This window comes from Salvelinus namaycush, chromosome 9 (assembly GCF_016432855.1).
Source record: "Salvelinus namaycush isolate Seneca chromosome 9, SaNama_1.0, whole genome shotgun sequence".
Classification (NCBI taxonomy): Eukaryota; Metazoa; Chordata; class Actinopteri; order Salmoniformes; family Salmonidae; genus Salvelinus; species Salvelinus namaycush.
The window spans coordinates 21,574,794-21,837,861 of record NC_052315.1 but is presented as its reverse complement, the minus strand read 5'-3'; the positions used below and the strand labels follow the sequence as shown (position 1 = coordinate 21,837,861).

The 263,068-nt window shown below is 42.4% G+C and overlaps 1 protein-coding gene across 1 annotated transcript; it reads left to right on the top strand.

The window, feature by feature from the left end:
* Positions 1 to 50,715: 50,715 nt before the first annotated feature.
* Positions 50,716 to 208,651, top strand: LOC120053194 (NT-3 growth factor receptor-like). Its single transcript, XM_039000353.1, has 15 exons — positions 50,716 to 50,753; positions 52,277 to 52,345; positions 71,126 to 71,280; positions 71,778 to 71,920; positions 73,486 to 73,627; positions 82,667 to 82,966; positions 86,936 to 86,950; positions 92,373 to 92,428; positions 93,381 to 93,483; positions 160,246 to 160,434; positions 180,668 to 180,798; positions 194,053 to 194,225; positions 196,022 to 196,265; positions 200,753 to 200,911; positions 206,427 to 208,651. Exons 1-15 carry the CDS (start codon positions 50,716 to 50,718, stop codon positions 206,610 to 206,612), a joined length of 2,103 nt encoding a protein of 700 aa, XP_038856281.1. The 3' UTR covers positions 206,613 to 208,651.
* The last annotated feature ends 54,417 nt before the right edge of the window (positions 208,652 to 263,068 follow it).

The following is a 263,068-nucleotide window of genomic DNA, read 5'->3' as shown; positions in this document are numbered from 1 at the left end:
GGGAACTCCTTCAACACTGTTGGAAAAGCATTCCAGGTGAAGCTGGTTGAGAGAATGCCAAGAGTGTGCAAAACTATCATCAAGTCAAAGGGTGGCTATATGAAGAATCTCAAATATAAATACATTTTGATTTGTTTAACACTTTTTTGGTTACTACATTATTCCTTATGTGTTATTTCATAGTTTTGATGCCTTCACTATTATTCTACAATGTAGAAAATAGTCAAAATAAAGAAAAACCCTTGAATGAGTAGGTGTTCTAAAACGTTTGACCGGTAGTGTACATTTTCATGTGAGTGGGTACACATGAAAGTTAATGTGTGGCAAAAAGCATGAATAATAGTGTATGTGCGTGTATTTTCTTTTCTGTTACATGATTCAGAGAAGCTCGCCTTGACTAGAATGCGTTACAGTGTCCTGTGCAGTGTAACTGTGAGAGACAGAGTGCTGCACTATACAACATAACCTCTTCATGTAATAATGGGATGTGATCTAGTCTAGCACTCTGGAATGGGTTAAAGGGGAGTCATTCTAAGCCCCAGCTTCCACTGTCTGCTGTCTCAAACAGAGCAGATGGACATGCTAATGGGGCTCATTATAAAGGCTGGTGATAGGTGAGGAAGACCAGACATACTGTACTGTATGTGTCCACCTCTGGAGGTGCAAAGCCTGGGTTACAGTTGGAGCATAGGTTCTAAAGAGAGTCATGTTGGCATCTTAGATCTATGCACCCTGTTATAGAGAGGCATACATTTACATTTAAGTCATTTAGCAGACGCTCTTATCCAGAGCGACTTACAAATTGGTGCATTCACCTTATGATATCCAGTGGAACAACCACTTTACAATAGTGCATCTAAATCTTTTAAGGGGGGGGGGGGGGTTTAGAAGGATTACTTTATCCTATCCTAGTTATTCCTTAAAGAGGTGGGGTTTCAGGTGTCTCCGGAAGGTGGTGATTGACTCCGCTGACCTGGCGTCGTGAGGGAGTTTGTTCCACCATTGGGGTGCCAGAGCAGCGAACAGTTTTGACTGGGCTGAGCGGGAACTGTACTTCCTCAGAGGTAGGGAGGCGAGCAGGCCAGAGGTGGATGAACGCAGTGCCCTTGTTTGGGTGTAGGGCCTGATCAGAGCCTGAAGGTACGGAGGTGCCGTTCCCCTCACAGCTCCGTAGGCAAGCACCATGGTCTTGTAGCGGATGCGAGCTTCAACTGGAAGCCAGTGGAGAGAGCGGAGGAGCGGGGTGACGTGAGAGAACTTGGGAAGGTTGAACACCAGACGGGCTGCGGCGTTCTGGATGAGTTGTAGGGGTTTAATGGCACAGGCAGGGAGCCCAGCCAACAGCGAGTTGCAGTAATCCAGACGGGAGATGACAAGTGCCTGGATTAGGACCTGCGCCGCTTCCTGTGTGAGGCAGGGTCGTACTCTGCGAATGTTGTAGAGCATGAACCTACAGGAACGGGTCACCGCATACAGGAACAACAAGTGGAAAGCAGAATTGAGCATTGCTTTAGTGTTTTATTACAGCTCTCCTTGTGCTGAGTGGACAATGTTGTTCACCCTGCGCTGGGTTTTATGTAGAGAAATGCCCCAGATTTCACATCACAGTCAGTTTGGGAGCAGGCTCCCTATACTTTATGTGCTAGGGCCCTGTGTTTTGGACCATCATGGAATTTAACCTTTCATTTAAAGCTTTTTCATCAAACTGTCCTCTTTACTTTTTATGTCAATTGGTCCAGCATCATCCTCAGGCAATTGCTTGAATTTGTTGTTGTAATTCTAGTTTCTGGAAAGGCTTAAAATAAAGGTTAAATCTAAGTCATGTGACATGATAGCCCAAAACACAGGGCCCTATTTATGTCACTAGCGTTCCATCGAAATCAGCCCATACATCAGCTCAGTGCAGCAAGAGGAAGTGAAATAGCCAACTCTTGGCAGACTGGGAATGGCTAGATGAGAATGACACAGATATCTTGTCTTCGAGGCTTGATCAATTAAGCAATAAAGCCAGAGGAGGCATTGCGTCGTGCCTAAGAACAGCCCTTAGCCGTGGTATATTGGCCATATACCACAAGCCCCTGAGGTGCCTTATTGCTATTATAAACTGGTTACCAACATAATTAGAGCAGTAAAAATAAGTGTTTTGTCATACGCATGGGATCCTGAGTTGCGCAGCGGTCTAAGGCACTGCATCTCAGTGCTAGAGGTGTCACTACAGACCTTGGTTCGATTCCAGGCTGTATCACAACCGGCCCTGATTGGGAGTCCCATAGGGCGGCGCACAATAGGCCCAGCCTCGTCCGGGTAAAGGTTTTGCCGGGGTAGGCCGTCATTGTAAATAAGAATTTGTCCTTAACTGACTTGCCTAGTTAAATAAAGGTTAAATAAATAAATACGGTCTGATATACCACAGCTCTCAGCCAATCAGCATTCAGGTCTCGAAACCACCCAGTTTATAATGTACAGTATATCATCCATCTTTTCATTTGCGCTATATGTTATTTATAAATTGTGTTGTGCCAATTCCACAATTTGTATTTTGCCATGCAATTCTACAGTACTAGATATTTGGTCATTTGTATTTGATCTATGAACCAGATTTCATTCACAGCAATATTTACAGAAGGTATCAATTCTTTATTCAAGGTCTTTATCCCAACATGGACATAAATGGACTTTCAACTGCTGTAGATAAAAGACAAGGAAATCAATACCCAAGCTTTCAACTTGCTTTGCCCAACCTATTTCTGAAGTATACGGTTGCTTTCATGTGTGTCCTGCCATGTGTGGCAGAATGAAAGGTTGCTGTCTGGATTTCCTGGGGTCCATCTTTTTTATCCCTTGATGAGAGGACACCCATATATCTTGTGGGATGGTTGTCACGGGGAAGTTGTAAAGGTTATTCCCTCCAGTAGTGGAGGAGGGAGACCAAAAAGTCACTCTCATTAAATCTTCTCAACCCTATGCCGTGTCTCTTCATACTGAAATGTCACTTTCACAGTGACTTCCAGGAATGATCCCCCTGCCCCACCCCCCTCTTACTCAATCTCTCTCCTCTTCCTGCTTTTGCCATGGTCCTTGCTGCAATTGCTCTGCCTTTTCCATATTTTTTCAATTTCGTGCCCCCCGTTTCAGAGCCCTCCTCAGCAGCTGAAATGGCATTGAGTACGGTTACATGCACACAATAATGCAATTATTGTGGAGAGTTAGAGTAATATAATAGTTTGATTAAAAAGTTAACATGCTTTGCAAGAAGAACAATTTCCTTAATAATCCTGTATACATGTAGACATCTGAAATCAGGCTACCTGGTTGCAGTCTGATAAATGCAGGAAATCGCCAATCAAAATAAATGTTCCATGTTATTTTTGGGAAGCCTATTTATTCTGAGTTCAGATATATGGAGTTTGTATGTGAAAACTACTTCTAAGACGCATACATTTAGTTGTTCCAAATTGTGAAAATGGTGACATAGCCCTTTTAGAGTTGTTTGAAAAGACTTCCTTGAAAATTCTGACTGATTGTTTGGAATGGAATTTTTGGCCTGTCTGATGACATCACCAGAGGGTAAATTAGTTAATAGACCAATAAGAAAGAGAGTTCCAAACCTCTCTGCCAATAACAGCTAGTTTACAGTCTCCTTCCCCTCCCCACTCCCAGACAGTTCTTGCAAAATTGTTGCTTGAAAAATTGCTCTTTGCTAAGAAGCCATTTTGTTTCTTTTTGACCATTTTAACTGAAAATAATCACAGTAAGTACTTAATTTGCTAAGAAGATATTTTGTTTCTTTTTGACCAATTTAATTGAAAACATTCACAGTAAGTACTTAATTGTTACCCTGAAATTATTTGATATGTTGAGATAAAAAAAAGTTGCATTGGACTTTTACAAGACTGTTGCCTTGCATACACTCCTTTATATAGTAGAACATTAATACAAAACAATTTTATGTTCACACTACATATTACCATTTACATTATAAACCAAAACCTTAAAAAAATGGTAACGGTTCTGATTATTATATATTGTTTATGGTCAAATGTGTACATGAAGGACCTCACTTTGTCATATTGGACACATTCTTTTATCCCAGTATTATTCCGGTCGCTAGGAGCCGATTGAATTAATGGGATTCACAGCTAACAGTCACAGTTCATGATGTCACAGTGCTTTACATCAAGGACGAAATAGGCAGCTAATGCTCTCACAACATTAGGGGTCATATGTGTTCAGGAACAGTACTAGGACAGTCAGGATGACTGACTCACAAGGTTGTCAAAGAGATTCTGCAGAGAGAGAGAGATTCAGCAAGGGTACAGCAACACAGAGGAAGTAGGCCTCTTTTCCTGGCCCTCTCCTTTCCTGGCCCTCTCCCTCACTCGTCAGAAGCATATTGATCATAACCATCATCTACATCAATGCCGGCATGAATAATAAACATGGAGTACGTTTACATGCACAGTAATAATTTGATATTAAACTGATTATGGCAGTAGGCAGATTATGCAATAGTCATGTAAACACCTTACTCTGCTTATCTTAATCTTAATCGACGTAATGTCAAAATCAATATATATATATATATATATATATATATATATATATATATATATATATATATATATATATATACTGTATATAGAAAACACAGGAATATCACTTTTTTGACTGCACTGAGTCTTTAACAGTTTTTAATTTATAGAGGTATTTGCATCCATAGATGATAAAGTGTGTGTGTGCCTAATGATAATACTGTGCAATCTACTATGGATCTGTGCTTATAGAGCAAATACCATGAAAATGTTTGCAAACCACATCATGTGAAATGTGGTGTATGATATCAATGGTACTGAATACATACAGCAGTAAATTATTAACATAAGAACAGCTTTTTATCATTCTACATGTACACAAATGATATATAGAAGAAGAAGCATACACACATATACAGACACAGGCACAAATTCTGTAGGTGCCCTACTTCGGTCACCAGCCAATGTTCAGTGGAAATTGCTGTTGGTTCCCTCATTGACATTTCTCTCCCAGTGATTTGCTTGAAATATTGTTGCAAGCAGGCTTATTACTCAACAATCACCTTGCAATTCTCCAAAGATTGCTTTTTATTGCCACTGTCTAGAGGAAGCACATCCGAGATGGATATGCCCACTTTGAAATGCATTGAGGCCGCAATCTAAATCAGGAGATGGAGATAGTAAATTGCTTTCATAATTCTGTCACGGTATCCAGTGGCTGTGTTTCTAATTTGGCAACACAGGAATAAACATTTTAACATGTTCTTTCATGGGTGATAAATGCATGGCGTTTATGATTTGTAGGTTTTGATATTCATATAGAGCCATGGCTGTTGGGGGTGGATCAGGCATGGTTGGTGTGTGTGTGTGTGTGTGTGTGTGTGTGTGTGTGTGTGTGTGTGTGTGTGTGTGTGTGTGTGTGTGTGTGTACATGTGTGCACTTTAGAGTCACTGTTGCACAAGGTTAAAGAGTCATAAGGCACCCTGGACTTCTACGGCACCCTACCGTACCACAGTCAAAGTTCACAACCTCATGATTCATGGTTATTAATGGCTGTAGAAGCCCTGGGGACCAAGCACTAGCAATTTAATGTCAAGCACTGATATGGAGTAGTGGAACTGTGGAATGGAATAATGGCAACTCACATCATCTCACAGCATCTGTAGAGTGTGTATATGTTTGACTTACATATCTCTTGAGTAAACAGATCTATGTGCATGAGCAGGCCCCTTTCTTTTTCCTTGCTCTTTTTCTGTCTCCACTCCCTGTTAGCTCTGTATGTCCCACTCTCTCCCTCTCTGAACAAATCTCCTTGCATCTGCTGTCAGTGATCAACTCTTTTACCACAGGGGTGATCACAGCAGGAACCTCTAACGTGGGATGACTTGGCAGGGCACAGTAGTTCAGCTGAAAATGAATTTGACTTTATCACACTCTCCCCATTGTGCCTCATTGCGCCATATATAACTCAAACGCTATGATCTTTATTTAAGGAGGGGTGATAGAACGTTTAAGGCTGTAATTGGGTTTGAATGTGAGGCCTGGTGTTTTTGTTCCACGGTAATCAGTGTCTGTGAACTCTATCCACAGCTCGTTCTCATACAAGGCCACACTATTACAGAGGGAGAGTGAGCGGTGAATAAAGAGGGGCAAGGAGAAGGAGAATGAAGAGAGGGATGGAGAAGGGGGATGGAGAAGGAGAATGGAGAGGGGGATGGAGAATGGAGAGGGGGATGGAGAAGGAGAATGAAGAGAGTGATGGAGAAGGGGGATGGAGAAAGGGGATGGAGAATGGAGAATGGAAAGGGGGATGGAGAAGGGGAATGGAGAATGGAGAATGGAGAGGGGGATGGAGAAGGGGAATGAAGAGAGTGATGGAGAAGGGGGATGGAGAAGGGGGAGGGAGAATGGGTATGGGGATGGAGAAGGGGAATGGAGAATGAGAGGGGGATGGAGAAGGGGAATGAAGAGAGTGATGGAGAAGGGGGAGGGAGAATGGAGAGGGGAATGGAGAAGGAGAATAGAGGGGGATGGAGAAGGAGAATGCAGGGGGTGGAGGAGGTGGATGGAGAAGGGAGAAGGGGGATGGAGAGGGGGATGGAGAAGGAAAATGCTGGGTGTGGAGAAGGGGGATGGAGAAGGAAAATGGAGAAGGGGGATGAGAAGGAGAATGGAGAGGGGGGTGGAGAAAGCGAATGCAGAGGGGGGTGGAGAAAGAAATGCATCATAAGGAAAGTAGCTTCTTCTTCCGCTACTATAGTTAATTAGATCGAGTGTGTTGGTGAATGTGTGTTTGTTATATGTGAGTGTGTGTGGGAGTGAGTATTGTATCTCTGGAGTGATGTATCACTCCATTATCTTTCAGTTGGACCAGTGGATCCTGATACCTGTGTGGGTGGTTGGGCTAGCACGTTGGCGGTGTGTGTAGATAAGGTTGCTGGGTTCCCTATGGTCATCTCTCTCCTCCCTCCCACAGCCCAAGCTGTTATAGCCGTAGCTGTAATGGAGCATGCCTGTTCGGCGTGCGGGAATGAGAGGACCAGCCAGGAATTGTGAAAGGGATAGAAATTAAGTTAGCCCGCTAGCCCGAGGCTAGTACTTTTCAGACCGGACTAGTAGAAAATGTGCCAAACTAACTCGAGATACAGGTGACATTTTTCCTTTTCCTTTATTGCATGGCAGATTTTGGACTGGGGCTAGTAAAAATTGTGGTCTACTAGCCCGGGTGGCCAGTGCCCAAAATACTTAATGGGATACTTCATGATCTTGGCAATGAAGCCCTTTATCTACTTCCCCACAGTCAGATGAACTTGTGGATACCATTTTTCTGTCTCTGCATGCAGTATAAAGTGTTAGCGCAATTGCTAATTAGTGTTAGCGCAATGACTGAAAGTCTATGGTAACTGCTACCATGGTAGTAGATACCATAGACTTCCAGTCATTGCGCTAATGCAATCACGAAACTACTTTTTACTTCCTTCATACTGGAAGCAGAGACATAAAAATAGTATCCACACGTTCATCTGATTCTGGGGAAGTAGATAAAGGGCTTCATTGCTAAAATCCCAAAGTATCCATTCCTGGATTGTGGGATCAGTTAACTAGTCCCCTCTGAACACCCAAAAGTTTATGTTCACATCACATCAGAGAGATTTCTACTGCAGCGAGAACAGCCCCAACAACACCTCTTTGGATGTGTTTATTAAGTAGAAGTACAGTGTAGTTCAGGTACTGTGTAATTTAATAGTGTAAGTGTTAAATAAATAGTGGACATGTGTGGAAATGTAACACACACCTGTGTATTTTTTTATTGATTGCTACTGCTAGTGTCGTCAAGCAGTCAGGTGGAAGGATCAGTTAAAAGGGTTCAGGAAGTTTTCTCATGCCTGGATTCTCATCTTGTTAGACTGTGATCGGTTGGACAGGTTTGCAGTGAGCAGCTGAGCTGCAGTGCAGGAAAATATGTGGGTTCTTCTCACATGGATATTTATTTCTGACATTTGAATGTGCTGAAAAAGAAGACAAAAAAACTAAATTAAAGATCCCCTGCTTCCCCGTACACCTCTCTCCTTGGTGACATCACTCTGTGAAGAGATGTCCTTGTAATAAAAGATAAAAGCACTCACAGTCACCCTGAAAAACAGCCTTGGGAATGGGGCCTAATTGGCGTGTTTGTCAGATGCGTGTCAGAGGAGGCAGTGTTTTTCATTGTTCCTCTGACAGCCAAGGCCTCTGATAGGGTTCCAGTGATACTGGGGGAGATAGGAGAGGGGCCTGGGGTGAAGGGAGGGGCTCCTAAGGGCCAGTCTTGAGACTGTTGCTCCTTCAGTTTATTTTACTGTGAATTATTGGAGAGGTGGAGCAGGTGATTTGCATTGAGAACCTCTCAAAACGTCAGGAGTGGAGGGCAAGTCCATCTGTCAAATATTCCAAGTCCAGTGGATGACAACTTATTCACCCTCTTTTCTTATTTTATTTCAGCTCATTGACTTGCCATTGTTTAACATACAGGTAACTGCCTAAATAAAGGATTCACATTTTATAAATAAAAAAATAATAATCTTCCCATTTTCAAACAGTCCATTGATATTTTCCAACGGAGCTATACAGTTAGGTGAAGTTTTTTTCTCGCCTGAGTAGCCTCGTTTCACTGCCAAAAATAAAATTAAACCATCTAGTATTCAGCGAAATAACAACATAATGTGAAATACAGGTAGCCTAGTCAAATAATTAACATCCAATCACATTAACCATTTGTCCGTATGTAGCCAAATGTAGCTGCTGCTCATTCCATTTGTTTGAAAATGTATGAATGGTTAAAAAAAAGTAAGGCCCGCATCCATAGACACATACCAGCTCTACTGGTAGTACTGCTACTACCAGCAGTACTACACCTGCACCTGTCGACGACAAAAGTTGTTCTGCTTCTACGAGCACATCCTTTGCCAGCATCAGTAATTCTACATTTGTTGTTAGCCCAGCTAGCATGGATACTGACAGTTGTGAATCTGATGCAGCCGAAGAGCTACTGATCCCTTAACCGGGAAGCACCGAACAACAGACAGGGACGTTGGACCATCGAAGATGCGCAAATATGATGAGAACTACATTGATTTGGGGTTCACTTATATTGGGAGTAGTGCCTTTCCTCAGCCACAGTGTATTATATGTGCAAAAGTGCTATCTCATAACTTGATGAAACTTTCACTCTTGCACAAACAAAACATGCCAATTAGACATACGCCACGGGAATGTTTTGAGCGAGAATTTAGACGACTTTCGAGTAGTAAGACATGTATAAAAGCAACAGATACCATTAATAAGAATGGGCTAGAAGTGTCTTATATGTTGAGCTAGTGGCGAGTGGCTAGGACAGGCAAGCCCCATACTATTGTGGAGGACTTAATTCTTCCTGCTGTTGCGGATATGGCCGGGACAATGCTGGGGGAAAAGGCAAAAAAAACGATACAGATATGCCTTCATCAAACAACACTGTTTCGTGACGCATCAGTGACATGGCAGGAGATGTTTTGAAACAATTACTGCTTCGCATACAAGCCAGTGAGTTCTATGCATTACAGCTGGATGAGTCAACAGACGTGGCGGGCCTGGCACAGATCCTGGTATATGCCCGTTACGTTTATGAGGGGTCAATTAAGGAAGACATCCTCTTCTGCAAACCACTGGAAACCAGAATAACAGTAGAGAATACTGGACAGCTTTGTGACATCAAATGGACTTTGGTGGTCAAGATGTGTTGGTATCTGTACTAATGGCGCAAAAGCCATGACAGGGAGACATAGTGTAGTGGTAACGCACGTGCAAGCAGTTGCTCCCGATGTCACTTGGGTACACTGCCGCATCCACCGAGAGGCTCTTGCTGCCAAGGGACTGCCTGACAGCTTGAAAGACGTTTTGGACACTACAGTGAAAATGGTTCGATTTGTTAAAGCAAGGCCCCTGAACTCTCGTGTATTTTCTGCACTATGCAATGGTTTGGGCAGCGACCATGTAACGCTTTTACAACATACAGAAGTGCGCTGGCTATCAAGGGGCAAAGTATTGACACGTTTTTTTGAATTGAGAGACGAGCTTAAAGTTTTCTTTACTGACCATAATTTTCACTTGTCTGACCGTTTGCATGATGACGAGATTCTCACACGACTGGCTTATCTGGATTATGTTTTTTCTCACCTGAATGATCTGAATCTAGGATGACAGGGACTCTCCGCAACTATATTCAATGTGCGGGACAAAATTGAGAGGCTATGATTAAGAAGTTGGAGCTCTTCTCTGTCTGCATTAACAAGGACAACACACAGGTCTTTCCATCATTGTATGATTTTTTGTGTGCAAATTAACTCAAGCTTACGGACAATGTCAAATGTGATATAGCGAAGCATGTGAGGGAGTTGGGTGCGCAATTACTTAGGTACTTTCCCGAAACGAATGACACAAACAACTGGATTCGTTATCCCTTTCATGCCCTGCCTCTAGTCCACTTAATGATATCTGAACAAGAGAGCCTCATCGAAATTGCAACAAGCGGTTCTGTGAAAATTGAATTTAATCAGAAGCCACTGCCAGATTTCTGGATTGGGCTGCGCTCAGAGTATCCTGCCTTGGCAAATCGTGCTGTTAAGACACTGATGCCCTTTGCAACTACGTACCTATGTGAGATTGGATTCTCTGCACTCACTAACATGACAACTAAATACAGGCACAGACTGTGTGTGGAAAATGATTTAAGACTGAGACTCTCTCCAATACAAACCAACATTGCAGAGTTATGTGCATCCTTTCAAGCACACCCTTCTCATTAACCTGTGGTGAGTTATTCACAAATTTCGTTCAACACATTTTATATGTAAAATGTAAGGTGATTAAATAAAGAGAAAAATTATTGATTATTATTATGTTATTATTTGTGCCCTGGTCCTATAAGAGCTCTTTGTCACTTCCCACAAGCCTGGTTGTGACAAAAACTCACACTCATTCTTATGTTTAATAAATGTATCGTATAGTGTGTCTGTGGCAGGCTTACAATGATGGCAAAAAAACAAAATTTGAGAGTGCTCTGACCTTGGTGCTACAAGGGGTATGCAGCTGGAGGTTGAATGTTTGAAGGGATACGGGACTATAAAAAGTTTGGGAACCACTGTCTTAGATAATTGGTTAGGGGTACTGTATAATATTGCCCTGATATGAACCTAACTGTATTCATCACATATGATGCAGCCTGGATTCGAACCAGGAACTGCCTCTTGCACTGAGATGCAGTGCCTTAGACCGTTGCGCCACTTGGGAGCCCCCCAACGTTACAGTTCATATAAGGAAAATAGTCAATTGAAATAAATAAATGAGGTCCTAATCTATGGATTTCACATGTCTGGGCAGGAGAGCAACCCTGGGTGGGCCTGGGAGGGCATAGGCCAGCCCACACCCACTGGGGAGCCAGGCCCATCCAATCAGAATGAGTTTATACCCACAAAAGTGCTTTATTACACACAATAAATACTCCTCAGATTCATTAGCTGTCCGAGTGGCTGGTCTGACGATCCATCCCGCAATAAGCGGGATGTGGAGGTCCTGGGCTGGCGTGGTTACACGTGGTCTGTGTTTGTGAGGCAGGTTGGACATACTGCCAAATTCTCTAAAACGGCATTGGAAGCTGCTTATGGTAGAGAAATTAACATTCAATTCTCTGGCAACAGCTCTGGTGGACATTCCTGCAGTCAGCATGCCAACTGCACGCCCCTCAAAACTTGAGACATCTGTGGAATTTTGTTGTGTGACAAAACTGCACATTTTAGATTGGCCTTTTGTTGTCCCTAGCACGACGTGCACCTGTGTAATGATCATGCTGTTTAATCAGCTTCTTGATATGCTACAACTGTTAGGTAGATGGATTATCTTGGCAAAGGAGAAATGTTCTCTAACAGCGATGTAAACAAATTTGTGCTCAACATTTGAGTGAAATAAACTTTTTGTGCGGATCGAACAATTCTGGGATCTTTTATTTTATCTCTTGAAACATGGGACCAACACTTTACATGTTGTGTTTATATTTTTGTTCAGTATATATGGCTCTTAATCTACCTGTTCACAGATAAACCTCAGGGAAGATGTCACACGGGAGTTCTTCTTGGATTTGCTTGCTTTTCCCACATGGAGGTTCTTCCATATTGTATGCCAGTCAGTGTGGGGTTGGGGGTGGCGGGTGGCTGGGCTAATGGTTTGAGCTGTTCTGCTGAGTGGGATACAGTGTCTGTCCTCTCTGGGGAGGCCTTGCCAGGCACTGTGACACTGTGTATGGATCAATACCCTCTGTTGAGTAGCTCTACCCTCAAAGTGAACCCTGGGGGAACTCAGACAATTGCCTTTTCTCCTGTTGTCTCCTGCTCTGCTCTGTCCGGAGTCTGAGTCCCTCAGTGGGTTAGAGATCTCATATCTGAATCAGACTCGCCCACAGCGCAGTGCACAAGGCTAGGCGACAGTTGGTCTCTACTGTCTACAACTCCCACCACCCTGGGGTTTTCCCCTCTGGTTTTAGCTGAGAATATATCTCCGGTGGTGGGGGCGTATAGTTGATAGGTCACTGGAGGCAACGCCCCACCTCCACTCACCCTGCCAAGTTTCAAGTTGTATTAGTCGTACAGTATGTATGGGATACACATGTTATACACCATCCAGTGAAATGCTTTCTTGCAGGTTCCAATGCAACAATAAATAATAAAAGATACGAATACGAACACATAGTAAATGGCTCAGTAGAATAGAATAAACATTTTAGTATACACTGCAAGAATAATACAGGAATGCACAATTTATAGTAACATATTTACATGTTTTAGGGAAGGGAGGATTGGGGGCAGGTGTTTAAATTGTGTGGTATTTAGCAATCATAATAAAAGTCTGGTAGCAGTTGTGATGTGTGTTTGTGTGTAGCATGAATATACACACTGTGTATACAAAACATTATGCCCTTTCCATGTCATAGACTGACCAGGTGAATCCAGGTGAAAACTATGATCCCTTACTGATGTCACTTGTTATATCCACTTCAATCAATGTAGATGACGGGGAGGAAACAGGTTAAGGAATAATTTTTAAGCCTTGAGACAATTGAGACATGGATTGTGTATGTATGCCATTTAGAGGGTGACTGGGCATGACAAAAAATGTAAGTGCCTTTGAACAGGGTATGGTAGTAGGTGCCAGGCACACTGGTTTATGTCAAGAACTGCAACGCTGCTGGGTTTTTCATGCTCAACAGTTTCCTGTGTGTACCAAGAATTTTCCACCATCCAAAGGACATCCAGCCAACCGTGAGAAGCATTGGATTCAACTTTGGCCAGCGTCCCCGTGGAACGCTTTCGACACCTTGAAAAGTCAATACCCCAACGAATTGAGGCTGTTCTGAGGGCAAAAGTGTGCGTGCGTGAGTGAGTGCATCTGTGCTGAGGTGCGTAGAGTCAGTGCAGGTGGTCAGTCCAGTTTAAGTGTCTGATGGCTTTTAGATAGAAACTGTCTCTGAGCCTGTTGGTATCAGACCTCATGCTCCGATACCGTCTGCCCCACGGTAAGGGAGTGAAAAGCTCATGTCTGAGTTGTGTTGGCTCCTTGATAATGCTGCGGGCCTCCCTCAGGCACTGTTTGGAGTAGATGTCCTGAATGGGTGGGAGCATGGTCCCGTACTAGGCGGTGGGCTATCTGCTTTAGTTTTCGAGATGATATATCTCTGTCGAGGGAGGAGCTGGTTTTTACATATTGTGTGTACATTTATGTCTTCTGAACACATTTCTGCATGTTGGCAATGTCAATTCTTGCAATTTCTTTCTAAATACTTACTTTTCTGTTTGCTAGCTGGACAAGCAAACACCGCCGAGTACTAAACTGTAAACCAATCAAAACGCATGTACTATCTCTGCTAATCTCGTATGCCAATGCTGCATATTTTAAGTGCACTCGAAAACAGATATTTATCTTATTTCAGTCTTTGGGAGCTAACATAGTTCCTCTTAACACACTGACATCAGATCACGATTTCATGGTAGGCTGTCTTTCATCTTAGATAGAAGCATTCCATTGGCTGCCTTCTTCATGATGGGTATGTCTGATTGGTTTCGTTTAGAAGTTCGCAAATTTGCCTGAGTAGACTGTGTTTAAATAAACATTTTCTGAGAAAATGTGCAAGAATTGAAGGTGCCAACACATTTTACAGTAATCATAAGAATATTTCAATGTCATATACAAAGAATCAACTCCTCCCTTGATGTACAGTGCCTTCAGAAAGTATTCACGCCCCTTTACTTTTTGTTGTTGTGTTACACAGTGGGATTCAAATGGATTTAATTGTCATTTTTTGTCAAAGATCTACACAAAATACTCTAATGTCAAAGTGGAAGACATGTTTTATATTGTTTTTATTAATGGAAAGTGAAACACACATATATCTTGATTAGATAAGTATTCAACCCCCTGAGTCAATACATGTTAGAATCACCTTTGGCAGCGATAACAGCTGTGAGTCTTTCTGGGTAAGTCTCTAAGAGCTTTGCACACCTGGATTGTACAATATTTGCCCATTTTCCTTTAAAAAACTCTTCAAGCTCTGTCAAGTTGGTTGTTGATCATTGCTAGACAGCCATTTTCAAGTCATGCAATAGATTTTCAAGCAGATTTAAGTCAAAACAGTAACCAGGCCACTCAAGAACATTCAATGTCATCTTGGTAAGCAACTCCAGTGGCCCCAAACATTACGCTTTTTATTCAGGATAGAAGGTTCATTTCTTCGCCACATTTTTTGCAGTATTACTTTACTGCCTTATTACAAACAGGATGTTTTGGAATATTTTTATTCTGTACAGGATTCCTTATTTTCTGTTAATATTGTGGAGTAACTACTGTACAATGTTGTTGATCCATCATCAGTTAACTCCTATCACAGCCATTAAACTCTGTAACTGTTTTAATTGGGCTCATGGTGAAATCCCTGAGCGGTTTCCTTCCTTTCGGGCAACTGCTTTAGGAAAGGCGCTTGTATCTTTGTAGTGACTGGGTGTATTGGTACACCATCCAAAGTGCAATTAATAACTTCACCATGCTCAAAGGGATATTCATTGTCTGCGTTCACATTTCTACCCATCTACCAATAGGTGCCCTTCTTTGCAAACCATAGGAAAACCTCCCTGGGTTTGTGGTTGAATCTGTGCTTGAAATTCACTGCTCGACTTATGGACCTTACATATAATTATATGTGTGTGGGGTACAGAGATGGTGTAGTCATTTAAAAATGATGTTAAACACTATTATTGCACACAGAGTGAGTCTATGCTACTTATTATGTAACTTGTTAAGCACATTTTTACTCCTGAACGTATTTAGGCTTGCCATAACAAAAGGGTTGAATATTTACCGACTCAAGACATTTCAGCTTTTCATTTTTTATGAATTTGTAAACATTTCTAAAAACATAATTCCACTTTGACATTATGGGGTATTTTGTCTACATCAGTTACACGCAATCTCTATTAAATCTATTTTAAATTCAGGCTGTAACACAACAAAATGTGACACAGTCAAGGGCTGTGAATACTTTCTGAAGGCACTGTAGATCTATCAACTAAACTGTTTTCGGCGTCAGCCCACCAACTATACCAGGCCGTGATGCAACTGGTCAGGACGCACTCGTAGGTACAGCGGTAGTATTTGGAGAAGACCCGGGGAGTCATGCCAAATTTCTTCATCCATTCTTCACACACCTCATCAGGGCAATACAGAACGAATGAATGATTGACTGAAAGCCTTGTCAAAGTGGTGTGTGTGACTGTAGCCTATGTCTGGGCTCATTTTCAGAAAGTCCTCACCTAATATCAGAGAGTGAGAAGGAATACAAACCAGTCTTTGCTATGAATTTGTGTCCAGGGAGCCCTAAGATTGTGGTGGTGATACTGCATTTTATGGTAACAAAGTTAATGGGCCACTGGGTCTCTTGTTGGCTATTGTTGCTGATATTTAACAGTATGTTATGCAAGCACATTAAACCATGTTCCCAGGATGACAGTGGGTTCCCTATAAGGACTGTCCTTGGATAACTGATCCCTCTGTCTGTATTCTGATGCTCTATCCAGTTTGCGAGTTGCAAACGCTTGGCTCATACTATAAATCTGTTCAGGTAATGATCTAATTAACCCATTCACATCCTTGTACTATATTTAGTACAATATCAAAATGTGTGTCAGAACAAATTCTGTTTGGTCTAAATGTGTGTAATGTGTCTAGACCTGTCACGTTGAAACTTTACAATTGTCATTATCTACACAACATGACCAAATGTATGTGCACACCTGCTCGTCGAACATCTCATTACAAAATCATGGGCATTAATATGGAGTTAGTCCCCCTTTTGCTGCTATTACACCCTCCACTCTTCTGGGAAGGCTTTCCACTAGATGTTGGGCGATTAGGCCTGGCTCGCAGTCGGCGTTCCAATTCATCCCAAAGGTGTTCGATGGAGTTGAGGTCAGGGCTCTGTGCAGGCCAGTCAAGTTCTTCCACACCAATATAGACAAACCATTTCTGTATGGATCTCACTTTTGCCGATTTTAGATTTGTCCATCCGTATCTAAATATATATATTTTTTCTGTTCTGGCCAAGCTGTGTTTCTGTTTGGGGTTGGTGGCGTTGGGACTAGCTAGCACTAACCTGTTATGGGTAAGAGGTGGGTGCACATTGATTATGGTGCTTCCCAGGGTCAGTCTGCCCTGCTCTGGCCTTCCCAGTCCAGCGCCAGCCCCCTGTCACACATGCCACGTTCACTGTACCATCTGTCCCCGTCCTGCTGTTAAAGAAATCTCAGCTAAAAAACAACTCAAGATGCCCCCCCCCCCACTCCCCGGGTGGGTGGCGAGGCCATGATGGCGCCACACATTCTTCCTGGGAGCCTGTTGCCACGGCAGCGAGCAGCTCTCATGCAGCCAAGGGAGGGGGCGTCTCTTCTGTCAGTGCGATGGTATTCTTTACACAAGACCTCTCTACTGACTGCCTCTGTGGTCCATCACCATAATTGGGAAGGAACACCAAGGAAATGGATTGTGCATCCTGGGTAAATATAGTACTTTTAGGAGGTAGGATTGTTGTGATTAGATATTCAGTGTAGAACTCAGCAATGCCTTTTTCTCACATTGAAAGCATGTGGTCTCAATCCCCACAATGCATGTAATCTTGTGTAAATGGCTTTTATGTCACATTTTAAAGTTGGTCTACATATCTGACAATATATTAGGGCGATATTGGGCGATAAATCCAAACAATAATACGTGATATAAATGGCTGGTGTGTGGGAGGAAGAAGGGAGGGATGAGAGTGGTAGATGATTTTCTCCTGTACTGGAGTGGCAGTAAGTAATGAAAAGATAGATAGATTGATCCTTTACTTTAATGGTGACATATGGGGGGGGGGGGGGTATGGTACTCTGAGGCCTCTTCAGAAACAAACAGCTTTTACGGTTGGCTGTCATTCCATCATTCTATTTCCTCCATTCCTGGACAAGGCCACCTTTTAATGTCCTGAGTGGTTTCTCCTCCTTCCTATACTCTTTCTGGACCAGGACGGAATTGTCCTGGTCCAAGGATATAGCCCCTCCCCCAATCCTAGCTGGTAGGCGCATGCCCACTTGGAACAGTCCAATCAGCATAAATCCCCACCCCTTCACTATTGACTGATCGAGAAGACAACTTCGAAGGAGGGTGTCCAGATTCTGTCATGTCATGCTTGCTACCAATGGATAGATAATGTGGAGAGGAGGCCAGGCTAGTAGCCCTTCAAACTGCCCTTATATATCTGCCCTTACCTGCTGCAACATAGTATGATGTTCTTTATGAGTATTCACTCAAAATAATTCTGATTTGTCTGAGTATTTAGAATAGTAACTCTGACAAAAAGGAATGACTTGGTGTAGACGTACTGTTTAACCTCTCTAGTGTATTTCAATATGTTCCAAGGTTTCTGATCAGTATGGAGTCAGTTCTCAGAACTGCCAACTGTGAATTCAAGCCATGTTGACTTACTCATGTTGCCTTGCTCTTTAAATTCTGATTGCATTACTTTCAAGAAAACGCACAGATGAGAGGGTGGTAATGATTGTTCTGTCTGTGGGGTTTACCCCACTTGGGTTCCTTCCTGGGTCCCTACTGTATAATGAGATCTCCTCCACTGTGTTGTTCACATGGATCCGTGGAGTGAGCCTTGATCTAGTGACTAGCGCCCGACCAATGTTTTTGGGGGACAAAACTTACCGACACCGACGTATCACCGATGCCAATATACTGTTTTACGCCAGGGAAATTAAAAAGTAAAAATGTTCCACATTGAATTCTCATAAATTGCCATCCAAAACAGCAATTGTTCAAGAAATATTCTTCAAATGTTGATTTGTTACATGTGAAATGAATGACAAATCATGGGGATGGCCACAAGTGTTCAGATAAGCATGAGATTCCCTTTTTTCATCCTGTTTATTGAATATCGGTTATGGGTGAAATTATCGGCTAATACAGATATGGCGGTAAAAGGCCAATATCGGCTGATAACATCGGTGAACCGATATATCGGTCGGGCCCTTCTAGTGACCTCTACAGCGTAGTGCTTTGTGAATCCTGCATAATATAATGAGGAGGAGCCGCAGTGGGTGTGATGCCTCTTCGTGATCACTGCTCCTTGGGAGCCCTGCGAAATATAAGAGCATGCTTATCTGAAAAAACAAGTTCAGAGAGATTTCTATTAACTTTTAATTTTAAGGCTTTTCAAGACTTTTTAAGATGGCCGGTGGTGGATTGGAACAGGAGTATGAACACCCAGAGTTCTGAGTTTGAGCTATTGTGTATTAGCAGCACTCTATAGGCTATTCTTGTACTGCTCAGAATAATTACTGGCGATTGGCAGGCACTAGACTTGCACACAGTCTTTGAGGGGGTTCCCTGTTGTGCAGTTTAGAGATTTGCCTGTTCAATCAAGATTATACCTCTTGCACAAACTATGATACCCACTGTGTGCACGACATCAGATGACCTGGCCTCCATAATCACCCAATCTCAACCCAATTGAGATGGTTTGGGATGAGTTAGACCGCGGAGTGAAGGAAAAGCAGCCAACAAGTGCTCAGCATATGTGGGAACTCCTTCAAGACTGTAGGAAAAGCATTCCAGGTGAAGCTGGTTGAGAGAATGCCAAGAGTGTGCAAAGCTGTCATGAAGGCAAAGTGTGGCAATTAAATATATTTTGGTTTGTTTAACACTTTCTTGGTTACTACATGATTCCATTTGTGTTATTTAATAGTCTTTATATCTTCACTATTATTTTACAATGTAGAAAATAGTAAAAATAAAGGAAAACCCTTGAATGAGTAGGTGTATCCAAACTTTTGACTGGTACTGTAAGTGAATTTGTCCCAATACTTTTGGTCCCCTAAAATGGGTCAAAAGGTGCTGTAATTTCTAAACGGTTGACCCGGTATGGATGAAAATACCCTCAATTAAATCTAACAGTCTGCACTTTAACCTCATAGTCATTGTATCATTTCAAATCCAAAGTGCTGGAGTACAGAGCCAAAACAACAACAAATGTATCACTGTCCCAATACTTTTGGAGATCACTGTATATGTATGTATGTGTATACAGTGTGGTCTAAAATGACTGACACCTTTGACAAAGATGCACAATAATGACTGTATGTATAAAATTAATAATACCAATTCTGATCTATTTTGTGTGCTCACATTCTTTTAGTATACTAATACAATCGCTCAAAATAATCTGAAACACAACCAAAACAAACTGCAAATGCATCCAACAAACTTGTAGAGTCACACCAGCTTGATGTAATAATTGCGTGCAAGGAATATGGGACCAAATAATACACTTTTGACTACTTGGCGATGAAGGTATTGAAACATGAATTTGTTCCTTGTGCTGTTGGACTACTAAATGCAAAGTAAATTGTATCGGTATATATACTTATCTATCCAGTGCAGTTGGGACAGCGGTCGATTGTGAGTGAATGTATCAATGTTCTTTATGTTTTTAGTGTATGCAGTATGATGGACTGACTGGTTTAAATGTGGATGATGTGAGAATGTACAGTATGTGTATGTGATACATCCATTGTGGATGGACAATAAATTTGTATTCTATTCTATTCTATTGATAAGAATGTTTAGGGATGTCAATAATTTTGACCTCTGCTTTTTGAGAAAAAAAAGTATTACTTGGTAGCCCTTTACACTCATACCCGTAAAAAGGTTGAAAATGACAGATTTGGGCACTAATAAGTGCCTAAATTGGAACATGGTGGCTGTACAGTAACATGCTATAAATGATGTCAGAGGTCAGGCTCTGCGCTTCACAGAACTGTATGTGTTTTGACTGACCGCCTTCTGAACTTGAGCACTACACGCAGCAAGAAGTTGTGCCCCATCCCTACCGCTAATTGGACATTTTTTGTTGTCTGAGAGCTGGAAATGCGCCATGTAATTTGAAAGATGAGACGTTGAGGATTTAATAAATACAGCTTTGATGTCATACAAGCAAGCCAAACAGTCCAAATGTGCACCTTACATTTCCATATCATAAAACTCATGTCATATACAGTGTCAACATTTATGATCACTATGTTTGATATACATTTACAAGATGACATGGCGTCATACCCTGAGTTGTTCTGAACAGAATGAGCCCAAGTTTGTCTATTGTGAATATAATGTACCATGGAACAAGCACCGGAGTACACTCATCACTCCTTTCTATACACATCAAATGTATGATCTGTTTTTCTGTGAAAGCCTAAAACTGTAAGTTCATATTTTCTAACTTAGTTAGTCATGTTAGCAATAGAACAAGCTTTCAAATGATGACCACCTGACCCAGATTGCAATTTATAATGGGCTTTTTTGGGATTGTGTAAACAACAACAGTAATTGTGTGATGGCGGCGATGCAGGGTTGTGATACAAATAAACATCTACAAGTGTGCTTGCTCTAGTTCCTCAACAGCAAAACTAGGAGAGCTCAAAAAAGTGCCTTATAGTTGAAGACTCTTCTTTGATTCATAAAAGTGCATTGAAATTGCATTGGAGCTGTGCACACTTTGAAGAGGTGTGGCCACTCGGAGACACCAGTTAGTCCTCTCACTCAAACCCTTGTAATTGTTTTGTGTTATGTTGCACCTACCCCACATTTTCCATGAATATTCTTATCATTTTACTGAATGTACCCAGATTTTTTTCAGATTTTGTTATCAATAAATGCGGCGAGAAGTAAAGTAAATATAAAATGCACATAAAATCTTAAGTGTAATATTTGGATTCAGTCTTGTGTCAGGTAAACTGTTGTTCCCTCACCTTTGGTCTAATATTTTTCCCCACGATCTCCAAACTGTTCCCTTTCAATTGCTACAATGGTTATGCATATGCTTTTCATATTTCTTCTGTAAGAAATTGTATTTTTTATTTTTATTTGTTTAACATTTATTTAACTTGGCAAGTCAGTTAAGAACACATTCTTATTTACAATGACGGCCTACCAAAAGGCAAAAGGCCTCCTGCTGGGACAGGGGCTGGGATTAAAAATACAAATAAATTATATAAAAATATAGGACAAAACACACACCACAACAAGAGAGACAACACAACACTACATAAAGAGAGACATAAGACAACAACATAGCAATACAGCAACACATGACAACACAAAATGGTAGCAACACAATATGACAACAACATGGTAGCAACAACATGGCAGCAGCACATGGTAGCAGAACAAAACATGGTACAGACATTATTGGGCACAGACAACAGCACAAATGGCAAGAAGGTAGAGACAACAATACATCACGCAAAGCAGCCACAACTGTCAGTAAGAGTGTCCATGATTGAGCCTTTGAATTAAGAGATTGAGATAAAACTGTCCAGTTTGTGTTTGTTGCAGCTCGTTCCAGTCGCTAGCTGCAGTGAACTGAAAAGATGAGCGACCCAGGGATGTGTGTGCTTTGGGGACCTTTAACAGAATGTGACTGGCAGAATGGGTGTTGTATGTGGAGGATGAGGGCTGCGATGTGAGTGCAGTGATGTGTCCTGTAAGGAGCATTGGTGGCAAATCTGATGGCCGATTGGTAAAGAACATCTAGCCGCTCGAGAGCACCCTTACCTGCCGATCTATAAATTACATCTCCGTAATCTAGCATGGGTAGGAGGGTCATCTGAATCAGGGTTAGTTTGGCAGCTGAGGTGAAAGAGGAGCGATTACGATAGAGGAAACCAAGTCTAGATTTATCTTTAGCCTATATTTAAATGTATCCCTATCCTTGTGGGCCAATTGGTAAATGGTAAGTGTTAAACCATATAAATGTATCTTTCTCTGTATTAGTATAAAATAATATAATTTCCCAATTTTTTTTGCATACAATATAGCTCAGTATTTGAGTTATTTATTTAATACTGTCATTATTGCTCATCTTTATCAAGTGTGTCAATAATTTAGGATGTGTGTCAATAAGTGTGTCTTTCGGAGGGGTTGGGTGAATAGCGGAAGTCAAATATTTTGTTTGTTCCATTTTACGTTCTTAGGGGTTTGGACACTGAGGAACTTGAAACTCTTGACCCGCTCCACTGCAGCCCCATCGATGTGAATGGGTTCGTGCTCATCCCCCCAATTCCTGTAGTCCTTACTAACCAAGGTCTTACTAACCAAGGTCTTACTAACCAAGGTCTTACTAGCAAAGTATGGCAAAGGGGATTCCCCCACCCCAAAGATTTTTTAAAGCTAATTTACTGTATTTCTATCAAAAACAAGATACATTTACTTTAGCCATTATCACCTTGTCCTCTGTAGCTTTATTCAACTCTGTCGATAGGGGACTTAACATTCTAAAAGCACATGTCATAGGCCTACAGCAATGAGTGTAGTGTAATATAGAACATCCCCATCAACTGGATAAGTCACTATTATGTAGGTGGATGGAAATGATCCAAACATTATGTTGAATATAATAATATAATATAATAGTTCACAACAATCCAAACATGACCATTTAATTCACACAGAAACATTCATTTAGTCGATTCAAGTTTCATCAGTCAGACCACTCCTGGTGATAGTGACCCCAGGACATCTGTGAGAATGTCTCTTCTTCAAGATTGTCACAGATCAGGTGTGTTTGATCCCTGTGATAGCCCACAGATGGTCTGTCATTCAAGCAATGCCATAAATCATGATTGATCACGCTGTGCTCCCACGTTAGTCAGTCGCTAGTTGCGCGTATCACCTTCTCTCATTCTTCGACTACATTAGCAGCTACACACTAGCACAGCACCGGGATTAAAAACTCTAGTTTAGTTTCATGTCAAGTAGAGCTGGGCGATATGGACAAAAATCCATATCACGATAAATTGCCTTAATTGATGCGATATCTATAAAAAGAATGATACGTTTATAACATTCATGTGCACCACATTTCTTTTATTTATTATCCTTTAAACTACTACTACTAGTTTGATGGTTGTACTCATCAATTGTCCCGTTAGCAATCACCCTTATTAGAAAACTTATTTCATTTCAAACTTCACACTAGTATAGGCTACTTATCGTAATGGACGAGTCAATGTGCGGGGGCACTGGTTAGTCGAGGTAATTGACATGTACATATTACCTCAATTACCTCGACTAACCGGTGCCCCCGCACATTGACTCTGTACCGGTACTCCCTGTATATAGCCTCGCTATTGTTATTTTACTGCTGCTCTTTAATTATTTGTTACTTTTATTTCTTATTCTTATTTTTTTAAGGAATAAAAAAAACTGCATTGTTGGTTAAGGGCTTGTAAGTAAGCATTTCACGGTAAAGTCTACACATGTTGTATTTGGTGCATGTGACAAATACAATTTGATTTGATTTAATGTCATCAAAATGCCTGAGATAAGTGATCGGTATGGTTGGTGTCGATCATTTTTGTTTTATCGTACCAGATCTAATGTCAAGTCAAATAGCAGTTACCTAGCCATCTGTACACTACAGCCATAGTCCTAAACCTAGCCAGCCAGCTAGCCAGGCACACAGCCTTCCCGCCTGCTCTCTACTACCACTAAACAGCCTGCTCGTCAGCCATAAGCCGTCCTTATGGTCCTAAAGCCAGCCCCTAATATTGCTTTTTGTAATGATTTTAGTAGCCTATTTTAAATTGGTGGTGTTGAGCTAGGGTATGGAGACTGCCATACTCTGCCATACCCAATTGACACCCCTGCCCAGGTGTAACATCAGATATGTATTTAAGATAGGGGGCAGATAGTGCCACTCAGAGAGGCAGACAGGCGGCAGAGTTCAGACAGGGTTGTTCACCTCACTAACACATTTAGGAATCTCTTCTCCTCTCTGTCATCCCTCCGTCCCCCTCTCAATCCCTCCCTTCCTCCCTCTGTCCTTCCTCCTCTCCTGACTGTCACGGGCGGCAGGGCGATGAGGAGGGGGATCGATTGGCTCCACATGGCCACAGCTGTCACTGCCGACCTCTGTCACCGGGACAGCAGCTCAGGACATTTATTGGACAGCCAGAGAGGAAATGTGAATGGGACAAAATGGACGAGAGTGAGCAGAGAAACACAGGCTGAATATATGAGATATATCAACTAAATTCTCACAATCCAATAACAATAACATGTTACTACAGTATATCGAACAATATCTTGTCAGTGGTCTGGACAGCATACATAATTGGCCACTTCTGTCATGGAAAGGAAGCTACACTGAACAAAAATATGAATGCACATTTTAAAGTGTTGGTCCCATGTTTCATTAGCTGAAATAAAAGATCCCAGAAATTGTTTTATATCCCTGTTAGTGAGCATTTCTCCTTGGCCAAGATAATCCATCCACTTGACAGGTGTGGCATATCAAGAATCTGATAAAACAGCATGATCATTACACAGGTGCACCTTGTGCTAGGACCAAATAAAAGGCCACTCTAAAATGTACAGTTTTGTCACAACACAATGCCACAGATGTCTCAAGTTTTGAGGGAGCATACAATTGGCATGCTGACTGCAGGTATGTTCACCAGAGCTTTTGCTAGAGAATTTAATATTAATTTCTCTACCAATGGCGTTTTAAAGAATTTGGCAGTACGTCCAACTGGCCTCACAACCGCAGACCACGTGTATGGCGTCGTGTGGGCGAGCGGTTTGCTGATGTCAACTTTATGAACAGAGTGCCCCACAGTGGGGTTATGGTATGGGCAGGCATAAACTACGGACAACAAACACAATTGCATTTTATTAACGCCAATTTGACTGCAAAAATATGGTAACGAGGTCCTGAGGCCCATTGTGAGGCCCATTTGTTTTAAGGTATCTGTGACCAACAGAAGCATATCTGTATTCCCAGGCATGTGAAATCCATAGATTAGGGACTAATGATTTAAATGGACTGATTTGCTTATATGAACTGTAACTCAGTCAAATCAATGAAAATGTTGCATGTTGCGTTTCTATTTTGGTTCAGTGTAGTTTGAAGAATTAGGGGGAAATATAAAAACACAGAGGGCACACACAGATCTGTCCTTTCATCAACCGGAAGCTTCAGACAATCATAATCAGTGGTTCTTTAGTATAGCCACTCCTCCCCCTCCTCTTGTCTAATGTCAAACTGCCATAGCAACTTAATAAGGCTGCCAGGACTCTGGCTAATGGGCCATGTCTTACTGATAGCTCTTCCCCTCTCTAATTTTCTGTCTTAAAACTACATATCTCTCTCACACATTCTCTATTTTTGTGTTTCCTTCTTTCTCTCTCTCATGCCATCACTTTCTCTTTCTTCCTCTCCTTCATCTCTCTCTCTTGCTTTCTCTCCCCCTTTTACTTTGTTTGTCTTTTGCTCTCTCCCACTCTCTCCCTTTCTCTCACCCTCCTCCCCTCTCCCACTCTCTGTCCCCTCTCCCTATTTATTCCTCTTTTCATTTTATTGCTTTTTCTTTATAAATCTGTCAAGTGAACCCCCCACACATCCATCTAGTGTGAAAGATGGCCTGTGTCTTTGTCTCCTCATTAGTGTGTGTTGTGTAGATGCCAGCCTGAGCCCAGCCTGTCCTTGAGTCACTGCTTGTGATTCTGGAGTACTGCTGTCTCTGACATTGTGCGTGTGACAGTTGTATTACGTTTATTTTGGTACAGTGCAGATCTAGACTAAACTGCTGGGCTGCTCTGCCTTTCTGTTACGTGAACCTTGTGTTGAAGTACATACAGAAACAGAACATAACATCCTTGTCATCCTTTATGATTGTGTCTTGATTCTTATTAAAAGTACCTTTCGAGTTATGGATTCTACAACTTCAATAAACTCACTGTTGTTTTACTAGCTCTAATGATTTGCCAACACAATTTCCTGTACCAGTATTGTTGTAGGGTAAAAGAGTGAGGAGCAGGTAAATATTTCATTATGTAGTGTTGCTTGCAGTGACAGACATACAGGCATGGAGAAGGTCTGATAAATCCTGTTGTTGTTCTCCTGCAGCATGGTGATGCCTCTGCTGTCAGCCACCTGATGGGTGTGTTTGTGTGTCTTTGTGAGTGAGTGAGTGAGTGAGTGAGTGAGTGAGTACGTTTGTGTGTGTGAGAGAGAGAGAGAGAGAGAGAAGGAGAGAGTGTGTGTTTGAGAGAGTACGTGTGTGTGTGTGAGAGAGTCTGAATGAGTGCGTGTGTGTGTGTGTTATTCTGTGTGGCTCTGAGTGTGTAGTCTGTGTGTGTGCGTGTGTTGTTCTGCATGCATGGCACTGATTCATCGCCTTCCTCAGTCATTTCATTACTGCATAATTAAATATGTCTCATTGCCCGTCGCAGACTTGGAAACACGGAGACGTGCGAAACGAGAATACAATTGAGGCCACATTAAACAGTAATACTCAGATGGCGTAGGTCTCTTTAACCTCTTCCTGCACAACTCTGTCTGTGTGTTGACTGTGTCATGGAAAGGGTCACCATTTTGTTGTTTCCATGAGTCCAGAATCAGATAGTTGGCCTGTATAGAGGAGTATGTTGTTCATGGCTGCAGAGATGCACTATATTTTTTGTTGGAGCTCTATGCAGTGGCTTTCAAGCCTTGATTGCGGAGGTAGGTGAGCTGTGGAGAACAAATGACAGAAATGATGGTATACTTCTGTGTGTTTTTCAAGGCTGTGACAGCTGAGCTGAGGTGCCACGGTTTATCGTGGAGGCGGCAGCAGCGAAAGACAATCTTCCTGCAGTCAAATCGTCATTGTCTCCTCAGTTGGAAGAGCAGGAAACTCATTGTTTCGAGAAAAATTAGACAATAGAAGCCAAACTGTGACTAATTAATCTCAGAAGCCCCATTATACAGCAGCCTTACAAGGAAAGGGGAAGGAGAAGACTAGGACAGGCCTATCTAAGCCGATGTGTTCATATTGCAAACATGAACAGTACATGCCATTTTTATAGATAGTATTGTGGAGTAGGCCTGGGATGGGGGAGTGGGTTTTACCTTGCGTTTCTTGTTATCAGAAACAGTGACTGGCTGGCTGGCTAGCTCTTGCAGGGCGGATGGTTGGGGGGTGCAGAGAGGGTGTGGTGTGACAGTGTTGCGGAGGTGGCAGAATGCCAAGTGCTTATTGTCAATTTCATCTTCTCCTTTCCATTCTGCTAACGCCTGGCTTTCTCACACAAACCCCTCAGATGACCTGCTTACTTATTCATTCTCACTCTGTATTTTCAATTTGGTTCAGAACAGTATGTGCGTGCAGGGGCGTCATGCACCCATTATTTTAGAGGTATGTGAGGATGGAGGGAGGAGGGGGTTGTTCCATAGGGGGGCTTATCAGATAATTTTTCATTTTTTGAACACTTGAATCAGCTTTTTCCTGCAACCTAGAGCCATAATCATTATGCCTATTATTATGCCCATTATGATAAAAATATGTATTTTTTTTGCGTAGGTTATCTAAGCACACCTCTTTACCTGTTCAATTGTCATTTTAATGAATGATGCACATTGATTATTTATAACTTTAATGCCTTAGGAGTTTAGTACTGCCACACTGGTATATTGTACCATAACCCAAGAATTAATGACATTTTTGTATTTTCTAAAGTCTAGCAACCTTGCTAGCAGTCATGCCAGCTAAGACAGTAGTTAGACAAGCTACTCTAACTTTACCTGGCTATCCAGACTCCTTGCTTCAACCAAACACCATGGCCATGGACGTCAGTTTCTTCTCTGCAATGAGTCTGGATCTGAGTACCTCCCCGAACCTTCACCGATTGTGAACACATTCAGGCCGTCTGATTGGTCCAGAAACTGATTGGTTGGGCCAGAGCCAGAACACACGTAGGTAAAGCGGCGGTTTGAAAATTCATCATTGGCTTTGATGCTCTGCGAGTCCTGCCCATCACCGGTAGCTAAAATAAAATAAAATTCTGCATGTGTCACTCGATACTCTCTCTCCTTCTCCACTGATGATACTGTCTGCATACACTAGAGTATCTAGCGTCCTGCCGAGCGTATCTTTGCACTGTGGTTCACCTTGGAAGGAACCACTTACTAGGGAGAATAAGGTATGGTTCTCTTTGCCTGTTCCAGTCAGTGTGCCCCCTCCGCATAATACCGCTGACAGAGCTTTTAATAAATTATGATAAAACTTGACTTAACAATTAACGTTGGTAATTAATTTAAAATAAATAAAAATCTGAGGGGGCTATGGGCATGAAGCCTCTGTGTGTGCGTGTTGATGACTGAATGATTGTCATTCTTTTGCCATGTCGTTTCTCTTTTTGACTCGCCTGTGTCAGTTTTTTGAAACACCATGGCACCACCAGGAGTTCAAAGTGACAAACAAGGCAACATGAAAGCAGCTATGTATGAATGTAACTGAATTAGCCCACCTATTAATTGAGTCACAATGTAGAAAGCCTCTTTATTCAAGTGTTACGAGACTCCGGGGCTAACATTACAGCCCTTTAACATTCACATGACCATAGTGCTGCGAAAGCTAAAATGGGTTTTCATTTTGTGTCCCTTCTCCTGGTAGAATATAGTAAAATATGTAGGTCCATGAAGTGAGGCAATAGCAGCACCGTGATCATTAATGAGACAATTAGTGTGCAGACCAGGAGCACTGCCTGAACCCGGTGCCGGTACAAACAGCTATGTCTCCAGCTCCATTGTTTTGCCTGGGAGCCACGTCACAACGACTAAATGAGTAATCAAAAGAGAGCGCAGGCGAAGTAATACATATTTGCTCTGATTAATACCTCCCCTCTGAGCAAAGTCAAGTCTTTTTTCTTTTCACATGTCCCATGGTTCATGGTCTTTCAAGAAGACAGGAAGGACACTGGTGATGGGTGACAGTCACCTTCACAGAATCACACTGTATGCTGGGAAACATGGGTGAGGAAGCGAGTGAATGAGGGAGGGGGCGAAGGATACATTGTTTTCTTTTTTGGTGTTTCTTCTTCAAAGACAGTGGGGTATTAATCTGTGTGATGCCCAGAGTGACCTGAGAGCACAGTGCTTTTGGTCTCTCTGGGGAGGGTTGGGACAGAACAGGGCTGCTCCATATAAAAGCACAGCTTTGGCCCTCTGGGAACTCCACTATCAGGACACTGGACAGTAAATAATTAAACAGTCAGGATGATGGAAACCGCCTGACATCGTTTCTTTGGCTCAAAGGCGCTAGTAAAGGATGTTGACAGCTGCTCATCAGACAGTGCTGACAGCCTACACATTTAAACTAGACCCAATGCTAGATTATGCTGTTTACAAAGGATGTTAAGGGGACAATCAGTCAGTAAGGGGAACACACGTGTTTTCATTCCAATGGCATTATTCAGTGTGAAGTGCATGAGGACTGTTGAATATCATTCTCTCTCAGACATAAACACCTACATGTATATACATACCTACACCCACTACATGTATATACCTACCTACACCCACTACATGTATATACCTACCTACACCCACTACATGTATATACCTACCTACACACACTACATGTATATACCTACCTACACCCACTACATATGTTTGTTTGTGTGTGAGAGCCCTGCCATTATGATTCATTTACAGTGAAGGCTCCCGAGGGAACGACGGCCTCCTTGACCATAATAATGGCTGGAACGGAGCCAATGGAATGGTATCAAACCCATGGAAACCATGGGTTTGATGTATTTCATACCATTCCACTGATTCTGCTCCAACCATTACCACGAGCCGTCCTCCCCAGTTAAGGTGCCACCAATCTCCTATGTTCATTTATTACAGCTCTCAAAGCAGCCTTCAATGGGCTTCATATTGAAGCCTTCAAATTCAACATGGACAGAGAAGCTATGATCAACACATACTGTATAGTGGGCCTCAATCTTAACGCTTAATTCAGGACTTCCTGGAAAACATTGACAATTGTTACTGAGTGGACTACCATGGCTTAATAAATAACATGAATGAAATTAATGGTTTGTCCTAGGTCACGACAAGACCCTATATGACCATTGTAAGGATGCAGAAAACCTTAACTATTAGAATCTAAAGGAACAATAAGCATTCTGCTAAGAGCTGAAGTGGTGATCTAAGAGTAGCGTGAAGGAATAAGAACTGCAATTCAAAAAGCACCTAATGTATTTGATGATACCTCGGGACAAAAACACTATCTTGCTATCTCCATTCTTATCACAGTTGGATGGTTCAGTTGTTGCGATGATAATGTTTTGGGAGATGATTTTGTGCCTTGCGTTCTTGATTACATAACGCAACAAAATCTTCTTTGAAAACAACAAAACAAAAAGCTCCCTCATTGCTTGTATGCAGCCAATAAATACAATAGGAAAGCAAAGATACTGAGAAACAGTATCTATGTCACGGTCATGTGTAGAGATGGACGAAGGCACAGCGAATGTAAAGTTCCACATGCTTTATTAATAGTGAAACTTAACAAAACAATAAACAAACAAACCGTGACTACAGAGGTGCAAAGTGCACTAACTCCAAACAATATCCCATAACACACAGGTGGAAAAAATGCTACTAAAGTATGATCCCCAATTAGAGACAACGATAGCCAGCTGCCTCTAATTGGGAATCATACTAAAACACCAACATAGAAAAAAACAACTAGAACCCCACATGAAAATATAAACTAGACTGAACCCCTAGTCACGCCCTGACCTACTCTACCATAGAAAATGAAGGCTTTCTATGGTCAGGACGTGACAATCTAGTGTTGAGGGATTAGTACTTTTTAAGGTGAGTTCAGTTTCAGTTCGATTATGAAAAAATAATCACGGTTTTCAAATATTATTATTTATTTTACATTAAATGTACTGTATTATGTGGGTTGAGTTCTGTAACAACAATGAATAAAAACATTATAATGGTAGTGACTACTTTACTTATTAACAATCATTTATTCACATTTCTTTACTTTAATAAAATATTTGTTTTATTTGATGACTTTATTAATTCATTCCAAGTCATCATCTCATCTCTATAGGGCTGCTGCTTATGCTGTCTGACAAAATCATTATTTTAGTAAATAAGTAAATAAGGCATACAATAATGACTGCTGAATACCAACTATCAATCACTTAGATCATGTTTTTTCAGGTAGAGATACCTCATGAAGCAACTGCTTTCTCCCTTCTCTCAGTCTTCATTCCACACTGTTCTTATTATAGCTCAGTGCTCCACACAGACAGGACAAGTAGGCAGGTGTGCAATGGATTATGGTCATTGTAGTTAATTACCATGTTTTCTGCACTAAACTATGTAGAATATTGGCTTGTTGGAAACTACAACCCCTACTACATCGCACAGTTCAGGCTTGATCTGATTTACAGTGGTTCCTCCTTTAAAAGTTGCGAGCTTGCACCGCGGGACTTAGATGTACCCAGCGTCACAGCTTCATTGCTCCAGACCACCACAAGGGGGAGTTAGAGCACTCATTATGCATTTGGGTCCCAAGGTTTTTATATGACAAATCATATCGAGTGGTTCCAATGACGAATTTGATGAGAGCCACCCGTCCCTGGGTGAAGATGGCTGACAAAACATTACGGTGGGACCAAATGTAAGCAGTTATAACATCATAAGGAGTCAAGCAAAACAATTACAATTAAGAGGACTATGTTAGTTAATGTAGAGACAAAGGTTTGTGCATATTTTTTTGTCATAAAGTTACTTTACAAAAATCGCTATTTAGCAAGTTATATGCCAGCTGGCTAGCTAGTGTTATGAGAGGATAATTCATTTGTAATTCGTGTTTAATGTTTTAGGGACTACTGAGAACTAGCAAACCAGGCTGTTGTCTTGTGAAACAGTGGATGTAAAGAATCTAGCTAGCTAAAGAATTTACTGCAAATTGAATGTACAAATGTGTAAGCTTGCCTTGCAATGCAGCTAAAGTAACATAGCTAGCTAACTATTTACTTGCGTATTGTGTAGTGGAGGATAAAAATAACTGTATGCCTATGGATGTGTAGCTAGCTACAGTATGTAGCCGATCTGTGTATGGACCCTAAAATGTTAGGTTCTGAACTAATATTCATACCAATCTATGAACCTCAGCTAACCACTGTATCTCTACAGAAACTGTGCATTGAGCTCACAGAAGAAGAAAAAAGAACAAAATGCAATTCAAGTAATAGAACCAATGTCGGTCAATTCGTTGTTTAAAACCGGAAAATAACAATTTCGGTTAATAGTTCAGCATTAACAGTATCTTTAAATTCAGGTCTTAGATCCTTTGAACTATCCCCAATGTTACACTTTCTCATTAATTGTATATTTTCTGGGGTGAGCAGGGCAGCAGTTTAAGAGGCAATAGCTGAGTTTATATTTAAAGCATAACCTCAGTATAGGACAGTTGAGAATCCAAGACATACTGATAGATGTATGAGGCAGACAGGCATATCCATACGCATAAAGCAATATTAACACAGTAAATGGAGCGACACATTGCAGAGATCAGGCATTTGAATAGCTCACCAGAGTGACTGGGTAGAGGCTAGAGGTACGCCTGGGAAATGTGACCTTGAGGTGGTAATTGATGAATGTTTGTTTCTGTTATGGTTTTCAAATAATCATTGGCATCTAGTCTCGTGGCTTTATGTATGGGCAATTCCAAAGTAATGGAATTACTCTTTGATTCAGATTTTTCTCATTAAAATCTATGTCAAACAAAAACCACAAATTTCAAAGTTTAACAAACCAGACAACTATGTGCACAAGGATTACTTTGAACAATTTAGACAGAAAAACACATTTACTGGAAGAAATGTGTAGATGCAAAGTTTGGAAACAGAATTGCGGTAATATCTCCCTCAGTTTTTTATGCGATCACGCTTGTCTGATGTGACAGAGCTTGCAAACTATTATGGACTACAAAGGGAAACTCAGCTGCGAGCTGCCCAGTGACGCGAGCCTACCAGACGGGCTAAATGTCTTTTATGCTCGCTTCGAGGCAAGTTTTCCAAAAATATCCGAATTAAGATTCAGTGATGTCTGCAGAAAGATTGGAGTGTCAGCTATGATATGACACCTTCAATTTGAAAAAATCTATTTTGGTTATTGAACTACAGTAGGTGAAGTGGATTTACATCTGGCAGTACAGTAAAAATAAAATAAAATGTACAACAGAGTACAGAACAATTTATTACATTATACTGTACTCTATTCTAGTGTGCTCTACTGTATTGTGCTGAACTATATTCTTCTGTACAGTATTGTACTGTGTAGTACTGTGCTGTCCAAACTTGTGAAACATTGAAGTCTATGATTGGTTCAGATTTCAACTACTTTAAAAAAAAATATAGACTCTTAGCTTTTGACACCCAATTTGACATGCACTTATTGGGTTGCATGTAGCGTAGTGGTTAGAGCGTTGGGCAAATAACCAAAAGGTTGCTAGATCAAATCCCGAGCTGACAGGGTAAAAATCTGTTGTTCTACCCCTGAACAAGGCAGTTAACCTGCTGTTTCTAGGCCACCATTGTAAGTAAGAATTTGTTCTTAACTGACTTGCCTAGCTAAATAAAGGTCAAATTAAATTCACATTGGTGCTCATTAAGGTTAAATGGCGGGAACACGGTTAATAAGATTTACTGCCCAAAACCAGTCCCTTTTCCCGGAATAAATAACTGCAAGAAACCGGTAAATTATAATAAATTATTTATATCAACAGCATGACGTGAAATGGAACTGTTAAATTATATGCGATGTCTAAATCTGGTTTCTCTACAGCATTAATATGAAGTTGGTCCCCCCTTTGCTGCTATAACAGCTTCCACTCTTCACTCTCCACTCTGCGACTTGCTTCCATTCAGCCACAAGAGCATTAGTGAGGTCGGGCACTGATGTTGGGTGAGGCTCGCAGTCGGCGTTAGAATTCATTCCAAAGGTGTTCGATGGAGTTGAGGTCAGGGCTCTGTGCAGGCCAGTCAGATTTTTCCACATTGAGCTCGACAAACCATTTTTGAAAGGACATCGCTTTGTGCACAGGGTCATTATCATGCTGAAACTGGATAGGGCCTTCCCCAAACTGTTGCCATAAAGTTGGAAGCATTGAATCGTGTAGAATGTCCTTGTATGCTGTAGCGTTAAGATTTCCCTTCCCTGGAACTAAGGGGCCTAGCCCAAACCATGAACAACAGCCCCAGACCATTATTCCTCCTCCACCAAACTTTACAGTTGGCACTATGCATTGGGGCAGGTAGCGTTCTCCTGGCATCTGCCAAACCCAGATTCGTATATTGGTGAAGATGGTGAAGCCAGATGGTGAAGCGTGATTCATTCCCCCAGAGAACGTGTTTCCACTGCTCCAGAGTCCAATGGCAGGGAGCTTTACACCACTCCAGCCGACGATTCGCATTGGGCATGGGAATCTTAGGCTTTTCATGAAGCTCCTGACGAACAGTTCTTGTGCTGACGTTGCTTCCAGAGGCAGTTTGGAACTCAGCAGTGAGTGTTGCAACCAAGGACAGACGATTTTTAAGCGCTACAGCACTCGGCGGTCCCGTTCTGTGAGCTTGTGTGGCCTACCACTTTTCTGCTGAGCTGTTGTTGCTCCTAGACGTTGTCATGTATACTCCCTCTCCGGCCTCTAAGTCATCAGGCTGCTGTCTCGCGCACCTGCGCCTCATGACACTCACCTGGACTCCATCACCTCCTTGATTATCTTCCCTATATCTGTCACTCCCCTTGGTTCTTTCCTCAGGTGTTATTGACTCTGTTTTCAAGTTGGTGCGTTGTTTGTGTTACGTGTTTATTGTTTCATTTATTTATTAAAACACTCACTCCCTGAACTTGCTTCCCGACTCTCAGCGCACTTGTTACAGAATAACACCTCACCTAAGGGAAGCATCGGGGAGTGTTTTTTTATGTTATTTTTGTGTCAGAGTAATAACGTTGACTCCGGGAACTGCGACATGCTTTCATGCCTCAACCAGATCGCCAGGCTTCCTGCCTCAGCCGGCTCGTCAGGCTCTCATGCCTCAGCCAGATCACCAGGTTCCCCTGCCTCAACCGATCTGTCAGGTTTCTGCACCCCAGCTGACTCGACAGGTTCCCATGCCTCAGCTGGTGTGACAGCTGTTCTCGCACATCAGCAGGGGTGACGGGTCCGCTCCTGATCTCCGGGTTCGTCCCCTTTGATGGCGTACTGCGGCTGGGGCCACGCGTCGGGGAGGGGATACTGTCACGTATACTCCCTCTCCGGCCTCTAGGTCATCAGGCTGCTGATTATCCAGCACACCTGTCACCATCGTCTCACACACCTGTGCCTCATGACACTCACCTGGACTCCATCACCTCCTTGATTATCTTCCCTATATCTGTCACTCCCCTTGATTCTTTCCTCAGGCGTTATTGACTCTGTTTTCATGTCGGTGCGTTGTTTGTGTTACGTGTTTATTGTTCCATTTATTTATTAAAAAACTCACTCCCTGAACTTGCTACCCGACTCTCAGCACACTCGTTACAGATGTTTCCACTTACAATAACAGCACATACAGTTGACCGGGGCAGCTCTAGCAGGGCAGAATTTTGACCAACTGACTTGTTGAAAAGGTGATGGTGCCACTTTGAAAGTCACTTAGTACTTCAGTAAGGCCATTCTACTGCCAATGTTTGTCTATAGAGATTACATGGCTGTGTGCTCCATGTTATACACCTGTTAGCAACTGGTGTGGCTGAAATAGCCAAATCAACTAATTTGAAGGGGTGTCCACATACTTTTGTATACAGTATATAGTGTATTTAGCTAATGAATGATGGGTTATTCATAATAAGCTTATAACTATCCTTTGTCTTTTGCACAATACGCACGCACCTGTGCGCCGCTGGCCTCTAGATTGAAGATGGTGCCAAAGAACATGGCTGACATTTTACATTCTCCCAACCAATTGTGCAATTTTGTTATTTTCTTTACTTATTGTGTACATGATGTTGCTGCTACCGTCTCTTATGACTGAAAATAACTTCTGGACATCAGAAAAGCAATTACTCACTGCGGACTGGAAGAAACTTTTTCCTTTAATGAGTCCGACGAGAAGGATATCCTGCTTTCACTGGAACAGGCCCAGATCCATGCCTTTTGCGTGAAGAAAAGACACCGGAAAAGAGGACGCAGATCGGGGATCCTTCTGAGAAGCCTGAGGCGAGCGAGCAAACTCCCAATGCCTTCCATTCTCCTTGCCAACTTGCAATCGTTGGAAAATAAAATTGATGACCTACTAATAAGATCACCATACCAACAGGACATTAAAAACTGTAACATATTGTGTTTCACCGAGAAGCTTCTGATAGGCTAATAGCACGGTCGTGGCAGCATCATTTTGTGGGGGTGCTTTGCTGCAGGAGGGACTGGTGCTGGTGCACTTCACAAAATAGATGGCATCATGAGGTAGGAAAATGATGTGGATATATTGAAGCAACATCTCAAGACATCAGTCAGGAAGTTAAAGCTTGGTCGCAAATGGGTATTCCAAATGGACAATGACCCCAAGCATACTTCTAAAGTTGTGGGAAAATGGCACCAACAAAGTCAAGGTATTGGAGTGGCCATCACAAAGCCCTGACCTCAATCCCATAGAAAATTTGTGGGCAGAACTGAAAAGGTGTGTGCGAGCAAGGAGGCCTACAAACCTGACTCGGTTACACCAGCTCTGTCAGGAGGAATGGGCCAAAATTCACCCAACTTATTGTGGGAAGTTTGTGGAAGGCTACCCAAAGCGTTTGACCCAAGTTAAACAATTTAAAGGCAATGCTACCAAATACTAATTGAGTGTATGTAAACTTCTGACACACTGGGAATGTGATGAAAGAAATAAAAGCTGAAATAAATCATTCTCTCTACTATTATTCTGACATTTCACATTCTTAAAATAAAGTGGTGATCTAAACTGACCTAAGATAGGGAATATTACTAAGATTAAATGTCAGGGATTGTGAAAAACTGAGTTTAAATGTATTTGGCTGGCCTCCTGGGTGGCGCAGTGGTCTAGGGCACTGCATCGCAGCGCTAGCTGTGCCACCAGAGTCTCTGGGTTCGCGCCCAGGCTCTGTCGTAGCCGGCCGCGACCGGGAGGTCTGTGGGGCGACGCACAATTGGCCTAGCGTCGTCCGGGTTAGGGAGGGTTTGGCCGGTAGGGATATCCTTGTCTTATCGCGCACCAGCGACTCCTGTGGCGGGCCGGGCGCAGTGCGCGCTAACCAAGGTAGCCAGGTGCACAGTGTTTCCTCCGACACATTGGTGCGGCTGGATTCCGGGTTGGAGGCGCGCTGTGTTAATTAAGAAGCGGCTTGGTTGGGTTGTGTTTCGGAGGACGCATGGCTTTCGACCTTCGTCTCTCATGAGCCCGTACGGGAGTTGTAGCGATGAGACAAGATAGTAATTACTACCAATTGGATACCACGAAATTGGGGAGAAAAGGGGGTAAAAAAAAAAAAAAAAAATAATAATGTATTTGGCTACGGTGTATGTAAACTTCCGACTTCAACTGTATATGTATTGGATAATGGCACAATCATTTTGTCTTTTTTTGTCTTTTGTCTAAAATGTATTTCATGTATGGCTCATCAGGCTCAGGTAGCATCAGGCTTGTATTTTCAAATGCAGACATAGGCCTATTTATATGCCTTATATGCTCTTGAATGACACTTCCGGTTTTGGCGGGAAATACCGGGTTACCCGGGATAAAAGTGATTTATTCTTGACATAGAACAATACCGGGAAGATATTCATGAGTCATTTTATATGGAATTGCCCGTATGCTTTCATTCTTTCATGGCTTTATGTATGGTTTCATTCTATTTGAGTTGAAATGATATACCCAGGTGTATAGTATCTGTGTGTTTGATGAAAACTGTTTTTCTTTGAGACATAACGAGCGTATTTAATTCAAGTTTTTGGTTAAATGTGTGTCAAGGAGACTCCTAAGGTTTTGAAGAAAACTGGCATGCCTTTTTAAGCAATTTTTTCAGTCAGATTCATTTTTCATTTCGATGGGAAGTGTGCCAGAGAGGAATTGATAGCTGGATGCAGGAAACGATAGTCATAGGCAGCCCCCTGTGGTTTTTCTGATTATGCTTGTGAGATATTATAAATGGATGTGTCCAGGGATGATGGTGTTCTTCTTATACAAAAGTTTATATTCTGTCGAGGCGGGTTTGAATTGAGTCAGAATGTTTCAGTGCATAGAATCAATCTCTTTTTCACTTCTTTCAGATACTTTCCCTTCTGCAGATTTTCATCATTTCAATAAGTATTGTTCAACTTTTTCAGTTGATTTGCAACAGTTTCTGGCACCTGGGAATATTGTTAAAAGATATAACCATCATATGGGGTGTAATCTTCCATCTGTGAGGTCTTTTCACAGGTAGGAATAAACTGGTCTCATACATCAACAACACTTTTTAAACCCCCAAATATGTTATAATGCTAAATAATTTATGACCCTGTAATTTTAGTAATGTGACTGTTTTTGGTAGTATCTACGCATTTTAGAGCTGCCTAATCATGTTTTGTGTTAGTGTTTTCATTGCTTCCACTGTAACCAATAGGTATAGTTGTTTGTCATCCACAGGTACCATAATATTAATAAGATGGTTCTCATTAAAGGTGCCAACCGGCCCCAGTGTGTCCATGTCAGTTATGGCCACATCGCTCCATGCTAACCTGCTAAGGTCTCATACCTGTTGTGTGACAAACAATAATATGTGCCATCTGAAATGCTCTATCTGGTCTAATTTTGACATCAGCAGTCCTTTCCCTCTCGGCAGATCTAAGGAACTGCCTTTGGCTTCAGACTACTGAGAGATAAAAAGCATAAACATGAGTCCTACTGTGTGGAGTATCTGACTGCAGGCTATGTTTAATTGCCATGTTATTAACAATGGGCCCTGGTCCTCCCGTTGACTTCTTCATCTGCATTATAGATGAGGGGCTGTAGCCCCAGTGTCCCATAAACTCCTGCTCGAGACAATCAGGAGGACTCACTGCTATCAACATTCTGTGGTTATTTTTTATGCAGAGTATCATGACACGCATATGCAAATGTATATGAATATCATGAATATCATACCTTATTAAAAACGCATCATAAGTATCAGCTTTTTACCTTTTCCACTCTCACTCAATGTACATTTACTCGCCTTAAGATATGCATAGTATACAGCAGCTCTGCAGTGGCAATTTTAATCACCTCTGAACTGTGTTAATTCCAGAGCCAAGTGCAAATTTACCCGCCTGCTATAAAGAACCCTGCTGAGCTCTATAAGGCATGTGAAGAACATTATCAAATGTCATAAGGAACGTATTGACTCTGAACCACAAGGCTTTGTCCGCTTAGCTTCTGACCTTCTCCTATGATTCATTTCTACATTTGTCTTTCTCACTTTAAGTAACGACATGCCTCTTCCTATGTGTTTGAGGCTGCACGTCCCATTTGATGTCTGATTTGATTTATATGTTTATTTGTTATTGCCTTCTCTCCCCAAATCCAATTTTAGCTGACATTTCTCATGACTGGAACGAAGAATGACCTTTGAAAAGGACACTTCCATTCCTGCATGCGGACAGGTGGTGGTGTGGTGGTGTTGGGAGGCAGACCTGGTGAGGGGGAGGCAGGTCTTAGTAATGGGGGAGGTATTGTTGCATTCATCCATCTCCCATCTCCCTCCCTCACCCACCGAGGGGCATCCCATGCTCAGGCCTGCAAGGCACCGTGGGAAGGAGTTACAGAGGAAGTGTCTGCCCCTGACCTTCATTTTGTTTAGAGTATTAATTGCACTGGGGCTTTGACTGCTCTCACCTTAATCTCGCTCATGATCAATGCTCTGATTCAATGAGCCTAACAAAATACACTGGCTGAGGAGCACCGGAACAGAGGGGGAGAAAAAGAGTTCCCTTGTGTTATGGGTGCAATGCCTGGTTAAGAGGTAATGAAGGCTTCAAAAATATTAAATAATTCTTCCCTCTTTATGTTAATAGGGTTCATAATCCACCCACCTCAACAGGCACCTTCACTCTTCCAACCCCCGACACACACAACTCACTCACCACTCTCCATGTATTGTAACACAGAACACACTCAGGCTCATTGCTACATAATTAAGCAGTAAGGCCCAAGGAGGTGTGGTATATCGACTATATATTACGGCAAAAGGCAGTTCTTGGCAACGACACAGCCCATAGCCGTGGTATATTGGCCATATATCACAAAACCCTGAGGTGCCTTATTGCTATTATATAGTGGTTACTAATTTAATTAGTGCAGTAAAAATAAATGTGTTTTCATACCCGTGGTAAACGGTCTGATATACCATGACTGTCAACCAATCAGCCTTCAGTGCTCGAACCACCCAGTTTATAATATTACATATACACTACAGATACGGGCACTTGCACGCAAGGACACACGTACTGTAGAGTGACAGTCTGGATGCCTTACATTTAATATACCTACATGCTCCTATGGTCAATACACACATATATGCATGCTCACATGCTCATACATACTCATGCATGCCTACTATACACATGCAGAAGGTAGACTGTCTAAACAACATGTATTTTACTAGGGGCTCCTGCTTTTCCTCTTCCTCATCCCAGTATTTGATTCTGTGTGACAATCTGAAAGGGATTATTTGTGAGCTAAACTTCCCCAAGAGAAAAGGATTCCTACAAATATTATGTTATTGTATTCCATTTTTAGACTAATGATGTGAATCTATTTTTTTCCCCTCTGAAAGGCTGCTCACATCGTAGTTCCATTCCCATGTGATACCATTATCTCTACAGTATATTACTGTTACCCAGATGGAAGGTGGCTGTTAGACTGGGGAGCATCATCTTTTGATGCTGCAAAGGGCAGGTCAACAACTGCAAAAACGTTTACTAATCACTACTAACACTCTGTTGTCTAGCAGCCAGATAAAAGCCTCTGTCAACAGGCCATTTTCATGAGCACACTTTCATCCAGAAACGACAGAATATTTGAAGAGTTTATTTCCAAATGCTTTATCCACAAATATTTCACATTTGTATTTTTTTCATCAGAAATTATTGTTTATGGGTACCTTCATGTGTGTGTAAAATATATTTGTTCTCAGATTTTTCATTCATATACTTTAATATTGTCACGGCCGTCAAAGGAAGTGGACCAAAGCTCAGCGTGGTGAGCGTACATATTCCTTTTTATTTGAATGACGCCGATAAAAACAATAAACAATACAAAAATGACCGTGAAGCTTAAGGGCTATAGTGCCACAAACAAAGACAACTACCCACAACGAAAGGAGGGAAAAAGGGCTACCTAAGTATGGTTCCCAATCAGAGACAACGATAGACAGCTGTCCCTGATTGAGAACCATACCCGGCCAAAACATACAAACACAAAATCATAGAAAACAAAACATAGAATGCCCACCCCAAATCACACCCTGACCAAACCAAATAGAGACATAAAAAGACTCTCTAAGGTCAGGGCATGACAAATATATATATTAAATACTGATTTAAATAATGTAGCATTTGTACAGTTATTTTAAAAAGTTATTTGTTACATTTGACTGTGTAAAACCTAGCAGTATTACTTATTTCTCTGCGAGTGATGCGGATATACAGTGAGTATTCAAAACACATTCCTGATATTGAGTTGCATCCCCCCTTTTGCCTTCAGAACAGCCTCAATTTGTTGGGGCATGGACTCTACAAGGTGTCAAAAGCGTTCCAGAGGGATACTGGCCATGTTGGCTCCAATCCTTCCCACACAATGTTGGCTGGATGGCCTTTGGGTGGTGGACCATTGTTGATGCACACAGGAAATTGTTGAGGTTTAAAGCAGTGTAGCAGTTCTTGACAAAAACCCGTGTGCTTGGCACCTACTGCCATATGCTGGGGTCCTGAGTGACGCAGTGGTCTAAGACACTGCATCTCAGTGCAAGAGGTGTCACTGCAGTACCTGGTTCAAATTCAGGCTGCATCACATCTGGCCGTGATTGGGAGTCCCATAGGGTGGCGCACAATTTGCCCAACGTTGTCCGGGTTTGGCCGGGGTAGGCCGTCATTGTAAATAAGAATTTGTTCTTAACTTCTTATGGCTGAAGGGGCAGTATTGAGTAGCTTGGATGAAAGGTGCCCATTTCAAACGGCCTGCTCCTCAGTCATAGTTCCTAATATTTGCATATTATTATTAGTATTAGATAGAAAACACTCTAAAGTTTCTAAAACTGTTTGAATTATGTCTGTGAGATTAACAGAACTCATATTGGCAGTTAAAATCCTGAGTTGAAATCAAAACAGGAAGTCAGAAATCTGAGCTTGTCTGAGTCCCTTAAGAAATCCAATTGAGTTATGAATGATGTTGCACTGCCTAGGGGTTCCACTAGATGTCAGCAATCAATAGAAATTCCAATGAGACTTCTATGATGTTGTGGGAGAGAATGAGAGCAGAATAAGTCAGGTGTCCATCAAGCAGCCATGTCCTGATCATGCCTTTTCTTCATGCAAGACACTGCTCACGCAGACAAGAACGAATACTCCGGTTGGAACTTTATTGAAGCTATATGTTAAAAACATCATAATGATTGATTCAGTACTTAGTTTGAAATGTTTCTTCGACTGGTAATATCACATTTTTAAGTTTTTGTCCGATATAACGCTGACCAGAATTAGCGTTTGGATATGTAAACCAGACGCGCTAACAAAAGAAGGTATTTGGACATAAATAACGGATTTCTTCGAACAAAACAAACATTTATTGTGGACCTGGGATTGCTGGTGTGCTTTCTGATCTAGATCATCAAAGGTAATGGAATATTTATCATGTATTTTATTGTTTATAGTGACGCCATCTTTGCAGCTGTGGTATGCTACTTTTGAGCGCCGTCTCAGATTATAGCGTGCAATTAATTTTCCGTAAAGTTTTTTTGAAATCTGACATAGCGGTTGCATTAAGGAGAGGTATATCTATAATTCAATGTGTATAACTTGTATTATCATCTATATTTATGATGAGTATTCATGTTGAAACGATGAGCTATGCAAAGTCACTTGATGTTTTTGCATTTAGTGAATCTTGTAGCCTCAATGTAAACTCCGATTTTTTTATATAAATATGAATTTAATCAAACAAAACATGCATGTATTGTGTAACATGAAGTCCTATGAGTGTCATCTGATGAAAATAATCGAAGGTTAGTGATTCATTTTATCTCTATTCTGGTTTTTGTGAAGCTATCTTTAGCTGGGAAAAATGGCTGTGATTATTTTTGGTTTTGTGGTGACCTAACATAATCGTTTGTAGTGCTTTCGCTGAAAAGCCTATTTGAAATCGGACACTTTGGTGGGATTAACAACAAGATTACCTTTAAAATGATATAAGACACATGAATGTCTGAGGAATTTTAATTATGAGATTTCTGGTTTTTGAATTTGGCGCCCTGCACTTGGACTGGCTGTTGTAAATATCGGTCCCGTTACCGGGACTGCAGCCATTACTTGCCTAGTTAAAAATAAAAAAGACACTTCCATTTTTTGGTCTTGCCCATTCACCCTCTGAATGGCACACGTGCACAATCCATGTCTCAATTGTCTCAAGGCTTAAAAATCCTTCTTTAACAGGTCTCCTCCTCTTCATCTACACTGATTGAATTGGATTTAACCAAGTGCCATCAATAAGGGATTCTAAGTTTCACCTGGATTCACTTGGTCAGTCTATGTCATGGAAAGTTCTTAATGTTTTGCATTTTCAAAAAAATATATATTTTAAACAAATACATGTCTGTCTACGAACAACTCCATGCCATAATTAGATAGTGAAAAAACACACATCTCTTTCACCATTTCGGTCCCACTTTAAATAAAGGCTTCTTAAAGCATTCATAATGCCTTCATAAAACACTACATAAGAGTTAAAGTATCCATAACTGTATGTCATGCTTTATAAAGGGTTCATAAATGTGGCAAAACTGTGTGACTAATCCACTATGTCGAATATGATATAAACATGTGCTTTATAAAGGGTGACTTATTGAAAGTGTAAGGACCGACGCTGAAGAAGAGAAGCAGGTACAGGGAGTAGAACATTTAATATGGAACAGACATCAAACAGGACAGAGACCGCTTCAGAAACGGGTATGCAAAGACAAACAAACATTAATCCTGAAGCCGGGAACAGAGCTTGCGAACAGACAGATATAGGGGAGGTAATGAAACAGGTGATTGAGTCCAGGTGAGTCCAATAATCACTGATGCGCATGATGGGGGAAGGCAGGTGCGCATAATGATGGTGGCAGGGGTGCGTAACACTTGGGAGCCTGGTGCCTTCAAGCTCCAGGGAGGGGGAGTGGGAGCAGGCGTGACAGTACCCCCCCCCTCTAAGGGCACCACCCGGTGTCCCACCTGGGCGAGCCTGACAGGCCGGTCGTGGCCTGGGCGCTGGACCAGCCGGTTGGGGTGTAAAAGCCAGACGAACCGGCTGAGGCGTGGGAACCTGGCGAACTGGCTGAGACGTGGGAACCTGGCGAACTGGCTGAGGCGTGGGAGCCTGACGGCCCGGTTGAGGCATGACAGCCTGCTGATCCCGCGGGAACATGGGAGCCTGCTGAGCCGGCTGAAGCGTACAGTAGACGTCTGGTGAGCCGGCGAACGCATAAAACCCTGGCAATCCGGCTGAGGCCTGACGTGGGATGAGCGCCTGCCAAGCCAACCGGGACAAGAAAACCTCTCGAGCCAGCTAGGGCGTGGAAGCCCGACAAGCTGGCTTAGGCACCCCTGGCTCCGTCGGCGGCGGCCCCCGGACCCGGCGTCACCACCAACCTGAAAGCCAGCACTCCCCGATGCTTAGTTTGATGGCTTCAGGATTCTGTAAGGATCGACGCTGGAGAAGAGAAGCAGGTACGGGGAGTAGAACATTTAATATGGAACAGACATCAAACAGGACAGAGACAGCTTCAGAACCGGGTATGCAAAGACAAACAAACATTAATCCTAGAACAGAGCTTGGGAACAGACAGATATAGGGGAGGTAATGACACAGGTGATTGAGTCCAGGTGAGTCCAATAATCGCTGATGCGTGTGCCGGGAGAAGGCAGGTGTGTGTAATGATGGTGGCAGGGGTGCGTAATGCTGGGGAGCCTGGCGCCTTCGAGCGCCAGGGAGCAAGCGTGACAGAAAGATGGCATAGTCTCTCAAGTGAAGTCATGTTAGTCACATTACACCCAATCTCACTCCCAAACACTTCCACCAAAATGTGCAGAAGGACTGGTGGACCAATGCATAAAACTTGGCCTTCGTTAGAAAGAGAAATTGTGGAAATGGGCAGGGTTTAGCCATAATTACTTTGTGACTATGTTAACTAGTAATGACCAGAGGGAATGTATGTTAGCAAAGGACATAGACTGGTGACAAATACTGTAATTTACTCAATAAGGTCACTCCCATAAAATTCTATGGTCACTAAAGTGAGTAGTCTAAAGTGGCTTTGTTTCCTTGTCTCTCCTGATTGTACACCACTTATTTGAATAAGCATCATGGCTGAAGTCTCCCAAATCAGTTTATTCAAAGAAAGGTGTGGCAAGGAAGCCATGTTAAGAGTATTGAGAATACACCCCTGGTGTACTGCAGTATCCTCTCCGCCTATGATATGCATACATTTTCTTTAGTCCAATTTGCCACCTTGCCTCCCTCCACACAACTGTATATCTGAAAAGATAGGGTGTGATTTGGAATTCAGAATTTGACAAGTGGGCATGTCTCACCCAGGTGACAATGGGACAGAAAGAGCAATATGCTGAAGTATTTCTATTATAGAGGAAATGGCAATACATTACCACTGGATTCACACATGTAGAAACCAAGCTCTTATTAACTGGGAATAAACATGTTGACACCTGTATGATCAAGTATTTACTACAGACAAAAAGGCAATTAAATAAATGGATTTTGCATCTTAAAAAAAAAATAATAATAAAAAAAAAAAAAAAAAATTCTATGGTCACTCCCACTAAGGCCAACTTTGAATGGTTGATTTTCTAGGCTTATATGTGCTGTGTATGCAATAGCCTGGGGACAACGTTACACCAATAAACACTTACCTTGATGAAAGACCGCAAACATCAGGAAATTGAAAGTGGTTTTCTTCTGGAACCAAGTTACATGTTCCTCAGTACACAACACATACACGCACAATAAAAACGAGCCATACCGTGCGGTGCAGTGCCCAGTCAGGTCTTTGATACATTCCTCCACTGCCCTGCTGAAATATTAGCCACAAAATGTTCGCACCATTGTAACAGCTGGTAATCAAGCCCTGATCTCCAGCATGGGAACCGAAAATAAAAACCTGGACTACTCCAAATCATCTTGGCTGGGTGACACACACACACACACAAACGCAAGCATTGCAGGTCCATCAACCCATTTAAATACACACCATACAGTAACCTGTGGATCATGAGAGAACCTTCATAAATTAGCAGAACATTAATAACCTATTTATTAACACTTTATGTAGCATCCCGTAATACTTAGTTTGAAGTGAGACACCTTCGGTCATTCATAACACATCCATAAATGCTTTATATCAAATGATGCTGTACTTACTATGAAGTCAGACACCTTTGTTCATTCATAACACATAAAGTCTTAATTATGTTTTAAATGTATTAACACTTAGGGAATTATCACTAATAGCTAAAACAAATAAACCTTAAAGAAATGTTTAAACCATTAATTTCCTTTTATTTGTAATTTTTTTAACAATACAAATACATGAAGTTTCAAAAAGTCCAGCAATGCAGTTACATTGAACATTACACAGAGTTCTGAATAGTGTAGCTTGTCCCTGAGCTGGCAGACAAATGAACATTTGAACACACTGGCATTGCAATGCTCTACCAAGATGCATGACAGGGTTAAAAATGCTTTGTGAATCCTCAATTTAATAGGATTTATAAAGCCTTTATTAAGCTGTGCTTATGCCACCGTTTATATGGCACAGGTTTATGTCATATTTGACATAGTGGGTTATTTCACATTTGACATTGGTGGATATGTCACAGTTATGCCACATTTATGAACCCTTTCTAAAGCATGACATATGTTGCCTCCGCAAGGCTATCAAACAAGCTAAGCGTCAGTATAGAGACAAAGTAGAGTCGCAATTCAACGGCTCAGACACGAGAGGTATGTGGCAGGGTCTACAGTCAATCACGGACTACAAAAAGAAAACCAGCCTCGTCGCGGACCACGATGTCTTGCTCCCAGACAAACTAAACAACTTCTTTCCTCGCTTTGAGGACAATACAGTGCCACCGACACGGCCCGCTACCAAAACCTGCTTGCTCTCCTTCACTGCAGCCAACGTAAGTAAAACATTTAAACGTGTTAACCCTCGCAAGGCTGCCGGCCCAGACGTCATCGCTAGCTGCGTCCTCAGAGCATGCACAGACCAGCTGGTGTGTTTACGGGCATATTCAATCAATCCTATCCCAGTCTGCTGTTCCCACATGCTTCAAGAGGGCCACCATTGTTCCTGTTCCCAAGAATGCTAAGAGGCGCAGCAGCGGAGGCTGAAGAAGAAATTCGGCTTGTCACCAAAAACACTCACACACTTTTACCGATGCACAATCGAGAGCATCCTGTCGGGCTGTATCACCGCCTGGTACGGCAACTGCTCCGCCCACAACCGTATGGCTCTCCAGAGGGTAGTGAGGTCTGCACAACGCATCACCGGGGGCAAACCACCTGCCCTCCAGGACACCTACACCACCCGATGTCACAGGAAGGCCAAAAAGATCGTTAAGGACAACAACCACCCGAGCCACTGCCTGTTCACCCTGCTATCATCCAGAAGGCGAGGTCAGTACAGGTGCATCAAAGCGGGAACCGAGATTCTGAAAAACAGCTTCTATCTCAAGGCCCTCAGACTGTTAAACAGCCATCACTAACATTGAGTGTCTGCTGCCAACATACTGACTCATCTCTAGCCACTTTAATAATTAAAAATTGGATGTAATAAATGTATCACTAACCACTTTAAACAATGCCACTTTATATAATGTTTACCCTACATTCCTCTTATGTATATACAGTACTCTATACCATCTACTGCATCTTGCCTATGCCGTTCGGCCATCGCTCATCCATATATTTTTATGTACATATTCTTATTCATTCCTTTACACTTGTGTGTATAAGGTGGTTGTTGTGAAATTGTTAGATTACTTGTTAGATATTACTGCATGGTCGGAACTAGAAGCACAAGCATTTCGCTACACTCACATTAACATCTGCTAACCATGTGTATGTGACAAATACAATTGGATTTGATTTGTTTATAGATGATTTGTAACACATTTATGTAGTGTTTATAAAGGCTTTATGAAGCTGCATGTCATTTAAAGCGGGACCATCATTTCTTTAAACAATAAAAGCAAATTTGCTAAAATTTGGATACATAGGATATATAGCGTTTTGGAATGGAACTCTTGATTTGGATCTAATTCCAGTTTCTATAATTGTCCCTCTCAGTGCAGTCTGTGTAGAATTCCCATTTCTCATTAGTGTTTCGCCATCCTCAGGGGGACGGTGAGGTTTGACAGAGGGACAGACAGACATAATATTTTTGCCGGCTGGGCTGGCTCTGGCTGCATGTTCTTTTCTTACCACTGGTCTCTTAATACAGGGTTTCCCAAACTCGGTCCTGGGGCCTGCTCTGGGTGCATGTTTTTGTTTTTGCCCTAGCCCTGCACAGCTTATTCAAACAACCAACTCATCGTCAAGCTTTGATTATTTAAATCAGCTGTGTAGTGCTAGGGGAAAAAACAAAACACGCACCCAGGGCAGGCCCCAGGACCGAGTTTGGGAAACCCTAGCTTAATACACAGTGTCCAACTCCTCCTTTGTGTGCCAAGAATAATAACATGTAGGAAAAAAACACTCGGCCCCTACTAGTCCCTGTGGATGCAGCTTTAATAATCTCATTATCAATTTAATGAGGTGATTAGAATGCCAGGGGCCAGGGGTGCACAGGAATGTGCTATGGAGGAATCTAACAACATCCTGAGTCCTCCTGGCATCTTGGTGCTTCAGTCCTCCTGACTCCTGCAGCTAGGGGATTAGTTACAATTGTCTCTGGAGACTTGGCTCGACGCGGCTCCTGTAATACCGGGTCAGATGCCCTGGTGGTCCCAGGTCCTCCCTCTACTAAAGAAGACAGTGCACCACACAGTGCTGTGGATTTGGGGAGAGATGGCAATAACAAATAAATATATAAATCAAATCAGACCGTGCCACAAATCCGTACCACAAAGCTTTTGCTTTGCCATGGAAACAGGCATGTGCAGCAGCATAGCAGTGTTTAGTAGTGTTAGCGTATCGGGATCCCTATTCATCCAACCACCAGCTGAAGGACTAGCCAAGGAGGCACATTAAGCAGCATGGGCATGTCTCTCTGAAATGTAAGGAAAGATTGTGTGCTATTCTGATTGTAGTATTTTGATGCAATTAACCTGGACAGACCTTTTTCCTGTTAGACCAAACCATAAAGCACATAAAAAACATAGGCTACCCATGGATCAAGTATTCCATAACATATCTAATAATGGTATAGAATGGTCTGAACGGGAAGATTTCCCATATCTTGACCTGAAATTTACCCCCTTCTCCTAAAAGGGTGCACTCATTCAGTATCCCTCAATGATTGAGGTAAAAAATAAAATGGTACAGACTCCGTCTACCGCAACCCAATGATATTAAATCCTTGAAATGGAGTGAATGAGTGCCCACTGCAGGGAGAAGGTGTGTGTGTGATGGGGATTGGGCTGTAGTGTGGGGCACAGGCAGCCAGCCCTCAGCTGGGTAATTTGACTCTCCGTATCCTCTAGCTGAATTAGTCACAGTGGCTGCTGAATAGCCTCCTGTGCCTGACCAATTGAGGCCGGCTTCTTACCCGTAATGACGGATACTGAGCTTATTCTACCTACCGCCAGGTCCCAGATAGGATTGGATTTAGTGTGAAGTAGGATGATTTCATCTCTATTTCTGAAACTAGCCTGAACTGCCTATGCTGCTGTATATCTCACTGTCCATGGTGCTGAAGTAAGAGCAGGTTAAGGGCTGTGTATGAAAATGGCTGCTGTCCATGGTCCTGTAGTAGAGAGGAGCAGGTAAGGAGTATGCACTGTATATTATACAGCAATATGGACTATGGACAGCACTGATAGATATTCCTGTGCCCATAGTTCTGTATACTGAGGGAAGGTCAGAGTTGTCGCAGAGGTCTTGCACTGTCAATGGTCCTATAAAGAGAGACTACTGAGAGGTGTATGTGTTGTAGTCCCTCACTGTCCATGGTGCTGCAGAGCAGAGCAGCAGAGGGGACAGGTCAGTGACAGACAGGCAGCTAGGCAGCAGTCCCCCGGTCCCCAGGGCCAGATGAGTGGTAAGAATGCAGTGGAATGCATTGATTATCTGTCAGCCAGGTCTGCTAGGATCTAACCAGGGCAGTGTTAGGGTATTAAGTATCTGAAGTATTCAATGAATATTCATAATGAGGGGCTGTTCGTTATGTTCCACTGTTAGTGATTCAGCCCCTGGTGCTCACTGTCTCTTCACAGAGAAGGGTTGGAGTGGGCTTGGGTGAATGCTCCCTAGTGGGCTTCCCACAGTGTTAGTTTGATGGTGCAATATTTTCACATCATTGCGTTGCGCTTGAGCACAGCCTCGTATATCAGCCTGTAGCATATAATTTTTCATTTCTGTAAGTTCACACCTTTTCGAATTGTAAGTCGCTGTGGATAAGAGCATCCGTTAAATGACAAAAATCGAAAAATAAAAATACGTGGTTATCAGCTGAAGCTCCCTCTGCAGAATACAAACAGATCCTTTGGTGGGCCTCTCCCTCTGCAGAATACAAACAGATCCTTTGGTGGGCCACTCACTCTCCCTCTGCAGAACACAAACAGATCCTTTGGTGGGCCACTCACTCTCCCTCTGCAGAATACAAACAGATCCTTTGGTGGGCCTCTCCCTCTGCAGAATACGAACAGATCATTTGGTGGGCCACTCACTCTCCCTCTGCAGAATACAAACAGATCCTTTGGTGGGCCTCTCCCTCTGCAGAATACAAACAGATCATTTGGTGGGCCACTCAATCTCCCTCTGCAGAATACGAACAGATCATTTGGTGGGCCACTCAATCTCCCTCTGCAGAATACGAACAGATAATTTGATGGGCCACTCCCTCGCCCTCTCCCTCTGCAGAATACAAACAGATAATTTGGTGGGCCACTCACTCTCCCTCCGCAGAATACAAACAGATCCCTTGGTGGGCCACTCACTCTCGCTCTGCAAGAATACTTCCATTTCAGGGTTTAACATCTTAGAGCGGTGCTCTGGTGGTTACATGCCTTATCTGCTTTTCAGCCACCTTCTTTGTATTGGATTTGAAGGCCTCAGGTCCTCACTGTCTCTATTTAATTTGTTGTCTTGAAAATGACCAAGTCTGTCTTTATTGGATTGTCAGGGCTACTCCGTTCCCTCCAGCACCACTTATTCCCTGATGATTTTTCAGTTTGTTTTATTTGTGCTTTGTCTTTTCTCAGATACTGTTTTCTTCATCAGCCTCGACCACACAGTCCAGCACTAACACATTTATCATGTGTTTTCTCTGTCTCCCTCTCTTCTACAGAAACCTATCCAAGAACCCTCTGACCACGTTGTCCTGGCAACTGTTCCAGAATCTGCAACTCTTCGAGCTGTAAGTTTGTGTACACTTATCATCTTGTTTTATGGACTTGTGCACCTATAAAAACTTTCATAAAAACCTGATATATCCTAAGTGTGCAACCCACCTTCATTGTTTCCAAATGGATTCCCATCTACCTCCATTAGAAGCCAAACATCAATTAACCTGAAGAAAAACATTGGAAGAAACAAACAACACTATAGTCCCTGCATCATTGATGTTGATTTAATGGATGTGACATAAAAGTATGCAACTTGGAGAGGTCCAGGCCGGGTGATCCTCTAGCCCAGAGTGTCTTGTTTGTCCAGAAACATACCAGCAATCAGTGTGTTTATGACCTGAATCTTCTAGTTGTTTGGGCTACTTTCCCCCCTCCCAGTAGAAGACATAAAATTTAATCTAGCATTGAGATGGCCATCGTAGAGTTATAACACATGGGCATCCTCTCCAGCCCAGGAATCAGAGTGCTTCCCCTAAATAAGAGAGCCTCAGCCAGGCCCTGACACAGAGCAGAGAGCAGGCTTTATTTTATCATGGCTCAACCCAGCTCAGCGTGGGAAACAAAAGGACAGCAGCTGTATGGTTGTGGTTTAAATGTGGTATTTTATGTTATGGAAGCAGGGCAGCTCTTCTGAGGAGGCCCATCATCTTTTCAGGGTTGCTTGTCTAATAGTTAGCAAATACATACTTGGATATGTTATACCAGAGTAAGAATAGCATGGACAGCAGAGTAGCAGTTGATGAAAAAGTTCTAAAGTAGGTGTAAGATAAGTGGGTATGGAAAGTGTTAAGTGAAGAAGATACAAACAAGTGGCTGTTTTTAAAACACAGATGAATTATAGACTCTAGAGATGGTAATTTGCATGTGCGCTTATTGATATGGATATTCCTTTTGATACCATTATCATTGTTATTCATAGCCATTTTAGCTGTATGTGTCGTCTGAAGAGTATGGTCTTTTAGAAGGAGAAAGCACAAATATTTCAGACTCTTTCAAGTCTGCTTAAAGTATTTAATCTGTAATTACTAAAACTGTTCAACAAAGGCTCAGTGATAAGCACTCGACAGCACACCTTGAACAAAGAGAATAATCTCATGAAAAGAAGATGAAACCGGTTATAAATGAGTGCCATTTCCGTGCGACCAACTGGGAACAAAGACATTGATTCATTTTATTTTTTTTGTGGCGTAGAGCCTAACAAAAGACTAACAAAACATAATTCAATGGATAAGAGAAACAGAGTTTATCTCCCTTTTTCTTAAATGATTTACTCTCCCATCCCCTGTGGAATGTCAGCACAATGACAAACACACCAAACACAGAAGGGCTGAGGCATGCAGATGTGCTTCTGGTTTTGTGTCTGAAATGGCACCCTATGGGCCCTGGTCAGAAATAGTGTGCACTATATAGGGTATAGGTTGCCATTTTGGACATACCCTGTGTCTGTCTTTAATGGTGAGTGTTGGTCTGTTGGTCCTCATAGTGCCATGCTCTCTCCTGGGACCACATCTGTTGATTAAAACTAGACAGGCAGAGTGATGGCTTTTCGTTCCAGATCAGAGTGCATCAGAGTCATGCCTGTCAGTTTGAAATGGAGGTTGCTGCTTTTGTGGATGTGTTACAACTGAAGCGTTTAGGCACTGAGCAGTCAGACCCCTATTCACTGGTTATAATGATGACAAGTGATTTATTTAATGGAAGAAAGGGGTTTCGGGATAGGGCATGGGCATGGTTCCCATGATACATTTGGCACATACATGTGCTGGGAGATATTCACATAAGATGCAGTAATTTGTTGTAATCATGCCGCAGAAGGCATACAGTTGCTTAATCTTCTCAAAGGCAAAAATGGCCTAAATTGTTTTGCCATTGTAAAATAGTTGTTGTTACAGACCTCAGACACATTGGTGCCATAATGGCACAAAATGTGCATCAACCAATTACAATCGTAGATTTGCTTGCGTGTGATATAACGCTACATTGTAGCTGATCTCCTTCATCCACTTCAACAAATATGCATTATTTAAATTGAGCTTTGAGGTCCAGTAGTGAACAGGGCCTCGAACCCACTGTTACTGTGCCCCGAAGATTCACAGTTAACCAGTTTAGTGGTGTATGCCACCTGGTAGTGATTGTAATGGAGGTACATGACAGCTATTTGACAAGACCAAAATCCTCTTAGACTATTTTTAAAACTATGTTGTTTTTATTGCACCTTCATTTAACCAGGTAGGCCAGTTGAGAACAAGTTCTCATTTACAACTGCGACCTGGCCAAGATAAAGCAAAGCAGTGTGACACAAATAACACAGAGTTCCACATGGGATAAACAAACGTACAGCCAATAACACAATAGAAAATTATATATGCAGTGTGTGCAAATGTAGTAAGATTAGGGAGGTAAGGCAATAAATAGGCCATAGTGGCGAATAATTACAATTGAGCAATTAAACACTGGTGATAGATGTGCAAGTAGAGATACTGGGGTGTAAAGGAGCAAAAAATAAATAACAATATGGGGATGAGGTAGTTGGGTGGGCTATTTACAGATGGGCAATGTACAGGTGCAATGATCTGTAAGCTGCTCTGACAGCTGATGCTTAAAGTTAGTGAGGGAGATACAAGACTCCAGCTTCAGTGATTTTTGCAATTTGTTCCAGTCATTGGCAGCAGAGAACTGTAAGGAAAGGCGGCCAAATGAAGAGTTGGCTTTGGGGATGACCAGTGAAATATACCTGCTGGAGCGCATGCTACGGGTGGGTGCTGCCATGGTGACCAGTGAGCTGAGATAAGGCGGGGCTTTACCTAGCAAAGACTTATAGATGACCTGGAGCCAATGGGTTTGGCGACGAATATGAAGTGAGGGCCAGTCAACGAGAGCATACAGGTCGCAGTGGTGGGTGGTATATGGGGCTTTAGTGACAAAACGGATGGCACTGTGATAGACTACATCCAATTTGCTGAGTAGAGTGTTGAAGGATGCTTTGTTACGAAATAGGAAGCCGATTCTAGATTTCATTTTGGATTAGAGATGCTTAATGTGAGTCTGGAAGGAGAGTTTACAGTCTAACCAGACACCTAGGTATTTGTAGTTGTCCACATATTCTAAGTCAGAACCGTCTGTCCAGAGTAGTAATGCAAGACGGGCGGGCGGGTGCGGGCAGCGATCAGTTGAAGCGCATGCATTTCGTTTTACTTGCATTTAAGAGCAGCTGGAGGCCACCGAAGGAGTGTTGTATGGCATTGAAGCTCGTCTGGAGGTTTGTTAACACAGTGTCCAAAGAAGGGCCAGAAGTATACAGAATGGTGTCGTCTGCGTAGAGGTGGATCAGAGAATCACCAGCAGCAAGAGCGACATCATTGATGTATACAGAGAAAAGAGTCAGCCTGAGAATTGAACCCTGTGGCACCCCCATAGAGACTGCCAGAGGTCCAGACAACAGGCCCTCCAATTTGACACACTGAACTCTACCTGAGAAGTAGTTGGTGAACAAGGCGAAGCAGTCATTTGAGAAACCAAGGCTGTTGAGTCTGCCGATAAGAATGCGGTGACTGACAGAGTCGAAAGCCTTGGCCAGGTCGATGAAGACCTTGTCTTTTATCGATGGCAGTTATGATATTGTTTAGGACCTTGAGCGTAGCTGAGGTACACCCATGACCAGCTCAGAAACCAGGTTGTATAGCGGAGAAGGTACGGTGGGATTCGAAATGGTCGGTGATCTGTTTGTTAACTTGGCTTTTGAAGACTTTAGAAAGACAGGGTAGGATAGATATAGGTCTAGAGTGTCTCCCCCTTTGAAGAGTGGGATGACCGCGGCAGCTTTCCAATCTTTAGGGATCTCAGACGATACAAAAGAGTAGTTGAACAGGCTAGTAATAGGGGTTGCAACAATTGCAGCGGATACTTTTAGAAAGAGAAGGTCCAGATTGTCTAGCTCAGCTGATTTGTAGGGGTCCAGATTTTGCAGCTCTTTCAGAACATCACCTATCTGGATTTGGGTGATTGAGAAATGGGGGATTCTTGGGCAAGTTGCTGTGGGGGGTGCAGAGCTGTTGACCGGGGTAGGAGTAGCCAGGTGGAAAGCATGGCCAGCCGTAGAAAAATGCTTATTGAAATTCTCGATTATCGTAGATTTATCGGTGGTGACTGTGTTTCCTAGCCTCAGTGCAGTGGGCAGCTGGGAGGAGGTGCTCTTATTCTCCATGGACTTTACAGTGTGCCAGAACATTTTGGAGTTTGTGCTACAGGATGCAAATTTCTGTTTGAAAAAGCTAGCCTCTGCTTTCCTAACTGCCTGTGTATATTGTGTTCCTAACTTTCCTGAAAAGTTGCAAATCGTGGGGGCTATTCGATACTAATGCAGTACGTCACAGGATGTTTTTGTGCTGGTCAAGAGCAGTCAAGTCTCGAGTGAACCAAGGGCTATATCTGTTCTTAGTTCTACATTTTTTGAATGAGGCATGCTTATTTAAGATGGTGAGGAAAGCACTTTTAAAGAATAACCTGGCATCCTCTACTGACGTGATGAGGTCAATATCCTTCCAGGATACCCGGGCCAGGTCGATCAGAAAGGCCTGCTCGCTAAAGTGTTTTAGGGAGTATTTGACAGTGATGAGGGGTGGTCATTTGACCGCGGACCCATTACGGACGCAGGCAATGACGCAGGCAGTGATCACTGAGATCCTGGTTGAAGACAGCAGAGGTGTATATAGAGGGCAGGTTGGTCCGTGTTTACGGATTTAGGGTTGTACCTGGTAGGTTCCAAGATAATTTGTGTGAGATTGAGGGCATCTAGCTTAGATTGTAGGACGGCCGGGGTGTTAAGCATATCCCAGTTTAGGTCACCTAACAGTACAAACTCTGAAGATAAATGGGGGGCAATTAATTCACATATGGTGTCCAGGGCACCTTTGGGGGCTGAGGGTGGTCTATAACAAGCAGAAACAGTGAGAGACTTATTTCTGGAAAGGTGGATTTTTAAAAGTAGAAGCTCGAACTGTTTTGGCACAGACCTGGATAGCATGACATAACTCTGCAGGCTATCTCTGCAGTAGATTTTAACTCAACCCCTTTTGGCAGTTCTATCTTTGTGGAAAATGTTGTAGTTGGGGATGGAAATTTCTGAATTTTTGGTGGCCTTCCTAAGCCAGGATTCAGACACGGCTAGGACATCAGGGTTGGCAGAGTGTGCTAAAGCAGTGAATAAAACACATTTAGGGAGGAGGCTTCTGATGTCAACCTCTCTTGGGTACGTGAGACGTTAGCGTCCCACCTGTTCAACAGCCAGTGAAACTGCTGGGCGCCAAATTCAAATACAGAAATACTCATTATAAAAATTCAGAAAACAAAACATATTTTACATAGTTTAAAGATTAAAACTTCTTGTGAATCCAACCACGGTGTCAGATTTAAAAAATGCTTTACGGCGAAAGCATACCTTACAATTATTTGAGAACATAGCCCAGCAGACAAATCATTACAAACAGTAACCAGCCAAGTAGAAGAGTTACACAAGTCCGAAATAGAGATAAAATTAATCCCTTACCTTTGATGATTTTCATATGGTTGCACTCAGCAGACATTCATTTACTCAATAAATGTTCCATTTGTTCGATAAAGTCTCTTTATATCCAAAAACCTCCGTTTTGTTTGCGTGTTTTCTTCAGTATTCCACAGGCTCAAACGCAGTCAAAACAGGCAGACAAAAAATCCAAATTGTATCCGTAAAGTTCATAGAAACATGTCAAACGATGTTTATATTCAATCCTCAGGTTGTTTTTAGCCTAAATAATCGATAATATTTCAACCGGACAATAACGTCGTCAATATAAAAGGTAAACAAGAAAGGCACTCTCTCGGTCGTGCGCATGAAAAAGCTCTGTGACACTTTAGGGTCCACTCATTCAGATTGCTTTTTCAGAATACAAGCCTGAAACAATTTCTAAAGACTGTTAACATCTAGTGGAAGGCATAGGAACTGCAATTTGAGTCCTAAGTCAATGGCTACTGTAATGGCATTGAATAGAAAACTACAAAACCAACAAAAAAAACTACTTCCCGAATGGATTTTTCTCAGATTTTTGCCTGCCAAATCAGTGCTGTTACACTCACAGACACTATTTTAACAGTTTTGGAAACTTTAGATTGTTTTCTATCCAAATCTACCAGTTATATGCATATCATATCTTCTGGGCCCGAGAAGATGGCAGTTTAATTTGGGCATGCTTTTCATCCAAAATTCCAAATGCTGCCTCCTAACCTAGAGAAGTTAACATGCATGAAACCAAGGCTTTTATGGTTACAGAAGTCAACAAATGATAGCACCTGGGGAATAGGAGTGGAACTTGGTGCTACAGGGCCTGGGTTAACCTCTACATCATCAGAGGAGGAGTAGGATAAGGGTACGGCTAAAGGTTATAAGAACTGGTCGTCTAGTGCGTTGGGGACAGAGAATGAAAGGAGCAGATTTCTGGGCGTGGTAGAATGGATTCAAGGCATAATGTACAGACAAGGGTATGGTAGCATGTGAGTAATGTGGAGGTAAACCTAGGCGTTGAGTGACGATGTGAGAGGTTTTGTCTCTGGAGGCACCAGTTAATCCAGGTGAGGTCTCCGCATGTGTGTGGGTTGGGACAAAAGAGCTATCTAAGGCATTTTGAGTGGGACTGAGGGTTCTACAGTGAAATAAAATAATAAGAACTAGCCAAGGCTGCAGTAGACAAGGCATATTGACATTAGAGAGAGGCATAAAGCAATCGCAGGTGTTAATCAGAAGAGCTAAGACAACAACGGTACATGGCAATGAATGGGCAGAGCAGGTCAGTTAGGTACATATAGGACCTGAGTTCGAGGCTGGGGCCGACAGGTAAACAAAATAGGTACCGTGTTATTGAAACAGTCCAGGGGCATCAGCTGTGTAGCCGAGTGATCATAGGGTCAAAAGAACAGCAATAAGTGAGTCAGGGTGCTGTTCGGTAGTCACTACTACGCTAGGCGAGCAGGGGACACAGCATTCAGAAAAGCTAGCGGGCCGGGGCTAGTAGATGGTTCTTCGGCGACATCGTAACAGAATAGCCTGTTGAGACCACATCGGGCGATCACGTCGGCAGTCCAGTCGTGATGGATCGGCGTGGCTCCGTGTCGACAGTAAAAGGTCCAGGCCAATTGGCAAAGGAGGTATTGTAGCCCTAGAATTAACTGGTATATGGGCCTAGCTCGAGGCTAGCTCAAGGCTAGCTGGTGCTTGCTTCGGGACAGAGGCGTTAGCTAACAGTAGCCACTCATTTGCAGCTAGCAAGCTGCGATGATCCGGTGTAATGATCCGGTGTAATGATCCAGAGTGGCAGGATTCCGGTGATATGGTAGAGAGAAGCAGTCTGATGTGCTCTGGGTTGATATCGCGCTGTGCTTACTGGCAGATGTTGTCCGAGCTAAGGCTGGCTGATGATTGGGAAAAAGGCGAAGAACGCTAGCCGTGGCTAACAGAGACTAGTAGCTATTTAGCTAGCTAGCTGCTGATGGAAGTTCCAGTTATAAGGAATAAAAATAGCAGATCTGTACCACATTGGGTGAGGCGGGTTTCAGGAAAGCATTTTTAGTTCGTAGATAGAAAGTGAGATTAAGATATATACGAAAAAGACTAGCTATTTACATGGGAAAAGACAAAGACAAATTCACATGTCCTACTGCAACGCCATCTTGCAAAAATTGTATGGATGTGTGTGAAACAGATGAGCAAAAGACGTGGGATTTATTCTTATGCTAAAAATTGCCTTTTTAATTGTGCCTAACGTTAGTAGCTAGTAGCCTAGTCAAGGATGCATGATATTTATTAGGATCCCCATTAGCCGATGCCAGTAAAGACATTACATAATTTTTTTATTTGACAACTTACATACATTTAAAATATTAACATAGACATTACAGACCTATATAAAATAATTATTTAAAAAATACTACTATAAAGACATTTACACAAATATGCATGATCATGCAATTTTGGCACTCTACACTTGAGGCAGACCAAGAGGAACAAAAGTAAATAAAATATCCCTCTGGGGGTCAAGTTGTCATATTTTAAGAAATGCCATTGGTTGGTGGGTATAAAGATCTTTGATAGGCTGATGTGTAAATTTGTGAAATCACTGTCAGCTGGTGAGTTTAGCATAGGGCTAACGTGTGCTAGGTTATCTGATGGAGCACACACTGGTTGAATCAACGATGTTTCCACATCATTTCAATGAAATTACATTGAACCAACATGGATTAGACGTTGAATTGATGTTTGTGCCCAGTGGACAGCTACAATGTAGCGTTCTGCTACATGCAACTACGTCTACAATTGTAATTTGCTGATGTGCAGACGGAGGTCCAGGTTAAACAAACTTTTTTTAATATTCGCAAGTATGGACCCATTGTGTTACAGCATGAAGCCTCAGGTCTAGCGCTGCTGAACCTTGTTGTTTCACTGACTGCTTCTGTGTGCATGGTTTCCTCTCTAACAGCTTGGACTAAACACAGCAACAGTAAGAGTGATACTGAAAGCACAACAGCAACAGCAGCTCCTTGTGTATCTTAACCACCAGCAGCCATACCACTGTGTGCTGCTGCTTGTGTTCTGTGGTAATTGCTGTCAGCTTTTTTTGGTGCTCAACACAGGATGACTAAGGTGAAAAGGGAAAGTGTGTGTGTGTGCGTGCATAACCCGTGCATGTGCGTGCATACGTGCACATGTGCGTGGAAACGTGCACATGTGTGCATGTGTGCGTGTGTGTGTGTGTGTGTGTGTGTGTGTGTGTGTGTGTGTGTGTGTGTGTGTGTGTGTGTGTGTGTGTGTGTGTGCATCCCTGTTCCCCAGTCCTGTAAGTGTAATCACAGAGGGGCAAATCACCTGTGTGGATCAGGCAGCTCTGAGGAAACAGGCAGGCAGCCTCATCAGGAGCCCTGGTGCTGGCTGGTTGCAGAGGAGACCAGAGGAGAACTGCCAATCTCACTGTCCTCCCCTCACCAAGCTGGGCCTAGCAAATGAGGTGCTTTCCTAAGCTGAGACACACACATGCACACATACACACACACACACACACACACACACACACACACACACACACACACACACACACACACACACACACACACACACACACACACACACACACACACACACACGCACACCGATATAGAGACTGCAGGTAATTTTTTATTTATGTACTTATTTAACCTTTATTTTATCAGGGAGTCAAACTGAGACCAAGGTCTCTTTCGAAGACGAGCCTTGAATTACAGAAATTACAGAAAAGGCACCAGAACATTACATTTAAGAACATTTTGAAGATTGTTCCACAAATAAGGTGCAAGAAATCTAAAAGCTGATTTACCTAACTCATTAGAGACTAAAGGAATTTCCAGAGTTAGCCATCCCTGAGACCGGGTGTAATAAGGAGTATCAGTAGCAATTTAGAGTCAGGGGAAGGATAAAAGGTCCTAAACATTTTGGGATTACTTTCTTTATCTTATGAATAAAAAACAGTAGGTTTATAGAGTAGATGATGTTGAATATGGTTTTATACAGTATATGTATTATTTCTAAGGCACAAGCAGTGTTGGTATTCGTCTTCATTGCTGGCCATGTGATCGATAGGGAAAATATTTGACATCAAATTTCTGCATACTCATTTTATCATGGATCCTTGTGGTTTGGATGAAAGCTTATTTATACTTTTTTAAACCTTTATTTAACTATGAAAATAATTACAGAATATTGAGTGCTGGATCAAAGTTAAAAAAGAAGAGTAGAACTCCAAAGTCCAAAATGTTATTCCCTATTAGCTTTGCTCATTTCAGTCATGATTTTTGGAGTGCAGACAGATTTCTAATGGACCTTATTGGCAACCAAAACCGTTGGTCACACTTTAATAAGGAAAACACTCATCCAAAAGCAAGCCAAAAACACTGCAATCATTTCCCCAGCCTTTTTTCACCATCAAACCTTCAGATACATTTCTTAAATATACAGTACCAGTCAAACATTTGGACACACCTACTCATTCCAGGGTTTTTCTTTATTTTTACTATTTTCTACATTGTAGAATAATAGTGAAGACATCAAAGCTATGAAATAACACATATGGAATCATGTAGGAAGTCAAAAACTGTTAAACAAATCTAAATATATTTTATATTTGAGATTCTTAAAAGTAGCCACCCTTTGCTTTGATGACAGCTTTGCACCCTCTTGGCATTCTGTCAACCAGCTTCATGAGGTAGTCATCTGGAATGCATTTCAATTAACAGGTGTGTCTTGTTGAAAGGTAATTTGTGGAACTTCTTTCCTTCTTAATATGTTTGAGCCAATCAGTTGTGTTGTGACAAGGTACAGCAGGGGTGGTATACAGAAGATGGCCCTATTTGGTAAAAGACCAAGTCCATATTATGGCAAGAACAGCTGAAATAAGCAAAGAGAAATGACAGTCCACATTACTTTAAGACATGAAGGTCAGTAAATCCAGAAAATGGCAAGAACATTTAAAGTTTCTTCAAGTGCAGTTGCAAAAACCATCAAGCGCTATGATGAAACTGGCCATCACGAGGTCTGCCACAGGAATGGAAGACCCATAGTTACCTCTGCTGCAGAGGATATGCTCATTAGAGTTAACTGCACCTCAGATTGCAGCCCAAATAAATGCTTCAGCATTCAAGTAACAGACACATCTCAACATCAACTATTCAGAGGAGACTGCGTAAATTGTATTTTTTATTTGATTTATTTAACCTATATTTAACTAGGCAAGTGAATCAGTCCTTAATGGTCGAATTGCTGCAAATAAACCACTACAAAAGGACACCAATAAGAAGAAGAGACTTGCTTGGGCCAAGAAACATGAGCAATGGACAGTAGCCAGGTGGAAATATGTAATTTGGTCTGATGAGTTCAAATTTGAGATTTTTGGTTCTAACTGCCGTGTCTTGGTGAGACGCAGAGTAGGTGAACGGATGATCTCCACATGTGTTGTTCCCACCATAACGCATGGAGGAGGTGTGATGGTGTGGGGGTGCTTTGCTGGTGACACTGTCTGTGATTTATTTAGAATTCAAGACACGCTTAACCAGCATGGTTACCACAGCATTCTGCAGCGATATGCCATCCCATCTGGTTTGCACTTAGTGGGACTATTTTTTTTTTCAACAGGACAATGAGCCAAAACCCACATCCATGCTGTGTAAGGGCTATTTGACCAATGAGAGTGATGGAGTGTTGCATCAGATGACCTAGCCTCCACAATCACCCGACCTCAACCCATTTGAGATGGTTTGGGATGAGTTAGACCGCAGAGTGAAGGAAAAGCAGCCAACAGGTGCTCAGCATATGTGGGAACTCCTTCATGACTGTTGGAAAAGCATTCCTTATGAAGTTAGTTGAGAGAATGCCAAGAGTGTGCAAAGCTGTCATCAAGGCAAAGGGTGGCTACTTTGAAGAATTTCAAATCTAAAATATATTTTGATTTGTTTCACACTTTTTTGGTTACTACATGATTACATGTGTTATTTAATAGTTTTGATGTCTTCACTATTATTCTACAATGTAGAAAATAGTACAAATAAAGAAAAACCCTTGAATGAGTAGGTGTGTCCAAACTTTTGACTGGTACTGTATATATACTTAAACACTGTATGTTTTATCCCATTGTGGAAGTAATGTTTTATTTACAGTATTTCCAAAATACTTATTCTTTAGATGCTTTTGCATAACCTCTATAACCTGCAATAACAAATATTTTACCCGTCAGTATTATATTTATATCTCACATAATGCCTATTTGATAGATTCTTGCATGAGAAATGTTTTATTTGAATCATAAATTTGCTAGTTATGGCCCTGTACTGTGCAATAAATAGTTTCCCATAGGAGATTCTCTCTATGTGGATGTTTGATGGCAACACTCTAACTCGGTCTTATATATTGCATTCATAAAAGACAAGATCAGTTTTATATCTCTTCTTCTGATGGCTTTTCATTGAGTGTCTATCTGTCTTGCTGCTGGGGGTTGAAGACAGGCCTGATGAGATGGATGGCTCACAATGGCCTGGCACTCTTTTCTGGGGCTTTATAGCGCTTCAAGAAAATATAATATTACCTTCTTTTAGTCTGTGTCTTTTAGCCAAGGGAGCCGGGCTAAAGACACTGCTCACACAGCCCAACCACTTACAAGGCCTGTAAATGGTATCAGAGCAGGGGGATTGCTAAATGGCAAATCTGTTGTAGCTGCTCCAAGGATGATGATACGATAAAATATTATTTACAGCACAAGCACAATAGCACATTCACCAGTGTCAACAAACATTTAATATGTGGCCACAAAGCTGCTTTGCCAGGGGCTGGGAGGGTCATCGATCCCCTTTCTACTGATGACCTTTCTTTAATCCTGCATGGGCTCTATAGAAAGACCTTTATGAACAGCCAGGACATGTCTGTGTTAGTTAGTGTGAAGAGATCATCTATTTTTAAAACAGTGGGACAGACACATTATTGGTATTATTAAGAATGGAAAGAAGTAGATGGTGCTCAACCAACGTGAGTCGTGGTGCAACCTAACATTTTTTAAACATCATTGGAAAGGAAAAGGCGCAACACTCGCTCACCGCAGAACGCTCTCTGACCGCTGTTTCCTTTCCAATGGTATTATTAAGAACCCGTCAGATCAGGCAAGACACAAAACAACACAATCATGTCAGTTTTCGTGCCTTCATGCCTTAGCGTCCCTTGAAAGAACATCATTTTCTCACCAAATTAAGGGAAAGTAATCTTGGAACATGATGATGGCATATTTTGCCTACATTGACTACTGTGCAGGTGGTGTCCATTAGCCAAACTCTGCCTATACATCCAAATGTTGGCACAGCCAATTAGAGAGAAACTCTGCTCCGCTCCTTTCTGTTGGGACTTCACTTCATTCTGGCTAAAACTGGGTACAACACAAGGTTAGAAAAAGGGAAACAGCATTAAGAATGGAAAGGGCAGTAGCACAATCCCCATTTATTTAATTTCCATTTTAATGTGCAGCTGCTGCCTGGATGCCTGGATGGGACTACGAAGGCAAAATGTCCACTGTGATTAGTCGTGGGAGTGGAATCTCTAATGATCGGCCTCTTAATTAAAATCCTGAAATAATTAGGTGTGCATCGCTTCATGTCTGAATAGCCATGTATTCATCACTGGAGTCAATGGTGGCTCTGTGATGAGGTGTTACTTTACAACAGCCTAAACTGTGATAGCTAAATCCTGTAATTCCTTTCATAGGACTGTTCTGATTAGTTTGATCAGTCATGGAAATGGCTGCACAAAGGCTACTCATCCTTAATCTGTAAAAGGCAGACAACTCACAGAGTATTACAAAATACCTTTGTCATTATCTCTAGTGCAATAACTTCAAATTGTGCATTTCTGAACTATATACTGTATATATCCTTGATGAAAACACATTCTTGCGTCTCTGGCTCTAACAACATGAAAGGAACACATTTTCAGCTGAGATGGAATAAGAAGAGCAGGGTGTTTTGTGTTAATGTGTTAGGTGCCAGTCATTCACCCATGTGCATGCCCCAAAGCTCAGAGCTGGCATGTCCATCTGCTGGCATGATTACACATGACCCATGCTTTCTCTTTGGGGTTACTACAATTAACCCCGACAAACCCCAACACCAAACACCAAGCCAGGACTAAAATGTAACTAACAACTCTCCAAAGCCTACACTGTAGCTTCGTCAGAAGAAAAGTTTTAAGTAAAAGAAGAAATAACAGGGTATTGTTTGGACACAACTGTGATATGAGGCTGGTATTATTCATACTACCAAGATCAAAGCGAATGCAGAGCCAAACATATGCCGCTCCGCACATAGCTGGAGATGTAGACCTGCATTCACTGAATAATACCAATCCTGCTGTAATATTGATTGTTAGCCTGAGGTGGTCGCTCAGCGGATAGAGATAATAAGCTGCTCAGCAAAGAGGACTGGAGGGAACAAGGTTAATGTACTGTATGTAGAAATGTTCATGCACTCATAACGATGTCGCTTCTATTGATTGGTGCTCCCTGCCATCCCTTCTGATTCTTTACTAATTTGTTATAATTTTGTCATCGTACGGTAACATGTGTTTCAGGGATAAATGCATCTCTTGGTCATTGAAGATGCGACTCATGCATTTTCTATACAGTAGTTGTTAGCCAGGAACTGACTGGAGGGAATATCCATCTCTATGAAATCTGGATTTTAGATGGAAAAGCGAGCTTGCAGTAAGCTTGGGAGTAACCAAGGGTGGACCGACAACACGGCGTGGCTGCTCTGTGGCTCATGTTGTGTTAGGCATTCAGAACACCCTTACAGCTCTCTGTCACAGTGGAGACATCGACACCAAGGCTTGGTCAAGGAGCTCAATATAATCAGTGCTGCCTACCAGTGTCTGTCTGCCTGGCCATTTGATACATATACCAGGGCATCAGCCCAGGCCACAACACTGTTTTACTCACCCACACATTGAGACGTCAATCTCACCTCGTCTCCCACACCTTCACCCCCCTCCCTTCCTTCCTTTCTCCTTCTATCACTTCTGTGACTGGTTGTGGTTGTTGAAACAGCTCTCATGCCTGACTGAGCATCACTTTCCCCCAGCAGTACTGCAGACCGGCATCCACCCATGTCATTTAGAATGGAGATCATTGACAACTCTTTCCACCCCCAGTTTGCTTTCAGAGCCAGTGACAGATTGACAGCATGTTGTCACTGTATCAGAATCAACAAAACAATTCATATAAGGATGTATAACCAGAACATAGCGTGTCTTCAGACATCTTGTTCTTTGTTTGGCCTATTGCCACATCATCCATATGGATCAAAAGAGATAAGTGATTTACCATGCTTTGGAGTTGGCAATTTTGTCCACATTTGAAAATAATGATGTGCAATTTGAGCTTGATGCTCAGGGAGATGTCAGAACTGTTTTGCCTTTGTTCATTGTCATAGATAGTTACATTTTTGTACAACATTCATGTATTTTCTGAAGTCTTTATTCTGGGCTTTTTTTAGTTAAACTGCATAACTTCTCAAAAGTGAAGAAGATAACTGTAAATGTCCCAGTTGCTTATCTGATGGGCTGAGCATGAATTCTACGTGAAACCCAGTTTGAATAATAAATAGATTATGGGGACAGGTGGACTTAAATCTGTAATTACCATATTATTAAGCAATGGACTCTCATATGGGGATCAGATTAACAGTGCAGGGAAGCCAATTCAATCCCTGGCTCCAAGAATGTTTGAGACGTCACCGGAAAGGTAATGAGACCAAGCAGAGAGAAGCCTGCTGTCATCCTCATGGTTCTGTAATCTAGGAAGAGGAAGGTAGGGGTTTACATCCTTGGCCCCTGTTCTATTCATATTCACTGCCTTTAATTAGCCACTGCTCTTCATTTGGGCTTAATCCTCCCCCTTGGCTATCATTGATATATTCACTGCACCGTGTTGGGAAATCACCTAAATTCAATTTAGTTGTATGCATGTGGATAGAGTAATCTCAGCCTTTCAAATAATTACCCCCTCCCCCCAAAAAAACATTATTGGATATGTTAGAGAAATGTTATTGGATTTCTCCAATATGGTCCACATCTGTAAACTGGGATTGATTTATCCAATATGGTCCACATCTGTAAGCTAAGATTGATTTCTCCAATATGGTCCACATCTGTGAACTGGGATTGATTTCTCCAATATGGTCCACATCTGTGAACTGGGATTGATTTATCCAATATGGTCCACATCTGTGAACTGAGATTGATTTCTCCAATATGGTCCACATCTGTGAACTGAGATTGATTTCTCCAATATGGTCCACATCTGTAAACTGAGATTGATTTCTCCAACTGCCAATATAGATTCGAAAGCTAAGTGATTGCAGGTCAGTAAATGTTTTATGTCATCGTCATTTGATTTTGCCATATTCCTTTGTTGCAGTGTTCAGCTCCTTCATGGTCTCTCTCAGTTGGTGTTTAATGAAAATCCAGCCAGGGAGACTGCATAAGTCCTGTACTGGGATTTCACCAAATATGGCCTAACTCGTTATCAAATGTGTACAGATAACATTAACATTTAGCCAGCTTGCCTAGAGAATACTGTACAGTGTAGTTAATGGGCAATCTTTTATATCTGGCATAGCTATTGCCACTTACTGAACACTCACATACTATAGGGACCTTGTTAAATTGGGCATCACCAACTTTACCTTTAACTGATGAAAAACCCTTGTGTCTCATTTATCCTGGTAAGTGTATGTGGCAGGCTGATCAATTCCCAGTCCACCTTGAAAATGGGAGCTATTTGTATTCAGGCCACACCTCCCTACGCATAATTCCATGTACAATACTGTACAAAAGAGATAAAAACATATTTATGTATGCATTTCTCTGTTGCATTTCTCTGTTGTCACATATTGTATCCAATGTCCCTCCGTACCTGTCATTTTAAAGCAGATACTAATGTATAATACATAACAGGAGATACATAACCATGATTAAGTTATATGTGATTTGCCATTCTCAGCTCATCATATAGGCTACTGGACTCCCATGTGTGTTCCTAGCTGCACGACACCTTGACCTTTCCAAAGGTTAATTTGATGTTTTATTCAGGTTAGTAGAAGATATGCAAATGGATATGCAAAAGTCAGTGCTGTGGCCAAACTCCCCATGGGCTATCTTTATATCATGCTATCCTCGGTTTATTGTCTCTATGTTGTTAATTAAGTACATATTTTCAGAGGTATGTTGTGATGGTACTGAGTAATAAAAGAGGCCATCTGCCTACCAGAGGAGGCTCATAATAATGTCTGGAACAGAGCAAATGGAATGGCATCAAACACATAGAAACCATGTGTTTGATACCATTCCACTTATTCCACTCCAGCCATTACCACGAGCCTGTCCTCCCCAATTAATGTGCCACCAACCTCCTGTGCTGCCCACACACACTCACACTCACACACACACACACACACACACACACACACACACACACACACACACTTCATAAAGGTGTTTTATTCATGTTGTACGTTCTGTAGGAAGCCTTTGATCACCATTCTTCAAAGTAGCTTAATGCACACGTGGAAAAGTGAACCCAGGGTACTCTGTCCTTGGACAGAACAGAACACACAATACTGCCCAAAACCAAGTTAGTCCATGTATTGCAGGCAAGTACATCATCATTTAAAGACAACAGAAAAAGTCTCTGTGAGTGACTCTCCCCCCCATCCAGACCTGCGTGTTACGTAGTGTATAGCGATGGCTGCGATGTCCATTTAGCATGCACACTCCGCTTTTCACGCGCGATCTCTGACCCCATCTTGTAAATCAGAAAGGTTATCTCTCTTTTGTCAACTGGTGGATCAATAAGTATGCAAGCACACAGCTAGCTAAGATCATGTTAATGAAATATCCTCCAGGTCCAGGTGTTTTACCTCTCTTTCCATATGTTGGATCCAGTGTGCTGTGCTGTACTACACACTAGGCCCTCAGAGAGCCAGGCAGGAGGAAGCAGGCAGCAGGTAGCAGGAAGCAGGCAGCAGGCAGCCAGGCTGCAGGAAGCAGGGTGCACATCATGTGGAACTAAAGGGATTAGACATGCTAACTGGCACTTCATAGTCTTTTCTGGTCCATGGACAAATGTAACAAATGTGATAATAATGTCAGGAAAGATGTCAAAAGTGGAAAGTAGTTTTCCCATGTGGATGAAAGACAGAAAGAATACAATGGGCACGTTCAATATTTTATTATGATGTGAGCATTGTGAGGACTATTCATTTGACCCATTCTCCTTATCTTAATGAATAAGAAATGTCTGGACAAATGTATCTTAAGGGGTAAAATAGAGGAAATGACATGATGTCGTATAAAGGCTTGTTTGAAGCAGCAGAGTCTGAGCTAACAGTGATACCCAGTCTGTCTCATCAGAACCCCACACCTCATCACAGGAGCTGCCTGGGTGTGAGGATCTGGAAAGCTGGGGTGTGAGGGGGGTCGTCGGTGGGAATGTGTTAGGCGTGTTATTTAAGGGGATAATTATGATTAATAATTCATATTATTATTAATGTTTTGAGCATCACAGGGTATGAACATCACACCCCTCCTGTTCTCCAACCCTCATTAATCCTTTGTTAAAATAATATGAGTCTTACTGTACAGTATGTGCTCATGCTCAAGCACTGTGATATTCTATTTTCAATATTGAAATTCACGGTCACCCACCAAAGCACATGAATTTAAAAGTGTATTTGCTCTGGGTGGTTCTACAAAGAAGACCTTTAGCTCTTCCCTGGTATCATTTTCAAATTTGTCATCCGTGTCATTCACATTAATGTGACAATATTGATTTAGCCAGGGCTGGTGCAGGGCCTGTGTTTGTTGAGGGAAGGGCTAAGTCCAAATCATATCCACCCGCTTCCAGCCCCAGCCTACGGTTAGCCTGGCCTGGAGATGAGATGGAGGGTCTCCAGTTCCTCCCCAGGCACGGTGTGATGAATGTTTGGGGCTGGTCTGGAGGATACTTCTGCCTGTCCTGACGGTAAATGACCACAGATGCATTGTGTTGTTTCTCAACATATATTATTTTTTCTTCTCTCTCTCTCTCTCTCTCTCTCTCTCTCTCTCTCTCTCTCTCTCTCTCTCTCTCTCTCTCTCTCTCTCTCTCTCTCACTCTCTCACTCTCTCACTCTCTCACTCTCTCACTCACTAACTAACTAACTAACAGGAGGCTGGAAGAAGTGGTGTTTGAGTGTGGCTGTGATATCCGCTGGATTCAGCTGTGGCAGCAGCGAGGGGAGGCTGGCCTGAACACCCAGCAACTCTTCTGCAACAACGGAGCCTCCAAGATCCCTCTGCAGGCTATGAATATCTCACTCTGTGGTACGAACCACTGGCACCACGTTCCCTGCTCCACACTCCTCAATCATCGCATGGTAGAATAATAGGGAGCACTTTACTTGGAGTGACTGTCATAGAGCCTAGACTATTCACATCGAATTCATAAGAATGACCTAAACGCCTGTCATAACTCATCTCATGACAGCCGGCCAAAGAGAGTCATGACAACTCACTGTTCTGAAACTCTGCTTGTTCCTTCCTTTCCCAAATAGAATTCACAATAGCTCAAAGTATCTCAGTGAGAATTTCAAGTGTGCTGTGTCTAGGTTGTATTCTCTCTCTCTCTCTCTCTCTCTCTCTCTCTCTCTCTCTCTCTCTCTCTCTCTCTCTCTCTCTCTCTCTCTCTCTCTCTCTCTCTCTCTCTCTCTCTCTCTCTCTCTCTCTCTCTCTCTCTCTCTCTCTCTCTCTCTCTCTCTCTCTCTCTCTCTCTCTCTCTCTCTCTCTCTCTCTCTCTCTCTCTCTCTCTCTCTCTCTCTCAGACCTGCCGGACATCAGTGTGACGCACTTTAACCTCACGGTTGTTGAGGGGGACAGAGTCACCGTCACCTGTAATGGATCTGGATCCCCCCTACCTGAGGTGGACTGGACCGTCAATGACCTCCACTCCATCAATACTCACCAGGTGGGCTAGGGGACAAACCAGGGGACACACAATGCACTCTGTTATTCTACTGATCACTAGGTTGTACACTATATATCAGTGGATTCGGCTATTTCAGCCACACCCATTGCTGACAGGTGTAGAAAATCGAGCACACAGCAATGCAGTCTCCATTGGCAGTAGAATGGCCTTACTTACTTACTGGCCTTTACTGAAGAGCTCAGTGACTTTCAACGTGGCACCGTCATAGGAGGCCACCTTTCCAACAAGTCAGTTCGTCAAATTTCCGCCCTGCTAGAGCTGCTGTCAAGCGCTGGTATTGTGAAGTGGAAACGTCTAAGAGTGACAACGGCTCAGCCGCGAAGTGGTAGGCCACACAAGCTCACAGAATGGGACCGCTGAATGTTGAAGCGCGTAGCACGTAAAAATTGCCTGCCCTCGGTTGCAACACTCACTACCGAGTTCCAAACTGCCTCTGTAAGCACAATAACTTTTCGGTGTGAGCTTTATGAAATGGGTTTTCATGGCCGAGCAGATGCACAAAAGCCTAAGATCACCTGCAATGCCAAGCGTTGGCTGGAGTGGTGTAAAGCTTGCCGCCAATGGACTCTGGAACAGTGGAAACGCGTTCTCTGGAGTGATGAATCACACTTCACCATCTGGCTGTCCCATGATGAATCTGGGTTTGGCGGATACCAGGACAACGTTACCTGTCCCAATGCATAGTGCCAACTGTAAAGTTTGGTGGAGGAATAATGGTCTGGAGCTGTTTTTCATGGTTCGTGCTCCCAGTGAATGGAAATCTTAATGCTACAGCATACAATGACATTCTAGACGATTATGTGCTTCCAACTTTGTGGCAACAGTTTTGGGAAGGCCCTTTTCTGTTTCAGCATGACAGTGCACAACGCGAGGTCCATACAGAAATTTTTTGTCGAAATTGGTGTGGAAGAACTTGACTGGCCTGCACAAAGCCCTGGCCTCAACCTCATCGGACACCTTTGGGATGAATTGGAATGCAGACTGCAAGCCAGGCTTAATTTCCCAACATCAGTGCACGACCTCACTAATGCTCTTGTGGCTGAATGGAAGCAAGTCCCAGCAGCAATGTTCCAACATCTAGTGGAATGCCTTCCCAGAAGAGTGGAGGCTGTTATAGTAGCAAAGGGGGGACCAATCCATATTAATACCCATGATTTTGGAATGAGATGTTCGACAAGCAGGTGTCCACATTATTTTGGTCATGTAATGTACCATTGTGATTTGTGTATATCTAGCTGCATGAAACTCATTGGCTTGTGACCTTCGAGTTTGTGTTAACTACAGTACAACTTCAGGGTCAGTGCCATTTAGATTCCAGTTAGTTATGGAATTCAGTTGTTGTGCAATAGAGAAAGTCCATGTCCAATTGTGTTTTTCTGATTTCACAGCTTTCTGAAACCCTGAAAATGCATAACATGCAGAATATTACATCTAAAATCCTTAATGGAGATTGTCTGCCGCTATGCTATGAGGTTGTCAAGCACCTTTATCTTTATCCTACTGTATCACTCACTCCTCTCTCTTTCTCTCCTGCTCTGTTCCAGTCCAATGTGTACTGGCCCAATGTCCACTCCATCAATCTGACCCTGGTCAACGTGAGTCGTGATGACAACTTCTACATGCTGACCTGTATAGCAGAGAACAAAGTGGGGATGGCCAACACCTCCATTCAGCTCACTGTCCATTGTACGTAGTGATAACCAATTCCACTTCAAAGTTTGTATTTATCAAATTGCACATCGCAAACACTGTGTTTGCTGTTTGATGGAGCCAATATTCAGCTCATTCTCCAATGCATGTACAGTTTGCAAATATTCAGATCATAGTCAGCCCATGAATGCTGCAGATGTTGTCAAGCACCTTGTTACACCACTATGTAGCTTTTATATGCAGACAACGTTTAATAACATTTTATTCCTCAAATTGTGCTATGCATTCTTTATGTGCATCTAAGATACATGTACAGTGGATTCGGAAAGTATTCAGACCCCTTGAATTTTTTCACATTTTGTTACGTTACAGCCTTATTCTAAGATTGATAAAGATTTTTTTTAAACAATTTAATCAATCTACACACAATACCTCATAATGACAAAGCAAAACCAGGTTTTTAGATTTTTTTTGCAAATGTATTAAAATTAAATACAGATATCACATTTACGTACATAAGTATTCAGAACTTTGCGATTTTGCGAACTTTGCGATTACAGCCTCGAGTCTTCTTCGGTATAACACTACAAACTTGGCACACCTGTATTTGGGGAGTTTCTCCCATTCTTCTCTGCAGATCCTCTGAAGCTCTGTCAAGTTGGATGGGGAGCATCTCTGCACAGCGATTTTCAGGTCTCTCCAGAGATGTTCGATCAGGTTCAAGTCTGGGCTCTGGCTTGGCCACTCAAGGACATTGAGAGGCTTGTACCGAAGTCACTCCTGCATTGTCTTGGCTGTGTGCTTAAGGTCATTGTCCTGTTGGAAGGTGAACCTTTGCCCCAGTCTTTGGTCCAGGGTGCTCTGGAGCAGGTTTTCATAAAGGATCTCTCTGTACTTTGCTCCGTTCATCTTCCCCTCCAGCCTGACTAGTTTCCCAGTCCCTGTCGCTGAAAAACATCCCCACAGCATGATGCTGCCACCACCATGCTTCACCATAGGGATGGTGCCAGGTTTCCTCCAGACGTGACGCTTAGCATTCAGGCCAAGAGTTCAATTTTGGTTTCATCAGACCAGAGAATCTTGTTTCTCATGGCCTGAGGGTCCTTTAGGTGATTTTTGGCAAACTCCAAGTGGGCTGTCATGTGCCTTTTACTGAGGAGTCGCTTCCGTCTGGCCAGTCTACCATAAAGGCCTGATTGGTGGAGCGTTGCAGAGATGGTTGTTTTTCTGGAAGGTTCTCCCATCTCCACAGAGGAACTCTGGAGCTCTGTCTGTGTGACCATCGGGTTCTTGGTCACCTCCCTGACCAAGGCCCTTCTCCCCCGATTACTCAGTTTGGTCGGGCAGCCAGCTCTAGGAAGAGTATTGGTGGTTCCAAACTTCTTCCATTTAAGATTGATGGAGGCCACTGTGTTCTTGGGAACCTTCAATGCTGCAGACATTTTTTGGTACACTTCTCCAGATATGTGCCTCGACACAATCCTGTCTCGGAGCTCTAGGGACAATTTCTTTGACCTCATGACTTGGTTTTTGCTCTGACATACGCTGTCAACTGTGGGACCTTATATAGACAGGTGTGTGCCTTTCCAAATCATGTCCAATCAATTGAATTTACCACAGGTGGACTTCAATCAAGTTGTAGAAACATCTCAAGGATGATCAACGGAAACAGCATGCACCTGAGCTCAATTTCGAGTCTCATAGCAAAGGGTCTGAATACTTATGTAAATAATGTATTTCTGTTTTTATTTTTAATACATTTGCAAACATTTCTAAAAATTAGTTTTTCCTTTGTCACATTCTCCTGTAAAGTAGACTAGTGGTATTTTACAGTATATGTGTAAAATGATTAAAAAGCTAGAATTCAAGCTAGAATTCTTAATTGAAACAATAAAAAAGCAGTCACCTCGCTTGTGTTTTGTTAGAAAGCTGAGGGATGGGCCTGGAGAAGTGTAACCACTCTCAAATGCATTGACAGAGCTATGGTTGCAAGGACTGACCATCTATGATATCAACAATATATATTTAACCATGTTTTGAGGCTATTCAGTGTTTTTTTTACATGCGCATTGTTTACAAACATTGTTATAAAAAAACATGTATTTTGGGTTCTGATGGGGTATGACAGTCGAACTAAGCTTATGAGGCATTTATAAGTTACATTCTTCTAGAATCAATGGGTATATATCCTTATAAGTCCAAAAATGGATGTAGCAACTAAGGATTCCAGCTTTAAGGAATAAGCAATCTCCCTTGCATTCTGATGTCTGACTACTGATCATAAACTCCCTCTTATAGATAGTAGCCCAGAGGTGTCAAACTAATTTTGCCTTGGTCTTCAAATGCTTCAAATGTATTATATTTTCTCACAGTCAAAATTTGCTAAGACTTGTCCTTAATCCATAGCTTTTGAATTTCTGATGCTCCCTGACTGTCTAGCATTCGTTTCAATGACTGTTAGCAAGCTGAACAGAGTGAATAGACTATACATGTACACTATATATACAAAGGTATGTGGACACCCCTTCAAATTTGTGTATTCGACTATTTCAGCCACTCCCGTTGCTGTCAGGTGTATAAAATCGAGCACACAGCCATGCAATCTCCTGAGACAAACATTGGGAGTAGAATGGCTTTACTGAAGAGCTCAGTGACTTTCAAAGTGGCACCGTCATAGGATGCAACCTATCCAACCAGTCAGTTTGTCAAATTTCTGCCCTGCTGTTATTGTGAAGTGGAAATGTCTTGGAGAAACAACGGCTCAGCCGCGAATTGGTAGGTGACACAAGCTCACAGAACGGGCTGCCGAGTGCTGAAGCGCGTAGCGCAGTAATGTTGTTTGTCCTCAGTTGCAACATTCACTACCGAGTTCCAAACTGCCTCTGGAAGCAACGTCAGCACAATAACGGTTCGTCAGGAGTTTCATGAAATGGGTTTCCATGGACGAGCAGCCGCGCACAAGCCTAAGATCACCATGCACAATGCCAAGCGTCGGCTGGAGTGGTGTAAAGCTTGCCGCCATTGGACTCTGGAGCAGTGGAAACGCGCTCTCTGGAGTGATGAATCACGCTTCACCATCTGTTAGTCTGACGGACGAATCTGGGTTTGGAGGATATCAGGAAAATGCTAACTTCCCTTATGCTTAGTGCCAACAGGTGGAGCTTGGTGTAATGGACTGGGGCTATTTCATGGTTCGGGCTAGGCCCCTTAGTTCCAGTGAAGGGAAATCTTAACGATACAGCATACAATGACATTCTAGATGATTCTGTGCTTCCAACTTTGTGGCAACAGTTTGGGGATGGCCCTTTCCTGTTTCAGCATGACAATGCCCCTGTGCACAAAGCAAGGTCCATACTGAAATGGTTTCGAGATCGATGTGGAAGAACTTGACTGGCCTGCACAGAGCCCTGGCCTCAACCTCATCGAACACCTTTGGGATGAATTGGAATACAGACTGCGAGCCAGGCTTAATCTTCAAACATCAGTGCCCAACCTCACTAAGGCTCTTGTGGCTGGATGGCTGAATTTCTTCTCAATTATATTATTTATTATAATTCTTTACTCATACGACCCGTGGGCCGGATTGAATGGGCCATATCTTTGACACCCCTGTTGTATCCTTTGTTAACTACTCCTATCCATTCTATCAGTCCTCCTATCCATTCAATGCTATCCATTCTAACCTATCCATTCTATCAGTACTCCTATCCATTCAATGCTATCCATTCTAACCTATCCATTCTATCAGTAATCCTATCCATTCTATTTTCACCATTCTATTACTACTCCTATCCATTCTACCAGTACTCCTATCCATTCAATGCGATCCATTCTAACTCCATTATATCAGTAATCCTATCCATTCTATTTTCACCATTCTATTACTACTCCTATCCATTCTATCAGTACTCCTATCCATTTAATGCGATCCATTCTATCAGTACTCCTATCCATTCAATGCGATCCATTCTATCAGTACTCCTATCCATTCAATGCTATCCATTCTGTCAGTAATCCTATTTTCACCATTCTATTACTGCTTCTATCCATTCTATCAGTACTCCTATACATTCTATCAGTAATCCTATCCATTCTATTTTTGCCATTATATTACTACTCCTATCCATTCTATCAGTACTCCTATCCATTCTATCCTCTCCATTCTATCAATACGCATGTCCATTCTATCCTCTACATTCTATAACTTGGCCTACTTTTATCCATTCTAGAAGTTCCATTATATCAGTACTCCTATCCATTCTATCCTCTCCATTCTATAACTAGACCTACTTTTATCCAATGTAGCAGTTCCATTCTATCAGTGCCCAGAGGCCATTGTATTGAATATTTGTCACGTTCCTGACCTGTTTTCTGTTGTTTTTGTATTTGTTTAGTATGGTCAGGGCGTGAGTTGGGGTGGGCAGTCTATGTTATTTGTTTCTTGTTTAGGTTCATGGTTAATTAGCCTTATATGGTTCTCAATCAGGGGCAGGTGTTTGACGTTTCCTCTGATTGAGAACCATATTAAGGTAGGCTGTTCTCACTGTTTGTTTGTGGGTGATTGTCTTCCGTGTCAGTGTTTGTACCACACGGGACTGTTTCGTTTGTCTAGTCTGTTCCTGTTCGTGCGTTCTTCGTTTTATGTAAGTTCTCATGTTCAGGTCGGTCTACGTCGTTTTTGTTATTTTGTAATTTATTCAAGTGTACTTCGTGTTTCGTCTTGTCCAATAAATTCATAATGTTTTCATCACCCGCTGCATTTTGGTCCGATCCTTGCTCCTCCTCAGACGAGGAGGAGAACATTCGTTACAATATTGATGCCTGCGAGCTGGGAGGTGGTTCCCTTGGATGAAAATATTTTATCCATGACAAGGCAGTTGGCCAACAGAGGTATAACATTATTCTCTCCATACTCAATACATATTGATTCCCAGAGATTATGATGAGATCTGAACTCAGGTGGAAACAAGTCTCTCTCTCTCTTATGCTCGCTTACTCTCTCTTACGCTCTCTTACGCTCTCTCTCAATTCAATTCAATGGGCTTTATTGGCATGGGAAACATGTTTACAATGCCAAAGCAAATTAAATATACAATAAATAAAAGGGAAATAAACAAGGGAAATATTAGTGAATGTTACACTTACAAAAATGTTCAAAGAGTATACAGTTGAAGTCAGAAGTTTACATAACCTTAGCCAAATACATTGAAACTCAGTTTTACACAATTCCTGACATTTAATCCTAGTAAAAATGTCCCTGTTTTAGGTCAGTTAGGATCACCACTTTATTTTAAGAATGTGAAATGTCAGAAAAATAGTAGAGAGAATGATTTATTTAAGCTTTTATTTCTTTCATCACATTCCCAGTGGGTCAGAAGTTTACATACACTCAATTAGTATTTGGTAGCATTGCCTTTAAATTGTTTAACTTGGGTCAAAAGTTTCGGGTAGCCTTCCACAAGTTTCCCACAATAAGTTGGGTGAATTTTGGTGCATTCCTCCTGACAGAATTGATGTAACTGAGTCAGGTTTGTAGGCCTCCTTGCTCGCACACGCTTTTTCAGTTTTGCCCACACATTTTCTATAGGCTTGAGGTCAGGGCTTTGTGATGGCCACTCCAATACCTTGACTTTGTTGTCCTTAAGCCATTTTCCACAACTTTGGAAGTATGCTTGGGGTCATTGTCCATTTGGAAGACCCATTTGCGACCAAGCTTTAACTTCCTGACTGATGTCTTGAGATGTTGCTTCAATATATCCACATCATTTTCCTTCCTCATGAAGCCATCTATTTTGTGAAGTGCACCAGTCCCCCCACAACATGATGCTGCCCCCCCCGTGCTTCATGGTTGGGATGGTGTTTTTCGGCTTGCAAGCCTCCCCCTTTTTCCTCCAAACATAACGATGGTCATTATGGCCAAACAGTTCTATTTTTGTTTCATCAGACCAGAGGACATTTCTCCAGAAAGTACGATCTTTGTCCCCATGTGCAGTTGCAAACCGTAGTCTGGCTTTTTTATGGCGGTTTTGGAGCAGTGGCTTCTTCCTTGCTGAGCAGCCTTTTAGGTTATGTCGATATAGGACTTGTTTTACTGTGGATATAGATACTTTTGTACCTGTTTCCTCCAGTATCTTTACAACGGCCTTTGCTGTTGTTCTGGGATTGATTTGCACTTTTCGCACCAAAATACGTTTATCTCTAGGAGACAGAACGTGTCTCCTTCCTGAGCGGTATGACGGCTGCTTGGTCCCATGGTGTTTATACTTGTGTACTATTGTTTGTACTGCTGAACGTGGTACCTTCAGGCGTTTGGAAATTGCTCCCAAGGATGAACCAGACTTGTGGAGGTCTACAATTTTTTTTATGAGGTCTTGGCTGATTTCTTTAGATTTTCCCATGATGTCAAGCAAAGAGGCACTGAGTTTGAAGGTTGGCCTTGAAATACATCCACAGGTGCACCTCCAATTGACTCAAATTATGTCAATTAGCCTATCAGAAGCTTTTAAACCTATGATATAATTTTCTGGAATTTTCCAAGCTGTTTAAAGGCACAATCAACTTAGTGTATGTACACTTCTGACCCACTGGAATTGTGAAATAATCTGTCTGTAATCAATTGTTGGAAAAATGACTTGTGTCATGCACAAAGTAGATGTCCTAACCGACTTGCCAAAACTATAGTTTGTTAACAAGAAATTTGTGGAGTGGTTTAAAAACAAATTTTAATGACTCCAACCTAAGCGTATGTAAACTTCCGACTTCAACTGTAGATATTTCAAATGTTATATTATTGGCTATGTACTCTCGCTCTCTCACTCTCTGTCTCTCTCTCCCCCTCTCTTCATCTCAGTCTCTCTCACTCTCTCTCATGCTCTCTTTCTACACCCCCTCTATCTCAAACACTAATTTTCAGGGTGTATTTTAGGGTTGTCACAATACTACAATATATGATTGTCCATGGCAACAACGAAAACACAAAGCAGACAAGACTCTTTGGTCTTTAAAGAAACCTACTGCTTGTAAAATATTGTGTGCTATAGCTTAGAAAATAAACATGATTCTGGTTGACAACATAGGGCTGCTTGTTTCCAACATTTTTCCTCAGGAAATATAGTTCGCTTCATGTGTTGTTTCCTTGCCACAATACCTCTGAGAATCGCAATACTGGTATTGTGACATCCCTAGTGTATTTTAGCTGAATTAACAGTGAATCAGAATATGATTGATGCTTTACATGATCTCTGTATGCCACATTCACAGCCCTGGATTTGCAGATGGTTAGCTTCTAACAGATTGACCATAGATGTGAAGTTAAGTGGTGAGCACTTTTATGAGGTGTGATATTATTACTGCGTCTGGCCGCCATCATTCAGAGTGGATGTGTCCACTCAACCAAAAGCCTGGAGACAAACCAATGTTCCTGTGGTCAGTAGCCACATCCTAGAAGCAGATTCAAATGTCAACAAAACACCATTTATATGGTTGGCCTTCAAACTACTGAAAGTCTCTCTACTGGGGGTTGGTTTCCTTGGATGTGGATATATTTCATCCATGACAAGGCAGTGGTCCTCCACGTGAAAGATTGCAGAGATTCATAGAATGTTTCATCACATAATGTGCATGATTGCTTTCCAGCCGAGCGAGGAGAGAGGGGCTCTGACCCTAGTTATTCAGTGGCAGTGCACTGGTGCAACACAGCAAAGCCATTTGTTTTTGTTTGTGTTGTTCTTTATGAAGCCACATGCTCTTTGGTTTCCTAACCTTCCTGGTAATTACCAATCATCTCAACAGCCGCTTGGCTTGTCTGTTGGAAACGCCTTAAAACAGAGAATGTCAACAGCTGTGGTGATTAGTTAGGCTAACCGATCGTCAAGTTCCCTTATTAGACCACATTGTTTCCTTCAGCTGGATACCAGAACAGGGTAATATGATGAGCGTTTGTTGTTCCTGCATTTACATTCATACTGAGTGGTGTTGGCCAACAGGGTGCAACACTATTCCCTCCATATCCAATGCATATTGATTCCCAGAGATTATGATGAGATCTGCAAACTCAGGTGGAAACTCATGTCTCTCGCTCTCTCTCTTACGCTCTCTACCCTTTCTCTCTCTGTCTCTCTCTCTCTTTCTATACCCCCTCTATCTCAAACACTCATTTTCAGGGTGTTTTCCTGAATATCTTCACAGAGACCCCCTGTGTTTGACCTTGCATTTCCAACAATGAGGAAATTGGCATGTACTCGGTGTATATAGTGTGTATTTTAGGGTTGTCACGATACTACGATATCTGATTGTCCATGGCAATAAGGAAAACACAAAGCAGACTAAACTCTTCGGTCTTTAAAAAAAAACTACTGCTTGTAAAATATTGTGTGCTATAGCTTTGAAAATGAACATGATTCTGGTTGACAACATAGGGCTGCTTGTTTCCAACATTTTTCCTCAGGAAATATAGTTCGCTTCATGTGTTGTTTCCTTGCCACAATACCTCTGAGAATCGCAATACTGGTATTGTGACATCCCTAGTGTATTTTAGCTGAATTAACAGTGCATCAGAATATGATTGATGCTTTACATGATCTCTGTATGCCACATTCACAGCCCTGGATTTACAGATGGTTAGCTTCTAACAGATTGACCATAGATGTGAAGTTAAGTGGTGGGCACTTTTATGAGGTGTGATATTATTACTGCGTCTGGCCGCCATCGTTCAGAGTGGATGTGTCCACTCAACCAAAAGCCTGGAGACAAACCAATGTTCCTGTGTTCAGTAGCCACATCCTAGCAGCATATTCAAATGTCAACAAAACACCATTCATATGATTGGCCTTCAAACCACTCAGTCTCTGCAGACAAACTTGAAAATACATGGGTACAGAGTGTAACTATAGAACATTGTGTGATTCTGTCCTGCGTCAGACATAGTAAAACAAGTGCAGGCTCCTGAACAAGGCTACATGGTGTAACTAAAACATTGTGTTGTGTGTGGCACATGTCCTAACGCTGACACATTAAAGAACACATATCTGTCATACCTGACGCTCCTCTCCTCCTGTCTGTCCTCCCTCCCAACAGTCCCCCCCACCATCCTGAAGCTGGATGAGCCCGAGCGTCGCCATGAAACCTGCATAGAGTTCACTGTGCGTGGCAACCCCCAGCCCACCCTGCGCTGGTTCCACCGGGACAACGAGATCTCCCCCAGTGACTACATCCGCACTGAAATGGATACCTACCAGGACTACCTAGAGGGATGCCTCAACTTCAAGGACCCCACACACCACAACAACGGCAACTACACTCTGGAGGCTAGCAACTTCCTAGGAGTCACCACCAAGACAGTGTATGGACACTTCCTCAACGCCCCATTTCCAGACGGTAGGTAGATAATACTAGCTAAAGTAGCTATGCTGTATATAATAGTACAGATATATAGTAGCTTCATACCTGTGACCTTTCATTAGTCCAACATGATATTGCATGGATCAGTGGAATCGATGAAGCAGAGCTGAAAACTGTTAAGAGAGTCACTGAGAACCAAGTTTTACTGACTTATTAACAGGGTTACTGATGAATATAGGACATTCTCTCTTTCTGTTAGACCTCTATTAATAAATGGGATTTATGTACACTACTTGTCAAAAGTTTTAGAACACCTACTCATTCAAGGGTTTTTCTTTATTTTTACTATTTTCTACATTGTAGAATAATAGTGAGACATCAAAACTATGAAATAACACATATGAAATCATATAGTAACCAAAAAAGTGTTAAACAAATCAAAATATATTTTATATGTGAGATTCTTCAAATAGCCACCCTTTATCTTGATCTTGGCATTCCCTCAACCAGCTTCACGAGGTAGTAACCTGAATGCATTTTAATAAACAGGTGTGACTTCTTAAAAATTAATTAGTGGAATTTATTTCCTTCTTAATGTTTTTGAGACAATTAGTTGTGTTGTGACAAGGTAGGGGGGGGGGGGGGGGGGGGGGGGGGGTATACAGAAGAGCCCTATTAGGTAAAAGACTAAGTCCATATTATGGCAATTACAGCTCAAATAAGCAAAGAGAAATGACAGACCATCATTACTTTCAGTCAATCCGGAAAATTTCAAGAAGTCGCAAAAACCATCAAGCGCTATAATTAAACTGGCTCTTATGATGACTGCCACAGGAATAGAAGACCCAGAGTTACCTCTCCTGCAGAGGATATGTTCATTAGAGTTACCAGCCTCAGAAATTGCTGCCCAAATAAATGCTTCACAGAGTTCAAGTTACAGACACATCTCAACATCCACTGTTCATGGAATACTGTGGTAAACGGGCCTTCATGGTCGAATTGCTGCAAAGAAACCACTACTAAAGGACACCAATAAGAAGAAGAGACTTGCTTGAGCCAAGAAACACGAGCAATGGACATTAGACCGGTGAAAATTTGTCCTTTGGTCTGGAGTCCAAATTGGAGATGTTTGGTTCCAACCACCGTGTCATTGTGAGATGCGGTTTGGGTGAACTGATGATCTCCGCATGTGTATTTCCAACCGTAAAGCATGGAGGAGGAGGTGTGATGGTGTGGGGGTGCTTTGCTGGTGACACTGTCAGTGATATATTTAGAATTCAAGGCACACTTAACCAGCATGGCTACCACAGCATTCCGCAGCGATACGCCATCTCATCTGGTTTGGGCATTAGTGGGACTATAATTTATTTTTCAACAGAACAATGACCCAACACACCTCCAGGATGTGAAAGGTCTATTTTATAAGTTGGACTGCAGAGTGAAGGAAAAGCCGTCAACAAGTGCCCAGCATATGTGAGAACTCCTTCAAGACTGTTGGAAAAGCATTCCAGGTGATGCTGGTTGAGAGAATGCCAAGAGTGTGCAAAGCTGTCATCAAGGCAAAGGGTGGCTATTTGAATAATCTCAAATATATATATTTTTATTTGTTTACCACTTTTTTGGTTACTACATGATTCCATATGTGTTATTTCAAAGTTTTGATGTCTTCACTATTATTCTACAATGTAGAAAATAGTAAAAATAAAGAAAAACCCTTGAATGAGTAGGTGTTCTAAAACTTTTGACCGGTAGTGTGGAGGTGAAGATACGATATTATTGGTGATGTTACTTTGTGTTCTTCTTTTTGATTTTAAATGCTTTATATGTAGATTTTCAAATGTAAGAGCGTAGAGACATTTAGAACAGTACAACATCCCCAGTCCTTCACCCCCCTACCCATCTCGCGACCCACCCTGCCATCCCACCCACCCACCCTGTCAAGGCATCATACCAAGAGAGTACAAAAACAATAGCAATAAATAATAACAATAATAGTAATACAATGGTAATTACAACAGCACTGCTGACATTAAAACTGTTTTCTATTAGCAGCTCCAACAACATTTGAACATCTTGGCCATGTTCTGTTATCATCTCCACCCGGCACAGCCAGAATAGGACTGGCCACCCCTCATAGCCTGGTTCCTCTCTAGGTTTCTTCCTAGGTTCTGGCCTTTCTAGGGAGTTTTTCCTAGCCACCGTGCTTCTACACCTGCATTGCTTGCTGTTTGGGGGTTTAGGCTGGGATTCTGTACAGCACTTTGTGACATCAGCTGATGTAAGAAGGGCTGAAAAATAAATTTGATTTGATGATTTGGCTTATAACAGTGCTCCTGAATCCTGGTCCGGTGACCCAAAGTGGCACACCCCAGCCCCAGCATCCAACACACCCGACCCCAATCAAGGGCTGAGGAAAATGTGTTATCAACAAAAAAATACAGATCTTATGCCAGAATTCGAATGCTGAGGAATGCTGTGAAAGATGATTGGATGTTAACGGGAAGAAGCAGCTTTCTTGGTAAAGGCTAAAGTGATTTCGGAATTGGGACCCGATTTTAAGGGATCTCACGATAATGGGATTCAACACATGGATGCCGAGGTTCATAGGCAGTGGAGAGCACAGTAACGAGACAGGAAATGTTGAAAGGCTTGACTGTAACTCCATGACAGCCCAAGTTGGATCAGCTCAAATGTAGAAACCTAGTAAACACATTTAGATATACACTACATGACCAAAAGTATGTGGACACCTGCTCAAACATCTCATTCCAAAATGATGGGCATTAATATGGAGTTGGTCCCCCCTTTGCTGCTGTAACAGCCTCCACTATTATAGGAAGGCTATCCACTAGATTTTGGAACATTGCTGCGGGGACTTGCTTCCATTCAGCCACAAGAGCATTAGTGAGGTCAGGCACTGATGTTAGGCGATTAGGCCTGGCTCACAGTCGGCATTCCAATTAATTCCAAAGGGGCTTTGTGCAGGCCAGTCTAGTTCTTCCACACCGATCTCAACAAACCATTTCTGTATGGACCTCACTTTGTGCACGGGGGCATTGTCATGCTGAAACAGGAAAGGGCCGTCCCCAAACTGTTGCCACAAAGAATCGTTTAGAATGTCATTATATGCTGTAGCTTTAAGATGTTCCTTCCCTGGAACTAAGGGGCCTAGCCCGAACCATGAAAATCAGCCCCAGACCATTATTCTGTCTCCACCGAACTTTACAGTTGGCGCTATGCATTCGGGCAAGTAGCATCTCCTGGCATCCGCCAAACCCAGATTTGTCATTCGGACTTCCAGATGGTGAAGCATGATTCATCACTCCAGAGAACGCGTTTCCACTGCTCGAGTCCAATTGCGGCGAGCTTTACACCACTACAGCCAATGCTTGGCATTGCGCATGGTGATCTTAGGCGTGTGTGCGGCTGCTCTGCCATTTCATGAAGCTCCTGACGAACAGTTCTTGTGCTGACTTTTGTTCCAGAGGCAGTTTGGAACTCGATAGTGAGTGTTGCAACTGAGGACAGGCGATTTTTACGCACTACGCGCTTCAAGCCCTCGGCGGTCCCGTTCTGTGAGCTTGTGTGGCCTACCACCCTGCGGCTGAGTCATTGTTGCTCCTAGACGTTTCTACTTTACAATAACAGCATTTACAGTTAACCGTGGCAGCTCTAGCAGGGAAGACATTTGACTAAATGACTTGTTGGATAGGTGGCATCCTATGACGGTGCCACGTTGAAAGTCACTGAGCTCTTCAGTAAGGCCATTCTACTGCCAAGGTTTGTCTATAGAGATTGCATGGCTGTGTGCTCGATTTTATACACCTGTCAGCAACGGCAGTGGCTGAAATAGCCGAATCCAAACATTTGAAGGGGTGTCCACATACTTTGTATATATAGTGTATTTGCTGACCAGTAGTAAAGTAAAAAATGTTCTTCTTTAAACATGCCTACATTTGTTGAATACATCACTGACGAATCCTTTTCTGTCTTCTTTTCCTACAGATTATGGTGATTATGGTAAGTGATTTTATAAAACAGTCAACAAGAAGTAGTACCATAAGACAAATTGTACCATGATATGCAAGAACCAGGAAGTCTCTAGCTGAATAAAACGTGATTTAAACGATTCTAGGGGGTTATGGTAAGTGATTTCTATTTTAAGACCGTCAACAATAAATGTAGGTAACTGCCAAAATAAAGGCAACACCAAGATAAAGTATCTTAATAGGGCATTGGGCCATCACGAGCTGCCAGAACAGCTTCAATGCATCTTAGCTTAGATTCTACAACTGTCTGGAACTCTATTGGAGGAATGCGACACCATTCTTCCATGAGACAGTCCATAATTTTGGTGCTTTGTTGATGGTGGTGGGAAACGATGTCTCAGGCAACGTTCCAGAATCTTCCATAAATGTTTAATTGGGTTGAGATCTGGTGACTGAGACGCACACATACAGTGGGGAGAACAAGTATTGGATACACTGACATTTTGCAGGTTTTCCTACTTACAAAGCATGTAGAGGTCTGTAATTTTTATCATAGGTACACTTCAACTGTGAGAGACTGTGAAAAATCCAGAAAATCACATTGTATGATTTTTAAGTAATTAATTTTTATTTTATTGCATGACATAAGTATTTGATCACCTACCAATCAGTAAGAATTCCGGCTCTCACAGACCTGTTAGTTTTTCTTTAAGAAGCCCTCCTGTTCTCCACTCATTACCTGTATTAACTGCACCTGTTTGAACTCGTTACCTGTATAAAAGACACCTGTCCACACACTCAATCAAACAGACTCCAACCTCTCCACAATGGCCAAGACCAGAGAGCTGTGTAAGGACATCAGGGATAAAATTGTAGACCTGCACAAGGCTGGGATGGGCTACAGGACAATAGGCAAGCAGCTTGGTGAGAAGGCAACAACTGTTGGTGCAATTATTAGAAAATGGAAGAAGTTCAAGATGACGGTCAATCACCCTCGGTCTGGGGCTCCATGCAAGATCTCACCTCGTGGGGCATCAATGATCATGAGGAAGGTGATGGATCAGCCCAGAACTACACGGCAGGACCTGGTCAATGACCTGAAGAGAGCTGGGACCACAGTCTCAAAGAAAACCATTAGTAACACACTACGCCGTCATGGATTAAAATCCTGCAGTGCACGCAAGGTCCCCCTGCTCAAGCCAGCGCATGTCCAGGCCCGTCTGAAGTTTGCCAATGACCATCTGGATGATCCAGAGGAGGAATGGGAGAAGGTCATGTGGTCTGATGAGACAAAAATAGAGCTTTTTGGTCTAAACTCCACTCGCCGTGTTTGGAGGAAGAAGAAGGATGAGTACAACCCCAAGAACACCATCCCAACCGTGAAGCATGGAGGTGTAACGAACGTCGTCGATCTTGGCTAACAACCTCCTTCCCTCAGTAAGAGCATTGAAGATGGGTCGTGGCTGGGTCTTCCAGCATGACAACGACCCAAAACACACAGCCAGGACAACTAAGGAGTGGCTCCGTAAGAAGCATCTCAAGGTCCTGGAGTGGCCTAGCCAGTCTCCAGACCTGAACCCAATAGAAAATCTTTGGAGGGAGCTGAAAGTCAGTATTGCCCAGCGACAGCCCCGAAACCTGAAGGATCTGGAGAAGGTCTGTATGGAGGAGTGGGCCAAAACCCCTGCTGCAGTGTGTGCAAACCTGGTCAAGAACTACAGGAAACGTATGATCTCTGTAATTGCAAACAAAGGTTTCTGTACCAAATATTAAGTTCTGCTTTTCTGATGTATCAAGTACTTACGTCATGCAATAAAATGCAAATTAATTACTTAAAAATCATACAATATGATTTTCTGGATTTTTGTTTTAGATTCCGTCTCTCACAGTTGAAGTGTACCTATGATAACAATTACAGACCTCTACATGCTTTGTAAGTAGGAAAACCTGCAAAATCGGCAGTGTGTCAAATACTTGTTCTCCCCACTGTATATACAGTCGTGGCCAAAAGTTTTGAGAATGACACAAATATTAATTTTCAAAGTTTGCTGCTTCAGTGTCTTTAGAAATTTTTGTCAGATGTTACTATGGAATACTGATATAATTACAAGCATTTCATAAGTGTCAAAGGCTTTTATTGACAATTACATGAAGTTCACGCAAAGAGTCAATATTTGCAGTGTTGACCCTTCTTTTTCAAGACCTCTGCAATCTGCCCTGGCATGCTGTCAATTAACTTCTGGGCCACATCCTGACTGATGGCAGCCCATTCTTGCATAATCAATGCTTGGAGTTTGTCAGAATTTGTGGGTTTTGTTTGTCCACCTGTCTCTTGAGGATTGACCACAAGTTCTCAATGGGACAAAGGTCTGGGGAGTTTCCTGGCCATGGACCCAAAATATCAATGTTTTGTTCCCCGAGCCACTTAGTTATTACTTTGCCTTATGGAAAGGTGCTCCATCATGCTGGAAAAGGCATTGCTCTTCACCAAACTGTTCCTGGATGGTTGGGAGAAGTTGCTCTCTGAGGATGTGTTGGTACCATTCTTTATTCATGGCTGTGTTCTTAGGCAAAATTGTGAGTGAGCCCACTCCCTTGACTGAGAAGCAACCCCACACATGAATGGTCTCAGGATGCTTTACTGTTGGCATGACACAGGACTGATGGTAGCGCTCACCTTGTCTTCTCCGGACAAGCTTTTTTCCGGATGCCCCAAACAATCGGAAAGGAATTCATCAGAGAAAATGACTTTACCCCAGTCCTCAGCAGTCCAATCCCTGTACCTTTTGCAGAATATCAGTCTGTCCCTGATGTTTGTCCTGGAGAGAAGTGGCTTCTTTGCTACCCTTCTTGACACCAGGCCATCCTCCAAAAGTCTTCGCCTCACTGTGCGTGCAGATGCACTCACATCTGCCTGCTGCCATTCCTGAGCAAACTCTGTACTGGTGGTGTCCCGATCCCGCAGCTGAATCAACTTTAGGAGACGGTCCTGGCACTTGTTGGACTTTGATCGGCGCCCTGAAGCCTTCTTCACAACAATTGAACCGCTCTCCTTGAAGTTCTTGATGATCCGATAAATGGTTGATTTAGGTGCAATCTTACTGGCAGCAATATCCTTGCCTGTGAAGCACTTTTTGTGCAAAGCAATGATGACGGCACGTGTTTCCTTGCAGGTAACAAAGGTTGACAGAGGAAGAACAATGATTCCAAGCACCACCCTCCTTTTGAAGCTTCCAGTCTGTTATTTGAACTCAATCAGCATGACAGAGTGATCTCCAGCCCTGTCCTCGTCAACACTCACACCTGTGTTAACGAGAGAATCACTGACATGATGTCAGCTGGTCCTTTTGTGGCAGGGCTGAAATGCAGTGGAATTTTGGGGGGGGGAATTCAGTTAATTTGCATGGCAAAGAGGAACTTTGCAATTCATCTGATCGCTCTTCATAACATTCTGGAGTATATGCCAATTGCCATCATACAAACTGAGGCAGCAGACTTGAAAATTAATATTTGTGTCATTCTCAAAACTTTTGGCCACGACTGTACACTTTAACCCCCTATGCTCCTTTGAGACCCCTCTTTCAAAGTCACTGAGATCTGTTCTTCTAGCCATGGTAGCCAAAATAATGGGCAACTGGGCATTTTTATACATGACCATAAACATGATAGGATGTTAATTAAGAAATTAACTCAGGAACCACACCTGTGTGGAAGCACCTGCTTTCAATAATCTTTGTATCCCTCATTTACTCAAGTGATTCCTATATCTTGGCTGTTACCTGAAGTACCATGACATCTATTTAATAAACAGAGTGACAAAATGGTAATGGGAGCTTACATTTGATTTCATTTAAATCTTCTGATATTTACTACCCTAATTCCAAACAGTTATTCCTACCATACACTGCCTACATTTGCTGAGTAGGACTCAAGGTTATAGCTAGACGCCTCTCTCATTGAAGGACCAACAGGCTCTAGGAGGGCATTTTCATTTAGTCTTTAATCTGTTCTAATTTAGGAGTTAAATGTAGAGGCACGCACAACCACTGATCTTCATCCCCAGGCCCTCAAATTGACATCATGCCGGAGCTTCATTGGGATATTCCATGCATAATAAATCCTGAATGCGGTCGGGAGAGAGTGACAGATTGTTACTGTCAGGGCTGGAAATGATGTTGGATGAGTGTACTTGGTGATAGGAAGACAGGGAGAGGAAGAGGGCAGGCAGAACAGGACAGATGGGTTTGTCAGATACACTCAGCACAGTTCTGTTCTATTCTGTTCCACTCCTCTACACTTCACCACACCGTGGCCTGTTAGCAGAGAGCATGATGGGAGGGAAACCCAGGGGAATTAATGTCTCCATAGAAGTGGATACAGATGAGGAGAGACTAGAAAAGGTCTCAGTTTATCAGAAATGGAAGCAGAGCTGTGAAGGGCAACAACCCAACTAACACTACACAGTTTATAAAGCATTAAGCATAACATCAGTTAGCTGCATGGATTGTGGGTCTGTGCTGTAATTCTTTCATCTGGTACATACTGTAGCTCAGGGTTGGACATAAAAGACTGTGAAAACACCAGCAAATAAGCTCCAAAAAAACATTTTTTTTTTGGTGGGGGGGGGGGGGGTGGATCTGTTCGCACACATAATACACAGAGTGTACAAAACATTAAAAACACCCTCCTAATATTGAGTTGTACCCCAACCTTTTGCCTTAAGAACAGCCTTAATAAGTCGGGATGGACTCTACAAGGTGTCGAAAGCGTTCCACAGGGATGCTGGCCCATGTTGACTCCAATGCTTCCCACAGTTGTATCAAGTTGGCTGGATGTCCTTTGGTTGGTGGACCATTCTTGATACACACAGGAAACTGTTGAGCATGCAAAACCCAGCTGTGTTGCAGTTATTTACACAAACCGGTGCACCTGACACATACTATCATTCCCTGTTCAATGGCACTTACATCTTTTGTCTTGCTCATTCACCCTCTAAATGGCACACATGCACAATCCATGACTCAAGGCTAAAAAATCATTATTTAACCTGTCTCCTCCACTTCATCTACACTGATTGTGACATCATAAGGGAGCATAGCTTTCACCTGGATTCACCTGGTCAGTCTGTCATAGAAAGAGCAGGTGTTCTTAATGTTTTGTACACACAGTGTATTTGATCGTATACAAATGTAAGCAAAACTTGAAATGGGCTGAATGGCCCGTGGCTGAATGTAGTTGATGATCCCTGCTGTAGGCCATACCCACCCTTCTACCCTGCCATCACGGATTACATCTCTGAATGTTAATCTTCATGCCTATGGCTTGTTCAGAATTATAGTGTAGACTGCATGTTATGTTTCAGGATATACTATACAGAACATACAGTATAACTCAAGGTTGTCAGTCAGTACTTTCATAAATAGGACCAATGTGTTCTTTGTTCTTCTTCACAGGGACTCCTACACCGACCATCACAGTAACACACAGGCCTGAGGAGGACACGTTCGGGGTGAGTTTGAGAACACTGTGGTGCTGTACTAAGTGGCTGTTTAAACCTAGTGGAGCTACAGCCTGCATACAGCACATAAACATCTTCTTTTTCCTGGGAACAACAACAAAAAGGAGGCTTTAGTTTGAGCTATTTTAATCTGTTTATTTTCCTTTATTTTTCACTCCCTTGCCTTGTAGCTCCCTCCTATCTGCCTTTTCCCTTGTGGCCACTGTGTTTAACAACTTCTTAAGAATGTAATTTCGCTCATCTTTGTGCTGTAATTGGTACAGGTTAGTGTTTTTTTTCGTCAGGAATCTTGTTCTGGAGGCAGCTCTGCAGAGTGGTCACTAGCTGGCACAGCCACAAAGTCATAAAATCTGATTTTAACCTTAACCACACTGTTAACCATACTGTCTATCCCTGACCTTAATTAGATGAAGACCTAAAAGCACATTTTTATTTTTTATCAAATTTTACAATATAGCCAATTTTGACTTTTGAGTTGGCCTATTTAAGGGGAAATCGCTCAGTTCTGCCTCCAGGACAAGAAGACTCATGACAATAAACATCAACCTGCATAATTGACTGGATGGAGATTATTTGCTCATTTTAAGGTTTTAATGGGGAAGAGAGCATTGACATGGGAGGAGAGAAGACTTCCACTTCATTTTGTGTATCTTTGTATTGTTTTTTTGCCAGTGGAGAACGGCACATAGAGGCATTGTTAATGTGCAGAGAGTGCCCTAAAAGTTTTTTTTGTTGAAGTAACTTATGTAAACCTCAATAGTCTACTGCACATTACCATATGATAAAATGCATTCCCTTTAATTTTCAGTAGTACATTGCACTACTAATCAAGTTTTCACAAACCCTGCATTCAGGCTTTATGCCTGTTGGCTTTTCTGTACTTAAGGTAGACATCTTCATTGTGAGATCTACTCTCACTAAACCCTGTCTTGTCCTGCTCCAGGTGTCTATTGCTGTCGGCCTGGCTGGATTTGCCTGTGTCCTTCTTGTTGTCCTGTTTGTTCTCATCAACAAATATGGACGGCGGTCAAAGTTTGGAATGAAAGGTAAGAAACACTAAGTGCTCTTCTGAAAGGAAGTTAGAATAATTTAGACCTTGTTTTTTTAGATAGCACCTCAGCTGTAAAAATATAAATTATACTGGGTTTGTGCTTCTGTGTCCCTTTCATGCCAAATACCTTGTTGTGTTATCTTTCTATGCCATACCTAGTCCACTTTCACATACAGTACACAGCTGTAACATTACACTCGAAAAGGTGCTATCTAGAACCAAAAAGGTTATTCGGCTGTCCCTATAGGATAACCCTTTGATAAACCATTTTGGTTCCATGTAGAACCTTTTCCACAGAGGGTTCTACATGGAATCCAAAAGAGTTCTACCTGGAGCCAAAAAGGGTTCTACATGGGACCAAAAAAGGTTATCCATGGGGACAGCCGCAGAACCCTTTTGGAACCCTTTTTTCTAGAGTGTACTTACAGTGGGGAGAAGAAGTATTTGATACACTGCCAATTTTGCAGGTTTTCCTACTTACAAAGCATGTAGAAGTCTGTAATTTTTTATCATAGGTACACTTCAACTGTGAGAGACGGAATCTAAAACAAAAATCCAGAAAATCATATTGTATGATTTTTAAGTAATTAATTTGCATTTTATTGCATGACATAAGTATTTGATACATCAGAAAAGCAGAACTTAATATTTGGTACAGAAACCTTTGTTTGCAATTACAGAGATCATACGTTTCCTGTAGTTCTTGACCAGGTTTGCACACACTGCAGCAGGGATTTTGGCCCACTCCTCCATACAGACCTTCTCCAGATCCTTCAGGTTTCGGGGCTGTCGCTGGGCAATACTGACTTTCAGCTCCCTCCAAAGATTTTCTATTGGGTTCAGGTCTGGAGACTGGCTAGGCCACTCCAGGACCTTGAGATGCTTCTTACGGAGCCACTCCTTAGTTGCCCTGGCTGTGTGTTTCGGGTCGTTGTCATGCTGGAAGACCCAGCCACGACCCATCTTCAATGCTCTTACTGAGGGAAGGAGGTTGTTGGCCAAGATCTCGCTATACATGGCCCCATCCATCCTCCCCTCAATACGGTGCAGTCGTCCTGTTCCCTTTACAGAAAAGCATCCCAAAGAATGATGTTTCCACCTCCATGCTTCACGGTTGGGATGGTGTTCTTGGGGTTGTACTCATCCTTCTTCTCCCTCCAAACACGGCGAGTGGAGTTTAGACCAAAAATCTCTATTTTTGTCTCATCAGACCACATGACCTTCTCCCATTCCTCCTCTGGATCATCCAGATGGTCATTGGCAAACTTCAGACGGGCCTGGACATGCGCTGGCTTGAGCAGGGGGACCTTGCGTGCACTGCAGGATTTTAATCCATGACGGCGTAGTGTGTTACTAATGGTTTTCTTTGAGACTGTGGTCCCAGCTCTCTTCACAGGTCTGTGAGAGCTGGAATTCTTACTGGTTGGTAGGTGATCAAATACTTATGTAATGCAATAAAATGCAAATTAATTACTTAAAAATCATACAATGTGATTTTCTGGATTTTTGTTTTAGATTCCGTCTCTCACATTTGAAGTGTACCTATGATAAAAATTACAGACCTCTACATGCTTTGTAAGTAGGAAAACCTGCAAAATCGGCAGTGTGTCAAATACTTCTTCCCCCCACTGTATACTTTATCTACTGCTTGTGTTGGTAAAGTATGTGGACAGGAAGGCGGAGGTGGGGGTGACACTCACCATACTGCAGATTTGATCACTGTGAAGATGAGTTTTCAGGAGTGTCAGTTATTCCAACCAATTCCAAATATGGCACAGTGCAGCCTAAGCGTATATTTTTGAGTCATGTCCAAGCACTACTTATCACTGTCTTCTTGTGGCTGATGCAGCTGGTTCTGCTGCATGTCGTGTTGGACTTGGTGCTCTCTGTGACTGATGCAGTAGTAGTAAACACCTCTCTCTCAGCTTCATGCCCTGTCCCTTCCCCTGGAACAGCCCTGTCTCAGGGATGGCTGTGCTGCTGTTAGAAACTGTATGACTGTGTTTACAGTTTTTCAGGTAACACATGCCGGCTTTGGCTGATGGCTGTGCATTGCCTGTGTAGACATAGCTTAGGAGGATTTGGGCCAGTGGTGTCAAACACATTTTCCCCCGGGGGCCTCATTCGGTCTTCAAAGAGGTCCGGAGCGCCGCACGGATAATTGGTTATTTTTCCTTCTGCGTCAGAAATGTGCAAAAAATGGTCCTCTATTCATAATTTTGGGAATTTCTGATGCTCCCTGACTGTCGTGCTTTCATTTGGGTGATTCTTAGCGAGCTGGACACAGTCAAGAAACTGTATAAATGTAGGTCCAATATCATTTCTAAACAGTTTCCATTTGGTTTCAGTCAGTCGACTGAGGTCGTCCCCCTGTCCTCCCCAATATTTTTTAATATATTATATACATTGAACTAAAACATAAACGCAACATGAAACGATTTCAAAGATTTTACTGAGTTACAAGGAAATCCGTAAATTGAAATAAATTCAGTATGGCTTAATCTATGGATTTCACATGACTGGGAATACAGATATGCATCTGTTGGCCACAGATACCTTTAAAAAAAAGGTAGGGAGGTGGATCAGAAAACCAGTCAATATCTGTTGTAACCACAAATTGCCTCATGAATCGTGACACATCTCCTTTGCATAGAGTTGATCAGACTGTTGATTGTGGCCTGTGGCATGTTATCCCACTCCTCTTCAGTGGGTGTGCAAAGTTGCTGTATATTGGTGGGAACTGGAACACGTTGTTGTACACGTCGATTCAGAGCATCCCAAACATGCTCAATGGGTCTGGTGGGTCAATGGGCCATGTCTGGTGAGTATGCAAGCCATGAAAGAACTGGGACATTTTCAGCTTCCAGGAATTGTGTGCAGATCCTTGCGACATGGGGCCGTGATTTATCATGCTGAAACATGAGGTGATGGCTGCAGATGAATGGCATGACAATGGGCCTCAGGATCTCGTATCTCTGTGCATTCAAATTGCCATCGATAAAATGCAATAGTGTTCGTTGTCCGTAGCATATGCCTGCCCATACCATAACTCCACCACCACCATGAGGCACTCCGTTCACAACACTGACATCAGCAAACCGCTCGCCCACACGAACCCAGACGTCTGCCATCTGCCCGGTATAGTTGAAACCTGGATTCATCGGTGAAGAGCACACTTCTCCAGTGTGCCCGTGGCCATCAAAGGTGAGCATTTGCCCACTGAAGTTGGTTAAGACACCAAACTGCAGATAAGTCTAGACCCTGGTGTGGACAACGACCACGCAGATGAGCTTCCCTGAGATGGTTTCCGACAGTTTAGCACACCTGTATTTGGGGAGTTTCTCCCATTCTTACCTGCAGTACCTCTCAAGCTCTGTCAGGTTGGATGGGGAGCGTCGCTGCACAGCTATTTTCAGGTCTTTCAAGAGATCGGTTTCAAGGACATTCAGAGACCTGTCCTGAAGCCACTCCTGCGTTGTCTTGGCTGTGTTCTTAGGGTCGTTGTCCTGTTGGAATGTGAACCTTCGTCCCAGTCTGAGTTCCTGAGTGCTCTAGAGCAGGTTTTCATCAAGGATCTCTCTGTACTTTGCTCCGTTCATCTTTCCTTCAATTCTGACTGGTTTCCCAGTCCCTGTCGCTGGAAAACACCACCAGGCTTCACCTTAGGGATGGTGCAAGGTTTCCTCCAGACGTCATGCTTAGCATTCAGGCCAAAGAGCTCAATCTTGATTTCATCAGACCAGAGAATCTTGTATCTCATGGTCCTCGAGTCGTTTAGGTGCCTTTTGGCAAACTCCAAGCTGGCTGTCATGTGCCTCTTACTGAGGAGTGGCTTCCGTATTATTGATTGAGGCCACTGTGTTCTTGGGGACCTTCAATGTTGCAGAAATGTTTTGGTACCCTTCCCCAGATCTATGCCTTGACACAATTCCTTCCACCTCATGGCTTGATTTTTGCCCTGAAATGCACTGTCAACTGTGGGACCTCATATAGACAGGTGTGTGCCTTTCCAAATCATGTCCAATCAATTGAATTTACCACAGGTGGACTTCAATAAAGTTGTAGAAACATCTCAAGGATTAGCAATGGAAACAGCATGCACCTGAGCTCAATTTCGAGTCTCATAGCAAAAGGTCTGAATACTTATGTAAATAAGGTATTTCAGTTGTTTCTCATCTCTAAAAACCTGTTTTCGTTTTGTCATTGTTTGGTATTGTGTGTAGATATATATTTTTTAAATGCATTTTAGAATAAGGCTGTATTGTAACAAAATGTGGAAAAAGACAAGAGGTCTGAAAAATGTCTTAATGCACTTCAGAAAGTATTCACACCCCTTGACTTTTTCCACATGGTGTTCTGTTACAGCCTGAGTTTGAATGACTACCTCATCTCTGTACCCCACACATACAATTATCTGTAAGGTCCCTTAGTCTAGCAGTGAATTTCAAACACAATTTCAACCACAAAGACCAGCGAGGTTTTACAATGCCTCTCAAAGAAGGGCATCTATTGGTAGATGGGTAAAAATAAAAAAGCAGACAATGAATGTCCGTTTGATCATGATGAAGTTATTCATTATTTGGATGGTGTATCAATACCCAGTCACCAAAAAGATACAGGCGTCTTTCCTAACTCAGTTTCTGGAGAAGAAGGAAACCGCTCAGGGATTTAATCATGAGGCCAATATTTACTTTAAACCAGATACAGAGTTGATTGGCTCTGATAAGAGAGAACATATGATGGATCAACAACATTGTAGTTACTCCACAGTACTAACCTAATTGACAGAGTGAAAAGAAGGAAGCTTGTAGAGTTTACAAATATTCCAAAACATGCATCCTGTTTGCAACAAGGCACTAAGGTAATACTACAAAAAAATGTGGCAAAGCAATTAACTTTTTGTCCTGAATACAAAGTGTTATGTTTAGAGCAAATCCAATTCATCACATTACTGAGTACCACTCTCCATGTTTTCAAGCATAATGTAATGAGTATCCTTGTAATCATTAAGGACTGTGGAGTTTTTCAGGATAAAATATGTATGAAAAGGAGCTAAACCCAGGCAACATTCTAGAGGAAAACCAGGCTGAGTCTACGTTTCACTCGACACGGAAATGAATTCACCTTTCAGCATGACAATAACCTAAAACACAAGGCCAAATCTACACTGGAGTTGCTTACCAAGAAGACAGTGAATGTTCCTGAGTGGCTGAGTTACAGTTTGGACTTAAATCTACTTGAAGATCTATGGCAAGACCTGAAAATGGTTGTCTAGCAATGATCAACAACCAATTTGACAGAGCTGGAATAATTTTGAAAAGAATAATGGGCCAATGTTGCCCAATCCAGGTGTGGAAAGCTCTTAGAGACGTACACAGAAAGACTCTAATATAAGATTTTTCTAGCACAGACTGGTCAATGGTGCTTCTACAAATTCTTGACTCAGGGGTGTGAATACTTATGTAAATTAGATATTTCTCAATAAATTTGCTAAAACTTCTAGAAACATGTTATTACTTTGTCATTATGGGGTATTGTGTGTAGATGGGTAAGAAACAAAATCTATTTAATCCGTTTTGAATTCAGGCTGTAACACAACAGATGTGCAATAAGTCAAGGGCTATGAATACTTTCTCAAGGCACTGTATATTTAAGCATTAAGTCCCGATATACCACGGCTAAGGGTTGTTCTTAAGCATGACGCAACGCGGAGTGCCTGGATACAGCCCTTAGCCGTGGTATATTGGACATATACCACTAACCCTTGAAGTGCCTTATTGCTTTTATAAACTGGTTGCCAACACAGTAAGGCAAGGAACTACACATCTAAATTGAAAATGTTGCTTTAATAAATACATTTATAATAAATACATTCCGCCAGAAAAAGTAGTCCGGACAAAAGTCTCTTTGCTAGACTGGTTGCTACAGTATGCAATAACCCCAGACTAGATAGCAAGCTTACATTAAATGTATGAAAAAAAAACAAGCATTAGCACCACTTCTGGAGTGACTAACACATGCCAATTATTTATTCATGTTGATCTGAATATTGCCATTTATTGTGCACAAGCGATTTTTTTTCTCCGTGTTATCGTTTGTTGTTGGCTTGCCCATGTTGTCGTTTGTTGGCTACACGCTGCTGGAAATGGATGCCGTTCATTTAACTGGGGGAGCTGCTGCTGTGTTGTCAGAGAGAATAGTGCTCCACCGCTTCCAGATTTGGCCTCCAGTAACTTTGAAGAGAGGTTTCGAACCTGTGTCCTCTGACAGACAATATTTATCGAACCTCTATTTCTCGTGCCTCTGTCATCCGAAAGTTTCTGGATCATGGTGGTTTGAAGGCAGTGGTTTGTGTAAATCTGCGACGGGCTAGATATTTTGAAGATCTTTGGCAGCGTTTTTGCGTGGGTGTTCACTCCTATTGGCTCTTTTGTGTACCTGAAACATCATACAATAGCGTTAGCTAATAGTTAGGCCTACATACAGTTGAAGTCGAAAGTTTACATACACTTTGGTTGGAGTCATTAAAACTCGTTTTTCAACCACTCCACAAATTTCTTGTTAACAAACTATAGTTTTGGCAAGTCGGTTAGGACATTTACTTTGCGCATGACACAAGTAATTTTTTCAACAATTGTTTACAGACAGATTATTTCACTATTTCACAATTCCAGTGGGTCAGAAGTTTACATACACTAAGTTGACTGTCCCTTTAAACAGCTTGGAAAATTCCAGAAAATGATGTCATGGCTTTAGAAACTTCCTATAGGCTAATTGACATCATTTGAGTCAATTGGAGGTGTACCTGTGGATGTATTTCAAGGCCAACCTTCAAACTCAGTGCCTCTTTGCTTGACATCATGGGAAAATCAAAAGAAATCAGCCAAGGCCTCAGAAAAAAATTGTAGACCTCCACAAGTCTGGTTCATCCTTGGGAGCAAATTCAAAATGCCTGAAGGTACCACGTTCACCTGTACAAACAATAGTACGCAAGTATAAACACCATGGGACCACGCAGCCATCATACCGCTCAGGAAGGAGAAACGTTCTGTCTCCTCGAGATGAACGTACTTTGGTGCGAAAAGGGCAAATCAATCCCAGAACAACAGCAAAGGACCTTGTGAAGATGCTGGAGGCAACAGGTACAAAAGTATCTATATCCACAGTAAAACAAATCCTATATCGACATAACCTGAAAGGCCACTCAGCAAGGAAGCCACTGCTCCAAATCCGCCATAAAAAGCAAGACTACGGTTTGCAACCAGCTCTGTCAGGAGGAAAGGGCCAAAATTCACCCAACTTATTGTGGGACGCTTGTGGAAGGTTACCCAAAACGTTTTACCCAAGTTAAACAATTTAATGGCAATGCTACCAAATACTAATTGAGTGTATGTAAACTTCTGACCTACTGGGAATGTGATGAAAGAAATAAAAGTTGAAATAAATCATTCTCTACTATTATTCTGCCATTTCACATTCTTAAAATGAAGTGGTGATCCTAACTGACCTAAAACTGGGATTTTTTACTAGGATTAAATGTCAGGAATTATGAAAAACTGAGTTTAAATGTATTTGGCTAAGGTGTATGTAAACTTCCGACTGTAGCTACCAGTTATATTGTCAGGGTACATTAGTGTCACGTTCTTTCAAAATCGAACCCAGAAGCAGACCAGGACAAGGAGAGTAGGAAGAAGGTGAGTATTTATTTACAAGTGAATGTGAATGGGTAGATATATCCAGGTGGCGTAGCGGGCAGCGGTGGTGAGTTGATGGGAGTAAATAGGTGGATCCAATGGGGTAGCAGAATCCTCCGACGACCAGGCGGGAATGGGGTAAATGATCCGGGTGAGTAACTGAAGACAAAACAAACGGAGGTAAGTTTAAGGCAAGCAATACGTAAAAAAAACAAAACAAATTCTATCCAACTTGAGGCTGATACTATGGCACAACATACTGTTCATGGTTAACGATCCGGCAGGGAATGGATGTCAGGTCCGGGCTTATGAAGAGGAGAGATGATGATCAGGACCAGGTGTGCAGATAGCTGATGGGATACAGGTGCGGGTAATCAGAACTCCCAACTGGCTACATTGCCCGGCAACCAGACAGGGTGCGTTCCAGGACGCCGGAAAAAACACTCCAGGACAGAACACAGGCAAAAAACCGACTCAGGAAACGGGATTCGTGACAGTACCCCCCCCTCCGACGAACGCCACCGGGCGGACTACCCGGAGCGCCAGGGTGGAGGCGGTAAAAGTCACGAAGCAGGTCATCGTCAAGGATCTGACGCCGAGCAATCCAACTCCTCTCCTCAGGACCATATCCTTCCCAATCCACTAAATACTGGTACCCTCGACCCCGCCGTCTGGAGTCCATGATGCGGCGCACCGTGTAGACAGGACCACCTCCGATCATCCGAGGAGGACGAGGAGGAGGGGGCAACAGAGGACTGAGGAGAACCGGCTTGAGGCAGGAGACATGAAAGGTGGGATGTACTCTTATTCTGCGCACAAACAGGACAAGCGGCAACAAACCTCCGGGTATCTTCTCCCATGGCAGGCCACCAAAATCGTCTGCGCAGTAGCGCCATAGTCCGAGCAACGCCAGGGTGACAAGCTATCTTGCTGGCGTGGGACCACTGAAGGACAGCAGAACGAACCGACTCAGGCACGAACAACCGACCGGGTGGACCGTTACCGGGCCCGGGCTGTGTCCGAAGGGCTGCCATCACATCCTCCTCAATCCTCCATGTAACGGCTCCCACGACAACGTTCTGGGGAAGAATCGTCTCAGTCTTGGCCCCACTCTCCTCCGTCTTGGAGAACATCCGGGACAGGGCGTCCGCCTTCCCGTTCTTCGACCCAGGTCGGAACGTCAGGGAAAAATTGAAGCGTCCAAAAAACAAAGCCCACCGGGCCTGACGGGAGTTGAGACGTTTAGCCGATTGCACGTAAGCCAGATTATTGTGGTCAGTCCAGACCACAAACGGTTGCTCCGCTCCCTCCAACCAGTGACGCCACTCCTCCAAGGCAAGCTTCACAGCGAGAAGCTCCCGGTTACCCACATCGTAGTTTCTTTCAGCTGGAGAAAGACGACAAGAGTAGAAGGCGCAGGGATGGAGTTTACCGTCAGTGGAGCTACGCTGGGACAGGATGGCGCCCACCCCCACATCAGACGCATCCACCTCCACAACGAACTGACGGGAAGTGTCAGGTTGAGAGAGAATCGGGGCGTTGGTGAATCGGCTCTTCAAATCTAGAAATGCCCGGTCTGCCTCAGGAGACCAACAGAACTTTCTGGTGCAAGACGTCAGTACAGTTAAAGGGGCGGCCACCCGGCTGTAATCACGGATAAACCTCCGATAAATTCGCAAAGCCCAGGAATCTCTGGAGCTGCAATCTTGTACCGGGCTGGACCCAATCCCGAACCGCCCGAACCTTCTCTTGGTCCATCTTGATCTCTCCCCTGGATATGATGTACCCGAGGAAGGACGTCGTGTGGGCGTGAAAATCACACTTCTCAGCCTTCACGAACAGACGGTTCTCCAATAACCGCTGCAGGACCTGCTTGACATGCAGAACGTGGCTAGAAAGCTCCTTCGAGAAGATGAGGATATCATCCAGGTAAACGAACACAAAAATACCAATCATATCTCAGAACGTCATTCACCATACTTTGGAACACAGCAGGAGCGTTGGTCAGTCCAAACGGCATCACCTGGTACTCAAAATGTCCCATCGGAGTATTGAACCCAGTCAACCACTCGTCCCCCTCTTTGATCCGAACCAAATGATAAGCATTACGTAAATCAAGCTTCGTAAAAACCGTAGCACCCTGTAAGGAATCGAAAGCCGAGCTCATCAAGGGCAGGGGATACTTGTTCTTGATCGTAATATCATTCAAACCCCGATAATCAATACACGGTCGAAGAGAGCCATCCTTCTTGCTCACAAAAAAAAATCCTGCTCCCAGAGGTGATGACGAGGGCCGAATGAGACCTGCAGCTAGAGACTCCTTGATGTAGGTCTCCAAGGCCTCACGTTCAGGTCGAGAGATACTGTATAACCGTCCCTTGGGAAAGGCAGCTCCAGGAAACAGATTAATCGCACAGTCATAAGGTCGGTGGGGAGGAAGGGACAGAGCCTTCTGTTTACTGAATACTTCACCCAACTCGTGATATGTTCCTGGAACCAGGGACAAATCAGGAGGAGCAGAGTCACTGACCTGACTGGAAACAGCAGGAGAACAGGCAGTCCTAAGGCAGTTAGCATGACACTCAATGCTCCAACTAGTTACCTTACCCGTCACCCAATCAAACGAGGGATTGTGTTCCTTCAGCCAGGGGTAACCAAGAACCAGAGGAACATGGGGCGAGGACAGAATGAAGAAGGAGATAAACTCTGAATGATTCCCCGACACCAACATCTTAACCGGTTCAGTCCTCATAGTGATCCGTGCCAGACTACTGCCGTTCAGAGTGGTTGCTTCAATGGCTTCCGGCAATTGCTCCTTGGAAAGCCCCAGCTGTTCCACCAAGTCGGCATCAATAAAGCTGCCATCGGCACCTGAATCGATAAGAGCGTTCATCTCTAAGCTCTGATCCTTATTCATAAGGGTCGCAGGAAAACGGGGTCTGACAGGATCCTTGAGAGATTGAAACTGGCTCGCTAAAATTCCTCCCAAAACTAGCGAGCCGGGCAGTTTAACGGGCGCTGTGGACAAGCGGAGATGTAATGTCCCGAGCTACCACAGTAGAAACAGCTGTTGGTCTCACGTCTACGTTGGCGCTCCTCCTTAGTTAGCCCGTGTCGCCCCACTTGCATTGGTTCAGAATCTGGTGGCAAGACCCCTCCACTAATCCCGTGTGGGGAATAACGATCAATACGTTCTGGTTCACTTCCTGAACCGAATGGTAACCGAGTTGCTGATTGATTGGATGGGCCCCACTGCTTCTCCCTCCTTCTCTCTCGGACTCTATTATCTACCCGAATAGATAAAGTGACCAAGCTGTCTAGGTCACTAGGCTCTGGATAGGATATCAGCTCGTCCTTGAGTTGCTCCGACAACCCCTGGTAAAAAGCCGCTTGTAGTGACTCCTCATTCCAACCACTCTCCACAGCCAATGTCCTGAACTCGATCATAAAGTCTGCCACACTGCGAGCTCCTTGGCGAAGAGTGAACAAACGTTTAGCTGCGTCCTTACCTCGGACTGGATGGTCAAAAAGCTTTCTCATCTCTCCCGTGAACTCCAGGTATGAAGCCATGCAGGTCCCCTGTCGTTCCCAAACGGCTGAAGCCCATTCCAGAGCTCTTCCACGCAGCAGTTCAATAACAAAGGCTATCCTAGCCTTGTCAGTGGCATAAGAATGGGGCTGCAGATCAAACACTAACCCACACTGCATAAGAAACGAACGGCATCTTCCCAAATCCCCTTCATATTTATCAGGCGTCGGTACCTTGGGTTCACGGAAGGAAACCGCTCCAGACACGGCAGGTGAGATGGGTGAAACAGGTGGTGAATGAATCGCCGGCAAACTGAGCTGATCCTGGATTTGTGTCAAGCTAGTAGATAAGTTCTGGATTGAACCCGCTATCTCCTGTAGCGTCATCTTGTGTTGTCCCAATGTCTTCCCCTGCTGGGTAATGGCATGGCAAACGGAGTCCAGGTCCGCTGGGTTCATCCTTGGCCGGATCGTTCTGTCACGTACTTTCAAAATCGAACCCAGAAGCAGACCAGGACAAGGAGAGTAGGAAGAAGGTGAGTATTTATTTACAAGTGAATGTGAATGGGTAGATATATCCAGGTGGCGTAGCGGGCAGCGGTGGTGAGTTGATGGGAGTAAATAGGTGGATCCAATGGGGTAGCAGAATCCTCCGACGACCAGGCGGGAATGGGGTAAATGATCCGGGTGAGTAACTGAAGACAAAACAAACGGAGGTAAGTTTAAGGCAAGCAATACGTAAAAAACAACAAAACAAATTCTATCCAACTTGAGGCTGATACTATGGCACAACATACTGTTCATGGCTAACGATCCGGCAGGGAATGGATGTCAGGTCCGGGCTTATGAAGAGGAGAGATGATGATCAGGACCAGGTGTGCAGATAGCTGATGGGATACAGGTGCGGGTAATCAGAACTCCCAACTGGCTACATTGCCCGGCAACCAGACAGGGTGCGTTCCAGGACGCCGGAAAAAACACTCCAGGACAGAACACAGGCAAAAAACCGACTCAGGAAACGGGATTCGTGACAATTAGAATGATTTAGCTAGTTAAGTTACATACCATACCTAGCCGTTCAGCTTTATCATGGCCCCTCTTCCCTCAACTTTTTAATTACGCCGACAGACACATTGTTGGTCGTTGTGAATTTGGTGTCCTTCTGTATACTCCATGCCAAACTGACAGGGGGGTCGTTGATTTGTCGGTTCAAACCAGCTCTGAGTCCAGCGTAGCTGCTAATCCCATATTCTTCGGCATTCATGTTTCTCACTGAACCATACAAGTCCCCTTAGAATGACGTTCAGCTCCGTTTTTGTTGTATTCCCAAACTCACAATGCATCCCTTTTTCTGCACACCAGTCAGTGAATCAGGTATGTGCCCGCTTTGTTTGTTTCACAATGTTCTTTTCGTTTCGGTTTCTCTCAAGTTAATCTAAACGTTTATTTTGTACATCGGCATGTCAAACTATTGTTGATGTAGCCATTTTATCGAGGTGAAAAGGCTAAACGTCATAGTCATGGTTTACGGTCTCACATACACACGGCTAAATGCTGTTTTAGCCAATCAGTATCCAGGATCCAAACTACCGGTTTATATATATATATGTGTGTGTGTGTATTTTTTTAATTTTTATTTTTTATTTTTTTATTGTCAAACCACCCGTGAGCCAGATTGGACCCCCGGCCCAGGGGCAGTATGTTTGACACCCCTGATTTAGACAATCTCTCTGTCTCTCTTTTTCTGCTTTATTGTTAGATGGAAGATAGTGTTTTTAAAGCGCCCTTGTGAAACCTTACTACATTTGTGTGTAAGTGTACCAATTATGGAATTGCTGCCACAAACACACACACATCAAAGGATGTTCAATGCATTGCTTCTTACTGTCTGGAGGCCTGTAGCATTGTCATTTGACTTTCATCATCAAGTGGAACTCTAATTTACAATGAGTATACCAAACATTAGGAACACCTTCCTAATATTGAGCTCAGAACAACCTCAATTCGTCGAGGCATGGACTCTACAAGGTGTCCAATGTGTTCAGCAGGGATGCTGGCCCATGTTGGCTGGATGTCCTTTGAGTTTTGGACCAGTCTTGATACATATGGGAATCTGTTGAGCGTGAAAAAAACAGCAGCGTTGCAGTTCTTGACACAAACCGGTGTACCTGGAACCTACTACCATACCCCGTTCAAAGGCACTTAAATATTTTGTCTTGACACTTCTTTAACCTGTCTCCTACCCTTCATCTACACTGATTGAAGTGGAGTTAACAAGTGACATCAATAATGGATCATTCACCTGGTCAGTCTATGTCATGGAAAGAGCAGGTGTTCTTAATGTTTAGTACACTCAGTTCTCAATTTCTAGTTTAGATTATTTGTGTATTGTATTTGTAAGACATTCTACTGCACTGTTGGAGCTAGAAACATAAGCATTTCACTGCACCTGCCATAACACCTGCAAATCTGTGTACGCGACCAATAATCTTTGATTTGATTTGCAAAGTAATCAGTCCCTGTATCTGATGTTAACAACATTAGAATGCCCCCAGGCCTCCCTATGAAGCCTGTAGTCCTCTAATGAATGCATATACCGCTGGCTGACTGCTTGCCTTGGCACTTTGCCATCTCCACATCGACTTTCTCCATTTCACTCTTGTCCCACAGGGGGCTGTTTTCTCCTCCTCCTGGCTCTATCCCCACATCTCTTCTCTTCCTCCACCCCCTTCCCCTTCTGTGCTTCCTCTCCCTCTGTTTGACAACAACAGAAAGTGCTCTCAATCCTTTTTAACCAAGTTAATTAAAAGCAGATTAAGTTGATAACATCATCGGATGTGGAATAAAAAAAAAAGGAAGAAGAAATGGGGGGGAAGAGAGTGAGATAGTTGCAGACGTCGGCAGGCAGAGTGCTGGCGGGCTGACGGTAACGGTACTGCAGGAGGGAGGGAGCAGCCGGTTCCGATTGCTTTACTCTCCCAGCTGTTTACATGTGGACACACAATATCTCCTAGTTCCGCTGCTCTGCATGCATCCCCAGGCCTCGTTCTCTCTCACACAGATACATCCTGCCTTGGGTGTTATTTACGTTTATTGGTTTATCTGATTGGGAGTCCTCATATGTCCTCGGTTAGCTGTGAGACGTGACTGCCACCAGCCAGCACCACGCCACTCCCCCGTGTGAATGCAGGGTATTAGAGAAAGGAAGGCAGGAACAGAATCAGCCATTCTCCGTGAGTCTTTGAGCATGTCTGCCATGTAATTCTGGCTGATTGGCATGTGACAGTAAGACTTCAAGGAGAGACGCGAAGCTCACAAATGCTTTGGCATGTTTTTTTATACTCTGCCTGAATAAGGGCCTTTGGAATGCCGATTGACTTCAGGATGAGAATAGTCTGGCCATAAAAAGCCTCCATTGTGTCTCCCTTGAGAAGAGTATTTTTTTCCTTCATCCCTTTTCCCTCCAAACATTGGCCTTTTCTGTTCCGGGATCCTGCGAAGTGTGTTGAGGAATCCTGTTTGTGGACAAAGTATTGAGACTTTATTTTATTATTTTGGTAGCAGTCCAGCGGAATAAATAATAGTTGTTTGTATGAATTGAAGCGGAAATAACCGTAATCTAGTCCTGTGGCGACTGAAAGGTCATCCCGGAGGAGCAGCTGAAAGCTCAGCTAATACAGCCTCTAAACAACACTGTTTTATAAATGAGGCCTTTGTTGCAGGTGCTGTAGCATCAGTTGATAGCCGTGTTTCTATGCCCAGAATTTATAAAGAGGTACAGCAGCAATCTCTGTTTGGTCTCCACATGTTCTCTGTGTCTAGCTGGGTGGCTGGCATTAGCTAAAAGGCAGGTTTGGTGTGAGCTGCGTGTCCATGCCATCTCAGTGTTATCAGGACACCCTGTGCATGGCAATGTTAGACCAGGGCTTACAGTATTTAAACCACCCTCTCCTCTGTACTGATTCTTATTCCACAGTAGCAGTGGTTCTCTCTCTGGTGTTAAACTTTCTCAGAGGGCTCACTGTGAGATCCCATTATTTATATCTTAAATCTGACAGCAGGACTTTCACTCAGATAGGAGAGGACTTTTTCTCCCTCTTACTTCAGAGAAGAAAGTTGTGCTAGACCGCACCGATGTGCTAGACGCTGGAGCACTGGTGAACTCGACCCACAAACAGCTTAGTCCTCTATCCCATCTCACCTTTATGGGATAAATATGACAAGGCCATTTTCCTAGGGATGTTTGTTTTACTGTTCCCACTCATGACTTAACCAAGAGCATCGTTCATCAATCAGACAGCCGCCCTGTAACTGACATTACTACATACACTCACAGTATTGCTATTTGGACTTCACGGCTACTACGCTATACATTCGATATTCCTACATACAGACATCAGAATGACTACCTGATTATCACATTACCACATAAGGATGAATGACATTTACCATCAATGATAGCATGTTACATTGTGTAAAAATTCTACCAATTTAGAGCATAATTGATGCTCTAAAATACTGCTATTAGTTTTGCAGTTTTTTCTCAGTCCTTTTGGCTGCTTAGGTATAATGTACTGTAATTATCTCCATTTACTGACACATTAAGACCAATGTGCTGCTTCAATAACAAAGCCTGTAATTATCAACAATGGAAATTATTGTTTTGCGCAAAATATGCCAGCCAGAAAATGTTTATACACTATGGAAAATTTGACCTCACTAGAAATGTTAAACTCTTGCTTGAATATCCTTCTCCAGTAAAATATGTAATTTATGAATTCAATACTTGTAGTTATAAGGAAATGATCTATTAATTTACATAAAGTATATATCTTTTTTATGCTATTTTTACATAGACCTATTTTTATTCACTGTTTTTACATTGCTCTAATTCCTGAGGGGTATACTACGGTGCAAGCTAGATCTACTTTTGTAAAGCTAGATCTACTTTTGTAAAGCTAACCAGCTTCAGTTAGCTTCACATTCCAGCCCAGGCTTCATCCGTACTAACTGAAGATGGTTGGCTTTAGAAAACCCTGAGTAGCTCTTTCATTAGGCCTCAACTCGTGGCTCAGGTACTTCATTCGGGATAAATAGTTAGCCCTGAGTTAGCCTGCCCTGGAGCAGGTTAGTTCTGAAGGATTCATTGCCGTAGAAATTTACCTGACTAATAGGTGAACCACATTCATATGACTGGCTATCCCGAGATGACTCAGGGTTGATAAAAGTTACTTTGCTAACCCAAACCTGATTCGTAGGATATCCTTCTGGGCAAGAGCTTCAAAACAATTCTGAATACAAACAACTTGTGTTACATGCTCCTGCATACACATTAGAGGGTAGATCATACATTGCACAATCGCCACACTAACCTTGAAATGACATTGATTTAATAGTCCAGATAAAATACTTTATCGGTATTCACTGTTGGTTTGGAGAATTCCAACACTCTCTATGAGATCAAAGCTCATACAAAGGCCTATTGACTGATAAGTCACTCTCATCTGACCTCTCTAAATTGCTTCTGGTCCGTATTTCTTTTGTCCTATGGTTCAACCTGCAGCAGGGCTTCGGCTCTGGAGAGTGGTGCTGTAGGACCCAGATTAAACTCCAGGCTGACACTGTAATGTGTTGTACGCCATCGGATTGATTTAGTCACTTCTCGGGCCCGAGAGTTAGGCTACAGTACACTACAGCACACCTCGATGTTTTGTTTTTTCTTTCCCCCTCCCAGAGTGGTTGATTTATTTATTTGCTCAGGTATCTGGTTATAAGTACAGGTTTTGTGAAAGGCACAATGAAGAGGAGATGGGGAGAGGGAGCCCTTGAGTGGCCTCATTTCTTTCTATTGACATAGTGGTAACCGGTGATCGATTGTAGATGCCTGGGCTGCAGCAACCACCACCTCCACCTCCACCTCCACCTCACTCACTCACTCACTCACTCACTCACTCACTCACTCACTCACTCACTCACTCACTCACTCTCTCTTCATTTCTCCCTCTCTTACTCTTTCTCTCTGTCTCACTCTCTCATTGGATAGTCTCTTTTCAGAACGGCCTGGAGAGTCAATGTGTTTGTGACATTTTGCTTGCTGTAATGATTCACACTTTAGTGGCTGCTGGCTTCGCTATGACCTGTTGGCATTTCATTCACAACTGGATAGTTGTGCATAGCTGTGGAATCACAATTCATGAGCTAGGTGTTATGGTATGATTAATAAATGCATTGATCATGTGAAAATGCGTTTCCTGAGCAGCCCATGTTATAGAAGGCAGCACAGACCCAAGGGGTTCAACTCTTCTGAGTCCTGTCCTCCTCCATCATAATAGTTGGTCATTTTCTCTAAAAGACTCTTAATGGATGATTCGTATTTCTCACTGACAGGACGCACCTCACCAGACCAGTCCATGTACTTACTGTACCTTTCCATTGTGCCTCCCAACCATTCCAGAACCACACGCCCCTATGGCTGTGCCAATGTAATGTTTCTGGGAGCTGGTGCTCTTATGGAGTCAGGCCTGCTGCCTGTAGGGCATGCACAGATTCATATGGTGATACTGATTTTCAAAAGAAAAGAAAAGGGACTCAGACAGGGGATAAATTATTTAATTAGGTATCTGCAAGTCCACTTCTTACCACAACAAATTCCCTGCTAAAAGGGGAAATCGAATTTTTGGTTCTTTGGCCCTCTGTATTTAGATAATCTCATTTGATGTCCAGAAAGCTTTAAGGGATGTCTGACTTAAAAAACACAAGGCGTAATGTAATTTACCTTATGGGATTATTTATGAAATATGTCCAATTTGTTTAGAATAATGGAGGTTATTAGAGGTCCAGCTTGTTGTTAAGTAGTGTATCCTTTCTCAACAGATGGGCTCTTAGCAACACAATGACTCTCTAGCTGCACACCCTCCTGAAATCCCAATAGACAGTTGTATTTCCATCCATGAAACCCACCGCATCCTATGACTAGTGGCCTGTGTGGGCTTGTCACTCAGTGTCACAGTGGTTCGAGGCTGGTTTCACACCATTTGATTGGAAGACGTCACAATGGCTTTAACATTGTTGTCTTTTGTCTCTGTCTATTTTGAGAGCTCCCCGAGCCCTATTCACTGGACCCACTGCTGGGCCCGAGTAGCACATGTCTGCAGAGAGAGCTGGTCTGTCTGTGTGTCAACCTACAGACACAGAGAGGGGAAGAGGGGCTGCTGGAGAGGGGAAGTGACTGAGAGACAACCGATTAAGTCCTGACACTCATACTTGTGCTGTGTCTTCTCCCTCTGTAACTAACCCTACCTCCATCCCTCCACCGTGCAGCTTAGCTCTTCTTTGCTCCTGTCTGCTCTCGTTGGCTTCACTCTCACCTAAACCCCCCTCCCGACCCACCCGTGTCCTGCCCCCTGACATCCCCCATCCCACGTCTGTCACAAGGGTTTCCCTTTCTCTGTGCAACATTACCTGTGTACCGCCGAAGGGCGATTAGCACACACCAGTGAAGCAAAGTACATCATTCATGACTGGCTGGGTTTTGGCCACGGCACTGGAGAGTCTGAGGGGAACTGCTTAGAATGCTATCGTCCTACGTCGGTGGAATACATGACTGCAACACTGTTTACCCTGCCATAACCCCTCACATTAGACTACTGCAACACTGTTTACCCCTCCATAACCCCTCATATTAGACTACTGCAACACTGTTTCCCCCTCCATAACCCCTCATATTAGACTACTGCAACACTGTTTCCCCCTCCATAACCCCTCACATTAGACTACTGTAACACTGTTTCCCCCTCCATAACCCCTCACATTAGACTACTGCAACACTGTTTCCCCCTCCATAACCCCTCACATTAGACTACTGCAACACTGTTCCCCCCTCCATAACCTCTCACATTAGACTACTGCAACACTGTTTCCCCCTCCATAACCCCTCACATTAGACTACTGCAACACTGTTCCCCCCTCCATAACCTCTCACATTAGACTACTGCAACACTGTTTCCCCCTCCATAACCCCTCATATTAGACTACTGCAACACTGTTTCCCCCTCCATAACCCCTCACATTAGACTACTGCAACACTGTTTCCCCCTCCATAACCCCTCATATTAGACTACTGCAACACTGTTTACCCTGCCATAACCCCTCACATTAGACTACTGCAACACTGTTTCCCTGCCATAACCCCTCACATTAGACTACTGCAACACTGTTTCCCCCTCCATAACCCCTCACATTAGACTACTGCAACACTGTTCCCCCCTCCATAACCCCTCATATTAGACTACTGCAACACTGTTTCCCCCTCCATAACCCCTCACATTAGACTACTGCAACACTGTTTCCCCCTCCATAACCCCTCATATTAGACTACTGCAACACTGTTTACCCTGCCATAACCCCTCACATTAGACTACTGCAACACTGTTTCCCTGCCATAACCCCTCACATTAGACTACTGCAACACTGTTTCCCCCTCCATAACCCCTCACATTAGACTACTGCAACACTGTTTCCCCCTCCATAACCCCTCACACTAGAATACTGCAACACTGTTTCCCCCTCCATAACCCCTCATATTAGACTACTGCAACACTGCTTCCCCTGCCATACCCCCTCATATTAGACTACTGCAACACTGTTTCCCCCTCCATAACCCCTCACATTAGACTACTGCAACACTGTTTCCCCCTCCATAACCCCTCATATTAGACTACTGCAACACTGTTTCCCCCTCCATAACCCCTCACATTAGACTACTGCAACACTGTTTCCCCCTCCATAACCCCTCATATTAGACTACTGCAACACTGTTTACCCTGCCATAACCCCTCACATTAGACTACTGCAACACTGTTTCCCTGCCATAACCCCTCACATTAGACTACTGCAACACTGTTTCCCCCTCCATAACCCTTCACATTAGACTACAGCAACACTGTTCCCCCCTCCATAACCCCTCACATTAGACTACTGCAACACTGTTTCCCCCTCCATAACCCCTCACATTAGACTACTGCAACACTGTTTCCCCCTCCATAACCCCTCACATTAGACTACTGCAACACTGTTTCCCCCTCCATAACCCTTCACATTAGACTACTGCAACACTGTTTCCCCCTCCATAACCCCTCACATTAGACTACTGCAACACTGTTTCCCCCTCCATAACCCCTCACATTAGACTACTGCAACACTGTTTCCCCCTCCATAACCCCTCACATTAGACTACTGCAACACTGTTCCCCCCTCCATAACCCCTCACATTAGACTACTGCAACACTGTTTCCCCCTCCATAACCCTTCACATTAGACTACAGCAACACTGTTCCCCCCTCCATAACCCCTCACATTAGACTACTGCAACACTGTTTACCCCTCCATAACCCCTCACATTAGACTACTGTAACACTGTTTCCCCCTCCATAACCCTTCACATTAGACTACTGCAACACTGTTTCCCCCTCCATAACCCCATTAACATCGACGGGGCTGTAGTGGAGCGGGTCGAGAGTTCCAAGTTCCTTGGTGTCCACATCACCAACGATCTATCATGGTCCAAACATACCAAGACAATCGTGAAGAGGGCACCACAAAACCTTTTCCCCCTCAGGAGACTCAAAAGATTTGGCATGGGCCCCCAGATCCTCAAAAGGTTCTACAGCTGCACCATCGAGAGCATCCTGACCGGTTGCATCACCACCTGGTATGGCAACTGCTCGGCATCTGACCGTAAGGTGCTAAAAAGGGTAATGCGAATGGCCCAGTACATCACTGGGGCCAAGCTTCCTTCCATCCAGGACCTATATAATAGGCGTTGTCAGAGGAAAGCCCGTAAATTGTCAGAAACTCCAGTCACCCAAGTTATAGACTGTATTCTCTGCTACCGCACGGCAAGCTGTACTGGAGCGCCAAGTCTAGGACCAAAAGGCTCCTTAATCTCACTAGGGGACGTGGGATGGTAGCGTCCCACCTGGCCAACATCCAGTGAAATTGCAGAGCGCCAAATTCAAAAACAGAAATACTCATTATAAAAATTCATAAAACATACAAGTGTTATACATCGGTTTAAAGATTAACTTCTTGTTAATCCAACCATGGTGTCAGATTTCAAAAAGGCTTTACGGCGAAAGCATACCATGCGATTATCTGAGAACAGCGCCCAGCAGACAAATCATTACAAACAGTTACCAGCCAAGTAGAGGAGTTACACAAGTCAGAAATAGTAATACATTTTATCCCTTACCTTTGATGATCTTCATATGGTTGCACTCACAAGACTCCCATTGACTCAATAAATGTTCATTTTGTTCGATAAAGTCCCTCTTTATATGCAAGAACCACAGTTTTGTTCGCGCGTTTTGTTCAGTAATCCACAGGCTCAAACGCAGTCACAACAGGCAGACGAAAAATCCAAATAGTATCCGTAAAGTTCGTAGAAACATGTCAAAGGATGTTTATAATCAATCCTCGGGTTGTTTTTAGCCTAAATAATCTATAATATTTCAACCGGACAATAACGTCGTAAATATAAAAGGTAAACAAGAAAGGCGCGCTCTCGGTCGTGCGCATGAAAAAGCTCTGGGACACTGCAGTGATCCACTCATTCAGAGGTCTTACTCCCTCATTTTTCAGAATACAAGCCTGAAACAATTTCTAAAGACTGTTGACATGTAGTGGAAGCCATAGGAAGTGCAATTTGAGTCCTAAGTCAATGGATACTGTAATGGCATTTAATAGAAAACTACAAACATAAAAAAATAAAAATGTATTATTACTTTTTATTACTTTTTATTTTAGCCAACTTGGTAACTATTTTCTTCTCCTTGAACTGCATTGTTGGTTAAGGGCTTGTAAGTAAGCATTTCATGGTAAAGTCTACACTTGTTGTATTGAAAACCCCTCACAGACTACTGCAACACTCTCCATAACCCCTCATATTAGTGCCATAAAAGAGAGAAGATGATGACGTGTGCTGTTTTTGTATATTGATTAGCGATTGTCAAGGATGAACAGAAATTACCCAAAAATGTGTGGAGTTTTGTACCTACACAATGTTCAGATTATTTGTTTGCAGTATGTGATCTATACGGTAAGAGAGCTTCGTAAACTGTTTATTAGATTGTTGGGTGTGAATAGTGTGAAAAGACACAACATATTTGGTGAGAATCACAAAATTGGGTACAAAATCAAGGTCCTTGGTCTCCGGATCCATGGGACGACCCAACTCTGACGTTACCCCATTGAAGTTGACATTTAAAATGGTTAAGATACGGGTTAAGGTTAGCGTTAAGGTTAGGTAAGGGTTAAGGTTAGGGTTAGGATTTAGGGTGAGGATGTCCCAAGGATCCCGATCCAGTAGCCTACAGTACATTGGGTGTACAATTTTCAATAGCAGCATTATTTAATCTGCAGTATTTTTCTGCTACTTATTCTGTTCCAACAATATTTACATATTCATTTTATCTTCTGATTATAATTATTATGTCTAGCTAAATGCAATCTATAAGCTTCCAAAATGTAAGTAGGTTAATTTAACTGTCCCATAACACGATCTGATGGAATGGCTTGTCCTGCACTTTGTAAAAACCAAGAGTGCTTTGAGTGAATGTTGGAAAAATATCTTTGTTCCTTTCTAAACATAGCAATGTGAATGCGAAGACCACTCAGACCACAAAATAGGTCAAGTGAACCGAGTTCTTTTGCTTTTTTTTATCCCAGAGTTCACTGTAAAGAGGACTGAGATCGGTTATTTTTAAACTGAATATTATGTGAAAACACCCTCAATGTTCAGTTAATTAGAATTCAGTTGACTCAGTACTCAAGTTAGGCACTACGCCAAGTAATTTATTATGTCCTTTTTACATCCACAGCATTGCCAGCCCTCTCAGACTGTAGGAGGGAGGAGGATTTGTGCCAGGCATTTTCTTTGGCATACCTGTTTATACACCTGGTTTAAAGCAGCTTATCAGAGTTAAAGGTGGCATCCCCATCTTCTCAACAACATGCCCTGGCAGTTTAAGCTTCCTTGTAATGGTTTAGAGGGGATTGAACAGTGCAGCCTTCTCTCTCTTTCACATTGCCCCAGATCATTCCCTCCCAACTGCCATCACTTTTCTGTGCCACGGTTAAAAACAAGAAATACGTCCTCAAGACCCTCTTTACTTATTAATCTCAGTTAAAGATGCATGAGAGATGCCCTAGAGAGGCTGGCCCTCCTCTACTCTCCCTGTCCTAGAATTAGTCGAGAGTAAGGCAGCTAGCTGAGGTACCGACCAACCAATGCAGCACTCCATAATCACTACAGCAGCCATAATTACACAGGGCCATATGAAAAGAGGCCAGCATGGAAGCTTTAGGGTCCTGCTCTGTTAGCTGAGTGGGAAGCCACTGCCAGCCCCCATGCCAGCCCCCAGCAGACTGGCTGGGAATGTGTTGGCAGTGGTACCTCTGAAGCCTACCTACCTACTCCATCCACACACACACACTAACTCACTACATCTCACTCATTTCTTCCTGCTTAATATAGTCCTGCCCGGATGCAAATTCTGGAAATAGGACCTCGGCAAAAAAGAAAACAGTATGTGGACTGGAGAATGTGTATTACTTTCTGATGAAATACTGTATACAGAGAGCACCACAGGAATAATATGTAAGCAGTAAGAAATGTTAATATGACATGATGGCTGTGCTCTCCATTCACTTAAGTCTTTACACTCGGCATAAGTGACAATGTAATGGCGAAGTAAGAGGGTTTAGCATTAATTCTTCATCTATTATTAGTAGTATATTAGCCAATTTAACTCCCTAAAGCTCCACATTGCATCTAATTCCAAACTAATTGAGTTTCCATCAAAGAAAAATAATGATATGCTTCACATACAGCAGGAAAGGCCATGGGCCTCGGGAGGTAGGTTTGCTGTGCACAGAATCATGACTGTTTCCCCAACGACCTTGTCCTAAAGAGATATAGAATATACAGTAGTGCAAGTATGAAGCAGAATAACATGGAAAACAGTCATGCCAGTTCCCTGTAGGAAAACAGCCTGGCTGGATGTTCATTACCATTTTAATTGGTTATTTAAAGATATAAACAATTATAGACATCCTAAATGTATGTTTAAACACTTTCTTGATCTGCAAAACAGCCATATAGTGCACTATACCCGGTGCTCTTCAGTCTGGTTCTCCTGCTCTGTTTTGAAAGGCAGTTTGATCTGGAGAGAGAACATTCAAATCAAATCAAATTTTACATACACATATTTAGCAGATGTTTTTGCAGGTGTAGTAAAATGCTTGTGTTCCTAGCTCCAATAGTGCAGTAGTATCTAACAATGCACAATGCACACAAATCTAAAAGTAAAAGAATGGAATTAAGAAATATATAAATATTAGGACGAGCAACACCGGAGTGGCATTGACTAAAATACAGTAGAATAAAATACATTATATACATATGAAATGAGTAAAGCAGCATGTAAACATTATTAAAGTGACTAGTGTTCCATTATTAAAGTGATCAGTGATTCCATGTCTATGTACAGTACCAGTCAAAAGTTCGGACAAACCTACTCATTCAAGGGCTTTTCTTTATTTTGTACTATTTTTTTAACATTGTAGAATAATAGTGAAGACATCAAAACTATGAAATAACACATGGAATTATGTAGTAACCATAAAAGTGTTAAACATATCTAAACATATTTTACATTTTAGATTCTTCAAACTAGCCACCCTTTGCCTTGATGACAGCTTTGCACACTCTTTGCATTCTCTTAACCATCTTCATGAGGAATGCTTTTCCAACAGTCTTGAAGGACTTCCCACATATGCTGAGCATTTGTTGGCTGCTTTTCCTTCACTCTGCGGTCCAACTCATCCCAAACCATCTCCATTGGGTTGAGGTCGTGTGATTGTGGAGGCCAGGTCATCTGATGCAGCACTCCATCACCCTCATTGTTTAAATAGCCCTTACACTGCCTGGAGGTGTGTTTTGGGTCACTGTCCTGTTGAAAAACAAACGATAGTCCCACTAAACTGCATCTTCTGTATGTTTTCTGTTGCCTTGAATTTCTAACCCCCAATATCTGGTTATGGCTACTTCATTTCTTTAGCTGACTATGTATGACGAAAGCATATTTCTGAAGCTACAAATGAAGAAAGCACATACTGAAGTCTATGAATTAAGAATGGCTAACAGTCCAACTCCATTTGAATCAGTGTGTTGTTTTTTTTTGAGAGCAAAAGCTAAAGATTTTTTTTGCCATGAGGTGAAAGTTGGGAAAAGCATTATCAATGGCATGCTAAACCCAAAACCCTGTCACTTTTAAACTGAAAATGGAACAAAACTATGGAATATCAATTATAGAGTGATCCCCCTTGTTCTCAGAACCAAAGTGACAAAGTAAAAGGATCCCTCTCTTTTGGAAACATGTTCAGATGGAGTGAGAAGCTGAGCACTTTAGATGCCTCTCCCTCTGGCTCTTTTATAGAGAGATCTGAAGAAGACGACGAAGACGACTTTGGACTGCTAATGGAGGGCGAGAATTCATTTTGTAATTTTTTTGTTCATACTGGATCAGAAGTTTTTTTTATTTCTTGTGTGTGCTTTAAAGTGGACTCTTGCCTTTCTGCAGCCACTTGCACTCAATGGGGGTTTGAGACTCTTATTACTAGTATTAAAGCCTGACTGGTAACCTAATTACGTAACATCCAAACGTTGTATGAGTGGAGGTAGTGTTGCCAAGTGCACAGTGAAATGTTTTGCAAAGTTTTAATGGAACAGCCTTCATTGTTGAGCCAACCTCTTTCATAATGACTGTAATTAGAGAGAGAGAGAGAGAGAGAGAGAGAGAGAGAGAGAGATATATCACTGGATGACTTTCAGTTTACTGTTCAACAATACAGCCAAAACCAATAAACTGTGATACCTCCTATGACGTAATGTAGCTTGATGGTTTATTTTGGTTGACCTAGACAGGTCAGTGAGTCAGGATTGGTACGGGACACAAACTCATCAAACATTCATTCCCCTTTGATTTAAAACATTGTTTTGCAGTTCCGATGAATTTATCTCAGCTATTCTGGTGGACAAACAGTTTCTCTTTTCTCTGTGCCATTAACGCTTGCATGTCAAAAGGAATACTCATCATGACGGTGTGCGTTGACTCTGCGATTGACTGATTCAGGAACAGACCTAATTGGTCATTGACACATGGCTGAATAGGAGTAACGGTGACGGAGTCTCTGCATCTGCAGTCATTCCTGTTATGTGGTTCTTGAGGAAGATTGACATTCTGACTGGTTGGATGTGGATATGTTCTCTGGACAAAGCCACTGGAGAGCTACTAGAAGAACGCCCTCCCTCTCTCTCTGGGGCTGAGCATTATTGAGAGGAAAAGCCTCTCAATGTTTAACGAAGGGCCTTTTAATTTTTAAGGAGTCGAGAGTAATTGTTGTGTAACCACAACCCGCTTGTCTTAATTATTTGGGTGTATTGGAGGATGGAGACAGTGCAGACAGAGCAGGATGGAGAAGAGAGGGGTATGGATGGAGTGGGCTGCAATGCGTGACAGTTATGGTGGTGATGGACACAACAGAAACACTCCCTGGATCTGAAGTACCTGCCAGTGTTTAAATAGCTACGTCTTCACATCCATAGTTAACATGGCGGCACCATCCTTATCACTGGATACTGGTAGGCACTTCTAGGCATTGAGAAATGGACACATTTTGTTCCAACCAAACAAGTATTTGACTGGGCTATCAATGGATGTCCTATTAACCCTGAATGGATGGTCTGTGGATTGTCTGTTATCTGACATTATGGTGAGAACCATCGTGGATGTAGACATTATTTCTTTACATAATATCTAATCATCAATCAACCCCCATGCCTCCCATTGGTATACAAATAAGGCCTTTTTTGTGAATCTGTGGAATCATTACACTTGTAGACAAAGGTTGTCTAACTTTCAAGAAAATATCTCTTGAGTCATTCCAAAAGCATCTCCTTGACATTGTCAGAGCCACCTTTTCCTAAACGGAATGCAGACATATGCAGTGGTAATGACAAATCTAATGGAAGCTGTTTGTTTTACATATTCTGTATGACGCCAATGACAGCTTGCATAAGGGATGTCTGCTTTAGTCTATTGTTCATCATGTTCTTCTATCTTTCACATAAAGAGATCGAGAGACAAATGGAGAAACCCACTAAATTAATAAATGCATAATGTTCCCAAGAAAGTTCCAAGTAAATATATATATTGTGTGTGTTTGTGTACACAGAGTGATTTAGAGTGATAGAACAGACAGAGACAGCATCACTGTCATCCTCCTCTCTCGTACGGGACACACAGGAAGTCTCCTGTCAATAACTTGGGCGCTCGTGTTCTGCTGTCAGTAGCAGTAGCGGCGCTCCACAACGGCACCACTTTATTTGTTTGTTTGCATTTGTTCCTATTAAGTCACCGGGGAAGTAAAGCGTTCCTCTCGACTTCCACCTCGCCCAGGGGAGCATCTAAAGCAAAACAAATAAGCCAGCCTTCTGTCACCCGCCCGACGCAGGCAGCCAGGCAGCCAGTCTGTAGGCTCCCGCTGGCTGGTGGGATCCACTTCCCCACTTCCAATCAGACCTAGCCAGGCCTAGGCCCAGAGTACACAGAGAGGAAGGCTGGAGGGGCTGATCTAAACTGGAGCTGGAGCTGGGATGGAGGATGAAGGATGGAGGTAGCACCTGCAATTTCTCTAATGGGCTGGCTGGCATCTACCCACAGGCCACAGAGCCTCTTGTCAGCAATTAGACACCTGCACAGTCAGGCATAAACACACAGAACTCGCACACATACATGCACACAGACACACACACGTGCACACATGCACACACACGTGCACATGTTGCTACAGTGTAGGACCAGTTATAAAATGAAACATTTAATAGTCTGGGACTCTGGCAGTCATCTGTGAAATGCAGCCTGTTTGCCAATGGGAACCCTGATGTGGTCACCCTATACAGGATATACTACAGGCTGTAACTCATCAGATGCTTTTCTATATGACCTCATTACTCAGATGACCACTTCTTTAGTGAATCTGTAGGTCTATAGAGCCGCACCCTTTTTTCTCTTGAATGGCAATGGCAGAGCCCTGTGGTTATCAGTAGATCCCATTGGCTGTTTCCCCTCACTCACATTGAATTACCATAATTTCCCCCCTGTGTTGTTTTGATGAGTCACAGCACTTATTCCAGTGACGTATGTATTGAGCTCCTCTTCTATGAAGTCAAGACATGACATTTGTCATTCTCAGTAGTGGCAGGTACAATTGTAATTGAAGAAGAGAAAGAGATGGATTTGTAAGAGGTTTGAGCTGAAGGTCAGTGGTCATCTGGAGCAATGAGGCATGTCCGTTTCACACACACCCTTTTATCAGACACACATACAAACACACACCTTTTAATCAGAGCATGGAGAAAACTAGAACACACAGAAAACCGAAACAAATCTCTCAAAATCAAACATATCATGGCCTGGATGCCAGTAGTCCACCATCGAAGGTGACTTACCTCGATACCTCCAACTGTCACAAAAAAACTTTAGAGAAATGATTCCCCTCTTTAACTTCCATTTGTTTATCTACTTACCGAGGAAATATTTATTGTCTAATTCCTGTATTAATTATCTCATGCACCAGGGTAGCAGACAGACTAAACAATCACATCAGTCATTCAGGCAATCACATTCTATAAATAAATGTACAGCCATTAGTGTGAAAAATGCTTGTCAGAGAGAGAAGCATTCCTCATGCTCCTTGGAGATGCCTGTCACAGAAAGGCTGCTGAGTTTCTACCAGCACCATAAAGCACCATGAAGAAGGTACATACTGTTCACAGCAGTAGCAGCTCACTCGGGCTCATGTAGGGCCTAGATTTAACTGAAAGGGTTTGTGGCATGTGTCGTCTTGGGCTGGATTCTTGCTAGCTTTCTGACAGTCCGGTTGTCTTCATGTGTTTTGGAGGGAGCCTAGTGTTGAGAATGGAGGTTGGAGTGGTGCACTGAATTTGTGGTGTACTGTATGGTGTGTAAGCTGTGTGGTCTATGTGAGTGGTGTCAGTGGTGTGATGTGTGCAGTGGCCCCTGTTACTATTGCCCTTGCAGCAGAGAGGATGTGTCCATTCCCATCATCATCGTGATAGATGCCTGTCTCTTGCTCATCTTGGCACGCAAGAGCTAAAAGCATGTTTTGGAACAAGATATAAACCTCAATCAGTCATACAGATGTGCATATCAATCAGTTAATCATGTGATCAAACAATCAGACTATAAATTTCTAGCAACCTCATTATAGGAAATATTCAGGAAATAGAATAATCAAGAGTTGTAGGAACATGTGACAGCACACAAAATGTTATGACATCGTCGTCTTTTTTTCAGGTCCTTCTCTCAATTTCCGCGTTACTTTCCTGCTCCACTGAGGACTGATCCTGACCAGTTTATATAATTGAGCTTGACAATTGCTTCCAATTGTGCCTGTAATTAACAAAGTCGAGGAACTTTGATGAGCGAATAGTGGCAATTAGTCTGAAATGCAAATAAGTTGCTGGGGCAAGAAGAGGAGTTGCATCTGGTCCCTATTGATTTGATGAGGAAGGAAATATGAGGACATGTCCTTTCCTTTTCCCCTACCTTCTTAGGGGAAAAGCTAAGGGCACTATTCCTCTCCTTTCTCCAGTTATTTTCTCACAAGTGTATTATTTCCTTAATCCATCCTTTCATGTGCCGGTTGGTGAGTGGAGCCAGGCCAAGAGGGCATTCATAGGTAAATGAACACTTCATTGATATTTTCTTGGAAAACAGTGTCATATTCATGCAGAAGATAGAAGAGTGTTCCACTGGGCACAAACTGGTTGAATCAATGTTGTTTCAATGTAATTTGTCAAATATCAACATAGACAAACATTGTATAAAATATGTTGAATTTGTATCTTTAAAACAACATCAGATCTTCCACGTTATATCCATTATATCCACTAACAGAATAAAACATTTTAGGCTGGGCAGCACCTCCTACTGGAGAAATTATCTCCCATCCAAGCCCAGCCCGCTTAGCTATGATATTTGTCTTTGATTATTACCAACATGCTATTGTGAGAATGATTGCTGAGAGATCTCCACTTTATAACTAAATAGATTCACTATTGCTCTCGGTCAATCCAAAAGGGTAGGTTTAACAGAGCAAATGAAATGTGACCATACTTTGTCACTCATATATCATCAATTATACTATTTAGGCCTATATAGTATTTCCAAAGTCATCAACAGCTATTGTTTCAATTGAACCCAGAATTCAACTAAAAATAGACAATCCAATTGCCCTAGTGTTTCAAGCTCTGATTGATTTAGAATGTAATGATATTTAGTGATATTGAATTGTGTTTGGTTGTCAACGCAACCTAATATCACCATTTGAAGGAGATGTATCTTCTGCTTGGATAGTTCCATCTGTGCCACTGACTTTGTCTTTAATTCCAGTTTGTCTACTAATTAATATGTTCGATTCACGTCTCCATCTCAACCAAAAATCTTAAAGTATATTAAATCAAATCAAACTTTATTTAAAGTACATTTATTTATTTGTTCATATTTCTTTAAACTGATTTTTGCATGAGATGGAGACGTGAATCCAAGATATAAATTATTCATTTGTAGACCAACTGGAATTAAAGTCATGGTCATCAAAAGATATTTGGGTCAGTTGACAACCAAACACAAATCAATATAACTTTTGAAATACAATAAATAGCCTGTTGACCTATCGACAAGTTATAAAATGATATGTTGGATATATGTCTCCAACTCAACCAAAAATAAATGATAAGTAATGGGATTAAACCAGTGGCTCAGATAGAACAATCCAAGTAGTACTGTAGATATATCTCCTTTAAATGTTGATATTTGGTTGCATTGTCAACCAAACACAATTCAATATTACTTTTGTAGTACTGTAAATAGCCTAAAGTTAAAGCTATCTTACAAACGAATGTAACATTCAACCCTAAAATGAGTAACACATCCATGGCCACATTTTGAGGTTATTGTAACTATACATTTATTGTTATGTAATCATATAAATATATCATATAATGTTCAAGAGCATGCATAGGTTGTCACAGGTCTGTGGAGATCTTCACAATTGCTGTAATAATCTTCACAGAATTTCGAAAGGCATTGATAGCTTGCACCATGTACTTTCTAATGTATTCTCAACTACAATCCAGGTCATTTGCTATTAGATGAAGCGCAGTGATAACACGTTAATTTGTTGTATAAATAAACAAAATATCTGACATTGTGTTCCCACTTGAACTTTGTGTGCTTTTAAATGTTTCAAAGCTCAGTGATAGACATTTGAGTGACAACTAATCCAAAAATCAGACATTGTTTTTCCATTGCAATTTGGTTGTGCTTTTTGATGTTTGAAAGCATAGTCATAACACATTGGAAATTCAACTAACTTTTGGCTGTATTTTTGAGTGGGGGAATATACACTGAGTGTACGAAACATTAAGAACAGCTGCTCTTTCCATGACAGACTGACCAGGTGAATCCAGGTGAAAGCAATGATCCCTTATTGATGTCACTTGTTAAATCCACTTCAATCAGTGTAGATGAAGGGGAGAAGACAGGTTAAAGAAGGATTTTTAAGCCTTGAGACAATTGAGACATGGATTGTGTATGTGTGCCATTCAGAGATTGAATGGGCAAGACAACGGTTTTGTGTCAAGAACTGCAACGCTGCTGAGTTTTTCACGCTCAACAGTTTCCCACCCAAAGGACATCCACAACTGTAACACCCCTGTCCCATTGTCAGTGAAACGAAGATACAGTCAAGGTAAGGTGATTTAGTGAGAAAAACGCATTATTGGTCCGTCTCTGTGACATCAGAACATATATTTTATGTTGTTATAGTACTTCCTTTATGTCATTCACTTAAAGGCTAGGATTATTTTTAAACTAGAACGAAAATATGATTTTCGGCATCACCATTAGCTGTTTGGCTACAGTATGTGCCTGGAATTGGCTTCTCTGATCAGTGTTGCTTTGAGCAGGGTAGAGGAGAGCAGAGCAGAGAAGCAGAGAATGAATGGTGGCTCATTGAAATGAGCCTCACAGCCACCGACAGACAGACAGACCCAACCCAGTGTATCTAGTGCTCAGTGTGGAAAGGTCCCGGCGGTGACACCAACACGTGTTGTTGCGGCCCAGCAGTGCTTGTCTGGATAAACAACGAAGACACGGTGGCAGACAGACTTGTGGAAAGGGAGAGTTGGGAGAGAGAGGGGGAGCGTGTGGGTGTGTGTGTGTGTGTGTGGGGGGGGGGGGGGGTGTAATTAGCAAGGCTGGAGCCTTCGGGAGCGGTGAGGTGGCCTGTGCCTTTTGTTCCCCCCCCAAGCGGTTGAGGTTCTGTCTGAGTAATGAAGCACAAACAGGCCTCCGCAACGCCACACTACCACAGCCTTTCATCAAGGCCCTGCAAAGGCCACAGCAGCAGAGCTGTAGCTGAGCTAGAGAGAACATCTAGCAAGCAGACACTGTCTCACTCAAGCCTTACCTCATGTTGATAGATGTATTTGCTTTCTGTTTCACTAACGGCTGCTGCTCTGAATTCGAGCGGCTCCATAAAGAGGGCTCTATCAATTATTGTATGTCTGGGAGTTTTCTAACCTACATTTTCCAAGATTTCCAAGCTCAAAAGTATAAGTATTGTATACTCCAAGTATAAGAGTTATTGTATTTTATTATGAAGTAAACAACCTGACCAAAAAATACACAAGCACACATACCAGAAGTGTAATGACATTTACCTACTGGCTGGTTTGCCTTAATATAAGATGTTTGTGCTTTGATATTCAGAATAAAATCAAATAAAAATTGCTTCCTCATGGGATCAAACTAAGTACATGTGCAGCCCCTGTCAATCTCAGAGTCAGGCTGTGCCCCCCAGCCTTTTGTCAGAACAGAACACATAGAAGGGAATATAGTACACAGTATCATCAAACACAGATGAAAAGTTTCCATTTTGCTCTGCTTTGATCTGGGGTGGTTTAAAATAATTGTTAGCAGTTATTCAAAACAACAGCAAAACCAGCAGCTGTTAGTTACTCACAACTGAGAAGAGACTTTGTGCTAATGGTTAGCAAATGATCTTGGAATATCAAGCAATACATTGATTTACATATTGCAATGTGATTATTGAACACGAAGGTGTGTTACCTTGAGATGTAGTCTAGCAGAGATGGAAACATATTTGTGTATGATTGTTACTCACCCTCCTTTTATATTTACATTATTGATGACAATTTCCATTAATCTCGCTGATGTAAACTCCAAAATGTAGGTTATAATTGAATTGTTTTATCAAGGTAATTAACTTAGAAATCAGCTTTTGTTAAGCCAATTTGCTTCATGATAGTTTTGGCTGAGAGCTCTGCTTGCTAGCTTGCATTGAGTTAGTCCCAGAAGACACTGCGGTATTGGTTTACGTATTCACAGTCATTGGAGGCTGGGAAGTCCCACCTAGAGTACACATTCATTCACTGGTCAGACTGTCCGTCATTTTGTGGCGGAAGGACACATCACACCCTCACATGCAACATAGCACTGGAAAGCTAAGAACCTCTTCAATTATAGAAACAAGTGTATTGTTGGATAGGAACTACATCATATATGACATTTAATAATTCATTTTTTCATCATGTTTGAAATAATATGTACTTGAGGTTGTGTCCTCAAAAATGAATACACCTCAGCAATTTATTTTAAAAAATACCAGAAAGGTGGTATTTTAATCTTTCTTGGAGTATGCAGCATTACTAGTTATTATTTATGGCCCTCTCATAAAAAAGTATTCTTTTGGGCAGTGTTAATTTTGTCCCAAAAAATGTGACAAAAATATTAGTCAAACACCTATTTTTCAGTGGCAATTGACGAGACTATAACTGATTAAATAGACCCAGAAAAAACTAGAACTAAACGAAAATGATTTTTCATTTCAGTGACTAAATCGAGATGAGACAAAATTATCTCTGCGACTAAAATCTGACTACTAAATGGACTGGACAATAGTTTTTGGAGAGATTGAGCGCTTTTTCGCTGATAAGCACAATTAATATTAGCAGCGCAGTTCTGTTCAGCAGTGGGAAGGAAGCGCCACACTGCGATGAGTGTGGGCAAATAGGCTTCGCTCAAACTAGTCACCACCAGCCTTCTAGTTAACTACCCGTTGCCTGCTTAAGAAACACAAGCTGCTTTACGAAATGAAAAACAATAGCAGCATTGAGTTGAATAGTAGAACACCAGTCTAGCTATGTTTTTCTCTCCCTTGAGTATAGAAAAGTATGCTGTCTTTGAATTTGTAGTCTCGCTCAACCCTCCCATGTTCCCAAGCAGATTGAGAGAATACCAAGAGTGTGCAAAGCTGTCATCAAGGCAAAGGGTGGCTACTTTGAAGAATCTCAAATATAAAATACATGTTGATTTTTGATTACTACGTGATTCGATATGTGTTATTTCATAGTTATGATGTCTTCACTATTATTCTACAATGTAGAACATTGTAAAAATAAAGAAAAATTAGTAGGTGTTTCCAAATGTTTGACTGGTACTATATATGTTTGTCATATTTTTGCTTTTGGGAATATAATAGGAGGTTATGCAGAAAATATGTTAGTAGGACAAGGACAATGTTTGTGCACATGGAAGTCAGTAATTTATGTTTACTTTAGGGTAATGAGGCAATACAAATGTGATGTGACTAAAATGAAAGGGCATTTAGTTGTCAAAAATCGCCCGCTGTTTTCGTAATTTTTACGTTAACTAGACTAAATCATTATGCAAATTACAAAAATGTGAGTAAGACAATTATATTTTAGTCATGATATTTTAGTCAAAATGAATACGACTAGGCAATCTAATCTAGTGCTAAAATTAACACTGTTTTTGGGGATGTCTATTTAGGCGTAAATCTAAATTTTGCCATTACATTTAAGAGTTAACTGAAGGTAAGATAATAACATTGACAGAAAGTGTTTCTCAAATCATTGTGTGAATATTTTATTCATCCTCTTGAAAGCTCTTCGTTTCTGCAGCCCTGAGTACATTGTCTTGTTCAAGCCTTATGACGCATCACCCTATCCAAATGGAACACTTTGAAATGCACGACAGAAGTGGCCCAGAATGGAAAGGCTGAGTTAGATGTTGCCTTCCTGTCTGATCTCTTTCAAGTATACTCCCACAGTGACCATGTGAAATGGTATACAGTATTTGTAATAAAGTATTTTTTTTTATTAGAAAGCCATTTCATGCTGGGCCTGTGTGTTATTGTCATCCTTAATAAGCACCTGTTTTTTCCATCAGCCCACACTGTGTGGTAAGCTTAGAGGACAGTAGCATGTATGTCATCAGTCTCAGTGTGGGCTCAGTAGTGTTGCAGTGGCGATGGCCTGAACTCCTCTAAGAGGAACATAGCGTGTTTTTGTTGAGTGTGAAACGGCGCTGTGTTTAATCACTGGAACCGTCACCTTTAACAAGTAGAAATCAATTACTCCCTTTACCCTGAACCTTATACTCCCTTCACAGGCATCCTTTCCCCCTTCTCTGCCCCTCCTTCCTCCTCTCACCCCCCTTCTCTCTCCCCCCTCACAGAGGAGGAAATAGTGCCTGTTAACCATCTTCACACCTACCATCCACTGAACTGAAAGACCTCAGTAGAGATAAAGTCCCTGTAATTAGCTATTGATCTTGCTGTTTTTATAATTTTATATAATTGCATTTCTTTTGTCTGTTAGTTGTGTTCCTTCCTCCATTTGGGGGAGTAGTATTGCAGATGAAAATCGGTAAGATGTGGCTGAAGAATAGAACTTTGCAGAATCAAACATGATAGGCACCCCCGCTTACCCAGGTGCCCTGGTGTTTTGTACAAATAATTGGGAGGATACCATGAGGCGTGTCTAGACAGTGTAGGTTAATGTTCAAATAGTTGTGGAATGTACACTACCGGTCAAAAGTTTTAGAACACCTACTCATTCAAGGGTTTTTCTTTATTTTACTATTTTCTACATTGTAGAATAATAGTGAAGACATCAAAACTATGAAATAACACATATTGAATCATGTAGTAACCAAAAAAGTGTTAAGCAAATCAAAATATTTTATATTTGAGATTCTTCCAATAGCCACCCTTTGCCTTGATGACAGCTTTGCACGCTCTTGGCATTCCTTCAATCTTTGGACCGCTTCATCCCAAACCATCTAAATTTGTTTGAGGTTGGGTGATTGTGGAGGCCAGGTCATCTGATACAGCACTCCATCACTATCCTTCTTGGTAAAATAGCCCTTACACAGCCTGGAGGTGTGTTGGGTCATTGTCCTGTTGAAAAACAAATGATAGTCCCACTAAGCCCAAACCAGATGGGATGGCGTATCGCTGCAGAATGCGGTGGTAGCCATGCTGGTTAAGTGTGACTTGAATTCTAAATAAATCACAGACAGTGTCACCAGCAATGCACCCCAACACCATAACACCTCCTCCATGCTTTATTGTGGGAAATACACATGCGGAGATAATCCGCTCGTCCACACCGCGTCTCACAAAGACACAGCGGTTGGAACCAAATATCTCCTATTTGGACTCCAGACCAAAGGACAAATTTCCACCGGTCTAATGTCCATTGCTCGTGCTTCTTGGTCCAAGCAAGTCTCTTCTTCTTATTGGTGTCCTTTAGTAGTGGTTTCTTTGCAGCAACTCGACCATGAAGGCATGATTCACACAGTCTCCTCTGAACAGTTGATGTTGAGGATGTGTCGGTTACTTGAACTCTGTGGAGCATTTATTTGGGCTACAATTTCTGAGGTCGGTCAAGTTTGTGATTTTTGGTTCCAACCGCCGTGTCTTTGTGAGACGCAGAGTAGGTGAACGGATGATCTCCGCATGTGGTTCCCACCGTAAAGCATGGAGGAGGAGGTGTGATGGTATGGGGGTGCTTTGCTGGTGACACTGTCTGGGATTTATTTAGAATTCAAGACACACTTAACCAGCATGGCTACAGTACCACAGCATTCTGCAGCGGTACGCCATCTGGTTTGGGCTTAGTGGGACTATCATTTGTTTTTCAACAGGACAATGACCCAAAACACACCTCCAGGCTGTGTAAGGGCTATTTGACCAAGAAGGAGAGTGATGGAGTGCTGTATCAGATAACCTGGCCTCCACAATCACCCGACCTCAATCCAATTGAGATGGTTTGGGATGAGTTGGACCGCAGAGTGAAGGAAAAGCAGCCAACACGTGCTCAGCATATGTGGGAACTCCTTCACGACTGTTGGAAAAGCATTCCAGGTGAAGTTGGTTGAGAGAATGCCAAGAGTCTGCAAAGCTGTCATCAAATCAAATGTATTTATATAGCCCTTCGTACATCAGCTGATATCACAAAGTGCTGTACAGAAACCCAGCCTAAAACCCCAAACAGCAAGCAATGCAGGTGTAGAAGCACGGTGGCTAGGAAAAACTCCCTAGAAAGGCCAAAACCTAGGAAGAAACCTAGAGAGGAACCAGGCTATGAGGGGTGGCCAGTCCTCTTCTGGTTGTGCCGGGTGGAGATTATAACAGAACATGGCCAAGATGTTCAAATGTTCATAAATGATCAGCATGGTCAAATAATAATAATCACAGTAGTTGTCGAGGGTGCAGCAAGTCAGCACCTCAGGAGTAAATGTCAGTTGGCTTTTCATAGCCGATCATTAAGAGTATCTCTACCGCTCCTGCGGTCTCTAGAGAGTTGAAAACAGCAGGTCTGGGACAGGTAGCACGTCCGGTGAACAGTTCAGGGTTCCATAGCCGCAGGCAGAACAGTTGAAACTGGAGCAGCAGCACGGCCAGGTGGACTGGCGACAGCAAGGAGTCATCATGCCAGGCAGTCCTGACGCATGGTCCTAGGGCTCAGGTCCTCCGAGAGAAAGAAAGAGAGAAAGAGAGAATTAGAGAGAGCATACTTAAATTCACACAGGACACCGGATAAGACAGGAGAAGTACTCCAGATATAACAAACTGACATAAACTACTGCAGCATAAATACTGGAGGCTGAGACAGGAGGGGTCAGGAGACACTGTGGCCCCATCCGATGATACCCCCGGACAGGGCCAGACAGGAAGGATATAACCCCACCCACTTTGCCAAAGCACAGCCTCCACACCACTAGAGGGATATCTTCAACCACCAACTTACCATCCTGAGACAAGGCCGAGTATAGCCCACAAAGATCTCCGCCACGGCACAACCCAACGGGGGGCGCCAACCCAGACAGGAAGATCACGTCAGTGACTCAACACACTCAAGTGACGCACCCCTCCTAGGGACGGCATGAAAGAGCACCAGTAAGCCAGTGACTCAGACCCTGTAATAGGGTTAGAGGCAGAGAATCCCAGTGGAGAGATGGGAACCGGCCAGGCAGAGACAGCAAGGGCGGTTCGTTACTCCAGAGCCTTTCCGTTCACCTTCACACTCCTGGGCCAGACTACACTCAATCATATGACCCACTGAAGAGATAAGTCTTCAGTAAAGACTTAAAGGTTGAGACCGAGTCTGCGTCTCTCACATGGGTAGGCAGACCATTCCATAAAAATGGAGATCTATAGGAGAAAGCCCTGCCTCCAGCTGTTTGTTTGCTTAGAAATTCTAGGGACAATTAGGAGGCCTGCGTCTTGTGACCGTAGTGTACGTGTAGGTATGTACGGCAAGACCAACTCGGAAAGATAGGTAGGAGCAAGCCCATGTAATGCTTTGTAGGTTAACAGTAAAACCTTGAAATCAGCCCTTGCCTTAACAGGAAGCTAGTGTAGGGAGGCTAGCACTGGAATAATATGATCACATTTTTTGGTTCTAGTCAGGATTCTAGCAGCCGTATTTAGCACTAACTGAAGTTTATTTAGTGCTTTATCCGGGAAGCCGGAAAGTAGAGCATTGCAGTAGTCTAACCTAGAAGTAACAAAAGCATGGATTCATTTTTCAGCATCATTTTTGGACAGAAAATTTCTCATTTTTGCAATGTTACGTAGATGGAAAAAAGCTGTCCTTGAAACAGTCTTGATATGTTCGTCAAAAGAGAGATCAGGGTCCAGAGTAACGCCGAGGTCCTTCACAGTTTTATTTGAGACGACTTTACAACCATCAAGATTAATTGTCAGATTCAACAGAAGATCTCGTTGTTTCTTGGGACCTAGAACAAGCATCTCTGTTTTGTCCAAGTTTAAAAGTGGAACGTTTTCAGCCATCCACTTCCTTATGTCTGAAACACAGGCTTCTAGCGAGGGCAATTTTGGGGCTTCACCATGTTTCATTGAAATGTACAGCTGTGTGTCATCCGCATAGCAGTGAAAGTTAAGATTATGTTTTCGAATGACATCCCCAAGAGGTAAAATATATAGTGAAAACAATAGTGGTCCTAAAACGGAACCTTGAGGAACACCGAAATGTACAGTTGATTTGTCAGAGGACAAACCATTCGCAGAGACAAACTGATATCTTTCCGACAGATAAGATCTAAACCAGGCCAGAACTTGTCCGTGTAGACCAATTTGGGTTTCCAATCTCTCCAAAAGAATGTGGTGATCGATGGTATCAAAGGCAGCACTAAGGTCTAGTAGCATGAGGACAGATGCAGAGCCTCGGTCTGACGCCATTAAAGGTAATTTACCACCTTCACAAGTGCAGTCTCAGTGCTATGATGGGGTCTAAAACCAGACTGAAGCATTTCATATACATTGTTTGTCTTCAGGAAGGCAGTGAGTTGCTGTGCAACAGCTTTTTCTAAAAATTTTTGAGAGGAATGGAAGATTCGATATAGGCCGATAGTTTTTTATATTTTCTGGGTCAAGGTTTGGCTTTTTCAAGAGAGGCTTTATTACTGCCACTTTTAGTGAGTTTGGTACACATCCGGTGGATAGAGAGCCGTTTATTATGTTCAACATAGGAGGGCCAAGCACAGGAAGCAGCTCTTTCAGTAGTTTAGTTGGAATAGGGTCCAGTATGCAGCTTGAAGGTTTAGAGGCCATGATTATTTTCATCATTGTGTCAAGAGATATAGTACTAAAACACTTATGTGTCTCTCTTGATCCTAGGTCCTGGCAGAGTTGTGCAGACTCAGGACAGCTGAGCTTTGGAGGAATACGCAGATTTAAAGAGGAGTCCGTAATTTGCTTTCTAATGATCATGATCTTTTCCTCAAAGAAGTTCATGAATTTATTACTGCTGAAGTGAAAGCCATCCTCACTTGGGGAATGCTGCTTTTTAGTTAGCTTTGCGACAGTATCAAACGTTTATTTTGGATTGTTCTTATTTTCCTCAATTAAGTTGGAAAAATAGGATGATCGAGCAGCAGTGAGGGCACTTCGATACTGCACGGTACTGTCTTTCCAAGCTAGTCGGAAGACTTCCAGTTTGGTGTGGCGCCATTTCCGATCCAATTTTCTGGAAGCTTGCTTCAGAGCTCGGGTATTTTCTGTATATCAGGGAGCTAGTTTCTTATGACAAATGTTTTTAGTTTTTAGGGGTGCAACTGCATCTAGGGTATTGCGCAAGGTTAAATTGAGTTCCTCAGTTAGGTGGTTAACTGATTTTTGTCCTCTGACGTCCTTGGGTAGGCAGAAGGAGTCTGGAAGGGCATCGATGAATCTTTGTGTTGTCTGAGAATTTATAGCACGACTTTTGATGCACCTTGGTTGGGGTCTGAGCAGAGTATTTGTTGCGATTGGGAACGTGATAAAATTGTGGTCCGATAGTCCAGGATTATGAGGAAAAACTTTAAGATCTACAACATTTATTCCATGGGACAAAACTAGGTCCAGAGTATGACTGTGGCAGTGAGTAGGTCCAGAGACATGTTGGACAAAACCCACTGAGTCGATGATGGCTCCGAAAGCCTTTTGGAGTGGGTCTGTGGACTTTTCCATGTGAATATTAAAATCACCAAAATTTTGAATATTATCTGCTATGACTACAAAGTCTGATAGGAATTCAGGGATCTCAGTGAGGAATGCTGTATATGGCCCAGGAGGCCTGTAAACAGTAGCTATAAAAAGTGATTGAGTAGGCTGCATAGATTTCATGACTAGAAGCTCAAAAGACGAAAACGTCATTTTTTTTTGTAAATTGAAATTTGCTATCGTAAATGTTAGCAACACCTCCGCCTTTGTGGGATGCACGGGGGATATAGTCACTAGTGTAACCAGGAGGAGAGGCCTCATTTAACACAGTAAATTCATCAGGCTTAAGCCATGTTTTAGTCAGGCCAATCACATCAAGATTATGATCAGTGATTAGTTCATTGACTATAACTGCCTTTGAAGTGAGGGATCTAACATTAAGTAACCCTATTTTGAGATGTGAGGTATCACGATCTCTTTCAATAATGGCAGGAATGGAGGAGGTCTTTATCCTAGTGAGATTGCTAAGGCGAACACCGCCATGTTTAGTTTTGCCCAACCTAGGTCGAGGCACAGACACAGTCTCAATGGGGATAGCTGAGCTGGCTACACTGACTGTGCTAGTGGCAGACTCCACTAAGCTGGCAGGCTGGCTAACAGCCTGCTGCCTGGCCTGCACCCTATTTTATTGTGGAGCTAGAGGAGTTAGAGCCCTGTCTATGTTGGTAGATAAGATGAGAGCACCCTTCTAGCTAGGATGGAGTCCGTCACTCCTCAGCAGGCCAGGCTTGGTCCTGTTTGTGGGTGAGTCCCAGAAAGAGGGACAATTATCTACAAATTCTATCTTTTGGGAGGGGCAGAAAACAGTTTTCAAGTCAAAGGGTGGCTACTTTGAGGAATCTAAAATAGAAAATATTTTTGGGTTTGTTTTTTGGTTACTACATGATACCATATGTGTTTTTTCATAGATTTTATGAAAAACAGGAGAAACAGGAGGCAAGGAGCTGTGAGACATATCACGTTTCAGGTATGAGCCAGATGCAGACAGTGTCGAAGAAACAAAAGTGTATTTCTAATACAGGGGCAGGCAAACGACAGGTCAAAGACAGGCAGGGGTCAATAATCCAGAGAGGGTGCAAAGGGTCCAGAACTGTAGGCAGTCTCAGGGTCAGGGCAGGCAGGGGTCAATAATCCAGTGAGGTGAGGCAAGGTACAGAAACAGCTGAAACAGATCAGGGTGTGACAGTTTTGATGTCTTCACTATTATTCTATAATGTAGAAAGTAGTACAAATAAAGAAAAACTCTTGAATGATTAGATGTATCCAAACTTTTTACTGTATATGTACTGTATATCACGAATCACCCAGAAGTAAAAAAATCTTGAGATATGAGTTTTAGGCCACATTGCCCAGCCCTATCGTAAATTGTATTGTATGTGCGAGACACGTTCTCATTAAGCAAGATATAGCCTACTGTAGATATGCCGCTGATACTGCGTTATAGGACTGAACATTTTAAATACGTTTGGAGGAGCACGTCTATGGTAACCGGACAAGATGGGTTCTTTGGATATCGGGATAGATTCAAACTGAATGACGTATGCACTGAGGGTAGGCCTATGTGAATTGTGAATAATGCAAAAGCATAATAGCAAAAACATAGACGAGTAGACCATTTAAAAAAACTTTAATGAATCGGGTACTTGGTGAGTGCATGGCCAGGGTAAGAAAGACACCAGACGCATTGCTGTTGAACCAGCTTTCGTTATAGTAGGGTAAGGTTAGCCTACAAAATACCTGCTTTTTATCAAAGGAAACTGAAAACAAGCAATTGTTACAGGAAAATAACTAAACATTTTCTAAATATGAGTGTCACCGGGTTATCTCATCTCTAGTTCCATGATGGCATACAGTATAGCCTATATAGAGGGGGTTTTACACACATCCAAAATAATAACAGGAGCTGGCTAAAAGAATGTAATAGCCTACATAGATATAAAGGGGATGTCCGCACACTGTTTTGCTGCTGCCAAGCTTGATCTTTTAATAAAGCTTTGGTAATTAAGATTTATTTCAAAGCGGTCTCACGTTCCAAACCCTTTATGATAGTGTTGAATACTTGGCGAATGCATTGGTCAGGACACAAAAAACAGCTTTCAATGAGAGGAGGGGAGGTTATGCTTGGTTTTTAATCAAATGAAACAAAATGGGGATTTATTTTTAATTTTATATGTTTCCAAATATAAGGGTAACACTTTATTTGACTAGGCCATATATAAATGCTCTACAGACTATCAGTAACATTTCAACTAATTATTATCTACTAACCCTAATCCTAGCTCTAACCCTAACCGTAACCCTTACCCTAACCCTTATTCTAAACCCTAACCACAACCTTAGTAAGCAGTTGCTTATCAACAGATATGTTGTTGATAGCATGACCATCTGTAGAGCATCTACAGATGGAAAATCCGGACTATCCAAATAAATTGTGACCAATACAAGGTTTACGGCACAAAAACCACATCTCTCTTGTTCTATGTGCATAAGGGCACTGTACGCTCCGTTGTCAAAATCCATGCCATAACCAACCAAATTAAGGCAAAAAATATCCCTGTGTTACTGCTAAAAATATCCCGTCTTAAATATCCCCATCAGTGCATACTGAAATTAGCACTTGGGCACACATTTTTAAGGACACTCCTCATATATTACCACCCCTCGCACCTCAGCACATGCGAGCTCATATAAGACAAGTAAATTACCGATCCTGACGCTAGGGTTTGAAAATATAAGAGTGCCGGCTTTAACAGGACAAAATTGCAAACGAATGTGTGTTTGACAATTGCGCTGGCTTAACGCCATGCAATCTCCATAGACAAACATTGGCAGTAGAATGGCCCATACTGACGAGCTCAGTGACTTTCAACGTGGCACCGTCATAAGATACCACCTTTCCAACAAGTCAATTTGTCAAATTTCTGCCCTGCTAGAGCTGCCCTGGTCAGCTGTAAATGTTGTTGTTGTGAAGTGGCAGGAACAACGGCTCAGCTGCGAAATGGTAGGCCACACAAGCTCACAGAACGGGACCGCCAAGTGATAAAACGCATAGCGTGGGTTCAAAACTGCCTCTGGAAGCAACGTCACCACAAGAACTGTTTGTCGGGTGCTTCACAAAATGGTTTCCATGGCCGAGTAGCCGCACACAAGCCTAGGCTGGAGTGGTATAAAGCTCGCCGCCATTATACTCTGGAGCAGTGGAAAGGCGTTCCCTGGAGTGATGAATCACGCTTCACCATCTGGCAGTCCGACGGACAATTCTGAGTTTGGCAGATGCCACCTGCCCAAATGCGTAGTGCCAACTATAAAGTTTGGTGGAGGAGGAATAATGGTCTGGGGCTGTTTTTCATGGTTCGGGCTAGGCCCCTTAGTTCAAGTGAAGGGAAAACTTAATGCTACAGCATAAAATGACATTCTGTGCTTCCAACTTTGTGGCAACAGTTTGGGGAAGGCCCTTTCCTGTTTCAGCATGACAATCTGAAGGGAATTCTTAATGCTACAGCATAAAATGACATTCTGTACTTCCAACTTTGTGGCAACAGTTTGGGGAATGCCCTTTCTTGTTTCAACATGACAATGACCCCGTGCACAAAGCAAGGTTAATACAGAAATGATTTGTCGAGATCGGTGTGGAAGAACTCAACTGGCCTGCACAGAGCCCTGACCTCAACCCCATCGAACACTTTTGGGATCAATTGGAATGCCCTCTGTAAGCCAGGCCTAATCCAGCCATGTCCACCCATCACACAGAGGCCCTATGTGACATACGCTGTGCCCGCCATTCTGCAATACAGCGTTGGAGCATTCCTGTCTGCTGCTGTGGCTCTGGGTGCTAGCAAGGTTTTGTCAACATTGTGTGTTCCCTGTGTCAGACTAGCCATATGTCTGTTTCTGACTGTCTTGATTGAAGGGGCGTACTGCATAGGCCCAGTGTGAGAGTTAGAGAACCCCACTGACAGTGACTGATTTACATATTAAAGGACCACTGGTAGTCTCTGGATGGGAACGTTCTCCATTCCCAGGCCTTGTTCCAGGTTATGGTGACAAATGAATGAATTGTAAATGGGAAACAACAACAATCATCATGCCCTCACTTGGCACTGCCACATCGACAGACAGAGACCCTCCCGGGGAGGGAGGGGAGTTGTTTGTTGTCTAATGTCTTACTGCATGCCTCTTCTGTCACTGCGCTGACATCACTTTTCCTGCTTTTACCAGTAAACCAGTTACAGGGAGGAGTCAGGGGATGGTGAGGGAAAGCAAAGGGCACGTCAGTCTTAATACGCTGATGGCTTTGAAATGAAAAACCTTGACCTGTCTCAACAGTTTACTGTCTGCTTTGATTGCTCTGTCTGGTCAGTACTGTTTCTGATACATCGCACAACACTGGAGCTGTCCGAGCACAGAGAGGACACTCACAACACCTTCACATACACAGCCATGTATGCGCGTGCACACACACACACACACACACACAATACACTTGTGATATTTCGCTCTTTGAAAGCACGAGTGCATGTTATCACGTTGTTCATGGATTGTTTCTCTAATCTAACCTTGCATAATGAATAACCTTTATCATTGCATGACATTTTAATTGACATGCAAACTCACCAAAGAGACAAACTGCAGAATAAGCTATGAAAGTATTACAGTTCATATAGGCAAACCAGGATGTTCATTGTAGACACAAGCCTTTACCGTCGCTGACAGACAGTGTAGGTCATACTAATAGACACACATGACTGGATGGTGTGTAAAATGACACGATGCCTCACTCTTTCTTCCTTATGTAGCAGAGCATTGGTGTAGCAGAGCACTCTGACAGGCGTGCTTCCCCCTGTTAATGTGTTCTGCTGTCTGCCTTCCATACAGGGTGAGATGAGGCTCCACAGTGGAACATATGCAGTACAGGGAGAGATATGAGGGGTGACTCTGAGGAGCTGTGCGCTGAGGCAGGGTGCATATATGTTTGTTACCCCAGTGAGCGTGCTGTCCGATCAGCCACTCTCCCACTGCCCACACCACAGTCCTGTTGAGACCAGACACAGAATCTGTATTCATTTGGCCATGCACCTGCCACAGGAGAGAGGCTATGACATGTGGAAAGAAAAGGGCAAGTAGGGAAGGGAGTGCAGGAACAGAAAGAGAAGAAGACTGGGAAGAGAGAGAGTCAGAGAGTGAGGGAGAACATATGATAAAAGAGATGGATGAGGGAGATTTTAAGGAGGAAAGTGTACATCATGGACTTCTGATTGAACACTGGCCTTCGTTCAGGTATTGTAATCCCCCTTACCCCATCCTCCTCCATCCTCAACCCCATGGCCTCTCGCCCCCATTCTGGTAATAAATGTAAATGAATAATGGCCAGCATTCAATAACAGTGCATGGATACCCCCTCCACCCTCCACTCCTCTCTCCTGTCCCCCAGCTGGGTCTTTTAATAATGAATGGGCCCCCAGAACCCCTCCTTGTTCTGGCTCTATCTGTGCTCTATACTGTAGCCTGGGGAAGCCAGGTCATTAGCATGCAGGAGTTGTTAAACACCTGCCACTGGCAACGCCCACCTCCGCCTTGCCGCAGCACACAATCAGGGACATGTTTTTCTTGTGCGATGGATGGTGGATGATGGATGATGGATGATGGATGATGATGGATGATGGATGGTGGATGATGGATGATGGATGATGGATGGTGGATGGTGAATGATGGATGCGTGTGGCTGTCACTCCTCTTTTTGATTTACAGCCCTCTCCTCCAGCTCGGGATAGCATTGCATGAGGGGATAGGAGAGGAGGGAGGGATGAGGTCTGTTGGACCAGGCGCGGTGTTATGACATGAGGTATGGCCAATGGGTGTCGCTACTCCACAGAGACACTGTCCTCTTACAGCAATGTGATTTACAGACACAGCCTGCCTGGCTGGAGAAAAGAAAGGAAAGAGAAAATGAAGATGGCTATTGGGATTCAACACGATAATCACTGGTAAAGGTTGTTATAATATTGGCAGACATACGATTTATATTTTCTTATGGTTTTAACAGCTTAGTCTGGCTAAACATGTTGAATGTAAACAGCAGTGTTTCAAAGTACCCAGGGTAACTCTCTGAGGGGGTGTAAAACCTGGCCGCCCCCTCTGGTGAGGGCCAAGCAGGCGGGTCTGCTGGGCTGGGGTCAGAGAACTTAATGAGCAGAGTGGAATGGATGAATCCCCTCAAGTAGAATGCAATGAAATGTGCTGCTGGCTCAATTCCCATGTGATTATAGATGTTTGACTCAGCCTGGTCACATGATTTGTACTATTTAGCAGGTAGCATTAGTCACCATGGTCAAAACTGTTCCTGTTTTAATACCACTTCCTCTTTCATGACTGACGCTTTTATCAACGATTGTGGACGATGTTGTCGACTTGATTGTGTTATTTGTTGGGCTGTAAGAGGAATTGGTAAGGGATGGAGAATGGGAATGCAGATTTTGTCTAGATTATTCCTTTGCTGAGTGGAGACAAATCTTGTTGATTTATGTAAGTGTGTATGTTTGTGCGTGTATTATGGTCATGTGTTTATTATTACACAGTAGGCATACATATACTATCCTTTGTATTTGAAACACATGCAGATACTGTCTGTCTCGGAACTTGAGTTTATTTGTGTCTTTTGGGTTGTCAGACTCAGGTTTTGTTAGGATGCTAGGAACATGAGATATGAGCTCGTAACTTGAACTTTCACATAAATAATGCATTATTGTAAATGCGAGATATACAAAAAAGTCCAAGTTTATCTTAAGTTTACAGTATGGCTTTTTTGAGCACGATGCTGTGTGTGACTCTAGTTGCCCTGGCCCTGCTCCAGCTAAGACCCCTCCTCTGAGTCATGGTTCTGGGTCTCAGCTCACTGTCTCCAATGCCGCTGGACTACTCAAACACCCCCACTTTCGATGCATTGACTTAGCAAGGTTCTCCCATTAGAAAAGCTGTCCTCACCCATTCTAGTCTTGGTTGCTATGCACTTCATGGCACAATGTTTTTCATGGTAGAATAGTGCCCTAGCCTCGATGACATGTTAACCTTGGTTTGTGATGCAGTGCATCGTTCATGACTAGAGTCCCTGTGCTACAATGCTGTGTGGTCCCTAAGAAAGGCTCTCACACAACACAAGTCTCAGCCTTTCTGCTGTGAGGTTAAACAGCCTATTAATGGAGTAATGTGACTCTGTGAGAACCACAGATACACTATCAATCTATTCTTCTCAATTTACAGACAATACAATACACAATATACTTTTTTAGAAATTCGATTCTGATTCAAATGGTGTTGTTGGCCTTGACAGTTTACCATACAATGATGCCTTTCTTACCTATTGAACTTGGAGTTATTGGCACGTGTGTTATAATGAACAGCAATAAGTGAAGCTTTGTCGAAATTGAAAACCTGCACAGTCACACAGTAAATATTCTCTCACACTCAAACACACTCATGCAAGACCACTTTCATTCACATACACTCTCACACACAGAGACAAACACCAACCATAACAAATAAACCTTGAAGATCAGTTGGCTGGTGGCTGGTGCGTGGTGGCTGGTGCGTGGTGGCTGGTGGCTGGTGCGTGGGGGTGTTGGGTCAGGTGTGTTGGACAATAGGAGGTGATTGATTTATTCCTGTGGAGAATGGCCTCTGTCTGTTGCCTTTGGCCCTTCACCTGTCCCCTCAGGCTGGGCTGCTGCTGCACTGTCTTTCTATTCCCCTCTCGCCTCTCTCCATGCACTTTTATTCAGCTATACAAAATACACATTGTCTGTTGTGACTGAGCCATAAATATCCCACAGCCTACTTTACTTAGGGCCGTAAAATGGACTACCTTTATGCCTGGGGCATTTTGTCACAGTTTGTCACAACTTGTGGGAAGGGAACAATAGACAGAGGACGTCACAATGTCCTACAGTTAATGCTATATAACTACCAGAGGACAGATCATTGTTGGCTGTAATATCCCCTTGTTCTTTTGTTGCAATGCTGTTGATTAAAATGAATCGTCATTATCTCATTGTCTCTGCGTTTTGGATGAGTCTGTGTGGGGGCTTCATGCCAAGGTTTTGATGAGAGAAGACATGTTAATGAGGTTTAGCAGGGTATTTTGGAAAATTCATGTGGAGTGTTTAAGTTGTTCTCCCCTGTCACTGTGCTCCATCTCCTTTTTGTGTCACATGTACACTGTGATGAACAGCTTGGCTCCATGGCGACGGGCGCCAAATCACCGCTGTTAATGGATTCATGAGGCAGTAGAGAGACGCAGTGGAGCGCTCAGGTCCAATACCAAACCTCAGAGTCATGACTTACCATAGCCACCTCATTTACTGTGAGACCGGGCCTGACAATGCCTTGCCCTCTCTCTTTTTGACTGTGTTTACTCCAAGTCACCTGAGCCGCGTCATTCTTTTTCACTTTGATTTAACCTTTACGACTCTTCTCTACTCTCACCTCTACCTGACAGTTAGGTTTCCATCAGCAGTGCTGTGAGGGAGTCAGTGCTGATTAACGATGTGTTTATTTATATTTTTATGTGTGCTCAAGTTATTTTAGGTTTATAATTAACTGGGGTGAGGGAGAGAAAGTGTCTGAAAAAAGATTTCTACATGCTCATTTACATGGATTGAAGATGCATTCAAGCTTAACACCATCTCTGTTTGACAGTTACTGTCAGGAAAACCAAACACAGACATGTGAATCACATTATACTATATACAAATCTGCTTTCAGGAGTCAAAATAAAAATACATAGCTAGAAGCAAAGGATGTTATTTTAAGATTTAGGACAGAAAATAGAAAGCGATTTAAAGTTGCGGTTTATTGGTGTGTTGTGCGAATGCAATGTGGTGGTTGGGTGTTTGTTGTGAATCCGTCTTCCTCTCTCTCTTCTCTCTGTGCCTGCTGGGGACATGCTGTGTGTGGTCTGGGGAAATGTTCCTGAGTTGACAGTCCCAGCGGTCCATCGTTTATCTGCCAGTTCCTGCCCTGGGCCCTACGGCCCTTCACCCTACCCCAGCCCTCTCCTCCACCCGTCCATCTTTCTCCTCCTCCTCCCCCTCCTCCAGTCCATCTCTTGCCAGGAAACACTTGGCTCTCTGCCGGCCATCTCAGTATCTTGTTAAATTGGCATTGTTCTTCAGTTGAATAAGAAGAAAGAGTTTAAAAATTAGGTTTCCTTTTTGGCAATAACTAGGATTGGCCTTGAGGCTATGCATGTTAGAAGAAAGTATTCATCTTTGAAGTGTGTTTTCGAAGTGCTTTATGTAATGCTCGGGGCTGATGAAGGAACCTTTTCTGTTGAAAAGGCATAGTATTGGGTTATTTGAAGTTTAGATCATCGGGAAGATGCTATTCACGGTGACGTAAAAAGCAGTGGAGTTGAGTTGATGCCACATAAGAGAGTTTAAGATAAGAGAGTTTTCCTAAAAGCAGTATAGAAGTAGCAGCTCATATTCACTACAATCTACACATACCCATAGCATCTAAGGAGGAGACAGGAAAGAGGGATGACAGAAATAAAGAGAAAATGTATTGCCTTCATCATGAAAGCTCACAATTCATTCACCGTTCAGCCACTTAGTTAAATTGATACAAGCACTTTTATTGATGTGGGCCTCTGAAAGAGAGCAAAACGAAGGGACTGACTAATGTACAGTATGTTGTTTTTTATCATTCAATATATACAGTGGCGATTTTAGCATGTAAATCTTGGTGGGGTAAACTCCCCCAATTTTTTGGGGATGCATGACAGCAAAGCCACAACACAAGACAACACAAAACAATACATTAATTGCACTATAAAGGCAAACTGTTAGGGCCTACATAAAGCTGTCCCAACAGCAAAGCGCTACTAGCAGTCCCAACACCTTACCACAGCTATACCTGAGGTAAGCCTTGTCTGACAGCCAAACAGTTAATTCAGCCTGTTTATTGCCTTTAAAAAAAACATAGCTGATATGGCTGACTTGCTTAAACAAATGTGGCTTCTACTGACAATTGATATGTACAAACTATGGCATAAAGGGACGACGAGCGGATAAGAGTCAATCCGTAATTTCGATTAAGACATTAATGAGCGAGCTAGGACGGACATATTCAATATAACTATTTGTTCAGCACTTTTGAAGTGTACAGCGACAGAATTCAGAAAGGAACGTTCTTACAGTATTCTCCCTGAACACCAAGTCAGAACCGTAGGATAAATAAAGGTGGCATATAGGCAGACAATGAAAGCTCTTACAATATTCAATGATTATTTTTCACTTAAATAGGCTATAGGCTACATGTGCACCACCAAGTCAGAACAGTCTGCAAAATGATGAGGGGTGAGGCACATGGACTACTAACAGCCTACTACACAACATGCACTTAGTATTACTTTCTTAGCTACAGTTTTCATATCCCCCTAGCATATTACAACATTTATGCAGCAGCATACAATACATTTTTGGACTCAACTTGTTGTGCTGTGCTCACTTGAACAGGAAGGTGACCTTGCGGTCCTTCATGGTCAAATTTTGTCATCAAACAAATTTTGTCATAAAAACAAGGTTGAATCATGATGACGTCAGTGATCTTCAGGTCGAACCTCTAGAAAGAGGCCCGAGTTCCCAACTTGAAATTCCGAGTTGGATGACCGTTCAAAGCGTATTTTCACAGCCGGTGCTCATTTTTTCATAGTTCCCAGTTGTCTGAGATTTCCCAGTTCCGAGTTTCCAGTTGTTTTGAGCGTGGCAGAAGTCATGCTGGATTGACAGCATGGCCGATGTTGAATGTTTATCCTTTTAAGTTTAAACCCAGACTTGGGTCCACACACCCACTCCACTGAATAGCAGGCTAGTGATTGATTTGCAATGCTTGCAGTTAGCCACTGATTCCTTCCAAACCACTCATTGTGGAATTTGCGATTTCCAACTTGTTGTGTAATGTTTATGTCCAATGGCCGATGAGCACTGATACGTTTTATCTATAATTTCTCTTCATTATTTCTCTTCATATGACAAGGATTGAAAAGGATTTTCCAGTAGATTGTCGACTTGATTGATGATGATGACTGCTAGTTTGCTAGCTAAGATTTTGAAAGTATGATGTTGAAAGGAATATATAATTGAAGTCTTGACCTTGGTAAGAGTCCTCTTAGCGTTTACCTTGATTATTTTGATACTTCTGTCAGGAGTTATGGTATGACCTTTCCAATTAACTTCTTTGCGCTACGGATCCCTTTAGCGGGATCATTTTCCTAAATAACCGCTGAATTGCAGGGCGCCAAATATTACTAAAAATATTTATAATCATGCAATCACAAGTGAAATATACCAAAACACAGCTTAGCTTGTTGTTAATCCACCTATCATGTCAGATTTTGAAAATATGCTTTACAGCGAAAGCAACCCAAGCTTTTGTGAGTGTATCAATCAATGCTAGAACAGCTAGCCCCAAATTAGCATGGTCACGAAAGTCAGAAAAGCAATAAAATTAATCGCTTACCTTTGATAATCTTCGGATGTTTGCACTCACGAGACTCCCAGTTACACAATAAATAAGTCATTTAGCAGACGCTCTTATCCAGAGCGACTTACAAATTGGTGCATTCACCTTATGATATCCAGTGGAACAACCACTTTACAATAGTGCATCTAAATCTTTTAAGGGGGGGTTAGAAGGATTACTTTATCCTATCCTAGGTATTCCTTAAAGAGGTGGGGTTTCAGGTGTCTCCGGAAGGTGGTGATTGACTCCGCTGACCTGGCGTCGTGAGGGAGTTTGTTCCACCATTGGGGTGCCAGAGCAGCGAACAGTTTTGACTGGGCTGAGCGGGAACTGTATTTCCTCAGAGGTAGGGAGGCGAGCAGGCCAGAGGTGGATGAACGCAGTGCCCTTGTTTGGGTGTAGGGCCTGATCAGAGCCTGAAGGTACGGAGGTGCCGTTCCCCTCACAGCTCCGCTAAAATTACTTTTATAACAAAAAAACGCCATTTGGGTTGCGCGTTATGTTCAGAAAACCACAGCCTCGTTCCGTTCGACGAAAATTCCAAAAAGTATCCGTAATGTTCGTAGAAACATGTCAAATGTTTTTATAATCAATCCTCAGGTTGTTTTTAACATACATAATCGATAATATTTCAACCGGACCGTAACCTATTCAATAAAAGAGAGAAAGAAAATGGAGAGCTACCCCTCTCGCGCGCAGGAACTAATCAAAGGACACCTGACTAGTTTTGAAAAATCTCGCTAATTTTTCAAAATAAAAGCCTGAAACTGTCTAAAGCCTGGTCACAGCCTGAGGAAGCCGTTGGAAAAGGAATCTGGTTGATACCCCTTTAAATGGAAGAAAGACGGGCAATGAAACACAGATAAAAAAATAAAAAAAGATCACTTCCGGGTTAGATTTCCTCAGGTTTTCGCCTGCAAAATCAGTTTTGTTACACTCACAGACAATATTTTGACAGTTTTGGAAACTTTGGAGTGTTTTCTATCCTAATCTGTAAATTATATGCATATTCTACGATCTGGACCTGAGAAATAGTCCGTTTACCTTGGGAACGTTATTTTTTTTTAAATAAAAAAATCTGACCCCTAGCTTCAAGATTAAGGGAAGAAAGAAAAAGGCTTTTTAAATGATCTAATTAGCAGAAGTGGTCATCTAGCAGCCAGAAGCACATACAGTACTGCATATAGCAGGGCTCTCCAACCCTGTTCCTGGAGAGCTACCGTCCTGTAGGTTTCCACTCCAACTGTAATTGTCACGTCTGCTCCCGCTCTTCCCTCCCCCTGGCGCTTGAGGGCGCCAGGCTGCCCTGCATCACGCACTCCTATCATCCATTACGCACACCTGCCTTCCCTCATCACGCACATCAGCGATATTGGACTCACCTGGACTCACTCATCACCTATTATTACCTCCCTTATATTTGTCAGTTCCCCAGCTCTGTTCCCCGCTTCTGCATTGATTGTCTTTTCTTTGTGTTACTTGTTTGCTGACGCTGTTCCTGTCTCGTTCCATGTCCGTTATTTATTAAATGTTTTACTCCCCGTACCTGCATCGTCTCTCCAGCGTCATTCCATGTGACAGAATGCAGAAGCCATCACACGAAGCATCGGGGAGTACTGGTGTTCCGGTTGGTATGGTGGCGTCGGCTCTGGGTTGCCACCAATGAAACCGGGGGGGCCTAGCCAGCTCGTCGGGCTTCCACGCCCTAGCTGGCTCGAGAGGTTTCCTTGCCCCGGGTGGCTCAGATGGCGCCCATCCCACGTCGAGCCTCAGCCTGTTTGCTGACGCTGTTCCTGTCTCATTCCATGTCTGTTATTTATTGAATGTTTTACTCCCCGTACCTGCTTCGTCTCTCCAGCGTCATTCCATGTGACAGTAATCTATCCCACCTTATTCTAATAATTAGCTGGTTGATAAACTGAACCATGTTAGTTACAACTGGGGTTGGAGTGAAAACCTACGGGAGGGTATCTTTCCAGGAACAGGGTTGGAGTTAAAACCTACAGGAGGGTATCTTTCCAGGAACAGGGTTGGAGTTAAAACCTACGGGAGGGTATCTTTCCAGGAACAGGTTTGGAGTTAAAACCTACAGGAGGGTATCTTTCCAGGAACAGGTTTGGAGTTAAAACCTACAGGAGGGTATCTTTCCAGGAACAGGTTTGGAGTTAAAACCTACAGGAGGGTACCTTTCCAGGAACAGGTTTGGAGTTAAAACCTACAGGAGGGTACCTTTCCAGGAACAGGGTTGGAGTTAAAACCTACAGGAGGGTACCTTTCCAGGAACAGGTTTGGAGTTAAAACCTACATGAGGGTATCTTTCCAGGAACAGGTTTGGAGTTAAAACCTACGGGAGGGTAGCTCTCCAGGAACAGGGTTGGAGTTAAAACCTACAGGAGGGTGGCTCTCCAGGAACAGGGTTGGAGTTAAAACCTACAGGAGGGTAGCTCTCCAGGAACAGGGTTGGAGGTAAAACCTACAGGAGGGTGGCTCAGTTAACCCACTGTTCGTGGATGTCGGTTAAAGCAGCCCCCCACACCTCTCTGATTCAGAGGAGGGTGGCTCTCCAGGAACAAGGTTGGAGACGCCTGATATATAGCCACAGATCCTAAAGGTAAAACGTATTTTATGAAAGATTTCCATTACATATCTTGAAAATGGATCATGTATTAATCGTGTATGGATCATGTATGGATCAATTCTGTCTTGAAATGTGCATATTATGTGTTTTAACCATTGTTCATCACAGCTTACAACTGTCCTGAACTGAACTGATTTGCTACAGTACACTATAAGAATACATTCATAATCCTAATAAGTGTGTGTTCATTTTGGAATATTCATGTTCTAAAAGAGATTCACACATTGTGCGAGGACATTTTCCTTCATTTTTGGTACAGCAGAATGTAGCCCCGCCAATTAGACCTTAAAGTGCTTCAGATGCCAATAATGGTCTGATGGAAAGACATCAGTCTTCTCAAGAATAGGTGTTCTTAATGTTTTGTACACTCAGTGTAATGAACCATTCACTATAGGAAGAGTTAATGGAAGTGAGGGTGGTTACAGTAGAATCATTTATTTTGTATGTTGATTCATTTGACAGCTCTTTGTTTGATTGTGTGATGAGTCAAAAAAGCAAATACAAGGTTTCAACTTGGGCATCCAAAAAAGATTGTATTTTTAGCTGCTCTGTTTCCTTCCGCTTCCTGAGTCACTACTTGAATACAATTAAACAGGAACCAATCCAGTGGCAGTTCAGCTGAGTTGCCTCTGTGTTACCACAGGCTTTGCATCGCAGACGCCATGGGCGGCTCCCACAGTAATCACATTTGTTTGAGCTGCAGAGAGGGGCTTTGCTTCAGTAAACAACTCAGAGAGATGAGATACACTCTTCTCCACAGGCCTCCCCTGAGCTGATTTACACTTTTATAGCATGACATCCTTCTCAAACCCTCAGCACTGTTTGATTTAATACAGCAGTATCCAGGTTCATCTGTTAATGATGCTGATTTTATTGTGGGACTTTCTGGGTATTGTCAGGATTAGGGCTTGTTGTGGAAGATATTTAGTTATCTGAGATAGATGGCACCCAGTCTGTTGATTGTGTGTCAGTGATTAGATCAGTTGCAAGTTATGGTGGAAGTTACTGAGAAAATTGACTTCATTAAATAGTCTGTGTGTCCGTGTCTTGAATTGAGAGCAAATCATGATGGATGTTGCATTGTGAAAGAATATGGATATCACTTACAGTGCATGTTGATAACCAAAATTGTTCCTGACATTATTATTATTTTCCTGCAGAACTTTCGCAGCTGTATAATAGTTTGTTGTTGTTTTCACTCTTTGCTGTATACGGAAGAGTATTAGGGTCAAGTGAAGAGAAAAATGTTATAAACAGCAACGATTGATGATACTTGGATTATAATTTTTTGCACGATAGTGCTTTAAAAAAGTGCCAATATTTTGAGAATAAAGTCCAAATTAAATTTGAGTGAATGAAGTCGCAATATTTTGTGAATAAAGTGGTAATATTTTTAGAATAAACTCCAACTAAAATTTTGAGAATAAACTAGAATTTTAATTTTGAGAATCAAGTCTCAGTTATATTTCAAGATAAACACTGTTAAAATTCCTGCAGTTAGATGACCCGGTGAAACTATACTTTATAATTTGCATTAGTAAGAAGGAAATCCTTTCTCTTTTAGCACATAATAACCATATTAGTATAAGTATTAGAACCTGGAAAAGGTTGATCCACAGATTATTTTCAGAAGGAGGAACCGTGGTTACATACATAGGTAGAGTGTCGGGCAGGTTGTGTGTGTGTGTGTGTGTGTGTGTGTGTGTGTGTGTGTGTTTGGGTGGGTGGGAAAAAGTAGGGGCAAAACAAACAAATGGCCATCAATCTAATGATCTAATACACTCGTTCAAACAGGTGTCACTGCTCACTCACGCTTATCAATCTAATGATCTAATAACTCGCACGCACACACACCAAGTTTCCCCCAGGCAATTTTAGACTATAGGCATACACACTCTTCTAACGGTCATGGTGCGTTATGAGCACAGACAAAAAACTTGATTGGCAGTGTCATTGAAAGTAAAGAGAACTGGGTTGAGTCCCCGTCAATCTGCCCTCTGGATTCTTTACAACGTAGCCTAGGCGAACACGTTGCAAAGAAATCTGTGCATAATGGAAACTATTAATGACCTGATCCACAACTATAGGCTAGTATGCTACTTGAGCACACCCAATAAAACAAATGATCTTGGGATCCTTGAGACTGGGGGCTATGTGTGTGCATGTGTCCCATTTCAAGCTGCTGTTCTACATTCACTACAAACCACTATTTTGCAGCCCATTATAAACCTATAGCGGCCCACTAGATTTAGAACCCTAACCAGTAAGCTGATTGTACATTACAGTTGGCAAGTGAAATTAAATTATAGGCCTAGGCTTCGGGAGGACTTTACAATGAAGCAGGGGTTTTACGTATGTGTCTATAGGAGGAGAGGCAACTCAAGGACCACTCCTGGATGCTGTTTGGATATATTCATAGATGGATTCTCATTTTCTTGAAATAATCATTGATCTAAATATAGGCCTAGTAGATTAATGATGATATGTTATATAGGCTATAAAGAAATAATCACTGATCTGACATGACTAGGTTGGTAGCCTAGCATAATAACTATTTTCACTACCCAGCTATCGGTGATGTCTTAAAGGATGGGAGGAAGGAAGGTTATCCCAAAAATAAGGGGCATCATCTCTGTTAAAGGCTACGGTTGAAGTCGGAAGTTTACATACACCTTTCACAATTCCTGACATTTAATCTGAGTAAAAATTCCCTGTCTTAGGTCAGTTAGGATCACCACTTTATTTTAAGAATGTGAAATGTCAGAATAATAGCAGAGAGAATTATTTTTTTCAGCTTTTATTTCTTTCATCACATTCCCAGTGGGTCATAAGTTTACATACACTCAATTAGTATTTGGTAGCATCGCCTTTAAATTGTTTAACTTGGGTCAAACATTTCGGGTAGCCTTGCACAAGCTTCCCACAATAAGTTGGGTGAATTTTGACCCATTCCTCCAGACAGAGCTGATGTAACTGAGTCAGGTTTGTAGGCCTCCTTGCTCGCACACGCTTTTTCAGTTCTGCCCACAAATTTTCTATAGAATTGAGATCAGGGCTTTGTGATGGCCACTCCAATACCTTGACTTTGTTGTCCTTAAGCCATTTTGCCACAACTTTGGAAGTATGCTTGTGGTCATTGTCCATTTGGAAGACCCATTTGCGACCAAGCTTTAACTTCCTGACCGATGTCTTGAGATGTTGCTTCAATATATCCACATTTTTCCCTCCCTCATGATGCCATCTATGTTGTGATCATGATGCCATCTATTTTGTGAAGTGCACCAGTCCCTCATGCATCAATGCCCCCCCACAACATGATACTGCCACCCCCGTGCTTTACGGTTGGGATGGTGTTCTTCATCTTGCAAGCATCCCCCTTTTTCGTCCAAACATAACGATGGTCATTATGGCCAAACAGTTCTATTTTTATTTCATCAGACCAGTGGACATTTCTCCAAAAAGTACTATCTTTGTCCCCATGTGCAATTACAAACCGTAGTCTGGCTTTTTTATGGCGGTTTTGGAGCAGTGGCTTCTTCCTTGCTGAGCGGCCTTTCAGGTTATGTCGATATTGGACTCGTTTTACTGTGGATATAGATACTTTTGTACCTGTTTCCTCCAGCATCTTCACAAGGTCCTTTGCTGTTGTTCTGGGATTGATTTGCTCTTTTTGCACCAACGTATGTTTATCTCTAGGAGACAGAACACCTCTCCTTCCTGAGCGGTATGATGGCTGAGTGGTCCCATGTTTATACTTGTGTACTATTGTTTGTACAGATGAACGTGGTGCCTTCAGGCGTTTGGAATTTGCTTCCAAGGATGAACCAGACTTGTGGAGGTCTACACATTTTTTGGCTGATTTCTTTTGATTTTCCCATGATGTCAAGCAAAGAAGCACTGAGTTTGAAGGTAGGCCTTGAAATACATCCACAGGTACACCTCCAATTGACTGAAATGATGTTAATTAGCAGAAGCTTCTAAAGCCATGACATCATTTTCTGGAATTTTCCAAGCTGTGTAAAGGCGCAGTCAACTTAGTGTATGTAAACTTCTGACCCACTGGAATTGTGATACATTGAATTAAAGGTGAAATAATCTGTCTGTAAACAATTGTTGGAAAAATGACTTGTGTCATACACAAAGTAGATGTCCTAACCGCCTTGCCAAAACTATAGTTTGTTAACAAGAAATTTGTGTAGTTGTTGAAAATGTAAACTTCTGACATCAACTGTATTGTCTCAGCTATACCACTAACTTAGGCTACCAATTGTTCACCTTGTAGACTGGAGGCTAGACCTGTTGGCTGTTAGGATATAATCATGGAACTTAAAATTACTTTCTTAGACGGGGCTTTACCCAAACCACTGCCCCCCGGCCCCGTGGCTATACAAGGTCCATGACAGAGGTTTGGAGGCAGCCTTTGAGCCCAACAGGGACGCGCAATCCTACTCCATGCAATTTGTGACGTACATTAATAAGATAATATGCATAGGCCTATAAGGCTACTTCATTGGAAGTATAGCCAAATAAAACACCATGCCAATACACACACACATTTGTAAGTTAACTTTTCGTTTTGACGTATATGTTGCTTGCCTAGCTGTTACCTTCTAAAATACACTATGCACGCGTTGGCATATGCAGGATATTGAGGATAACATTGTGCGAATTCGAAGGGAACCATGCCAGGGACAATGCCATGTATCTTCGCAGTCGGACAGCGCACCATGGCCGTTAGAATGGCTTTGCTTTGGGGATACTGTGTGTGTGTGTGTGTGTGTGTGTGTGTGTGTGTGTGATGCCTGTTTGAACAAGTATATTAGACCCCCCCCCACACACACACACCTGCATACACACACAATCCATTTGTCTCTACCTATCTATGTAACCACATGGACTTGGATGAAATGTGGTTCCTCGTGTGGTTCCTCCCGAAAATAGGCCTACTTATAATAATATGGTTATTATGTGCTAAAAGAGAAAGGATTTCTTTGTTACTAAAGCCAATTCCATAGTATAATTCCAACAGATCATCTAACTGCAGGCATTTCAACTGTGTCACGCACAGCATCAGGGAGCAAGGGAGACATGTAGTTAACCAAAACTCCTACTTTAATCTTGAAATATAACTCCAACTTTATTCTCTTATTACATTTAGAGTTTATTCTCGAAATATTGCCACTTTTTTGAAGTACTATCGTGCTTCAAAGCCATTCACACAGCATAATGCATTTTTTAAGATTAAACCTCAAATGCATTTTTTATCTTTAGAGGTGCAGAGAGCTGTCTTCTTTGTCTCATCCTGTCCTCTAAAACACTAACCATTGCATGTGAGATTGACTCAAGTCTAGTGGCTGTGGTGGAATTAAATGATTTCTCCCTGCTGTTGATGCTGTGACAATGGCATTGCTGTTGTACCATAATGCTATGTTGGGGCCTGTGTGAAAGGTGGTTTAAACAAGCAGTGTGTGCCTATGATAAGTCAGTCCAAGCCTGTCGAACCTGCCTCCCATGTCAGAATGCTTGACCTTTCATATTGAGGGATACATGATTAGGGCTGTGGCGGTCATTCCATTTTGTCAGCCGGTGATTGTCAAGCAAATAACTGCCAGTGGCCTTTGTGCCCTTGGGCTGAATATAATAATTATAATTCCCTTCTCCCGGCTTCATGCTGAAGCACCTCTCACTCAGGTGGCTCTCTGTCACATGATTGGATTTTTCTCACAAGCTACAAGTGAAGACAGACACATCAGGGACGCAACTGCGCACGTCCTTATCAAATTCCGAGGCTCTTATTGACGATGTTGGAAGAACTATCCACACTTCCTTTTCGTCAGCCGACAAGATGAGTCGGCCTAACAAACAGCAAAAGCACCAGCCTATGTCAATCTACTATCCCCCATAGTACAAAAGTTGACCTATTTTATTTTGTGCGGGAAATAAATATTCAAACATAGTCTGGGACAGTTGTGTGATGCGATCAATCCCAAATGAATACAACCACTAGCATCAAAAAACAGTTTTACGCAATGAGCCTGACGCAACAGATCAGAACGCTTAGCTTAAAATGTTGATAACCTATTCGGCTATTTCTTCACATTATAAGCTCAGCAATGTGCACACGGCAGTAGGCTATAAGCACAGCAATGTGCACACAGCAGTAGGCTATAAGCACAAATGTTCTATTAGTAGGAAAACACAATTATCAAAAGTGACCACAAATGCAATTATGCATGTAATACTTTTATTATAAAGGTACATTTTTATGGTGAAAATGATCTTTCCCAAACTTGAAACTCACGGGCTGCGTATGCATGTCAGTTAGGCTCTACACCCGTTGTAAAGTGGATTAACTTTTACTTGGTACTCATCCCGGATCCGGGAGCACCCTCATCAGTAAAAAAGCTGACTAGCATAGCCTAGCATAGCGCCACAAGTAAATACTAGCATCTAAATATCATGAAATCACAAGTCCAAGACACCAGATGAAAGATACACATCTTGTGAATCCAGCCATCATTTCTGATTTTTAAAATGTTTTACAGGGAAGACACAATATGTATTTCTATTAGCTAACCACGATAGCAAAAGACTCAACTTTTTTTTCCCACCATTTTTTTACTGCATAGGTAGCTATCACAAATTCGACCAAATAAAGATATAAATAGTCACTAACCAAGAAACAACTTCATCAGATGACAGTCTGATAACATATTTCTTGTATAGTATATGTTTTGTTCGAAAAATGTGCATATTTCAGGTATAAATCATAGTTTTACATTGCAGCCACCATCACAAAATCTCACCAAAGCAGCTAGAATAACTACAGAGACCAACATGAATTACCTAAATACTCATCATAAAACATTTATGAAAAATACACAGCGTACAGCAAATGAAAGACAAACATCTTGTGAATCCAGCCAATATTTCAGATTTTAAGTGTTTTACAGCGAAAACACAATATAGCATTATATTAGCTTACTACAATAGCCAACCACACAGCAGCATTGATTCATGCACGTTAGCGATAGCGAATAAACCAGCAAAAGATATTAAATTTTTCACTAACCTTCTCAAAACTTCATCAGATGACAGTCCTATAACATCATATTACACAATACATATATGGTTTGTTCGAAAATGTGCATATTTAGCGGCACAAATCGTGGTTATACAATGAGAATAGTAGCCAAACTGCAAACAAAATGTCGGGAGAAATCTTGGGAGAGGCACCTAATCTAATCAATAACTAATCATAAACTTGACTAGAAAATACAGGTTGGACAGCAAATGAAAGATACATTAGTTCTTAATGCAACCGCTGTGTTAGATTTTTAAAATTAGCGTTACTACGACATACAGCGTGCGTTAAAGCGAGACCGCACCGAAATTAATGGCGGAATAATAGTTTAACATTTTTCAACAGAAATACGAATTAACATCATAAATAGTTCTTACTATTTGATGAGCTTCCATCAGAATTTTGTGCAAGTTGTCCTTTGTCCAGAATAATCGTTGCTCGGTTGTAGATTGTCGTCTTCAACTTTGGAATTAGCAGCAAACATTAGCCATGTGGCGAAGACGTGTCCAACTCACCATAACGCAGCACAAATAAAATACCGAAAATTGCAATATACTGATATAAACTGATATAACTCGGTTTAAAATAACTACATTATGATGTTTTTAACTTCTTATGGCTGCAAGCCCGACGTCGGTACACTTATGACAACAGCCAGCTCAAGTGCAGGGCGCGAAATTCAAAATATATATTTTTAAAATATTTAACTTTCACACATTAACAAGTCCAATACAGCATATGAAAGGTACACATCTTGTGAATCCAGCCAACATGTCCGATTTTTAAAATGTTTTACAGGGAAGACACAATATGTAAATCTATTAGCTAACCACGTTAGCAAAAGACACCACTTTTTTTACTCCACCAGTTTTTTACTCCATCAGTACCTATCACAAATTTGACCAAATAAAGATATAAATAGCCAATAACCAAGAAACAACTTCATCAGATGACAGTCTGATAACATATTTATTGTACAGCATATGTTTTGTTAGAAAAATGTGCATATTTCAGGTATAAATCATAGTTTACATTGCAGCTACAATCAGAAATTGCACCGAAAGCAGCCATAAAACTTAGACACCAACGTCAAATACCTAATTACTCATCATAAAACATTTCTGAAAAATACATAGTGTACAGCAAATGAAAGACAGGCATCTTGTGATTCCAGCCAATATTTCCGATTTATTAAGTGTTTTACAGCGAAAACAAAATGTAGCGTTATATTAGCTTACCACAATAGCCAGAAACACTTGGGCGCCGACGACTAGTTCACATCTACGACAGATATATGAAATAGCATCATAAAATGTTTCTTACTTTTGCTGATCTTCCATCAGAATGTTGGACAAGGTGTCCTTTGTCCAGAACAGTCGTTGTTTGGATTTAGAACGGCAACTTTCCCTCTTCATTTAGCACGCGCACTAGCCAAGTGGCATGGATCTCTCCATCGTCAACAAAGTCAGAGAACGGAACACGGCAAAACTCCCGAAAAAATTTCAATAATCTGATTAAACTATATTGAAAAAACATACTTTACGATGATATGGTCACATGTATCAAATAAAATCAGAGCCGGAGATAGTAGTCGTCCATAACGGCAGCTAAACAGAAGGCAATCCCACTGTCCACCTCGCGCTCCCAAGAGTACCGGAAATGAGGGACACGTCATACAAAGAGCTTGTATTCCAATTCAGACCAAGATAAACACGAAATGTATTCTCTCACAGCCTCTTGACATCCAGGGGAAGGTCTATGAAGTGCAAGTATACTCTTACGTATCATGCCCATGTATAGGCAGGAAGTAGAACAGAGCATCGATTTCAGACTTTCCACTTCCTGGTCAGGAAGTTTGTGCCAAATGAGTTCTGTTTGACTCACAGATATAATTCAAACGGTTTTAGAAACTAGAGAGTGTTTTCTATCCAATAGTAATAATAATATGCATATTGTACGAGCAAGAATTGAGTACGAGGCCGTTTGAAATGGGCACCTTTAATCAGAGCTACTCAATACTGCCCCTGCAGCCATAAAAAGTTAACACCTATATCGAATAAAATCAGAGCCGGATATATCTAACGCCTATAACGAGAGCTTTTCAGAATGCAATCCTGAGGTCTGTCTTGCGTCATGACGAACATTGAAAAGACTGCACACCCGGTTCCAAGAGCTTTTGTACGTCCTCAGATCTACCTAGACACCCCATTCCAATTCTCACTGCTTACTGACATCTAGGGGAAGGCGTATGCAGTGCATGTCGACCCATAGATTACATGCAAATTAATAAACTGACCCTGGAACAGAGTGCCCGATTTCAGATTTCTCACTTCCTGACAGGAAGTTTGCTGCAAAATGAGTTCTGTTTTACTCACATATATAATTCAAACGGTTTTAGAAACTAGAGAGTGTTTTCTATCCAATAGTAATAATAATATGCATATTGTACGAGCAAGAATTGAGTACGAGGCAGTTTAATTTGAGAACGTTTTTTTACAAAGTCGAAATGGCGCCCCCCTATTGAGAAAAGGTTTTAATGTGCTTAATTTTAAGAAGTTATTTGGCCACTTTATTTGTGATACCAACCTTATCAAAACATATAGGCCTATGGGCTATGCTACATGAGGTGTGCGACCATGATTTGAAAAAGTCGCAAAAAAAAGTTATGAGCTGTTTCTTGCCTTAAGCATTCACAAGTGATAATATCATTTTTTACCTTTATTTAACTAGGCAAGTCAGTTAAGAACAAATTCTTATTTTCAATGACTGCCTAGGAACAGTGGGTTAACTGCCTTGTTCAGGGGCAGAACGACAGATGTTTACCTTGTCAGCTCGGGGATTCAATCTTGCAACCTTTCGGTTACTAGTCCAATGCTCTAACCACTAGGCTACCTGCCACCCCAATCATTCACAAGTGATAGGCTAATATTGTCACCCATCAGACTATTATTGATTGAATCTTGTCTTTACATATACTAAATAATATGTGAAATGTGTTTTGATTTAGAATAGACCATTATCATGCACCTGTCTCGAAACAGGGGCAGGGGAAAAAATACATGTCGTCTATGCACTTAAATAGCGAATGGAGGATGCTTTTCCCATGGCTCATTTTCATCCCAGCCAGGTAAGGTAGACTATACTCCTGTTGTAAAAAGAAGGAATGTACTTAATATTAGGAAAGTTGAGAAATAAATATAGTAGGCCTAGCCTATAGAAAGCTGATGGGATCCTCATCTTTTTAATAGAGGCCATCACTCTGTTTTCTTACGCAATTGCATATCCTATAGAAATGTTGCGCGATTACGTTTGCATTGATGTCAGAGTGATTAGAGGGACAATAGAGTGCTAAGTACCAGGCAGTTAGCAAGTTTGGTAGGCTGCTAATGACCATCAGCAGCATCAGAGCTCGGAGAAGACTAATTACTGTGACTAAACGGTCACATGGAATTTTACTGCCATCATGACTTGTGACCGCCTATGTGGCGGTAGTACGGTCACTGTAACAGCCCAATCCATGAATCCTATCTGTCTTCCCTGATCGCTTGTCAAGCCAGGATGTTGTGCGTGGCAGCTTGCAGTGAGTGTACACTGAGCTGCTATTATATTGGATCCATTTAATAGAGCTTGTTTTCTGCCCTGATCAGACACACTCTGTACATAGCCTAGTAGGAACACACTGTTAAATATCTGACATTCCCAAAACAATTTTTTTGAATGTACTCTACCGTTTATTGCCTGTTTCCGTTTTCTCACGGCTCTGTCAGAGTAGGAGCACAGAGCAGTTAGAGCGAGCATGGGATGGGAGAGGTAGAGTTGTGAGATGAATGGGACATTGATTTATGTGAGGGCTGGGTGAGGATTTGAATTTTACGAATAATGGTTGCCCAGGGCCATTGTAGCAAAGACTGTTGGGTTCATAATTAGGCTAAGCCAGTTAATGCTCGTTTAGATTGCTTAAAGCGTTCTGAGGGCAGCCGAGCTGAGCCGTACAGAGATAATTCTTATACTGACAAATTAGGCTGCATGCTTATTGCTTTCAGACATATTAATAAATTATGAATGGCCCAGCTCATGGATTTATCCTCCTGCATTCTATTTTGATTAAAATGCACCATCCTTTGTATGGTGGCAGACCTCTGTCTGACGGATTCTCTCTCTCTCTCTCTCTCTCTCTCTCTCTCTCTCTCTCTCTCTCATTCATATACATTAGATATTAAAGTAAAGGAATCTTCTCTTTTCTCCATCTCTCAGGACCAGTAGCAGTGATCAGTGGTGAGGAAGACTCGGCTAGCCCTCTTCACCATGTCAACCATGGCATCATCACCCCCTGTACCCTTGACGCTGGGCCAGATGCTGTGGTCATCGGGATGACCCGTATCCCTGTCATTGAGAACCCGCAATACTTCAGACACGGACACAACTGTAATAAGCCTGCTACCTGTGAGTACACATCAGCTCTGTTGACATTCACAGTCATTCTTGTCATCCCTCTGTATGTTCCTATCAACATGGGCTACTGTTAGCCCAAGGCCCAAAATGCCCTCTGTACCCCTTCAAACAGAAATAAATGATTTAGGCCTACCTTAAAAGTCTTTAAATTATAATTTTTTATATCAGAGAGAAGCAGCACAATATGTTTCACTGTAGGTGTGACCATTGTTTATTAAATCTTTCACATACATTTATTAATATGATATAGATAAAATCATACTTAAATCATGTATGAGGCCCTGTGAGTTTCCTATAATTTTCCATGTTGCCTTGATCCCTCCTAATCTGGGACTCTGGGAATGTTTCATTCTTTGGGATTTAAAGGTATTGTTTACTCTCTGCAGGTAGTGCCATGTTGCTCTTTATATGATCCACTTCAGAACCATGATTCAGAATTGGTTATGAAGATGGTGCAGACAGATATGGCAGCTCTGCCTTTAGCTCCTAAGCAACTTTGCATTATTTAGTTTTGTTTGTGTGTTATTTCTTACATTATTAGCCCAGAAATTTTTTTGTGTTATTACATACAGCTAGAAAGAGCTTTTGGATACCAGAGCAGCGGTAACTCACAAGCATTTCGCTACACCCGCAATTACATCTGCTAAATATGTATATGTGACCAATAAAATGTATAATTTTGTTTTACTGTCCTTCCAAAGATGTACAGTATTTATGTCCTTTATTTTCTACCTCTACACACTGCATTGGCAGTGTAATAATTTCCACTGGCTCTCTTGTATAGGAATTCTTCTTTGTAAAATCAGCTTGATTTATACCTGCCTCTAAAGATGGTGTCTCATGAATCATCCTCTCATGGGTTCCAGAAACCTGTATCTGAACGCAGACTATAACGGCTGCTAAATTCACTCATTGTCCATGTTGTGTGTATCCAAGCAACTCCTTATCGCCATTTAACTCTAAATACGTTTTGTTTGCTCACAAATGTTGCTCCTATTGGATTTCTTTTGAAGTTGAACCCCCAGTAATGTCCCCATTTTTATATCCCTTGAAGTAGACTGAAGAGCAGCTGATTTCGTTAACTAATGCTGTGCAGTCTCTCACATTGACTTTCCCCCCTCTTACAATTCTATTCGCAGTTCTCTTTTTTCCTAATGAATTGGTTTTCCTTTTATCATTCCAAAAGTTGTGTATTGATTAAAGGCTTTGATCTCTGCTACATATTTTTTATTTTTTTACACAGATTTGGTTGAGTGTCTCCCCATATAGACTGATTGGAATTACTGTATGTGTCTATCTGAAAAAGAGTGAGTTTTGTAGGGAATTTGTAGCTGAGGGCTTAATTTTTCTGCCGGTGCTTTCAGTGCTATGTTATGCATGAGCCATTTAACAGGTCTCTTTGGCCATGTAATAGTACAGCATTTTATATACATTACCCTCCATAATTAATGGGACAGTGAAGCATTTTTTCTTCTTAATCATGGTAGCATCCACATTAATGTAGAAGTGTTTAGAAAAATATTATATTCTTATTTACAATAAAAAAGGACTCCAAAATGACACAGTACATTATTTACCATTTAATTTCTATTGAGCACAAAATAATCTGAAACACAACCAAAACAAACAGAACATCACAAGCTTGATGTAGTTGTTGTGTGCTATGAAAATGTGACCAAATACTTAACTTTTTACTACTTTAATATATATATAAGTGAATTTGTCACAATACTTGTGCTCCCCTAAAATGGGGGCACTATGTACAAAAAGTGATGTAATTTCTAAACGGTTCACCCGATATGGATTAAAATACCCTCAAATGAACGCTGGCAGGCTGTACTTTAATCCCATAGTCATTGTTTGATTTCAAATCCAAACTTTTGGAGTATAGAGCGAAAAGAAGAAGAAATGCTTCACTGTCACAATAATTATGGCGGGCACTGTATCTTACTGTTACCACACATTCCTTTGCTGTTAGGCTACAGAATGTGATATTACTCTGTAGCAGCAGGCTACGTTTATCTGACCTGGCATGGAAAATGTACTCTAAGTGTACAAACATTCTGTAGCACCTTCCTAATATTGAGTTGCACCCCCTTTTGCCCTCAGAACAGCCTCAATTCTTCGAGGCATGGACTCTACAAGGTGTCGAAAGCATTCCACAGGGATGCTGGCCCATGTTGACTCCAATGCTTCCCACAGTTGTGTCAAGTTGGCTGGATGTCCTTTGGGTGGTGGACCATTCTTGATACACACGGGAAACTGTTGAACATGAAAAACCCAGCAGCTTTGCAGTTCTTGACACCCCTTTCAAAGGCAATTCAATCTTTTGTTTTGCCCTTTCCCCTCTGAATGGTACACATTCACAATCGATGTCTCAATTGTCTTAAGGCTTAAAAACCTTTAACCAGTCTCCCCCCTTCATCTACACTGATTGAAGTGGATTTAACAGGTAACATCAATAAGAGATAATGGCTTTCACCTGGATTTAGTTGGTCAGTCAATGTCATGGAAAGACCAGGTGTTCCTAATGTTTTGTACACTCAGTGTAGATCATAACTGTAATTGGATCAATACTAAATGTTGGAAAGGTCTACATCCTCTCGAGACACTAATTGATCACATTTCCGTGAATCTTTGAGAAAAAAGATAAATGGATGAAAAATGATAGAGGCACACAGAGGCAAGCAAAGCCAATATCCGCTGTTCCATCTGATACACAATCAAGAAGTGCCTGGTGGCTGTGGAGAGAGAAACACATAATGAATGGCGTGTAAAGCAGCAGGATTTGTCATGTCAGATGGAGGACATGCTACAGTACGTGATGTGAATTTATAAGCTCTGGGTAAAGATGAGTTACTGGCACTCTCCTGCAGCCACGGTTCTCATCAAAACCAGCAGTGCTATGTTTAACTATGAGTGGTCCCACAGTTCACACACCTGCCCCTGCACGCACACACACACACCTTCAATATAGTTCAGACTCCCGGGGCTTGCTGGGTTCGAAAGGGAGACCCAATGAGAGAAAAGGAAATCACATTTAGTCCTGAAAAATACATTGCAGGAGTTATACATTATACATTGCATGAATCTTTTAAGCCAATCCATCAGGTTCTCGTGTGTGTGTGTGTGTGTGTGTGTGATTGTTCATCTGTGTGTCTTACTGTGTGTCTCTGCATGTGATGGCTTTGTACAACAAAATATCATAAAGATTTAGTATATTGATCATTCATTATATAGTACTCCAGGATCCAAATCAAATGGGGATTATAATGAAGTAAAAAATGCCTTTATGACACTTTGTGCTATATACTAAACGAGGCATTGACTGTTCAAAATGAAATACCCAAAACAGACAGACACTCAGAGAAACACTGCTCGGATAAAGCTGAACTCATGGACTTTAAGTAGGCAATGAGATATATTCAACCAATCAATGAGCAGAGAGGAAAAACCGAGACCTACTTCATCCTCGTTGACTTTCCTTCAAACAACACTGAACAATGTGGGTTTCTTTCCTCCAAGAGATCAGAAGAGTAGAAACCAATGAGAATGTACACAGCGTAGTGAAATTCACTGTGAAATTATTTTTTGTTAATGCTTGATGTCTTAATGAACTGTATTACCTGTTATTTTTTTAAGCAATTGTCGAATATCATCCTCTTTTAGTGCAAGTGGGTATACATGTTCTTCAGACAGTTATAGTACAGGACTATCATATTGGAAAGAGGTGTCCTTTCGGTATTTGATAAGTCATATCACTTTGTCTGTTTGTGATAATGGATTTATTCTAATATAATTAAGGTAAGACTCACTTGAGCTCTCTGTAGATAAAAGATGTCACCAACAAGATGCTAACTTTTCTCTTAGCAGAGACGACAGCAAACCTTACCCAGCTCACTCCAGGGCATTTTAATACGTATTTACAGCAAGAGCGAGATCCAGTAGAAATTCATTGCCCCGAGGGTGCTGTCGTTATTTTCTCTGTCTGAGCATAAATCACAGTGTTCCCCTCAGCCAGTCTAATGCCGCGGCTGATGAAGAATCAGGTCCATCATGGAAATCACCTTGTGTGGTTATAATCGCTGATATTTCTATTACTGCAACAGTAAATCCAATGGCTTCATCTAGTGTCACGCACGTACCTGTGGCTTTCGTTGATAATTAATCTGTCAGCTTTACCAGATATTTGTGTGGTTTATATTCAATACTAGATGCAGATGGGTTTGAATGGAAATATATACTGAATAAAAATATAAACGCAACATGTAAAGTGTTGGTCCCATGTTTCATGAGCTGAAATATAAGATCCCTGAAATGTTCAATACGCACAAAAAGCTTATTTCTCTCAAATATTGTGCAAAATGTGTTCATAGTACAACCCTGTGTCACACCCTGGCCTTTGTTATATTGATTTTCTTTATTAGTTTAGTTAGGTCAGGGTGTGACATGGGGGATGTTTGTGTGTTTTGTCTAGTTTAGGGTGTGTGTATTGTTTAGGGGGTTTTGTAGTATGTATGGGTTTGTGTTCAGTGTAGGTGTTTAGGAAAGTCTATGGTTGCCTGATTTGGTTCTCAATCAGAGACAGCTGTTTATTGTTGTCTCTGATTGGGAGCCATATTTAAGGCAGCCATAGGCTTTAGGTGTTTGTGGGTAATTGTCTATGTTGAACGTTTGTAGCTTGTGTATGCACTAACGTTTGTAGCTTCACGGTCGTTTGTTGTTTTGTTTTGTAAAAGTATTCGTTTCGTGTTTCGTCATCTCTAATAAAAGAAGATGTCCTCATATCCCGCTGCGCCTTGGTCCGCTTATTATGACGATCGTGACAGAATTACCCACCAACCCAGGACCAAGCAGCGTGTGAAACAGCAACAGGACCCACCTACACAGGATTTATGGAAATGGGAGCAGGATCTGGGCTACACTACGTGGGAGGAGATCGACAGGTGGGCGATCGACCCAGGGCGAATGCCGGAGCCCGCCTGGGATTCTCTGGCGCAATGCGAGGAGGGATACCGGCGAATGGAGGCAGCACGACGACGCGGTAGGAAGCCTGTGAGTCAGCCCCAAAAAATTTGTGGGGGGGGGGCTAAAAGGGAGTGTGGCGAAGTCAGGTAGGAGACCTGCGCCTACTCCCTGTACTTACCGTGGAGAGCGAAAGTACGGGCAGACACCGTGTTACGCAGTAGAGTGCATGGTGTCTCCTGTACGTGTGCATAGCCCTGTGCGGTACATACCAGCTCCTCGTATCGGCCGGGCTAGATTGAGTATTGAGCCAGGTGCCATGAAGCCGGCTCAACGCGTCTGGTCTCCAGTGCGTCTCCTCGGGCCGGCTTACATGGCACCAGCCTTACGCATGGTGTCCCCGGTTCGCCTACATAGCCCGGTGCGGGTTATTCCACCTCCCCGCACTGGTCGGGCGATGGGGAGCATACAACCAGGTAAGGTTGGGCAGGCTCAGTGCTCAAGGGAGCCAGTACGCCTGCACGGTCCGGTATTTCCGGCGCCACCTCCTCGTCCCAGCCCAGTACCACCAGTGCCTACACCACGCATCAGGCTTCCTGTGCGTCTCCAGAGCCCTGTTCCTCCTCCACGCACTAGCCCTGTGGTGCGTGTCGCCAGCCTATTACCACCAGTGCCTACACCACGCACCAAGCCTCCTGTGCGTCTCCAGAGTCCTGTGCATCCTGTTGCTGCTCCCCGCACTAGCCCTGAGATGCGTGTCCCCAGCCCGGTACCACCAGTTCCGGCACCACGCACTAGGCCTAATGTGCGTCTCCAGGGTCCAGTATGCCCTGTTCCTTCTCCCCGCACTAGCCTGAAGGTGCGTGTCCTTAGCCCGGTACCTCCAGTTCCGGCACCACGCACCAGGCCTACAGTGCGTCTCAGCCGGCAAGAGTCTGCCGTCTGCCCAGCGGCGCCTGAACTGCCCGTCTGCCCAGCGGCGCCTGAACTGCCCGTCTGCCCAACGCCGTCTGAACTGCCCGTCTGCCCAACGCCGTCTGAACTGCCCGTCTGCCCAACGGCGCCTGAACTGCCCGTCTGCCCAACGCTGTCTGAACTGTCCGTCTGCCAAGCGCCGCATGAACTGCCCGTCTGTACTGAGCCTTCAGAGCCGCCCGTCTGTACTGAGCATGCAGAGCCGCCCGTCTGCCATGAGCCTTCAGAGCCGCCCGTCTGCCATGAGCCTTCAGAGCCGTCCGCCAGACAGGAGCCGCCAGAGCCGTCCGCCAGACAGGATCAGCCAGAGCCGTCCGCCAGACAGGATCAGCCAGAGCCGTCCGCCAGACAGGATCAGCCAGAGCCGTCCGCCAGACAGGATCAGCCAGAGCCGTCCGCCAGACAGGATCAGCCAGAGCCGTCCGCCAGACAGGATCAGCCAGAGCCGTCCGCCAGCCATGACCAGCCAGAGCCGTCAGCCAGCCATGACCATTCAGAGCCGTCAGCCAGCCATGACCAGCCAGAGCCGTCAGCCAGCCATGACCAGCCAGAGCCGTCAGCCAGCCATGACCAGCCAGAGCCGTCAGCCAGCCATGACCAGCCAGAGCCGTCAGCCAGCCATGACCAGCCAGAGCCGTCAGCCAGCCATGACCAGCCAGAGCCGTCAGCCAGCCATGACCAGCCAGAGCCGTCAGCCAGCCATGACCAGCCAGCCATGACCAGCCAGAGCCGTCAGCCAGCCAGGATCAGCCAGAGCCGTCAGCCAGCCAGGATCCGCCAGAGCCAGTCAGCCAGGATCCGCCAGAGCCATCTGTCAGTCCGGAGCTGCCCCTCAGTCCGGAGCTGCCCCTCAGTCCGGAGCTGCCCCTCAGTCCGGAGCTGCCCCTCAGTCCGGAGCTGCCCCTCAGTCCGGAGCTGCCCCTCAGTCCGGAGCTGCCCCTCCGTCCAGTGGCGCCCTATGGGATGGAAATCAGTCCGGGACTCGCCGTTCCAGAGGCTTCACCAAAGCGGGTAGTGACTATGGTGGAGGGGGGTCCACGTCCCGCACCCGAGCCGCCACCATAGGAAGGCCCACCCGGACCCTCCCCTTCTGTGTCAGGGTTTGCGGCCGGAGTCCGCACCTTTGGGGGGGGGGGGGGTACTGTCACACCCTGGCCTTTGTTATATTGATTTTCTTTATTAGTTTAGTTAGGTCAGGGTGTGACATGGGGGATGTTTGTGTGTTTTGTCTAGTTTAGGGTGTGTGTATTGTTTAGGGGGTTTTGTAGTATGTATGGGTTTGTGTTCAGTGTAGGTGTTTAGGAAAGTCTATGGTTGCCTGATTTGGTTCTCAATCAGAGACAGCTGTTTATTGTTGTCTCTGATTGGGAGCCATATTTAAGGCAGCCATAGGCTTTAGGTGTTTGTGGGTAATTGTCTATGTTGAACGTTTGTAGCTTGTGTATGCACTAACGTTTGTAGCTTCACGGTCGTTTGTTGTTTTGTTTTGTAAAAGTGTTTGTTTCGTGTTTCGTCATCTCTAATAAAAGAAGATGTTCTCATATCCCGCTGCGCCTTGGTCCGCTTATTATGACGATCGTGACACCCTGTTAGTGAGCATTTCTCCTCTGCCAACATAATCCATCCTCCTGACAGGTGTGGCATATTAAGAAGCTAATTAAATAGCATGGTCATTATACAGTTGCACCTTGTGCAGGGGACAATGAAAGGCCACTCTAAAATGTGCAGTTTTGTCACACAACACAATGCCACAGATGTCACCGACGTTTTTAGGGAGAGTGCAATTGGCATGTTGACTGCAGGAATGTCCACCAGAGAATGTAATGTTCAATTCTCTCCAATAAGACGTCTCCAACATTGTTTTAGAGAATTTGGTAGTAAGTCCAACCGGCCTCACTACAGCAGACGACGTGTAACCACAACCAGCTCTCCACAGTCGGCTTCTTCACTTGCGGGTTCGTCTGAGACCAGCCACCCGGACAGCTGATGAAACTGTGGGTTTGCACAACCAGAGAATGTCTGCATAAACTGTCAGAAACTGTCTCAGGGAAGCTCATCTGCGTGCTCATCATCCTCACCAGGGTCTTGACCTCAACGCAGTTTGGCGTTATAACTGACTTCAGTGGGCAAGCTCACCTTCAATGGCCACTGGCACACTAGAAAAGTTTGCTCTTCATGGATGAATCCCGGTTTCAACTGTACCAGGCAGATTGCAGACGTCGTGTGGGTGAGCGTTGTGTGGACATCAACATTGTGAACAGAGTGCCCCATGGTGGTGGTGGGGTTATGGTATGGGCAGGCATAAGCGACGGACAATGAACACAATAGCATTTTATCGATGGCAATTTTAATGCGCAGAGATACCTTGACGAGATCCTGAGGCCAACTGTCGTGCCATTCATCTGCCACCATCACTGCATGTTTCAGCATGATAATGTAGTGCCCATGTCGCAAGGACCTTTACACAGTTCCTGGAAGCTGAAAATGACCCAGTTCTTCCATGGCCTGCATACTCACTAGACATGTCACCCATTGAGCATGTTTGGGATGCTCTGGATCGAGCTGTACGACAGCATGTATTTATTTATATTAACTGGTTTCCTTATATGAACTGTAACTCAAAAAAATCTTCTAAATTGTTGCATGTTGCATTTATATTTTTGTTCAGTGTACATTTACCTACATACAGTAAGAATAGGAAATATTTTCACTGAAATGCACAAATATTTTACTTGAAGAGATACATGATAAATGATGCATCAACAAGCTCAGAATCTGCAGTTAGATTGGCATTCACTTAATTCATCAAGGAACTAATTTGATTAAATGTAAATTTACTTGAAATATTCATCATGAGTGTCTCTGTGGTCAGAGCCTGTACCCTCTGTCAGAATGCTCCCCCTCTCTGCTACAAGCCATTTACTGAGCTGCAGGACAGTCAGCCTAACTGCAGGGAGAGAGAGGGCTGATAGGAGCAGCACACCTTGTGGTCGGCTGGATTCCTTCCCATCACATGCAGGTAGAAAATCTGTGGGAAATGAATCCTTATTAGTGACAAAAAGACAGAGGACATGTCCCCTGGCAAGGCCCATCCAGATCTGGCTTCGACTTCTACCTCTTCAGACAACCTCTTTGTTTTAGCACTCTGCCTGGTGTTTTAATGAAACAGGTTATATCATCTGCCAGCTTGATTTTATTTTATAACCTTTCATAATGAGCAGATGTAATATGTTCAGTGATGAAATGCAGATATGGCTAGTGCAGAGCTGTTGTCTAAATGTATCTATTCAGGTAATCACTTGAAGAGCTTCAGGCCAGAACTATTTAAAATCACCTCAAAGTCAAAGACTTGGCTGTCTATCGTGAATGGTAGCAATGGCAAAGGTTACCAAGAGGTAAAACAAAATACCATTACTATGTGAGAAAGATATAGCAACATTCACTCACTCAATCAATCAATCAATCACTCAATCTCATTTTCTTTAGACAGGTCATTTTCTGTTGCAAGGTGTTTAGAACAGTATTCAGAACCAGATACTAAATGTTAACCCCTGCTCCACCACTACAGAACAAATACCTCCCCCCATCTTCTCTTTTCATGGCAACAGTTAACTGATGGCTGTCCCCTACACAGATATCATGAGCAAAATATGAGTTTTGTCCAGATGCAATCAATATCAGCGATTGGCTGTAACCCTGCTCCATGACCCATAGCCAGGTTTCGTGGCCTCTCCCCTCATCCATCAATGTATTCATCAGTTGGATTTAGGTGCAAAACAACATCCAATGAGCCCCATCGTACGAGAAGTCATGGCTATTTTTATAGCTCCATTTAAGGATGAACATAGGAGTTGAGGGTTATCTTCTAGTTAACAGCTGGCCTCTTAAGAAAAGGAACATGTTTGTAGGACACTTATTATTATAAAAGGAGAGTAGTCATATGTAGTATACTTTACAGTTGAAGCCACTTTCACATACATTACTGAACATACAGTAATATGATCAACAGGTAAAAATCTCATCACTTGGTGGGTATGTTGTCACGGTCGTCTTGAGGTGAATGAATGGACCAAGGCGCAGCATGATATGAATACATCTTCTTTTTTATTATACGAAGATGTAACACGAAACACTTATACAAACTAACAAAAACAACAAACGACCGTGAAGCTACAAACGCAAGTGCACACACAAACTACTTACGTTCAACATAGACTAGACATAGAAAATGACCCACAAACAGCTAAAGCCTATGGCTGCCTTAAATATGGCTCCCAATCAGAGACAACAATAACCAGCTGTCTCTAATTGAGACCCAATTCAGGCAACCATAGACTTTCCTAGACACCTACACTGAACATTAAACCATCTATTCTACTAAACCCCCTAAACCAAACAACACCCTAGACAATACAAAAAACACATACTTCACCATGTCACACCCTGACCTAACTAAAATAATAATGAAAACAAAGATAACTAAGGCCAGGGTGTGACATAACCCCCCCTTAAGGTGCGAACTCCGGGCGCACCAGCATCAAGTCTAGGGGAGGGTCTGGGTGGGCGTCTGTCCACGGTGGCGGCTCTGGCACTGGTCGTGGTCCCCACCCCACCATAGTCACTACCCGCTTACGTAGCCTCCTCCAAATGACCACCCTCCACATTAACCCCACTGGATTAAGGGGCAGCACCGGACTAAGGGGCAGCACCGGACTAAGGGGCAGCACCAGGATAAGGGGCAGCACCAGGATAAGGGGCAGCACCAGGATAAGGGGCAGCTCCGGACTGAGGGACGGCAGCTCCGGACTGAGGGACGGATCCTGGCTGGATGACTGCTCTGGCGGATCTTGGCTGAACGGCTCTGGCGGATCCTGGCTGGACGGCTCTGGCGGATCCTGGCTGGACGGCTCATGGCTGGCTGACGGATCTGGCTGCTCATGGCTGGCTGACGGATCTGGCTGCTCATGGCTGGCTGACGGATCTGGCTGCTCATGGCTGGCTGACGGATCTGGCTGCTCATGGCTGGCTGACGGATCTGGCTGCTCATGGCTGGCTGATGGATCTGGCTGCTCATGGCTGGCTGACGGATCTGGCTGCTCATGGCTGGCTGACGGCTCTGGCAGATCCTGTCTGGTTGGCGGCTCTGGCAGATCCTGTCTGGTTGGCGGCTCTGGCAGATCCTGTCTGGTTGGCGGCTCTGGCAGATCCTGTCTGGTTGGCGGCTCTGGCAGATCCTGTCTGGTTGGCGGCTCTGGCAGATCCTGTCTGGTTGGCGGCTCTGGCAGATCCTGACTGACGAATGGCTCTAGCGGCTCCTGACTGACTAACGGCTCGGGACAGACGGATGGCTCAGACGGCACTGGGCAGACGGATGGCTCAGATGACGCTGGGGAGACGGATGGCTCAGATGGCGCTGGGGAGACGGATGGCTCAGATGGCGCTGGGGAGACGGATGGCTCAGATGGCACTGGGCAGACGGATGGCTCTGGCCGGAATAGGCGCACTGTAGGCCTGGTGCGTGGTGCCGGAACTGGAGGCACCGGGCTAAGGACACGCACCTTCAGGCTAGTGCGGGGAGAAGGAACAGGGCATACTGGACCCTGGGGACGCACATTAGGCCTAGTGCGTGGTGCCGGAACTGGTGGTACCGGGCTGGGGACACGCATCTCAGGGCTAATGCGGGGAGCAGCAACAGGATGCACAGGACTCTGGAGACGCACAGGAGGCTTGGTGCGTGGTGCCGGAATTGGTGGTACCGGGCTGGAGACACGCACCATAGGACGAGTGCGTGGAGGAGGAACAGGGCTCTGGAGACACACTGGAAGCCTGGTGCGTGGTGTAGGCACTGGTGGAACTGGACTGGGGCGGGGAGGTGGCGCCGGAAATACCGGACCGTGCAGGCGTACTGGTTCCCTTGAACACCGAGCCTGCCCAACCTTACCTGGTTGAATGCTCCCCGTCGCCCGACCAGTGCGGGGAGGTGGAATAACCCGCACCGGGCTATGTAGGCGAACCGGGGACACCATGCGTAAGGCTGGTGCCATGTATGCCGGCCCGAGGAGACGCACTGGAGACCAGACGCGTTGAGCCGGCATCATGGCACCTGGCTCAATGCCCAATCTAGCCCTACCAGTGCGGGGAGGTGGAATAACCCGCACCGGGCTATGAACACGTACAGGAGACACCGTGCGCTCTATTGCGTAACACGGTGTCCGCCCGTACTCCCGCTCTCCACGGTTAGCCTGGGAAGTGGGCGCAGGTCTCCTACCTGCCCTCGGCCCACTACCTCTTAGCCCCCCCCCAAGAAATTTTTGGGTAGTACTCGCGGGCTTCCAGCCTTGCCTCCGTGCTGCCTCCTCATATCGCCTCCTCTCGGCTTTCGCTGCCTCCAGCTCTTCACGAGGGAGGCGATATTCTCCCGGTTGTGCCCAAGGTCCCTTTCCATCTAATATCTCCTCCCATGTCCATGAATCCTTGATGCCTTGATCCTGTTGCCGCTTGTCATGCTGCTTGATCCGGGTTTGGTGGGTCATTCTGTCACGGTCGTCTTGAGGTGAATGAATGGACCAAGGCGCAGCATGATATGAATACATCTTCTTTTTTATTATACGAAGACGTAACACGTAACACGAAACACTTATACAAACTAACAAAAACAACAAACGACCATGAAGCTACAAACGCAAGTGCACACACAAACTACTTACGTTCAACATAGACTAGACATAGAAAATGACCCACAAACAGCTAAAGCCTATGGCTGCCTTAAATATGGCTCCCAATCAGAGACAACAATAACCAGCTGTCTCTAATTGAGACCCAATTCAGGCAACCATAGACTTTACTAGACACCTACACTGAACATTAAACCATCTATTCTACTAAACCCCCTAAACCAAACAACACCCTAGACAATACAAAAAACACATACTTCACCATGTCACACCCTGACCTAACTAAAATAATAATGAAAACAAAGATAACTAAGGCCAGGGTGTGACATATGTATTACTTGCTAAATCCATTGCTTAATTTTTTCTTCCTCTAATTTCTTCCTTGAAGTAAATACTTAACGTAGCTATATGTATGCAAATTTGAGTCTCCCAACTCATTAAAAGCATTCTAATTGCAACTCAGTGGCGGAACGGTCATCACACTGCAGACTCTATCCTTGCTCTGCGCTCCACCTCCTGCTATGCTACTGTATCCATCCATGGATGCAACTTCTGCTGCAGTACTGGAGTCAGAAAGTTAATATGACCTTGACAGTGTCTCAATAACAGTGGAATACTGGTTAGAGTCAGGGGAGTGTTTCAACATTTTAATTTGCCAATAAATCTAAATGAAGAAAAAAAATGCTTCACATACTTACAGAGAGTACAGGCTCTATATTGACACATAACAGATGAAAGAAGCATGTTTTGGAAGTGGAATATATTCAGTATATGTCACATTAACCAAACTAGTTTTCCATTAAAGAAATCTATGCTTTCCTATACTTAAAATAGTTCCGATATGTGATGGGTAGTTGGCCATTCTTTCATCCCAAAGAAGGATTTGTTGAAGTCAAATTATAGCTTTTGTACAAGAAGATGATATGTGTGGTTTGTACCCTCACACAGACTGTGTTTAAAGTCTCTGCGACACAGACTGTGTGCAGAGTCTCTAGCATAAAAAATTGATGATGGCTTTTCAGCCCCAAAACATTTTGACTCGCACAATTTAACTCCGATTTATCTCCCCAACATCTGCACTTGAGGTCATCCAATTTCACCTAAGCAGGGGTTGGAACCAAAATTATTTCCCAATCATTTTGTACTGAACAGAACCATTATTTTTTCGTTCCATTCCACTGTTCCGACCAGAAAAATAAAGTTCTGAACCGGTTTGAACCAAAAAAGTAAAGGTTTATATCGTTCCTTTCTGTTCCTTTTTAAAACTCTGAAATCTATATATTTTTTTACATTTAGCTCGACATTAAATTATTTCACCAATGGATAGAGCAGCTTGCTCAAGAGCGGGCAAGCTATTTACGTTTATTGGACATACAAGTGAAGTGTAGGGTGCGACATGCGACTGAAATTTTGCAGGTGAGGACAATGCTGGGTATGAAGCGCTGGGCATCTTGTTGTTATCACATGCATTATTTGAATTAGGCCCACAGAATTATATCTACAGAGGGGCGGGTTCTCTGAAGGAACTTTGAATGTCTATGAACTTCAGAAAGTTGGCTTTGCGTAGGCGCTTTGTTGCATTTTTTTGTGGGGACTGGAAAAAAATGTCCAGAATTTTTAAATAATGTTATTAACCGGTTCCCATGTTTTTAAAATAACGGTTCTGTTCCTGAACAGTATAGATCACTTTCGTTCTCAGTTATGGTTCTGTTCCTCTAAAAACGTTGTTATTTTCCGGTTTTCGGTTCTGTTCCCTGAACCGGTTCCAACCTCTGACCCTGAGTGCTGCTGGTTCACTCCAAAGTAAATTCAAGTCAGAGTATGAAAGAGTTTGAGTACCTGTATTAGTCATTCCTCCTGCTACACAGAACACATTTGAACCCAGTCTGAATCTCTCACTGTGCTCTTTTGGCTTCCTTATGGCCTGTTTTGTTTCGTGAGGAGCCTTGCTGAGAGGGTTGGCACTGACTCCAGCTGCTCCTTATGTTCGGCCCTCTTCATACGTACACCGCGCTACAGTACAATCCTCCAACCAACCTTGGATGGTTGTAAAGCCCTGAAGTGAAGCCTGCTGCTTCCTTCCTCGCAAGCCTCTCCAGACACAATGAGACTTCTTTTTCACACACCACTGCTCGCGCTTTATAGCTCATTCCTTATTCATGTGATTGTCATGTTTACTGACAGTGCTGTTCAGCATCCAGGTTTCAACGGCAGTCATGAATTGCCCTGCCTTTTGTTTCCCTTCAGGACTTTCTGACACAAAACACTTTCCCAGAATCACCCGAGTATGATATCCTCTCTCTGTGTGTCTGTCTCTCCTTGATCTCTCCTTCTGTCAACACCAACATAAGAATATGATAGATGTTTCCATACGTGAATAACCTGTCTATCTCTGCTCTGCATCTGGTTTCACGTTATGGTGGCAAGGCCCTTCGCTCACCACGAGGTTGGGTGTAGAAGCATTGGAAGGTCAAATTAATTTGTGCTATGTTTGACGATATTGTACATATGCCTATTGTGTTTGGAACAAAGCAACAGGAACAAATACTAGTGTAAATGTACTGTATGTTTGCAATCCATAGATGTACGGTTACAAAATCTATAGCAACCGCAGTGCACGCCTCTGACCTGTTGTTGAGTGCTTTATTTTTGTAGTGTTTTGATGGTTTTCCTACTTCATGCTCTGCATCCCTCTGTTTGCTGTAGTGTTCTTCAACATCCCCTCAGCCAAAGCACCTGGAGAACGAGAGAGCGTGCTCTACATTATGTATCAGCCAGTGTCTGGCAGAGCCTGTGGAGGAAATGTGCTGATAGAGATTCATTCTGCTCGTCTGCATAAGAGAAAAATAATCAAATAAAGATGAGGCAAGGCAACCACGTAAGGTGACACTGGGATTCAGGTGAGAGCCCTGTGGATGACTCGCATGGAGAGATTCAGAGATTGGAGCCTTTTATGGCCACGGCCCTGATTTGCATTTTGTTTATTTGTTTGTGAGAGGAGCGGGGAAGTGATGCGTGTGGGAGGCGTGAGAGGAGAGCGCTAGGCGTGAGGGGGAGGTATAAGAGGAGGAGAAGGGTAAGTCGTGAGAGGAGAAGGTGCTCTGCTCTGTAGAACAGTGTCTTCTGTCTGTGAGGTGCAAAAGTCTGAGAATGCTGCAAGGGTGTTTACAGAATAACAGACAGGCCGGTACTTTCCGGGATCCCCTCAAACAGTCATTTTGGGGCACCATCTGCCACCTGCCCCCAACACTGAACACATGCAGGCTGTGCCCTCTCTCCGCATTTCCACACTGTTTTCATTACACCAGTACACAGAGCCATTAGCCATTAACCTAGCTGGCAAGCAGCACACACTCCCCCGTCTCGTATTGCTAATATATCTTCAGGACACTTGTTTTGCACATGTTGTGTACTGTATATGAACTTGATATGGTCTAGCCACTGAGGGGAGACAGACACTTCTAACACTTATTCAACAGGAGTCAGCTCAGCAGGCAGTGGTTTATTTAAAACATTTCCTCTTCCTGTGAATTATCTGAATAGATAAACATCTCTTCATTTTTGAAGTATGCCTAACGGCATAGATACATTCATAAATCCTCAAATGCATCTGGTTTTCTCATGGAATGTTGTTGTGTATGTCTTTGTTTCAAGAAATATTATGAGGAGGCAAAAACGAGGTTGTGTGAGAGAACTGTTAGGACAGGTATCATAGAAACAACATTGTGAAGAATAGAAGACAAGGTACTGCGTGTGAGACACCCATAGGTAACGTTTTTAGAGAGAGTAGTAAAGGTCTTGCTAGGAGCAGTACAAATCAAATCACAGTTTATTGGTCACATATTTAGCAGATGTTATTGTGGGTGTAGTGAAATGCCTGTGTTCCTAGCTCCAATAGTGCAGTAGTATCTAATAATTTTCAACATTACACACAAATCTTAAAGTAAAAGAATGAAATTAAGAAATATATAAATATTAGGACGAGCAATATCGGAGTAGCATCGACTAAAATACAGTAGAATGGAATACAGTATATAGATATGAAATTAGTAAAGCAATATGTAAAAATTATAATTATTAATGTGATTAGTGTTCCATTATTAAAGTGACCAGTGATTCCATGTCTATGTATATTCGGCAGCAGCCTCTAAGGTGCAGAGTTGAGTAAATGGGTGGAAGCCGGCCAGCTTTGATTCACTTGTACTGACCTCGCCTTCTGCATGGTAGTGGGGTGAACAGGCCGTGGTTCGGGTGGCTTATGTCCTTGATGATCTTTTTGCCCTTCCTGTGACATTGGGTGCTGTATGTGTCATGGAGGGCGGGCAGTGTCCCCCAGTGATGCGTTGGGCAGACCGCACCACCCTCTGGAGAGCCTTGCGGTTGAGGGCGGTGCAGTTGCAGTACGAGGCGGTGGTACAGCCCGACAGGATGCTCTCAGTTGTGCATCTGTAAAAGTTTGTGAGGGTCTTAGGGACCAAACCAAATTTCTTCAGCCTCCTGAGGTTGAAGAGGCGCTGTTTCAGATTGTCAGATTGTCAAGTGCCTGTGATTGGACTGAATGAAATGCTGTAATTCTGTTTGTACATGTAATGGAAGTATGTTGAGCGGGGCATTATAGAAGCTTTTAAGCCTTGTTCACATTGGCAGTTTCAAATGACTCAAATCAATATTTCTTTGCATATCCGATTCGAATCTGTTATTTTTCCTGCAGTCTGAACAGCCAAAAAGCACATGGAACCGGATATTTCAAGCCACATTTCAAACCACCTTTGTATGGGGTTTGAAATCAGATACAAATCTGATTCCTGGCCATGCGACTTTGCAGTCAGTGGTTTTTAGACTTATTTGGCATAGCTTGTTGCTTGCTAGCTACTCTGTTGACAGTTTGACAAGAACATGTGGTAGCTAACTAGCATGTTAATTGTTTACAAACGCTAGGAAATGTGCTAGAAAGCTAAACAGCTAGCTAGTTGACTTCTGTGGCAAACCAAAAAGGACTTGTTTTGAAAGTTGGATCATCTTATCCTTTGAGGCTTTAAAGGTGTTCTTATCCTATGATTTTGATCATTCAAAGCAACTGGGAAACATCCATGGTAGGCATTGTTGTCACCTTCGCTTGATTGCTACATAACTTCTCCCTGATAGGAAGCACAATTTCCACCACAAATCAGCCTACACCACAGCACACATACCCATCGTTACTATGACAACTAGCGTAGCCATGTCAGCAAATGACTGCTGTCTGAACACACACAAATCCGATTTGGTCACTTGTAACTTGCTGTTTGGACAGTCAGTATTCCAAAACAGATTTGAAAAACAAAACTGATTTGAGCATTAAGGTCTGCAGTGTGAACAAGACTTTAGAGGGAAGTAAATCCATATCTGATTACATTGCTACTAACCTAAACACTGAATAATCCAGGAAGTAAGGGGACTTTACATGTGAGGACTGGGTCAGGGAACATGCAGATGTTGCTTCAGTTTGCTGTGGCATCTTCCTATTTTAGTTCCCAACTCAAAGGAAAATTGTGGGTCTATGTGATGTTCACAGCAGAATCTATTACAATGGACTCAAATGTAGCCTTTTACTGATAGATTGAAGATTTGGTATGTATTTCACAACTGTGTTTACTCTACTGTACAATTGTGTTTGAACTCAAATATGTTAAACAGAGTTCATGTAATGAGAAGTAACTTTTGATGAAAAGTCACCCCTGAAAACAGAAGCATTTGCATAAAGTCATCATTCAGAAGTCAAGTGCCAGTGATTGGACTGAATGAAATGCTGCACTTCTGTTTGTCATTTGTGGTCTACTGGAGAGAGAGAGCAAGAGAGAGAGAATTGCTATGGTAACTATATTCCCAATCAAATACCAATAATTTGCAAACATTTGAAACCAAATCAGCTCTAGTTTGCTCTTCTGTCATTTTCAGCGCAGTGGAGTCAACATCTGCTCTGCCAAAGCAAAGCAGCCTAATTAGGATGAAGACTGTGTCCTGTTCTATCCCAGCTGTGTGCTCTGTGCTGCTGGGCCACACAGAGAGATATGGCCCAGTGAGGGTAAACTCCCTGAATGGATGCCCTCGCCCACATAAACAGAGAGGTGAATGCACCACAACCGCTGTGGTAATGAGAAAATTAGCCCAAGCTATTTGTAACTTCCTTAATTGCTTTGTGTGGATAGACAGCACACCTTCCAGCATACCCGTAGCTACCTGCTAATTGTAAACCTATCACTGTCCATCTGGGAAATTGAGAAGGGAGGGGTTAAAAATGCAATTGCAGAGAACAAAACAATGACTTATTTCTGGATCCTGATTAAATAAATGTTATCTAATGTGATTACTGATATTTGTGTGGGTTTTGCAGATTTCTTTATTTATCTCAGTCCAGTGCAAACCATCAAACATATTTTTAAGATCACCTATGGTCGCAGTTCAAGCAGAAATATTTGCAGTGATATCATGGTGTTATTAATTTGTTATTGCCTTAATGGTGCTCATTGCGTTGTAGCTATTTTTCTGGTGCTTCATAAGGGAAATGCCTAGTTTGTGCCAACCAATAGTAATAAGAGCTCTGTCCATCCCATCCTTCAGTATGTATCTATCTCTGTTCTCTGCCCTAGTCCTCGAGGGGGGATCTGTGGTACCGTACTGGGCTGGTCCTTGGACAGTAGTGGGTTTATGTGTTGGACAGCAGCTCATCCGAACCCCTGTTTTGAGTAAATACCAGCTGTTGCTGTGACTTGCCATATGGAAGCCACACTTCCCCCAGAATGCAGCTTTCAGCCACTCAGAACAGGTGGAACGCACAGAGATTAAGGACTAATTCTGGCTGTACACTGTGATTTCACAACAATTTTAGCACAGTGTACAGGTTGCAGGCAGGTTGCAGACATTTCACAGGTTTGCTTGGATTATTATGATCACTTACATTTTTTGGGGGGGGGAGAGACATTTAGACTTTTAAGCATTGCATCCTACTGGTTGAATGAACATTTCCTCACTGCAGATGCTATGGTGCGCAGGTTCTAAGATGTTATTTTATTACTGGGCAATGGACATTTTTATAAATGTGGTATATTTATGTATGCTGCAAGTAAGTAAAAACACAATTGTTTTACCCTCACATCTCTTCTAACACTGTAGCGCCACAGCAGGTCTTATGGCTGTGTTCTGTATGCCTGTTGCCAATTAATCCAACCTCATCATTAGATACACTGAGGCTTCATAGCAGGATTTAAGACATACCAGTCCCATCAGTGAACCATCAATTAACACTTGCCCTTGATTCTGTCAGAAACACTGATGGTTTGTTGCTCCTGGACCTGCTGACCACTTAAACCACATCTCTCTGTCAAATGCTTGCAAATTGTTGGTATTTGATTGGGAATATAGTTACCATAGCAATTCTCTCTCTCTCTCTCTCTCTCTCTCTCTCTCTCTCTCTCTCTCTCTCTCTCTCTCTCTCTCTCTCTCTCTCTCTCTCTCTCTCTCTCTCTCTCTCTCTCTCTCTCTCTCTCTCTCTCTCTCTCTCTCTCTCTCTCTCTCTCTCTCTCTCTCTCTCTCTCTCTCTCTCTCTCTCTCTCTCTCTCTCTCTCTCTCAGACGTGCAGCATATAAAGCGCAGAGACATCATCCTGAAGAGGGAGCTGGGAGAGGGGGCGTTTGGAAAGGTCTTCCTGGCAGAGTGCTACAACCTGATCCCCACCAAGGATACGATGCTGGTGGCTGTCAAGGTAAGAGATTATCTCTCAGTTACACAGGGCCACCTCACTTTCCAGTTACAGCAGACCCCTCACAGAGGTCAGGGCCCCTCAGCGCTCAGCGTATGAACAGTATTAACTTGATCCTTGAACGACTCTTGGGGCCACCACACTTGCCATGGCCAGCCGCCTCAACAACGTGGATCGATAAAAATTAGATTTTTTTGCTCTAGTGTAGATCAATAATCATACTAATGATCATTGAGGTCACTATGAGTACCATGTTGGTTGTCTCATATCAGACTGAATGTATGAGGCTCCAATATGAGGTGACAGTGCCCCAGTCCAATATGAGGTGACAGTGCCCCAGTCCAATATGAGGTGACAGTGCCCCAGTCCAATATGAGGTGACAGTGCCCCAGCATCTGTGCGTTAGAGACGATGAGTTTGGCGTGTCTCCTCTCTAATGTACAGGCAGCTAGGATTCAAACTCCCATTAGACAGCTCTGTAAGTGTTTTGATGTCAAAATGTGTTTGTTACTCGCCAAATATGGAGTTTTGCTGAGCAACTATGTTAATGTACTCCTGTTAAAGCCAGTATGTACTGTACTTCCAAAAAAGGTCTAAATATAAATGTACAAGCACCCAAACAAAGATCCTATTCGGCACCTCCAATGTAAATCACTCATTACTGCCACGCTCAGCTCGGAAGTCTATGCTACCTCAATACATTTGAGGTGCCGAAGAGGCATTTTTTCGGTTGCTTGTACATTTGTATTAAACCTTTTTTGGATACTGGGTCACGTTCATAGCAATATATCTCATTAGCAGGTTCACTTAACACAATATTAAACATGTTTTACATGCTGTACAGGTCCTTATGGCTGACTTCAATATAACTTTTGGGTCAAGATTTTTTGTGCCACTTTTAGCTATAGCTTCACTGTTGGAATTGAGCTCAATGTTGCTCAATATTAAATAAACGGCTAATGAACCGTAGCATTAACTGTAGAACAGACAAACAACTTTGAGCATTATGTACAACTGGTGGGCATTAACCATCTGGGTTCACCCCTTCACTAACACACACACACACACACACACACTAGTGCTGAGCGATTAACCAAAATGTCTGTTATTTAGTTGTTGTTTTTTTAAATCCTCTGAGCCAAGCATATTGATCAAATGAATGGCATTTTGTCAAGGTCTTTTATAAATATGACCTCTGACTTATTCAGTGATTCCCTTAGCTTTTTAAGAACATAAATGTGGCTGTCATAGGAGGCATGTTAAAATATAGCTGTTTGTTAGTGAGGCTAAAGGGTGATCATAGATTTCCTGATCCTAAATAGGTCTCTGTGGGTTTGATGGCAGCAGTAAGATCTGTCATTCAACCAGGGCCATATGGTGTACCTTGTTACAATGGTACACAGAGAGAATGGAAGCGTTAAATGTTCAGCGATCAATATTTATGTGACTAGAGGAGTCCTCCTGGATTGCAGTTGGGGCATAATTGAGGTGGTAGCCACCAAACAGCTATTATGTTTGTTCACACATTTTCAACCCATTATTACAAGAGTATGGATTTTCACAGCTTCAAGGTTAATCAGATCTGTTGGGATTGTGTTATAGCAGCCCTAGTTGATGCAGACACCTGTTTACAATGACATCCATTTTAAAGGCCAGTGCAGTCAAAAACTCAATTTTCCTGTGTATTATATTTCCATCCTATGAGGTTGAAATAATACTGTGACATTGGGAAAATGATGATAATGCCCTTTTAGTGTAAGAGCTGTTTGAAAAGAGCGGCAGAAATTTCAGCCAGTTTTGGTGGGATGGAGTAACATCACCAGGCGGTAAATTAGTTAATAGACCAATAAGAAATAGAGTTCCAAACCTCTCTGCCAATAACAGATAGTTTTCAGTTTTCCCCTCCCCACTCAGACCACTCCCAGACAGAACTAGCAAAAGTCTTGCTTGAGAAATTGCTCTTTGCTAAGAAGCAATTTTTGTATTTTTTTGACTATTTTAATTGAAAACAATCACAGTAAGGTACTTAATTGTTACCCAGAATTGATTTGATATGGAGATAAAATTGGCTGCATTGGACATTTAATCAATCTGCCAAGTGCACTGTTGACACTTTTTAGACAGAAACCGTTTGTAAACTGAAGAAGAGCAGTTTCAATATTTCAGCATCTGTATCATTGACCAGCACTGAACAATTCACTTAATCGACCAACTATTAAATTAGGATCATTTTATCAGGGATTGAAAAAAAAAAATTTTTTTACCTCAAGATAGACGTAACTAAATAATGGTAAACTGATTTTGCTTAAATTATGTTGAGGTCAATACAATCTCGAGAGACATAAGCTAAATTTAAACTAAAACCACCACCACTGCTCTGTCTATATCAGGTATTCACATACTGGGGTATGGGTACGCGCAATGTCGTAGGGGGGTACACCAAATAAAATTGTGATTCACATTTTAAAAATCAAATAAAAATCTTCACATTTTCAAACAGTCCATTTATATTTTCCAACGGGGCTTTACATTTGGGTGAGTTTTTCTTCTCGCCTGAATAGCCTCATTTCACTGCCAAAAATAAAATTAAACTATCTAGTTTTCAGCGAAATAACAACCCAATGTCAAATACAGGTAGCCTAGTCAAATAATTAACATCCATTTTAACCGTTACTCTCTCGCGGGAATTCCGCTAACGGTCCGTATGTAGCCAAACGTAGCTGCTGCTCATGTTGGTATCTGTACTGATGGCGCAAAAGCCATGACAGGGAGACACAGTGGAGTGGTAACGCGTGTTTAAGCAGTTGCGCCCGACGCCACTTGGGTACACTGCAGCATCCACCGAGAGGCTCTTGCTGCCAAGGGACTGCCTGACAGCTTGAAAGACGTTTTGGACACTACAGTGAAAATGGTTCACTTTGTTATAGCAAGGCCCCTGAACTCTCGTGTATTTTCTGCACTATGCAATGATATGGGCAGCGACCATGTAACGCTTTTACAACATACAGAAGTGCGCTGGCTATCAAGGGGCAAAGTATTGACACGTTTTTTTGAATTGAGAGACAAGCTTAACGTTTTCTTTACTGACCATCATTTTCACTTGTCTGACTGCTTGCATGATGACGAGTTTCTCACACAACTGACCTGTCTGGGTGATGTTTTTTCTCGCCTAAATGATCTGAATCTAGGATTACAGGCACTTTTCTATTCACTTATCCCCTCCAAACATTGCTTTGAGTTTGCTTATCCGTCTATAAACCTGTGAATGGCATCTCACAAAGTTGTCTGGAATCGACTCAGTATTGTGGACAATAGGAGAAAGCAAGGTGAATACTGTGGAGGTGGTGTGGCTGGTGTGGGCCTGCATAATGTGAATGGTTGGTTGTGAGTGAGGCTGGCAGAGAGAGTTCCTTTCACAGCAAGGTGAAACCCATATGTAGACAGCAGTTGGGTTGGCTGTCAGAGGAGGAACCAGGTCAAACATTTACGGAAATGTACTTAATTGTTAGTGCAAAAAGAGATACAGTATTCTCAAACAATATATTTTTTCCTGTTAAAATCATAAGATATTGGTAGCTGGTCACATAAAGGATGAATATGACACAGTGATGTTAACACACTGGGTCGTACTGTCACAATCTCCTTGAAATGAGAAGTGGCTGTCAGTAATTGTTGCGCTTGATTTATTACATTTCACGTAAAGATTACGATTGTAACCTCAGGGTTAAAATGTAAATTTCACCTCTAACATGACACGGTTGAGGATATTAAAGTTCAAAGGTCATACAAAGGTACCTAGATCAGCTGCTGGAGGAGGGGTCACGCTATGATGGTTGGAGACAAGGGGCACATTCATCACTGTTTCCCTCTTGTCACCACCACTCTTCATCAATGCGCTCATCCATGGAATGATGTTAGCCATGATAGTGTGGAGCGAGAGGGAGGGAGCCGCAGTGCAGAGGCAGGGGAAGGAGGCCGACCTTACAGAGACAGACTGCAGCTGGAGAAATAAGGCTGTCTGTGAGGGATGTTAGATCATCTCCCAAACTGTTCTACTCCACATATGCTTTGATTATGAGTAATGGAGGCAACACTGAGCTGGCTTTCTTTTGTCTTGCTTTTTCTTTCATTCTTTTCTTCACATCCCCAGTCACCAGAGTGGATCCTATTGAAATAGATGCCGCACAAATATAAAGGCGTGTATGCTATTGTTTTTTAACAATGTAGTTTGTATTTCATGTTAGGTAAGATTGAAAAGTAAGCACCACAGCTACTTAGCTACTTATATGTAATTTTAAGTTATATCTAGGTTATAATGGAATGTCAGACTATATATGTGTAGGTCAACAAGTCTCGGAGACTACCAGTAAAGCTGTTTAGTCTATGTGTCGGCTCTCCAGTATGTCCAGTATATGCAGGTGGACTCTGAGGACACAGCACTCCACTGCAGCACAGGGGTCATAAAGCATCCAGGATGATAGGGATGGATGCCTTGCCATCTGTCCATGGGCACTGCCGTCCATTCAAATTCCCCTCTACATTTGTGATATAAGGGAATTCAAATGTATTAAAACATTAGCAAAACATTGTGATCGTCATTCAGATATCTATCATTGATGAATCATATATCGCCTATATACAGTATATTGCCTACATATAACTAACTGTCAAATAATTGAATACAGTAAGGCAATGTTAGTTATATGCAATTAATAGTGTGTTAAGAATGCTATGAATTATTATGTTTTAGCTGTGGTGTTGTTGTTGTGGACTTTTACGTAATTGGAGGATTGTATTGTCAAATCTCCGGAAAACATGAATTTTGTTTTCGAACTTTAGTTTACAGTACAGCTACAAAATATATTGTTTTTTAATGGAAAAGTACCCAGAAATTACTGCTTGGCAGTCGTCCTAGACACAATAAGGAACTAATCCTACCTGTTAATGTATGGGGGATCAGAAAGAGACAAGACATTGAGTGTAAATGCCAAATATTTCATAGGTGGGAAATCAGGAAGGGTGTTAAGCTTGTCAATAATGATACCATAACTCTGAGCCAATATGGTAGGCAACCACAGCGTCTATATCTGGTAAGGCACGTGCGTCTCTTATCACAGCTCTATAATGAAATGTCAGACTATGTATATGGGAAACATAATGAAGTAAATTACTAAATTATCTGCTTCTGTAAAGCTATGAGGTTTGCTGGGTCATTGTGACAACCTGTCAGAGAAAAGTTCATTTCATGTTCTGCTCCTTAAATTAGAAGATTACAGTGCTTTACCTCCCCTGCTCTGTTTATTACCCTGTCACTGTTCTCTTCACACCAACCAGGTTATTGTCTGTGTGTCTGTGCTTGGGTTTTAGTGTTTATCTATGGATCATTGTTAGGAAGCCTCAAAAAAACATTTATATTTTCAGTTTTTTTCATAAATATAACTCGGTTATCAAATATTTTCCACTCATTTAGCAGATACATTAAATTAAATCAAAGTTTATTGGTAGCGTACACAGATTTTCAGGTGTTATCAGACGTGCAGCGAAATGCTTACAGTGCTTTCGGAAAGTACCCCTTGACTTTTTCCACATAGAAAGAGACAAGACATTGAGTGTAAATGCCAAATATTTCATAGGTGGGAAATCAGGAAGGGTGTTAAGCTTGTCATTTATAAAATTTATAAAATGTGTATTTTTTTCTCATCAATCTATGCACAATACCCCATAATCACAAAGCAAAAAAAGAAATAAAAATATCCCATTTGCGTAAGTATTCAGACCCTTTACTCAGTACTTTGTTGAAGCACCTCTGGCAGCGATTAGAGCCTCAAGTCTTCTTGGGTATGACGCTACAAGCTTGGCACACCTGTATTTGCAGAGTTTCTCCCATTCTTCTCTGCAGATCCTCTCAAGCTCTAATGTTGTATGGGGAGCGTCACTGCACAGCTATTTTCAGGTCTCTCCAGAGATGTTCGATCGGGTTCAAGTCCGGGCTCTAGCTGGGCCACTCAAGGATATTCAGAGACTTGTCCCGAAGCCACTCCTGCGTTGTCTTGGCTGTGTGCTTAGGGTTGTTGTCCTGTTGGAAGGTGAACCTTTGCCCAAGTCTGAGGTCCTGAGCGCTCCAGGTTTTCATCAATGATCTCTCTGTACTTTCCTCCGTTCATCTTTCCCTCGATCCGAACTAGTTACCCAGTCACTGCCGCTGAAAAACATCCCCACAGCATGATGATGCCACCACCATGCTTCACCGTAGTGATGGTGCCAGATTTCCTCCAGACGTGACACTTGGCATTCAGGCCAAAGAGTTCAATCTTGGTTTCATCAGACCAGAGAATCTGGTTTCTCATGGTCTGAGAGTCTTTAGGTGCCTTCCATTTAAGAATGATGGAGGTGTCACGCCCTGACCTTAGAGATCCTTTTTATGTCTCTATTTTGGTTTGGTCAGGGCGTGAGTTGGGGTGGGCATTCTATGTTTTGTGTTTCTATGATTTTCTATTTCTATGTTTTCTTTTTCTTTGTATTTGGCCGGGTGTGGTTCTCAATCAGAGGCAGCTGTCTATCGTTGTCTCTGATTGAGAACCATACTTAGGTAGCTCTTTTTTCCACCTGTGTTTGTGGGAAGTTAACTTTGTTTGATGGCACATAGCCTTAAGCTTCACGGTTTGTTTTGGTATTGTTTATTGTTTTGTTGGCGACATCTACTATTAAAAGTATGTACGCTCACCACGCTGCACCTTGGTCCTCTTCTTCCTTTAACGGCCGTGACAGGAGGCCACTGTGTTCTTTGGGACCTTCAATGCTGCAGACATTTTTGGTACCCTTCCCCAGATCTGTGCCTCGACACAATCCTGTCTCGGAGCTCTATAGACAATTCCTTCGTACTAATGGCTCGGTTTTTGCTCTGACATGCACTGTCAACTGTGGGACCTTGTATAGGCAGGTGTGTGCCTTTCCAAACCATGTCCAATCAATTGAATTTACCACAGGTGGACTCCAATCAAGTTGTAAAAACATATCAAAGATGATCAATGGAAACAGGATGCTCCTGAGGTCAATTTCAAGTCTTATAGCAAAAGGTATGAATACTTATGTAAATGAGGTATTTCTGTTTAGTTTTTTTTATAAATGTGCAAAATGTATTAAACCAGTTTTCACTTTGTCATTATGGAGTATTATCCATTTTAGAATAAGGCTGTAACATAACAAAATGTGGAAAAAGTCAAGGGATCTGAATACTTTCCGAATGCACTGTATGTTTCTAGCTCCAACGGTGCAGTAATATCTAGCAATACAAAACAATACACACATAACCTCCCCATGAAAAATAAATATCAGAGCGAGCAATATCAGAACGAGCAATGTCAGAGTCTGGAATATACAGTGTATATATACAGTACCAGTCAAACGTTTGCCTTGATGACAGCTTTGCACACTCTTGGCATCCTCTCAATCAGCTTCATGAGGTAGTCACCTGGAATGCATTTCAATTAACATGTGTGTCTTCTTAAAAGTTAATTTGTGGAATTTCTTTCCTTCTTAATGCATTTGAGCCAATCAGTTGTGTTATGACAAGGTAGGCGTGGTATACAGAAGATAGCCCTATTTGGCAAAAGACCAAGTCCATATTATGGAAAGAACAGCTCAAATAAGCAAATAGAAATGACAGTCCATCATTACTTTAAGACATGAAGGTCAGTCAATACAGAACATTTCAAGAACTTTTAAAGTTTCTTCAAGTGCAGTCGCAAAAACCATCAAGCGCTATGATGAAACTGGCTCTCATGGGGACTGCCACAGGAATGAAAGACCCAGAGTTACCTCTGCTGCAGAGGACAAGTTCATTAAAATTACCAGCCTCAGAAATTGCAGCCCAAATAAATGCTTCACAGAGTTCAAGTAACAGACACATCTCAACATCAACTGTTCAGAGGAGACTGCGTGAATCAGGCCTTCATGGTCGATTTGCTGCAAAGAAACCACTACTAAAGGACACCAGTAAGAAGAAGATACTTGTTTGTGCCAAGAAACACGAGCAATGGACATTAGACCGAAAATCTGTTCTTTGGTCTGATGAGTCCAAATGTGAGACTTTTGGTTCCAACCGCTGTGTCTTTGTGAGATGTAGAGTAGGTGAACGGATGATCTCAGCATGTGTGGTTCCCAGCATAAAGGAGGAGGTGTGATGGTGTTGGGGTGCTTTGCTGGTGACACTGTCTCTGATTTATTTAGAATTCAAGACATACTTAACCAGCATGGCTGCAGCAATACGCCATCCCATCTGGTTTGTGCTTAGTGGGACTATAATGACCCAACACCTCCAGCCTGTGTAAGGGCTATTTAACCAAGAAGGAGAGTGATGGAGTATTGCATCAGATGACCTGGCCTCCACAATCACCTGACCTCAACCCAATTGAGATGGTTTGGGATGAGTTGGACCGCAGTGAAGGAAAAGCAGCCAACAAGTGCTCAGCATATGGGAACTCCTTCAAGACGGTTGGAAAAGCATTCCAGATGAAGCTTGTTGAGAGATTGCCAAGAGTGCGCAAAGCTGTCATCAAGGCAAAGAAAGGGTGGCTACTTTGAAGAATCTCAATTATAACATATATTTTAATTTGTTTAACACTTTTTTGGTTACTACATGATTCCATATGTGTTATTTCATAGTTTTGATCTCTTCGCTAGTATTCTACAATGTAGAAAATTGTACAAATTAAGAAAAACCCTTGAATGAGTAGGTGTGTCCAAACTTTTGACTGGTACTGTATATTTTTATATAGTCAGTTCGTAAAATTTGTGCCCTGCTGGAGCTGCCCCGATCAACTGTATGTGCTGTTATTGTGAAGTGGAAATCTCTAGCAGCAACAACTACTCAGCCACAAAGTGGTAGGCCACACAAGCTCATAGAACCGGACCCCTGAGTGCTGAAGCGTGTAAAAAACGTCTGTCCTCGGTTGTACCACTCACTACGGAGTTCCAAACTGACTCTGGAAACAACGTCAGCAAAATAACTATTCGTCGGGAGCTTCATGAAATGGGAACACCATGTGCAATGCCAAGTGTCAGCTAGAGTGGTGTGTAGCTCTCCACTCTGGAGTAGTGGAAACATGTTATCTGGAACGCCGACTGCGAACCAGGCCTAATCCCCAACATCACTAATGCTCTTGTGGCTGAATGGAAGCAAGTCCCAAAAGCAATGTTCCTACATCTAATGGAAAGCCTTCCCAGAAGAGTGGAGGCTGTTATAGCAGCAAAGGGGGGACCACCTCCATATTAATGCCCATGATTTTTGAATGAGATGTTAGACAAGCAGATGTCCACATACTTTTGGTCATGTAATGTGTGTATATCACTGCCTCATTGCCTGCATCCGTAATGGGTCTGCGGTCAAACGACCACCACACATCACTGTCAAATGCACCCTAAAACACTTCTGCGAGCAGGCCTTTCTAACCGACCTGGCCAGGGTATCCTGGAATGATATTGACCGCATCCCATCAGTAGAGGATGCCTTGTTATTCTTTAAAAGTGCCTTCCTCACCATCTAAAATAAGCATGCTCCATTCAAAAAATGTAGAACCAGGAACAGATATAGCCCTTGGTTCACTCCAGACCTGACTGCCCTTGACCAGCACAAAAACATCATGTGGCGTACTGCATTAGCATCGAATAGCCACCGCGATATGCATCTTTTCAGGGAAGTTAGGTACCAAAATACACAGACAGTTAGGAAAGCTAAGGCTAGCTTTTTTCAAACAGAAATTTGCATCCTGTTGCACAAACTCAAAAATGTTCTAGGACACTGTAAAGTCCATGGAGAATAAGAGCATCTCTTCCCAGCTGCCCACTGCACTGAGGCTAGGAAACACTGTCACCACCGATAAATCCACTATAATTGAGAATTTCAATAAGCATTTTTCTACGGCTGGCCAGGCCACCTGGCTACCCCTACCCCGGTCAACTGCCTGGCACCCCCCACAGCAACTTGCCCAAGCCTCCCCCATTTCTCCTTCACCCAAATCCAGATAGGTGATGTTCTGAAAGAGCTGCAAAATCTGTACCCCTACAAATCAGCCGGGCTAGACAATCTGGACCCTCTCTTTCTAAAATGATCTGCCAAAATTTTTGCAACCCCTATTACTAGCCTGTCATGTGCGCCGAATACAACAGGTGTAGACCTTACAGTGAAATGCTTACTTCCAGGCTCTAACCAGTAGTGCGAAAAAAAAGGTGTGTGTGTGTGTGTGTGTGTGTGTGTGTGTGTGTGTGTGTGTGTGTGTGTGTGTGTGTGTGTGTGTGTGTGTGTGTGTGTGTGTGTGTGTGTGTGTGTGTGTGTGTGTGTGTGTGTGTGTGTGTGTGAGGGGGGGGGGGGGGGGGGTAAAGTAAAGAAATAAAACAACAGTAAAAAGACATTTGAAAATAAGAGTAGCAAGGCTATATACAGACACCGGTTAGTCAGGCTTATTGAGGTAGTATGTACATGTACAGTAGGTATGGTTAAAGTGACTATGCATATATGATGAACAGAGAGTAGCAGTAGCGTAAAAAGAGGGGTTGGCGGGTGGAGGGACACAATGCAGAATGCCCGGTTAGCCAATGTGCGGGAGCACTGGTTGGTCGGGCCAATTGAGGTAGTATGTTCATGAATGTATAGTTAAAGTGACTATGCATATATGATAAACAGAGAGTAGCAGCAGCGTAAAAGAGGGTTTGGGGGTGGCACAAAATGCAAATAGTCCGGGTAACCATTTGGTTACCTGTTCAGGAGTCTTATGGCTTGGGGGTAAAAACCTTTTTGTCCTAGACTTGGCACTCCGGTACCGCTTGCCATGCGGTAGTAGAGAGAACAGTCTATGACTGGGGTGGCTGGGGTCTTTGACAATTTTTAGGGCCTTCTTCTGACACCGCCTGGTGGGGGAATAGGCTTTGTCGTGCCGTCTTCACGACTGTCTTGGTGTGTTTGGACCATTCTAGTTTGTTACCGACCATTTCGAATCCCACCGTACCTTCTCCGCTATGCAATCTGGTTTCAGAGCTGGTCATGGGTGCACCTCAGCCACGCTTAAGGCCCAAAACAATTTTTCTACTGTATTATTGACTGTATGTTTGTTTATTCCATGTGTAACTGTGTTGTTGTATGTGTGGACCTGCTTTGCTTTATTCTTTGCCAGGTCGCAGTTGTAAATGAGAACTTGTTCTCAAATAGTCTACCTGGTTAAATAAAGGTGAAAAGAAATATGTATGTGTTTATATACTCTATATACTGTATATACAGTTGAAGTCGGAAGTTTACATACACTTAGGTTGGAGTCATTAAAACTTGTTTTCCAACCAATTTCTTGTTCACAATCTGTAGTTTTGCCAAATCGGTAAGGACATCTACTTTGTGCATGACACAAGTCATTTTTCCAACAATTGTTTAAAGACAGATTATTTCACTTGTAATTCACTGTATCACAATTCCAGTGGGTCAGAGGTTTACATACACTAAGTTGACTGTGCCTTTAAACAGCTTGGAAAATTCCAGAAAATGATGTCATGGCTTTAGAAGCTTCTGATAGGCTAATTGACATTATTTCAGTCAATTGGAGGTGTACCTGTGGATGTATTTCAAGGCCTACCTTCAAACTCAGTGCCTCTTTGCTTGACATCATGGGAAAATCAAAAGAAATCAGCCAAGACCTGAAATAAAAATTTCAGGTCTGGTTCATCCTTGGGAGCAATTTCCAAATGCCTGTAGATACCACGTTCATCTGTACTAACAATAGTATACAAGTATAAACACCATGGGCTCACGCAGCCGTCATACCGCTCAGGAAGGAGACGCGTTCTGTCTCCTAGAGATGAATGTACTTTGGTGCGAAAAGTGCAAATCAATCCCAGAACAACAGCAAAGGACCTTGTGAAGATGCTGGAGGAAACAGGTACAAAGTATCAATGTCCACAGTAAAACGAGTTCTATATCGACATAACCTGAAAGGCCGCTCAGCAAGGAAGAAGCCACTGCTCCAAAACCGCCATAAAAAAGCCAGACTATGGTTTGCAACTGCACATGGGGACAAAGATCGTACTTTTTGGAGAAATGTCCTCTGGTCTGATGAAACAAAAATAGAACTGTTTGGCTATAATGACCATCGTTATGTTTGGAGGAAAAAGGCGAAGGCTTGCAACACCATCCCAACCATGAAGCACGGGGGTTGCAGCATCATGTTGTGGGGTGCTTTGCTGCAGGAGGGACTGGTGCACTTCACAAAATAGATGGCATCATGAGGATGGAAAATGATGTGGATATATTGAAGCAACATCTCAAGACATCAGTCAGGAAGTTGAAGCTTGGTCGCAAATGGGTCTTCCAAATGGACAATAACCCCAAGCATCCTTCCAAAGTTGTGGCAAAATGGCTTAAGGACAACAAGTCAAGGTATTGGAGTGGCCATCACAAAGCCCTGACCTCAAACCTATAGAAAATGTGTGGGCAGAACTGATAAAGCGTGTGCAAGCAAGTAGGCCTACAAACCAGACTCAGTTACACCAGCTGTCAGGAGGAATGGGCCAAAATTCACCCAACTTTTTTTGGGAAGCTTGTGGAAGGCTACCCGAAATGTTTTACCCAAGTTAAACAATTTAAAGGTAATGCTACCAAATACTTATTGAGTGTATGTAAACTTCTGACCCACTGGGAATGTGATGAAAGAAATAAAAGCTGAAAAAAATCATTCTCTCTACTATTATTCTGACATTTTACATTGTTAAAATAAAGTGGTGATCCTAACTGACCTAAGACAGTGCATTTTTACTAGGATTAAATGTCAGTTATTGTGAAAAACTGAGTTTAAATGTATTTATCTAAGGTGTATGTTAACTTCCGACTTCAACTGTATATAATGATGTGTATAGAATGTATGGGTACTATATGAATAGAAAAGGTGTACAGCAGTAGTTATATAGGATGAATCATGACTAGAATACAGCATATACAGATAAAGTGGGTAAAACAGTATGTAAACGTTATTTTTTACCTGTGTTCAATGACTCTATGTACATAGGGCAGCAGTAGTGTCTAAGGTACAGGGTAGAATACCGTAGGGTAGTCGACTAGTGACAATGTCTGAGGTCAATTTTCTAAGGTCTATTTCACTTTTCCTCTCTATTTCCACAGTCTAATAAAGTTGTTGCAACAGTATCATACTTTGCTAAGCAGTTAAAAGAAACCCTTGTACTCCTCAGACCCTGAAGGACTCCACCCTTGTATTTTCTCAGACGCTGAAGGACCCCACCCTTGCAGCGAGAAAAGATTTCCAGAGGGAGGCGGAACTATTGACGAACCTGCAGCACGAGCACATTGTCAAGTTCTACGGTGTGTGTGTGGATGGAGACCCCCTCATAATGGTCTTTGAGTACATGAAGCACGGAGACCTCAATAAGTTCCTCAGGTAAGTTGTGTCAACTAAATGCACAGTAAGATATGCTCAACTCTTCCTAATTTTGGTAAATTAGTATTTGGAGTAATACCAGCTGCCAACTGAGAAATACTTTTCTTGTGAGTGTTGTTGGAAGTTAAAGATTTTTCAGCTGAATAAAGCAGTGACATGTGTAGAATAAATTTGACGTGCTCAACTCTTACTCAGTTCTGTCTTTGGGTGCTGTAGCCCAGACTTTTCTGATGTGTGCTGTTGGAATTGCTAAGTTTACTCAGTTGAATAAAGCAGTGACGTGTGGGATAAACAAGACGTGCTCGACTCTTATGTCTATAAATGTGTCTTTGGTGTAGCCTATGAGTTATAAAAACTGTCAACTGAGAAACATACATTTACGTCATTTAGCAGACGCTCTTATCCAGAGCGACTTACAAATTGGAAAGTTCATACATATTCATCCTGGTCCCCCCGTGGGAATTGAACCCTGGTCCCCCCGTGGGAATTGAACCCACAACCCTGGCGTTGCAAGCGCCATGCTCTACCAACTGAGCCACACGGGACCACATACTTTATATGTGTTTTTGGAACTGTGGAAGTTTACTCAGTTTAATTGAAATGTGTGGGGAAGCATCTCCCCCTGTTTACCAACCACAAGTGTCTATAGACTCAACAATTAATGGCAGTCTGACTGCACCCCACTAGTGATGTACTGTGCTGGTCCACAGTACGCTAACCTGAATAACTATCCTCAGTATTAGAGTTAACGTCATACAATAAATCCTTTGGCCAGCAATATAATATATGTGATCATTTCCAAAGATGAAACCACTTCCTGTCTATTTCCTCATCATTTCTACATGTAGTGTAGTAGAACAGCCACAACCCTGTCTATTTCCTCATCATTTCTACATGTAGTGTAGTAGAACAGCCACAACCCTGTCTATTTCCTCATCATTTCTACATGTAGTGTAGTAGAACAGCCACAACCCTGTCTATTTCCTCATCATTTCTACATGTAGTGTAGTAGAACAGCCACAACCCTGTCTATTTCCTCATCATTTCTACATGTAGTGTAGTAGAACAGCCAAAACCCTGCAGGTTTCACCGCAAGCATCAGGCTGTGATTGATGGATGGCTTCCCCTCAGAGAAATGTTGTAGCGTACAAGAAACAGGAGGGGTAATACAATGTTTTTGTTGTTTTCCACTAGACCTGTCACCCAGTACCAGCAGCAGCGACTTCCTATTCGCTACACTGTAGATTAAGTAGAGATAACCTGTTAGTGTAAAACCACAAAATGCTGTGTGTAACGGCAGTCTGTTGACTGAACCTCCACGGACTAGGGAAACTGGGACTCAGAATTCAAATGAGACAGCTGATCTCCTTTATGATTGGATGTTATTGAGCCCCTGGATGCTTGGCAGTGGCAGGGAACATTGGTGCTCAATAGCAGAGGCAGAGCAGGTAGACGTCTGCTGCTTGCTGATGGCTTTATACATGCAAATGTCATGACAGTTATAGCATTTCCATTCAATTGTTCTGCATTCATTAATACAGAGGAGCTCTTGTTGGTTTTGCACCTAGTGGCCCTGGTACGGTAATGACGTGGCCCATGTTCCTGTCTCAATTAAAGTTTGAATGTAAAACACCATGAATCTCATGTCCAATCTATTACAACTGAAGAACATACCACTGTCATATACTATGCAGAGCTAAAATCCATTATAAAATGTAATGTGGAGTAAAAATATGGTGATTGAGATAAGATTCTCCCTCCGTCCCTCCCTCCCTCCCTTATTTCTCCATCCACAGAGCTCATGGGCCTGATGCGTTGATCCTGGTTGACGGACAGTCGCTGCAGACCAATGGGGAGCTGGGCCTGTCTCAGATGCTGCACATTGCCACTCAGATTGCCGCGGGGATGATGTACCTGGCCTCCCAGCACTTTGTGCACCGTGACTTAGCCACTCGGAACTGCCTGGTGGGCAACGGCCTGCTGGTTAAGATTGGTGACTTTGGAATGTCCAGGGACATTTACAGCACAGATTACTACAGGGTAAGCACCGACAGTATGTATGTTGCATAATAAAACATTTGTTCCATATTATTCATGTATTTGTAAGTACCTTCATAATCAAGCTAACCTAAAGATGTCTTTCGGCGACAACCTCAGTGTTTTTGCTTTAGTGAACAGGTGGTGTGACACAGTGGGCTGGAAGGTGTGGTGTTCACCCTGCATTCGCCTCCATTCCTCATGATTGTGTGTTATCTTTTCCTTTATAGATGCCTGAACTCTTTACCTTTACTAATGCTAGGAAATGTACAAGAAAAGTGATGCATGCTCAATATAATGATGTCTATGGGGTCGTTCCAAGAATAAGCCTTTTGCGTCCCTTTGATATTTTAGTAGAATTTGTGCACCAATATTTAATTTTAAAAGCCTGTTATATTAAGTGAAGTGTCCTTTAATGTAGACCACATGGAAAATTATATTTTGAATTTTAATATGACTTGCTAAAGTCATATTAAAAATAGTCAAATCATAGTAGTCAAATCATAATGTAAAGGCAGGTGAGCTGGTCCTACTCTTTTTGGCCATTTTCTGGTGTTACACATAGATAGACAGTCTAGAAATGTTTTGTGAAGCTTGTATTCAATTGACACCATACACAACAAGCTTCCATTCCTCCTGTCACAAGTGAATTTATGGCTGATTTAAGATAAAATCGCCAACCCTGTTACGGTTAACCGTGTTACTTTATTTGGCACTTAATAGCGGCACTTAATGGTCCTTTTTTTATTTAACCTCTTGAGAAGGAAAAACATGTTTATTAAGTTGAACGTGTGCTTTTTATGACAGAATGTTAAAATTAGGTGAACTTCACCAAGTTACACTACCCAAAAGGTACTCAATTGGTGGAACGACCCTATTATTAAACATGTGTCAGGTGTATGGCAGAACCATTCTTGCTGTATTCTTTTGTTTGTTGTCTCTGAGACACGGTGACCAGACTGAATATAGAGCTCTTATCCCAGTTGATAATGGACTTGCTGTGCTGGCATCACAAAGGGATTATTACTCTGGTACATCGGATTTTCACTAGATACAGACTATAATTGCCATTGTGGAAAATATGTTACATTTGCAGTAAATGTCAAATAGTCCATTGAGTCTCCTCCCACTTAATGTATTCTGCAGGCTACTTTTCCTAAGTGGTACCTCTAATAGCTGATTTCTCTTTGCAACACACAGCTCAGTAAAATACATGTATCAATAAGGTGTCAAAGAGACCAGGAAGTGATGTAAATTAAGGCACTATGCTTGACTTTCACTGTGTAATTACTGTTCCAACCACTTCTGCTCTTTACTGCAACAGCTTTCATGTTGCTTTTCTCCTTTTAGATACTAACACGAGTAAGTTATAGTAAGATAATCTCAACATCATAGGCATACAGGTACAGATGGTCATCAATAGAGTAGCCTGTGAGAGAGAGATGTCTGATTCACCATCAGACTACTAACAGGACTGCTGGACTGCCCCTTATTGGTATGGTGGTCTGGCAATGGACTGTGGGCCTTGGCCATTTTAGGCCTGGGCATCTCTGCCAGAACAGGCCTGGTGTATGGTCCACTGACAGAGACATTAGGAGGTCGTAACTGCATTGGACACATTCCCTTTTGTTGAGTGATTATAAATCGGGCTGTCAGCCAGGAACACATCTCCCTGACACTGGTCACATATTGACATCCACTCCTCTCCTCTCCTCAAGGAGAACCAACCAACAAAACTGCCCTCCAGGGATATGACACAGTAAGCAAAAGTACGGTCTGAGCGGGGTTCTCACAGGCAGCATATCTGACAGCCCCCATCTGTATAATGAAAGTGATGCCTGGGCTCCCCAATGCCAAATTAGCTGTTGGTTCTCAGTCTGCAGGTATGGCACTGTGTTTGTGAACTAAGGAGTGGACAATGACAACTTGATATCACATCACAGAGGAATGCATTCTGCAGGCTAGATGTGGTATTATTATACATAATCAATACTGAATACCTGGTCGCTGGATAACTAACTATACAGGGTCTGTAATTACATTACACCCCCTCAACAGCCACTATTAGCAAGCTGCAATGTTAATCCAACAATCCAATGGCAATGTTCCAAGTTAGGAGAGGTATATAGCAGATTCGTTATTATGCTTAATCTGCCTTTAGACTCTAACAACAACATTGATGGACTTTATTGAAAATGTATTGATGGTTGCTTCAATCAATGCATATGTTATCGTCAGTCTATTAGCAATTTTTAAATGTCTCAATATATGCTAATTGTGCTATGCTTTGAGATTGTGGTGGAGTTTTTGTTGTCAACTTGCCAGTTTGAATTCTGCTCCACACTCTGATTTATATGCTTCCACGGTCTGCCGTTCAACCCCAGACTGAATTGAGGGTGGTGCTTGCCAGGGAGAAGCCATTAAGATTAATTGAAATTCAATCAATTCATTTAATCTCCCAGCACACACACAAACACATGAACAAGTTCACAAATACTCTGCCTCTGAGAAGCAGACCCAGTCCCCTAAGACAGACCGAGCTAGCATAACAAACACAGATCTGTCTTTCTATGAATTATGCAAATATCATAGAACCGTGGTACGTTTTCAAAAACGATATGTGAATTTGTATCATCCTCCTGTTCTACTATCTATGTTTTGGACACCAGCCTGCATTATGGAGCGGTGTACCTACTCATGTAGTGCCAACAACATTAGTCTGGTGAGGAACAATCTGTCCACATAAAGAAGTCAATGAATGGAAAGGGTGTCAGGTCATTGTAGCAGGGAAACCAATTCACTTCAGAGTCCCTTACAAATGTAGTATGTAGGAGAAGTCTTAGGTACTTCCCCGGGCATTACGACATGTTCCCTGTCAAGTATTGATAATGAGGTAGAGCTGGGGTTGTATCAGGAGATGGGATAGTAGGGTAGAGCTATGGCAATGGTGGAGTTTCAAGGTAAGACAATTTAAGTTGATGTTACAGTGAACATTAGGGTTGTAGTGTGTGTATTGTATGATAGACAAATACCCCTTTCTCTAATAGTCCTGGAACGTATTAAAACTCTTAGAACTGCTTTGGCTTCACATTTTACTATGGGATACCCTTTTCTGCACAGTACAGACACACATTTGAAATCTGCATCCCCTTTATTAATAATTAGATGTGGTTCATTTATATATATATATATATATATATATATGATTGAACATGAATACATTTGATTTTTGAAACAGCCTTTTTCTCTTTTCAGCTTGGAAGAAGATCAGTAGAGTGTGGTAGTGGCGTTAGGGTTCCATATTCACACAGGCTTTATGGGACGTGGTCCAGCAGACATTTCACCATAATCTCATTAATAAACCGTCATAAATCTTAAAAAAGCAGAGCAGGCGGACAAGGAGGAGGAGGAGGAGGAGGAGGGGGAGAAGGAAGGGGTGAGTATATTGGAGATGTAAAACGGAACAACTTATTATAATGTTCAGTGGGCCAAATTTAACAAAGATAAACCAACAATACATAATTACCTGAAGGAAACTGATGCTATAATATACTGTTATTATCGATGGCAGACATGGTAGACTGATCCTTTATAGCTACAGTATCAGCAATGTGGGAATGTAATGTAGTTAACTTCTTTGTATTCACATGCTCAGTCAATACATTGACCCATAGTGAGTTCAGTGCTAATGAGCTCTGTAATTAATATGCAGCTACCACTTAAGAGTTGAAAGTAACAATAATCAGACATCCCCTATTGAAATGTCACTCTTGTTCAACCCTTCCACGGATATGATTAACACAGTGTAATTGACATGATTAGGAAACAGATTTAGAAACAATCCAGTTGAGTTAAAGAGGAGGGCACAGATAATTAATGACTCATTGTTTTAATCGATTAATATCTGGCAGTGGGAAGGGAAGGCTGAAGGGAAGACTTAATTTATGTTGCTGCATGGCTTGAAGCTGTCAAACTTCTTTAATGGATCCTTTTTCCTTCCCTCTCTTGGCTCCATCTTCTCTTCCTCCTCCCAGCTGAGCCTCATTGACTCTTCTTCATCTTCTGTGTTACAGGGCTGTGTAGGTTTCCCTTCTTCTCAAATATTTTATAAGAAAAATACAAGTTTAAAATAAATAAATGAATAAATAAAATAAACTAGAAAAGAGCATTTAGAAGTATTCAAAGTGTGTCTTCTGCATGCCTTTTGGTGAATATGTCATTTTCTTTGACATGTACAATTGTTTTCTTTTTCAGTTGTTTTAAATCCAGTTAGCCCAGGTCCATAACACTGTGCTGACATCTGTTGTTCTCACTCTCTCTCCTCCTCCTCTCTCTCTCTCTCTCTCTCTCTCTCTGTCTCTCTGTCTCTCTCCCTCCATATCTCTGCCTCTCTCTCTCTCCCTCCATGTCTCTCCCTCTGTCTTTCTATCTCTCTACCTCTCTCTCCCTCCATGTATCTCTGTCTCTCTATCTCTCTCTCTCTCTGACAGGTGGGAGGCCACACCATGCTGCCCATCCGCTGGATGCCCCCTGAGAGCATAATGTATAGGAAGTTCACCACAGAGAGCGACGTGTGGAGCTTCGGTGTCATCCTCTGGGAGATCTTCACCTACGGGAAGCAGCCATGGTTTCAACTGGCCAACAACGAGGTACTGTAGCACACCCATCTTTGTATTCTGCTCTTTTTCTGAAAAACAGAAATGAAAATAAGCAACATAACCACACAATGCAATAATGTGCATTCGACAGTTGTTGCTGCCTCGGCAAAGACTACCATCCAAGAGTCACACTCGTACTAAAACCACATCAGTGGATAATCAGGGCCAGTGATTCATAGCGCTCTTACTAATCCCTAGAATGGTGCAGTGTGGGAGAGGCTAATTGGCCTATTCTTAGAGTGGCCTTTGGGCTCAATATTGGACCAGAAGAGAAATCAATTAAGACTTAAACAAAGATGACAAGAGAGCAGCAACTAAATTATGTTAGTGTGAGCTGAGAGTGTTGAAATTAAATCACACCCATTTACACACAAACACACACACAAGTCTTATAGCCACCATAGATATAAAAGATAAGGGATGGCATGTGAGGTGAGCAACAGCCATTTTACACCAGGCTTTCTATCTACAGAACATAGAAGTAGTGATGATGTGCAGACAGTCACTGTGCCACTGAAATTCCTCTCAACCAACCACCATAAAGACATCACACTGTTGACATTGACAGAAGCTATGAAGGACTATACTCATTTGTGAGTTCAATAGTCCACCAAACCAATTCCACAATTTTTTTAAAGGCATGATAATTAAAATGTCAGAACAACAATGCCCCAAGTTCCAGCCAAACGTCAGCATGTACAGTCTGACAGAGCCATTGTTTATATATTTGCTTGTCCCATTACGTTGAGACCTGAAAAGCAGCATTATGAATCAATCCTGAAGCCTGCCATAGGTATAGAAACCATAACCAGAGCCCCAAACAGAAGTATTTTATAAATGTGAATTATGTGAATGTGCTGTGAATGTAAATGTGCCCGGTCTCGGCTGCAGTCGGGGGGCTGTGGTGACTCACTGACTCAACGAACGCCTGTGGAAAGAGCCTTTAGGCTGCAGTTGTGCAGACAGAGCATCACGCTGACGACAACACAGCCTCTCAAAATGCTCCTAAAATAAACACAGACAGCAGAACAAAGTTACCATACTCACTGGAGTTGATATGTTTAACCCTACCTTGAAGTGGTCCTATTTTTAGCTACACAGGTCTCAATATGATATGTACCAATAAACACACCTACTATCCAATCAAAATGAGCAGCAAAGCTAAATAACATGACAACATCAACAACATAACATAAAACTCACAGGTGTGCTTCACTAGCATGGCAATCACATTATCATCCTTGACATGTTTGACACTGCACAGAGTGGATTAATTGGTAATGATTGTTCATGTCGGGTTCCTTTGTGTGTGTGTCTGTGGATGGGAACGTGAACATGAGGCAGTTATTCTCATAGCCATTCAACAGAACACACCGAACAAACAGAGATCAATACAACTCATAGAGTCCCAATTTCCCCCATAGTCCAAAGGGGTCACCTGCAAAATGAAACCCAGAGCCATATATTTAGAGCCATATATTTAGAGAGTTAGGTCAACTTTAAGAATGTTGAATGTTCTTATTCTAGAACATAGCATAGAACATGTGTTTACATAGCATTGTTTAAATATTCCCCATATAATGTTAATGGGGAATGAACCATAGAATTAGGAATTAGAATACTCATTCATTTAATAAGACCTCTATGGAGCTAACATGGCCGCCATATAATGTTGTAGTGTCATGTAAATGCATCATAATGCTCATTCTAGACATTTGATTTTATACAATTGTTTTAATATTCCCCATGTAATGTTAATGGGTAGCTAACATGTCTGCCTGATAACGTTGAAGTGTCATGTAAATTCATTATAATTCAGAAACTCCAGCGGCCAAACTCTCTAAATACGCGGGTCTGCATTAGGGTTGAATAACGGGAAACGAGGTTATCGAGATATACCGAAATTTCCTGTCCAAACCCACTCACTTTTCCCGGGATAAATAACTGTGAGAAACCGGTAAATTATAATAACTTATTTATATGAATAGCATGACGTGAAATGGAACTGTTAAAATATATATTTTTGATTGTACATTTTTATTGCAGCTTATCACTCGAATATAAACTCAGCAAAAAAAGAAACGTCCCTTTTTCAGGACACTGTCTTTCAAAGATAATTTCTAAAAATCCAAATACCTTCACAGATGTTCATTGTACAGGGTTTAAACACTGTTTCCCATGCTAGTTCAATGAACCATAAACAATTAATGAACATGCACCTGTGGAACGGTCGTTAAGACACTAACAGCTTACTGTAACAATTCTCGTCTGGTGAAGGAGAAGAGGACCAAAATGCAGCGTGGTAAGTGTTCGTCATAATTTAATTGATAACTGAACACTACACAAAATAACAACGAGGAGAAAACGAAACAGTTCTGCAAGGTGAACAGACACTACACAGAAAATAAACACCCACAACCAAAATGGGGAAAACAGGCTACCTAAGTATGATTCTCAATCAGAGACAACGATCGACAGCTGCCTCTGATTGAGACCCATACCAGGCCAAACACAGAAATATAACAACATAGAAAAAAGAACATAGACTACCTACCCCAACTCACGCCCTGACCAACCTAACACAAAGACATAAAAAAGGAACTAAGGTCAGAACGTGACACTTACAGACGGTAAGCAATTAAGGTCACAGTTATGAAAACTTAGGACACTAAAGATACCTTTTTACTGACTCTGAAAAACACCAAAAGAAAGATGCCCAGGATCCCTGCTCCTCTGCGTAAACGTGCCTTAGGCATGCTGCAAGGAGGCATGAGGATTGCAGATGTGGCCAGGGCAATAAATTGCAATGTCCGTACTGTGAGACGCCTAAGACAGCGCTACAGGTAGACAGGACGGACAGCTGATCGTTCTCGCAGTGGCAGACCACGTGTAACAACACCCGCACAGGATTGGTACATCTGAACATCACATCTGCGGGACTGGTACAGGATGGGAACAACAACTGCCCAAGTTACACCAGGAACGCACAATCCCTCCATCAGTGCTCAGACTGTTCGCAATAGGCTGAGAGAGGCTGGACTGAGGGCTTGTAGGCCTGTTGTAAGGCAGGTCTTCACCAGACATCACCAGCAACAACGTCGCCTATGGGCACAAACCCACCGTTGCTGAACCAGACAGAACTGTCAAAAAGTGCTCTTCACTGACGAGTCGCGGTTTTGTCTCACCAGGGGTGATGGTCGGATTCGCGTTTATCGTAAAAGGAATGAGTGTTACACTAAGGCCTGACCTCTGGAGCGGGATTGATTTGGAGGTGGAGGGTCCATCATGGTCTGGCGCGTTGTGTCACAGCATCATCAGACTGAGCTTGTTGTCATTGCAGGCAATCTCAACGCTGTGCATTACAGGGAAGACATCCTCCTGCAGGCTCATCCTGACATGACCCTCCAGCTTGACAATGCCACCAGCCATACTGCTCGTTCTGTGCGTAATTTCCTGCAAGACAGGAATGTCAGTGTTCTGCCATGGCCAGCGAAGAGCCCGGATCTCAATCCCATTGAGCACGTCTGGGTCCTGTTGGATTGGAGGGTGAGGGCTAGGGCCATTCCCCCCAGAAATGTCCGGGAATTTGCAAGTGCGTTGGTGGAAGAGTGGGGTAACATCTCACAGCAAGAACGGGCAAATCTGGTGCAGTCCATGAGGAGGAGATGCACTGCAGTACTTAATGTAGCTGGTGGCCACACCAGATACTGACTGTTACTTTTGATTTTGAACCCCCCTTCATTCAGGGACACATTATTCCATTTCTGTTAGTCACATGTCTGTGGAACTTGTTCAGTTTATGTCTCAGTTGTTGAATCTTGTTATGTTCTTACAAATATTTACACATGTTAAGTTTACTGAAAATAAGCGCAGATGACAGTGAGCGGACGTTTCTTTTTTGCTGAGTTTAGTTGCTTAAATCAGCTGACGCTCTCGCAGTCTTTCTCTCTCTCCATCAATTCCATTCAAATTGCATCCAAAATAGATAATCCTTTTCATATAGATGTCTTATCATACCCTTTCACATAATAAATTTGATGCAGTATTAACCCATCATTCATTAGATATATGGCTATGCATAGGCCTAAGTGGCCTCTGTCTCTTGTGCTATACGCACCTGTGCACCGCTGGCCTTAAAAAACACTCCTTAGCTCGTAGAGTCCCACGAAAAGCTAACCTAGAATAGCTTGCTGGAAAAACTACTAATAGATTATTCGAAGAGGGATGCAAGCTCTTGTTTGCTGAATGTTAAATACAGCAGCCAATAGAACTGAAGAGGGGAAGAGAGAATGCGTGATGGCGGTAGGCTGAATCAGTTATTTCTTTACACCTGTCACCATAACCATTCAATCTTTGTGAAGAGAAGTGAAAGCAGTCTGCATCTTATTCTAGTCATAAATTATTCAAGCATGTCATTACAATGATGAAGATAAGGACAACAAAACGTATTTCATTTAGTTGTTGAAAGCGAGGAAGGAATGAAGCAACAATAGAAAGAGAAAGAGGAAGTAGGCTAATACGCATGTCGCACAACATTAGGGGAAATATTATGAAAGATATACATCAGCCTACTAATTGTAAAAATGTAAAATAGGCCCTATGATATTTCCAAATTCAATCAGAATTGCTAGTCTATAATTGTAACTTTGAAGGCCGCATGTCCTGCACCATCGTTGCATGTTCTCTCTCAGCTTGATAGTTTGAACGAGGAGTGTAATTTCAGACATATAATACGGTATAATACAATACAGTACAGGAATACAGTCCACCCTCAAAAAGATTAGCCTACTGGAGCTTGTATCATTTATTTACCCAAGAGAGCATAGCTACATTAATGGGCTTTTCTGTTTTTCTGTTGCAACTTGTTCGTAATGTGCGGTAGCCTATATATTATAGCCTATGTAGGCCTACTGGATAATGACACAATCAGTTGGGCTTTTTTGGGCTTGGGCTCATAAAATGTCTTTAATGTATGGCTCATCAAGCTCAGGTAGCATCAGGCTTGAATTTTCAAAACAATAAATGCTCAAATCAAATCCAGACATATTTATATGCTTTATATATGCTTTAGAATGACACTTCAGTTTTGATGGGAAATAGTGGGTTACCCAGGAGAAAAGGGATTTATTCTTGGGATGGAACATTTGTAAAATACCGGGAAAATATTCAACCCTACTCTGCATGTCCCTAACAGGCATGTCTGACAAAGGGATATTGAATGCACTACACTATGCTGACTACACTGCAAGTTTGTTTGTTTATGTGTACTGCAAAACCTCATACTTTGAAACATGCTTTATGACCTTGACATTGCACTCGTATAATTACTGCTATACAAATAGTGTGGTGCCATAGCCTCGGGGGTGCTAACAACGCTGATTAAGCAAAACCTAATTCTGCTTGTAAATGGCTTGTTATGCTTTTGACAAACAATATAATGCTCAAAATTGGGTTGTAATGAGTGACCTCACTCTCTCTCTCTATCGCTCTCATTCTCCTACCCCAGGTCATCGAGTGTATTACGCAAGGACGGGTTTTGGAGAGGCCACGAGCTTGTCCCAAGGAGGTGTATGACATCATGTTGGGTTGCTGGCAGAGGGAGCCCCAGCAGAGGCTGAACATCAAGGACATCCAGAAAATCCTTTATGCCTTGGGCAAAGCCACACCTGTCTACCTGGACATCCTGGGCTAGTGTACGTTGAGTTTTGTCTATCTGTCTGTTTTGTTGTCTGTCTCTACCCAACAGATGAACAAAACCCCAGGAATAACTCAAACAACGAGTACCTTATTGCTCCACTGGCAAACACCTACAAAATGGGGATGGACTTAAGTGCCTGCTACTCCTTTCGATACACTGGATAACAGTCTTAAAAAAAAGCACTTTTACATTTTGTTTACCTGCATTCAAAAATGTACAGTTGCTGTATACTATATGAAGAGGACATACTTAAGTTTTTCGTAAAAACAGCCAACTTAAAGTATCACAAAAAAACAAAAACAAAAAACAGGAAGAAAACCACCAAAAAACCCACCAAAAAAATTCAATAAAAAAAAGCTGAAAACCCTGGAAATTTGTTTTGCTTTTGGGATCCTGCCATCTTGACAGAAGATTTCTTTTTCCTTTTATAAATATATATTATATATATTTTTAATTTATTTTTATTTTCAAAGTGTGGATATCTGCCATGTTTCTCGCTAAAGGTACGGTATGTCACATGTTGGAGATGACTGGCTGATATTGGCAAGTCAGACAATTGGCAGGGACTTATTAAAGTAGGCCTTACTGCACTCTGATTGGCTAGATCTATTCTCTGACTCTGGATCCAACGAGGCGCTTAGTTACTGATGGGAAACAGCTTTTCAATGAGACGTGGAACTCATAGAAAAGACAGAGCCACCAATCAACACAGACATCTTAATTTAAAATTGAATGTATATACTGTACATTTCTATGTCACAAAAATATGTTAACTTATTTCATTTCCTATTTAGACTATTTTAGTTTCTTGATGTGTTGTTATGGTGAGTGAATTCTATAGATATTTTGATAATCTTTCATTTTTTGTTACTATGTTATTTCTGTTGGTTTTAATTAATTTCATCTACTTTATTTAGGCTTATCATTTTGAACATGTGATTATAATGTGACATTGTGAGTCAGGATGTTAGGCTGTGACATGAAGAGGATTTAGACTCAGTAGAGTAATCAGGACAGACTTTCAGCAAGATGCATACAGTAAAGTAGAAAGTGATTATGAAGATCTTACATAGCCCCCCACTCCCTCTCATCCCAGCTCATTGTTTTGTTCTTTCAGTGTAATCTAGTAATAGTCATGTATCTCATGTACAGTACATCTAGCCAGAGCAAAGAGCTATAGCTATGATATTGCATTATTAGCTGTCAGTTGCTGTCTCCTAAAAATTAATTTTTTATGACATTGTAGTATACTTCATCTTGTTTTCCAGGTTGTGAATAATGTTATTCAACTGCCTTCAAATAGTCATGACCCTGACGCTTCAATTCTGGCAGTTTATACAATAGGCAATGTATTACTGGACATTATACACATTGTAACACTATACATTCACATAATAGCAGTACCTTACTCTCATTTTCCATACTCTAAACACTTAGATTCAAGTTAAAGCATTCATCTGATGCAGGCTTGAGAATGTTTTCTTCTCTCAATGTGCACAAGGTTCCATTAAGCAAACGATCCTTTAAGTTCCCCAGCTCTCCCAATGTTAAACAATAGCAAACTTGGCAAAACACAGTCACGTGAATTATTCATTAAGTAGTAATGATAGAGCACTCTGTAGCTATGGGGGCTGTTTGAAACATTGCACTGTGATGACAAACACTGGGGCTTTGGGAGAAAGTGCTCTCTCTCTCTCCTCTCTCTTTCTCTCTCTCGCTGCTACTGCTTTTGCTGAGTAATGTGAATCATTCAAGCTTGTGTTTGGTCTCAGTAACACCCCAATGATACATCCATAATTATTCAATGCTGAGCCATACTGGCACCATGTTTTGCCTATCTGCATTTTCTTTAACAAGGAGAGATATTATTTTGTGATCATTTTCATATTAACATTTATGTACACAATCATTTGTCTACTTCAACAAAAATGTATTTTAAAAGCTTCAATATTAATTATCTGGTCAAAACGTACAATTAATGTACTTTTATTTTAATTAAAAGTTCCTTCATGTTAGAATGGCGACACACTCAATGTTTTCTCATCTTTTTTTGCAAGTACTTCAAAAGTAGCTTTTCCATTTTCTGCCTACTCATCACAAGATCGCAAAAACTCTTCTTCGCCTTAATCTCTGAGTTCACATCTGCAAAGTTTCTGAGGTGCATCCGACTATAGGAATGGAAAGTGACTGGAACATTTGTAATCTGGTCTCTTAGTTTATTCCTTCTCTTCATATTTTGTCTCTGTATGACAGAGCACGGAGGGGGGATTGCAGAAGCTTTCCACGACAGTGGTGTGACTCCGACATGGTTATGTGCGATAAGATGCCACTTCTTTTAATATTCCTGTCTGTCTTCAGGCCTGCTGCTGCCTACTGTCTGCATTGACTGACTGTCTGCATTGACTGACTGTCTGCATTCAATAACTTCACAATGCAGCTGCATGCATCCTGATCTCCCAGGCAAAGTAAACGAGGAGATTTCTCCTGGTAGTGCACCACACAACCCTATCCTGCTCCTTCCTGTGATTGAAGCTCCGCTAGTTAACAACTCTGCCCTCTTCCTTTCCTAACACCTCCTCCATGGATGAGTGCACAAATCCAGCTCAAATAGAGGTTAAAATAGAGGCACACTTTACGAACTCGTTATAATTTAAAGAAAAAATCATAGGGTGACTTTTACTCATCAAATGGAGTGGACAGAGCCCATTCATGCCGGATTAGGTCCTAATTGGAAGGAAACAGACAAATGTCACTTCTGAGGATGTTACAAAAAGATCCTATAGGAACCAACAGACTCAGAGACATGTTTATCAACAGTCTGCACAACACTAGATTGAAAATGTTTACAAGTATAGTAAACTTTGAGGAAAGGAACATTTAGGCATTGGTGTTACAAGGCGAAGACATTTCTAATAACATAAAAAACACTACACATTGATGGTCTGATATAGTATTATTTTCAGTCATTCACATTAGATAGTTTCCTTACAGTATTTCATAATGAATCACTGAAATAAAAATGTTGACATTTACGTTAGCCCCCTGATAGTCCCCTCATAGCCCCCTGATAGTCCCCTCATAGCCCCCTCATAGCCCTCTCATAGCCCCCTGATAGCCCTCTTATAGCCCCCTCATAGCCCTCTTATTGCCCCTCATAGCCCCCTCATAGCCCTCTCATAGCCCCCTCATAGCCCTCTTATTGCCCCTCATAGCCACCTCATATCCCCCTTATATCCCCTCATAGCCCTCTTATAGCCCCCTCATAGCCCTCTTACTGCCCCTCATATCCCCCTCATAGCCCCCTCATATCCCACTCATAGCCCTCTTATAGCCCCCCTCATAGCCCTCTTATAGCCCCCTCATATCCCACTCATAGCCCTCTTACAGCCCCCTCATATCCCCCTCATAGCCCTCTTATAGCCCCCCTCATAGCCCTCTTATAGCCCCCTCATATCCCCCTCATAGCCCTCTTACTGCCCCTCATAGCCCTCTTATAGCCCCCTCATAGCCCCCTCATAGCCCTCTTATTGCCCCTCATAGCCCCCTCATATCCCTCTTATAACCCCCTCATAGCCCCCTCATATCCCACTCATAGCCCTCTTATAGCCTCCTCATAGCCCCCTTGACTGTACTGTATCAATCCCAGTGTAGGGGACAGGGTGTTCTCTGGAGGTGTTGGTAGTGGGACATCACAACTCCTGTCACTGTATCCTCAGGATTACTCCCATCATTAGGTGTGTGATTGTGACAGAAAGGCCACCGCCAGAGCCAAGCATTAACCCCATTTACCTTGTCAATGACACATGGACAGAGTATGCTTTAGTACTGATGGTAGCAGCAAGCGGGGGGGAAGACGGTGGATGGTGGACTTTCAGAGGGCTATTGAGGGGAGAGAGTGAGCGTTGGAGGGCAACGTGTCTTTATGTGAAGTCTATTTATTATTTATCCCCCTGAGCCATCAGAGAGGAAATAGATGAATTAGTTGTTTCTAAGAATACCAGAGATGGCCTGAGATGGTGTGTGACTGAGTAGAGAGATCATCCAGGGAGAGTGACAGTGACAGGGAAGAAGTGGAAAGTGGGGCAAAGGTTGCAGCTCACTCTAACCAGTACACCTTGCAGACAAGGGGGGAAATGACCAATGAAATGAGTTTTTGGCCCTAGCTTTAAGATATCCCTTCCATTTGATGGCCATGCTGTGGGTAATCCCTGCAGGTCAGAAGCTATGGAGAGGAGGGCAGAGCAGAGCTTTGATGGTGCAAGGTCATATGCTTGCATGTTTTAGCACAGGGACATAGCAACATAGCCGTGGGAATTAGGGGTGCTGTAGCACCCCCTGAAAAATCGTAATCAAAAAATATATGAATACAAATACACATTTTTATCAAATAAAATCTCACAAAAGTTGTACACTGGGCCTTTATTAGTCCTGTATTAGCGGACCGATACAGCTGTCTGTAGCGCGAACAGGGTAAAAATCATAACATCACCACCCCCAAACATCTTCCCGTGGCTATGCATAGTGCTGTCTATTGGCCAGAGCAGAACAGAGCAGATAGGAGAGCAGAACAGAGCAGATAGGAGAGCAGAACAGAGCAGATAGGAGAGCAGAACAGAGCAGATAGGAGAGCAGAACAGAGCAGGCTGCCGGTGTCCTGTTAGAGCTTCTGCAGTGAAGAGGCTGACGATTGATGAGGGGTTTAAGACCTTAATCATGATGGGGAGGAGGGAGGAGTGAGGAGGGAAGCAGGAAAGCGGAACATTGCAGTTGAAATGAGCTCTCTTTGAGCACTTCATAACCCAGGGGCTTGTGGAGCTAGGCTGCTACACCACAGACACACACGGCCTGCATGCCTGCCTGAGCACTCCTCTGCTATCTCCAATAGTCCCCATACACACAGCTGGAACTGCAAGCTTACACCAGAAACATAGTCTAAGATACTTTCTTGTTGCCAGCTTATCAAGTTTTGCTGCTACGTTCATAGTTTTCAATAAGGTAATGTTACTGAATTGTGGACAGGATGAATATCTTATGCGCTATGGAGTCAGCATAAGTGCTGGTGTTGCAGAACAGCCATCCAACCAACAACAGGTAGTTATCCTCTCTCTGCTTCCCTGCATAATTAATATTTTTTGACTTACCTTCAAAGCATTTAATAAAACATTCTGTGTCTGATTTTAGAAACACCTTTTCATTTATGAGACTAGAAACCAGCAGTTACCCCTTTTATCTTGGAGACTTCAGTAAAACTGTACAGGTTCAGAAGATAGGTATTTTGAAGAACAGTTCAAATAAGATTTTGTGATGCCATCTTCTGTCCGATGTTAGTCCTATGACAGATAACTATGACAGTTGTCTCATAAGCAGTTTTGTACTGATTTACCTTGACTTTGCATGTTGTGTTTTTATGGGCCTAGCTTGTTTGAAGGAATTAGCCAATCACAGTTGATCCGACTGTTGTCCTAGATGCATTCAGACACAGCATTGATACCACATGCATCATACAATGACAAAACACGAGAAAATCCTGCCATATACAGTGATGCATACGTCCACAAAAATGGCAAGCCCGACTCCATTTCCTGGAGGGAGGGATGAAATTGACTGCAGCGTTAAGACTTCAGACAGGATGTCACCCAGGAGCAATCTCCTCCGCTGTCAGCAGACTTTGACATCTAGATTAACCTTGATGCTGAACATTTTCTGATGGAGTCTCATTGGAATGCAAAAAGCATCTCCAGCCCTCCAATCCAGGGCTCTGACTGCACTGGCCACCCTCCCATCCACCTACCTCCTTGCCTCGCATCCCCCCTGTGCTTAGCCTAAAGATTACGACCTTACGGTCGCTGTAAGTACATCTTCCCTGTAAGGTCAGAACGGCAGGCTGATCAGGACACAATGAAGCTGGCGTGATATATCACTCGGAAAACATACATCAATCCACGGATTGGAGATGGTGCTGTACACCTAATTATCCCATTATCCAAAATGATACATTGAGAAGATATAAATACTGCTAGTTTTTAATGAAACTTCTGTTTTCGTCAGCATGCTAGCTAATACTAAAGCAACCCATTGGATTCCACAACACTTCTGGTAGTTACTCACCCAAACACTAGGCGTCACATTTTCATGGAATCCAATGGGCTGCTATAGCATTAGCTAGCCTATCATTCTGACGACAACATCAGTTTAACAAAAAATGTGCAGTATTCCAAACTTCTCGATTCAACGTTCATCATTTCAGGATAATTAGGAGTACAGCGACAGGTACATTTTTCCAGCCATATACCGCGCTGGGCTCCACATTCTGGCATAGAACTGTTCCGAAGAGGTAGAAGAAATGAACTACATTCGCAAAATCTTATGGCTATCCTGTGCTCTGCCCTCTCCCTCTCTCTGTGTGCGTGCATGTATGTACCTCTCTATGGGAGATGTTGTTTGTGCTCACTGAGTGGGAGGTGATGTTGGAGTGCTGGAACAGAAGCACTGAACAAACACTGATCCAGCCCACCTCTCCTCCCCTGCCTCTTCCTGGCTGGCTGCTCCAGTGGGAAGGGTTGGGCCAGAGGGCCAGTGCCTATAGCTGTGTTTAGGGCTCTGCCTGCTCCTCTCTCTCTGTTGACTACAGGGCCAATAGTTTCTCTGTTTTTTTCCACCACAGAGAGAGGATGTTAAGCTATTACACCACAGAAGAATGAGTGTCAGTTAGAGCAGAGAGAGAAGGGGAGAGAGAGATCTTAAAACCTGCTTTACTGTGTCTTCAATCTATTATTCAGTCCTCTTTCTCTGTTGGTCAGCTTGCAGAGGACCTTCATGTTTTCAGTATGATTACAACCAGGAGTGTCTTTATTTATATGGTCTTCACCTTTAATTTGTTTGCTTAACAGTCGGCCCCGCACTAAGCGCTGCTTTGAAGTTTAACTTCTAAATGCAATACCTACTGTGAGAGGAGCGTCTGGCTGTTTCAAGAATAGAACAGTCTCTGATTATTGTGTCAATTCATGGGCTGTAACAGCAGGATCAAAGATAAACTAACCCCCACTTCAGCTCACAGAGTAAATATTCTAGTTTGTTTTGAGAAGTAAGTCACTGTTTTTTTTCATTATCTTATGCTGCCTGTAGTCCCTTGCTGTTGTAGACTAGATGTGCTATTGTAGACTGTATTGGGAGAGGATATGGCTAGGGATCTTAGGCAGGGCACATAGTGTCTGACCTTTTCCACTCAAGCTGCACTGAGATGCTTCCTGCTTGGGGCTGATAGCAATGGGGGTTTCATTAAACCTCCTCATCTCAGTCCTAGTGAGGCCACTAGATGTAACTAAACCCCAGATAGATACCATTTCTCTCTACCCATCCACAAAACCCTCAAATCACAGGAACAGTGGGAGGTCTGTTGAATATAAACTCAGCAAAAAAAGAAATGTCCTTTTTTCAGGACCCTGTCTTTCAAAGATAATTCGTAAAAATCCAAATAAATTCACAGATCTTCATTGTAAAGGGTTTAAACACTGTGTCCCATGCTTGTTTAATGAACCGTAAACAATTAATGAACATGTACCTGTGGAACGGTCATTAAGACAAAAACAGCTTACAGACGGTAAGCAATTAAGGTCACAGTTATGAAAGCTTAGGACACTAAAGAGGCCTTTCTACTGACTCTGAAAAACACCAAAAGAAAGATGCCCAGGGTCCCTGCTCATCTGCATGAATGTGCCTTAGGCATGCTGCAAGGAGGCATGAGGACTGCAGATGTGGCCAGGGTAATAAATTGCAATGTCCGTGCTGTAAGACGCCTAAGACAGCGCTACAGGGAGACAGGACAGATGATCGTCCTCACAGTGGCTGACCACATGTAACAACACCTGCACAGGATCGGTACATCCGAACATCACACCTGCGGGACTGGTACAGGATGGCAACAACAACTGCCGAGTTACACCAGGAACGCACAATCCCTCCATCAGTGCTCAGACTGTTCGCAATAGGCTAAGAGAGGCTGGACTGAGGGCTTGTAGGCCTGTTGTAAGGCAGGTCCTCTCCAGACATCACCGGCAACAACGTTGCCTATGGGCACAAGCCCACCGTTGCTGGACCAGACAGGACTGGCAAAAAGTGTTTCTCTTTACTGATGAGTCGCGGTTTTGTCTCACCAGGGGTGATGGTCGGATTCGCGTTTATCGTAAAAGGAATGAGTGTTACACCGAGGCCTGTACTCTGGAGCGTGATCGATTTGGAGGTGGAGGGTCCGTCATGGTCTGGGGCGGTGTGTCACAGCATCCTCGGACTGAGCTTGTTGTCATTGCAGACAATCTCAACGCTGTGTATTACAGGGAAGACATCCTCCTCCCTCATGTGGTACCCTTCCTGCAGGCTCATCCTGGCATGACCCTCCAGCATGACAATGCCACCAGCCATACTGCTCGTTCTGTGCGTGATTTCCTGCAAGACAGGAATGTCAGTGTTCTGCCATGGCCAGCGAAGAGCCCGGATCTCAATTCCATTGAGCACGTCTGGGACCTGTTGGATTGGTGAGGGCTAGGGCCATTCCCCCCATAAATGTCCGGGAACTTGCAGGTGCCTTGGTGGAAGAGTGGGGTAACATCTCACAACAAGAACTGGCAAATCTGGTTCAGTCCATGAGGAGGAGATGCACTGCAGTACTTAATGTAGCTGGTGGCCACACCAGATACTGACTGTTACTTTTGACCCCCCCCCTTTGTTTAGGGACACATTATTCCATTTTTGTTAGTCACATGTCTGTGGAACTTGTTCAGTTTATGTCTCAGTTGTTGAATCTTGTTATGTTCATACAAATATTTACACATGTTAAGTTTGCTGAAAATAAACGCAGTTGACAGTGAGAGGACGTTTCTTTTTTTGCTGAGTTTACATTGCTGCAAAATAACACAATTAAGCCAAAGCCATAAAAGAAAGTCCACATTTCGTAGCACACTCACTGTTTGTTGATGATGAGAGCATTTTATTATTTTATTGTGTTGGATTGAGGGAGTGGCAGACACTGCTGTAATGTTTCAGAATAAGGATGAAGTACAGTACGGTGGTAAATAGCATGCTTCCTGATTCTCCATTAGCATCTGTGCTGAGGAGATAGAGGGTGGCCCTCCTCAGAGGCAGGCACCCGCACTGACACCATGCAGACAGGCCTGGTTAGAAGCTGCCAGCAGGGACAGAAGGACCAGACAGGCAGAGAGAGAGAGAGAGATGGAGGCTCTGACACATTCAGATCTGACACTATTAGCCTCATTGCATGCATGACATTTTGAAAACCTAACTCTCTTTCTTTTATACACCGTAACTATACTTCCTTCTGATACACGTCCATGCATTTTCATCACAATATGGTATTCAGGTTGGTTCTTTTGGGAAAGGCTGTGGGTAAAGCCTGATATAGAGGCTATAGAATGTTCAAGTTTAGGGTATATAGCAGTGTTTCCCAACTGGCGGCAGGTGATGTTATTTGCCCCCCCCCCCCCCCCCCCCCCCCAAGTTATTTCAATTTTGGATATCTGTTCCAAAGTATTCCCACGCATAATAGAGAGGTTTGAAATTATTCTGTTTTAGTTCAATACTATATCCGTTTGGGCTTCTTGTGGTCAATTTGCAGTTTACAAATGATTTGTAATTATGTTCTGGCCCCTTGACCATCTGATTCAAGAAGAAATCAGCCCACGACTGAATCTAGTTGATGATCCCTGGTATATAGTGTGAGTGATTTCATTTTCCAATGGAAATGGTACTCTGGAATCTAGATCACTCTGTGTGTGTGTGTGTGTGTGTGTGTGTGTGTGTGTGTGTGTGTGTTATTAGTTTGTACATGGGCCTACTGCCTCTGCTGAGCGGACACAGTGTGTCATCCACTCTGTCCTTTCTAGTCCCACCTTTTTTACTGATCAGACTAAGGCTGCCAAGCGTTTGATTGATTTTATTAGGCAGAGAGAACATAGCAAAGCTCCACATTTTTACATTTCACTCAGAAAAAATGCCTCTCACCACCCTAGCAGTAGCAGGGCTTTCATCCACAAAGGAGCCTATCCAGGAAACCCTACAAAGCCGTCAGCGTGCACGGCACAATGCTTTCCGCTTTGAAGCCAGCTAAACCTGTCTGAGAGGTTGTGAGCATCAGGACAAGTCCAGACACAGACAGCACAGTATATCATCTCATCCTAACACCATGGCACAGCCTTACTGATTCCATCATTGCTTTATTCTCTAACAAAGCAAAGCAGAGCAGACCGCCTCAATCAGTCTGTCCAGCCTGTCTAGATACATGTGTGTCTGCTGGGTGACATGCTGTGCCAGTCTCAGTGCCAACCCATCAGGGTTCCTGCCAACCTCTAGAAAGGAGGTAGTAGCTGGAGGGCAAAAGAGGAAAGGTGGATCAAACTAAGAGAGACGCGACAGGACTCAGTTTCCCATGAACAATATGATGAATCACACTTCAGATAAATGTTGGTGGGAGAGAAATATATTACAGTGTTATGTACAATGTTTTTACAGCACTGGCAATGCATAACTGAGGTCACCCAACCATGGGGATACGATTATTGTATTGATTAGAGTTGGAGATACAACTCTCCATCTGATGAAACAAACTATATCAGATACATTGTATAAAGGAGCAAAAATACAATAAAAACAACCAAAAAAACGATACGTTATACTATCCATGTAGTAGGCTTCATACGCTACTATACTGTACACACCAACACTTTTCCATAGCTTCTTGATCTTAATAATATATTTATCTTCCAGTAAATATTTCCTATGAAATATGGTGCAATATTTAAATGTTTGAAGCAGTTGTATGTTGCCATAACTACTGTATAAGAGTGTTGTTCCCTGTGCGGCTATTTCTCCACCTGGGATTAACTGAAGAGCTGTGACTGGAGGAATTGAGTCAAGGTTTTATGGAAATGTCTCTATCTCTGTGTGACGAGTACTTTGTGTTTTCATTTCCATCAAGCTATGTACGGTTGAAATAATAACTTTGTGACGCCCTCTGGCATCATTGGTAATGTATTTTTCACATGAGAAGTCTTAGCTAAGTGCTGATTCTGCTATTTCTCTTTAGTATTTTTCTCTCTATCTCTCGGTGTGTCCAACCCTTGTTAGAGTGATTAGGGGGAAAAGGTGTGAATTTAACTCATGGTTCCTCTGTTTGTAAGTCATCTTTAATCCATTGTGTTCTGTTTACTTATCATCTATAAACTAAAAACAGCTGTAATTAAGTATGTATCCAACAATGATTTATGTAGACCTATTCTATAAATAAATCAAAACCACAAAACTCCAATCTCGTGATTTTTTTTATTTTTTATGTGATAAATGTGTTATGAAAGCAGCAGTCATGATAGTATTACATGTTAAAGATGATATTCTATGTTCACAACTTTTGAGTTGTGCAGGTACTATATTGATGATGGTACATTCATGCTGTATCACTTATTGAAGTGGGAAATGCATAAATCATCATCACCATCCTCATCATCTGTTGATTACCCATGTGTAGTTTAGTCCAGTTCTCAGTCGACCCCTCTCCGCCCAACTGGCCACCATTAGTCTGACCTTGAAGGGAATAATTCAGTCGTATTCGTCCCAGCAGGCTGGAGCATGATATAGCCTCAGCTGTCATCACACTCATATATCCTAGACCAGGAAATCACTTTGCCTCCACTGCTAGTTCTGGCTGGGTGTCTCTTGGGCTGGCTCCCACACTGTCTATTCTCCCCTCTCCTCCACCTGCAGGGCCTTGATAACCTCCTCAGCCACAACCCCAGCAGAGAGGGCAAGTGTACTCCAGCCTGTCTACCACCCCGCCAGCCTGCTAGTCTGCCAGCCAGCCTCAGCCCCTCTTCATACTCACAACTCTCAGTCTGACATCATAGTGGGCTGCTGTTCCAATGTCTCTATGGGAGGTCTGTACACTACTCATTATACAGTGTATTTAGGGCACTGGATTTGACAACTTATTAAGTCAAATTCAGTGCCCTAAATGCACTGTATAATGAGTAGTGTACAGTCAAATAATTTGACTCTATGGGTTGAGTCATTCAGGCAGCATGTTGACTCCGGTTTCTGAATACACCTAAATTGTCTGTAACTTTTATCCCTTTTTCAATGACAATCAGCAACTCGCTTCCAGGACTACAGCACATTATTGTTATGATCAAAACAAGGCCCCTATTTTTCCCTTTCCCACTCTGTCTTTACTTGTCTTTTTCGCGCACCCTCTCTCCGTTAAGACAGTGTGATTGATAGCTGTAAATCTATTTAAAGAGTTTAATTCCAAAACACTATATGTCCATTTTCAGAAGTGTTGGTTAATTTGGTTTTATTGTTTAAATACATTTTGAAAGAGATTGGTATGTTTTTCCACTATCTAATCATGGCATGGGGTTGTTCAATGACAGACATGTACTTCTTTAAATTATAGCACTTGATAGTTTCATTTCAGAGAGACAAATAATCCAGTGTTCTTCCAAAATGCGATATATCTGCCTCACTCTCAGAGAAATAAGTAGTACTGTAGGTTTTAAATGTAACAAATAACTACATTTTTAATAAAGAAATATACAAATGATACATTTGTGACATCACTGTTTAAAAAATGATTAATAATAATAACTAAATACAGTAATGTGAGTTTTGCATGTAAAACATTTACATTTGACATTAGTCATTTAGCAGATGCTCTTATTCAGAGCGACTTACAGTAAGTGCATTCATTTTAAAATAGCTAGGTGTGCCAACCACATGTAATAGTCAAATATACATGATACAAACATTCCATTGCAGCTAAACAATGGACATCAAAATCAATCAAATCAAACTTTATTTGTCACATGCACCGAATACAACAAGTGTAGGTAGACCTTACAGTGAAATGCTTACTTACAAGCCCTTAACCAACAGTGCAGTTCAAGAAGGGTTAAGAAAATATTTACCAAATAAACTAAAGTAAAGAAATTGTAAAAAGTAACACAATAACATAACAACAATGAGGCTATATACAGGGGGTACTGGTACCGAGTCAATGTGCGGGGGTACAGGTTAGAGGTAATTTGTACATAGATTTTACATTTTTTAATTTTAAATGTCATTTTATTTCACCTTTATTTAACCAGGTAGGCTAGTTGAGATCAAATTCTCATTTACAACTGTGACCTGGCCAAGATAAAGCAAAGCAGTGTGACACAGACAACAACACAGAGTTACACATGGAATAAACAATCGCAGTGGTGGGTGGTATAAGGTGATTTGGGAACAAAACAGATGGCATTGTGATAGACTGCATCCAGTTTGCTGAGTAGAGTATTGGAAGCTATTTTGTAGATGACATCGCCGAAGTCAAGGATCGGTAGGATAGTCAGTTTTACTAGGGTAAGTTTGGCGGCGTGAGTGAAGGAGGCTTTGTTGCGAAATAGAAAGCCGATTCTAGATTTGATTTTGGATTGGAGATGTTTAATATGAGTCTGGAAGGAGAGTTTACAGTCTAACCAGACACCTAGGTATTTATAGTTGTCCACATATTCTAGGTCGGAACCGTCCAGGGTGGTGATGCTAGTCGAGCGGGCGGCTGCGGGCAGCGAACGGTTGAAAAGCATGCATTTGGTTTTACTAGCGTTTAAGAGCAGTTGGAGGCAACGGAAGGAGTGTTGTATGGCATTTAAGCTTGTTTGGAGGTTAGTTAGAAGAGTGTCCAAGGAAGGGCCAGAAGAATACAGAACGGTGTCGTCTGCGTAGAGGTGGATCAGGGAATCACCCGCAGCAAGAGCGACATCATTGATATATACAGAGAAAAGAGTCTGCCCGAGAATTGAACCCTGTGGTACCCCCATAGAGACCGCCAGAGGTCCGGACAAAATGCCCTCCGATTTGACACACTGAAGTCTGTCTGCAAAGTAGTTGGTGAACCAGGCGAGGCAGTCATTAGAAAAACCAAGGCTATTGAGTCTGCCGATGAGAATACGGTGATTGACGGAGTCGAAAGCCTTGGCCAGGTTGATGAAGACGGCTGCACAGTACTGTCTTTTATTGATGGCGGTTATGATATCGTTCAGTACCTTGAGCGTGGCTGAGGTGCACCCGTGACTGGCTCTGAAACCAGATGCACAGCGGAGAAGGTACGGTGGGATTCGAAATGGTCAGTGATCTGTTTATTAACTTGGCTTTCGAAGACTTTAGATAGGCAGGGCAGGGTGGATATAGTTCTGTAACAGTTTGGGTCTAGGGTGTCACCCCCTTTGAAGAGGGGGATGACCGCGGCAGCTTTCCAATCTTTATGGATCTCGGACGATACGAAAGAGAGGTTGAACAGGCTGGTAATAGGGGTTGCAATAATGGCGGCGGATAGTTTTAGAAAGAGAGGATCCAGATTGTCTAGCCCAGCTGATTTGTACGGGTTCAGGTTTTGCAGCTCTTTCACAACATCTGCTATCTGGATTTGGGTGAAGGAGAAGCTGGGGAGGCTTGGGCATGTAGCTGCGGGGGGGGGGGGGGGGGGGCGGAGCTGTTGGCCGGGGTTGGAGTAGCCAGGAGGAAGGCATGGCCAGCCGTTGAGAAATGCTTATTGAAATTTTCGATTATCATAGATTTATCGGTGGTGACCGTGTTACCTAGCCTCAGTGCAGTGGGCAGCTGGGAGGAGGTTCTCTTGTTCTCCATGGACTTTACAGTGTCCCAAAACTTTTTGGAGTTAGAGCTACAGGATGCAAATTCTGCTTCAAAAAGCTAGCCTTTGCTTTCCTGACTGACTGCATGTATTGGTTCCTGACTTCCCTGAACAGTTGCATATCGCGGGGACTATTCGATACTATTGCAGTCCGCCACAGGATTTTTTTTGTGCTGGTCAAGGGCAGTTAGGTCTGGAGTGAACCAAGGGCTATATCTGTTCTTAGTTCTGCATTTTTTGAGATAAATAACAGCGAGTACAGCTTTGTACAAAACAAATGGAGGGAGGTCAATGTAATAGTCCGGTGGCCATTTGATTAATTGTTCACCAGTCTTATGGCTTGGGGGTAGAAGCTATTAAGGAGCCTTTTGGTCCTAGACTTGGTGCTCCAGTACCGCTTGCCATGCGGTAGCAGAGAAAACAGTCTATGGCTTGGGTGACTGGATTCTCTGACAATTTTATGGGCTTTCCTCTGACACTGCCTATTATATAGGTCCTGGATATTAGGAAGCTTGACCCCAGTGATGTACTGGGCCGTACGCACACCCTCTCTAGCGCCTTATGGTCAGATGCCAAGCAGTTGCCATACCAGGTGGTGATGCAACCGGTTCAGGATACTCTCGATGGTGCAGCTGTAGAACTTTTTGAGGATCTGGGGACCCATGCCAAATCTTTTCAGTCTCTTGAGTTGGAAAATGTTCTGTGCCCTCTTCACGACTGTCTTGGTGTGTTTGGACCATGATAGATCGTTGGTGATGTGGACACCAAGGACCTTGAAACTCTCGATAGTACCCGCTCCACTACAGCCCTGTTGATGTTAATTAGGACCTGTTCGGTCCTCCTTTTCCTGTAGTCCACGATCAGCTCCTTTGTCTTGCTCACATTGAGGGAGAGGTTGTTGTCCTGGCACCACACTGCCAGGTCTCTGACCACCTCCCTATAGACTGGCTCATCATTGTCAGTGATCAGGCCTACCACTGTTGTGTCGTCAGCAAACTTAATGATGGTGTTGGAGTTGTGTTTGACCATGCAGTCGTGGGTGAACAGGGAGTACAGGAGGGGACTAAGTACACACCCCTGAGGGGCCCCAGTGTTGAGAATCAGCATGGTAGACGTGTTGTTGCCTACCACCTGGGGGCGGCCCGTCAGTAAGTCCAGGATCCAGTTGCAGAGGGAGGTGTTTATTCCCAGGTCCTTAGCTTAGTGATGAGCTTCGTGGGCACTATGGTGTTGAACGCTGAGCTGTAGTCAATGAACAGCATTCTCACATAGGTGTTCCTTTTGTCCAGGTGGGAAAGGGAGGTGTGGAGTGCGATTCAGATTGCGTCATCTGTGGATCTGTTGGGGCAGTATGCAAATTGGAGTGGGTCTAGGGTGTCCAGGAGGATGCTATTGATGTGAGCCATGACCAGCCTTTCAAAGCACTTCATGGCTACCGACATGAGTGCTATAGGGCAGTAGTCATTTAGGCAGGTTACCTTCGCTTTCTTGGGCACAGGGATTATGGTGGTCTGCTTGAAACATGTAGGTATTACAGACTCAGTCAGGGAGAGGTTGAACATGTCAGTGGAGACACTTGCCAGTTGATCCGTGCATGCTTTGAGTACACATCCTGGTAATCCATCTGGCCCTGCGGCTTTGTGAATGTTGGCCTGTTTAAAGGTCTTGCTCACATCGGCTACCGAGAGCATTATCACACAGTCATCCAGAACAGCTGGTGCTCTCGTGCATGCTTCAGTGTTGCTTGCCTCGAAGCGAGCATTAAAGGCATCATGTATAGTGTTTTGTAAAAATATATACATTTTCATACACATCTAAAATCCTATGAATGAAAAATCTGAGAATAGTCATATTTTACCCACACATAAAGGTACCCATAAGCAATAATTTATGATGAAAAAACACAAATGTGAAAAATTGGTGGATATAGCTTTTTGGAAAATAACTCTTCATTTCTGAAGAGGTCCCTCCACTGCCAATGCGTGCCACTGACCCAGGGGTAAAGCAGAAGACAGGGCCTTAATGGAGATTTAATTTGCATGCAGATAGTTGTACCCGTGTCTGTAATTAAAACAGTGTGAGATGGTCTTGAGGGAAGAGCTAGCTTGACGTGCTCTCATGCTCCCTGCCAGCAGATTCCAAATGAGATAATGTCTGTCATTCCTGTCTGATGACCTAGCCTTTTCAACTCCTCTCCTCTATTAGAAGAAATCCTTTCTCATTTTAATACAAAGGTACCAGGGCATGTGCCTTGGCATGATGTACAGGTTTATGACAGCAAGGTTTTGACATGCTGTATTATTTGAAGTGCTTGGTGTTGGTTTGTTCAATTTAAAAGTCATATATGGTGTATTGAAATGAACAGATGATGCCAGGGATCACCATGCCTCAATACATGTCAGCAGACTGTTCCTCTTTTGACTTGTTTTTACTTTGACTGCAAAGAGGTCAGACACCACTTGAGGCACCATATAAATGAGGCTGGGAAATGACAAAAACTGTTTTGCATATGAGGACAAAAATAGTGCCTTGGATTCAGACTGAATTCATCCTACCCACCTCTGTTATTATACCTTCTCACCAGGCCATCAAAATAGCTTTCCACTCTGAAATGTCCCAGTCATTTTCATATTGGCCTCTCAAATGCCTTTTCTGCCTCTAAATGGTGTATATTTGCCTTGAAATAAAAATGTTATGGGTCAAAATATTGCAAAAATTGTTGACTAAGAAATGCATAGATTGAACTGGATGACTAATGAATAATATCGTTGATTGAAATGGCAGTTCTTTGAGAGGATTCGCAATGGTAAGTGACTGACCTTCCTACAGTATGCGGTCCCCGAGTGGCGCAGCGGTCTAAGGCACTGCTTCGCAGTGCAAGAGGTGTCACTACAGACTCGGGTTCGACCCTGGGCTGTATCACAACCGGCCGTGATCGGGAGTCTCATAGGCCGGCGCACAATTGTCCCAGCATCGTCCGGGTTAGGGGAGGGTTTGGCGGGGGGCTTTATAAGTAGGCTGTCATTGGAAAATAAGAATTTGTTCTTAACTGACTTGCTAGTTAAATAAAGGTTAAATGTGCACAGTACAGCATGATCACTGCAGGCTCATTTAGATTGCGTGTAGGGAAGGTATTTTAGCAATGATCGATTCATAGCAATGACACAATTTATATCAAGCCTGAAAATACATCAATATTTATAAAGAGTTTTATTTGTGATTTTCCAATGTTAGACAACCTGAATATAACTGAAGTATAGAAGAAAACCTTTCCACCTTTCCTTCCAGTTAAAGGTTGAGTAAGTTAGATTTACATCCACAAATGTACCCAAATTACAATTAAATATAAATAGTTTATAATTAGTGAATGACATAATGTAGTTAATTTGTTAGATACTTCTCCCTATTAGCTGACGTTATTTTTTCAAAGCCATTTTAGCTGTCACGCTAATTGTTTGACCCGATTCTAGCATAGAATCATGGTAATTTGTCACGCTATGCCAAGGTGTCATCGATAAAAGGGATACAGTTTATGTCAAAGTGATATCAAACTCCCCGGTAGAGTTTGAAACTTCTCTGCAATGTTACCTCTAAACTGCGTGCATTCGCTAAAGAAATATCAGTGCGCGCAGAAATGCATGAGATTGACAGAACGTGTAGGATTCTATTGCATTGACAGGCACTACTCAGGCGAATACTCTACACAGACCGGTGCGCCATAACCAATTAGAGCTTCAGTAGGCCTATATGCAAATAGACCATTGCCATGTATGGATCTGTGACATTATATATATATTTTTTTTTAAGTACTTTCTACCCACATTTCGTAATATTCAATTGGTAGGTGTGCATTTCTAGACATCTTTGAAAAGCCAGTCAGGTAAAGAGTTTTTTTGTCTTACAGGGGCAGTGTTCTATTTTGAGACAAGCTTGAATAAGCTAAGTAGCCAATAGGCAGAGGGTAGCATAATTTGTCTGATTCTCTGTAAGAACGGTATGGGAATAATGATACATTTTATTTTGTAAGGTGGTTTCTTGCATCAAACAACACAACCTTTTCAGTCACCACCTTGTCTGAAGGACAAGTGTATAAACAGGTTAATGTCAAGGCCTGCATGGAATTTAGGTCTACATTAAACACCACACATTGACTGCTACTTTAGGCTGAAAAATAGAACAGCTATTTCTATATTAAAATGTTATGGTATGCATTTTCTCCATTGGTTTGATGGTAGGCCACTCTGGTAGGCCTACATTATGACCAAATAGCCACAGTAGCCTACTTGACCACTGTTAAAACTAACGTAAAGCGGGTACATCCTCAGTGTTCACAATAAATGCCGCCCGAAAGTTGCACAGATTTTTCACAACATTCAAGTTTGCTTTCAGCAGACCTGAAATTTGCTCAATGCTGACATTTTTTTGAGGGAACATTGCTTGTGTGCCGAAGTTGGGAATTCGGAGATGGTTCCGAATCATTCAATTACAAAGTAATTGTATTTATTTTTTTGCTAAAATGTAACTGTCACCCTATCTAACGTTTTTTAAATGTTTTAAATATTTTTTTAATTTCACCTTTATATAACTAGGTCGGCCAGTTGAGAAGAAGTTCTCATTTACAATTGCGACCAGGCCAAGATAAAAGCAGTGTGACAAAAACATCAACACAGAGTTGCACATGTGATAAACAAACGTACAGTCAATAACACAATAGAAAAATCTGTATACAGTGTGTGCAAATGAAGTAAGGAGGTAAGGCAACAAATAGGCCAATAGTGGCGAAGTAATTACAATTTAAAAATTTACACTGGAGTGATATCTGCAAATGAGGATGTGCAAGTAGAAATACTGGTGTGCAAAAGAGAAAAACAAAAAAAAATATGGGGATGAGGTAGGTAGTTGGTTGGATGGGCTATTTACAGGTTTGCTGTGTACAGCTGCAGCGATCGGTAAGCTGCTCTGACAGCTGACACTTAAAGTTAGTGAGGGAGATATAAGTCTCCAACTTCAGTGATTTTTGCAATTCATTCCAGTCATTGGCAGCAGGGAACTGGAAGGAAAGGCGGCCAAATGGGGTGTTGGCTTTGGGGATGACCAGTGAAATATACCTGCTGGAGCGTGTGCTCCGGGTGGGTGTTGCTAGGGTGACGTTAGCTACTTCCCTGCCATTCTGCGGGAGAACAGTGTTGTCGTGCATCCCAAGGTCAGTAGGTTACCAATAGCTATTTGTCATGTCACTGCGACATCCAGATGGTGACCAATATTACACGTTTTTTCTCCCACTCCCACCAAAAAAAATATAACTTTCTTATAAAGAATGTAATTAGCGCCCGGCTGTTGTTTTCAGCTAGCCAGAATAACTAGCTTAAAACTGTGGCTATCGACTGGGTAGGTTTGTTTGAAGTCTGAGTTCAGAGCCAGAGTGTGACATCACTTTGACATAAACCATAAACCTTAAGCCATGACCATGCCAATATTGCCTCCCTTCTGAGGGACTTGCCCGGCCAAGCAAGCTCCTCCCACTGGGCCAAGGAATTTAAGGAGGTTGTGGCCAAAGCCAGGTTGAGAAACTTGCTAGCAAACATTTGCGCTATGAAACCAAATAAATACTGTACTCAACCACAAAACAAATTTGTATTTATTTTGGAATTTTTTATTTAAGCTTTATTAAACTAGATTCAAGATATTGTAGGCTAGTTAGACAAGACAAGGAAAGTAAACTTCAAAACGTGATGTAGTTGTAACGTCCTGACCAGAGTTCTTATGTGTTTTGCTTGTTTAGTGTTGGTCAGGACGTGAGCTGGGTGGGAATTCTATGTTGTGTGTCTAGTTCGTCTGTTTCTATGTTCAGCCTGATATGGTTCTCAATCAGAGACAGCTGTTTATCGTTGTCCCTGATTGAGAATCATATATAGGTGGCTTGTTTTGTGTTGGGGATTGTGGGTGGTTATTTCCTGTCTCTGTGTTTGTGTTCTGCACCAGCTAGGACTGTGACGGTATGTTCTTTTGTTATTTTGTATAGTGTATTGTTTTGTGTTGATTAAATTCATTATGGAAAATTACCACGCTGCGTATTGGTCCTCTGATCCTTCTCGCCTCTCCTCGTCTGAGGAGGAGGACGAAGTAGACTGCCGTTACAGAACCACCCACCTACCAAGGATCAAGCAGCGTGGCAACGGGCAGCAGCGACAGCAGCAGCGGTACCAGGAGGAATGGTCATGGGAGCAAATATTTAACGGAGAAGGACCCTGGGCTAAGGTTGGAGAATATCGCCGCTCTCGGGAAGAGATGGAGGCAGCTAAAGCCCAGGAGCGGTGGTCTGAGGAGGCAGCACGGAAGCGGGGCTGGAAGCCCGTGAAGAAACCCCAAAAATTTCTTGGGGGGGGGGGGGGGGCTAAAGGGTAGTGTGGCGAGGCCAGGTAGGAAACCTGCGCCCACTTCCCATGCTTACCGTGGAGAGCAGGAGTACGGGCAGACACCGTGTTATGCGGAAGAGCGCACGGTGTCTCCTGTACGGGTGCATAGCCCGGTGCGGGTTATTCCACCTCCCCGCACTGGGCGGGCTAGAGTGAGCATTGAGCCAAGTGCCATGAAGCCGGCTCTACATATCTGGCCTCCAGTACGTCTCCTCGGGCCGGTGTACATGGCACCAGCCTTACGCATGGTGTCCCCGGTTCGCCAACACAGCCCAGTGCGGGTTATTCCACCTCCCCGCACTGGACGGGCTACGGGGAGCATGCAACCAGGTAAGGTTGGGCAGGCTCAGTGCTCAAGGGAGCCAGTACGCCTGCACGGTCCGGTATATCCGGCGCTACCTTCCCGCTCCAGCCCAGTACCACCAGTGCCTACACCACGCACCAGGCTTCCAGTGCGTCTCCAGAGCCCTGTTCCTCCTCCACGCACTCTCCCTGTGGTGCGTGTCTCCAGCCCAGTACCTCCAGTTCCGGCACCACGCACCAAGCCTCCTGTGCGTCTCCAGAGCCCTGTACGCACTGTGCCTTCTCCCCGCACTCGCCCTGAGGTGCGTGCCCTCAGCCCGGTACCACCAGTGCCGGTACCACGCACCAGGCCTATAGTGCGCATCGAGAGTCCAGTGTGCCCTGTTCCTGCTCCCCGCACTAGCCTTGAGGTGCGTGTCTCCAGTCCGGTACCATCAGTTCCGGCACCACGCACCAGGCCTACTGTGCGCCTCAGCAGGTCAGAGTCGGCCGTCTGCCCAACGCCGCCTGCACTGCTCGTCTGTCCAGCGCCGTCTGAGCTGCCTGCCTGCCCAGCGCCGTCTGAGCTGCCTGCCTGCCCAGCGCCGTCTGAACTGCCTGCACTGCTCGTCTGCTCAACGCCGCCTGCACTGCCCGTCTGCCCAGCGCCGTCTGAGCCATCCGTCTGCCACGAGCCATTAGAGCCGCCCGTCTGTCCCGAGCCATTAGAGCCGTCCGTCAGTCAGGAGCCGCTAGAGCCGTCCGTCAGTCAGGAGCCGCCAGAGCCGCCAGCCAGTCAGGAGCCGCCAGAGCCGCCAGCCAGTCAGGAGCCGCCAGAGCCGCCAGCCAGTCAGGAGCTGCCAGAGCCGCCAGCCAGTCAGGAGCTGCCAGAGACGCCAGCCAGTCAGGAGCTGCCAGAGACGCCAGACAGTCAGGAGCTGCCAGAGCCGCCAGACAGTCAGGAGCTGCCAGAGCCGCCAGACAGTCAGGAGCTGCCAGAGAGGCCAGCCAGTCAGGAGCTGCCAGAGCTGCCCTACAGTCATGAGCTGCCCTACAGTCATGAGCTGCCCTACAGTCATGAGCTGCCCTCCAGTCATGAGCTGCCCTCCAGTCATGAGCTGCCTCTCTGTCCTGAGCTACCTCTCTGTCCTGAGCTACCTCTCTGTCCTGAGCTACCTCTCTGTCCTGAGCTACCTCTCTGTCCTGAGCTACCTCTCTGTCCTGAGCTACCTCCTAAATCATGTGGGGGCCTTGGGGAGGATTCTTAGGCCAAGGTCGTGGGCGAGGGTCGCCACTCAAAGGACGCTAAGGAGGGGGACAAAGACAGTGGTGGAGTGGTGTCCTCGTCCACCGCCGGAGCCGCCACCGCGGACAGATGCCCACCCAGGCCCTCCCCTTGAGTTTTAGGGGTGCGTTCGGAGTCCGCACCTCAGGGGGGGGGGGGGTACTGTAACGTCCTGACCAGAGTTCTTATGTGTTTTGCTTGTTTAGTGTTGGTCAGGACGTGAGCTGGGTGGGAATTCTATGTTGTGTGTCTAGTTCGTCTGTTTCTATGTTCAGCCTGATATGGTTCTCAATCAGAGACAGCTGTTTATCGTTGTCCCTGATTGAGAATCATATATAGGTGGCTTGTTTTGTGTTGGGGATTGTGGGTGGTTATTTCCTGTCTCTGTGTTTGTGTTCTGCACCAGCTAGGACTGTGACGGTATGTTCTTTTGTTATTTTGTATAGTGTATTGTTTTGTGTTGATTAAATTCATTATGGAAAATTACCACGCTGCGTATTGGTCCTCTGATCCTTCTCGCCTCTCCTCGTCTGAGGAGGAGGACGAAGTAGACTGCCGTTACAGTAGTTTTATTGGGATTTGCAGCTGTAATGCATCCAGCAAGCTTCTAAAACATCTTACTCAACCTTTAAAGCTTGAATCCTTAATGTTGAATCTGCCACGTGCATTTGCAATATTAAAACAAGGCACCGTTTTTTCCCCTCTGACATCATTGCACGTGCAATAGAACAGCAGCATATGGTGCATTATTCAGACCCCTTGAATTTTTCCACATTTTGTTACGTTCCAGCCTCATTCTAAAATGGATGAAATTGTTTTTTTTCCCTCATAATGAAAAAAGCAAAAACATGCTTTTAGAAATTTCTGCAAATGTATTACAAATTAAAATTATGGAAAAATCACATTTACATAAGAATGCAGACCCTTTACTCAGTACTTTGTTGAAGCACGTTTGGCAGCGATATACAGCCTCGAGTGTTCTTGGGTATGACGCTACAAGCTTGGCACATCTGTATTTGGGAAGTTTCTCCCATTCTTCTCTGCAGATCCTCTCAAGCTCTGTCAGGTTGGATGGGGAGCGTAGCTGCACAGCTATTTTCAGGTCTCTCCAGAGATGTTCGATCCAGTTCATGTCCGGGCTCTGGCTGGGCCACTCAAGGACATTCAGAGACTTGTCTCGAAGCCTCTCCTGCATTGCCTTGGCTGTGTGCTTAGAGTCGTTTTCTTGTTGGTGAATCTTCACCCCTAGTCTGATGTCCTGAGTGCTCTGGAGAAGGTTTTTATCAAGGATCTCTCTGTACTTGGCTCTGTTCATCTTTCCCTCGATCCTGACTAGTCTCCCAGTCCCTGCAGCTGAAAAACATCCCCACAGCATGATGCTGCCACCACCATGCTTCACCGTAGGGATGGTGCCAGGCTTTTGGCCTGAATGCCAAGCATCCAGACGTGACGCTTGGCATTCAGGCCAAAGAGTTCAATCTTGGTTTCATCAGACCAGAGAATCTTGTTTCTCATGGTCTAAGAGTCTTAAGCTGCCTTTTGGCAAACTCCAAGTGGGCTGGCATGTGCCTTTTACTGAGCAGTGGCTTCTGTCTAGCCACTCTACCATAAAGGCCTGATTGGTGGAGTGCTGCAGAGATGGTTGTCCTTCTGGAAGGTTCTCCCATCTCCTCAGAGGAACTCTAGAGCTCTGTCATAGTGACCATCATGGTCTTGGTCACCTCCCTGACCAAGGCCCTTCTCCACCCGATTGCTCAGTTTGGCCAGGGCAGCCAGCTCTAGGAAGAGTCTTGGTGGTTCCAAACTTTTTCTATTTAAGATTGATGAAGGCCACTGTGTTCTTGGGGACTTTCAATGCTGCAGAAATGTTTTGGTACCTTTCCCCAGATCTGTGCATCGACACAATCCTGTCTCGGAGCTCTATGGACAAAGGGCCTGTTACTTATGTAAATAAGGTATTTTTTAAATATTTTTTTAAATACATTTTTAAAAATGTATGAAAACATGTGTTTGCTTTGTCATTATGGGGCATTGTGTGTACATTCATGAGGGGAAACAAAGATTTTATACTTTTTAAAATAAGTCTGTAATGTAACAAAATGTGGAAAAAGGGGGTCTGAATACTTTCCAAATGCACTGTATGACTGCACATTTCTTAACACAATGCAGGTGCTCCTTGATTTGCGTAGGTTGCCTACATTGTAATGCAATGTTGTTGATAGAGTAATTTCAGTGTAAATACAACATAAATCCAGTGAAATCTTTAATATACAGTGCTATCATATTTTTTGATGACACAGCTCAAGACATCGTACATTATTTATCTCCACTGTGTCAAGAGGTATGAAGAAGCTAGCGTCTCTTTCCTCCACCTACCCCCAAGTTGAATGCGGCACAGCCAACATCAAAGCATCTAATTAATAGATCAGTGACAGCTGTTTCAGAAGTAAAGAGGCTATTGTTCTGGAATTAAATTATTTATTGAGGTGGCCGGTCTGTTCCTAGCACTATGCGGAGCCACCAACTCGGTATAATTTAGTAAAGATGCATAAGCTGAGGACCAATTTACATTTCAGAAAAGTTGGCTTTTTACACCTTGCTTTAATGCTCCTTATAATGCTGAACATTCATGGCTCTGCACAGAGCAGGTGCTGCCAGACACTCCCAGGGATCGCACATCTGCCCCCTGAGAGAGGCCAGCCCACAGCACATGCATGTGTTATTCTCCAATTCCTCCCTTTATTCCTAAAACCATAGACGGGTTGGTTGTTTAGCAACAAAACCGATGTGTGTACAACCATGGGGCAAACAAACGGGATTGTCTGAGATTGTTGACAATATGTAGACTATATTAATTGAAAACATAAATACATTTGCACAATGAGCACTTGTTGTCTTTCAAATACACTGAGTGCACAAAACATTAGGAACATTCCTAATGCTAAGCTGCACCCCATTTTGCAGCCTCAATTCGACGGGGCATGGACTACAAGGTGTCCAAAGCGTTTCACAGGGATGCTGGCTCAAGTTGACTCCAATTCTTCCCATAGTTGTGTCAAGTTGGCTGGATGTTCTTTGTGTGGTGGACCATTCTTGTTGTAGTTCTTGACACACTCAAACCGATGTGCCTGGTACCTACTACCATACCCCATTCAAAGGCACTTAAATATTTTGTCTTGCTCATTCACCCTCTGAAAGGCACAATGTCACATACACAATCCATGTCTCAATTGTCTCAAGGCTTAAAAAACGTTTAACCTGTCTCCTCCCCTTCATCTACACTGATTGAAGTGTATTTAACGGGTGACATCAATAAGGGATCATAGCTTTCACCTGGTCAGTCTACAGTATGTCATGGAAAGAGAAGATGTTCCTAATGTTTTGTGCACTGTGTACTTTGTTACATTTGTTGGTTAGGTAGCTAGTGAATTTCTAGCCATATTAGCATTGATATGAAATCAGTCAAAACTCCTTAAAACAAGACATGGTATAAAGAACGAGATAAAACTAGCTGAAACGAGCCAACTATGATTCCCCACATGGCAGCTTCTTGTCATTGTTGCTAGCTTTTTGACTGTTCAGAATCATAACAAAGCACAGCTTCTGGCCACATTGCTTTTGTGATGTTGTCAGCCAACCCATCTCTGGTGCCTATTATTGTCACGATCGTTGTTGTAAGAATCGGACCAAAATGCAGCGTGGTTTGGGTTCATCATCTTTATTACGTGAACCGGCAAAAAACAATAACGAACGAAACGAACGTGAGGCTATGCAGTGCTCAAGGCAACTATATACAAACAAGATCCCACAACCAACAGGTGGGGAAAAGCTGCCTAAGTATGATCCCCAATCAGAGACAGCGATAGACAGCTGCATCTGATTGGGAACCATACCAGGCCAACCTAGAAATAAAGAAACTAGAATGCCCACCCTAGTGATACCCCGACCTAACCCAAAATAGAGAATAAAGGATATCTAAAGTCAGGGCGTGACAATAATTTTTTTTCTGAAAGGAATGGACCTGTTGTTATGGTTTGATACAATGACCTAATTTTCTAAATGCACGGTCTGTGTAACATCTCTGACCGTAGAGTGTATAGCTATGGCTTCAATAGATTTTTCACCACAGGGGTAACTCAAGGTATGTTTAATTCAAGAGATCAGTAAATCAGCCCTATAATCTTTTTTTTTAAATCACTGTGTATCTCGTTAGGCCTCTGCAGTAATTCTTGCATGAATATCTACATTAAGGAAGAGGCCAGAGACTCCAAAGGGAGATGTAAACAATTTGTTACCATTAAATGGTCACTTTGTACTTAATCATTTGCAATTATTTCCTCCTAATGTGTCATGGTGTCTGAGATCAATATTGTATGAAAACAAGCCATATGGTATGCTAAAAGCTTCTTTAATTACCTCCAGACAGTCATCCGATTCTCTGTCTGTCATTATTTTCTTCTTCTGCACAACATCCAATACTGTTAGTGAGGCCATCTACATAAACCTCTTATCTTGTTTTCCCTGGGTTCCTTATGTTACATGGGTCAGGTCTTCTTCCCTTACTCAAAGAAAGAGAGAGATGGGAGATTGAGAGCGACAGTGAAAGAGAGAGATACAGAAAAATATATAGAGAGAGAGACTCCAGAGAGGGGTTTTCTGGGTACTCAGTGAGGAGCCTGAGGTATCTGGGCTTGTCTGATCGATACTGGCTGAACCTGTTTTTATATCAGGAAGACAATCCAGTAAAACCATCATGCATTTGTTCTGGGTCCTGAGGATCTCCAAGGAGGCTAGCTGGCGTCCCGCTTCACAAAGAACAAAACTAAGAGGTTTCTACTATATAGTTCATAGAATTCAGGAACATAAAGTTATCCAGAGTGCACTCTGTTGTTACAGTTACAATGTACATACACACAAAACACGCGATAATATCGTCAGGCACCACTTGCAAACATTATTCACAATACTATTGACATATCAGACCTTTAATATGTTACCATATATCCAAGTCAATGCACATATTTTGCTCAGTGGGAGTATAATATCCTCTAAACCCAAACATCACATTTATCAAACACAAACCCGAGGGAGCAGACAGCCCGGAAAGCCTCAGGGGAAGAAAGGTTATTATGAGATTGTTATCTTAGAGAAACACAGGGACATGCTCTGCTACAGCATTTCCCTTCCTCCAAAGGTCATGGGCAGTGTCCAAAGTCTTTAATCGCTTCCCTCATTCCCTATGACAATTTATCAGATCAATAAGTTGTATGGTGAGCATTACAGTGGGGTCGTTTATTACAGTGATTTCACCTTTAGGCTTCGAGGTTCAGTACCTTTCCAAATTATGTTTTGTAACTGCAACGTGAAAGGTACATAATATGGTAAACAAAAGCACATCAAAGTTGTTTTATTGTACAAATCATTGACCTTATGATGTCAATGTTTTACTCTGTCCAGAGCGTCAATACAATGCAGTGATGTACTCATTTGTGTGACACATGTATTAGCTGCACCAAGATATCCAGTGTGGAAATGTTCCTGTTGGTTTAGTCTTACAGAATATCTTCTGAGTTTTGGGACTTTGATCATGATTTCTCTTGAAGTGTCCCAATTGCAGATTTCCCTAGTTGCTGTCCGACCCTCTACATCTCCCATTCCTCAGAGGTCCTCCCATCTCCCCAGTAAAGATCTCTCTCTCTGATCCTGGTACTGCAGCTTCTCCCTGAGGTCTTCTTTACAGTGGATCCCAGATACGGTCTGCTCTCTGTTGTTTAGGGGCAGGGAGGATGATGAACACTGGCCAGGCCCTCTGGTCATGGAGATAATAGAGAGGGGGAGCCAGAGAGGCCAGCGCCATAGCTGCAGTCAGGGAGGGAGGGATGGAGGGTGGGATAGGAGGGCACATATAGCCCTTCCATCCATATCGACATCTAAATGAAAGGATGGCTCCTGCTTGTTAAAAGCCATGTCTTGTGTCACAGGGGGCACACTCCTGTTTTATTCTCCAGGGAGATATCTGTTGCTTCACCCACTGCACTGTTAGCTAATCTCCATCGATCGCAGGGTGGGACATCTGAGCAAGGAGCAGCACGGTCTCATACGGGGCCACATTGATCCAGCCTTCTGACATCTGCTGCACTAAAAGTAAACATGCAGTTTTTTCTGCTCTTCATACAGCGCTAGGGACAGCAGCCTGAAAGGATCAAGAATGGATTTCATGCATGATGATTCATACACTGTATATAATTGCCTAAACAGAAGCGGTGGGATCGAACCCAGTGGCCATTTTTGCTTGTGTTATGGTGGTTCTCACAGAGTTAAGGAAACAAAACAAACTAAACTTGTAAAGTCTCATGAGGGTTGAAAATGTGTTGTTTTTATATACCAGAATGACAACGCTGAGACTCTATAAGAGGACCTCAGGAGGCTGAAGAAATTCAGCTAGGCCCCTAAGACCCTCACAAACTTCTACAGATTCACTATTAAGAGCATCCTGCTGGGTTGTATCACCGCCTGGTACAGCAATTGCACTGTTCACAATCGCAGGGCTTTCCAGAGGGTGGTGCGGTCAGCCCAAGGCATCACCGGGGGATTTCTGCCTGCGCTCCAGGATATCTACAGCAACCAGTCTCACAGGAAGGACAGGAAGAGCATCAAGGACCTCAGCCACGGCCTGTTAACTCCGCTACCATCTAGCAGGTGGAGACAGTACAGGTGCATCGAAGCTGGGACTGAGAAACAGCTTCTATCTTCAGGCCATCAAACAGTTACCACTAGCTGGCCTCTGCCCAGTACTCTGCCCTGAACCTTAGTCACTTTTTGTACCAGCTACCAACCATACTCTACCCTGCACCCTAGAGACTGCTGCCCTATGTACATAGAGTTATTGAACACTTGTCACATTTTTTTTATTTTACCTTTATTCAACTAGGCAAGTCAGTTCAGAACAAATTCTTATTTACAATGACGTCCTACATCGGCCAAACCCGGACGACACCAGGCCAATTGTGCACCACCCTATGGGACTCCCAATCACAGCCGGTTGTGATACAGCCTGAATTCGAACCAGGGTGTCTGTAGTGATGCCTCTAGCACTGAGATGCATTGCCTTAGACCGCTGCGCCACTCGTGAGCCAGAGTAAAAATGTTTACATGCTGTTTCACCCACTGAGTGTACAAAATATTAGGAATGTGTCCTAATGTTTTGTACACTCAATGTACATTGTTACAGTTGTTGGTTAGGTAGCTGGTGAATTTGAGTCATATTAGCATTAACATGATAGCAGTCAAAACACCTCAAAACAAGACATGGTATAAAGAAAGAGATAAAACTAGCTGAAACGAGCCACCTACGATTCCCCACATGGCAGCTTCTGGTCATTGTTGCTACTCTAGCTATCTGACTGTTCAGAATCATAACAAAGCACGGGTAATGGCCACATCATTTTTGTGACTATGTCAGCCAACACCTTCCTAATAATGAGTTACACCCCCTTTTGCCCTCAGAACAGCCTCAATTCAAGGTGTCAAAAGCGTTCCACAGGGATACTGGCCCATGTTGACTACAATGCTTCCCAACGTTGTGTCAAGTTGGCTGGATGTCCTTTGTGTGGTGGATCATTCTTGATACACAGTGTTGAGCGTGAAAAACGCAGCAATGTTGCAGTTTTTGACAAACTCTAAAACTGACAAACTCTAAAAACTGTCTGGGAAGACAAACTCTGAAAATGGGTACGCCGTTGAAAGGCATTGAAATCTTTTGTCTTGCCCATTCCCCCTCTAAATGGCACACATACACAATCCATGTCTCAATTCTCTCAAGGCTTAAAAATCCTCCCCTTCATCTAGACTGATTGAAGTGAATTTAACTGGTGACATTTATAAGGGATTATAGCTTTCACCTGGATTCAACTGGTTATTCTATGTCATGGAAAGAGCAGGTGTTCCTGATGTTTTGTACACTCAGTATATGTATATAGTGTATTCTAGTCATGGCTAATCCTATATAAATACTTTTTTAGATTTTTTATGGATTATGTGTTTGTTTATTTTTTATGGCTAGTGTCACGTTCTGACCTTAGTTCCTTTTTTATGTCTTTGTGTTAGGTTGGTCAGAGCGTGAGTTGGGGTGGGTAGTCTATGTTCTTTTTTCTATGTTATTGTATTTCTGTGTTTGGCCTGGTATGGTTCTCAATCAGAGGCAGCTGTCGATCATTGTCTCTGATTGAGAATCATACTTAGGTAGCCTGTTTTCCCCATTTTGGTTGTGGGTGTTTATTTTCTGTGTAGTGTCTGTTCACCTTGCAGAACTGTTTAGTTTTCTCCTCGTTGTTATTTTGTGTAGTGTTCAGTTTTTCAATAAAATTATGACGAACACTTACTACGCTGCAATTTGGTCTCCTTCACCAGACGAGAATTGTTACAGCTAGGTATAACTACACTGTTGGAGTTAGAAACACAAGCATTTCGCTGCACCTGCGATTACATCTGCAAATCTGTGTACACGATCAATAAACTTTAATTTTATTTGACGTGCAATGGTTCACTGAGTGGACACAAGGTGTAAAAACTACAGCTTCTGTTCTGACATGTGTCTGTCTGTGAATTGATCTTCTCAATCCTGACTTTATTAGTTAATTTTTTCTTTGTTTGAAGAGAATGCGCTCAGCTAGCCTCCACACAGCTGCCGATATTACCCAGTCTGCCAAGTTTGAGAAACACTGACTCTCACTGAGGTGTTGGGTAAGATTTATCCATTGCTCCCTGTAACCCTTCTGCTTGTTGTCTGGCATTTCATGAAAGCTGATGGCAGCTGAAGCAATATTTCAGAGGCTTTCACAGTTCAATTTAGAAAAATCATAAACAGTAGTGAAAGTCAGAAGGCCATGTTTTAGAGCAAAATCAAAAATGGTGCTTAATTGATAAATAAGATGAAGCCAAAAGCCTAATCTCCTCATTAAACCACAAAATAAGTTTCTCCATTTCGATTTTGCCAGGAGTTTCAGAGGGAAGTAGTATTTTAGCCAGATCTAAGCAGCATTCAGCCAGACCTCAGGGAAGAGAGATTTTAACCTTGCAGTTTGGTTGAAAACTAGAAATGTATTAAACATCTTTCATGCCACATCTCAGCCTGAACCTGCAGGCTTAGTGAGCAAAAATGAAAAATTGGAAAATGTCTAACCTCACCCCAGCCAGAGTGTCTGGTGATGAGATTGTAATGGCTGTTTGAGCAGGTCAGATATATTATTTTATACTCTGCAAGCTCAAATTCCAAACAAATTATTCAAAATGTATCTTATTCTAATTCATGTTGTGTATGCTTTAAAAAAAGAAAAGCAGAGTACATAGAGTGCCTTCAGAAAGAATTCATACCCATTGACTTGTTCCACATTTTGTTGTGTTAAAACCTGGATTAAAAATTGATTAAATTGATCATTTCTCACCCATCTACACACAATACTCCATAATGACAAAGTGAACACATCTTTTTAGGAATTTTTGTATATTAATTGAAAATGAAATACAGAAATATCTCATTTACATACACTATATCAAGGAACAAGGCGAGACCCAGATGCAGACACAGGAGGCAGATGGTTGGAGTCTTACAATGTTTATTTATCCAAAAAGGAGTAGGCAAGAGAATGATCATGTACAGGCAAAAGGTCAAAACCAGTTCAGAGTCCAATAGGTACCGAAGGGCAGGCAGATTCAAGGTCAGGGTATGCAGGATGATCAGGCAGGCGGAAAAGTAGTCCAGAGTCAGGCAGTGGTCAAAACCGGGAAGACTAGCAAAAGAGAATAGAAAAGGAGTACGGGGAAAACCACACTGGTTGACTTGACTAAACATACAAGATGAACTGGCAGAGCGAGACAGGCAACACAGGGATAAATACACTGGGGAAAATAAGCGACACCTGGAGGGGGTGGAGACAGTCACAGGGACAGGTGAAACAGATCAGAGCGTGACACACTACCGGTCAAAGTTTTAGAACACCTACTCATTCAAGGGTTTTTCTTTATTTTTTACTATTGTCTACATTGTAGAATAATAGTGAAGACATCAAAACGATGAAATAACACATATGGAATCATGTAGTTACCAAAAAATTGGTAAACAAATCAAAATATATTTTATATTTGAGATTCATCAAATAGCCACCCTTTGCCTTGCTGACAGCTTTGCACACTCTTGGCATTCTCTCAAACATCTTCCTGAGGTAGTCACCTGGAATGCATTTCAATTAACAGGTGTGCCTTCTTAAAAGTTAATTTGTGGAATTTCTTTCCTTCTTAATGCGTTTGAGCCAATTAGTTGTGTTGTGACAAGGTAGGGGGGTATACAGAAGATAGACGTATTTGGTAAAAGACCAAGTCCCTATTATGGCAAGAACAGCTCAAATAAGCAAAGAGAAACGACAGTCCATCATTACTTACAGTCATGAAGGTCAGTCAATACGGAAAATGTCAAGCACAGTCACGAAAACCATCAAGGGCTATGATGAAACTGGCTCTCATGGGGACCGCCACAGGAATGGAAGACCCAGTGTTACCTCTGCTGCAGATGATAAGTTCATTACAGTTACAGTACCAGCCTCAGATATTGAAAAGTTCAAGTAACAGACACATCTCAAAATCAACTGTTCAGAGGAGACTGTGTGAATCAGGTCTTCATGGTCAAAATGCTGCAAAGAAACCACTAGTAAAGGACACCAATAAGAAGAAGAGACTTGCTTGGGCCAAGAAACACGAGCAATGGACATTAGACAGGTGGATATTTATCCTTTGGTCTGGTGTCCAAATTGGAGATTTTTGGTTCCAACCTCTGTGTCTTTGTGAGATGTAGAGTAGGTGAACGGATGATCTCTGCATGTGTGGTTCCCACCGTAAAGCATGGAGGATGAGGTGTTATGGTGTGGGGGTGCTTTGCTGATGACACACTGTGATTTATTAAGAATTCAAGGCACACTTAACCAGCATGGCTACCACAGCGTTCTGCAGCGATACGCCTTCCCATCTGGTTTGGACTTAGTGGGACTCATTTGTTTTTCAACAAGACAATGACCCAACACACCTCCAGGCTGTGTAAGGGCTATTTTACCAAGAAGGAGAGTGATGGAGTGCTGCATCAGATGACCTGGCCTCCACAATCCCCCAACCTCAACCAAAGTGAGATGGTTTGGGATGAAAAGCAGTCAACATGTGCTCAGCATATGTGGGAACTCCTTCAAGACTGTTGGAAAATCATTCCAGGTGAAGCTGCCAAGAATGCCAAGCGTGTGCAAAGCTGTTATCAAGGCCAAGGGTGGCTATTTGAAGATTCTCAAATATAAAATATATTTTGATTTGTTTAACACTTTTTTGGTTACTACATTATTTATCCTGAAAAACTCCCCTGTCGTTAACGATTACAAGCATACACATAACATGATGCAGCCACCACATTATGCCTGAAAATATGGAGAGTGGTACTCAGTAATGTGTTGTATTGGTTTTGCCCCAAACATAACACTTTGTTTTCAGGACAAAAGTGAATTGCTTTGCCACGTTTTTTGCAGTATTCTTTTAGTGTCTTGTTGCAAACAGGATCTATGTTTTGAAATATTTTTATTCTATACAGGCTTCCTTCTTTTCACTCTGTCAATTAGGTTAGTATTGTGGCGTAACTACAGTTTTCTCCTGTCACAGCCATTAAACTCTGTAACTGTTTAAATCACCATTGGCCTCATGGTGAAATCCCTGAGCCACTTCCTCTCCGGAAACTGAGTTAGGAAGGACACCTGTATCTTTGCAGTGACTTGGTGTATTGATACACTATCCAACCTATAATTAATAACTTCACCATGCTCAGAGGGCTCCCAAGTGGCACAGCAGTGCATCTCAGTGCTAGAGGTGTCACTACAGACCCTGATTCGATTCCAGGCTGTATCACAGCCAGCCATGATTGGGAGTCCCATGGGGTGGTGCACAATTGGCCCACCACAGTTTGGCCGGGGTGGGCTGTCATTGTAAATAATAATTTGTTCTTAATTGACTTCCCTAGTTAAAGAAAGGTTCAATATATATATATATCTTTTTTTATATTCAGTGTCTGCTTCTTTTAACCAATCTGCCAATAGGTGCCCTTCTTTGCAAGGCATTGGAAAACCTCCATGATCATTCTGGTTGAATCTGTGTTTGAAATTCACTGCTCGACTACAGAGATGAGAAAGTCATTAAAAAATAATGTTAAGCATTGTTATGCAACTTATTATGTGACTTGTTAACCTTTTACTGCAGTGGGATAAATCAGGGTCACACAGAGTGTTTCTTGGTAGTTCTAAACAAATCTACTTTGAAACAAAAGTATACACCTCACACACATGGTTATGGGATAAAAAAGAAGAAGACATCTGTACCATGTCAGATATAGAGTTGAAATGTATTCAATTTTGAGTTTGTATCCTAATATTACACTTTATATACATCACAGAAGACTGAAATATAAACAAAGCCGTTTGACATAGAAACATCAGATGTTCTGCATAAAAAAAACAACAGTTTATGAATTATGAAATTATAACATTCCACCCATGAGGCCACTAGGTAATTTGACTGCAGGATTTATTAATGTGTTACACCATAACAAAGGGGTTGAATACTTATTGACTCAATACATTTCAGCTTTACATTTTTATTAATTTGTAAAATTAAGAAAAACATAATTACACTTTGATATTATGGGGTATTGTGTGTAGGCCAGTGACAATTTTTTTTGCAATTTTATCCATTTGAAATTCAGGCTGTAGCACAATAAAATGTGGAAAACTCAAGGGGTGTGAATACTTTCTGAAGGCACTGTACTGAACTGTACTGAACTGTCGGCTCATATGTTGACAGATTATACTGTACAGTGTTGAAGGAGGAAGAGATTTGTGAGATTTTACCTGTAAGATTTGGTAAAATGTAGGACATTTCTCACCCTAACAAATCCGTCTTCATACAGGCATGACAAAATAATTTTTTAATAATTGGGACAGCCTTTCAATAGGAAGATCTATCTGTTATCGATATCCTATTTCAATTGAAGTAAATAGATTTCCGAGGTAGATGTTTTTATATCCTTACAGGTAAAAACGTACAGTAAAGCCCCTTTCCATCATGTAGAAGACTTTATTCTCATTCCAGCCAATACCTTTCATTGCTGCTCCTGTCTGCTGTCTCTCTGAGGTGAAATATTGCAGCCTCGTGATGCGGCACTGAAGGGACTGGCACTTTTATTTACACCATCAGCGTTTTTGGCAGCCGAAATATTTACATTAGTAGGGGCCCTGGGCTTACCTTTTGCACAAGGCAATTCAAACATATGTGAGAGTGATTATACCATTACCTTAACCACTCCTGTAATGGACAACCTGGAGCCTCTGTTGGAGGTTTACTGGGGGTCTCTGGCACCAGGACTGCAGATCCTATTAAATACCAGGGATTTCATCAAGATTTCATATCCGACTAGAACAGAATGAGGAACAGCGATTCATAGTTAATCAGTGTTACATTACATTAAAGCATTACATTAAAATGTATATTGATGTACTTTCATACATGATATCACATATCATGATATCATACATGATAATATAAATAAATTAGACTATCATACACGTTTTCTCCAGATAAACATGTTTAGATGCAATAAGTGACATGTTAAAAAAACGTTGAAAAGATAGAGTCATGAATTTTATATACTGTTCTAGATTTGAAAGTTTATTCCAAGGCGTCAGTGTTTAAAAAAAACTAGTCAATACATTTTCTTGGATTATATTCCAGGCCATGCAGTGACTTGATGTCAAAGAAGGTGGTTCTCGGGCGATTAAGGAAAGGGCAATAATAAATGGTACGTTGGTACTATAGTGTATATGGACTTGGAAGTCATCTACAAAATAATAGTATTTTAGCTGTGTTTCCTCTATAAATATGAATAATTATATAATCACTTACTATATTTGTCATACTGAGGGTGAAAATTTGAAGTTACAATCTAGAATCAACATCCCCACACAGAACTCAAGCTCTGGTTATATAAATACATTTGATTTGATTTGATTTTGATTTGGTTAAGATAATTAAATAGCTGATAAAGTCCATGTAAATAATATGTTGGAACATAAATTACAACATATTTTCTAAGAAGGTGCAATGACTTTAGGGTAGTGTAATGATATAGGCCCGAGGAGGTGTGGTATATGGCCAACATCCCACGGCTAAGGACTGTACATAATCTCGACGCAACGCCGAGTGCCTGGACACAGCCATTAGCCTTGGTATATTGGTAATATACCACAAACCCCCAAGGTCCCTTATTGCTATTATAAACTGGTTTCCAACATAATTAGAGCAGTAAAAATAAATGTTTGGTCATACCCGTGGTATACGGTCTCATATACCACGGCTGTCAGCCAATCAGCATTCAGGGCTCGAACCACCCAGTTTATAGTTGTCATTCATTAATCAGGTATACTGTAAAGATACTGTACATTACACTGAAAAAAAATATAAATGCAAAATGCAACATTTTCAAAGATTTTACTGAGTTACAGTTCATATGAGGAAATCATTAAATTTAAATAAATTCATTAGGCCCTAATCTCAGGATTTTACATGACTGGGAATACAGATATGCATATGTTGGTCACAGATACCTTAAAAACATTGACCTCATAATGGGCCTCAGGATCTTGTCACGGTATTTCTGTGCATTCAAATAAAATACAATTGTGTTCGTTGCCAGTAGCTTTATGCCTGTCCATACCATAACCCCACCGCCACCATGGGGAACTCTGTTCACAACGTTGACATCAGCAAACTGCTTGCCCACACGAGGCCATACATGTGGTCTGCGGTTGTGAGGCCGGTTGGACGTACTGCTAAATTCTCTAAAATGACGTAGAGAAATTAACATTATATTCTCTGGCAACAGCTCTTGCGGACATTCCTGCAGTCGGCATGCCAATTGCACGCTCCCTCAAAACCTGAGACATCTGTGGCATTGTGTTGTGTGACAAAACTGCACATTTTAGAGTGGCCTTTTATTGTCTCCAGCACAAGGGGCATCTGTGTAATGATCATGCTGTTTAATCAGCTTCTTGATATGCCACACCTGTCAGGTGGATGGATTATGCTCACTAACAGGGATGTAAACAAATGTATGCACAAAATTTGATAGAAATACGCTTTTTGTGCATATGGAAAATTTAGGGATCTTTTATTTCAGCTCATGAAACATGGGACCAACACTTTATATGTTGTGTTTATATTTTTGTTCAGTCTAATTATAAGGAGATACATTTACCTTATGAAATGACCAGACTAAATGACAACACATTGCATTGCAAATTGAGATTACATTACATGATGCAGTACTTAAGTGGAGTGAACACACTGCTCTTCATGTTTAATTATGTTAAGTTAGCCTCAGGCAGTTGGTTGAGTGCACAGGTAACTGGGAAAGTTGGTCAAGTAAACATGTAAAACTTAGGATTTGCCCGCGGCACACAGGTTATGTACATTACACACCAGTCATCCGAGTCATCACCAGTCACCAGAGTGATAATTAGCAAAGCCTGTAAATGTTAACTGGGTAGAGTACAGAGGAGTTTGAACTTCAAAAGAAGAGCACAGAGGCTGCTCAATTACCATAGCAGAGCAGCATGCATTTATTCAGCACCAATCAACTGTGTGCTTTCTGGAAGTAGTAAGACCATGGCTCTCCAGTCTCCACACTGTCCTGTCCAATGGGATATGGAAGACTGAAATTTATTTTTCAAGTATATTTCAATCTGCGTCTATTTTTCAAATCTTCACATTCAACGGTGGTAGCCGACATTGTTGAGGAGGCAGGGTGTCACAGTTGTCCCCTGTGTCCCAATGTGGTAATCAGAGTGTAATGTCATCCAATTTGAGACCTGTGCAGCTGTCGGGTGGCTACTGCTGGGCACATCAGAGCTGTCAGTCTTATCAGTTAGAGCAGCTCATTGGGGAACGGGACACAGATAAGGCATCAATTATACATGAAAATAGGTACTCCACATCCCTCTCACACTTGTCATCTCTTTTCTACCATTTCAATCTAGAGCACTCCTCAGCCAACTGCTGCTGCATATGTAGCCAGCCCATCACTCCCCTCCTCAACCCCTACCCCCCACCACCCCCCTTGCCTCCTCTGAAGCCTCTTTCCTGAAAATGTACAACATTTTCCTCATGATCACCATCATCATGTTCAGAATTCTTCCACAAGTCACAGATAAGGCTTTGAAAATTTTATGAGGTCAAATCAGATTTCCATCCAGTCTAAGAGCTCATGTTATGATGTCATTGGGGGGCTGCATGAGCCACTGCTCTCAGATGAATACCTGATACCTCTCAATTGATACGTTTATGCATCCCAAATGGCACCCTATACAGAACAGGGTACCATTTGGGACGTACCCATTGTGTGTTGTGGGAGCTGGGGATTTGGGAGGGATGAGGAGAGAAGAAGACCCCACTCATCATTAGATATCAAATGCATACTACTTATTTTTCCACTGAATAGCCCTCCCTCCCTCCCTGGTATCACAAAATCACATGATCCTATATGCGTAGTAAAGAGTGATGAGGAGGAGAGAAGTCTAGACAAAACATCTTCCTGCAACATTAAAGGAAAACTCCACCCAAAAACTATATTTTGGTATTTGTTTCATTAGTCAATTGTTATAGTCCCAAAATGTTTTACTTGGTCAGCACTAAAGTTTTCAAGATATGTAACTTTCAAAATAAAAAAATCATCCCCGTATGATACATTTTGCATCATATGATGCTGCATACAGAGAGGATTTCTGTAATTTGAAAGTTATATATCTTGAAAACTTGAGTGCTGACAAGCACTAAAGTTTGTGAGTGGAATTGTATTTTAACTGGAACACAAAATCATGTATTCCACTACTGCATTCTGTAAAGATTAGTCCATCATTAGGATCATACAGCTGTAGCTAGCTCCCTCTGAAGAGTTTAAATAAAATGATCTAAAGATTTGATACCTCATCCCCCCACCACCTCACCTGGCTTCTCCACTTCTTCTCCATTTCCCAGTATGGCCTCCTGTGGGGACTGCAAAGTGGTGCAGAAAATTGATAAAAATACAAGACATGATGACAGAGAACACAATACTTAAACCTGTGTCCCAAAGGTACCCAGGCACATGATTAGAAATCCATAGGCAGCATTTCAATTGCACAGCACCTCAGGATGTCCGCCATCATGCCATGTAGGGATTGAGTTCTACTGAAATCCTAATTTTCTTCTGTAGCATAACTGCCACACGCAGAGACAATGTGGAATTGTTTGTCAACTGTTTTGGGAGTAGAAACGTTTTTGTTTTGTGTCATAAACACCTCATCTAAACTGAAAATAGCAATTAACTTATACAACACTCTGGGGTGCTGACTACTCACTGCAGCTCAAGATGTTTAAGTACAGTACAATCACAGCAAAACACAGGTTGGGAAGCAAATGACTCCTGCTGAAAAGAGAAGACTCTAATCTGCTGTAGACTACGAAAATATTTTAAAAACTTAAAAATAGACCCATTGAGCGAACATCGTTTTACAAAGTAAACCAAGAGCGTTAGGCTTTTGGCACAAGCGCATTGGCCATTGCTGGCAAGTGAACTGTGCATCCATTTCCTCCTCATATTGTACAATGTGTGTCTCCACACACCTATTAAAGTCAAGGCTTAAAAAATGTCCCATGTGTGCAACTTCTGTAAGAGCCTCTTTTCTACTTTTACACTCAGGCCTCCTTTCCAGCATTTGGGAACATTCCGCGCCCCCCCTGCCACATCTATAGCTATGGTCACAAGCACTGTTCATGACGCAAACTGTTCACACCTCTTGTTGGCGGAAAGAACATTTAGCAAGTTTTAAGCTTATTTCCTGCAATTCTACACATTTTGTCATGGGTTGCAGAGAAAATGTTGCAGTTTTAAAGCCATTTTCTTGCAATTCTATACATTTTTTAATGTTTCAGGTGTATTCATGTGATAGTTGAGTGACTCAAACGTCACAACAAAATCTAAAAACCATTTGCTGACATGGGCTAGTTGATCTGGGCATTTCTGACAAGTTATAAATAGCTCTCTAAGGTATAAAGGTTAAATAAATAAAAATGTAAAATGCAATGACTGACATGACAAGAGGAAACCTGATGATGCACTAACCAATTTCGAAATTGCACCTTGTGCATTCTACTGTTCCAACTTTCAAGAGTAAGTTGAAAGCAGGACTGAGTTCCTATTTCTTTTTATAACACATCTATTTTCTTTTTTTGGAGGGCTGCTGACCCCTCGCACGCCCCACAGTTTGGGAACCACTGGTCTAGACTCTAGCTAACCACCATAAACTAAAATATCCTCACAAGCCACTAGCCAGCCATATATCATGAGTTCGATTACAGCATTTCCCAAACTCGGCCTTTGGGAAGGGGTGAACGTTTTGGTTTTTGCCCTAACACTACACAGCTGATTCAAGATATCGAAGCTTGATGATTAGTTTATTATTTGAATCAGCTGTGTAGTGCTAGGGCAAAAACCAAAACGTGCACCCCTTGGTGTCCCGAAGACCAAGGTTGGGAAACCCTGAGTTAGAAGACTATGAATATTAGGCTATATTATGAAGTTATTATTTAAGAGCATTTAAAATTTATTAAATCACAATCAGTAAAAAAAAAATGGTCAACATCAATGATCAGCTGATAGCCTACCCTTTATTCCGATGTCAATCATGTCTTTAGGAGGCACAGTAACTAGCTTGCTTACAATTTGTGATAAATGTTTTCAACTATAGAGGCAGTTAGTATGATATGAATTTTGAAAGTCAATTTCACCAGCTGCCTGACAGGTCTGTGCACGGCTCTGTGTTCTTTAGTCATCTGAACGTGAAAACAGGGTTAACAGGCATTACACCATTACCAGAGTAAATGGCAGGGTCGTATCACTTTTACAATGATTTTTCCTGTTATCCTATGTCCACATATTTACATGTATGGATAACCATCATTATCACAAAGTCTACAGTTGGCGTATGTTGATTTGGACCCACAAAATTATGCAATTAGTATTCCAAAATGATCAATTGGAAAATCTGGTGTGGTCCCATTTACATAGTAGGGTTTATTTTGACCACTTGCTGTCAAGCAGTTTCATTTTCTAAAGGTGGGAGAGACAACAACATTGTGTTTATGGCATTACATATTGGCAATGAATTATGTTCCTATGATTCTCGGAATCCAATTTCATACCGCATCTCACTCAGTGGGAGGTGTAACCAAGTTGATGGTATTAATTAATTAACATGTTTTTTGGCACGGATCGAGGCCATGGTGCATAGCAAATCTGAAACCATGATTAAAGGAAGATGTGAAAAAAGGTTAATCTGTGAATACACATTTTCAACTTGGTATTGAACTGCTTCCCATTACACAAGGTAACAGTCTGCTCGTTCCAGAATCCTGAGAGTTAAAAACCTTTTAAGGATTACCCCCTTTTTTTTAAATGTTCACCTAAAATGACATACCCAAATCTAACTGCCTGTAGCTCAGGACCTGAAGCAAGGATATGCATACTCTTGGTACAATTTGAAAGCAAACACTTTGACGTTTGTGGAAATGGAAAGGAATGTAGTAGAATATAACACAATATATCTGGTCAAAGATAATACAAAGAAAAAACCAACCGTTCTTTTGTATTTTTTTTGTACCATCATCTTTGAAATGCAAGAGAAAGGCCATAAGGTATTATTCCAGCCCAGTTGCAATTTATATTTTGGCCACTAGATGGCATCAGTGCATGTGCACTCTCGGTGTTAGACTGAAGCAAAGAAACATTGCATTTCTGTTCAAAATGTTGTATCAAGACTGTCCAAATGTGCCTAATTTGTTAATTAATAACTTTTCATGTTCAAAATTGTGCACTCTCCTCAAACAATAGCATGGTATTCTTTCACTGTAATAGCTACTGTAAATTGGACAGTGCAGTTAGATTAACAAGAATTTAAGCTTTCTGCCAATATCAGATATGTCTATGTCCTGGGAAATTTTCTTGTTACTTACAACCTCATGCTAATCGCATTAGCCTACGTTAGCTCAACCGTCCCGTGGAAAGGACACCAATCCCGAATAAGTTTTATAATTAACAATGTGGAAGAACATTTGATTATATAATATAGGCAGCACATAACAAAATATACATTGTGTTCTGTTCTATCATGGTCAAATCTTACAAAAATAAACAGCCTTACCAACACTACTCAACTGCTGACTTTCACAACAAGGTAAGTGAGGACAAAGATCATACGAGGTGCCAATATGGATTCACAGATTGTTCTCCGGCTAAGGGGAAGGTGTGTAGGCTACTGTACACCACTCCACTCTAAGGCTGTTAGCATTCTGAGGGCTATAACTGCCTGCTGCCTTATTCCCACTTTAATCATTTTAATGGACAATTCTAGGATTGCAGAGAATCTGGCAGCTTTTAATGAGATGGGGGTTCTTATGTCTTCTACCTGTAATGGTGTTTTACAGGCCCAGTGTTAGTCTACTGTGTTTATCTTTCCTCCTTCCTTGCTATTTTCCTTCTTCTGCATTACGGTATAATTGTGTGTTGTTGTTGAGAACATACACTGAGTATACAAAACATTAAGGATACCTGCTCTGTCCATGACATAGACTGACCAGGTGAATCAAGCCAGGTAAATCCAGGTAAAAGCTATGAACCCTTATTGATGTCATTTGTTAAATCCACTTCTGTCAGTGTAGATGAAGGGGAGGAGACAGCTTAAAGAAGAATTTCTAAGCCTTGAGACAATTGAGACATGGATTGTGTATGTGGAAGAATGGGCAAGACAAAATATTTAAGTGCCTTTGAATGGGGTATGGTAGTAGGTGCCAGGTGCACTGGTTTGTGTGAAAAACTGCAACATTTCTGGGTTTTTCACACTCAACAGTTTCCTGTGTGTATCAAGAATTGTCTACCACCCAATGACATCCAGCCAACTTGACACAACTGTGGGAAGCATTGGAGTCAACATGGGCCAGCATCCCTGTGGAACGCTTTCGACACCTTGTAGAGTCCATGCCACAATGAATTGAAGCTGCTCTGAGGGTAAAAGGAGTAAGGGATGCAACTCAATATTAGAAAGGTGTACCTAATGTCTGGTATACTCAGTATATGTTAAATAAAAAAGTATGCTGTGGTTGTTGGTGTGGTGCATTAGTGTTATAGGGTAGAAAGACAAGATGTGTTGTACAGTGCATTCGGAAAGTATTCATACCCCTTTTCGTTGTCCACATTTTGTTACGTTACAGCCTTATTCTAAAATAGATTAAATTGTTGTATTTTCCTCATCAATCTACATAAAATACCCCATAATGACAAAGGAAATACTGTTTATAGAAATTTTTGCAAATGTATAAAAAAATAAAACTGAAATATCACATTTCCATAAGTATTCAGACCCTTTACTCCATTCTTTGTTAAAGCACCTTTGGCAGCGATTACAGCCTCGAGTCTTCTTCATCTTTCCCTCGATCCTGACTGGTCTCCCAGTCCCTGCTGCTGAAAAACATCACCACAGCACAAGCTTCACCGTAGGGATGGTGCCAGGTCTACTCCAGACGCATTCATGCCAAAAAGTTAGATCTTAGTTTCATCAGACCAGAGAATATTTTTCTCATGGTCTGAGTGCTTTAAGTGCCTTTTGGCAAACACCAAGCGGGCTGTCATGTGCCTTTTACTGAGGAGTGGCGTCCATCTGGCCACTCTACCATAAACGCCTGATTGGTGGAGTGATGCAGAGAAGGTTGTCTTGCTGGAAGGGACCATTTCCTCAGAGGAACTCTGGAGCTCTGTCAGAGTGATTGCTCAGTTTGGCCAGGCGGCCAGCTCTAGAAAGAGTCTTGGTGGTTCCAAACTTCTTCCATTTAAGAATGATGGAGGCCACTCTTTTTGGTTGACCTTCAATGCTGTAGTAATGTTTTGGTACCCTTTCCCAGATCTGTGCATCGACACAATCCTGTCTCGGAGCTCTACGGACAATTCCTTCAACCTCATGGCTTGGTTTTTGCCCTGACATGCACTGTCAACTGTGGGACCTTATATAGATAGGTGTGTGCCTTTCCAAATCATGTCCAATCAATTGAATTTACCACAGGTGGACTCCAATCAAGTTGTAGAAACATCTCAAGGATGATCAATGGAAACAGGATCTACCTGAGCTCAATTTCGAGTCTCATCGCAAATGGTCTAAATAATTACAGTTGAAGTCGGAAGTTTACATACACTTAGGTTGGAGTCATTAATTAAGGATCGTGTCTGGAGGGCGCGCAATTCAAATAAATAATCATAAATATTATGGATATTAAAGATTTAGGTACATATAAGTGTCTTATGTTGGCTGAAAGCTTAAATTATTGTTAATCTAACTGCACTGTCCAATTTACAGTAGCTATTACAGAGAACACATGGCATGCGATTGTTTGAGGACGGCGCCCCAAATCAAAATATTTTTCAGGTTTCATACATTCCCATATAACGATTAAATATTCACTTACTTTTTGAAAATCTTCCTCTGATGTGTCATCCAAATTGTCCCAGCTATAACATGTAGTGTCGTTTTGTTAGATAAAATCCTTCTTTTTATATCCCAAAAAGTCTAGTTGGTGCCATCGATTTGAGTAATCCACTCGTTCAACATGCAGAGAAAGGAATCTGAAAATCTACCCCATAACTTTGTTTCAACAAGTCAAAATACGTTTCTATTTACTCCTCAGATACCCTAAAATGTAATCAAACTATAATATTTTTTTCAGAAAGAAGTATGTTCAATAGGAAACCGATTTTAGCATGTGCGTAATGTCTTCATGGTGCGCGCAAACACGAATTTCCAAGACTGTCTCCTTCCACTAAAACTGTTATTTCTTATTTGTTTTTGAAGTTACAAGCCTGAAACCTTGAACATAGACTGCTGGCATCTTGTGGAAGGCATAGGAATTGCATACAGGGAGCTAATTTTCAATATGACATTTCTCTTGCATTTATGAGTGGATGGTCTGTCTCTCAAAAACATTCCGTTTTTTCTTTGTATTTTCTCCTACCATATCTATGGTGTTATATTCTCCTACATTATTTTAATATTTCTACAAACTTCAAAGTGTTTTCTTTCCAATGGTACCAATTATATGCATATCTGGCTTCAAGGGCTGAGCTACAGGCAGTTTACTTTGGGCACGTCATTCAGGCAGGAAGTGGAGAAAAAAAAGCCTAGCCCTAAGAATTTAAAACTCGTTTTTCAACCACACCACAAATTTCTTGTTAACAAACTACTGTTTTGGCAAGTCGGTTAGGACATCTACACATGTCATTTTTCCAACAATTGTTTACAGACAGATTATTTCACTTATACTTCATTGTATCACAATTCCAGTCAGTCAAAAGTTTACATACACTAAGTTGACTGTGCCTTTAAACAGCTTGGAAAATTCCAGAAAATAATGTCATGGTTTTAGAAGCTTCTGATAGGCTAATTGACATCATTTGAATCAATTGGAGGTGTACCTGTGGATGGATTTCAAGGCCTACCTTCAAACTCACTGCCTCTTTGCTTGTCATCATGGGAAAATCAAAAGAAATCAGCCAAGACCTCAGAATAAAAATTGTAGACCTCCACAAGTCTGGTTAATTCTTGGAAACAATTTCCAAATGCCTGAAGGTATCACGTTCATCTGTACAAACCATAGTATAAAAGTATAAACACCATGGGACCATGCAGCCATCATACCACTCAGGAAGGACATGCGTTCTGTCTCCTAGAGATGAACGTACTTTGGTGCGAAAAGTGCAAATCAATTCCAGAACAACAGCAAAGGACCTTTTGAATAACCTGAAGGGCCGCTCAGCAAGGAAGAAGCCACAGCTCCAAAACCGCCATAAAAAAGCCAGACTACGGTTTGCAACTGCACATGGGGACAAATCGTACTTTTTGAAGAAGTGTCCTCTGGTCTCGTGAATCAAAAATAGAACTGTTTGGCCATAATGACCATCGTTATGTTTGGTGGAAAAAGGGGGAGGCTTGCAAGCCAAAGAACACCATCCCAACCGTGAAGCACGGGGGTGGCAGCATCATGTTGTGGGGTGCTTTGCTGCAGGAGGGACTGGTGCACTTCACAAGGTAGATGGCTTCATGAGGAAGGAAAATTATGTGGATATATTGAAGCAACATCTCAAGACATCGGGTCTTCCAAATGGACAATGACCCCAAGCATACTTCCAAAGTTGTGGCAAATGGCTTAAGGACAACAAAGTCAAGGTATCGGAGAGGCCATCACAAAGCTCTGACCTCAATCCTATAGAAAATGTTTGGGGAGAACTGAAAAAGCGTGTGCGAGCAAGGAGGCCTACAAACCTGACTCAGTTACACCAGCTCTGTCAGGAGGAATGAGCCAAAATTCTCCCAACTTATTGTGGGAAGCTTGTGGGAGGCTACCCGAAAAGTTTGACCCTAGTTAAGGCAATGCTACCAAATACTAATTGAGTGTATGTAAACTTCTGACCCACTGGGAATGTGATGAAAGAAATAAAAGCTTAAATAAATCATTCTCTCTACTATTTCTCTGACATTTCCCATTCTTAAAATAAACTGGTGATCCTAACTGACCTAAGACAGGTTAACAGATTAAATGTCAGGAATTGTGAGAAACTGAGTTTAAATGTATTTGGCTAAGGTGTATGTAAACTTCCGACTTCAACTGTATGTAATAAGGTTTTTCTGTTTATTTTTAATACATTTGCAAAAGTTTCTTAAAAACGGTTTCGATTCGTCATTATGGGCTATTGTGTGTTGATTAATTTAATTCATTGAATTAATTTTAGAATCAGTCTGTAACAAAATGTGGAAAAAGTCAAGGGGTCTGAATATTTTCCAAATGCACTGTAGACAACCTGTTGGTCCTCCTGTTCAAAGCCATGGAATTGTGTTCATAGATTTACACATTAATATGTTGTTGTCACACGTTATGTGAAGCTTTAGTTGTTGTGATAATCCTTGTTGTTATGGCACTACTTTCAGGCTCTCAGAGGGTGATGAGGCTATGTCTAGGATATCCATATCCATATCACGCAGCAACCCACTCCTGCCTGGGCTGTGTCCAGTGCGTGTTTATTTACACAATTGGAATATTGTGTGAAACATGAAACTGTATGATTTATTTTTCACATTAAGAGATTTGTTTTATTGAACTACACCTTAAAACTTCTTATGGCTGCAATCCCGTCAACGGGATCGATATGACAAAATCCAGTGAAAGTGCAGGGCGCCAAATTCAAACAACAGAAATCTCATAATTAAAATTCCTCAAGCATAAAAGTATTTCACACCATTTTAAAGATACACTTCTTGTTAATTCCACCACTGTGTCCGATTTCAAAAAGGCTTTACAGCAAAAGCACCACAAACGATTATGTTAGGTCACCGCAAAATCACAGAAAAACACAGCCATTTTTCCAGCCAAAGACAGGAGTCACCTGTCTTTGGCTGATAAAATGAATCACTAACCTTTGATGATCTTCATCAGATGACACTCATAGGACTTCATGTTACATAATACATGTATGTTTTGTTCGATAAAGTTCATATTTATATCCAAAAACCTCAGTTTACATTGGCGCCATGTTCAGAAATGCCTCCAAAATATCCGGAGAAATTGCAGAGAGCCACATCAAATAACAGAAATACTCATCATAAACTTTGATGAAAGATACATGTTTTACATAGAATTAAAGATAAACTTGTTCTTAACTTCTTATGGCTGCAGGGGGCGTTACTGAGTAGCCAGCTAAATCGTGCCCATTTCAAACGGCCTCGTACTCAATTCTTGCTCGTACAATATGCATATTATTGTTATTATTGGATAGAAAACACTCTCTAGTTTCTATAGCCGTTTGAATTATGTCTCTGAGTGGAACAGAACTCATTCTACAGCACTTTTCCTGACAGGGAGTGAGATTTCAGACATCTTGGCCTCTGGTTCCAGATCAGTTTTAAAAGTCTCTGTAAATCCTATGAGGATACAAACACTGCCCACGCCTTCCTCTAGATGTCAGTAAGTGGTGACAATTTGAATGGAGTCGATTGCGCAATCAGTGCCTCTATAAATGACCAAATACCGGAAGTAGCGTTCTTTTGGACCCTGCGCTCAACGCAAGAAGGACGTCGGACTTGGCTTTTTCCAAGCCTTTGTTTAGCCAGTAATATAGCGCCGGTCATGTTTTTACCCGTTATAGGTGTTAAAAACATCATACGTTAGTTAATTTAAACCGTTTTATAGCAATTTATATCCGTTTAGTGCGATTTTGAGGAAGTTCTATGTGATGCTCTTTGAAGCTTTGGGCACGTTTCGGGGTCCCGGTCGAACGTTAGTGGGCATTTCGACGGACAGAGGACATCTTTCGACCAAAAGAAGATTAGACCCAAGAAAGGATACATTGCCCAAGAATCTGATGGAAGATCACCTCACAGTAAGAAATATTTAATATGATAATTCGTTGTTCTGTCGAAAAATTTTAAACGCATATTCCGCCATTTTGTTTGCTATAGCTTCGCTTGGCGAACCCTGTATTGCACAGTAAGGATAATTTTAGAAATGTAAATCAGCGATTGCATAAAGAACTAATTTGTCTTTCGATTCCTGTCAACCCTGTATTTTTTTGTCAAGTATATGATTAGCTATTGATTAAACTAGATCACTCTGAAAGACGGCGACCGACATTTTCAGGCATGTTTTGCTACTATTTTCATTGTATAACCACGTTTTTTTATGGCTAAATATGCACATTTTCGAACAAACTCTATATGTATGTTGTAATATGATGTTACAGGAGTGTCATCGGAAGAATTCTGAGAAGGTTAGTGAAAAAATTAATATATTTTGGCGATGATTACGTTATCGCTCTCTTTGGCTTGAATCGATGCTCTGGTAACGTTTGCACATGTGGTATGCTAATATAACGATTTATTGTGTTTTCGCTGTAAAACACTTAGAACATCTGAAATATTGTCTGAATTCATAAGATCTGTGTCTTTCCATTGCTGTGAGTTGTGTATTTTTAAGAAATGTTTTATGATTAGTAATTAGGTAATACACGTTGCTCTGTGTATTTATTCTAGTCGAGTTGTGATGGTGGGTGCAATTGTAAACTAGGATTTCTACCTGAAATATGCACATTTTTCTAACAAAACCTATCCTATACAATAAATATGTTATCAGACTGTCATCTGATGAGGTTTTTTCTTGGTTAGTGGCTATCAATATCTTTATTTGGCCGAATTGGTGATAGCTAGTGGTGGAGAGAAAAAATGGTGGACAAAGAAAAATGGTGTATTTTGCTAACGTGGTTAGCTAATAGATTTACATATTGTGTCTTCCCTGTAAAACATTTTAAAAAACAGAAATGATGGGTTTATTCACAAGATCTGTATCTTTCATCTGGTGTCTTGGACTTGTGATTTAATGATATTTAGATGCTACTATTTAATTGTGACGCTATGCTAGCGATGCTAATCAGTGTGGGGGGGGTGGGGGGATGTTGTCATAGGTGTACCGATATCGGGCTTGCAGCCATAACAGGTTTTAATGCAACCGCTGTGTCAGATTTCAAAAAAGCTTTACGGCAAAAGCACAATATTCAATAATCTGAGAACAGCGTTCAGCCACAAAAGGAAGCCATACAGTTACCCGCCAAATTGTGGCGTCAACAAAAGTCATAAATAGCATTATAAATCTTCACTTACCTTTGCTGATCTTCGTCGGAATGCACTCCCAGGACTCCCACTTCCACAAGAAATGTTTGTTTTGTTCGGTAATGTCCATCATTTAAGTCCAAAGAGCTACTTTTGATAGCGTGTTTGGTAAACAAATCCAAAGTCACGAAGCGCGTTCACTAAAAGCAAAGTCAAAAAGTTCCGTAACAGTCAGTAGAAACATGTCAAACGATGTATTGAATCAATCTTTAGGATGTTTATAACATAAATCTTCAATAATGTTCCAACCGGAGAATTTCATTTTCTTCAGAAGTGCGATGGAACAGAGCTCCCTCTCATGTGAACGCGCATGGTCAGAGCATGGTCAGCTCATGGCAGACCTTACTCATTCCCGTCTCCTTCGGCCCCACTTCACAGTAGAAGCATCAGACAAGGTTCTACAGACTGTTGACATCTAGTGGAAGCCGTAGGAAGTGCAAACTGACCCATATCCCACTGTGTATTTGATAGGCGATGAGTTGAAAACCTACAAATCTCAGATTTCCCAATTCCTGGTTGGATTCTTTCTCAGGTTTTTGCCTGCCATATGAGTTATGTTATACTCACAGACATCATTCAAACGGTTTTAGAAACTTCAGAGTGTTTTCTATACAATACTAATAATAATATGCATATATTAGCAACTGGGACTGAGGAGCAGGCAGTTTACTCTGGGCACCTTTTCATCCAAGCTACTCAATACTGCCCCTGCAGCCATAAGAAGTTAAAGGGTGAATGATGAGCCTGGTCCCTGGTGAGTGCCTTCCCTATTCCTGTTCTTAAAGGACTATTTACTTACTGTAACAACTTTAAGTCCCCAAATTCTCATTATTGTGGTCCTACAGTCCACAGAGATATCATTCTCAATTTCTCACTTCTCAACCAAATGATTTTCTTTCATGGCTGAGCACAAAGTAATTATTGCTGTGAATCATTTTGGTAATGGCAAACTATCAACCATCCAGGGGACCTGCACTTTGCGATCGTGTGAATCTCGAGGTTGAAGAACGTTTGAAAATGCGGAATTAAACCAGAAAAGGAATGTGCCGAAAAATATGGCTTTGAAATACATGCTTTGACCCTTGCAATTAACTTTCCTATTGAGATACTGCCCAATAGAAAGGTTGTACATACTGTACCCATAGATACACTTGCAAACAGTTCGATTTAGAGGTGTGTTCCTTCCTGAGAAAAACAGGCAGACCATTAAAGTAAACCTGGCCTATTGAGCTGGGAAAATCGAATACTATGTTTGATTAGCACGGTTACTAAATGATATACTCTGCTCTTTTCTAACCAGCAGTTGACTCATGTCTCGTTATCAGCGCAACAGAGCTGATTGTGTTGAATAGGTGGATACTTTAATGTGTACGTTTTTCTTGATCTTTGGAAGTGTTGGTCCGTAACATATTACACATTGCATTACTCCCACTATTGACCAGTAACCTTTAACAAGTGTGGAGGCAAAAGACTATAAGCTGTCTGAAGGTTTGAAAAGAAAGGTACACACCTAAATGTACATTTCGGATTGGAACCAAACACATGTCATAAATATGTACCACTCTGCCACTTCTTAGTTTCCTTTCTTCAATATAAGATAATAAAAAGTTGGCATTGTTAAAGCATACAGTGCCCTCTGTAATTATTGGGACAGTGAAGCATTTTTTCTTCCTTTGGCTCTATACTCCAAAAGTTTGGATTTTAAATCAAAATGAAAGTACAGACTGTCAGCTGTAATTTGAGGGTATTTTCATCCATGTCGGTTGAACTATTAAGAAATTACAGTTATTTTTGTACAACGTATTGGGACAATACACTCATCATTATTCATGATTCATTCAGGATTATCCACATAAATCATAGCATCCACATTAATGTAAAAGTATTATTTTCCATTAATTTCTATTGGGCACAAACTAATCTGAAACACAATCCAAACAAACAGCAAATGCATTCAACAAATTTGTAGAGTCACAAGCTTGATATACAACTGACCGGTCACGTTGTACAGCGCCATATTTTCCTGATATTAAAAACAGTCAAATGCATTCCTGAATTCAATCGCTTTACCCAACATGGGGAGGTTTATTCATTGTTTAAATATTCAAGGCTCCCTTTGTTATTTAATTTTATAACTAAAATGCTTTAATGTATTTAAAGACATGGATGACTTGTATGCTGTGTGATGACGCGCACAAATGAATGAATGATTGATTGATATACTTTATATTGAATTAGGCCTTTATGCCAATAAGTAAGTTACGCTAAAACAGCTACAGTAAACAGGACTCTTAGGTCTACAGCTCCATGTCATTTCAATAACTTACCTTCTCAAAGATGTCCTCTGGTGGTCAAACTAGCATTAACTAGCATTAATGGAAACAATGGCTGACACTTAAATAACGTGCCATAGAATTATGCGGCACTCCACAAGCTGTGCTGCAGTATGACACAACTTTTAAAGGAAGAACCACCATCATCATTGTGTGCTATGAATATTTGACCAAATATCAAACTTTTTACTACTTTAATGCACATAAGTGAATATGTCCCAGTACTTTTGCTCCCCTAAAATTTGGGGGACTATTTACAAAAAGGGCTTTAATTTCTAAACGGTTCACCTGCTATGGAAAAAGCTGACAGTCTTCACTTCAACCTCATAGTCATTGTTTGATTTCAGAGCCAAAAGCAGAAAAAATGCTTCACTATCCAAACAATTATGGTGGGTACTGCATATCAACTTTAGCTTCATTTCAACTGAAGAGTAGCCTGCTACGGTAGTCTATCACCCAGGGAATCATAAGACGCCCAAAGGGAAGGGAGGAGAGGCATGTAGATGGTGTGTCATTGGGGGAGCTCCCGTGAGTGTCTGACAAACAGAGAAAGAGAGAGGGTGAATGTCTGGGTGGAGGAGAGGAGTGACAGAGATATGCACCAACAGTCGGGGGAGATGAGATGATAAGGTGGTAAGTGGCTTTAAACATCACTAAATGGAGAGTGATGGGGGATGTGGTCCATTTGAAAATCTGTTTTGCATTGCACTGCCAAAATGAACAGTTGCTAAATACAGTGTGTGCTGCAATAAGAAAGTAGCAGGTCTGTTTTTGCCTATACAATTATTGATGAGACAATGTCAAAACTTTCACTTTTCTGTTTAACCATTGATAAAACAAACTTAAAAAAACGGTATGCTTACAGTATTCCAATAGCATGTCAAATTGCGTTCCAATCTTGCAGTACAGTCCATGTTACTTTGTGGACTCTGCACCAACTAATACCGTAAAGGTAAACAATGTACTGTAGCCAGAGTCCTGCCAAGCTTCCTCTATATCTCACACCATGAACAAATAGTACATTGCAATGATGATCTCAACTTGAGAATATAAATTCCCTCCTACAGTCCAACCATGCCATTTATGTCCCAGCCTCTGTGGATTTTGACATGGTGTTTTATCAAGTCATTATATATATCGCAACACAACAAAAAGCCATCTGCCACTGGAAAAATAGCAGAATCACAATATGAGCGAAATACCAAGGAAACAACATGAGCACAGGCAGATTTAGACTCCGCGAGATAGATTGAGTAGAGATGGGAATATGATTATTATAGCCTGTCGCCTAAGGTGGATGAAAAAGCCAACACCAAGTAGTAAACTGAAAATGTTGCTACAGTAGATGGCTTCGGCCGCAGAGCATTTATCAACCCATTGATTTCCCATCTACAGCCATCGTATACTACCATTTCATTCTCTGGGTCAATCTGGCATGACATGTTTATATTCAAGATGATATAAGATGTGCATGGCTTTGGGATGGAATAGAGGAGTGGTACACTTACATTTGTCTAGGACATTTTTTGTATTGGTATATTATTCTTAGACAAATGTGTTTTCAGGAAATGTTTTAGTTTCTAAATAAAATAAAATAAAATTTTATTTATCACATGCGCCGATTACAACAGGTAAAACCTGTCAGGGAAATGCTTACTTACAATCCCTTTTAACCAACAATGCAGTTTTAAGAAAAAATATGTTTTAAGAAAGTATTTACTAAGTAAACTGAGGTAAACAATAAATAAATAAAAATACAAATTGAAAAAAGATTAAAATAGAAAAATAACAAATAATTAAAGAGCAAAAATAAAATAGCATTAACAAGGCTATATACAGGGGGTACTGGTACAGAGTCAATGTGCAGGTGTACAGGTTAGTCGAAGTAATTGAGGTAATATGTACATGTAGGTAGAGGCAAAGTGACTATGTGATAATAAACAGAGAATAGCAATGTCATGGTGACGTTGGCTAGCTGAGCTCATGCTCAGAAAAACGTCTTCGGGTCTAACGGTCGTCTTGAGCCGAACTGCATACAGTATGTGCAGACTGTCAAATCAAAGGAACTCCTTCGATATAAAGTTGTTTTTGACTAAAATAAAAATTTGTCAGTTTGTCACTTTCAGGAGTTTGTAATGATAACATGTTCAACTATTTAAGACATTGGCTTGAATCTAGGTTGTGCCTTTAGATTTCGGGAAAACGAAGGAAGATTTTTTTCACCTCTCTTATTGACTTCTCAAACCCCAAACCCCGGCCCGGTCTTTTTGGTTTAGAAACTCCGTGGTTATACTGTGAGAAAAATATATATGAAATCATACGGCTTAGCAAATCACCAAAATATTACATTGGGTAAGAGATAGATCTCATCCAGCCCAATCAAGTTTCATACAGATGTCGTAACTTAATCTGACCCATTTCGTCGCAGGAGGAAAATCATTCTGCAGCAGGAGGATTTGAATGAATATTGATTATTTAGACATGCCGCCACGGGGCACCTGGAAGCAGTGTTTGTTGCCTATATTTTATTGAACCAGGCAAGTCAGTTAAGAACAAGTTCTTATTTACAATGATTTACCACGGCCAAACCCTGATGACACCGGGCCAATTGTGCACCACGCTATGGGACTCCCAATCAGAACCAGGGTCAGTAGTGACACCTCTAGCACTGAGATGCAGTGCCTTAGACCGCTGCGCCACCCAGGCAGCCCTATACAATACAGTTCTGTACCTACATTGTACCTTGGTTTACTAGGCTTCAGTGCAAGTAGCCTATGTAGGCTTATGTGGATTATAATAAATTGACATATTTGTAAGGGTTAGATCAGGGTTTTTTATCAATCATTTTATTATACAGTATGTTCAAGGCAAGCATTTGTCACGACTTCCGCCGAAGTCGGTCCCTCTCCTTGTTCGGGCGGCGTTCGGCGGTCGACATCACCGGTCTTCTAGCCATCGCCGCTCCACCTTTCATTTTCCATTTGTTTTGTCTTGTTTTCCCGCACACCTGGTTCACATTCCCTCATCAGACTAAATGTATATTACCCTATGTTTCCCCCATGTCTGTGTGTGGAATTGTTATTTGTGTAGGGTGTTACGCTACAGGCTGGCTTGCGCTAGGTTTGTTTCAAACCTAGGTTTGTTTGTTTTGTTTAATCCGGTTCATGTTACTGTGGTTGTGCTTTGTGCTGCCTCGCCTGTGCCTTTGGGCCAGGGTGTATATTAAAGTTCTCCTGTTATCACCCATCTCTGCTCTCCAGCGCCTGACTTCCTGGCAACCAGTCACTCACCCCGTTACAGAATTAGGCAGAATAAATGGATTCACAGAACATGCACAGACCTAGCAAGTAACGATAGAGGCTATGCTAACTGATTCCACAATCGAAAGAAAAAACAAACAAAGAAATTGAAAATAAACTCTTCATGCTGAGCTTTTTGAGGTGGAAATTCAAAACTTCAGAGGACTTTTAAGCCTTATTTAAGATTCTCTTTGAAGAGGTAGTGTTTCAGATGTTTTTGGAACATGGGCAGAGACTCTGCTGTCCTAGCTTCAGGTGGAAACTGGTTCCACTATTG

Excerpts from the sequence above, each read along its gene's own strand:
- LOC120053194 (XM_039000353.1), top strand. The coding sequence starts at position 50,716 with ATGGCTGCTGTCCATGGTCCTGTAGTAGAGAGGAGCAG. Across the intron at positions 71,281-71,777 it reads TATGAATATCTCACTCTGTG|ACCTGCCGGACATCAGTGTG; the intron begins GTACGAACCACT and ends TCTCTCTCTCAG. Across the intron at positions 92,429-93,380 it reads CTGAGGAGGACACGTTCGGG|GTGTCTATTGCTGTCGGCCT; the intron begins GTGAGTTTGAGA and ends GTCCTGCTCCAG.